This window comes from Vipera berus, assembly GCF_964194415.1.
Source record: "Vipera berus genome assembly, chromosome: 5".
Classification (NCBI taxonomy): domain Eukaryota; kingdom Metazoa; phylum Chordata; class Lepidosauria; order Squamata; family Viperidae; genus Vipera; species Vipera berus.
This window is the reverse complement of record NC_138207.1, coordinates 38805137-39082974: the sequence shown is the minus strand read 5'-3', so window position 1 is coordinate 39082974 and position 277838 is coordinate 38805137. Positions and strand designations below refer to the sequence as shown.

At 38.5% G+C, this 277838-nt stretch overlaps 13 protein-coding genes across 22 annotated transcripts; 6 read left to right on the top strand and 7 right to left on the bottom strand.

Annotated features, from left to right (window-relative positions):
• Positions 1 to 56761: 56761 nt before the first annotated feature.
• On the bottom strand, positions 56762 to 64437 carry LOC308668848 (aquaporin-12-like). Its single transcript, XM_081329089.1, has 3 exons — positions 63468 to 64437; positions 61294 to 61410; positions 56762 to 57745 (listed from the first exon to the last, which is right to left on the bottom strand). The coding sequence occupies exons 1-3, from the start codon at positions 64072 to 64074 to the stop codon at positions 57567 to 57569; spliced, it is 903 nt and encodes a 300-aa protein (XP_081185215.1). The 5' UTR covers positions 64075 to 64437; the 3' UTR covers positions 56762 to 57566.
• Positions 64438 to 67440: 3003 nt separating this feature from the next.
• Positions 67441 to 116212, bottom strand: PAK2 (p21 (RAC1) activated kinase 2). Of its 3 annotated transcripts, none has more exons than XM_081329081.1 (15): positions 116002 to 116212; positions 100540 to 100747; positions 94085 to 94185; positions 93543 to 93693; positions 92228 to 92259; positions 89380 to 89481; positions 87930 to 88056; positions 83659 to 83722; positions 83005 to 83053; positions 82189 to 82301; positions 79247 to 79364; positions 74814 to 74913; positions 72982 to 73178; positions 71872 to 72009; positions 67441 to 70725 (listed from the first exon to the last, which is right to left on the bottom strand). In XM_081329081.1, the coding sequence occupies exons 2-15, from the start codon at positions 100724 to 100726 to the stop codon at positions 70639 to 70641; spliced, it is 1566 nt and encodes a 521-aa protein (XP_081185207.1). In that variant the 5' UTR covers positions 100727 to 100747; positions 116002 to 116212; the 3' UTR covers positions 67441 to 70638. The 3 variants fall into 3 exon arrangements, with proteins under 3 accessions (XP_081185207.1, XP_081185208.1, XP_081185209.1); XM_081329082.1 differs by lacking the exon at positions 116002 to 116212 and adding an exon at positions 115480 to 115658; XM_081329083.1 differs by lacking the exon at positions 116002 to 116212 and adding an exon at positions 103690 to 103783.
• Positions 116213 to 118573: 2361 nt separating this feature from the next.
• On the bottom strand, positions 118574 to 126937 carry PIGX (phosphatidylinositol glycan anchor biosynthesis class X). 4 transcript variants are annotated; one of them, XM_081329085.1, is made up of 7 exons: positions 126762 to 126937; positions 124690 to 124793; positions 124179 to 124236; positions 123140 to 123281; positions 120842 to 121055; positions 120553 to 120653; positions 118574 to 119958 (listed from the first exon to the last, which is right to left on the bottom strand). In XM_081329085.1, exons 2-7 carry the CDS (start codon positions 124760 to 124762, stop codon positions 119809 to 119811), a joined length of 738 nt encoding a protein of 245 aa, XP_081185211.1. In that variant the 5' UTR covers positions 124763 to 124793; positions 126762 to 126937; the 3' UTR covers positions 118574 to 119808. The 4 variants fall into 4 exon arrangements, with proteins under 4 accessions (XP_081185211.1, XP_081185212.1, XP_081185210.1 ...); XM_081329086.1 differs by lacking the exon at positions 126762 to 126937 and adding an exon at positions 126012 to 126546; XM_081329084.1 differs by lacking the exon at positions 126762 to 126937 and adding an exon at positions 125883 to 125921.
• Positions 126938 to 127382: 445 nt separating this feature from the next.
• Positions 127383 to 131123, top strand: CEP19 (centrosomal protein 19). Its single transcript, XM_081329088.1, has 2 exons — positions 127383 to 127600; positions 129037 to 131123. The coding sequence occupies exons 1-2, from the start codon at positions 127471 to 127473 to the stop codon at positions 129396 to 129398; spliced, it is 492 nt and encodes a 163-aa protein (XP_081185214.1). The 5' UTR covers positions 127383 to 127470; the 3' UTR covers positions 129399 to 131123.
• Positions 131124 to 136342: 5219 nt separating this feature from the next.
• Positions 136343 to 144417, bottom strand: NRROS (negative regulator of reactive oxygen species). The gene is made up of 3 exons (XM_081330128.1): positions 144269 to 144417; positions 141766 to 141874; positions 136343 to 138693 (listed from the first exon to the last, which is right to left on the bottom strand). Exons 2-3 carry the CDS (start codon positions 141859 to 141861, stop codon positions 136738 to 136740), a joined length of 2052 nt encoding a protein of 683 aa, XP_081186254.1. The 5' UTR covers positions 141862 to 141874; positions 144269 to 144417; the 3' UTR covers positions 136343 to 136737.
• A 9584-nt stretch (positions 144418 to 154001) lies between these two features.
• FBXO45 (F-box protein 45) lies at positions 154002 to 161384 on the bottom strand. Of its 2 annotated transcripts, none has more exons than XM_081328645.1 (3): positions 161046 to 161384; positions 157337 to 157693; positions 154002 to 155386 (listed from the first exon to the last, which is right to left on the bottom strand). In XM_081328645.1, exons 1-3 carry the CDS (start codon positions 161313 to 161315, stop codon positions 155201 to 155203), a joined length of 813 nt encoding a protein of 270 aa, XP_081184771.1. In that variant the 5' UTR covers positions 161316 to 161384; the 3' UTR covers positions 154002 to 155200. The 2 variants fall into 2 exon arrangements, with proteins under 2 accessions (XP_081184771.1, XP_081184772.1); XM_081328646.1 differs by having other exon boundaries at positions 161181 to 161384.
• A 91-nt stretch (positions 161385 to 161475) lies between these two features.
• Positions 161476 to 165119, top strand: WDR53 (WD repeat domain 53). 2 transcript variants are annotated; one of them, XM_081329889.1, is made up of 3 exons: positions 161476 to 161877; positions 162257 to 162752; positions 164342 to 165119. In XM_081329889.1, the coding sequence occupies exons 2-3, from the start codon at positions 162270 to 162272 to the stop codon at positions 164900 to 164902; spliced, it is 1044 nt and encodes a 347-aa protein (XP_081186015.1). In that variant the 5' UTR covers positions 161476 to 161877; positions 162257 to 162269; the 3' UTR covers positions 164903 to 165119. The 2 variants fall into 2 exon arrangements, with proteins under 2 accessions (XP_081186015.1, XP_081186016.1); XM_081329890.1 differs by having other exon boundaries at positions 161476 to 161923.
• Positions 165120 to 167997: 2878 nt separating this feature from the next.
• Positions 167998 to 174266, top strand: SMCO1 (single-pass membrane protein with coiled-coil domains 1). The gene is made up of 3 exons (XM_081329602.1): positions 167998 to 168080; positions 172709 to 172846; positions 173523 to 174266. Exons 1-3 carry the CDS (start codon positions 168031 to 168033, stop codon positions 173917 to 173919), a joined length of 585 nt encoding a protein of 194 aa, XP_081185728.1. The 5' UTR covers positions 167998 to 168030; the 3' UTR covers positions 173920 to 174266.
• A 2312-nt stretch (positions 174267 to 176578) lies between these two features.
• On the top strand, positions 176579 to 189901 carry RNF168 (ring finger protein 168). The gene is made up of 7 exons (XM_081328753.1): positions 176579 to 176675; positions 182186 to 182533; positions 183357 to 183433; positions 183660 to 183836; positions 185155 to 185264; positions 187430 to 187517; positions 187801 to 189901. The coding sequence occupies exons 2-7, from the start codon at positions 182233 to 182235 to the stop codon at positions 188833 to 188835; spliced, it is 1788 nt and encodes a 595-aa protein (XP_081184879.1). The 5' UTR covers positions 176579 to 176675; positions 182186 to 182232; the 3' UTR covers positions 188836 to 189901.
• Positions 189902 to 191757: 1856 nt separating this feature from the next.
• On the top strand, positions 191758 to 226975 carry UBXN7 (UBX domain protein 7). Of its 3 annotated transcripts, none has more exons than XM_081329647.1 (12): positions 191758 to 191851; positions 196052 to 196199; positions 197652 to 197719; positions 205748 to 205813; positions 210383 to 210495; positions 217215 to 217361; positions 217541 to 217631; positions 218075 to 218202; positions 218350 to 218737; positions 221249 to 221328; positions 221650 to 221856; positions 222638 to 226975. In XM_081329647.1, the coding sequence occupies exons 1-12, from the start codon at positions 191779 to 191781 to the stop codon at positions 222797 to 222799; spliced, it is 1671 nt and encodes a 556-aa protein (XP_081185773.1). In that variant the 5' UTR covers positions 191758 to 191778; the 3' UTR covers positions 222800 to 226975. The 3 variants fall into 3 exon arrangements, with proteins under 3 accessions (XP_081185773.1, XP_081185775.1, XP_081185774.1); XM_081329648.1 differs by lacking the exon at positions 191758 to 191851 and adding an exon at positions 191948 to 192078; XM_081329649.1 differs by lacking the exon at positions 221650 to 221856.
• A 10558-nt stretch (positions 226976 to 237533) lies between these two features.
• TM4SF19 (transmembrane 4 L six family member 19) lies at positions 237534 to 243177 on the top strand (the record flags this gene model as incomplete). The annotated part of the gene is made up of 4 exons (XM_081328549.1): positions 237534 to 237710; positions 239927 to 240004; positions 242127 to 242308; positions 242985 to 243177. The coding sequence occupies 4 exons, from the start codon at positions 237534 to 237536 to the stop codon at positions 243175 to 243177; spliced, it is 630 nt and encodes a 209-aa protein (XP_081184675.1).
• A 5678-nt stretch (positions 243178 to 248855) lies between these two features.
• NEU4 (neuraminidase 4) lies at positions 248856 to 254269 on the bottom strand (the record flags this gene model as incomplete). Its single annotated transcript, XM_081328548.1, has 4 exons — positions 254227 to 254269; positions 253036 to 253241; positions 251113 to 251368; positions 248856 to 249922 (listed from the first exon to the last, which is right to left on the bottom strand). The coding sequence occupies exons 2-4, from the start codon at positions 253234 to 253236 to the stop codon at positions 248856 to 248858; spliced, it is 1524 nt and encodes a 507-aa protein (XP_081184674.1). The 5' UTR covers positions 253237 to 253241; positions 254227 to 254269.
• Positions 254270 to 259496: 5227 nt separating this feature from the next.
• GAL3ST2 (galactose-3-O-sulfotransferase 2) lies at positions 259497 to 273591 on the bottom strand (the record flags this gene model as incomplete). Its single annotated transcript, XM_081330012.1, has 4 exons — positions 259497 to 260300; positions 266561 to 266819; positions 269479 to 269568; positions 273575 to 273591. 4 exons carry the CDS (start codon positions 273589 to 273591, stop codon positions 259497 to 259499), a joined length of 1170 nt encoding a protein of 389 aa, XP_081186138.1.
• Positions 273592 to 277838: the final 4247 nt, after the last annotated feature.

Here is a 277838-nt window from a genome sequence, read left to right as displayed (position 1 = left end):
TTTTTGTTTTTCAATCTTCCAGTGAAAGGTAATACTTTATATCTGGCCACAATGATGCATTTTTGGGGTGACATCATATTGAGACTACTGCAGAACAGTATGTTCTGTGGAGATTTCACCTGCTTCATAATACTGTAATACAATTACTGACTAAACAAAGTATTAGACACCATTTCAAGATCCAATTCAAAAGAATGGTTTAAATCCACCTTGGTCTCCTTACTAGTTGAAGTAGAGTTACAGAGACATTACCAAACAATGCCCTAATTGAAGAACACAAAAAACCCACACTGTTCTGTATGCCATTGGAAACCTGGCAAAGCTTCAGAGGTGAAGCAAGAATTAACTATGTGCCCACATAGAAGGGTGAAAGAAAGAACAAATAAAGAAAAAGAAAGGACCAAATAGAAATAGGAATTACTATATTAGAAAAGATTGCATTTTTGTGAGAAATTTGAGAAAAAGGAATGTGACAAAGAGCAAGGCAACAAATACAGCTTGGAAGCCAGAGAGATAGACTATCTTGATGCTGCAGTAGAGATGGGAGTGCTGTTTGAGACAGACTCTTACCAAAAAAATGCTTCTGATCAAAGAGGAATTGTAGGAGGAATAGAGAGAACTTATCAAGAAGTATGAGAAAATATAGATTGGGCCTTGTGGTCACTCTCTTCAGAATCTACTTTGGAAACTAGTAATCCTTGTTGTGTTAGACAGGAGATAGATTTAAGGCGACATTACTGCAAGTCTGGCAGGACTTCTTCAACAATGACAGGCCACCCAAAGTAAATCAGATTTGCCCATCTTTTGTTCAACTACAGTAAAAAATGGTTAAGGTGGTAGAAGTGGAAACCAGTGACAGGAAGGAAAACATGTGGAGCAATATAATGCAATACTGTTTATTTGGTCAATGGCAATCAAAATTTTAAAAATACAACACAAAGGTAAAATCAAATTGTTGAGATAAAATACTAGCATAACAAAGATAAAGTAAGAAATAAAGTGTAACATAACCTGCTATAATCATGTGTTAATTACCCATGCCAGTTTAAATATAAAATATTACAATCTGTGAGAAAATATATAGAGCACCTGAAACAAGATAACATGTATGAAACCTGATGTAATGAATAAAACAGAAGTGGTTCTCTTTATAACTAGTTATGCCTTATTTTCATCTCAGAAACACAGAATTTGGTTACCACACAAGTGATAAAGGGTTTTGAATCTTCTGGAAGATGATTTGTATCTTTCAGTTGTCTGGTTTTCCTGAAAATTTATATAATGGGAGCAGAATATAAGCAGTCCTGATAGCCCTGTAGAATTTACAAATGTAATAATAGATGTGAAATACTTTCAATCTTCTTGGAGAAAACCAAATATGACAGTAACCACTTAAAAATTTGTTCCAGTAGAATCTGTATTTTTCTGTATGATCTTAGCTGTACATTAATTGTACACCAATAATCAAATCTTATAATGTATCTAATTGGGAAAACATAAAAAATGACGAAATATTTATCTGTCTCTGCCTGCTGGGTGAATCCAATGGCATTAATGGAGTAAAATGGCTGTGATTTGTCTCTTTCAGCTAATTATGACCTCCAAAAGCTACATGGCATGGGATTAGATTATCTGAAACTACTTTTCCATATATGATTTTCTTGATTTTAAAATCTTTGGCTGGTCCTTCTAATCTGACATCTACATTTCAGTCTAGATGTTTTGAGTTTTCATACTCATAATTCCCAGCCACACCTTTTCCAGTACTGTCTCTGGAACACTTTACAGAAGGAGATCTGTCTAATCTCATTTGCACTGACTTCACACCCTCAAGGCCTTTTCCTACAGATAGTTGTTTAGTGCCATAATGACCTGATCTGGTCATAAATGCAATGGATTTAAGTTGATGATAATTGTTTTGCTGATTGTTTGCATTGATTTTACTGATATGTTTCACGTCCCTTAGTTCTCTGTCAGTCTAACATAGTCTTCGTATTACATAATCTAGAGCAGACATGTCAAACACAAGGCCCGGGGGCCGGATCCGGCCCACAAAGTGGTTTCATGTGGCCCGTGAAGCCATCCTGGAAACAGTGAGGGAACGGCCCCCTCTGCCTTGGCCCTGGCCCAGAGACCCTTCTTCTGCCAGAGACCCTCAGATCTGTCCCACTCCTGCCCAGGCCCCCATAGGCACCCTTGATGCGAACGATGTAGAGCTGGCCATGCCCACCCAGTAGGCCATACCGCACTCTAGCCACGCCCACCCAGTAGGCCACGCCCACCCTGGCCATACCCACCCGGCCCCTTGAGGGCAACCGCAATGCTGATGCGGCCCTCAATGAAATTGAGTTTGACACCCCTGATCTAGAGAGTAGATCAGGGTAACTAAAAGGTAGACTCAGTTTTGCATCTACACTAGCCTTACCTAAAATGATATCCCCCAGAAACATTGAACTCCTATAGTTTTGGTCAATATATCCACAATGTTTAAGAATACTTAATTTTAATACATCATACACAATTGCAGTTAATTTCATATATAACTTGTTGTGTAGTGGGTTCTGGAGAGCAGGAAGGACCCGAGACAATGAGTACAGCATGACAGATCTTTATTCGGTGGAAGTGACTGTACTAGGGGAATAGGGGTTACCTGCCCTCCTTTTATACCTGGCCAGGTGAGCAGCCAGCCAATAGGTTTGAACCTCTATTTCCCGCCGAAACTGGGTTCCCGCCAAAACAGTTACAGTTCAACACCTCCTGGTGGTGACTGCTATGTAAGTGTGTATGTGTTCTCTTCACCTGGATACATAACACCCGTTCCGCCTTAAAAGACAAAACAATCCCCTCAAACAAACGGTCCCTATTGACGCACATAGTCCAACAGGTACGCAGGTGGCCGATGAACCCGGGATGAATGTCTTAGGGGAACTTCCCCCATGTCTTGGATGGCAGAATCAGTGTTTGAGTCCTGGTTGACCGTTTCCGGTTGACCCACCCCAGAGTCTGACCCTGTGGCAGGGTTGTCGCTGTGGTCCTGGTCATGTTGTTGTCCTGGTTGAACAGGGCTTACTGGCAATAGTACTGGGTCAGTGAGGTCCTCCTCGGGCTCAGGTTCCATTGTTTGTTAGTGGGGTTGGTAGTGATGATTTGAGCTTGATGATGGGTAGTGTTCTGGGTGGTCGCTCTGTGACCGTTGAGGAACCCATTTCCTGACCTGGTCTATGTGCCATCTCCCTGGTAACCGGCAGCTGCTGGTACGCCTGCGCGAGCAAAGATGGCGCCGCCTTGGAGGGAAGTGAGAACGTGGCTGACTGTTGGGACCGGGTAAGCGTGCTGGTTAAGGGCCCGATTTAACGTACATTAATAGTTGGCACAGATCCTGACCTCCCCGTTAGCTTTGAGAGGGGTGACTATGGGGGTCTCCCACTCTCCCCCTTCTACTGGCTGTAGAACTCCTTGTTCGACTAGTTTGTCTAACTCCCCTTCTATCTTGTGTTTAAGCACAAAGGGGACTCTCCGGGGTTTAATCCTAATGGGGAGAACGCTGGGGTTTAGTTTAAAAGAGATGGGGGGCCCGGTGTACCTGCCTAGCTTGTTATTGAATACGTCTGCAAATTCTTTGCAGACGGATTCGATGCTGCTTCCCTGGGTCCTATAGATGCCTGAGATCCCTATGTCTAGTGCCTCAAACCAGTCTAGGCCGACTAGACTTGTTCTCCGGCCCTCAACTATGATAATATCCAAGTGCCCTTGGAACTTCTTAAACCACACTGAAAGGGTGGCCTACCCCTTGATTTTTACTGGGGCGTTTTGGAAATCGGTGAGGATAATGTTTGAGGGCCTCAATTTGACCCACTGCTTGCTCTGGCCACAAATAAGTTTAAAAGTCTCATACGATATGACTGAGACTGCAGATCCGGAGTCAAGCTCCATTTTACAGGGAATGCCCTGTAAATGGACGTCCAATTTAATTTTGGGTTTAAGTGGCCGTCGGGCCTCAGTTTGGCAGATGGCCCTCCGGCTTTCAAAAAATCCTTTGCTGGTCAGTTTCTGGGCCCCAGTACCTTTCTGCGACGCCTCCTCCAGCTGTAGCTCGTGGAGGCCCTCTCGGAAACGGCTATGGCAGACCACTGCGATGTGGCCTGATTTTCTGCAGGCCTGACACGTGGCTGACCGGAACTTGCAGTTTGTCCGTGTGTGGTCTCCGCCGCAGCCTGCGCATTTCAGGAAGGGAATTGCCTTCCGCTGTTTCTCCAGGCTTCTTCATTGTCTGGCCTCCTCCAAACCTGGTCGATGCCAGTCTCCTCTGCTTCTCTGCTCCTGCCATACGCAGCGTCTTCGAGGTGGATGGATCCTCCTCGGCTGCTGGGTCGGGGGGGTCTGGACTGCTTGCCCCGCGCTTCCAGCTGCCTCGTTGGCCAAGATCTCGTCCTGAGCATCTTGGAGGGTTAAGTTGGGCCTTGCGAACAGCTTCTGTTGCAGGCACTTGTCGCGTAGGCCAAACACGAGCTGGTCGCACAGCCTCTCGTCCAGATTGGAGAACTTGCAGAGGTGGGCGGCCTGCCACAAGGCCGCAATGAACTCCGACACTGATTCACCTGGCATTTGGACCCTCTGGACGAACTGGAACCGCCAGGCCAGCTCGGACATTCGTGGCTTGAAATGCCCATTCAGCTTCTCGGTGAGGTCTCGGAATGAGACAGTCCCGATCAGCGTTGGTGAGCACAGGCTTACGGCCAAGTCATAAACGGTGGGCCGTTTATGCAAAGCAGGGTCGCCGCTTTCAGGCCATCTTCAGTGATCCGGTTTGCCCAGAGGAAATTTTCGACCTGTCCCAGGTGAGAGTCCCACCGTTCGGGGTGATGGATGTCGAATTCTCGAGGCTGTCCAATCTGTGCCATCTCTGCATCCGGCTTCCGTGAATCCTGCTCCACCGATGTGGCTGCCTCTTTCCCCCCCCCCAATGACCAACTAGCCTCTTTCCTCCAGCAAGCGATGCCATTCCCTAGTGACTTTCAGCTCTTATGGTGAAGCAGGATCCCATCCTCGTCGCCACTGTTGTGTAGTGGGTTCTGGAGAGCAGGAAGGATGCCAAGACGATGAGTACAGCATGGCAGATCTTTATTCTGTGGAAGTGACTATACTAGGGGAATAGGGGTTACCTGCCCTCCTTTTATACCTGGCCAGGTGAGAAGCCGGCCAAAAGGTTTGAACCTCTGTTTCCCGCCGAAACTGGGTTCCCGCCAAAACAGTTACAGTTCAACGCCCCCTGGTGGTGACTACTATGTAAGTGTGTATGTGTTCTCTTCACCTGGATACATAACATAACTAGTGGAAAAATACAGGAAAACAGGGTAGTTACCTATTTTTCCTTGAGACTTCCTTGAGACTTTATTGTGTAAATAATCAGCCAGAAACTTTTAATATGATCATTGTCATCTGATGCAAATGTAACCTGCATCATAACAATCCCTTTTTATTTTTTGCAAAGTAAATAATTCTCATAATAAATGGTTATTTTAAAAAATAGAAATTTGAATCAAATAAAAGGGAAAATATGTCAACTAGTTGCATTCCATTGTGTAAGCTTCAGTGACAAGATATTTATCTCACATTGTATGAATAAGACAGTTGGAAGACATTCCTTTTCAGAAGAAACAATGAAATGCTTGGTTTAGATCATAGGAGAAGGAGTGCCATTACTCACCATAAAGAGAACACAACATGTGATTATGAGAACTTAGTAATTCCTCGCTTCTAAATACATGCTTGTTTCTTTGCAAACACAGATGGCTCTCTATATCATATAATAATTCTAAGCAGATCACAACAGCCAACAAAAACAGATGGTCTGCAGTTGGATTCCTTTTCCTAACCATGCCAGCATGCTGCTACAGGCAAGGAGATCCCTGCCAATGAGAGCAGAGACATGGGTTCAGCCAATAGGTTGCCTTTTCTGAACTGACATAGGCTGCCTTGAGAACTTCCCATACATTGATACAGTGGTGTTGGCACACAGTATCCAGTTATATTGTCAATGGGTGGGGGTGGGGGGGTAGGTCATCTTTACTAAGACTGCATCTTCACTTGGAAGATTCTCCAGTGCACAGAACCTGGCAAAAATCCACCAATATTCTCCTGCGTTCCCTGAACCCTCTGTTTTCAGAACACAGTGATACTGCATTTCAATTCCAGTTTATTATTCATGAAAATATCTTCAGAGAGAACTCAGCAGTCTTTAAAGTACACTTTTAAAAGGAGGGGCCTACAAAACATTACAGGACAGGTTTTTCAAGAAACTTACCATTAAAATTTGATTGCCCATAACAGAAACATCTATTTAAAATGGGGGGGAGACCTAGGAATTCTGATTTAGAATGACTTCATCTAGGCTGAATAACTTTGTGATCTTCACTGTGATCTAAATAGTAAGATATTCTAATGCATATTATTGCCTGTTCTAAAACTGAATGTATATAATAAAATGTTCACACATATTCAGACTAAAATGAGGGTGTTAAAAAGAGGTGTATGAAAAAAGATTACTGAATAAGATTACTGAAACTATTACTGAATATCATGAGTTCATACTGTTACTGAAATTGTGAAAAACTGGGAAGTCATTCCTTTTTTGCCTTTTACCAACACCAGACTATTAGTAATCTAATAGGAAATAAATATATATATTCCTTATTTCAAAGAGGAACACTTCATGTCAAAATAAGTAGAGGTCAAAAACAAAACACGTCATATTTCTCCAATTCTAAGTGTAATAATAAAAAATACCACAGCTTTTCTACATGATCATTCAACCAAAAACAAAACAGAATTTGGGCCAGAAGTCCTGACCTGGCTGTGAAGGTTTATATGGGAGAGAACAGACTTAAATTGAACTCTAGAAAGACATAAATATTGTTTGTCTGCTCCAAGATAACATTATGTCTGAAGGAGCAAGGTTGCTTAGAGCAGGAGTCCCCAATCCCTGGCCCATAGCCCTCTACTGGACTGTAGCCTATTTGGAATTGGGCCACACAAGTGGCTGGTCAGAGCAATGGGAGTAATGGGATGGCGGGCATTCACGCCATGCACACCGGCCCACCACTTACACAAGTCAAGCTGCGTGCGTGCACATTGGCCTGCCATTCACATGGCCCAATTCCCTTCTACCACCACCACCAACCCCAACCAAGCCACCAAGCTGGAAAGGTGGGGGGCCGCTGGCTTAGAAATCTTGGTTTCTGCTAATACAAAAGGGGAAGACATGGGCAGGAAACCTTTTGGCCAGCTTTGGATGGTACCTGAAATGGGAGAATCTTGCTACAATGGCTTGCCACCCATTTAGACTATTGTAATAAACTTTGCATGAGATTGCCTTTGAAAACCACTCAAAGACTAGTTTGTTCTGAGGTTACCAGTAAGAGCAAATTATACTAATGCTGTGAATCCTATGTGGTAGTAAAAGGTATCCTGTGTGAGCTGCATTCACTATCAAACCTATGAAATGCCCTCCCTAATGCGAACTGCTTATAAAAAAAACTGCTTGTAAAAAAAAAACATTTGCAGAAAGCTCAATTGATCCCAAGTGGCAATAGGGGAAGGCATCAGGCAGAGATCAGTGGTCCAGTAAAACACATTATTTATATTCATTAACCATATCTCAAAGGTAGTATAACTAGTGTGCTGTCCTACGCATTTATCCCTAATTGGAAGGAATAATAATAATAAGAGGGGCATTCAGATGGTCTTACCAAAAACATTCCAGGCAATGCTGAAATTTACACTGGGTCTCCTTTTTCCTTTGTTCTGTCTTTGAAATATCCAAATATATATAAGCTGTGTTTCTGCTTTTGCTCAGAGCTGTTCAGCAAGTTACCAATGCTTTGCTAGGAGCCCAATGTACATTGTAACTGTATGCATGCTTAATAAATTTATGTTGCATCTTTAACATAACTTGGTTGTTTTAAGCCAGGTTTTAGCCGCAATACTTACATACCAATAGGCTTCAGAATGGAATCTAAACTGCTTCAGAATAACAGAACAGATAAAGAGTTGAAAGAGGCCTTAGAGGTCTTCTAATCCAACCCTCTGCTCAAGCAGAAGACCCTATACCCATAATGGCGAATCTATGGCACGCGTGCCACAGGTGGCATGCAGAGCCCTCTCTGTGGGCACACGTGCTGTCGCCCCAGTCCTAGGCCTTCAGCTGGGTTTTATAAAACCTTTTCACTTTAGGCCTCCGCCGCCGTGTGCAAAAAAAAAAGGTTCAATCAATCAATTTCAACTTCTCGCTGGAAAAAAAAAAGATCTTGCAAAGTTGGAATTGATTAAACTTTTTAGTACCACCGCAGCCACGCCCACCCAAAGGGCTACGCCCACCCAATTGGCCACACCTATGCAATGGGTCACACCCACCCAATGGGCCATGCCCACCCGGCACCCGACGATACATAAGTGGGTTTGGGATTGCAGTTTGGGCACTTGCTCTTTAAAAGGTTTGCCATCACTGCCCTATACCATTTCAGACAAATAGCTGTCCAGTCTCTTCTTTAAAATATCCAGTGATGAAGCACTCACAACTTCTGAAGACAAGCTGTTCCACTGCTTAATTGTTCTCATGGTTACAAAGTTTCTCCTTAATTCCAGGTTGCTTCTCTCCTTTATTAATTTTCATCCATTGCTTTTTGTCTTGCCTTCTGGTGCTTTGGAAAATAGGTTGACTCTTTCTTCTTTGTGGCAGCCCCTCAATTCAGTTCAGTTCAGGACCTGTGACTGATGCTAACCTATAAATCATTACATGACTTAGTGTCAAACTAACAGCAGGACCACTTTATCTCATTTGAATTGGTCCCACTGTCTCAATCTATCCAAGAGAAACTGCTAGTCACTCCCACTTTAGACAGCACTGCTCTTCAGGGGTAAAACCAGTCCTTTGCAAAGGCCTCTCCACGGACATATGCTTAGCGTCCTTCCAACTATATTTTGAAAACATGTTCCAGAAAATGTTTGGCATGTGATTCCATCTTGATTGGGTTATAATTTGGCTTTCTTATTTATTGTTATGTTATGTTTTAATTGCTTTGCATATTTTTTTTATTTGTAGATTTTACAGTATATTATGTATTGTGTACATAACATACAGCCTTGCAAACTGCCAAGAGTTTTTCAGGATTGAGAGATGCATATACACATATATTTGCAATAATAATAATAATAATAATAATAATAATAATAATAATAATAATAATAATAATGATGATGATGATGAAGAAGAAGAAGAAGAAGAAGAAGAAGAAGAAGAAGAAGAAGAAGAAGAAGAAGAAGAAGAAGAAGAAGAAGAAGAAGAAGAAGAAGAAGAAGAAGAAGAAGAAGAAGAAGAAGTTGGAAGGGACCTTGGAGGTCATCTAGTCCAACCCCCTGCTCAGGCAGGAAACCCTATACCATTTCGGACAAATGGCTGTCCAGTCTCTTCTTAAAAACTTCCATTGCTGGAACATCTGGCTGGGAAACAGATAGGGAAAGCTGATTTATGATTTTCAAAAGAATCTCTTCTATATGTTTAATCATATAATTTTCTTTACCCAATTTGCTTTATTTGTTTAACTGCTAGTTAAGAAGTAATGAACCTTAATATGATATGGCTTTATAGAAGCCAGTTCCTAGAGATGGTTTGTTTCTGAATATATAAGCACCTCTAGTGTTTTGAATGTATAAACATATGTTAAAGATTACAGTTAGAAAATAAAAATTAATATAAATTTCCAAAAGAATATAAAACAGAAATAGAAGGTGCAGAAAAAGGGAAAGAGAAAAAATATAAAAAATAACTTCCGCCTTCATCCTGAGAGCTACAGTTTTAGTAATTAATTATTATCTCTTAAGGCACTTTTTCCCCCATAACTCATCTCTTAATTATAAACAAAATCTAAAAGCCTTGTCATTCATTCTTACGCAGCACAAGTCCATTAAGGACTACCAGAAATAATTACATACCGGTATTTATTTTCACCTGTATCAAATAAGCCAACTCTAAACTTCCTGGTACTTTTAACTATCTTGGCTTTTAATCTCTTAAAGTAAAGTCCTTGCACTTGATTTCTTTTAATCTTCTCTTTGTCTCCTATCAACAGATCCTTCAAAACTTTAACAAATCTCTTTTTAAGTTCAATAAAAAATATTATCCAAGTCACTCTTCTGGTTTAGCATTTCTAGTTTTCAAGTGTCAAGACATCAATTGGTTTCATTTATATATCCAGTACATTATCTTTTTCCATCTCACTCTTGTCACTTGTCATATTTAAATCCAGATTTAAATCAATTTTGTTCTTTCTGGTACAATTTGTTCCTCTCCTATAACAATTTTTGCACAACATCCATCTATAATATTAAAGGGTAAAGAAGTCCCTACGGATTTTACTCCTCTAGCCCAGAGTTCCCCAACCTTTTCGGCTTGGTGGCCAGAAGAAAAGGGAGCAGCAGAGAAATGTGCACACGTGGCCCCGCACGCTCATGTGCAAATGGGCCACATGCACCCATGGCACATGTGCTGGCATGTGTACGCATGCACAAACAGGCCCCCAGCACCTGTGTGATGCTGGCGGTGGTGGTAGCAACCCCATACATATGCAAATGGTGCTGCTAGTGCCCACGCGGTGGTGTTACTGTGAGTGGGGCGGGGCTCACCAGCTATTCCTGGGGCCCAGTGGCCAACAGGCAGTGGTCCAGTACCAGGCTATGGACCATAGGTTGGGGACCCCTGCTCTAGTTGTTGCTGACTACAGGGGGTGGTGCTCATATCCATTTCAAGATCATTAAGTCAGCACTGTCCATTTCCATGGTAATGTGGCCAGCATGATGTCATGGAGCAAAGTTACTTCCCACTGAAATGGTACCTATTTATCTACTTGCATTTACATGCTTTTGAACTAGGTTGGTTTTGCACTTGGGTCTCGAACCTGGGCTGTCAGCTTTCCATCCAAGAAGCCCACTGTCGCTGAGCCACCATGCCCCCCCATCTATGATGTTGAATTCTCTTAAATTAATTTCTGAATCCATCATTCCCAATTCTTCATAAAAAGATTCACTGCTGTAGTGTTTTGCTCCATTTTATACTAGCATGTCAAATGTGCATGTCCTTCTCCTTTAATTATGATCTTTAGTTTCTTCTAGTACCTTCCAATGTCCAACATTCAAAATCCCATATTATCATGATACATTCCCAGAAAACCCAAACAACCAGTTTTCCATGGGAAGGAGTTCGTCAGGTTTGAATAATCAGGACCATACTTAAATTCCAGTTAAGATAATTTATTGCTTATGCCTCTACACAAGAACCTAGGCAACTAACACTCAGCCTTAAACTGGTGCTAGATAAGAGTTAATTGAATTCAAGAGAGGTTGGACTTAGACCACTTGTAGCATGGGTCTTCAAACTCGGCCCTTTTATGACTCATGGACTTCAACTCCCAGAATTCCTCAGCCAGGCACTCTGGCTGAGGAATTCTGGAAATTGAAGTCCATGAGTCATAAAAGAGCCGAGTTTGAAGACCCATGACTTGTAGGAATGCAATGATTTCAGGTTGATTCCTCTCTTGACTCTGACCCAAAGTTCTGCTTGTCCTTCTCCTCCAGATTCTTATACTTAATCCCAAATTCTGATTTCAAATCCATCTTGACCTTTTTTTAACATTTCAAAATCAGCACTCTAATGATCCTTTTTCTGGTTATTTAAAAAATGATATATTCTAAGTCTTTAAACTTGTACTTAAATTTTCTTTCACAAAGGAGAATAAAACTCATCCAGTGAATCTAATAAAAATGTGCTGTTCCAAAGGATCTTAATATTTAAAAATGAGTAAAAAGTCATTTCAAAATATAGTAATTCCAAAGCCTTAAGAAATTGGGCTCAGTAAAGCTTTTTGTCTGTAAAAAAGGCTGTGTTGTGTCTGTGAACTTAGATGGTATCTCTCAATTTCCAATCACTTGGTTCATAAGCTGATCACAATCAATTCCTGCAGTCTACTCATAAGAAGTGACTGTATGGAGTGCACCTGGGCAATTTCACAATGTCCCCTTTTTCTGGAAAGATTTCTGCAGCCAGGATCCTGCAACCAGCTGTTGATTTCCATAGCAAACCCTGTCCTGCTTCAGCAGGGATGTATAGTTTGGCAAGATTTTTAACAGAAATCAGAGAAGGTAATTTTTTAAGTATCTAGAGGAAAAGACTAATGTGTCCCACCAGTAGAAGTCAAGTTCTGCTGACAATAGTGGAGACTTGATTTGGTTTGCCTTCTTGCGGGGAGCAGGGGATTTGTCACCTATCCTATAGCTTTATCATTTCTGGCAGTTTCTCATTTATATCCTCATTATAGTAGACCTGGCTCAGCTAGGATGCATCAGGTGCTTTTTTGTTTTTGTTTTTTTGTCCCAAGGCTGCATGAGTTGTTGGGCTTGCAAATAGATCACAAATATATGTATACACATATTTACTAGCCTATACACCCATGCATCCTTTGCTCAAACATGCAATAACTTCCACCAATTCTCAGTTTGATCCTTTTCTTCCTACTAGCTGACTCCAAACAACTCATTGCAGTTGCTTGTGATGCTCCACTCTGCTCCCCAATTATTGGCAGTAAAAGTTGATGATTTTGATCTTCACTGATCATTTGATCATAAATAATTAACAAGTTGAAACAAGGCAGTGAAAGCAAATCAGCTATTCCTTGCCAATTAATTAGACAGCCAGCCAGTGAAAAGAACAGACAAGATTTCTCACGGTATCTATGTGGATATGGAGCCATGGGTAATTATATCTATATATATGCCTTTACATATTTACAGAAAAGCAGGAAGTTAGCAATTTGGAAGATAATTAATTGAAGGCATCTTTTAGTTCACAATAGATACCATTATGCCCTAAACATCTTTCTTGATATCATCAAGATTCCCTGTGCCAATCAACTTTCTTAAACATTGCTTAAAATCTATATAATATTAAAACTCTCATGTCTTTAACGTATAACTGGACAAAATGGAGAATCATAGGGCAAAACCTTTCCACCAAGATGTCTCAAATGGGCTAACTTATAGAATGCTTAGATCCATTACACTACTTCAGGAATCACTCTTTCTGGAAGTAGGAATATCCACAGAGAAGGGGTTAAAAAAGTCAAGATATTAGCCACAATTGGATTAAGACTTCTCCCTTTTTTATATTTATTTATTTTATTATTAAACTTATATATATGCCATTTTTACCTTTTTGACACCCCCCCCCCATGAACCCCCTGATTGGAAAAGAAGGGAATATAACTGAGCTGATGAATGACTACATGGTGTGCTGTTAACTAAATGTTAGTTAAATTTCGCAAGTTTCCCATATTCCCTACTTTTGACCATATCAGGATATGAGAACAATATAAAAAGATGCAATTTTTTGTACTGTGATGATAGCGCATTAATTCAAAGCCATGCAAAGGTTCTTTTGGTTAAAGGTGGCTAAAAAAAATTAATATGTGAAACATTATACCTTAAATAAAAGCGAGATTCCAAAGAATGATTGTCTACTTAAAAATATGTACTTTGTGTACCAAAATCTGTAATCTCAAGGACTGAGAGAGGCATAAGGAGCAATCTCAGTCCCTCTGCACTTCTACACTGTACCCCTTTCTAGGACACTTAGAACTTCAAAAACATAGATTTAGCACAAAAAGGACCAAGTCCAACCCTGCTCCCCATCTCTTAGCAAACACTGTTCACAGATAGCTAATAAAATTCAGCCTGGTATGTGTTCCCTGCGAAGAGAATGAGCTGAAGCAATAAGAGTGAGGAAGTGTTGGTGCCAGCTGAATAAATATTTGCATGTAAATATTGCCTAATTTTTACAAAACCCAAAGGCAAACAAAGAGGGCTTTGTCTGTGACATGCTGGTCTTGCTCTTCCCAGCATCTTTGACCACATACTGGGGCTTTTTGCCAGAAGTTGCTTAACTAACAGAGTTCTTCAAGTGGAAGAGGTTAACAGGTGATTTTTTTTTACTACTGTTACTTCACCATCTCAGAAAATGCTGATTTTGTCAATCCTTTTGTCCCCCACTACACCAGAGAAGAAAATCTGTACAATCCCAAAGTCTCAGGGTCCATAAAATAGAACTTCTAATGGATTTGTCTATTGTCAACCAAATATATTTATTTTTCTGTTACTCTTACACTATTCTAAAATTGTTTTAGGGAGCACTCCAACCAGTCAAATTTCTTCAACTTTGCTGCTGAGACTGAAAGAAATATATCCAAAAACATCACACAAAAAGTAGTTCTTCCTACCACCTCCAACAGAGAGGGGTGCTCTATTGGGATATAAGGATCACCTATCTCAGGTTTATGAGTTGGGCCATGGCCATACTGAGCAGGCTAATGAAACAAAGTGGGCAGGAACCTGGCACAGGCTTTTCTGCACTACAGCCTTCGGTCACTTGTCACCCATAGCTGAAAATAAAACCCTTCAGAAACTCTTTTCCAGATTTCATCCCCTTCCAACTCTCTGGGTAGGTGCTGTATCTCATTGATAGTTAACACAGCCTCAACTGATGGATACCATTGCTTTTTATCATCTCCATCCATGACAGAATGTGTGTGTCTTCTGAGCAACAGTGAAAGGGAGCATGGGGGTGAGGGGACAAAAGTTTTATACTTCTTCCTAGGGAAGTCCATAGTGATGATCACAGGCTTCCAAATGGCAAGAAAAGAAGGAAAGGGGAGAGGGAAGAGGGGAGGAAAGGAAAGGAAAGGAAAGGAAAGGAAAGGAAAGGAAAGGAAAGGAAAGGAAAGGAAAGGAAAGGAAAGGAAAGGAAAGGAAAGGAAAGGAAAGGGTTAGAAAGTTGCCTTCCAAGACAAGGCCAGTATTTTCTGCCCTCTTCCTGAATTTGCAAGGAGGAGCTCTTGTTTTTCAGCTTGCATTATTTTATGTGTTTTTTACTCTCACCTTGGAACATTAGGTTTCTTAACAATTGGGTTAGGTTAGGGCACAGGTCTGCAACCCTCGGCTCCGGAGCCACATGCGGCTCTTTCAGCCGTCTCCTGCGGCTCCCAGTCCTCTGCCATGTGCAGTTAAAAAAAAAATTGGGACTAAAAAAGTTCAGCCAATCAATTCAAATATGCAGGGTAAGTGCATATTTCGCCTTGGCTCCACTCTTCAGTCAAACCCTGTTCTGCGCATGCGCGCATGTACGCGCATGTGCACACATTTTTTGCGGCTCCCAGTTTTTCCTTTTGTGAGGGAACCGGTTCCGAGTGGCTCTTTCACTGTTTCAGGTTGCTGACCCCTGGGTTAGGGGAAACTCCAGAGGATGCAAAAACTGGGTTTGGGGGTTGTTATGGTGTGAAAGGTGACCCGCGTTCTGTTTGGATGTCTGAATTATTTGTATCCCCTAATCTCCTTAAAAGGCTATACACATTTACCCCTAGATTATGCTAAAAACATTAAATGGAGTCATTATAGGATTACATATAGTCCAGTCAGTGGATAAAACACTCATTTATATAATCCAAGAAAACATATTCTAATCACATATAATTAGTAGGTAGATAATATTTTAATAGAGTTGGCTAACATGTCTTTCCTACTCTTAATTTAGTTTGAAGACGATTTTGTTATTTAAAGTGGAATTTCCTCTTTTGAGCTGTTTAGAGTCTTTCAAACAGTAGAATGCTTCATCTCCACTTTTGCATTTCAAAATATATTTCTAAAGCTGTGATTTAGCCATTTGAGTTGGTATGTGTGACAATCATGTTGTGTAATTTGTAGAACAAGAGAGAAAAAGAGGGAAGGAGACCGGGAAAGTGATGTACTGCAATCAGTGTGTCAAGTATCCTGTCAAATCAAACCAACCAATTTGAGGCCCCAGTCTTTGTTCTTTGTTCTAAGGATACTGGTTTCCTTACTATAGTTCAGATTTTCTTGAAACGAAGCTATAATTTTACTGAATGGAAAGGAAACCAGTCACATATTTTTTTTGCCAAATGGTGGTACTATATCACTCAGCCTCCCCTCACCCCCTGATGATTTTCCTGATGAGAGTTGGAAGGGCTGCACATTGTTTTAGATTTAAAGGAAATGTGGGTGTGAGCTTAGTTTAAAAATGGTTCCTACCTGCTTGAACATAATGTTAATGAGGGATTGTCTCAGTTTTCAAGCCAGTGCCCAAGCACAAAACAATAATAAATCTAACTCTACTCTTCAGGAACAAAGTAATCTTGTTAATATAGCATGTTATGTTCCTGGATCTTTAGGACATCTGTGTAAAGTATTCGTTTTAGGTCTTTATAACACGATTGCTCTTTATCTTTTGGGCAAGAAAAGGTTCCCAAAGCAATTTGCAATGTTGACAATTTAAAACTTGAAAATAATGTCAAAGCTTTACAACAACAACTAACAAGAAAAAATTATGAGGACAAACCCAAACTTTTTAAAAGGGTGTAGGAAGAATCTAAAGAAAGAAAATTTGGGGGAAATATTAAAAAGGCAGAATATATTTCCCAAATTATTTTAAAGGCAGAAACCAACCCCCCCCCCGCCAAGTCTTTCTGTCCCAGGTCTGCAGAAATGCAGATGTGATAAACTTATCAGAAAGATTGGAGCCAGGAAGCTTGGATTAGAAAGAAAGATCTCTAGAATCAACAATCCCTCACACCAAAAATCCAACAGTCATCAGCCACAGCCCCAGGGAAGCAGGATTAACCCACCACTAGAATACCAGAAAGGCACATTCAGACTCAGGTCAAAGTTCATGTCACAGGAACAACTCCAAACAAAAGCTCAAGGAGGTATAAAAGCCCACCACTCCCTGCTATATGTGGTCAGTTTTTCCAGAGCCATTTTTCTGTCTGGCTCTCCTCTTCAATAAACTACAAGCTTCTTCCTAAAGCAGTGTCCATATTGTTTATTCCCAGCTTGGACTGGACCCTGATGAAGATTTTTCTTTCAACAAGGGCCAAACAAATAAGCCCTATCACTCATGAACTGTTAGATTTGCAAGGATGAGAAGCTTCTTAAAATGCAAGGAAAACTTTTTGCACATCAACTGCACCCAGTACATCTTCCTAGCATAAAAAATATAAAGACAACCCCCCACCCCACCCCTATGATTTTCTAGTAGATGCAGAGTAGTGCAGATTTTGTTTGGAGAAGATCCAGAACTGTCCTCAATTTCAGGGAACTCTGAAAATGGCTGGTTTTGTTTTTCTGCAATTATGAGCACTGCTGATTTCAGGGGTCTGTATCAGTCAAAATGGCAGGTAAGCATGAAGGGAAGGGACAACTGCTACTATTCCTCATGTCTGCTCAGATGCTTGGATGAAAATCACTTAGTAAAACAAAAGAACAGTGTTAAAGAAAAGAGAAGCTTCCATAAGTAGCAGGTAAGCTTATGTATGTGTGCATGGACAATGTCACAGTCAAAACTATTATTTAAGGCAATTCAGCATAATTGCACTGGAATGGAGGAATCTGACATGCTTTTTTCAAGGAACAGCATTCAATAGATTATTATGAGGTGTAGCATTCAATAGACTATGAAACATAATTTGACTAAAATGTTTGGTTGATTTAAAAGCAATTCTTCTTCCACCATACATCCTGTGAAGAAAAAAAAGTTAAGTTTCTTATAAAACATTGTAAGAAGAAAACCATATATAGCAATAGCTATAAGGTGCCCCATACAGTATTTGAATATGACCTATAGAATATTAACTGTAAAGAGTTTGCAGAAAAAGTTACAGGATTTCAAAATGAGCAATAAAACAGGAGATGCTTATGAGCAATAAAAACATAGGCCATAAATAGAACAGTTCGTGACCTACAAAAATATTTTTAAAAATATCTTTAGAAGAATAATTTGAGGGTGCTGCAATTTAACTGTACAACAAATGTCCATAGCCATCCCATCAGTAGACAAATATATGACAGGATGTCCCTGGAGAGAGATGGCTCTTAGGAGATGGTTCACACATTGTGCTAAGGTACAAAGCATGCAAATCAAAATTGTTCCCACAGCACACTAAGACACAAAGAAATCTCATTAAGGCTTAATATACAATGAGTAGTGTTATTGCCTGCAAGCCAACATTTTATTTTAGTTTGTCATTAAAGAAAAGTTGGCATCTAGAGTTTTCACGAGTGATCCCAGTAAAATGGGAGATATCATTTAAGGAGAATGGACTCCCTTTATAGGGAGTTCCTAATGGTGATTTTTTATTCAAAACAGATTTATTAAGTGTGCCAAAGGATTAACACACCAGGCGCACTGAGTGGTGGGAGTGTTCTTCATTTAAAAAAGCCCAGAAAAATGTGTTGCAGGTTTTCTGTGAGGTGTTGATGATGTTGATGCTTTAGAGGCTACACATAAATAGGAAATTCATCCAAAATATGATTTAGTATTTTTAATATTTAATTGAAGAAACATTTTTATTTGAGGACAGCAAAACTGATTAAATGTAATCTCAAGAATTAATAATAGAAATCCCCTCCTGGACAGTTTAAGGCTTCTTCTCAAATTCTGAAATCTGGCAATCCTTTGTGGGAAAAAGTAGCTGGAGGATAACAGAATGCAGTGATTTAGAGATGCAAGACCATCAGAGTCACCCATAGCTTATCCTGAGTCCTAGACATGACTTATTGGGGGGGGGCAGGCAAAGGAGGCAAAAATCAAAACATGCATTTTGACTTCATGAGTTATTCTGTAAATTAATCTAAGTCAGAACTGATGCCAATAGACACAGATTTGTTTACTAATAAACTCAGTAATTATTTTCATAAATGTACCAAATGTTTTAACTAATCTGACATTCTTATTGCATCTGATATTTCTCAAATAGTTACATTAAATTAAATGTGTTTTATGAAGAGACTTGTTTGGATATTGATAGATGGGAGTCTCTATGCCTTAGCTTTTGGGTAGGGTATATACTTGCAAAATGAAAGTAATTCCCACAATATAATATATCTTGCTAGAAAGCAAGTTCAAGTCCCGCTTTAGCCATAAAGGCCAGCTGGATGACTTTGGCCCACTCACTCTCTCAACCCAATCCACCTCACAGGGTTGTTGTGGGGGAAATAGGAGGCTTGTTGGATTTGTTTGCTACCTTGAGTTATTTGTAAAAATAATAAAGGTGAGATACAAATAAATAAACAAACATATATAGTTTTCTCTCTTTCTTTGTGTGTGTGTGTGTGTGTGTGTGTGTGTGTGTGTGTGGTTTTTCAGTTCTAAAGATATATTTTAAAAATATGCATTTGACAGTGAAGGGGAGAAGGATTTGGTTTTCAAAAAATCTTGAACAATACTATTAGGTGTATCTTTAGATTAGAACCACAGTTTCATATAGCATAATTTCTCCTGCCTGGGACCTTCTCCACCAACACTGTGACAGGGCAAATCACTTATATATAAACAGAGAGCAAACTCCAGTTTCTTCTAGCACTCATGATGTTACCTAGTTGAGTAATGAAGTGTCTGCAAGAAAACTGCCAAGCTCAGAGAGTACCCAGGACCTCATAATAACTATTGCTATGTAAAGCTGTTCTCTGTGCAAGACAGCAAGGAGAGAAAGAGATGTGATTTTAGCTTTTGAATGACTGATATACCAAGGAAAGAAAATGCAATGGAGGGCAGATATTTGCAGGGGCTAAAAAAGAGAGGCTTGTTAGCTCTGTTCCATATCATTCATGGCAATTTTCCTTGTAATGCTTGACTTCAAAGCCATCACTAAACCATCTGTTTTATCTCTAAAGCACCTGTCACATCTAGAAAAGTCTCTTTCATCATGAGGGCAGACTATTTAAAAGCTGCACTTGGGGAGATTTTGTAATGAGGAAGTCCAAGAGTTTATAGATGACTAGTAGAATCCCTGGGGGTGCCCATAGTGAGGAACAAGGAAAAAAGATAATTAAGTACAATACTGAGGGTAGCCCCTGTGCTTGGCAGCTTTCCTGCATTGATTCAAAAATTCTCTGTAGCTAAACACAATGCAATGCTTGCTGCCTTGGTTGCCAGCTTGATGCTAGGTGCAATTCAAGGGGCTGCTCTTATCTTCCAGATATTAAGGGTGAAATAAAGTCTTCCCACTCATGGATGGCAAAGCTCTCTTCAGTTGTCATACTCAGGTAGCTGAAAAAAAATCATACTACAAGACTTTTGTGTAACTTATCACAAAAGTTTTAACTGAAAAGTCATTGACTTTATCTTTGTTAAAGTGGATTTTAATGTTCTGACTTCAAGATTTTCTTTCTCCCTTCTGATAGTGATGAAATACACAAAATATGCAAAGTCATGCATCATGCTACAATTTGTAATTCATATGTTAAATGTAATGGAAAATAAGGAACATTATTAAACATTATTAAAACATGATTTATTTTATTTTTTCCTAATTTTTAAACAAACAATCCCACACATGTCTCATTGAAAAAAGTATTCGGCAGTGTTGGTGAAAAGTAGAAGAACCACTGTTCTGCAATAGCCCCTTGATGTATTGTATCTTGAATGTTACTCTAATCCCACAGTAGCATTTATAACTAAATGCAGGAAAATAAAAATGATGAAGCAAAGGTCTTTTGAATCGGCAAATAAATGTGGCAAGTTACTAGCTTGGCAGTTGAAAAAGAGACAGAAACAAAGTACAATAACTATGATAACGCAAGAGGAAAAGACTATTGAGAACTCTGCAGAAATTAGGAAATGTTTTCAGAAATATTATAAGCAGCTATATAAGAAAGAAAAAGAGGACTTAATTAAAACAGAGCAGTTATTAGACAAATATGGATGGCAGAAAATTCCTGAAGAGAAAAGGACCCTACTCAATTACTGGATTACAAGACAAGAATTGGAGGCAGCAATTAATCAAATGCAAATTGGCAAGGCACCAGGACCTGACAGATTGACAGCAAAATATTATAAGACATTGAAAGACTGGCTGATTCAGCCACTGATGGAAGTATGCAATGAATTACTAGGGGGGGCTAAGGCACCTGAGACCTGGAGAGAAGCATTTATTACGCTGATACCCAAACCAGATACAGACAGAGCTCAAGTAAAGAATTACCGCCCAATCTCCTTGTTAAATGTGGATTACAAAATTTTTCGCAAATATCTTGGCTACAAGATTGAAGAAGGTCCTTCAAGATCTTATTCATCATGATCAAGCAGGTTTTTTACCTGGTAGACATATGAAGGATAACATTAGGAATATAGTAGATATTTTGGAAAGGTTAGAGGCCAAAAAGAACTGTAAGGCTATATTAATGTTTATTGATGCGGAGAAGGCCTTTGACAACATTTCTTGGAGTTTTATGAAGAAGAATTTTGAAAATATGGAGGTTGGGCAGAGTTTTATGAATGGTTTAAACGCAATCTACTCTGAGCAAAAAGCAAAAATCATATATTCTTTTTCTAACATCTAGCTTTTTTCCATCACATGTATATTTATGAAGCATTTTATATAATCCGTAATATCTCCTTGCTAGTAACAGCAATCCTCTGTGCAAGTCCTTTGTCAAAGAAGGGAACTGCTTTCTCTCCAGAAGTTAAAATAATGAGTGCTTTGTTCCTTCTCCTCCTCATTGCAGTGATACCCACAATACGATCAATGAGAAAATGTGTGATTGAAAGGACAGAAATTTATGTACATTATGTTCCTGTCTTAAAGAGAATGTACATAAAACGATGAATCATTGATATGTTTCCCTAGAAAATTTTTCTAGAATGTATAAAGGTACTTAAAATCTTTGCTGGCAATGTAAACAACATGACATTTTATCACGTTTGGGCCACATATGAAAAAGCCAAAGCATTTCGGATACAAATACATGAATTAATTCATATTTCAAAGACTAAAGTACAATTGAATCCAGAGGTTTTTCTTTTGGACTAATGGATAAGCAACTAGAAAAAGTCACAGAACTGTGTTTTTATATCTGACAGATGCAGCAAGATTATTATATGCTCAAAAGTACAAAAGTTTGACGCTACCCACAATGGAGAAATGGTTGGTGAAGACTGTGCAGAAATGGCTAACTTAACTTCCTTGAAAAGGCAATATCTACATATATGGCTGACTGGAAACCCCTTTAGACATTTTGCATGAGAATGGACTTATAATTTGTGGTTTGGATGATTAAAAATGGATAATAGAAAAAAGTGAGCTTTTTTGTAATCATAGAGTAAGAGATAATTTTGTAATTATAGTTACATTTGCTGCTAAGGAAATTGAAAGCTTCCTTCTGTATCTTTTTATTCTTTCTGCTCTTTTGCTTTTCTTTCTTCTTTCTTTCTCTTTTGTTTTGTTTATTCTGTATTCATTTGTGTTAGTTTTTATGTTCTCTTTAAAATGTTTAATAAAAATTATATAAACAAAAAAAAGGAATTTAGGATTCAGATAAAGAATGCCTGTAGTTCATATGTCTGAAAATGCTTATTCACTCTTCATGCTAGGAACAATAAATTCTTTCTGAGCAGTTTCCTGGTTCTTGTCAGTAATTAGTGTTTTGCAGTGCTGGAAACAAATGCTTTTGATAGTTATATAACAATAATTATCTCAACATGAGATTAGTAAAAGGTCAGTAATTAAGTGTGAACTCCTGCAGGAAAGATTTTGCTATGTTTTACTTTGCTGATCTCTTTCCTGTTTCTAACCACAAAGTTGAACTAACAGAAACAACAAATCTTTGCAGAGCCAAATGCCAGAAGTAAACAATATGATAAAGGATCTTAAGTAACCAGAAAAAATTAAAAGGGGGAAGCTTATTTCCTTAAATACATATTGCACAAGTATATGAATACCTAAACTCACACTCAATAAAACCCAATCCTCCAGTGATATTTAAGGAAAAAGAGAATGCAGAAACAAGAATTATAGGTAGCTTATAATTATAATACTATTTTAAAATAATAATCAGCTGTCAAATTGACAATAGTGCTCCTAAAACATAAAGCAAAAAAGACTTAAAAAAAAGACTTTTAGAACAAACGACAATATATGTGGCATTATGAATACAAAACATTCTACAATTCTATGGAACCAGATTTTATGAGTATTTTCAGGGCACACTTATGAATAAACCATATTTAAGTGATTCAATGAGTCTCACCTGCATATAAAACATTTCTGCATGTATTTTGGAAGTTTTTCTGTGTTCCTTTGTGACTATATTTATTATGTTATCCCTTCTCTTTTAGAAACAGATTGTGGGTACAAAAACTACAATTGGAGGAGGACACAAAAACACCAAGGCTGTAGGATCTAGGCTAAAGAAAAGACCGTTTATTACTGTTCTGAAATATTTTCAGCAATACAATACGGCACTTCTTCCAGCGGTGCCATTCATATATTTGGGGATTTTGGGGGGGAATTGCAAAAGATTTTGTTGTTGTTGTTAGTTGCGAAGTCGTGTCCGACCCATCGCGACCCTATGGACAATGTTCCTCCAGGCCTTCCTGTCCTCTACCATCTTCTGGAGTCCATTTAAGCTCACGCCTACTGCTTCAGTGACTCCATCCAGCCACCTCATTCTCTGTCGTCCCCTTCTTCTATTGCCCTCAATCTTTCCCAGCATTAGGCTCTTCTCCAGTGAGTCCTTCCTTCTCATTAGGTGGCCAAAGTATTTGAGTTTTAGCTTCAGGATCTGGCCTTCTAAAGAGCAGTCAGGGTTGATCTCCTCTAGGACTGACCGGTTTGATCGCCTTGCAGTCCAAGGAACTCGCAGGAGTCTTCTCCAGCACCATAGTTCAAAGGCTTCAATTCTTCGGCGCTCAGCCTTTCTTATGGTCCAGCTTTCACTGCCATACATTGCAACTGGGAAGACCATAGCCTTGACTATACGCACTTTTGTTGACAGGGTGATGTCTCTGCTTTTTAGTGTGCTGTCTAGATTTGCCATGGCTTTCCTCCCAAGGAGCAAGCGTCTTTTAATTTCTTGGCTACAGTCCCCATCTGCAGTGATCTTGGAGCTCAGGAAAATAAAATCTGTCACCACCTCCATTTCTTCCCCATCTATTTGCCAGGAATTGACAGGGCCGGATGCCATGATCTTGGTTTTCTTAATGTTTAGTTTCAACCCAAGTTTTGCACTCTCCTTCTTCACTCGCAACAAGAGGCTCTTTAGTTCCTCTTCACTTTCTGCCATTAGAGTGGTATCATCTGCATATCTTAGGTTGTTGATGTTTCTTCCGGCAATCTTAATTCCAACTTTTGATTCATCTAGCCCTGCCTTTCTCATGATGTGCTCTGCATATAAGTTAAATAGGCAAGGCGACAGTATACAGCCTTGCCGGACTCCTTTCCCAATTTTGAACCATTCAGTGGTTCCATGTCCAGTTCTCACTGTTGCTTCTTGGCCCGCATATAGGTTTCTCAAACAAATAAGATGGTCTGGTATGCCCATCTCTTTAAGGACTTGCCACAGTTTGTTATGATCCACACAATCAAAGGCTTTAGCATAGTTAATGAAGCAGAAGTAGATGTTTTTCTGGAACTCTCTAGCTTTCTCCATGATCCAGCGTATGTTAGCAATTTGATCTCTAGTTCCTCTGCCTCTTTGAAATCCTGCCTGTACTTCTGGTAGTTCTCAATCCACATACTGCTGGAGTCTAGCTTGTAGAATTTTAAGCATAACTTTACTAGCATGAGAAATGAGTGCAATGGTGCGATAGTTTGAACATTCTTTGGCACTGCCTTTCTTTGGAATTGGAATGTAAACTGATCTTTTCCAATCCTGTGGCCACTGTTGAGTTTTCCAAATTTGCTGGCAAATTGAGTGTAGCACTTTTACTGCATCGTCTTTTAAGATTTTGAATAGCTCAGCTGGAATACTGTCACCTCCACTAGCTTTGTTGTTGCTCAGCTTTTCTAAGGCCCACTTCACTTCACATTCTAGGATGTCTGGCTCGAGGTCAGTGACCACCTCATTGTGATTATCAGGGACGTTAAGCTCATTCTTGTATAGTTCTTCTGTGTAATTTTGCCACCTCTTCTTAATCTCTTCTGCCTCTGTTAGGTCCCTGCCATTTTGGTCCTTTATCATGCCCATTTTTGCATGAAACGTTCCTTTCATCTCTCCAATTTTCTTGAACAGATCTCTGGTCCTCCCTATTCTATTGTTTTCTTCTATTTCTTTGCATTGTTCATTTAAGAAGGCATTCTTATCTCTTCTAGCTATTCTTTGGAATTCTGCATTTAATTGGGCATATCTTTCTTTTTCTCCCTTGCCTTTCGCTTCCCTCCTTTCCTCAGCTATTTGAAAAGCTTCCTCAGACAGCCATTTTGCTTTCTTGCATTTCTTTTTCTTTGGGATGGTTTTGGTTGCTACCTGTTCTACAATGTTGCGAACCTCTGTCCATAGTTCTTCAGGCACTCTGTCTATCAGATCTAATTCCTTAAATCTATTTGTCACCTCTACTGTATATTGAACAGGGATATGATTTAATTCATACCTGACTGGCCTAGCGATTTTCCCTACTTTCTTTAATTTAAGCCTAAACTTTGCAACAAGAAGCTCATGGTCTGAGCCACAGTCAGCTCCTGGTCTTGTTTTTACTGACTGTATAGAGCTTCTCCATCTTTGGCTGCAGAGCATATAGTCAATCTGATTTCTGTGTTGACCGTCTGGTGATGTCCATTTGTAAAGCCGTCTCTTGGGTTGTTGGAAAAGAGTGTTTGCTATGACCATCGTATTCTCTTGACAAAATTCTATCAGCCTGTGCCCTGCTTCATTTTGTACTCCAAGGCCAAACTTGCCTGTTATTCCAGTAATCTTTTGGCTTCCTACTTTAGCATTCCAATCCCCCATGATGATAAGGACATCATTTTTGGGTGTTAATTCTATAAGGTGCTGTAGAGTTTCATAGAACCGGTCAATTTCATCCTCTTCAGCACCGGTGGTTGGGGCATAGACTTGGACTACTGTGATATTGAATGGTTTGCCTTGGATTCGAACTGAGATCATTCTGTCATTTTGAGGATTGTATCCCAGTATTGCTTTTCCTACTCTTTTATTGACTATGAAGGCTACTCCATTTCTTCTGAGGGATTCTTGCCCGCAGTAGTATACCTGATGGTCATCTGAATTAAATTCACCCATTCCTGTCCATTTTAGTTCGCTGATACCTAAGATGTCGATGTTTAGTCTTGTCATCTCTTGTTTGACCACGTCCAGCTTTCCTTGATTCATGGCTCTTACATTCCAGGTTCCTATGGAGAAAAAATCTTTACAGCATCGGACTTTCCTTTCACCACCAGACATATCCACAGCTGAGCGTCCTTTCGGCTTTGGCCCAGTCGCTTCATTCTTTCTGGCGCTACTAGTACTAGCCCTCTGCTCTTCCCCAGTAGCATATTGGACGCCTTCCGACCTGAGGGGCTCATCTTCCAGCGTCATATCGTTTTGCCTTTTGGTACTGTCCATAGGGTTTTCATGGCAAAGATACTGGAGTGGGTTGCCATTTCCTTCTCCAGTGGATCATGTTTTGTCAGAACTCTCTGCTATGACCTTTCCGTCTTGGGTGGCCCTGCACGGCATAGCTCATAGCTTCATTGAATTACGCAAGCCCCTTCGCCACGACAAGGCAGTAATCCATGAAGGGGGCAAAAGATTTATGGTATTTCAAAACTATACCACAAATACATAACTTTTTGTTCCATGGGATCACAATTCCAAAAAAAGTGTGAACAATCACCAGAGTTTCAGTTCTGCCAATTTGGGGAAAGACAGAATGCTCAGGAGAAACACAATGTGCTGGAAATGAATGCAATCCATTTTGTACATTTCTAGTATTAATCCAACAAACTGCAGTTTGTAAATAATGGTTCGTGAACCCTGTCAAATTTGATTAAACATGACTTGTTACAAGGAATAATCATAACCTGTATGGCAGGCATGTCAAACTGCCAGCCCGCAGGCCAGATGCATCACGATGAAACTTCACCCTCCCCATTGCCGGCAATGGGGAAAAAGTCATGATATGTCGCATGATGTCACATGACATCATGAGTTTGACATGCCTGCTGTATGGGAATGAGTTGAAAATAAACATGTTTTGTTTGTGTTTTTTTTAATTGTGTGCTTTATTTAATAAAAAATAAACAGAAAAAATAAAATAATTAAAAAGGAAGTAAGGCACAAAAACAATAAATTTATAGATACAACACCCATAGTTTCTTAATGTCTCTTAAGATATATATATCTTAGATATATATATTTGAATAAAGCATGCCCATACTTAATTGTATATAAGCAACTCATGTTCAGGTCATAAGTACAACACCCATAGTTTCTTAATGTCTCTTAAGATATATATATCTTAGATATATATATTTGAATAAAGCATGCCCATACTTAATTGTATATAAGCAACTCATGTTCAGGTCATAAGTAACATCAGGCCTTCAGTTTATTAAGTAAAAAGGGTGATACATTTGGCCAGTGCTTTTTTTGAGAAAAAAAAAAGGTGCTAGAACTCACACATGTCACACATGCCTTGCCTACCCTACAAGGTTCCATCCAAAAAAGGTGCCGGAACTGCGTTCTGAGCGTTCTATGACAAAAAAGCCCTGCATTTGGCTTTCTAATGCTGAAGCAACATGAAAGTATTTTTAATAATTTTTTTTGGTTCTGGGTTGCTAAATAGAATCCTTGCAACTAGTTTGGAAATAGAAGTTCTCAATTTCTTCTTCCTGTGGAGAAATATGTTATGGAAAGTCATGCCAAGTGTCATCAACATCCTCACATCCAGCACCGGAAGAAGGGTCACAACATTGTTTAGACAATGTTCAGTATTCAGTTAGAAACAACATGGCACCCACAGCATTCATAGTTCTGACCACCTAATGTAGGATTTTACCAGATGCAAAGAATACCCTTCATTAGGAACTGGCCATTTCCTCAGCACATGCACACAGCATTTGTACACAGTCAATACTGCACTAGTAGTGCACTACAAATAACCAAAAACAGTTACTCTAAATTGCCAGAAACAAAATCCATTTCTTGTTATGCACCTCCTCTTCAGAATGAATGTGCATACAAGGCCTTTGCTCTGTAACCGAGGAAGCATCATCACATCTCTTGTCTCCTGTTTGCAATTAGTATGAAATGACAGGGTTCATAATTGCTATTATAAATTGTGTTTTGGTAGGATTTAACCAAGCAACCAAAAATTTGCACAAGTTCAGTGATTCAGGACACATCATATACATCTGACCAGATATTCTCTGGATATGTAACTCGCCATGCATCATTCTTAGTCAGCACAGTCATTGCCCATGTTAGTCAAGGCAATTGGAATTGTATTCTATTATATTTGGGTAATGGCAACCTGAGAAAGGGTAATACTTATAACTTTGGTAATATTTAACCTTTTTTAAAAAAATTGGGATATTAGTAGTGGACTACACATTGAAATGAAAGATTTTTTACTATGCTTGTCTTACATACAGAAACCACTGGAAATGAAGCTGTTTTAAAAAAATGATGGCAGAATTTCAATCTGGTTTTCAGCTTTGGCAAGAATATTGGCCCAGTGTTCTATCCAATGTTCTGGAATCCTTGCTTTTCTATTCTTCCCACCCAATGGTGGGATTCAAATATGTGAGCAACCAGTTCTCTTGTTGTGATTCAGGGTCAGCCTGTGGGTTCGGCAGTTGGGTCAGACGATTCAGAGGAGGAGGAGGGAGGTGTTGGAGAGCTTGCTGAGAATAGTATTGAGGCTCCACAGAGCCCACAGCCAGGCCCCTCCCATCTGGTCACGACGCAGACCCAGCTGTGTGAGCCTGACAGCGTGGATGAAGATGACCCACAGCTGGCCCTGTTCAAGGACGCCCGACGCAGGAGGCAGTCAATCAGGAGTAAACAGAGGAAGGCAATGGGGCACCTTGGAAGGAGGCAGAGAGAAGCCACGCCCTGAACTGTTTAAAAGGGGAATGTGTGGGAGGGCTGGTTTGCTGAAGGCAACCGTTTGAATAGCTCCTGTTTCATGGTTCGTGTCTTGTTTTGCTCTGTTTTACGTTAATAAATTTGGCAGGCTTAGTTCCAGCCTCTTGCCGTTTGTATAGGGGTTGTCCCTGCCTTTTCTGCAGGGCCGGTATTAGGCTGGTACAGAACATCTCTGTGTGGATGCCGCTTCTGGAAATCCATTCTGGGCCCGGGCAATAAAAAATTAGCTACCAGTTCTATCGAACTGGTGCGAACTGGCTGAATCCCACCATTGTTCCTACCCCTGCTAAGAAAGAAGCACCAATCACTTTCTTTTCCCTGGGAAGGTCTTTGAGGACAAATATAGGTGAAACTCTGAAGGGATGCGGTGGCTCAGTGGGTTAGGACGCTGAGCTTGTCGATCTGAAGGTCGGCAGTTTGGCGGGTCGAATCCCGAGTGTCGCGTGACAAAGTGAGCGCCTGTTACTCGTCCCAGCTTCTGCCAACCTAGCAGTTCGAAAGCACGTAAAAATGCAAGTAGAAAAATAGGGACCACTCCGGTGGGAAGGTAACAGCGTTCCGTGCGCCTTTGGCGTCTAGTCATGCCGGCCACATGACCACGGAGACGTCCTCGGACAAGCACTGGCTCTTCGGCTTTGAAACGGAGATGAGCACCGGCCCCTAGAGTCGGAAACAACTAGCACGCATGTGCGGGGGAACCTTTACCTTTACCTTTTTTATAGGTGAAACTCAAAAAATTAGAATATCGTGCAAAAGTTCATTTATTTCAGTAATGCAACTTAAAAGGGGAAACTAATATATGAGATAGACTCATTACATGCAAAGCAAGATAGTTCAAGCCGTGATTTGTCATAATTATGGCGTACAGCTCATGAAAACCCCAAATCCACAATCTCAGAAAATTAGAATATTACATGCAATCAATAAAACAAGGAGTGTTCATAGAACAATATCGGACCTCTGAAAAGTATAAGCATGCATATGTACTCAGTACTTGGTTTGGGCCCCTTTTGCAGCAATTACTGCCTCAATGCGGCGTGGCAAGGAAGCTATCAGCCTGTGGCACTGCTGAGGTGTTATGGAAGACCAGGATGCTTCAAAAGCAGCCTTCAGCTCTTCTGCATTGTTCGGTCTCATGTTTCTCATCTTTCTCTTGGCAATGCCCCATAGATTCTCTATGGGGTTCAGGTCAGGCCAGTTTGCTGGCCAATCAAGCACAGTAATCCCACGGTCATTGAACCAGGTTTTGGTACTTTTGGCAGTGTGGGCAGGTGCCAAGTCCTGCTGGAAAATGAAGTCAGCATCCCCATAAAGCTCATCTGCGGAAGGAAGTATGAAGTGCTCCAAAATCTCCTGGTAGACGGCTGCATTGACCCTGGACTTAATGAAGCACAGTGGACCAACACCAGCAGATGACATGGCTCCCCAAATCAACACAGACTGTGGAAACTTCACACTGGACTTCAAGCATCTTGCAGTGTGTACCTCTCCATTCTTCCTCCAGACTCTGGGTCCTTGGTTTCCAAATGAGATGAAAAAGTTGCTCTCATCAGAAAAGAGGACTTTGGACCACTAAGCAACAGACCAGGTCTGTTTTTCTTTAGCCCAGGTAAGATGCTTCTGACGTTGTTTGTTGTTCAGGAGCGGCTTGACAAGAGGAATACGACATTTGAAGCCCATGTCCAGGATCCGTCTGTGTGTGGTGGCTCTTGATGCACTGGCTCCAGCCTCAGTCCACTCCTTGTGAAAGTCCCCAACACTTTTGAATGGCCTTTTCCTGAAAATCCTCTCCAGGCTGCGGTCATCCCTGCTGCTTGTGCACCTTTTTCTTCCACACTTTTCCCTTCCACATAACTTTTTATTAATGTGCTTTGATACAGCACTTTGGGAACATCCAACTTCTTTTGCAATTACCTTTTGAGGCTTTCCCTCCTTATGGAGAGTGTCAATGATGGTTTTCTGCACAACTGTCAGGTCAGCAGTCTTCCCCATGATTGTGATTCTTACTGAACCAGACTGAGAGACCATTTAAAGGCTCAGGAACACTTTGCAGGTGTTATGGCTTAATTAGCTGATTAGAGTGGGACACTTTGAGCCTAGAATATTGCACCTTTTCACAATATTCTAATTTTCTGAGATTGTGGATTTGGGGTTTTCATGAGCTGTATGCCATAATCATCACAATTATGACAAATCACAGCTTGAACTATCTTGCTTTTCATGTATTAGTATCTCATATATTAGTTTCCCCTTTTAAGTTGCATTACTGAAATAAATGAACTTTTGCATGATATTCTAATTTTTTGAGTTTCACCTGTAGTTTCCATTGATAGACCTGTTGTATAAGCAATCTCCATTAACAGGAAGGAAGGAAGGGAGGGAGGGAGGGAGGGAGGGAGGGAGGGAGGAAGGAAGGAAGGAAGGAAGGAAGGAAGGAAGGAAGGAAGGAAGGAAGGAAGGACTACAATGTTACCAACATTTCTGTCACTTGAGCTAAAAGGGGAAACTGACAGGATTATAACCAATTTAACCCAGTTTAAAAAGAATGGTCCATCATTTCACCTTCTCTCTGGTAGACCAATGAATCAAAAGGAAAAAAAATCCAGAAATTCACTACATCACTGATCCAAAAGAAAACAAAAAGACAGAAGCCCACTGACACACCTGGGCATAGACCTTCAGAAGCAGGTGGGCAGCCTACCAGCCCAGACCAAAATGCTCATTGAGAGCAGCCACCAGTGACCAGAAGGAAAGGGGCATTCTCACTGCACCACACATTAGACAATTGGAGCAGGCGCATTTGCTTATAATGAAATGAAAAGCAATAGGTGAACTGTTCCACTCTGCTTGTGCCAGCAGAAATCGGGAAACATTACCTATGATGTAAGGTGGAAGATGCTCACCTTTGAGGTGAACTTGGGAGAAGGTTTTGGAGAAAACTGTGTATTCCTCACTTTGAATACTGTTGTGTTTTATTTTTGCTCTAGAACAAGCAAATTCTGCAGATGAGCTCTCAGGCATTGATTTCCCAGGTCTGAAGTGGGATTTGAAAAAGAAACAGAATACACTAGCCTAGCCTCCATTTCAGATTACTTCACAAAATGCCCAGATCATTCATGGCTGGTCAGATTTCTTGTTTAATTGGTTGCTTTCTATGACTGCCTACTGCATTGCATCAGTTGTTGAAGATGTCAAATTAGGCAACTCTTTATTTTATATATGCATGCATGCATTTTTGTGTGTGTATTTAAAAGAGTTATATAGCCACCCGTCGTAAGTAATTCTTGACAGCTCCTAACATATTTAAAAGATTATATGGCTGCCCAATATGGCTGCTTTGGGCTGCCACTTAACATGTGGTGAGATGAAAATCACAATGCTTGAAGCTACTTCTGGATGGGGCAGTTATTATTATTTTCTTCATGTTTTTTAAAATGTGTTAAATCTTTGTTGACTTACTTTACAGATTTTGGTGGAAACATACTGTTGATTTTCAATAATTCCACAACTGAAATTAAGAGTCATGGTCAGAAACCAGAAAAAAATGGGTTAAGAATCACATGAAATATTAAGGCTATAGTTTCTGTATAATACAGGTCGCCCTCGACTTGCAACAGTTCATTTAGTGACCATTCGAAGTTACAACAGCACCGAAAAAAGGGACTTATGACCATTTTTCACACATGACTATTGTAGCATCCCCTTGGTCACATGATTTACATTCAGATGCTTGGCAATTGACTCATATTTGTGACGGTTGCAGTATTCCAGAGTCATGTGATCTCCTTTTGTAAACTACTGACAAGCAAAGTCAATGGGGAAACCAGATTCACTTAACAACTGTGTTACTAATTTAACAACTGCAGTGATTCACTTAACAAACATGGCAAGAAAATTGTAAAACGGGGCAAAACTCACTTAACAAACGTTATGTATTGATGTAAATTACTTGGGAACCGTTATTAATAGATAACTGCTGTGCCTGTTTAAACTCCAGACTGCTTTCTGCACAATTGTTAACTTGTGTTTTGGGTGGGGAAAAACCACTTTAATTCCATTGGCTGCCACCTAGCAGTCGTCTGTATAAATAGAAGTTAAGCAGCAGTTAGTGCTGCTTCTGTGTTAACCTAATAAACGTGTTGCTGTTTTCACCAAACTCCTCGTCAATGCCTCACCATTCCCAATACTTAACAACAAATTTCTCACTTAACAACATAAATTTTGTGGTATTCTGGTATCTCAGAGAATGCTTTTCTCCTCATTTAACTCAGAGATAATAGATGAATGTTTGCTTGAACCTGTTGGTGTTTTCAAGCCAATGATAACAATATTTTGTTTTCCTTTACAGAAAGACTGTAATCCTTAAGATTCTCAGAAAGAATTGATGTGCAAGGCTGTTTTGTAAGAAAGAAACAAGAAAAGATTCTTGCCTCACACCTTACCACATATTATGTATTTTCGTATTCTATTTTGAAATTACTGTGATTGCTATGATTACACCATACAGTATTGAATAAACACCATTGCATGCTTGGCCAGGGGAAATTTTTCCATTCTGATGGTCTTTTAAAACCAGTTTGCTGGAAAATCTAATATACTTTTTTTCATTTCTACTGGTTTTGTAATTAAGAGTTTTTATTCTGCTATCTGCTTTGCAGGGATTTGCAATCTAGTCAAGACCCCCAGATACTAAAAAGATTCACATAAAAAAGCTATCACATTGCTGTAAACTCATTTTCTTCTCCTTCACCTCCCACGTGCAAGGATAATAATTGAGTTGGAATTCTCATGCTAAAGGGATTGTCCCTTTATTTGCCCCCTAACTTGTATAAATAAGTCTCAAGGTATTCCATAATGTAGAAATAAAGATATTTATAGACTGACTTCATATTTTGCAGTAAGACATGACTTGCTTATTCATGCTTAAATAAAACACAACAGCTGATTCACACAGCACTGCTAAACCAAATTAATCAGTCCATATTATAGTTAAAATCAGATCTACTTTGTCAGTAGACTTCAGCTCCCAAATTCTCAGCCGGAATATAAATCGATAAGTATTATTTCTTAAATAATGAAGAAATGCTAGAGCGATGTGATGACCTAGTGGTGTCACCACTTGGAAGGTTGAGAATTCAATCCTAGGTAGCAGCAGCTGTTTCTTTCCTATGGCACAAAGAAACAAATATCTGCTGTGAATTTCATGTAGGCATCTGGAAGGGCATCAGGACAGTAAATGCTCAGCTTCATCCAGTCACCCCAACACTAACTTGAACTTGATTACAGGGTTGTAAAAAGAAAAAAAAAATGAAGAGTTCTGGTGGCTTAACCTGGTGGTTAAGAATGCAGTATTGCAGACAACTCTGCCCACAATCTGAGTTCAATCCTGATGGGGCCTTGTGAAAGCCTCCCTTCTCCCCATTATTCAGGAGAGCAGAGAAGAACTGGGTTTTCACCTTTGGTGAGGAAAAGTGAGACCTCTCACTTTTTGATTCCATCAGGTTTGTTGCACTTATCATCTTTTATCTTCTGTGTTTTATTGATTTTGGTGTAATATATTTGTTTAATTGTTGTGAGCCTTCCAGAGTTGTGAAGTTTAATAAATTATTAGTATTATATTTGCAAACAAATAACAAGGAAACCTTATTACTCAGGCCTACCTTTTGATGATATGTGAAATGCCTCAGACCCATAAAAGGAATGCTCATGTAAGTATTTTGAGAACAGCAAACCCAACAGATCAGCTATGCTGAATATTTGCCAGCCAGCATGGCTGAAAGAATTTTGGGAATTCTGAACCAACACACTTGAACAATGCCATGTCAGGGAAGGATGCAGTCAAAACTTGCCAAATCTGTCAGCAAAATTTAATAAACCTCTGTTTTTTCTCAACTTCCAAAGAAACGATTCAACAAATCATGATTCTTTGTTTATTCTTTTTTATCTTCTCCTTTCTAGAGGTAGACATAAAAAATAAATATGTAAGTTTTGCAAAGCAACATTGACTGTTTATTATACAACCTTTGATAATTTGCCAGTATTCTCCAGCTTTGAAGTTTCTCCATGCCAGGGGATCTGAAGCTTTGTCTAACATTCCACTAAAAGAGAAAACAGAGATACAGTTGAGAGAGAAAAATTAAAATATTTACATAGTATTAAGAATAAAAGTCAGGGCAGAGTTAAAATTCTGCCTCCCAGAGAATTCTGCTTCCCAGAGACTAGAGTTGGTGATGTCCAGAGTGGATGAATCAAAATTTTCAGGCATTCTGGTGAGTTGGAAAATTTTAAGCTACAGTTTCACTTTTTTACAAATCTTTATGAGAAAACATCAGACTGTTTTTTTAAATAAAGAAAACTGTTTAGGAAAGGATGTTGACAGTGAAAATGAAATTCATGTTTTCATGCCTTCATATCAACCGCATGCCTGCACTGGCCACTCCTTACCGTTGTCTTATGTCTAACCTCATTTTAGGATTCCAAAGAATCCTAAAGGAAAATTTGGTATTGTGGAATTACAGAAGTTTTTTGCCTGGAAAGAGCCACTTTAGGGATACAATTTGGAAAAAAGACTGTTACAAGAAAATAAATAGTTAAGCAGCTTGTTCCCCTTCACATGTACAATTTCTTCATTTTAAAGCTCTTCTATAGGTTTAATTTTTTTAAGTTTTTTTATCCATTTTTATTATTTGTATAAATATCTCAAAGTGGCAAATATACCTAATATTCCTTCCTCCTATTTTTCCACAATCACCACCATTATGTATATGTACACGTATACATGTGTGTGTGTGTCTACACACACATATACACATATACATACACATTTACACATATACATACACATACTTCCTTCTTCACCAACCATTCCTTCATTGTGGATATTTGAATATTACCAGATCTTTTCATCTTTGTGCATACAATAATCTCACTGCAGTTATCATATACAAAAACAAAGTTCCATGACTTTATTCCAACTGTTTGTCCATCAATCCCAAAAGAAAGACTCTTGATCTCAAGTGTATATTTATATACTACCAAAACCCTTGTAACTAACCATTTGGTTGTTTGTAATCTTCAATTGGGATAAATGCATCACAAGGCAACAATTTTTGAAACAATGTATCTAAATGTAAATGGACTAAATCAAAGAATGCATGAAAAATCCAGGAACCATGGATTGGAACTTGACCATGTTGTTGCTGTTTCGGTGAATTCAAAACAAGAGATGAGGTCTGTACAAAAATACATTTTATTTAAATATATAATTAAATATAGTACAGGATCTTGTAAAATTATATTCAGGCCTCATTTTTTTCCTCATATTTTTTTTTTAATCCCATTTATATCCCGCCCTTCTCCTAAGACTCAGGGCGGCTTACAATCTAAGCACAAATGACTTACAAAGCCCTACATGGCATGGGTCCGGATTACCTACGGCAACACCTGCGGCCGGCGTCAACTTCCCTCCGTCCAGTGTGCTCCCACAGAGGAGGGCGTTCTCTGTGGGCACGCCAGACCTGTGGAACCGCTTGCCGGTTGAGCTCCAGATGGCCCCCAACCTTCGCTCCTTCCGGCGCGATCTAAAAACGTATTTATTTGAGCAATCTGACCTGGTTTGATGGGTTAGGGTTGGGGTTTTAATATGTTTTTAATTATTGTTTTAAATTGGGCGTTATATTTAATCGTTTTTTAACTTTTGTATTCTGTTTTTATATTTATTGCCCTGTACACCGCCCTGAGTCCTTCGGGAGAAGGGCGGTATAAAAATATAATAAAAATAAATAAATAAATCAATGTGCTTAGCAATAGCCTTCATTCTATGTATATGCCTGCTTATTAGGGCTTTCAGGGGGCCCCCAAGCGGCATTTAACACTTTTTTCCTTTTGTCGTAAGAAAAATTGTAGTTCAAAGCAAATTTTAGAAGGAAACAAAGCACTCTTTCAAGGCCTTTGATAATTCAGCAGAAATATTGTATATGAATTGTAGAATTCTGTTGTGTGTTGGCAGCTGTCACCAAACCTCATTTTATTTAGTAGCGGTGCAGACCAGGCCTTTACACCCTAGTGCTCTCAAAATATAAAAGTATATATAACAGGAACTGGAAATTAAACTCCTGGAATTTCAACCGAAAGTGAGGCTTGGGCATAATGGCTGAGAATTCTGGGAACTGCAATCCCAACAGATCTGTAGGGAGTAGAAAGGACAACCTTGATGGAGGAAGATAATCAGGACAACGAAGAGTTAAACATGGTTTAAGATCATGTAAAAAGAGAAAATTATGAAAATATCTAAGACAAGGACCCTTTCCTCACTCCAGTTCCCAAGAAGATTAAATAAAGAGGTAGAAAAGCACATTCAGTCTTGTAAGCTTTTGCTACCATAGCCATTCTAATAAAAGATGTTTTACATAGAACGTGATTCTGGGTCTGGTTTATTATCTAGGGCTGAAAACATCTGAAAATTATCTCATGAGAGAAAGCCATTTTGAAAATAGAACTTTCACCTAAATCAATGTTTCTCAACCTTGGCAACCTCAAGATGTATGGACTTCAACTCTTAGAATTCCATAGCCACAGATCTTAAAGTTGCTAAGTTTGAGAAACATTTACCTAGATAACTACATTCTTAGCACCAGGGCAGAAGCTATATTTGTATATAGTATTTATCTCTCTGGCAATTGATGATTACCTGTAGTCCACAAAATCATATTTTTAAGGTGACATAGTCAGTGCTTTTTTTGTAAAAAAAAAAAAAAAGGTGCCGGAACTCACACATGTCATACAACCCACCTTGCCTACTCTACAAGGTTTACCTTTGTAATTGGAAAAAAACCCTTCAATTTTTAGTGTATCTAAAAGACTAGGATTTTGTTCAAGGCAACCCTGGAAAATCGGTCAAAAAAGGTGTTGGAACTCTGTTCCGGTACGTTCTATGACAAAAAAAGCCCTGGACATAGGACTTTTAGTTATTTTTTCTTCAATATATTAACCTAAGTACCTCTCTATAAACCAGGAGTGTTTACTATCTAGCATAAACTATTAAGGACATTGTGTAGAAATGCAATTTTCATCATGCATCTGTTTTTTCCTATCAAGGCACAATGTCTATTTTTTCCGACTAGAAAGAGAAGAACAGTTGTATCATGCATGTCCGCAATTGTACAATAAAAAGCATAAGGCTGTAGATGGTGTTTTAATGATTCATATACTAAATTTCTGACAATAAATATATGTAGATAAAACTGTTATTCTCTATAAGAGGCCTGGATTTCAGGTATAAAACATTAAAAAATTTTTCCATGTTTATTATGCATAAACAAAGATTCCCCAGGATTAGCTGATTCAGCCTACAGACTGCTAACATATACAGAGCAAAGGTACAAAACTAATCTGTTACCCTACGTGCAAACAGAGGGCTTCTGGCTGAGCAAACATCTGATCTTCACACAACCTTGAACAGATTATTTAAGTAGGTTGTGCCAAAAGCTCCAACTTACAGGACATTCTTCAGCAAATCTACTCAAATGTAAGTCCCAGTGAATTCAATGGACTTCTCAGTAAGAATTGAACCTGATGATCTTTCTAAATAGTTGACTTACATGTATCCTAACTGCAGTTAAGCCTTTGTACGAATGTGACCTAATACTATTTAAGTCTCCTATGGAATATATTCTATTATAGCAGCATCATATCACATTCATACATTATCAACAATGGAAATAATGTTACTTTAAAAGGACATTTTTGTCTTCAGGCATTTTGCAACTACATATATTTAGGACAATTGCAACATCCTAGGGTCATGTGATCACCATTTGCCACCTTCCCAGCTGACGTCCAACAAGCAAAGTCAATGGGGCAAGCTGGATTCACATAACAACCATTATTCACTTAACAACCTCAACTCTATTACTGCCAAGAACAAGTAGCCTTGAATGTTGCCTAAACTCAGTCATGAACTGCATGGGGAAGAACAAGCTGAAATCAAATCCAGACAAGACAGAGGTATTATTGGTAAAAAGAAAGCTGGACTCTTAAGTGAGGTGAAGCCTGTTCTTGAGGCACAAGAGCCAATTTGCAAATGGGGAGTGCTCTTTCTGCTGCCATTGAATTTAAGAAGCTGGCTGCTATGTGGAGGATGTTTGCACAATTATAGCTAGTGTACCAACAGCAACTCTTCTGAAGAGGACATACTTAGTGACAGTTGTCTATGATTACAACCTGTCTTGACTTTTATTGCAGTGTATTTCATGTGGAGATTTTTTGAAATTTCAATTGATATAAAATGCTGCAGCCAGGCAGCTAATTAAAGCAAGGTGAATAGATTATATAATGTCAGAATTGAAAGGCTGACACTGACTACCAGTTGTCTGCAGGGCGCAATTTAAGATCCCAGCTTTAAACTTAAAACCTTCAGTAATTTAGGGCCTGACAGTTTGACTGCCTCACCTGCTGTGGAATAGGCAGGAAAAGGATCAAGCAGTCCTCTCCCCTCCTCCATCATGACTTTTCCACTCTTAACTGCAGCCTCACCCAGTTGTGTTTTGGGAAGGGGCATGGATATTGTTGTAATCATGTTATATCTTGTTTTGTCTTCAGTGAACTAACCCAGTGGATTATAGAATTGAGAATAGGAGAGGCCCATTGGTTCTGAGTTTATGCTCCTGGATGTCTGCAGAGGCAGTAGGGGAAGGTGATGGTTGTGGGGGTGGCAGTGGCAATGATGAAACCTGGGTGATATCATCATGCAAATGCCACCATGTATGTACACTAGCATTAATAGTGGCATTTCTCAAATGACAATACTCCACATGTATTGGTGTTTTGGCATCATTGTGGTTTGCTGTGAACACTGCTGATTGTAACTATCTCCCAAAGAGGCAGATCATTTTGTTGTTAGGGAGGTTCTCAACTATTTGGTTGGTTTCAGATTTAACTTAAGATTTCTTACTAGCAGGGCTTTTTTTCTCATAGAACGCTCAGAACGGAGTTCCGGCACCTTTTTTGGATAGAACCTTGTAGGAAAGGCAAGGCGGGTTGTATGACATGTGTGAGTTCCGGCACCTTTTTCTTTTACAAAAAAAGCACTGCTTACTAGGAACAGAACAGCAAGGGGAACGTAGACAATATCTTTGTCAAGATTGGCAGTTCTTCTCATTAATTAGATCAATTTAAATTCTAGCTCACCGACAGAAAGAGAATTTGACAAGCAGGCATTTTATGTGCTGGCTGCAAATTAATTTAACTTAATCTGGTGAAAAAGCAGGAATTAATCTTTATGTTAATTAGCAGAGACATTGCATAAGTATCTCTGTATTTTTCCAAAGTTTCTTCCTAATGGTCTCCTGAGCTTCTGTTTCTTGGATACATTTTATCAAACCTAAATAAAAATTTGAACCAAAGCGTCGTGCAGAAACATCTCTAAGCTCTTCTCTATCTTGTCCTTATTCCTTTCTATTGGTTCAAATCTCATCTTCACTACTTTTTCTGTGAATTATGACTCTTTCCACTGCATGAACTTTGAACTCTAGCATATTTGTTTCTGAAGGGCTGATTTATGAAAACTAAAGCTCTGACTTACTCAAGCTGTTTGTGGAGTCCATAATCAAACAGCAAAAGAACATCTTTTAAGAATATGCTATCATTTTTTAAAGATAGCTTACTACTTATTGCTTAGTTTTATTAAAAGTATTGAAGAGAACATAAAAACTAACACAAACTAATATAAAATGGAGAGAAGAAAGAAAGAGAGAATAAAAAAAGAAAAATGCAGTGAGAAAGAACACAAAAGAAACAGAAGCTTTTGGCTTCCTCTATAGAAAATATGATTGCAAACTTATCTATGGTTATAAGAAAAGTTTGCTTTTTCTTATTATCTATTTTTCTTGTTTATTACTTACAAATGACAATTGCCTTAATAGCTTTAAGATAATTCAGCATCACATGGATCTAAATCTTTCTGAGTTTTCAGAAGGAAAGCTATTTTTCATTGCCTCTTTATGTCTCACTTCCCACTTCAAATTTACAATCTGTTCTCTCTCTAGATTTGCTGTTCCTCACAAGTAAAGATCTACCAGAGATCTTTGTTGGATACTCTTCCTTAGTGAATCATCAACATGCAAAAGCTGTCACTAAAAGGTCACCATTAAAATCAAGCTGGTGACTGCAGTCAGACACAGGAGTGAAAACTGTATCCCTCAGGATTCTGATGACCTTAGAACTTTGGCATAACAAACAAGTTTGTGTTTGGATCAATAAGTGCTCACAAGCTGCCACAGGAAATTATTCCATCTTGTCTAGAGAGATTCAGACCCTTATTTCATCCCTTCAAAATTTATATTTAAAAAAAATCTACTGAAGGTAAGGAATTGAGAGACACAATATTTTAGCAACATAAGTAAAACACCACTCAGATTCAAGTAATAAGTGATCTTACTACTGTTTTTCTCAGTCTTCAAGGCCATGCACTAGAACTGGAAGCAGAAAGGAGAATGTTTTGCCATTTAATTGATCTATGGAATTTTCTTCAAGTCAGAGATATATCAGTTAGGTGATTGATTCTTGGTTCTGCATTCAAGATAGGGCACTTTATTGAATGTAACTTCTTGTTAATCACTTCAGGATTTTATATTTTGTCATATTTCTGAAGTAGAGGCATGTACTGACCACAAGATATGTTTTGAATCTTGAATCTTAAATAAAATATCATTTTATTTAACTTGGAGCCAGGTCCAAATAATGATAATCTGAAGCTTCAGTGTTTAGGTTGAAGTTTTTTGGAAAACAATTGCCTGTAACTTCTTGTTATAAATGGACAGCATTTATAACTGTAGACATTTCTCAGAAAATGATTACTACCAAATCTCAGACCACTGGAGGCATGGAAATTATTCTATTCTATTCTATTCTATTCTATTCTATTCTATTCTATTCTATTCTATTCTATTCTATTCTATTCTATTCTATTCTACTCTACTCTACTCTACTCTACTCTACTCTACTCTATTCTATTCTATTCTATTCTATTCCATTACATTCTTTTCATTATCTTACCCTGCCCTACTTTACCCTACCCTTCCATTCCATTCACAGTTAAATTATAACTCTTTAAAATTACAGAATTGCATTAATTTAGTTGACCTAAATAGATAGACAGGTTTAGATGACCTGTCTAAAATCTGCCAAATTTCATCAGAAGATATAACAGATATGTACCTAAAGCGGAATGCCAAAAGTGATTACAGTCAAAACCAAAAACTGGGTAAAAACCACAGTAAAAACTAAAAACTACACCACGACCTCCGAATAAACTCGATACTTTAAAAAAAATATTGCAAAATGATATTTTGTCACCACCTTTCAGTACCAACCTGAACTGCTGAATTTTGCTAGAAACAAAGGAAATTCATCCAGAGATTTACAGGGATTGTGGAAAGGCCACTTGCAAGCTCATCATAAAATGATCTGGCAGCCCTAATTTTACTTTGTGGTCCAATGACATTGGATATGTTGCAAACTCTACCCAATATTTATTTTCTCAGTCTTTGCCCCTTCTGTAGTGTACAGAGGAGCATGGACAGATATCACTGTGGCAACAACTCTCTATTACTACAAGAAGTGCCAGGTTCTAGTGTGAATTACCAATGAGGAAATGTGCTAAGTTTAATGTTAAATAGATTTTCCTGAATCTATCCAGAAAAAAACCCCAGCCATTCCTGATAGGGGGTTTCTAGCACAATCTTTTGGAATGTGGTGGTTTTGCAACAATTATTAGCTTTGCGACTGGCTGTCTACATCTTATTTATTTTCTAATGTGCTTTGTCCATGTCATTCCCTTCCATATGGCATGACTAGCAAATACCTTGTGTATACCCTAATCCTTGCAATCTCCCCCCCCCTTTTTTTAAATGCCATTCTTGCACATGGGTGTGGCCAAGTTTTTCCTTGTCTTTCCTTTTGTCTTCTGTTGTGTAAATATATAGAAGAGCACTGACAGAGTTTGAGAATCATCACTGTGACAGCAACTCATAACTCACATTGTTTATGAGCAATATCACCTACACATCATAGCAAGGTCATGTTTGGGCAAGTTCAGAGTGATGAATCATTGGACCAGATAGCCTTACTGAATAGTTATTTTAATCTCATGAAATCATCTTTAAATAATATGCAATTGAAGGAAAATCCAACTAATGGTGAGGATGCCACTGCACTGCCATTTGCACAAGGTGCAAATAACTCTCTGAGGTGATTTATTCACTACTGCCACCAAATCTGTGCAGAAACTTTTGTTTGTTTTGCTTTTTTTCACAAAAATTGGCCTTCTAACTTGGCACCCTAAGTGTCTTACTGGTTCGTTTGTTTGGATGGGCCATTTGCTAGAACTTTCCTTTGGAAAAACTAGTTTATTCTGTGACCTCTTGGCAAGGGATAGGCTGCACCTACTAAAACAGGAAAAAATGTACTCAGAAAAAGACTGGCCCAACTCATTAGAAGAGCTTGAAACTAAAATTGACCAATCTTTAGAATCTCTAGAACACAAAACCAATCACAAATCCCAAGAAAACAAATCAAACAAAGAGGTAGGGAGTGATGAGAAAAAAGAAAAAAATCAAATAACAATCAGGAGATCCAGGAAACACACCCATGAACAGGCATAAAAGTCTTAAATGTTTATATACTAATGCTCAAAGCTTGGGAACAAACAGGATGAACTAGTAGGAATAGTACACGAGGGTGGATATGACATAGTTGGCATTACAGAAACCTGGTGGGATGAAATCCATGACTGGAATGGACTGATGGATGGATACAAATTGTTCAGAAGAAAAAGAACTACAAAAAGAGAAGGGGGAGTGGTACTATATGTAAGAGAATACTGCATATCTACAGAAATGCACATGATCAAAGATAAAATCCCTCCAGAATGTATGTGCGTTAATATAAAAGGGAAAAAAGTGACATTGCCATGAGGTACGGGTCGGCAACCTGTGGCTCTGGAGCTGCATGCGACTCTTTCAGCCTTCTCCTGCGGCTCCCATTTGCAGAGAGAGACAGAGACAGAGAGAGGCACTTGTGCTTCCCTTCTCTCTCTCCTCTCTCTCTCTCTCTCTCTCTCTCTCTCTCTCTCTCTCTCTCTCTCTCTCTCTCTCTCTCTCTGTGTGTGTGTGTGTGTGTGTGTGTGTGTGTGTGTGTGTGTAAAAAAGAGAGTGGCCTCATGCTGATCTCTGAGAAGCTGACTGTCAGGACCCACCTCAACCCACATCTTAGGAAATAAGAACTCTTAGATGCAAGTTTGTCCAATTGGCTCTCCTTTCAGAAAAAAGATGGGTCCATCTGCGGGGAAAAGAAACATATAAATGTTAGCCTGGTTTGTTCGGATATTCTGTATAAAACCTCTTAAGCAACTTTAGTGCTTTAACATGGAGTTTGTTAACCCACTCATTTTCTGAGGAGGGGAGGTGTTTCCATGCCACTAAATATTGTATCGTTCCATGGTGTTTTCTGGAATCTAAGATTTCTTTCACTTCAAAATGTTGTTCTCCTTCTACCATGATGGGTGGTGGTGGTGGTGGGATTTTTTTTTGTAGTGGTGATTGTTGTTCTCTCTTTATTAGGCTGCAGTGAAAGGTTGGGTGTATTCGTCTAAGATTTTTGGGTAGTTCTAATTCAACTGTTACTGGGTTTATGATTCTTTTAATTGGAAAAGGTCCAATATACTTTGGTCCTAGTTTTTTACAGGGTTGGAGTGATTTCAGGTATTTTGTGGATAAATATACCATCTCTCCTACCCTGAATGGTGTGGGATCAGTTCTTTTTTTGTCTGCCTGTGTCTTGTATGCTTTTCTGGCATCTTCCAATGCTTTCCTAACGATTGGCCAAGTATTTTTTAGTTGAGCAATCCATTCCTTCAGTTCAGGAATGACCGGTTCTTTTGGGGTTAGTTCTGGTATTGGGTTGAAACTCTGGCCTGTAGCTACTTGAAAAGGGGTGTAACCTGTGCTTGAGTGGACTGCATTATTATATGCTACTTCTACGAAAGGCAGTAGGTCCGTCCAGTCAGTCTGCTGAAAATTAATAAAGCATCTTAGATATTGTTCAAGTACAGCGTTAAGTCGTTCAGAAGCCCCGTCCATCTGAGGGTGGTAACTAGATGACAGTCCTTGGGTGGTTCCTAAGAGGGATAAAAATTCTTTCCAAAATGCTGACGTAAATTGCATCCCTCTATCAGATATGATGCATTGTGGTACCCCATGCAATTTGTAAATATGCTGTACAAAAAGTTTTGCTAATGCTTTTGCAGTCGGGATTTTTTGGCAAGGTATGAAATATACTTGCTTAGAGAACAGATCTGTGACAGTCCAGACTATGGTGTTTCCATTACTTTCTGGCAGTTCTACGATAAAATCCATGGCTATTTCTTTCCATGGGGCTGAGGGGTTCGCCACCGGTTGTAACAGACCTGGCGGTTTCCCTTGCAGTCTTTTGGCCATGGTGCAAATTTGACAGCTACCCACATAGCTTTCTATGTCCTTTTTCATGGATGGCCACAATTGCCTTTTAGTTAAGTGTAAGGTTTTTACAAAACCAAAGTGTCCTGCTGATTTTGTATCATGGCACAGTTGCATGAAGTTGATTCTCTGTGTGGTAGGTAAATATAGCTTCTCCCCCACCCATGGCAGTCCATCTTTAATTGTGCACACATGTCTATTTTTCTGGAACCATTCATCACTTTCCAAAGACTTCCTGAATTCTATTCCAGTTTGGCTATCTGCCTTCGGCTTCATTTTTCCTTGTGCCCTGGTGGTGACTGGTGCTGCCAGTTGTTGTTCCAGCACAAGTGGTTTAAAGTCAGTAACTCTTGTGCTGTTATATTGGGGCATGCAGGATAATGCATCTGCCAGGAAGTTCTTTCCCCCCAGTAAGTGTTTGAGAGTGAAATTGAATCAGTGAAAATGTTGGGACCAGCAGTCTTGCTTAGGAGTGAGCTTCCTGGGTGTTTTTAGTGCTTCCAAATTCTTGTGGTCTGTCCAGACCTGGAAAGGTATTTTATTTCCTTCTAAAAATTGGCACCATGTTAGTAATGCCCACCTCAACGAGAATGCCTCTTTTTCCCATATTGGCCAACGTTGTTCTGTTTCTGTGAGTTTTCTGGATGTGTATGCGCATGGTTGCAATGTCCCCCCCATCATTTTCTTGTAATAGTACAGCTCCTACCACTACATCACTCACATCTGCCTGTATTATAGAAGGTTTGTCGGGATCTGGGTGTTTTAGGACAGGTTCAGCAGAAAAAAGTCTCTTTAGCCTCTCAAATGCTGCTTGACACTCCATTGTCCACTTTACAGGCTGGCTGGATTTCACAGGGGACCCCCCTTTCATTTTCAACAAGTTTGTCAGGGGCATGGCTATTTGGCCAAATGCAGGGATGAATTGGCGGTAGAAATTTGCAAACCTCCTCTTTCTACTGCAATCTGAGTAACCATCCTCTCCCCCCCCCTCGGAGAGATGGCAGAATCCCCAGAATAAACACAATATTCTACCCATACATTTATGAAATGTGATATAAATGGATTCTGACACTGACAAGCTTATTGGGCGGAGCTCCTGCCTTTGCTGTGTCCCCAGGAAGCAGGAAGCAGGAAGCAGCAAAAAGCAGGGCAGGAGAGCCCGCCCAATAAGAATGTGTGTCAGCTTGTCCAGAACAGCATGAAGCCAGCTTGCCAGGTGAGCAGAAGATCGGGGAGAGAGAGAGAGAGGGGGGGAGAGAGAGAGGGAGGGAGAGAAAGAGAGGGAGGGAGGGAGAGAGAAAACTCATGCACAGCAGCGTCTATTTCTTTTTAATTAAACTCATCAATCAAGTTCCCCCCCCTTTTGCAGCTCCCAGTGGTTTTTTTCCCTCTGGGAAACAGGTCCAAATGGTTCTTTGTGTGTTCAAGGTTGCTGACTCCTGCCATAGAGGTATACTGCAGGCCACCCAACCAATCAGAAGAAATAGATGGACTCTGCCAACCAGTTAACAAATGTATGTAGAAAGCATACCACAGTAGTAATGGGAGACTTCAACTACCCAGATATAAGCTGGGAGACAAACTCTACAGTAAGCAGGAGATCAAACAGATTCCTAACCAACCTAGCCGACAACTTTGTCATCCAAAAGATAGAGGAGGGAACTAGAAGTAAAGTTATACTGGACCTAATTCTTACTAACATAAGAAGTAATAGAGGGAGTTGAAGTTGCCGGAACCTTGGGGAAAAGTGACCACGTCATACTGGAATTCAATATAATGCAAAATCAAGCAATAGAAAATAATTCAACCAGTGTCTTAAACTTCAAAAATGCTGATTTTAAAAAAACTTAGAGAGAACCTAGGAAAGATCCCATAGATGAAAATCCTAAAGGGAAAAACAACCCAAGAAGCGTGGGAAACTCTGAAAAATGCTATCATAAAATCCCAGTCCAGCACAATACCACTGAAAAAGAAAAACAAGAACGTCAAGAAGAAGCCAGCATGGCTGCACAAAGATCTCTCAGACAAACTGAAAGACAAAAAGGACAAGTACAAAAAATGGAAAGAGGGACACATAACTAAGTCAAAGAAGAAGTTAGGAAAGCAAAGGCTCAGAATGAACAAAGACTTGCATCAGAAATCAAGGATAATAAAAAAAGTTTCTTTCAACATATTAATAACAAGAAAAAAGTCAAGGAAACTGTAAAGGTAAAGGTTCCCCCGCACATGCGTGCTAGTCATTTCCAACTCTAGGAGCCGGTGCTCATCTCCATTTCAAAGCCGAAGAGCCAGCGTTTGTCTGAGGACGTCTCCGTGGTCATGTGGCCAGCATGACTAGACGCCAAAGGCGCACGGAACACTGTCACCTTCCCACTGTAGTGGTCCCTATTTTTCTACTTGCATTTTTACGTGCTTTCGAACTGCTAGGTTGGCAGAAGCTGGGACGAGTAACAGGTGCTCACTCTGTTACGTGGCACTCGGTATTTGACCCACCAAACTGCCGACCTTCTGATTGACAAGCTCAGCGTCCTAACCCACTGAGCCACCACGTCCCTAAAGAAACTGTAGGTCCACTAAAAAGAGAAGATGGCAAGGAAGTAACAATTAATAGGGAGAAAGCAGAGTTGCTTAACTCATAACTCAGGACTAGATGACCTCTAAGGTCCCTCCCAACTTTATTATTATTATTATTATTATTATTATTATTATTATTATTATTGTTGTTGTTGTTGTTGTTGTTGTTGTTGTTGTTATTATTATTATTATTGTTAAGACATTATTTGCATCAGTCTTCACACAAAAAGAAATTATAAACCAACATACAAAAAATACCTACTGCAAAAAACAAACTAGAAACAAAAATCAAAATAAGCAAGAAAATGGTAAGAGAACACCTATCCGACCTTAATGAATATAAATCACCAGGACCCGACAGATTACATCCCAGAGTTCTGAAGGAGCTGGCATTTGTTATGTCAGAACCATTGCATGTTATTTCAGAACCATTGCACCATATCTTTCAAAAATCCTGGAGCACCAGGAAAATACCTCAGGATTGGAAAAAGGCTGATATGTTTCCCATCTCCAAGAAAGGGGGGGGGAAACAGACCCAGAAACTACAGACTAATCAATCTAACATCAATACCTGGGAAGATCCTGGAAAAGATAATCAAAAAGCAGATCTGCGAACAACTAGAAGCAAACGAAGTTATAACTGGTAGCCAACATGGGTTTATTAAAAACATATCATGCCAAACCAATCTTATTTCATTCTTTGATAAAATGACCAAATTAGTAGACCAGCAAAACGCTGTGGACATAGTATACTTAGATTTCAGTAAGGCATTTGACAAAGTAGACCAACAATCTACTGCTTGGTAAGCTAGAAAAAGGTGGAATAGACAATTTCACCACCAGATGGATTTGTAATTGGCTGACAAACCATACTCAATGAGTAGTCCTCAATGGTACTACATCCACATGGAGAGAAGTAAGCAGTGGGGTTCCACAAGGGTCTGTCTTAGGCCCAGTACTCTTCAATATCTTCATTAATGACTTAGATGAGTGAATAGAAGGGGAACATATCAAATTTGCAGATGACACTAAACTAGCAGGAATAACCAACATCCCAGAAAATAACCTCAGAATTTAAAAATATCTTGACAAACTTGAACAATGGGCCCTATCCAATAAAACGAGCTTTAATGTGAAGAAAAGCAAAGTTTTACATTTAGGCTGGGAAAATCAAAGATATAAGTACAGATTAGATGATACCTGGCTCAAAAACAGTAACTGTGAAAAGGACCTTGGAGTCCTAGTGGACAATCACTTTGACTAGGAGCCAGCAGTGTGCAGCAGCAGCCAAAAAAGCTAATACAAACCTGGTTTTATAAAAAGACGCATAGAATCAAGTTCACGTGAAGTATTAGTACCGCTTTATAAAACCCTAGTGAGACCACACCTGGAATACTGCAACCAATTTTGGTCACCATACTACAAAAAAGATCTTGAGACCTTGGAAAAAGTTCAGAGAAGAGCAACTAAGATGATCAAAGGCCTGGAGACTAAAACATATGAAGAACGGCTGCAAGCGTTGGGTTTGGCTAGTCTAAAGAAAAGAAGAAATAGGGGTGACAGTATTCCAGTATTTGAGGGGCTGCCACAAAGAAGAGGGTGTCAAACTATTCTCCAAAGCACCAGAGGGCAGAATAAGAAACAATGGTTGGAAACTGATCAAAGAGAGAAGCAACCTGGAATTAAGAAGAAACTTCCTAACAGTGAGGACAATTAACCAGTGGAACAGCTTGCCTTCAGAAATCATGGGTGCACCATCACTGGAGGTTTTTAAGAAGAGACTGGACAGTCCGAGATGGTATAGGTTCTTCTGCTTGAGCAGGGGGCTGGAGTAGAAGGCCTCCAAGGTCCCTTCCAATCCAATCCAATCCAATCCAATCCTATCCTATCCTATCCTATCCTATCCTATCCTATCCTATCCTATCCTATCCTATCCTATCCTATTTTGAACTTTGTGGATAAACCTGGTTCACATAGAATAAGATGTGTAACCACAAATTACCCCAACCATTTCAAACTAGAAAGGTATGGTGTGAACCGAAGTAATGTTTTTTTTTCCCTGAGTATTTTTGTCTCAGTCTCATTTTCTAAGAAAGAAGCCAAACAAAAAGGAAATTCAGTAGGGAAATACTGAAAATGTTTTGTTGTTGAGCCCAGTAGATGGCACTATGTAACAAATTCTTTTTTGAAATGTCTCTTATAGTTGGGAGATTTTCTAACTAGTCAAATTCTAAATGAATCATTAATAGACTCTGTATGGAGGAATTAAGAATGCTGCTGTTTGCCTCTTTTCTTAAAATGAGGCATTCAATCAGATATTAACTGAAGAGATAGAGAAGAGTTCACTGAATGAATCTCTCTCCCCCCCCCATCTATATTTATATTTGTAGGCACGTTATATATGGAGTGCAATCTATGCATCCTAGATTATTGTTTTTCAGCCTTGGGAACTTTAAAATATGTGGACTTCAACTCCCATAATTCCCCAATCAGCATGTTGGCTGGGAAGTCCAGAGATAAAATCCACATATCTTAAAGTTTCCAAGGTTTAAAAAAAACCCACTGGTTAGATGACCATTATATAACATCAGATAGATTTGTCTTTTTATCTTTGCTGTCATCTAGCAAGTTGCAGGGGGTGGATTTGTAATATTTGTTTTTATTACCAGAATAGCTCTTCAGTGGGATCGTACTATGAAACAATATACAAATAGTATAAAATCTATCTATAAACTTCTCTCATTGTCATCACCTTTAATGAATGAAACAGGAATGCAACAGATTTTGAACCAATGTACTCAAATGGGCTAATGTTCAGAATGGGTCCAAGACCCATGACTTCTGAGAGAATGAAATTTGGAAAGGTTGTGACTGCTTCAGTGCTATTGGTTACTGCTGTGGTCATGTGATTTTCATTTGCAGTCTTCATGACAATTTCCCAGCCAGTCTCACAATCCCTTAGTCCCTTCCCCATCCAGCAGCATTAGAGATGTGAAGAAAATAAATATTTCTTCATAGTTAAAGTCCTGGGGATTTTAAACTCCTTTTTAATTGCTGAGTGATGCACATAAAGCTAAACATTAACCCAACTGTACATATATACAAGCCTCATATAGAGAAGAGGAAAAAAGCAGAAAATAGGAAGAAATAGTGGTAACAAGGGTAATTTGTTGCTGGTGGTTATAGCAAGTTACATATCTATATCTAAGGCAGGGCTTCCCAAACTTGGTAACTTTAAGATGTGTGGACCTAAACTCCCAGTATGGCTGACTGGGGAATTCTAATCTAAGACAATCTATTGCCAATTTCAAAAGCAAGCATTGTGATTTATGTCCATAATAGTGATAAAAGTATGAAATTCGGTAGTCTGAATTTATTCTATATATTTTCCTAGAATTATTATTATTATTGATGTCATTATTAGATTTTTATCTCACCTTTTATATATATATTGGTCAACTCAAGGTGGCAAACATATCTAATACTTCCTATTCACATTCTGTTCCATCTATATATATATTCATTTGTAAATTTCATTTGCACAAATAAATACATCCAGGCACCCAATGATATGATACTTTAGTACAGTCCTGCATGTTTGACCTTATCTGCAGTTTCTATACTCTATGGGCCTCATGGTAGGCATTTACCAATGCAGAATTACTATTTAATTTATGATTTAGATCTATGACAGTGGGAGAAATTGGGCAAGACTGGCATGTGGAACAGGCAGAAAGGATTGTAATCACATTTCAGAACAGTCAGTTATAATTCTTCTTAATCAAATGGGTAATATAATACAAGTCCTTTGAGCATTCAAACTAGGTCATAATCTCTAACCTCCTCAGTATCAGAATCTCTGACGCCTTTCTCAACCATATCTCCTTAACCTGCAATAAACTTGTTTCCGTTGGCACCAAATACAATAATTAAGCATCAAGGGGGCTTTTGAGATAAACCTTCAAATCAACAGATTCTTCCTGGGACACAGGGAGAAATTAAAAAACTGCAGGCTGTCCCTTTTGTTCTTTTCTGCTTGGCACTATTTTATGTTTATGCTTTTTATCACTTCCCATTCAAAACATATACCAATTCAGCTGACACTAAACAATGAGCATTAGGAACGGCCGTATTTTAGCTCAGTTTTTATTTACTTACTTAAAACATTTTCAGGTAGTCCTTGACTTACAACAGTTCACAGTGAATGTTTGAAGTTACAACGGCACCGAAAAAGTTTAGTTTAGTTTAGTTTAGTTTATTAATATTTCTATACCGCCCTTCTCCTGAAGGACTCAGGGCGGTGAACAGGGCAAGAATAAAATGCAAAATTACAAATATTAAAAGTGACTTATGACACTTTTTCACACCTAGGACCATTGCAGCATCCCCATGGTCACGTGATCAAAATTAATATGCTTGGCAACTGACTCATATTTAGGATGATTGCAGTGTCCTGCAATCATGTGATCCACTTTTGTGGCCTTCTGACAAGCAAACTCAATGGGGAAGTCAGATTCACTTAACAGTCATGTTGTAACTTAATCACTGCTGTGATTCACTTAACAACTGTGGCAAGAAAGGTTGTAAAATGGGGCAAAATCCATTTAATAAATGTTTCACTTAGCAACAGAAATGTTGAGCTCAATTGTGGTCATAAGTCGAGGACTACCTGTACTGACATGAAAGTGCTCCTCATCCGAATTTAATTAGAATTAAATTAAATTATTGAATATAAAGCTATCAGTATGCATGGCACTGTATGAATGTTGAGAAAGTAAGTCCCTGCTCTGAGTTCAGAGTCAAGGAAGAAAAGGAAAAACAGAAAGAAAGCAAAAATATCTTAAAAACAGGAGAGCTTTAGGAAAAGAATGAAACTGGTGGACGTGGTGCTTTGGGGGGACGTAAGAGTGAATAGGGATGCGGTGGCTCAGTGGGTCAGGATGCTGAGCTTGTCGATCAGAAGGTCGGCAGTTTGACGGGTCGAATCCCGAGTGCCGCATAACAGAGTGAGCGCCTGTTACTCGTCCCAGCTTCTGCCAACCTAGCAGTTCGAAAGCACGTAAAAATGCAAGTAGAAAAATACGGACCACTACGGTGGGAAGGTAACAGCGTTCCGTGCGCCTTTGGCGTCTAGTCATGCTGGCCACATGACCACGGAGACGTCCTCGGACAAGCGCTGGCTCTTCGGCTTTGAAACGGAGATGAGCACCGGCCCCTAGAGTCGGAAACGACTAGCACGCATGTGCGGGGGAACCTTTACCTTTACCTTTAAGAGTGAATATGTTCTTTACTTCCAATCCCAGGTTGCCAAAGTCCTGTCAGATGGGACATTGTACTTTACCATCCTTCGGAATCCCTTTCACTTCATGGAACCTTCATTTACTTATTACAAAGGGATGTCCCCTTTCTCCAAAACCAGAAGAAATTAGAGAAATTTCTCAGCCAGACATCCCTGTTTTACAATGCCACAGTCAATGACAGCCATTATGCCAAGAATCTAATGGCATTTGATTTTGGTTACAGTCACAGTGGAAACTTTTCAATAGAGAATATTCAACTAATATTTAATGAGAACCATTGAAGCAGAATTTGATTTAGTTCTCATCTCAGAGTATTTTAATGAGTTCATGATGTTATTGAAAGAAATCTGGTGCTGGGACTTGGATGATGTCATCTCATTCCCTCTTAACAAAAGAGATATAACCATATCTCAGCTTTCAAAAGATTCTGTAGAGTAATTAAAGAGCTGGAATAAGCTCGACTGGGAACTTTATATGCATTTCAACAAGACTTTTTGGAAAAAAAATATATTTACATATTGGCAAGGAATGTATCAAGCAGGAAGTGAAGGTATTGCAAGAGAACCAGCTGGTGTCAACGCTGCTAACATCAGATGTTCTTGCTTTGACAACATATGGAATTGCAGCCTTTTCCTTTAAATTGCTTTACTCTTAGAATTAGATGATACTGGAGGGAGGAGGAATGTGATGGGAGTTAGTTAGACATACAAATATTATAATAGTGTGTGTATTCAGGGCTTTTGAAATAAGAGATGAAAAGAAATGGCGGGTTGGAGAACTGGAGGGAAAGCCTGCATTTCAAACTAATTGAGGAATGTGATTTATGACTGTTAATTAATTAATTTATTTGTTTGTTTGTTTTGATTTATATACCACCCTTTTCCCAAGGGACTCAGGGCGGTTTATAGGGCAAAATTAAAACAGTGCAATGTACAGATTAAAATAAAATAAAATTAATAGCCCCCAAAGAGTTTAAAATTTAAAACCTTAAAACCCCTCAGTCTAGGCCGGCTAACTCAAATAGCCAGGTTTTTAAGTCCCGGCGAAATGAGCGAAGGTAGGGGGCGATCCGGAGTTCCACAGGCAGTTGATTCCATAGGGCAGGCGCGCCCACCGAGAACGCTCCCCCTGAGGATCGCCCGCCGGCACTCCCTGACAGGCAGGACCCTGAGGTGGCCCTCCCTTTGGGAGTGCACAGGACAATGGGAAGTTGATGCTGGCAGCAGGTGCTCCCTAAGATAATCTGGACCCATGCCATTTAGGGCTTTATAGGTCATCACCAGCACCTTGAATCTCACCCGGAGGGCAACTGGAAGCCAATGCAGCTCGCGGAGAAGAGGTGTTACATGGGAGTATTGGGAGACCCCCATCACAACTCACGCGGCTGCATTCTGCACCAGCTGAAGCCTCCGAGTGGTCCTCAAGGGCAGCCCCATGTAGAGAGCATTGCAGTAGTCTATCCGGGAGGTCACAAGCACATGAGTGACTGTGCGTAGGGCATCTCGGTCCAGATAGGGCCGCAACTGGTGCACCAGGCGAACCTGGGCAAAAGCCCCCCTGGCCACGGCTCCTATATGATCTTCCAAACTGAGCTGTGACTCCAGGAGGACGCCCAAGTTGCGAGCCCTATCTACAGGGGGTAACACCTCACCCCCTATAGTTATCGATGGAATAGATTGGTTAATCTGAGATGCCGGTATGTACAGCCACTCAGTCTTGGCGGGATTGGGTCGAAGCCTGTTTCTCCCCATCCAAACCCAGACCGCCTCCAGGCAACAGGACATCACGTCGAGGGCATCACTGGGTTGGTTTGGGGTGGAAAGAAAAAGCTGGGTATCATCAGCATACTGATGATACCCCACCCCAAAACCACGAATGAGCTCACCGAGCGGCTTCATATAGATGTTGAACAAGAGGGCAGAGAGGACCGACCCCTGAGGGACTCCACAAACAAGAGGCCTCGGGGTGGACCTCTGCCCTCCCATCAACACCGATTGCAAGCGGCCCAGGAGGTAGGAGGAGAACCACTGTAGAACAGTGCCACCCACTCCCAACCCCCTGAGACGCTGCAGTAGGATACCATGGTCGATGGTATCGAAAGCCGCTGAGAGATCTAATAGGACTAGGACAGAGGAGCAACCCCTGTCCCGAGCCCACCAGAGATCATTTACCAGCGCGACCAATGCCGTCTCCGTGCTGTACCTGGGCCTAAAGCCCGATTGATACGGGTCCAGATAATCAGCTTCCTCCAGGAACAGAGGGAGCTGATGTGCCACCACGCTTTCAACAACCTTCGCAAGAAAGCGAAGGTTGGAGACCGGACGATAGTTGTTCAAAATAGCCGGGTCCAGAGGAGGGAATTGTGTTTGATACTATGTGCAAAGGGGAGGGGAATTCAGATTTTGACTTCAACTATGTACATGCCGATGCTATGCAGTTCAAATAAAGATACTTTAAGGTAAACAATGCCTCGTAGTTCTTTGAAGAGTTTCATCTGTCAGAACCATGACAGCTGGCAAAGATCTAGCTTCAAGAAGGTGATAGTGTATCTCCAAAGAAGATTAGAGACCAGGCATTAGTCCCACTGCAGTATGGCAATCTGGCAGTGCAAAAATATTTGGCTACAACTTGAACTGAATAAGGCAACAAGAAGATGTGCTGGCAGATGGTGACTCCTGAACTTCAGTATAGTCATTTCCTGTACAGGAAGCAGTTCGTCAAGAAAGCTTTGAAGTTCAGCAAGCCTGCTTACTCATTCAGACCATAGAAATATAGGACAGATCGAACCAGTTAGGACTGATTTCTGATTCATGATACCATCGAGACTATAGACCTGATCTGATCCAGGATAAATGACCAGGTAGAAAACATACCCAGGCCTAACATTAATTTCCTTTTCTTTTTTTTTCTATTATCATGAAACCTTAGATGTGTTGTTCCAGATGAGAAACAAGGTCTCTCCAACCTGTTTCTCTAAGCTGCCAGCACAATTCCTGGATCCCTATGGAATCCCTTCTTCATTATAATTACACATTATTTGCTTTAAGTATTGATACGAAAGAAAAATACACGAGCAAAGTTTGGATTGTCACACCAATCAACAACTGAGTTCCCCACATATAACCTACAAATTTAGGAGAGAAAAATAGATATTTCTCCACGCACATAAAAGTCTGGTGCAATATTCTGGGCATTGTCACCCAATTTTCTGTGGCTCAGCACTTTACATAATTTCTCATTATTTATAGTTGATAATGTCAATATATATTGATCCCTTTGTAATCAACAAGAATCCTATAGTTAGATTAATGAGATTGCAGAAATCAACAGATCTATTTTAAAAGAAACGGTGCTTTGAAGGAAATACAAGTTGAGGCCTATTACACAGCAGTAGGTATCTTTTATCACTGTATTGTTTGCAACCAATATTAACATTTGACCAAGGATGTTTCATACATCACCAAAAGGGGACCTTGGAAAATATAGCACAATTGCATTCTGTATGCTTATTATAAACGTATCAGAAATGCGCATAATAAGAAATCAGAAATGATAACCACATTATTGTGAGCACCAGATAGGGATAACTGCATTAAAGAAACCCAGATTGCTGCTTGTATTAACTAAATTTCAGGAAGAGCCCAAAAAGAAGGATCATATAACATTTTATCTCATGTAACATTTTACTTTTTCATAGGCAATCGAAAGTGCAATTCCACATCAAACATTTAACATTTGTTCTAATTTCACTATTTATTTCAAGCCATATCCTATGCCATACCATAAAGATATTTATCTGTTCAAAAGCCATGCCATAGTTTGAAGAACATTCCTGCTACCTAGGAATAGCCACTTTCCTCAAAAGATGGCCTGAACATATAGATTTAAAATCCGATTAGCATAATGAATGCACGCCTTTTTAACAATTGATAAAAGGTTGCTATTTTGTGCATCTAATAATACACTCTTTATCAACATTCTGCTGGTTAACATGTTGGACTAGAATTCCCACAATTTAAAGTCATAGTACATATTTCATGCTGGCTAGAAATTATGGGAGTTGAAATTTGACACATCTAGAAGGTCCCAGTTTGAGGAACATCATAATATCATGTGACCTGCCCTTTCCAATCCTCGTTTGCCATTTACCCAGAAAAGTAGTTTTTTGCCTCCCATCCAGCAGTGTTAATCCTTTTTGCTCTGTTCAGTTATTCAGTCCAGAACTGCTGTTCTTCTCTGTTTTTGTCTGCTTCTCTTCAACAGCAAAGTTCGATGTTACTTTCCCTTTAAATATTCTGTATTTTTTCTTTTGACTATAAAGCAGGTTTGTCTGGAAGAAGCGTGGAATATTTCCTCGATATACAAAGAGGGCTAACAGCATTCCTGCAGGGGGAAAACAGTAACAGGAAATTTTTATCAATTTGATTTATGTCCCAAAAGTATTTATGTCCCAAAAGTATTTATGTCTTTTTCTCTTTTGAGGCAAGAGTGAGTAGGAATCAAGACCAGTAGATGGCACAAGTTACAGAATAGTGACATGCTGAATGGTGAACTGGAAGACGACCTAACCTAGTCTGCTGCTCAGACAATGGAAGATGCTATCCTAGCATCATTGTTGAAATATGATTCAGGTGCCAGCTGTTTGTTTCTGCACATGGAGTGAGAAGGAGAGCATTTTTTTCATAGACAGTAATGTGTTTTAAGCCAGTCTTGGGAAAAATATAAAACTATTCAGCAGGTTCTAACCAGGGAACGCATCTTTTTTCTTTATGCAAACATACAGTCACAATACAGATTCTGCTTAAAAAAAAAGCTGCACGGTTGACAAAGCTTCAAGTATTTTTCTCACACTGGAAAAAAAAGAAGAAAAATGGATTTTTGTTCTGCCATTTCCACTTTAAAAAAATGCTGTATGTGTTGCTTCAGTTGTATTTTTGAAAGTCTTCCTTTAACAGCATTTTAGCAATTAAGATAAGCAACAGTATTCAAAATGATTATGTAAACAGAATAAGAATACTAATATTTGATTAGCATGTTTCTGCATATCATTGGAAAAAAATGTGATGGTGACCAGGAAATGGAGAAATGAAATGATGGGGAGAATAGATCAATCTGTGAGTGAATGTGTGTGTCCATGATTCTGGCAAGGATCCTTGCAATACGTTTTCTTTTAAATGTTGATAGTTGAGGCTGCCCCATGCATTTCTACTGGAGGCTTAAGTTTCACTTTTCACAAAATATACTGCTACTGAATGTCAGAATTAAAATTCTGGATGGTTACAGTTTAATTTAAAGGCATATCTTTAACTTGTTTAATGCAGTACTTTCCATCAATTCAAGACTGGATTCCAACTATTACCAGTACCATTTTTTAATTTGTCTTAATGATATCTTAAGCCTTTGATTGTGTGGATCATAACAAACTGTGGCAAGTTCTTAAAGAGATGGGAGTACCAGACCATCTTATTTGTCTCTTGAGAAACCTATATGTGGGCCAAGAAGCAACAGTGAGAACGGGACACGGAACCACTAATTGGTTCAAAATTGGGAAAGGAGTCCGACAAGGCTGTATACTGTCGCCCTGCCTATTTAACTTATATGCAGAGCACATCATGAGAAAGGCAGGGTTAGAGGAATCAAAAGTTGGAATTAAGATTGCCGGAAGAAATATCAACAACCTAAGATATGCAGATGATACCACTCTAATGGCAGAAAGTGAAGAAGAACTAAAGAGCCTCTTGTTGCGGGTGAAGGAGAGTGCAAAACTTGGGTTGAAACTAAAGATTAAGAAAACCAAGATCATGGCATCTGGCCCTCTCAATTCCTGGCAAATAGATGGGGAAGAAATGGAGGTAGTGACAGATTTTATTTTCCTGGGCTCCAAGATCACTGCAGATGGGGACTGTAGCCAAGAAATTAAAAGACGCTTGCTCCTTGGGAGGAAAGCCATGGCAAATCTAGACAGCACACTAAAAAGCAGAGATATCACCCTGTCAGCAAACGTGCGTATAGTCAAGGCTATGGTCTTCCCAGTTGCAATGTATGGCAGTGAAAGCTGGACCATAAAAAAGGCTGAGCGCCAAAGAATTGAGGCCTTTGAACTATGATGCTGGAGAAGACTCCTGCGAGTCCCTTGGACTGCAAGGCGATCAAACTGGTCAGTCCAGAGGAGATCAACCCTGACTGCTTTTTAGAAGGCCAGATCCTGAAGCTAAAACTCAAATACTTTGGCCATCTAATGAGAAGGAAGGACTCACTGGAGAAGAGCCTAATGCTGGGAAAGATTGAGGGCAATAGAAGAAGGGGACGACAGAGAATGAGGTGGCTGGATGGAGTCACTGAAGCAGTAGGCGTGAGCTTAAATGGACTCCAGAAGATGGTAGAGGACAGGAAGGCCTGGAGGAACATTGTCCATAGGGTTGCGATGAGTCAGACACGACTTCGCAGCTAACAACAACAAAAATGATATCTTATTCCAGAATTTTCTTCTGAACTAGTTTTCCCTAGTTAATTAAAAGTTTTCCCTTCTTATTTCCTAGTTAATTAAAATTATTCTTTTCTTTGTTAACCTATGTAAACTTTCCTAGGTTGGTGACTAATTTGTTTTCATGAACTAACATGGACTTGGTCATTAAGCAAATCCCAGACAGTTGCTAAGCATACTTATTTATTTATTTTATTTTAATCCCATTTATATCCCGCCCTTCTCCGAAGACTCAGGGCGGCTTACAATCTAAGCACAAATTAATGTGCTTATGTATATGCCTGCTTATTAGGGCTTTCAGCCCCCCCCAAGCGGCATTATTACAAAGTCAGCTTATTGCCCCCAACAATCTGGGTCCTCATTTTACCTACCTCGGAAGGATGGAAGGCTGAGTCAACCTTGAGCCTGGTGGGATGCGAACCTGCACTAATTGCAGGCAGCTGGTATTACTTAAGGAGGCATTAGCCCACTGCTCCACCAAGGCTCTTGTACCACTCATCACTCACCTTGCCGGCCGGGCCCTCCCTGAAACACAATGTATTTAGGAAATCATCCACCTATCACTGCAACCCTCTCTGCCACCAACCCTGCCATTCTATTGTGATGGTGTAGCAAGTTAGCCTTGATTCTGCCAATCAAGAGGAAGAGGGGGAACTGCAGAAGGGCAAAAACCAATTTAGACATGCTGCGGAGTACTGGCCAAGGCATATCTGGAGCTGAACTGGTAGCCAACTGAAAAGACAGAGGGAGCCAGAGGAGAAGGAGTAGGATTGGGAGCTTATCTTGGCTGTGTAGAACCCAGGAACTAAGAGTATTCTCTGCAAATCCACCTAGCCAGTAACACTGTGTGGGGTTGAGGATTTAGCCCCCAAACAGCAGAAGAAGTAGCCCAATTGCAGATACAGAATGAGACACCCTGGCATTCTGGAAAGCCTGTCTAGCCTTTCAGGAAGCCCAGTGCAGAGCATAAGGCTGGAAGGAGCAGGGCAAGGTCAAGGCTGTTGCAGCTTGTTCTGTTCTACTTTGACTTCAAGCTGCTTTGATGTAGGGAAGCAAGAATACAGAGGAAAGGTGCAGCTCTATCACGGTGAGGAAGGGATAAAATGCAGCATGGCCCCAGGTAGTCATGGGGTTGGAAGGAAGGCTACTTGGTCGGGCAGTGTAGCTGGCAGGGCGCAATTTCACTGACTTCTCCATTAACTTTGCTTGTTGGAAGCTGGCAATGAAGTGACAGCAAATAGTGATCACATGAGTGTAGGGTGCTGGAAAGGCCAGAACTGTGAGGACTCATCGTAAGTACCACTCATTCAGAGCCATTGTAAGTTTGAATATTCATGGAACAAGTGTCATTAAGTGAAGATTACCTGTATTTGGCTTGAATGTTACAGTTCCTTCAATGAACCTTAATATTCAGTTACAAGAACTGTCGCAACTTCTAGAACCTCACCTGAGATGGGTGCCAGCCAATAAACTTGCATATACTCCAGTAAACTGTTTCCTGAGCAGGAAAAGGTCATAGCGGAGGCCAAGGCAGGGTTAAAAAAGGCACCTGTGACAGGTGCAGCTGTAGCAGAGGAAAAGCAAACAGTTTAATCCATCTGTTCTTCTGTCTGGCGTATGCAGGAACATGTGCCCCACTTAATCAGATTCAATATGTTCAAATTGGAACAAAAGTTAAAAATAGGAGGAATGCACCCAAACTACTGAATCTTTCCTTCTTTTGGGTATTTTTTGGAAAGGAACAGCATCTGAGAGTAGTGTGTCAATCTAGAGCATTGTTTCTCAATCTCAACAACATTAAAATGTATGGACTCAGCTTTCAGAATTCCCCAGTAAACATTCCAGCAGTTGCAATCCACACATCTTAAAATTGCTGAGGTTGAGAAGCACTGATCTAGAGGTGAGAGAATTTAACACCTCTGCTCTTATTTGGGATTCCCATTTTATTTCAGAGTCTGAACCACTACCTGGCAAGACATCAACAATACAATGGATACTCACAAACAGAGTAGCATCCCAATACTCAGTTCATTAGTACAAATGCAATCTTATTTCACATATCTACCAGGAAGGTGATTAGAAGCAAATACTTCTGATTTCATACATTCAAATTGAAATAAAAGTTTAATAAAATATTTTCAGATAGCTGGAAAGCAACTCTTTAATCTATATTTAGAAAAGCAGCCAATCTTGAAAATAAATATCATTTAAATTTATGTGAAATAAAATATTCATCTAAGAAATATCTCGCCTGTCTTGTTTTCTTAATTCAGTGATATCCTATATGTTAAAGAATTAAGACTCATTTCCACCTTGCTCAGAGTCACATAAATATCATACTGCACATCATGCAAAAATTTACAGCAACAATTATTTTCCAGATACAATACAAAAATTATAATATTGGAGTCATGAGCCACTTGGTGTCAGGTACAAGTATCCAGGAACAGGAGTTGAGTTCAAAGCACTACATGTTTATTACATGCTACCTATACACAAGAATCTGATCTACTAAAGATAGATAAGGGTCAACAAAATTCACTCTGTGTGTGTGTGTGTGTGTGTGTGTGTGTGTGTGTGTGTGTGTGTGTGTAGTAATAGTAGTAGTAGTAGTAGTAGTAGAAGACTTCAGTATCTGGTGGGAGTGCAGCAGCTCCATACTGATGATGTGTTTGACCCCACCTTCAGGCTCAACCTGCTCATCTCTTACACTTGGCTTAAGACACAGGTTTAAGAGCCTTGCTGCAGGTACTCCTGTTACCAACATTTAATTTATGCTGGAATTTGGCTTAATTTCTATAGACATTTGCATGCAGCTCTACCACATTGGCTTCTTAGTCATCTTTGAGAAGTCCCTGACCAACTTCATTTGCAATACAATTTTCCAACTTCATAATTATCAGGCAGGGGACATAAATTTTTGCAACGCATTTGCTCATATTAGACTTTGACTTCAAGGCACCTGTGACAAGGGAGGTTTGAAATGAAACAGGAGGCATTTCATAAAAATATAAGTCTATATCTGCGCTATATAAAAATATAAGTCTATATCTGCGCTTACTCTGTATAGGCGGACCATTTTCAGATGCTGATTACTGTACTAATATTTTATACCTGATTCCTAGAACTGTTGCTCGATTCAAGGGTTTGCCATCTTAGCCACTGCAAGAAGGATTCAACAATACTCTTCATCTGTTTTGCCACACTAAACTGTGGGCAGATTAGTAAATTAGAAAGCAATCAGCACACTAGTGAGGTAAAAGCTTAAAGAATTTATTAAGCAAAGAATATCAAAATAAATAACTTTAACTGCAAAGTAGAATATTAATAAAAATAGCCATACACAAGGAAATAAAGCACAACACAGTAACAGTCAAGAGGATTGCAAATACAAACAAAATCTCACAACCTTCATTTAAGACAGTTACAGATATTTTGATCACTCTGAAGCAGGAAAGACAAGTTATAATAATCAGGTTGCTGTAAATAAAATGTAAGCAGTGAAACATATTTAATTGCATGCCATAGGTATGTAAAACCATTGCCTATATAAAACAGTATTTTTAGTTTCTCACTCTACATGAAGGAAAAAATCTCAGGAGATTGGATAGCAATCCTTACCTGTGTAGGTCAACACAGTGATACTGAGCGCCACAATAGGAACTCTGTACATGAGAGGGCAGGTGTGAAGCTTGAGAATAATTAACTGGAAAAGAAAGGAACCCATGGCTTCTACAAAAATGCCCTGGGAGATAGAGGTATTGAGAGATGAGCTGCAATCCTGGGCCATTAAGTTCTGGATTATGTGGAAGTCTGTAAATTCCTTGGACCAATATTTCTTGGTAAAAGCACAAGCTGCTTCCATCCCTAGAAACTGGGCCAAAATTTTAACAATACTGCCTACAAAAGAACAATCCAAAGCTAGAAATTCCTGAAGTGAGGCTACAGGGTTGGCAGGAGTTCCATCAAAAGAGGCACCATGAGCTAAGAAGACTACAAACAAGAGAGTCAGGCTTACATCTGGGCCAAAGCCACCAGCCCATGGGCCAATCTCCCTTAGCATCTTCAATTCAAGGTAGCAAGCACATATCTGGAAGGAACTGGCTAATTCACCAGCAAGACAAAAATATACCTTAGACGGAAAAATTCTCTTGAAGAATCGCCTAGCAAATTCACAAAGAATTACAACTGAGACCAAAAAAATGATTGAGACATTCAGTCCAGACATTCTGAGAAATACACTGGTGAGGTAGTACGTTCTAACTCAAAAAAATCTTCCCTGCATGAAAGAGAGGGGAGGACAAACTATTAATTAGTCTTCCCTTAAAAGCATATTTAAGCAAACGTGGCATAGTTTGATAGGTATCAGGTTAATAGGATCACAGAAATGTCTGGGGAACTGAACATATTTAACACCATGAAAAAACTGGCTCAGATAGAATGTTGCTCCCTTATCACTTTGCAACTGCTCCAACCAGAATTTCACCTTTGGTCTTTTCTTTTCCAGTAAACCCCACTTAAGCCTTTTTCCATCTCCAGAAACCCCACCTAAGCCTTTTTCCCCTAAGAAAAAACACTAATAAATCACACCTTGGAATTGGTTCAGAATCCAGTGAAACCAGGTGACCCCAAGGGCAAAGCAGTTGAGATTCTTGAATTCAAATGCTTACTCTCTCTCAACTGTTTAGAGATCAAGGTTTTTCCTACTGTTGTTGTCAATTGCCTTCAAGTCAATGGTGCTTCATGGCAGCCCTCTAGACCAGAGGTCCCCAACCTTTTGGGCACCAGGGACTGGTTCCTTGGAGGTTTTTCCGTGGAACGGAAGGGGCATGGTTTCCTGTAATGTCTGCATCCCACAGATGGGGCTTTGCTTGTTTGCGCCCACCAGTTTCTGGCATGCTGTTCAGTCTTTAGTCAGTGACTAATCATTATCAGAATGGTAAGCATGGTTGTTTTTAATGTTCCAATCATGCAAGTTTTTCCTTCTGCATTTTCCTTCAATTTTATCAAGCACGTTTTTCCTTGAATGATCTTTATCTTTCCATATATCCAAAATATGAAACTTATAATCTTGTTATTTGAACACTTTAAGTCTAAAAACACACTATGCTTCACCAGTTTTTCAAAATCAGCTTTTTTCTTCAATTTTCCTATAAGGCTTTAAAATATTCATTGCTATGGAGGGGAATTCTCAGATTGATTTTATTTATTGTTAAGAGTTCCATGCTACCCATCTTGCCAAGGTGACTTTAGGCAGTGTACAGATCCTTTCCTAGACACCGCTTTGACTTCTCTACTACAATATTCCTTCAGCTTGCTTCAGAACTTAAAATATCCTTAACATTATTGAAGATTGTCATCTTTCTTCATATAAATTAAATATTATGGGTTATAGGGATGGCCACATTCACTTTAAATCTCACTTGAAAAGTGAGATTATAAAAGCCCAGTCTAGCAAATACCAATGAAGAAGAAAAATAACAGCTCTCAAAAGAAACCAGCATAGCTGTATAAAGAACTCTCTGATAAATCTAAAAACAAAAAGACAAGTATAAAAAGTGAAAGAGGTGCACATAACTAAGGCAGAATATCAGCAAATAACCCGAGCCTGCAAAGTGAGGAAAGCTAAGGCTCAAAATGAACTAGGGCTTGCGACAAGTCAAAAATAACAAAAAAAGCTTCTTTCAACATGTAAAAAACAAGAAAAAAGTTAAGGAAACGATTGGTCCATTAGTGGGAGAAAGTGGCAAGAAGGTGACAAGCAAAAGGGAGAAAGCACAACTATTTAATTCATTTTTTGCATCTGTCTTTACAAAAAGGGTAAAAACAGTCCAACTTATCACAAACAGTATCGTAAAAATCAGATTAGAAACACAAGTTAAGATAGGTTCTGAAGGAACTGGCAAATGTGATCTCAGAACCACTGAACTATATCTTTCAAAGATCCTGGAGCACTGGGGAACTACCAGAGGACTGGAAGAGAGCTGATGTAGTTCCCATCTTCAAAAAAGAGAAAAAATAGATCCAGGAAACTACAGACCTATCAGCCTGACCTTAATATCTGGGAAGATTCTGGAAAGGATAATCAAACAACGAATCAGTGAACACCTAGAGGCAAACAAAGTCATTACCAAAAGCCAACACGGGTTTGTAAAAAACAGATGCCAGAAAATCTTATTGCATTCTTTGACCAAGTGACAAAATTAGTGGACCAGAGGAATACTGTGGATATAATTTACTTGGACTTCAGTAAGGCATTTGATAAAGTAGATCACAACCTACTACTTGATAAGATAGAAAAATGTGAGTTAGATAGCATCACCACCAAATGGATTCATAACTGGCTGACCGGCTGTACTCAGCGTGTGGTCCTCAATGAAACTGCATCTACATGGAAGGAAGTGTGTAGTGGGGTGCCCCAGGGCTCTGTTCTGGGCCCAGTGCTCTTCAACATCTAAGTGAGAAATTTGTTGAGTTTTGCCGCATTTTATGAATCTTGCGTGTTAAGTGAATCTGATTTCCCTATTGGCTTTGCTTGTCAGGTTGCAAAAGGTGATCACATCACACCAAGACATTGCAACCATCATGAATCAGTTGCCAAGCGTCTGAATTTTGATCATGTGACCATGGAGATGCTGCAGCAAATGTGTAATATATGGTCATAAGTCATTTTTTTCAGTACCATTATAACTTTAAACAATCACTAAAGGAACAGTTGCAAGATGAGGACTACCTGTAATTCTACAACCTTGAAGTCAACCTTCAGTTTGACAAATAATGTCAATTTCACATAATATAGATGAAAAATTTGGTTTGGCACTGGTAACGGTAGCCAATCAGGATCCCTATAGAGTGTCATTTTGTTTTGTGTCATCTAACATTGTTTTAAATGCCTCCCAGTCTAAATGAGTTATGGAGCCTCATTAGCATAAAATTAATATTAATACTGGCCTTGACCAGATTTTTAACACAATGTAACCTGTGACATATAGTTGCATTACAAAAAAAACTAAGTGTAATAAATCTGAGGTGTTCCATGGGCACCTCTTTCAAAGGCAATGCATAATCAGTTCCAGAATCATGTAAAAAATTAAAATTAATAGGCAGTGATAGTTCACTGGTATATGAAAATACTGACTTAACTTTCAGTTATTTTTGTCAGTTATTAATTGAAATTTATGATCAAATTCAGTCATATTTTTAACTCTTCTAGCATGTTCATAGCTGTGTTTCTAGAGTAGACATGTCAAACTCGCCACATCACGTGATGTCGTGCAACATATCGGAACTTTTCCCCCGTTGCCGGCAATGGGTGGAGGCGGTTTCCTCTTGACGCGTCTGGCCCCCAGGCCGGCAGTTTGACACCCCTGTTCTAGAGGAATTAAGCAAACAACTGCTCAGAAAAAAAGCCCTAATCTTAAGCACCACAATGTCTCAGCTAGTTTGCTGTCATGGAAGTTTTGAAGACAAATGATAATTACACTGTAAATCTGCTCCAATGAATCAGGAAAGCCATACACAAGTAAACACAAATGTTCTCTGACTGATCTATTATTTAATCAAGGTGCTGGGTGAGAAGAAAGAGATCTGTCAATCATTTTAAAAATGTTTATTTCTAGCCCTGAAAGAATCATTAAACATAGACAATACAGTAGTTAATATTGTGGTAAAATTAAATAACAGAATGGGATTAAATTATACAAAATTTGAGGACAATTAAAAAAAATCAAAAGCTTGCATTATTTCCATCTCCATCTGACAATGGAACAAAGAAAGAAATCATTAATTCCAGCTACAAAAACAAATTCTTCAACACTTAACAGAAGTTAATTGACTCCAGATTGCTCCAGAGTATGCATATAATGACCTCTTAAGTTAACTGAATGTAAGATCAAATGATGAATGACTCCAACCCAAACCAAACATGCTTCACTTTATAGTACGTGGGAGGGATTCCAGATAAGCTTGCTTTAATGAAATACGTTCCTTCTCATTATAGTATCACACCATCAAACATACCTGGAAATCTCGCCTAAGATCCAAAAGCTGACTGAATTATTTGATGGAAGTGATGAATTTTGTTTATGAACTCATATACTCATGAACTTTTGTCGTCCCACTTTTAATGATACATAAATTTATTCAATTTAAACCTCCTCTCTCTACAGCAATCTTCACAAAACAGTATTTTGATTTAGGAAATTGCAGGTATCACGTATGCTTTAAGATGGACAGTTTTAAATTTTAATCTGGCTCAGTGTTTTAAATTGACCAAAACTAATTATGTTTCAGAAATACGTACTTCATGACTGAATGAAGCAACCAATATTGATTCACTTTATTTCTGAAAATCTGGTTAATGTAGATTTGCTACTTCTGTGTCTAAATCAAGTAACATATGTTCAATCCAAAGTATACAAATTACAAACAAAACATGTTGTTTTATCTAATGGAACGTTCCTCTCAATTCATTTCTATCCTTTTTAATGAGCAATGGGCACAAAATTAGATGATTATATAAGCTGTATATCACAGTTTAAGAATATCAAATAGACACAATTTGGAGTACTTGGATACATTGAGACAAAGTAATAAGTGTACAACTTATTTCAATTCCTGTGTTAATTCAATTGTAAGAAACTTTGATTTGAAAAACATCGTTAAGGTGACAATAAATGTTAAGAATTTTAAGTTTTCAAAACTACCTTTTCATACTATTATAAAAAACACTAAAACATACATATCCATAGAAGCCTTCATTTCTACATATTCCATTGCCAGCAACAGACAAAGACCCAATAAAAGATTAAATTAACTTGAATTTTTAATGTTTTAAAAAATTATCAATATAAGATCAAACTTATTTTAACTTCTGTATTAACATTGAAAGCAATTTTTAAAAGAAGGAACTGGACTTAAAATACAACTCAGATTAGGACATCACACCTTCTTGGACCAAACCAAAGCACGTTCAAAATAATCTGAAAATAAATAAGACTGGTTTGTTACACAATTTTCAGAGTAATACTTCTGACAAGATATGGATGTACAAAAGTGGCATTGTTTTAGTTGCATTAATAAGGCATTGCTGGTATCAATCAGAAAGCAAAAAAGTTCCAAGGTGTAAAGGAATTAGAGCCCTTTGTAGTACTGTGGATCAAAACCTGGAGTATAGCTAGCACCCAATTTACAATACCTTCATTGTGATCTTCTTATATGAATATTGTTCACAAAGAGACAAAGGGCTCATCACTGACCATGAGAAAGGCTACAAGAGCCTCTTAATTAGGACTTTAAGAAGCTCTCCCCAAAATACCATCTAGGAATGCAAGAAAACTAGAGCACCAAATTAAATAATGCCTTAAATTATTATTTGGCACATTATCATTCAGAAATTTTCTATCAAGGTCACAAAAATACAGTGATTTTAAATTTGAGCAATGTGAGAGACTCCAAATCTTGCCCATTTAATCAGATGTTGGCTTACTTTATTAATCTAATTGGTTTATTTTATCGTAAGAGGCACTATCTTGTTTTTCTCCTTAATTATAATAGTAAAGTTTTGCTATTTACTCTCACCAAGAGAAAGTTTCTTAGTCACTCACAATGCAATTCCAATAATTTTGAATCTTAATTATTCCCTCTCCCACTTTTATCTGTATAAAATAGCACTTCCGGTGTTCTGAGGCTTTAGTCAACAGAATCATATAAAAGTCTTGGATTTTTTTGCAATCTTCTGGGTCTTTTATTAGTAGAAATAGTATGAATATATTTATATTTATATTTATATATATATATATATGTATATATATAAAGAAAGAAACCTCTCATACTTAGTCCTGACAATTTCAAATTTGCATTGGAGAGAAAATGTACAACATATACAAAATGTATTTAATACAAAGAAGGATAATTTTAAAAATCAGAAGGCACCAGCATGTAGCCCACAGCCCAAGTCAGAACATGGATAAAGCACTTTGCTATAAAACAACACATTTTCCAAGACATCCTTTTAAAAGGTAACCAATCAGCTATACAAGCAAGGAACAAATGGAAGACAATTCACAGGAGTGGGGGTTTCTCCCCAAGCTCAAAGGATGGTTTCGTTACTGAAAAAAAAATACTTTTCCCTTTACCCAACAGATATTCAGTCTCCAACATTCAGAAGCATCTTTTCCTTATTTTACAAAGTCCATGCACAAATTTCTACATCAGGTTATGTTGAACTGCTTTCTTTCTACTGTCTTCTTTTCTTTGTTTCAGAACTGTTACTGAATAATTACAGTCCCCAGGTATCTGGATGGTTAACATAAAAAGGGTTATACCTAACTCATATTAAAAGGAGAAAGAGGAACTTTCACATTTCTAATTACTGCCTAGCAAAGGAAACCTAAAGTGAAAAAAAGGCCAGCAGATTACAGTAATACCTCTCTCTAAAAGCTTGAATCAATTGTTCAAGTATTGGAAACGTTCAAATCAGAGCACAGATGGGAACTGGTACAACAAAGTCACTGAAAAACAACTCATTGGCATAGAAAAATTTTGAGTCGTTTGTAGAGGTGGTAAAAAGGCCAGTGATTCAGTTTACAACTTCAAGATTTGCAGAAAAGTTCACTATTACCACGAATTTTCTTCTCTTGTATCTTAGAGCTGAAGTGAGTTTTTTTCCCTTCTGCAAATTTTCAACATCTCTAAACAAGAGCAACAACTTGTATATTATAGGAAGAGTTAAACAAAAATCAAAGCAGACAAACAAACAAAACCAGGAACGATGAAAACCACAACAGCAATGCTAGCGATTACTCTTCATGGCTTCTTTGGCAGCTAGAATCAATGGTGTCAAACTTGACAAAGGTTTTGCCAGTTTCAAGAAAGGATGCTAATGGAAAGAGAAACAGGACGTTTTAATGGATAGGTATTTCAAAACATCATTTCAAAACAAACACTTTGAAAACAATCCTAAAATGAAATTATACACAAAAATATTTTTCATATAGGTGCCCAAGAAAATTGGTAATGATAAGAGTACATTAAAAGAAAGAAGAAGCATGCAACCTTGGGGAAGTTTCACTACTTAAAAAGTCGCAGAAGTAACTCCACAGATGGATTTTACAATGAAGGAAGAACATTCTTCCACCATTTCTTTACCAGAATATTTAAATAATTATGATTCTAACTACCTTATACATTATCTCTATGCTAGAGATAAGGTGAAAGTAAGTTCAGTAAATTGTGGCTCTTAATTTTCAAACTTTGTTAAATGGCACTAACAATATCTTTCTTGAACTGAACAAAACCAAGACCTCTGCAAATTCTTCCTATCCTAAGGAATTCTACTGAAGTAACTCCAGATATCATCCTTCTATATCAGGGGTGTCAAACTCACCATGTCACGTGATGTGCCGCGATATATTGTGACTTTTCCCCCCATTGCCGGAGCTGGGGTGGGTGGGGTTTCGGCATAACGCATCCAGCTCATGGGCCGGCAGTTTGACACCCCTGTTCTATATACAATAGTGACTAATCTTAACTGTATTTTTACAAGCATCTAGGAAGGCCATGTAGCTGTCTTCCTTTCTCTCCTTCACGACAATTTTCCTGTATTAGCAAAGTGAACCCTGCATCTATATGTTAAAGACAGACTTTTAATTTCAGTTTAAGCTGAAGTGGAAAAGAAACAAGTGTTAAGTACAGAGCATCCTGACACACTGACAAAAACCTATTAAGCCAGAATGGTGAGGATTCTGCAGTATGCCAAGAGTAGAGTAAGGATAATCGTGTGTTTTCCACTGGTTTACCACCTGGCTTGTGGAAGAACGTATAGCTCCTCTCTTTCCAAAAGAGTACATATTGATGAATATGAGAGGAACAGAAGGATTCTATCTAGATATCCAAGAATTTTTTTTTTCAAAGGCAGCAATTGCTCCCAAGAAATCAGAGTGGGAAACTTCTCAGATCTTCCCCTTATTGAAATGTATTTTATTTATATTTAACATTCTTAATTTACAAACGTTAGTTCCTTTACCTGTAGTAGTTCTTTGGCCGACCCTCTTTTCTCTACATCCATTTCCAAACAACTATTTAAAAAGTCACGGAATATTGGAGTCAGTTTCTCTGGGCTCTGCAGCTCTGGGGTGCCATTGGTTGCTATTAAATATAATGCCTACAAAGAAAAAAAAACTTGAGGATTAATAAATCAAAAGCTGAGATAGCAAAAAAAGAAAAATCAAAAAAATGGCTAACAGATGCCCATCCCGCTGCTTATCATTATTTCACCGAAAAGCTTTTTACTTTTTATTTTGATCACAATGTGTCTCACACTGTATGCATACTACAGTAATAAATGTCACTCTGTTATGTACAACTGAGGCTTGGGATGAATTCAACTGCTTCCTTTTCTCACCACTATTGGTTTCTTAATGGGCCTATTTTGGATTTTGGAGGTTACCCAGTACCCTGGAATACCACAACTCTTTCATTCACCCATTACATTCTTTTACAGATCCAGAATACACTCCTCTTGGCTATTTTAAACAGATTAGTCTGAGCCTATGATATGTTGTGATATGTATTTTTATTTGGGAGTTACCTGCGGCAACCACTTTGTGTGTAATGGGGGGCAGGGTTGTAAGGTAATAGCTCTGTCTTTTTCACTAATCTATGACAGCATGACACAATAACAAGCAAACTCTATGCCTCAGCCTAACTCAACTTTCTCTAAAAATTGTCAACCCATTTCCACAACCAACTTAATCTGGAAAAGGAAAACAATTAAGAAAATGGGTGATCTCACTTAATTTTCTGCCTTTTTTCCAACCCACTCCTTTCATGCAAGAAAACACTCTTAAAGGATAGTGAGCCTCATCAGAACAAAACAGTTCTACACCTCTATTCTGCACCTTTTTCAGTTTTTGAAAAAAATTATTTTAGCAAACTTCATGTAATCGACTGGGATGTACTATAAATTAGAACTCACTTTCAGAGAATGGCTGAAATTTATTTAATTTGTGACTATAATACTAAATATCCCTAAGCTTTACTACTAGCAACTGTTTTAAGATGCAAACTTTCCACTAGCAAAAGATCATAGAGCTTTTTTTTTTTGCTTTTTGCTGCATTGTGGGGTAGTACTTACCCTTAAAGGGTTTTCATTGAGATAGGGAGGTTCACCTTCAACCATTTCAATAGCCATAATACCTAGAGACCAGATATCGACTTTAGGGCCGTAAGCCTTCCGTGTGACCACTTCAGGAGCCATCCAATATGGTGTTCCAACCATTGTACTACGTTTGCTTTGCTCTGGAGTTATCTGAGCACAAAACCCAAAGTCAGCTGCAGAGGGGGGAAAAACATGACTTAAATATATCACTGAGGTCATATTTGACATCTTTAGCACCCCAATTATCCTGAACAAAAAGCTATTTTATGCTCATTCAGATAGTCCTTGACTTATGACCACAATTGGAATCAGAATTCCTACTGCTAAGCAAAGTGGTTGTTAAGTGAATCACACCCAATTTTACAATTTTGGCACGGTTGTTAAGCAAATCATTACAGTTGTTAAATGAATCACATGGTCAAATGAATCCAGCGTCCCTATTGACTTTGCTTGTTGGAAGCCAGCTGGGAATGTCACAAATGGTGATCACATAATCCTGAGATGCTGCAACCACCATAAATACAGGCTGACTGTCAAGCCCCCAGATTTTGATTATGTGACTATGGGGATGCTGCAATGATAAGTTACTTTTTTCAATGGCATTGTAACTTTGAATGGTTGCTAAATGAATGGTTGTAAACAGAGGACTACCTGTATTGCTTTTTTGGATACTGAGTTTTGAGAAGACCCCTGAAAACTCTAGGATGGAACAACAGACTTACTATAATATTATGTTTGACCCATTACAAGCAACCACTATTAATTTAAATTTAAAAATGTTCTTAATGTTTTGCACATCATGTTTAAGCGCCCAAATTTAAAAAATATACATCAATATTAAAACTGTTTGGTGACTTCATGTAGACAGGAAATAGGCAAATTTTGAAAGAATTTTAAAAAAAAAAGTACATTATTTTTCCCAAGCAGATTTGATCAAGCTATTCATTTAGCCATAAGAAATTTGATCAAGCTATTCATTTAGCCATTATAACATTATGTTTCAGGTGCAAACTGACAAGGAACATCACAAAAGTGTCAGAAAGTATAAAAGTGGTGATGTTAATAAGCAACACAATATTCCAACAGTATTCTAACACAATATATTACTATTTTTTGTTCACTTGTGTTTGGGAAACATCTGTTTTAATCATGACTTAATCTATACATCAGCTGTAGAATACAATGAAAAACAAATTTTGATTAACCCAATTAAATGGAATGGTACAGTCTCTGAAGAACCCCTTTAAAAAAGCCAGCATAAAAAGCATAGAAAAACTCTGCATGCTTCAATCATCTTTAAAATGCATGCAAACAGAAGGTATAATACAAATTGCAAGTTTTATAACTGCAATATGTACTGCACTTTATCTTTCACACAGCACTACCAATATAAAATACTAAAAATTTTCAGAATTATTATAATTGAAAACACAACACCCATAATCATGATAACAGATATAGTCTAAACTTCTCTCTTCAATTTAAATTTGTTTCAAAATTATATATTTTATTCTTATTTTTATAAAAATAAGACTGATAGGTCTTAAATACTTTTGCTTATTGATATTGTATTTGATAAAATGATCGTGCTGAACACAAAACTTGACCAGCTTTGTATTGCCTTGTTTTTGAAGCATTGGGTGACATTTTAAAATAGTGAGGGAGGGAAATATCCACAGAGACATTGGCTGGCTGAATAATGTCATTGTTAGTCTAATCAAGGTTGCCACCTACTGGCTTAAAAATGAAAACTTAATGGTGATACGAAGTTTAATATTATGTGAATGCTGGAGCTATCATGTACTTACTCAGCTTAACTGAACCATCCATTCCCAAAAGCACATTGTCACTTTTTATATCTCTGTGAATCACCTGGTTGGCATGTAGGAATTCCAGTGCCTGCAAACACTGCATGAAGATAATTGAAAGGTTTATTGTCTAAACAAATTCAAAATTTATATTTGGCTAATTGAGTTAGACCCCTGATATACAGTCAAGTCCAGAAATATTGGGACATCGACACAATTCTAACATCTTTGGCTCTATACACCACCACAATGGATTTGGAATGAAACAAACACAATGTGCTTTAACTGCAGACTGTCACCTTTAACTTGAGGGTATTTACATCCAACTCAGGTGAACGGCGTAGGAATTACAACAGTTGGCATATGTGCCTCCCACTTGGTAAGGGACCAATAGTAATGGGACAGAATAATAATCATAAATCAAACTTTCCCTTTTTAATACTTGGTTGCAAATCCTTTGCAGACAATCACAACCTGAAGTCTGGAACGCATAGACATCACCAGACGCTGGGTTTCATCCCTGGTGATGCTCTGCCAGGCCTCTACTGCAACTATCTTCAGTTCCTGCTTGTTCTTGGGGCATTTTCCCTTCAGTTTTGTCTTCAGCAAGTGAAATGCATGCTCAATGGGATTCAGGTCAGATGATTGACTTGGCCATTGCATAACATTCCACTTCTGTCCCTTCATAAACTCTTTGGTTGCTTTTGTAGTATGCTTTGGGTCATTGTCCATCTGAACTGTGAAGCGCCGTCCAATGAGTTCTGTAGCATTTGGCTGAATGTGAGCAGATAATATTGCCCGAAACACGTCAGACTTCATCCTGCTGCTTTTGTCAGCAGTCACATCATCAATAAATACAAGAGAACCAGTTCCATTGGCAGCCATACATGCCCACGCCATGACACTACCACCACCATGCTTCACTGATGAGGTGGTATGCTTAGGATCATGAGCAGTTCCTTTCCTTCTCCATACTCTTCTCTTCCCATCACTCTGGTACAAGTTGATCTTGGTCTCATCTGTCCATAGCATGTTGTTCCAGAACTGTGAAGGCTTTTTTAGATGTCATTTGGCAAACTCTAATCTGGCCTTCCTGTTTTTGAGGCTCACCAATGGTTTACATCTTGTGGTGAACCCTCTGTATTCACTCTGGTGAAGTCTTCTCTTGATTGTTGACTTTGACACACATACGCCTACCTCCTGGAGAGTGTTCTTGATCTGGCCAACTGTTGTGAAGGGTGTTTTCTTCACCAGGGAAAGAATTCTTCGGTCATCCACCACAGTTGTTTTCCGTGGTCTCCCGGGTCTTTTGGTGTTGCTGAGCTCACTGGTGCGTTCCTTCTTTTTGAAAATGTTCTAAACAGTTGTTTTGGCCACGCCTAATGTTCTTGCTATCTCTCTGATGGGTTTGTTTTGTTTCTTCAGCCTAATGATGGCTTGCTTCACTGATAGTGACAGCTCTTTGGATCTCATCTTGAGAGTTGACAGCAACAGATTTCAAATGCAAATAGCACACTTGAAATGAACTCTGGGCCTTTTATCTGCACATTGTAATTGGGGTATCACACACCTGGCCATGGAACAGCTGAGAAGCCAATTGTCCCATTACTATTGGTCCCTTACCAAGTGGGAGGCACATATGCCAACTGTTGTAATTCCTACACCGTTCACCTGAGTTGGATGTAAATACCCTCAAGTTAAAGCTGACAGTCTGCAGTTAAAGCACATTGTGTTTGTTTCATTCCAAATTCATTGTGGTGGTGTATAGAGCCAAAGATGTTAGAATTGTGTCGATGTCCCAATATTTCTGGACCTGACTGTATATCACGCAACAAGAGAAATACAAACATTTAGAATACTGTATAAATATATAATAACGTATACATTTTAGAAACCATAAATACTATAAATTAGTTGGAGTATAAAAGGGGGTCAGAAACCAAATACTTGTCTGTACTATTTTTTCCTATTTTTTTCTTTTTTTTAGCAATTGCTAATAGCAATAAAAGTGAAATTTTGGCACTAAGCTCAAAGATTTATTCTTTTCCATACCATAAAAATCTCGGTGTACTTTGTCTGATATGATCAATCTTTTATTAATGTTATACATAAATTGCATAACTTTAATAATTTCTTTGTCCATTAATTGATATATCTTTTAAAATTGTATCCGTTTTAAATAAATAAATCTTAGTGAACCACAGAAGTACTTTCTGTTTTTGTCTAGGAATTTTTCTACATATTGCATTTATATCAACCATAAACATTTCTTCATCTAAAATTACTGTTTATGTATATACTGAGATCAGTTATGCCATTCTTCATGCACAGTATTAATTTAAATGCTCTGATTCATCTCAATTAATTTTGCAAAAAGACCAAGCCATTAATCTAACACACTATCATTTTCATTAAAAAGGCTTCCAAACCCAGAGATATTAGTATTTCAGAAGAATTTTGTACTGCACTCAGTGTATACATGTGCATCTCTTTCAGCACATGGAATCTATTACATGAATTGCAAAATTGTGAAAGCTGATAAGCAGAATATTGCCATCCAGTTTGCTTCTTTGCTGTAGTGAAATACTTTCCTCCCGTTTCAAGATTTATATTATCCATATTTTTTTTAATTCCATTTATATCCCGCCCTTCTCCGAAGACTCAGGGTGGCTTACAAGCTTAGCAGTAGCCTTCATTCTATGTATATGCCTGCTTATTAGGGCTTTCACACACACACACCCCAAGCGGCATTATTACAAAGTCAGCTTAATTGCCCCCAACAATCTGGGTCCTCATTTTACCTACCTCGGAAGGATGGAAGGCTGAGTCAACCTTGAGCCTGGTGGGATGCGAACCTGCACTAATTGCAGGCAGCTGGTGTTACTTAAGGAGGCATTAGCCCACTGCTCCACCAAGGGTCTTATGAAAATGCAACTATAAAATTATTAAATGGTTGAATGGGATTAGTACAGACTTAGTGGAATAATTTATAACTAGACTATACCAACTGAGAGACACAATTTGTTCTAAAGGAGAAATTACACATCTTAAAAGCATCCACACTTACTAAAAAGTTGGAATGACTGAATTTGGCTATGCTATACAATGCATAGCACTGAACAAGTGATACTTACAAATGGTCCTTGCATTTATGACAATTGCAGCATCAGTGCAATCGTGCAATCAGAATCCAGACACTCACTAACTGATTCACGTCCATGTTGCAGTGTCCCAAAATCATGTGATCAATATTTGCAACCTTCACTGCCAGCTTCTAACAGGTCAACGGAATATCTGGCAGGAGGTTGCAAATGGGAACCAGATGACATTGTGTTTAATGACAGACAGCATGGGATTCACTGAACAATAGCAGCTAGAACTACTAGAACTGCCACGTCGCTAAGCAATGTGGTCACGTGATATTACCCTTTATGACCACATTGTTTAGCAACCAAAATTCTGGTTCCAATTACTGTTGTTAAGTGAGAACTACAGAAAAGATGTGACGACTACTTGCTCAATAAAGATGGTAAAATGTTAACAGGTGAAAAAAAGAGCAATTCAATTCTTGATTTGACCCTATCTTCTCCAACAAAACAGTATATTTCATTAGGCAACGGTCCAGCAGAATGAAGAAGCAAGAATGAAGTTTGAGAAACACAGTCATGGAGTATGTATTTTCTGTAAATAGTTTAATACTCCAAGGGCAAATGAATTGTATACTACTAAAACCATAGGATTCCCAAGAAGTTCATAAAAAGAGTAAACTGTAAGCACCTTGGAAGCAATGCAATAATTACCAGTAGTATGAATCTATCCTCAATAATCTTGCCAGATTAACCTTCCCCCATTTTTTAAAGGAGGTAACTTTCTAACTAAATTTTGGGAGAGCTCTAGAGATAATACAACTTCCTTTCAGCAAACCATTTGACAACGTACCCTATGACATTCTGGTTAATGTGTGCTAGTTACATATGGACTAGATGATAAGATAATTAAATAGATACATAGCTAGTTAAAAATCTTGTTGTTGAGCTACTACAGTGTACCAAATGGTTCAGTTCCTGGCTTTCTAATCATCAACATGTTTATTAATAAATTAGATGAAAATATGGAAAGAATGTTTATTAAGTCTTTCTTTCTTACTTATATTTTTAGTCAAATATTTCCTATATATTCAACCAGTATCACAGGCAAAGGCAGTTCAGAACTCTCTGCAGCATGGATAAACAATTTCAGTGCAAATTTGTGTCCAAGAGACTAATCCACACTATTTCTCCCATTGACATAGCTAGAGTTTCTAGATTCAGAAGTTATTTTTTTATCCAGGATATGTTTTCTCAGTATTTACATTCAGAAAATCAATCAATATCTATAATAATTGATATTTCCCAAAGTGGTAATTAAATCTATCTCTTCCCTTAATCACTCACCTCTCTGCAGACAGCAGCAATCTGAGCCTCGTCCATACAAGTCTCTGTAACTACATCTGTAAGGGATCCGCCAGCCAGATACTCCATTACAACAAAAAGTTCGTCTCCAACCAGGTAGCTGAAGACAGAAAATCAACATGTTTGAAGTTAGATTGAGAAAAGGAGCTTAGGTAAATATACAATAAAAATTCATTAGCATTGGAGTTATATATTACGCAAGCCCTGCATTAGCTACCAATTGGCTTCTGAATACAGTTAAAAATGCTAGTTTTAACCTATAATGACCCTGTCCTGTTTAACCACAATGATCCTGTCCAACATAAGCAACTGGGAAAAGACTGCTGATGGTCCCCCCCACTACTGGGAAATTAAGGGGCAAGGCTAGGAGCAACACATACTAGAGATTAGGTATTGGGATGCTTTTTTTGTAACTAGGTAGCAGTCTCTTCTTCCTTTGCCCATCTCTTCCCATGCCTATCAGGGCTGAATCTGCACTAGACCAGACAGGTCATTTATCTATTCTGGGCTGGGAAACAAGCAACCAAAAAACCATTATCACAAAAGATGGAGAAAAAGATGCAAGATATAAACCCTGGGTCTGATACACAGAGTGGACAGGATTACTGGAATCAACTGCATCCTTGAGAATGGGGAGGTGGTAAAGAGAATGACAAAAGCATGATTACACCCTCAAAATACAAGTGCATCATGACAACATATCCATGTATGTAAAGGATAGATCTTGCAGTGCAACACTGACAAAAGGAGCAAGATTCTGAAAATGTCTACAGCTAGAATCTACCTATCATATTCCAAGTAGCTTATTTTATTATTAAGGCTTCTTGTGTCTACAATAAAAGCAAGTTATCTATCAAGGTCTTGGCCTTGACTGTTCTACTGTACAGTTCTAAGTTCATTTTGAGACACCCAGTTTGGTCTAATGGGTAAGGACTAGAAAAACAGAAGACTCTGAATTCAAGTCCTGCCTTAGCCATGAAAGCCCGATGGGTGACCTTCAGCCAGTCACTCTCTCTCTCAGCCCAACTCATCTCACCGGGTTGTTTTTCTGGGGAAAATAGGAGGAGGAAGGTTTGTTGGGTACATTTGCTGCCTTGAGTTATTGTAAAAATAATAAAGGCGGGATACAAATTACACAAATTAAGTAAATAAATGAATTTCAGTCAAAGACCAGTATAGAAGAAAACAATCAATGAGCTGGTTCAAAACAAAAGGGGAAAGTTAGATACAAAATATAAGCTAAAAGGATAGAACAGAATATTATTACCACTATTACCAGTATAAATTGTATCTCTAGAATTAAGAGTGTTATTTGTTTAAAACTAAAACATAGAACTAAAATTCTAAGACAGAAGCGTCCGTGTGTTATTCAAAGATTAGCCAAGTTGCACTATTTTAAAGAATATGGCAGTTGGTCATCTTGGCTCTTATCATGTTGACATCATAACAGAATTTGGCAATGTCTAGGGAGCTAGAAGTCCCTTTAATCTCTAAGGAAGAGTTTTTATATACAGATGGTTTCAGATAAGGAAGAATTTTAATATTTGTATAAAAGCCTTAGTATAATAAAATATGGAGACAGTCTAGCAGCATATGGATATTTTTGTATCTGCTTTCCAAAATGACTCTTCTACTGTTAGCTTCTGACATTCAGTGTGAGATAAAGAAGCACACATATAACTCTATTATCTATTTGTCAGATAATTTATCAGTCAGTCAGTCACAAAGTGAGTATCTTGGGTCTTTCTCTCACATTTATTTTATTTATTTATTATTTTATTACATTTATATACCGCCCTTTCCCTGAGGACTCAGGGCGGTTTACAGGAAATTAAAAACCAACAATACAAAAGTTAAAACCAATTTAAAAAAGATTAAACTTAACCCTGTGCAATTAAAACCCCGATTAAAATAAATTACTCCTCAGCCTGAGCCCGAGAGCTCGAAGAGCCAGGTCTTCAGGCCCCAGCGGAATGAACGGAGGTCGGGGGCAGTCCTCAGCTCCACTGGCAGCTGGTTCCAAAGGGCAGGCGCCCCCACTGAGAAGGCCCTATCCCTGGGTGTCACCCGCCGGCAATCTCTTACCGGTGGGACCCTGAGCAGACCCTCCCTGTGGGAGCGCACTGGACGAAGGGCATTTGATGCCGGCAGCAGGTGTTCCCTCAAACATTCTTAAATGTTTGTTTTCTAGCCATGAACATAGAAGGCACTACATCACCTTTTGAAGATGATCTTGTCTGGTCTCAGATATTTTAACTTCGTCTTGGAAATTTCAACCCTCACAGTACCTTTTGTCATTCAGCGGTTGCCTGATTATCAGTCACATATCTACTGTTAATCCTCTTGCATATATACCCACAATTTTATTATTCTTAGGTTATTCTTACACCCAAAAGTTATCACAGAAAAAAGATAGAAATGAAGACAAGTAAGAATCACCCCCAAAAATCTGCCTAGTTGAATTTTTCCCTGTCCACTAATCATTACCACCAACAGCCCAGGAAAATTTTATATTGTTTATTGCAATGAGTTACATTCTTTGTAACCAAGTTTAGAAGAACTATGATCCTAAAGGTAGGACACTAATAATTATACTGTATTAATAGTAGCAATAATAGCCTTTTCTAGAAAGTAATGGAAATTTTTGATGGTATTATCAAAAATTGTTGTCTTTTACTAGAGTGACTTGTTTTAAAGCTTAAGTATAATAATTGCAAAATAGTACTAACTACCCAAGTAATATGTTTCTTATTTGGAATTACAAAGTTATGTACTATTTTTATGTATGCTTGTAATTTCTTTAAGAAACATATCATATTGATCTTACAAGAATGCAAGAACAGACAAAATCTGGCCAAATCTTTGAGTTTTGATACTGACTTAAACTTAACTTTCCACCAGCTACATATTGTACTACATATTACCTGTCTAGAAAATTGACTATGTTTGGGTTCTTCAGCTCTTTCATTACCAAAATTTCATTGATAATCAACTCCTTTTTGGGTTGTTTCTGTAGGTTTATTTGTTTTATAGCAACCTGAAAAGTAAAGAAAGAAATCAGAAGCTGATATTCAAACAGAGGCAATTTGTATACAATCTGTGGTTTCTACAAGTTTAAGTTAAATTAATGGGGAAAATCTAGACCAAGTTAAATACAATAACCATTTGGTTCCATCGTGAGGATAGACCAAACTGAAAGTTACATCCCTTATAGGCATATACAACTAAAATAAATAATTAGTAACAGAAAAAGGTATGTCCTTGTTCTCGATAGATACATCAACTTCTCATCTTCAAGTCAACAACTGTGACCTGGATTCTAGATAAGCAAATCAAATTACAATGAGATTATAATAATGATAACTTTATTTATTGTCACTTTGAATGTACACCAATTGGCATACATCAAAATGAATGTCAGAACAGAAAATAATTTTAATAGAACCCTGAGATCCACCAGCTGGAGCTAGAGCTAGATACCAAATTTTTCTCATGAGCTATGAACTGTGATGACTTAAATCCATCTCATAATTATTAAGAATTAATAATTTTATGCAATATAACTCAGTTCTAAATACTGTTACTGCAACAAAACCAGAGATCTCCTTTATCTATTCTAAATAAGCCAGAAACTTAGTAGTATATTTAGTATCTTCTTAAATTTCATTGTATTTTATAAAGTTTCACCAATGAGTTCCACGGCATATCCAAATGAATATCAGCTTTGAATCTGTTCTTACCTCCTGTCCTGTCGCAACATCTATTGCAATGAAAACGGTACCAGAAGCCCTAAGAAAGCCAAATATGCAATTAGTTGTAACATTTCAGGTATTTAACATGCAGGTGCATGAGCAGGAAAACCTTTGTATTTCCTGGAGGATATCATTGTAATTTAAACACAAGTGGGGTGAGATTATATCATAAACTAACCTACAGTAAGTTCAATGGTTACATGAAATAACATAGAAAAACCTAAATCTTTCATTTTACAAAAGAAAGAAATAATGAAATCACATGGACAAAATTTATAGTCTGCATATTTGGGCTTATAATAACCTCACGCTATTCTCTTCCACAGGAGAGAGAAAAAGCTCATTCTGAAGTTAAGCAGCAAAAAAATGGTAAGTTGCTTGGAATTCTTGTTCACAATTTCCAGATATCCAACAAAATATAAGCCATAAAACAATTATTAATGTGCTGTACTATTTACAATTTATATAATGGGAAACATTACATAAATTGTAAATAGTACACATTAATAATTGTATTATGGCTTATATTTTGTTGGATATCTGATTTGATTCATATGCTGACATACACTCAAACCAACACGTATGTATGCTAAGATAACAAAAATTAATTTAATTATGCACAGCATATTAATGAATACTTACCCCTGTCCTATTTTTTCATATCTAGTATATTTTTTCTTGGGATCTCCTATACTTACAATGGTTCCTAAAAAGAAATTGTAACAGTATAAGTAAACTAAAAAACAGTATCAGATCCAAAGCAGTAACACAAACAATACTGACTTGTGATTAGATTAGAAGTCATTATTTTCCTCTCGTATTGGTTTGGATTCAACATTTCTATGTTTAATGAAAAGAGGAAGGAGATATTTCTATCAACATTCCTGTTTCATATAAAGCACTATTTCTAAATTGTACCAATTCAGCTCTTTATCTCCAGAACACAAAGGTAGTTCAAAGGCAGGACAATCTCCTTTATTAGCACTAACTCTGCTCTCTTCAATCCAGTGGTTATTATGTTATTATGTTATTATTATAATGTATGCAGACAACCTACAGGTCATCTGTAGTCTCACATATTTTTCTGTAAAGCATTAGAAAACCAAGCCTTATCTCATTTACTGAACAACTGAACCCCAGGAAACAGATCATTTTTTCCCCAAACTTAATTTCACTGAATAAAATTATCTTGGGAGGAGAGGGAGTCACTGGGAAATGAAGGGAAATAAAATTCCCCAGTACCAAGAAACTCTAATTAAGATTATCAATTGCCATTTCTAACAATGAACTTCTGAAAACAGATTGTCAAAGATGGATTAAGGATAAAAGCTCTTTCTTCTCTATTATTTCAATATGCAAAAGCAAAGACATGTTGTTTTACAAAACTATAGATATTTTTATGAGGATATTCAACATTCAGGAAACAGGTTTTGTCTACAATACAATTGACAATGAAGCTAACAGAGAAACGTACATGCTAAGGAAATAACTATTCTCTCAAATGAAGTTTATTGTTGTCACTGTTTGATTTTTCAACAGGGGAGGATCACTTTCTTCAGGGCCTTTCAGTAGTCATCAGACACAACATAATATATTTAATACTATTTGCTAAAGCAACTAGTCATAAAGGACTCAAATGTCTATACACCAATGCACAGAGTATGAACAGTAAACAGGGTGAACTAGAAATTCAGGTAAATGAGGGCAGATATGATATTGTTGCCATTATGGAAACAGGGTGGGATGAAACCCACAAATGGAACACACAGCTAGAGGGATTTAAATTATTTAAAAGAAACAGACCAAACAAAAGAGGAGGTGGAGTTGCTCTCTATATAAGAAATAACTACATCTCTACAGAAATAGAGCACAACAATGATGAAAACTGTCTTGAATGCATTTGAGTCAATATAAAAGGGGGGCAAATGACATTTCCATAGGTGTATAGGCTACCCAACCAAACAGAGGAAATAGATGAACTTTTTGTCAGTCAGCTAACTAAGGTATGTAAGAGCACATCACAATAGTAATGGGGGACTTTAATTACCCTGACATCAACTGGGAGACAAACTCTGCAACAAGTGGAAGATCAAACAGATTCCTGAAAAACCTAGCAGACAACTTTGTCTCCCAAAAAGTAGAGAAGGGAACTAGGGGATTAGCCATATTGGATCTAATCCTCACTAACAAAGATGAAATGATAGGTGTTGAAGTCACAGGAACCTTGATCATGCAATATTGGAATTCAACATTAGGGAAGCAGAAGCAATAGAACACAGTCAAACTATAGCTTTGGACTTTAAGAGAACTAATTTCAAAAAACTTAGAGAGAGCTTGGGAAGGATTCCATGGATGAGAATCCTCAAGGGGAAAACAACTCAAGAAGCTTGGGAAATTTTGAAAAGTGAGATAATAAAAGCCCAGTCTAACACAATACCAGCAAAGAAGAAAAATAACAGCTCTCAAAAGAAACCAGCATGGCTGCATAAAGTCTCTGATGAAAGATAAAAAGGACAAGTATAAAAAGTGGAAAGAGGGGCAGATAACTAAGGCAGAATATAAGCAAATAGCCCGAGCCTGAAAAGATGAAGTGAGGAAAGCTAAGGCTCAAAATGAACTAAGGCTTGCGACCAGTCAAAAATGACAAAAAAAGCTTCTTTCAACATGTAAAAAACAAGAAAAAAAGTTAAGGAAATGATTGGTCCATTAGTGGGAGAAAGAAGGTGAAAAGCAACAGGGAGGAAGCAGAACTATTTAACTCATTTTTTGCATCAGTCTTTACACAAAGGGGGAAAAAAGGTCCAACCTATCAAAAACAGTACCATAAAAAACAGATTAGAAACACAACTTAAGATAGGGAAGAAAATGCTAAGTGAGCACCTGTCCAGCCTAGACGAGTTCAAATCACCAGGACCAGATGGATTACACCCAAGGTTCTCAAGGAACTGGCATATGTGATCTCAGAACCACTGAACTACATTTTTCAAAGATCCTGGAGCACTGGGGAACTACCAGAGGACTGGAAGAGAGCTGATGTAGTTCCCATCTTCAAAAAAGAGAAATAAATAGATCCAGGAAACTACAGACCTATCAGCCTGACCTTAATATCTGGGAAGATTCTAGAAAGGATAATCAAACAACGAATCAGCGAACACCTAGAGGCAAACAAAGTCATTACTAAAAGCCAACATGGGCTTGTCAAAAACAGATTATGCCAGAGAAATCCTATTGTATTCTTTGACCAAGTGACAAAATTGGTGGACCAGAGGAATGCTGTGGATATAATTTATTTGGATTTAGTAAGGCATTTGATAAAGCAGACCACAACCTACTACTTGATAAGATAGAAAAATGTGGGTTAAACAGCATCACCACCAGATAAATTGGTAGCTAGCTGTACTCAGCGTGTGGTCCTCAATGGAACTGCATCTACATAGAGGAAAAGTGTGTAGTGGGGTGCCCCAGGGCTCTGCTCTAGGCCCAGTGCTCTTTAACATCTTCATCAATGATTTGGACGAGGGGATAGATGGGTAACTCATCAAATTTGCAGATGATACCAAGCTAGCAGAAATAGCCAACCCTCCAGAAGATAGGCTTAAGACACAGGAGGATCTGGACAGACTTGAACACTGGGTGCTATCTAACAAAATGAAATTCAATGATGAAAAAAGTAAGGTTCTACATTTAGGCAAGAAAAACCAAAAGTACAGCTATAGTATAGGTGGTACCTTCCTCAATAGTAGTAACTGTGAGAGGAGTCTTGGAGTCCTAGTGGAGAATCACTTAAATATGAACCAGCAGTGTGCTGCAGCTGCCAAAAAAGCCAACACAGTGCTAGGCTGCATTAACAGAGGGATAGAATCAAGATCATGTGAAGTATTAATACCACTTTACAATGCCTTGGTATGGCCACACTTGGAATACTGCATCCAGTTTTGGTCACCACAATGTAAAAAGATGTTGAGACTCTAGAACAGACATGTCAAACTTGCGATGTCACGTGACGTCGCACAACATATCGGAGCTTTTTTGCCATTCCCAGCAATGGGGTGGGAGTGGCTTCCCAATGATGCATCTGCCCCACAGGCCGGCAGTTTGACACCCCTGCTCTAGAAAGAGTACAGAGAAGAGCAACAAAGATGATTAGGGGACTGGAGGCTAAAACATATAAGGAATGGTTGCTGGAATTGGGTATGTCTAGTTTAATGAAAAGAAGGAGTACCGGTGACATGATAGCAGTATTCCAATATCTCAGGGGCTGCCACAAAGAAGAGGGAGTCAAGCTATTCTCCAAAGCACCTGAGGGTAGGACAAGAAGCAACGGATAGAAACTAATCAAGGAGAGAAGCAACCTAGAACTAAGGAGAAACTTCCTGACAGAACAATTAACCAGTGGAACCACCTGCCTCCAGAAGCGGTGAATGCTCAAATACCATTTGTCTGAAATGGTACAGGGTTTCCTGCCTGAGCAGGGGGTTGGACTAGATGACCCCCAAGGTCCCTTCCAATGATCTGCAAATGAGGCCTTGTTAGGACTTCAGATACTGAAATTTAAAGCTGTCCTTCAGTTCAATATTCTAACACCAATTCTCACAACATTCCTGCTGTGTCTGCACAAGAAAATCCACTCTGTACTTCTACAAAAAGTCAAATCCAAACATATACGAAAGATTAACTTAATAGCTGGCAGCACCTAAATTCTCGTTTGATCTAAAAAAAAAAAAACTAAGTACCATCTGGGTATCTAAAATAATATACCAGAAGAAGGCAGTGCTAAAAACAATACCCAGAAAATTACATGGATATATTCATGTAGTTAGTAGGAATCAATCAAGACTCATACAGACTATACAGCATATATGGTTTTGAGATAATCAATATCTTATTTTTATGACTATCATATTCCTACTTACGTAATCTTTCTGTGATTTCTTCATCTGACATCTTGTTTTTCTTTTTCTGTTTATCAGCTAATTTAGAACTGTCACTTGAATCGCCAGATGGTGTTGGGATGGGATCTATTACTGATCGTGTATAAACCTTAACAAACAAGATCATGGTTGTAATCTCATAGTATTTTAACATCTAATTTCTTTTCAAGTATCATATATATTAATAGCCACCACTGTATGTAACTATGTAACTACTTGAGTTTGACGATTAATACTAAAGTTTGATGTGTAATGGTTATAAAAATGGAAACTTCACTTTTTCCCAATAACGTATCATGTAATTAATCCAAATAGATTTTAGTCTCATAATGTGCTCCATAATTCTATATGAAAGATAAAACTAGGGCAACCGCTAAACTACAAAGTTGACAACCACCGCAGACGTCAGCAAGACCAAATCACTTCTATACTGTTGGCAAGAAAGCTGCATGGATTTCTCCACAGTGACCCTGAGTTCAGCTTGATTCTAATATGTCTTTACCTTTACAGAATAAAGAAGGATTGGTCTGCATTATCTGGTGAACTGTAACACTACTACAGGTAGTCCTCGACTTACAATCACAAATGGGACTGAAATTGTGATCACTCAGCAATGAGGTCATTAAATGAGTCATCACATGACTGAACCTGATGTTGCAATCATTTTTACAGCTATCATTAAGTGAATCTCATGGTTGTTATACAAATTCAGCTTCCCTAATTGACTTTGCTTGTTGGGAACTGACTGGGAAGGCCACAAATCACAATCACTTGACTACAAGACACTGCAACCATTGTAAATGTGAGCCAATTGTCAAATGCCTGAATTACAATCCTGTTACCACAAGGGTGATATGATGATCATAACTTCAAGGACAGATCAGCAATAACTTTTTCCAAGGCTGCTGTAACTTTGGACCATCATTAAAGAAAAGGCTGTACGTCGAGGACTCCCTTTTGCATATTTTGATCTACAAACGATCATCCTCTGTAAATATGGAGGGAACTATTCAAGTAATGCTTCGCCCTTAGCAGCCATATATACTATCAAAGTAAAACCAAATCACTTTTCTACCTAATTCAGATGGGGAGTGCTGACCAAACCAGAAGAAAATTAAGCTGCTAAGAGATAGGAACTTTTCAGAAGTATAAAATACTGGTTTTAAAACAGAAACAGATGGCAACTGCATGCAAGAAGTAGGCCTCATTAATCAATGCTAATTATGGATCTTTCTCTGAAGAGTTTTATCTACTGTATATCACAGTGAACAATAACATTACCAAAGGATTGTGGCTAAAAGCAACAGATTGGTCTAAGTCACCAAGTCCATTTGGTTTAAGAGAGATTTGAACTATACTTCCTCAGATTGTAGAAAAACTGCAAAAAGCTCTCCTATGCATTAAGTAGTGAAAATGAAATAAAACTTCTCACCGATTTTGTATGATCTGGTCTTGGAGCAATAACTGGAGGAGCCACTTCATCTTCCTCGTCCTCTTCAGTTGCTATTGAAGGCTCTGACCTTTTTGCATTGGGCTATAGAGATTTTAAAAAATGGGGAAAATAAATGAACTCAGCTATAGATGATTTATTTATGAGGCCTAATTAAATATTGGTTCATTATAAAAAGTGTATGTAGTTGAAAACACTGCACATAGTCTTCAACTTATGACCACAATTTCAGTTGCTAAGCAATGGGATTCCGTCGAAACGTTGCTCCTACACCTTCAATTCTACGCGGGGAAAAACCCGAATGACCAAAGATCCATATATATATATATATATGTATATGTATATATATATATATATATATATATATATATATATATATATATATATATATATATATATATATATATATATATATATATATATATATATATATATATGTTTTCGTAGATTCTCGCGGGTGTCTGTATGTGTAGATCTAGAGTCTCGGGTTTCTTCCCGCGTTCCTTTCATCTTCAGAAAGTTGTGGCGACGTTTCGACGAAATCCCATCCGTCATCATCAGGCCGGAGTGTTCCTCCTGCTGCTTCCAGGAGCAATGCGTGGTCTGGCTGTTCCTTTCCTTCCAACTGCCGGTGGGGCTGTGTTCTGACTGGGTGGAGGCGTGGCTGCTTTCTGATTGGGTGGGGGTGTCCTCCGATTGGGTGGAGGCGTGGTTGTCTTCTGATTGAGTGGAGGCGTGGCTGTCTTCTGATTGGGTGGATGCGTGGTTGTCTTCTGATTGGTTGGAGGCGTGGCTGTCTTCTGATTGGGTGGGGTATGTTCTGAATGGGTGGGGTTTTTTGTTGTGTTGTAATATCCTGAGTGTTGTGATTTGGTATCCTGAGGAGTGGGCTGTGTAGTGGCCTCCAGAGCTTTGGTTTGGCTCCGAGTTCGAGGACCTGCTATGTATCTCTGGTATGGGTCAGTCAGGTTCGTGTGTGCGTTCTTCTGCTTGGGTGATGGCACTTTTGCTTGACTTGTTCTGTCTTCTGTGTGGGAGAGTTTTTGTTCTGGGTGTGGATGAGTCTTGCTGGGGCTGGTGGCATTTGGGGTTGTTTGTTGGTTTTTTAAATCCTTGTTTGCTGAAATTCGTTTCTCTATCAATGCTGGTTTCCAAATGGCATGTAGGCGGGAGGTGTCGTCTCGCTTGTTCATACTGTCTGGGTGTTTTTCTATTTCAATGGCTTCTCTGATTATTCTGCTATTGAGATGTTCTATTTTGGCGATTGTTTTTGTACCTTCAAAATTGATGTTGTGTCCCGTAGTGTTTATGTGTTGTACTAGTGAAGATGTGTGATCTTTCTTCTGTACTGAGTTCTTATGTTCTTCTACACGTACCTCTATTCTTCTGTTAGTCTGTCCGATGTATGTTGCTGGACAGGAGGCGCATGGGATTTGGTATATGCCCTGGTTTTCCAGTTCTATTTTGTCTTTGGGATTTCTCAGGATGGTTGATATCTTTCTGTCAGTATTAAAAGCGGTTTTGATGTTATGTTTGCGTAGTACTTTACTGATTTTGTCGGTTGTTCCTTTTATGTAGGGCAAGATGGCTCGTCCGTTGTTCTGTTCTTCTTCTTGGATGTTTTTCTGTTTTGGAGTCCCCTGCTGAATCATATTGGTGATTTTGTTTTTTTGGAACTTGTTTGCTGTCAATATGTCTGTCAGGGTGTGTAGTTCTGTTTGTATATGTGTTTCATCTGCAAGGCGTCTGGTTCTTGTTATTAGTGTTTTGGCTACTGAATTTATTTGTGCTGGGTGATGATGTGATTGCGCATTGAGGTAACGGTTGGTGTGTGTTTTCTTTCGGTAGACTGTGTGTCCTAGGGTGCCGTTTTGTTTTTTGTATATAAGTACATCCAGGAAAGGTAACTGGTTGTTTGTTTCAATCTCCATGGTGAATTTTATTTTGGGATGTAGGCTGTTCAGGTGTGTTAGGAAGTTTTCTAGCTCCTTTCTTCCACCCAATCAGAAAGCAGCCACGCCTCCACCCAGTCAGAACACAGCCCCACCGGCAGTTGGAAGGAAAGGAACAGCCAGACCACGCATTGCTCCTGGAAGCAGCAGGAGGAACACTCCGGCCTGATGATGACGGATGGGATTTCGTCGAAACGTCGCCACAACTTTCTGAAGATGAAAGGAACGCGGGAAGAAACCCGAGACTCTAGATCTACATATATATATATATATACACACACACACACACACACATATATACACACATATACACACACATATACATATACACACACACAAACTATGCAATCTATATATCAAAAATCAATGTGCATAATTTATCCAGTAAGGACTTGTGAAAAAAGGGGTATTACATATATTAGCTGTCACAGAAACCGAACTCCAAAACATGAGTGACATATGGATTTAAGTCATAATGGTGGGCTTTTGGCTTTGCAAAGGTAAAAGCACCCCCTAACTGATATTGCACCTATCAAAAAAACATCTAACCTTTCCTTTTCCCAGGTTTTCTCTCTCCCTTTTCCACTGAACCTTTGCATGAGACAACAGGTAAATTACTGTTCATACTTACTACAAAAAAATTAGCTTATAGAAGAGATCCCACTTTTCTTTTGCCTTAGCTGAATTAATCTGTGAAACTTTAAAACAAGTTTCTCATCACATGATCCTGAAAGCACTACTGACGAACTGAACTAGAATGAATGAAATTCTCTCCCTGATAACTAAATACATGGGAAAACAAAATATCCGAAGCCTATTAAAATTGGTGTACAACAGGATTTCAATCATGAAAGGAAACGTAACGTAAATGTACTTACTGCTAATGCTCCTGAAAGAAATCCATCCTTATCTAGAAAAAAAAAATTATTTAATGTGAACAAAAAAATTAAAGTATTAACGCAATAATAACACTCGTAACATGTAATGAGATGATACACACCTTGTTCCAAAGAGAGCTCTGAACTAATTGAAGTAATAAGACAAGTCCTAGCCTTTAGTTATATTCCAGCATAAGGTGCTTGCAGTAAAACAAAAAAGCCCTACTTGGTCCAACTATTTTCTAAAGAAGCAAAACATCTGAAAGATGAAGAATGAAACTCATATTCTCTCTCCTGCACTATTAGAATAAAGTATCCAGCAAACTGTTGTCTGAAGAAATCGAACACTGAATTCATACTATCTCCATTTCATGATACTATTGCCTTTACTTTCCAAGGGAATTAAAAGTATTTCGTATTTTATGCACAATTAAAAAATAAGTCTTAGTTATACTTCAAATTCCAAGGGAATTAAAAGTATTTCGTATTTTATGCACAATTAAAAAATAAGTCTTAGTTATACTTCAAATCAAGTTTATATTTAATGAAGTGCATTTTGGGCTGCCCTGCCTTCCTTAATTGAAAGGAGAAAGTTGATGTGCAAACTTGAGTATATTTAGCCTAGAGAATAAAGGGCTGAATAGAGATATGATAGCAGTCTTCAAATAACTGAGGAACTATTACACAAAAAAGGAAGTAAATTATTCTCCATTGCCCTAGAATCAGAATCAGACCGGAACTAATCAATTAAAACTCCAAGAAAGAAGGTTCAGACATTTCCTGACCATCTAAGTTGCAGGATGAAGTAATGAGTTCTCTTTTGCTAGAGATATTCAGTGGACCAGCTAGTGGAATGTACACTGAGGAGGAAACTGGTCATGATGATGTGTAAGGTCCACTACAATTCTAAGATTCTATGACAAATCTAATCATAGAGTTAAATCATCCTTAAATCATGCACGGAACTAGTAACTTTAGTCTTTAGATGGGCAGAGATCCCTACTTTAAATAAAAACAAACTCACATCAGCAATTGGTCTCTTCTTTCTCAAATGCCCTTCCAATTCTTTAAATGGGTAATAATTCATATGCCAATTACTAAAATCATCTCTCCAAAACAGCTGCACAGTTCTGGCAAAAGATACAGCTAAATTAAAAAAATTGCAGACATATGCCATGTTCATTTTCTGAAACACTCACTTCCTAATTATTGCCAAAATGCTAGTAAGTTCTATTACACATAGATTTGCCCATTTATACCTCAGTTCTTTTAACAATGAGTTTAAGGTGCCCCATGAGTTTGGCCAAAGACATACCTGTAGCAGAAAAACTCAAGTATTTCTGCTTTGCTGTGTCTTTAGAATCATAGAATTTCAAAACATCTAATACAGCCTGGGGATTTTTTTTCTGTTCTAATTTGGTGATGTTTGACGTCTGTAGCAGCCTAGCCCACTGCTCTGGCATTCCCTGGTAAGAAAAAGTACAAATTTATGTATTTTAAAATGTATTATATCATATCCTCTAAATCAGGGGTAGGCAACCTTGGCTCTTTTATGACTCCTGGACTTCAACTCCCAGAATTCCTGAGCCAGCCATACTGGCTTAGGAATTCTGGCAGTTGAAGTCCACAAGTCATAAAAGAACCAAGGTTGCCTACCCCTGCTCTAAATGATAAATCTCCTTGGAATATTCTACTTGCATAAAGGTACCAAGTACATGGCTAATCTTTGGGGAAGGGGAAAATATTTACTGAAATATTTTAGTTCTGAAATATATGAAAAAGTAAGAAATTTTAAGCATTAATTTCACACTGGCAATATCGCAGTGCACACTGCATAGACAAGTTTAATATACTTACAGTGAATTCCCCAGTAACTGCATCAAAGCCAACATGAATAGTATGTTCAAAATCTGATGGAGGAGAGATTTCAGGTCTCTCTTTTTCCTTTTTCCTACTCCCTATAAGGAAAAGAAAGCATATTTAGTTTCAGAATGGAGTCATCCTTTCTGAAGTTCAACTATTTTGAAGTTTTAATAAACCTGCCTGTAACATTATATATAGAAATTGCTAAATCTAGAACTGCTCCTCTGTCCTAATAGTCAGGAAGTTTTGAACCAGTCATCAAATCAAATTTCAGCTCAGTCATAAACGAACACATATATACAAATATAAATGAATTGTGCTTGTAGTACCTTGTTTTTGTCTATTTTTTATTAGAAAGAAATGCAAAAAACAAAGCTAGCATAAAAAAATCAACCAATGTCACCTGAAATTCTGATGGGAGGGAGGAAGAGAGAGAGAGGGAGAGAGATGGCAATAGAGAGATTTGGTCATGTAAGGACCTAGATAGGTAGCTCCAGATTTAGCAAACCTGGAAAGTAACAGCTCTGTCTTTGTAGAACTTCTGCAAGCACTTACTGAAAGCTGTTTATGAACTGAGTGATGAAAGAAAGCCTCAGGTATTAAAAACAATGATGCTCACTGGCTACAAACAGAAGTGGTTATGCCCAATAATTAAAGATGTTGAAGTGTCTGTTAAATCTCAAAAATGCTCAAGAATTACTGGCTTTTTTTTCCAGGGGTGTAACGCCATAAACTCTTGATGACCAGGGTAGTGACATGGAAGAAAACAGAACGGAAAACAATACACCATGTGAATAGTCTTCTGGCCTTTATTGTTTTTGGACAGATATTATCAATAACATACATAAGAAGACCTCCAATACATTAAGAACTCAATCTGTATCAACAAAGCGCCTTACCAAGGCAACTTCAACCCTTCCAGCCACATGACTTGGGAATCCTTATTGGCAAATGAAGTAAATTATATGAGAGCTTCAAGGATTCCTGTTTGCAAAAGATTATATAACCGTCGGAGAACAACATGAGGCTTTTTACAAATTTGCCATGAAGTTTGAAGAATTTCTATTTCAAATGATCTACTGATGACTCTTATCAAATTAGCCAGGTTATCGTCATTCTCTACACACTTCTGTTGCTCTGTTGACAAAGATTTTATTATATTTATATTTTGTGGACTGTTATCAGCATCTAGACTTTCTATATGAAATCAGCAGTCATATACATTTCCTGCATGAATACATAAAACATTTTAGGCTCCACCAACAGAAAGTGTTTCCAAATCATGGAATTATAGTTCCACTTTATTTTGCATTGATCATATTCTATAAGTATTGAGTCTAGTTAGGCTTAACCCTTAAGAAGGATTAAGAGGTAGGCAAGAACAATGATAGGGGACTAGAAACTAGGCTGTAAAGAACAACTGGAGAAGCTGAGCTGTTCCACAGGCTGGGGACAGTGACAAAAAAGGAGTGATTTCACAGTCCTGCAATATGATGTTTAATAAAAGGGATCTCAAATGCAGTCACTCTACCAGAATGTACCAGGAAACAATTGGGGACAATTTGTGTACTTTTAAACTACAAATTCCTTGTTCATTATCACTCTAAGAAAACCTAAAAAGCAGAAACAGGACCTATGTAGTCATTAATATTGTTAAGCTGCTACAAACAGATACACAGAATTGCTCACTTCCGTATAGCAGAAATACCGTATATACTTGAGTATAAGCCGAATTTTTCAGCCCACTTTTTGGGCTGAAAAATTCCACTTCGGCTTATACTCCAGTCAACAAAAAAACTTACCGAGGACTTGTGCGCGGCCGAGGCTTTGGTGCTTCCGGGATCGCGCGCACCTCTCCCAAGCCACCGCCGTCCGAGACCTGCCGAAGTTTGGGGAGGTTTGGGGAGGTGCGCGCGCACCTCCCCAAACCTCCCCAAACGTCGGCAGGTCTCCGTTCCTCCGCGCCCTGCCTGCCTGCTTCTTTCCGCAGCGGAAAGAAGCAGGCAGGCAGGGCGCGGAGGAACGGAGACCTGCCGACGTTTGGGGAGGTTTGGGCGCCTCCCCAAACCTCCCCAGGTCTCCGTTCCTCCGCGCAGACCTGCCGACGTTTGGGGAGGTTTGGGTGCCTCCCCAAACCTCCCCAGGTCTCCGTTCCTCCGCGCAGACCTGCCGACGTTTGGGGAGGTTTGGGCGCCTCCCCAAACCTCCCCAAACGTCGGCAGGTCTCCGTTCCTCCTGCCGACGTTTGGGGAGGTTTGGGCGCCTCCCCAAACCTCCCCAGGTCTCCGTTCCTCCGCGCAGACCTGCCGACGTTTGGGGAGGTTTGGGCGCCTCCCCAAACCTCCCCAAACGTCGCGCAGACCTGCCGACGTTTGGGGAGGCGCCCAAACCTCCCCAAACGTCGGCAGGTCTGCGCGGAGGAACGGAGACCTGGGGAGGTTTGGGGAGGCGCCCAAACCTCCCCAAACGTCGGCAGGAGGAACGGAGACCTGCCGACGTTTGGGGAGGTTTGGGGAGGCGCCCAAACCTCCCCAAATGTCGGCAGGTCTGCGCGGAGGAACGGAGACCTGGGGAGGTTTGGGGAGGCGCCCAAACCTCCCCAAATGTCGGCAGGTCTGCGCGGAGGAACGGAGACCTGGGGAGGTTTGGGGAAGTGCCCAAACCTCCCCAAACGTCGGCAGGAGGAACGGAGACCTGCCGACGTTTGGGGAGGTTTGGGGAGGCGCCCAAACCTCCCCAAACGTCGGCAGGTCTGCGCGGAGGAACGGAGACCTGGGGAGGTTTGGGGAGGCGCCCAAACCTCCCCAAACGTCGGCAGGAGGAACGGAGACCTGGGGAGGTTTGGGGAGGCGCCCAAACCTCCCCAAACGTCGGCAGGTCTGCGCGGAGGAACGGAGACCTGGGGAGGTTTGGGGAGGCGCCCAAACCTCCCCAAACGTCAGCAGGAGGAACAGAGACCTGGGGAGGTTTGGGGAGGCGCCCAAACGTCGGCAGGTCTGCGCGGAGGAACGGAAACCTGCCGACGTTTGGGGAGGTTTGGGGAGGCGCCCAAACCTCCCCAAATGTCGGCAGGTCTGCGCGGAGGAACGGAGACCTGGGGAGGTTTGGGGAGGCGCCCAAACCTCCCCAAACGTCGGCAGGTCTGCGCGGAGGAACGGAGACCTGGGGAGGTTTGGGGAGGTGCCCAAACCTCCCCAAACGTCGGCAGGAGGAACGGAGACCTGCCGACGTTTGGGGAGGTTTGGGGAGGCGCCCAAACCTCCCCAAACGTCGGCAGGTCTGCGCGGAGGAACGGAGACCTGGGGAGGTTTGGGGAGGCGCCCAAACCTCCCCAAACGTCGGCAGGAGGAACGGAGACCTGGGGAGGTTTGGGGAGGCGCCCAAACCTCCCCAAACGTCGGCAGGTCTGCGCGGAGGAACGGAGACCTGGGGAGGTTTGGGGAGGTGCCCAAACCTCCCCAAACGTCGGCAGGAGGAACGGAGACCTGCCGACGTTTGGGGAGGTTTGGGGAGGCGCCCAAACCTCCCCAAACGTCGGCAGGTCTGCGCGGAGGAACGGAGACCTGGGGAGGTTTGGGGAGGTGCCCAAAGCTCCCCAAACGTCGGCAGGAGGAACGGAGACCTGCCGACGTTTGGGGAGGTTTGGGGAGGCGCCCAAACCTCCCCAAACGTCGGCAGGTCTGCGCGGAGGAACGGAGACCTGCAGACGTTTGGGGAGGTTTGGGGAGGCGCCCAAACCTCCCCAAACGTCGGCAGGTCTGCGCGGAGGAACGGAGACCTGCAGACGTTTGGGGAGGTTTGGGGAGGTGCGCGCGCACCTCCCCAAACCTCCCCAAACTTCGGCAGGTCTCCGGACGGCGGCGGCTTGGGAGAGGTGCGCGCGATCCTGGAAGCACCGAAGCCTCGGCCGCGCGCAAGTCCTCGGTAAGCTCCGGGCGGCCACTTGCTTCGCGTCTCCTGAGGGAAGGGGGGGCGACTGGAGCGGGCGTGTTTCCTCGCCTTCTGGGCGCCGCGATTTGCCCGGGGAACCCGCGGGCCCCGAATGGCAGCGTGGAGCGAGGAAGCGGACAGCCAGGGCTTCCCCGAGAGCCGCGGCCACACAGGGTATTCCTGTGTATTCAGGCTTGCAAAATGGCGGATCGAGCCTCTGCTGGCGGCAGAGGCTTGCAGAGCGCGGATCCAGCCTCCGCCGGTGGCGGAGGCTTGCAGAACGGCGGATCGGCTTATACTCGAGTCAACAACTTTTCCCAGTTTTTGGGGGTGAAATTGGGGGTCTCGGCTTATACTCGAGTCGGCTTATACTCAAGTATATACGGTAAGTTTTATTTTTGGAGTATAGCCAATTTTCCTATTAGACATCAACCATTTCATTAATACAATATTACAGGTAGTCTTCAACTTAGTTACTTAGTGGCGATTCAAAGTTATGACAGACCTCCTCCCCAAAGCTACTTTTGACCTGGTTTCAGAGTTGTGGCTGCTGCAGTGCTCCTACAGTCATCACCCTGATAAGAGTTCACAGGGAGACTGCAGCAGCCCCCAAACCTATTTCCCCCACCAATCCTGCCCTGCATAGACCTTGGGCCTGCTTCCCACTTTGCTACTCAGAGGAGCCTCAGGTCAGCTTCAGTGCACCCAAATCTACTGCAGCTTGCAGGATTGGACTTGCTTCCCACCCAGACATTCACAGGAGGCTCAGGCCTGTACTAGGTGTCCAGGACCTCCCCTACACAAGGCATTGGGGAAAGCAGAGGTTAAGGTCATTAAGCAAGGTGATCATTTGGGTACCTCGCTTAATGACTATCACAACTTGCTACTGTGATGGCCAGGTGTCACTACAATCATAACTCAAGGACTACCGGCAATGGCAACTTCTCCTTATTTACTTTATAATATTCGGAAAGGGAATTCTTCTCTTCATTTTGAGGAGGCATTAGTTAGCATTATTTATTTAGCTGCTGCCGGTGTCTACTTCCCATCGCCCCGTGCGCCCCCACAGAGAGGGTCTCCTCAGGGTGCCGTCAGTCAGGGAGTGCCGGCTGGCAGCCCCCAGGGGGACAGCATTCTCTGTGGGTGCGCCTGCCCTCTGGAATCAGCTGCCTGTGGAGCTCCAGATGGCTCCCGACCTTCGCTCTTTTCACCGTGACCTGAAAACCTGGTTATTTGAGCTTGCCGGCCTGGACTGAGGGATTGGGGTCTTAAATTTTTATAATTTAATTTATTTGTTTGGGGCTAAATTTAATTTAATCTATTTTAACTTTTGTATGCTGTATTTTAATTGCCCTGTACACCACCCTGAGTCCTTCGGGAGAAGGGCGGTATATAAATCAGATAGATAGATAGATAGATAGATAGATAGATAGATAGATAGATAGATAGATAGATAGATAGACAGACAGACAGACAGACAGACAGACAGACAGACAGACAGACAGACAGACAGACAGAATGAATATGGGATTGTTACATTAGCCAGGAAACTACAGCACTATTACAAAGTAGCTGTTTGGTTGCTGCTGATTGCTAGTCCCTTTAGTTCACACTCGCATGCTATCCAGACTGCAGCACAGGAGGCTCCACACTCATAAGACTTGACAACATTCTGCAGCAGCATCCAGGGCTCTTCCCACCACCAGTATCATTTCCCATTTGGGCAGGTCCAGCATCAGTTTTATCGTACTGCCACTCAAAGCACTGTTTTTTTTCCTACTGAAGTGGTACCTATTTATTTACTTGCATGTAACATGTTTTTGAACTGACAGGTTGGCAGAAGCTGAGACAAGTAATGGAAGTTCACTCTGTCACATAGTGCTAGGACTCAAACTGCTGCAGTACAGACTATTTCCATCGTCATTAAGCCACTGAGCCAATGCACCTCATATTAGCTAGCAAAGCAAAGGTAAATGAACTTACTATGCTGATACAAATCTGTTTTAAACTTCATAAAATGACTGTTTTCCCGTTAAAAACTTAAATGATGTATTATGAACGCCTACATTAATCTCCATGAATGTATTTTTTATTTTTTATTTTTTTATTTTTAATTCCATTTATATCCCGCCCTTCTCCGAAGACTCAGGGCGGCTTACAAGCTTAGCAGTAGCCTTCATTCTATGTATATGCCTGCTTATTAGGGCTTTCACACACCCCCTCAAGCGGCATTATTACAAAGTCAGCTTATTGCCCCCAACAATCTGGGTCCTCATTTTACCTACCTGGGAAGGATGGAAGGCTGAGTCAACCTTGAGCCTGGTGGGATGCGAACCTGCACTAATTGCAGGCAGCTGGTGTTACTTAAGGAGGCATTAGCCCACTGCTCCACCAAGGCTCGTAGATCCAGAATGCACTACAATAGTTAATTTGTTGTATTTATACCTCCCAGAAGCACAATGATGTAATGAAACTCCAATGGAATAATATTATACAATCAAACAATTGCAACATTATACCTTTTTCAGTGCTAGAGAAAATGGAGATGATTTTGTTTCTAGGCTTTCTCTCTTCTGGTACTGAAGGCAGAGGTTTCAAACTATGATTAGCAGATAAAGGATCTTTTCCTCCTGAACTGAAGATAGTACTGCTCATCCGAACAGGTGGAGCTGGTGGCTTGTCTTCGAGCTCTCCGTTGTCAGACATAATTAATGGCTAGACAATACTCTGAAATTAAATAGCAAAAACTTTGTCAGCAGATTCCTCAGTGCATTAGAATGTTTATTCTTATCCCTTATTATTTTTTTTACTGAACAGACTTTATATTTATTACTATTGAATTACATATCCCAACAACATGATAGATAATTCAGCTTGGCAATATAAATTTTTACTGGCCAATAGAAAATGGATAATTCCACAACACAGCAATTAACGGAAATATTCCAAAGAGACAGCTAGATGTTTTCAAAATCAGAAATACAATGACTAATGACTGAAGTATCACAAAAGTTCTCCAAATAAATAAACAAATACTACAGAATATTTACATCAGGAGCAAGAGCTCAATTCCAGGAAAGTCCTACATATATCAACTGAAAAGCCCACCTTGCTGAAAAGTAATCAAGTTCTTGCCTCCCCTATACCCTTGCTTTTAACATATCTGAAAAGGAAGCCTTTCAATTTAAAAAAAACAATTTGCCACTTTAGGCTAAGTCCATTTAGCAACCCCATCCCTCATCAACCTGCAAATGGACAAGATCAAAGTCAGTTAATACAGAGTCTGAAGTACGTACAGTAAAAGGCATTTAGGTTTCAATCTGAAAAGATGTTCCTTTGTTACTAATTTAATTTTAATTTAATTTAATAATATTTCTATACCGCCCTTCTCCCTGAGGACTCAGGGCGGTGTACAGGGCAAGAATAAAACACAGAAATTTACAAAAACTAAAAAATAATTAAATGCATGCCCAATTAAAATACAATTGATACATAGTAAAAAGCCCCAATAAAAATAATAAAAAAACCCCACCAATCCCCCCTCAGGCCAGGCCGGCTTGCTCGAACAAGTATGTTTTCAGATCGCGGCGAAAGGAGCGCAGATCGGGCGCCGTCCGGAGCTCAACCAGTAACTGGTTCCATAGCTCCGGGGCGCCCACAGAGAAGGATCTCCCCCTGGGGGCCACCAGTCGGCATTCTCTGACCGGTGGCACCCTTAGGAGGCCCTCTCTGTGGGAACGCACAGGGCGCAGGGAGCTTGATGCCGGCAGCAGATGTTCCCTGAGGTACTCCGGCCCCATGCCATGGAGGGCTTTAAACACCATTACTAGCACCTTGAATCTCACCCAGAAGACAACTGGTAACCAATGCAGCTCACGGAGCAGAGGTGTGACATGGGAGTATCGGGAGACTCCCAACACAACTCTCGCGGCTGCATTCTGTACCAGCTGGAGCCTCCGGGTGGTCCTCAAGGGAAGCCCCATGTAGAGAGCGTTGCAGTAGTCTAGACGAGAGGTCACGAGCGCGTGAGTGACCGTGCATAAATCATCCCGGCTTAGATAGGGCCGCAACTGGCGCACCAGGCGAACCTGGGCGAAAGCCCCCCTAGTCACAGCCACCATGTGATCTTCCAAGGTGAGCCGCGAATCTAGGACTCCCAAGTTGCGAGCCCTATCTACGGGGGGTAATAATTCACCCCCCATAGAGAGAGATGGAATATCCGAATAGACCCGGGATGAAGGTATGCAAAGCCACTCGGTCTTGTCGGGGTTGAGTTGAAGTCTGTTCCTCCCCATCCAGACCCGAACCGCCTCAAGGCAACGGGACATCACGTTGAGGGCATCACTGGGGTGGTTTGGGGTAGAAAGAAAAAGCTGGGTATCATCAGCGTACTGATGATACCCAACTCCAAAGCCACGAATGATCTCACCCAGCGGTTTCATATAGATGTTGAACAGGAGAGGCGAGAGGACCGACCCCTGAGGAACTCCACAAACGAGAGACCTCGCGGTCGACCTCTGCCCTCCTGTCAACACCGACTGCGAGCGTCCCTGGAGATAGGAGGAGAACCACTGTAAAACCGTGCCTCCCACTCCCAATCCCGAGACGCCGCAGCAGGATACCATGGTCGATGGTATCGAAAGCCGCTGAGAGGTCTAACAGGACTAGAACAGAGGAACGACCCCTGTCCCGAGCCCTCCAGAGATCATTCACCAGCGCGACCAATGCCGTCTCCGTGCTGTGCCCGGGCCTGAAACCCGATTGGTACGGGTCTAGATAATCCGCTTCATCCAGGACCAAAGGGAGCTGATGCGCCACCACACTCTCAACAACCTTCGCAAGAAAGCGAAGGTTGGAGACCGGACGAAAGTTGTTCAATACAGCTGGGTCCAAGGCAGGCTTCTTGAGGAGGGGCCTCACCACCGCCTCTAAGGCTGGCGAGACTTTTTAAAAAAATACAAAGTGGTAACAATTCTTTAAGAAGAAAAGCACAAAATTAAGAAGTTTTTACAATTCAAGTGATTGTTCAGCAATTTCAACTTGATACAACTTTCACTTTGCATGGAGTGGCCTGGAGAAGCACACTCTGAAATGAAGAGAGTAAAGGTGGAATCAGATAAATTTATGAGATCAGATCTAATATAGGTATATTCAAAAAACTTAATGGTTGAGGCACTCTTCAGATAATTGAACAGGCCAAAATTAATACGTACAGATATTAAATCATTCATATTGCAATAACTAATTACTATCATGATTCAGACAAGAAACAACTAATTATATTCGGTAATACTATTGCACTTTAATTTCTTTAATCTTTTAGCCAGTGCGGCTAGAGGACATGAGATGATGACATCTAATATACAGAACAAGGCAGAGTTTGTAATGATATATTATCTGCCCCACTCACTAGCTTGCAGTCTCCCTAAAGCAGGCATGTTAAACTGCCGGCCCATGGGCCAGATGCATCATGCTGAAACTGTGCCCACCCCATTGCCAGCAATGGGGGAAAAGTCATGTGACGTCACGAGTTTGACATGCCTGCCCTAATGAAACGATTTAAAAATGATTCAAATGATGTTTGCAGCTTCCAGGTCACTTGTTCATTGACAGCATGGGCATTGACAGGAGCAATTTAGAAGTTTATGATTGTCAAGACAAGCACTGACCTGTCTTAAAGTTATTTCTGGCCCCACACAATCAACTGGAGATATGTCAACCTTTTTCTTCCTGCCCCTCTTACTGAACATGATGATACCAATCTGAAAGTGGAGATACTAAATTTTTATGAAGTTAAATTTTGTTATTTGGTTAGTATTATAGGCAAATCAATATCTGAAATCAACATGCAGTAAAACCTCCGTGTTTTTCAGGGGATGGCAGCCCTTTTCAGATTAAGACTAGATTCAGCCTTGTAAATTATGCCAAGGATACATAATTACATATTTCCCCTCTATTATTAAATTATGCCATTATCAATAGTCATTAACATTATGAAAATCTTAAAATAAGCACAGTGATTCTCTGAGTCAGCTGTAACTGTGTCTCCTTGTACCAGTTACAATTCTGTTGTAAGGACAACAAAGCTTTCAACCTCCAGTGCATTTCCATCAGGGAAATTCGAACTAAAATTACCATTCCAGAGGAGAATCCAGGTAAACTTTTTGTTTCCAGACTCCAGTAGAAATTTTAAATTTCACAGAAAGAATAATAACTATTTATTGCTTCAAATTTGCATATAGTAAACAGAGTAAGGGAAGAAGTACACAAATCAATTTGGGTCACAGGGAGCTTGCTTGCTTTGAGGAGAATAATTCAAGATGAGAATGCTCCCCCACCCTGCTTGTTCTGCCCCATTTTGTTTGAACCCTGACTTGTAGAAATTCTCTTGCTGCCCACAGCTGTTTTCCTTCTTTTGGTTTCTTTGGCCAACTCTGCCCACATACTAACACAAACTTAGAATACTAGTGGTATTTATCTGTAGTGGGATTTTTATAAGGTATATTTTACAGATTAAAAAAAATAAAATCAAACAAAACAAAAAATCAACATATGACAAAATGAAATCATTTCTATTCCTCATAAAGAAAAGCTGAACCATTTGAATTGGTCCTTTCAAAGCCAAGTAAGCAATATCGTTTCAGATTATAAATACATTCAGCTAACATTGGTGTTAGGCATATGGTGTTAGCCTACAATGTTGGGTTGAAAATATATTAACCATAATGCTATGTCTTTAAGTTGTTAATTGACCAATGGGTGTGTAAGTGTTCTCATGGCCATAAGAGGAAGCTAGGAACGTAGCTTCTCTCTCTCTCTGAATTCACTGATCTCTACTATTACTGTTTTTGCTCTGCTGTTGGTTTACTACTGTTGTAAGCCTGAACTGTGTATTGACCTCTGGACTGGTAAGAAGACTTTGTATTGTGTATGACCTGGACTGTTTATTTTTGACTGTGCATTTTTGTTTTTACACCACCTTAAAGTAAAATACTTTTTGCTTTTACAACTCAGTGTACTCTTGTGGTTTCTGTGTGACTCTTGCTGCTCTCAGTACCCTTCCTTGTCTGTGCAACTCTTTGGTAGCACAAGGAGACCTCTGCACAACAAAATTCCTTAACAATTGGGCTTATCAGTTTTAGTGTAAAAAATAGTTTATCTTCAAGGATATAAGCAGCCCAACAAAAACATATGCAATTTATATTAATTTATGAAAATATTAAAGGCGAAGTGGTTCTAATCAAATCTAGCTTGAAGTAAGGAAACATGTTGTATATTGAATGTGAACCAAATATGGTGACATACAATATGGTAACTGTAATCCAATCTAAATATGATCAAGTTTATATAAAACAAATCTAAAATGAAATTTACTATATTTTCTATTACCATATATGTTCACCTTCAGGAAAGCCATAGCTCTTCCTCCAAACTTTAGGGCTAGCATAACAATGCAGCCTGATATACAGTCATGGCCGAAATTGTTGGCACCCCAGAAATTTTTCCAGAAAATCAAGTATTTCTCACAGAAAAGTATTGCAGCAACACATGTTTTGCTATACACAGGTTTATTCCCTTTGTGTGTATTGGAACACAACAAAAAAGGGAGGAAAAAAGCAAATTGGACATAATGTCAAACAAAACTCCAAAAATGGGCTGGACAAAATTATTGGCACCCTTAACTTAATATTTGGTTGCACACTCTTTGGAAAAAATAACTGAAATCAGTCGCTTCCTATAACCACCAATAAGCTTCTTACACCTCTCACCCAGAATTTTGGACCACTCTTCCTTTGCAAACTGCTCCAGGTCTCTCTTATTGGAAGGGCACCTTTTCCCAACAGCAATTTTAAGATCTCTCCACAGGTGTTCAGTGGGATTCAGATCTGGACTCATTGCTGGCCACTTCAGAACTCTCTAGCGCTTTCTTGCCATCCATTTCTGGGTGCTTTTTGACGTATGTTTGGGGTCATTGTCCTGCTGGAAGACCCAAGATCTCGGACGCAAACCCAGCTTTCTGACACTGGGCTCTACAGTGCGACCCAAAATCCTTTGGTAATCCTCAGATTTCATGATGCCTTGCACACATTCAAGGCACCCAGTGCCAGAGGCAGCAAAACAACCCCAAAACATCATTGAACCTCCACCATATTTCACTGTAGGTACTGTGTTCTTTTCTTTGTAGGCCTCATGTCGTTTTCGGTAAACAGTAGAATGATGTGCTTTACCAAAAAGCTCTATCTTGGTCTCATCTGTCCACAAGACGTTTTCCCAGAAAGATTTTGGCTTACTCAAGTACATTTTGGCAAAATGTAATCTTGCTTTTTTATGTCTCTGTGTCAGCAGTGGGGTCCTCCTGGGTCTCCTGCCATAGCGTTTCATTTAAATGTCGACGGATAGTTCGCGCTGACACTGATGCTCCCTGAGCCTGCAGGACAGCTTGCATTCCTTTGGAACTTGTTTGGGGCTGCTTATCCACCATCCGGACTATCCTGCGTTGCAACCTTTCATCAATTTTTCTCTTCCGTCCACGACCAGGGAGATTAGCTACAGTGCCATGGGTTGCAAACTTCTTGATAATGTTGCGCGCTGTGGACAAAGGCAAATCTAGATCTCTGGAGATGGACTTGTAAACTTGAGATTGTTGATATTTGTCCACAATTTTAGTTCTCAAGTCCTCAGACAGTTCTCTTCTCCTCTTTCTGTTGTCCATGCTTAGTGTGGCACAAACAGACACACAATGCAAAGACTAAGTGAACGTCTCTCCTTTTTATCTGCTTTCAGGTGTGATTTTTATATTGCCCACACCTGTTACTTGCCCCAGGTGAGTTTAAAGGAGCATCACATGTTTGAACCAATCTTGTTTATCCACAATTTTGAAAGGGTGCCAATAATTTTGTCCAGCCCATTTTTAGAGTTTTGTTTGACATTATGTCCAATTTGCTTTTTTTCCTCCCCTTTTTGTTGTGTTGCAATACACACAAAGGGAATAAACCTGTGTATAGCAAAACATGTGTTCCTGCAATACTTTTCTGTGAGAAACACTTGATTTTCTGGAAAGGTTTCTGGGGTGCCAACAATTTTGGCCATGACTGTATGTGTTTGGTATTGTGAGTTCTTTATGGGCATCTTAGTGGTAGCATTTTGTTATTTTTAACAGTATTCTTTATTTTCTTATATTGGTTTTTATTAAAGTACATTTTAAAATGTACTATGTGATAGATATCCAGAGTTACTTAAGATAAACAACCAAATTAATTTTCTAAATAAATGAACATCTTGGAGGAGATTAGACATGAATAAACTTAATTAGCCTATATACTATACAGTAGTCCTCAACTTACAACGGTTCATTTAGTGACTGTTCAAAGTTACAACAGCACTAAAAAAGTGATATATGACTGTTTTTCAGTTATGACCTTTACAGCATCTCCATGATCATGTGATCAAAATTCAGATGCTTGGCAACTGGTTCATATTTATGACCATTGCTGTATCCCAATGTCATGTGATCACCCTTTTTCTACTTTCCGACAAAGTCAATGGGGAAGCCAGATTCACTTTAACAACTGGGTTGCTAACTTATCAACTGCAGTAATTCACATAACAGCTGAGGCAAGAAAGGTTGTAAAATGGGGCAAAACTCATTTAACAACAGAAATTTTGGGCTCAATTATGGTCATAAGTCAAGGACTACCTGTAATGGCTTTTCTTCTCCTGATTTAGCAGAGGAAACTGTAAAGTTGCACAATCTAACTTGTCCAATCCTGATACCAGACAGTAATGAAAAGAACAATATAAATCGTTTCTTTACCAAAGCTACGGTAACACAAGGATAACCATGCTTAATTGTTACTGGAATTACTTCATACACGTACTGTTTGTATGTCGCCCAAAATTGCCTTATTGGCAAGATGGGTGGCATATAGATTAAACAAATATACAAGCTCTTCAGACTTCTGTATTTCAAAATATTCCTGACCCAGAAAATTGGTGAAGGGAATGCTATCTACACAGCCTTCAGCTACTGGTGAAAAAGCAGGGCAGAAATGTAAGGAGTAAATACTTTTAAAACATTGTAAGATATGTTCTTACATCTTACTTACATCTCTGTACTTTAGAGCCAAAGTGCATCAGGGGTGTGTGGGCACATATAACAGTCCTGTGATTAACTCCTTAAAGAAAATGCATTTTTCTGGTTAAAGAAAATGCATTTTTTTCTGGTTTCTCATGGAAGGCTAGAGTCCCTAGGAAAAGGAGTAGCAGACTGGATCAGACAAGGTACTTTAGAATTAGTCTCTCTTGGTATTGCCTTAATTCAAGAGAGTATTTCCTAGGACCGTACAGCTACCATGCAATCTAGGAAAAGGCAGTTTACTAATGGAGGCACTAAATGATATGGCCTGTGTACCCACTCTCCTATCAAGAAAGTTGGAGACCATGAGTTCTACAATAATTCTACCTTAGGCATGAAAGCCAGCTGGGTGAGCATGGGCCAGTCACACTCTGTCAGCCCAACCACCTCAGGGGGGGGGTTGTCATGGGGACAATAGGAAGAGCAAGGTGTGTTGGATATATTTACCACCTCGAATTATTTGCAAAAATAATAAAAGAGGGATACAAATAAATAAAGCCCCTTCTTTAGTTTTGAAACCAATGCACTGGACATCTCTACTCCACTACCACTCATTTTAAGCAAAGTTTAAAATAAGTTCAACATTTAATGTAGTAAACAGGGGAAAAATGTTTCAGGGCCTTTCTACAATACCGTAAATTCTTTACTAATATTCACAAGTAGGAAATGAATGATCTGATGATTTATTAACTTAGTTTTCCTACTGAATATTGTTCTTATTGTGTGCCTTGCGACTGGGTCTTTTATTTTGTTAAAATTACAGCTAAATCTAAAACCAAGGATTTTCTTGCTCATGTTTGAAAAGACAATATTTTTAGAAGACCAAAGATAAATATGAGCTAGTTATAATGGCTCCAGACAGTAGATAATTAGTACTTAACCTAGGTACACTATCATAAAGCTGATGGCTTGTTATACAAGTGTTTCAAACAAAAGGAAACATTGCCTCCACATAACCAAAAAACAACCTAGCAGAGCAATGGAAAAGGATAGTAATTCCACACTCTCACACATACATTGTTACTGCCAAAAAATCAAGAACATTCTCCAGGAAGAGTGCCAAGGTAAAGCTCTCAAACATGAGTGAGGCAAGGAACTACTTATACTATAAAACATCAGATATATAAAGCAAACTGTTTTTTTTTCTCAGTTGCTCGAAAAAACCCCAGCTGTTCACTTAGCAAGGTAATACCACCACACGAGAGTTCCACTTTACAAATGTTTCTAATATTACTCATAAAATCTACATTATCTTAACTATTTGGATCAAAGACAATGATGTAAATAATCCAGCTGAAATTAAAACCTAATGGTTTTTTCCATTGATCAAACTTTGCTCATTATGTTCCATGTGTAATTAAAGGTTACAGACCTATGCCAAGTTCTAATGGGTGAAGCAGTATATCAAACTTTTCTTCCTGGCATTTGGCACTCCAATAAATGTTCCTCTGCTGACTCAGAGCCAACAAAGGGTATTGTAAGCAAATCGCCAAATCTGCTCTGGGTCTTTCCCCTCTAGGTACAAGTCAGAAATGAGAAGCAAAAATTTATTTTAGATGAAGCAATTACCTCCAACACCTTTATTTAGAGTTCTGAGGCTAGCTATTTGGAAAATCTAAATACTGCAAAAAATTATGGCTTGGCTTCTACCAGAACTGGTTGTTTGTTAGTAATTACACCTTGGACTTTCTATCCAGGTGCAATTTTGGACTTAAAAAGTGACCTACTGCAGGGATGATAACTCATGGCTCTCCACACATTGCTGAACTACAAATCACTGATGGAGACTTCTGGGGTATAGTTTAGCTACATCTGAAAGACTGTTTTGTCTTCTGTTCCAAAGAGATTCATCAATTCCCCACAATTCCTAACATTCATGGTAGTTATGTACTATAAAAATGCTTCAAGCACTAAATAAGCAAATACTGAACCATGGGAAATATACTGTTAGGTTCCCAGAAGGCTCTGGATTAATTTTGATCAGCTAATCAATATAAAGAAGAATATTTGTAGCTCAGGGTTGACACGGGGATCCTTGGTGCTCTCTTGAGCTTGCTTGTTTTCTTACAGACATTTCATTACCCAAACTAGGTAACATCATCAGTTTGCAAGAAAACAAGCAAGTTCAGAGAGCACCAACAATCCCTCAACTAATCAATATATAACTTTGTTTTGTGTTTCTGAAACAAAAAGAAAGGAGGAAACAAGAAGGCATCTTGTTCAACTAAAGCTGGGAAATACGCATGTTGGGTTACTCAATTTTTTCCCCACTCTCCACAAGTCCAAAAATTTGAGGGTTACAAATAAATTTTAGCAAAAGGGCAAATTTGCAAACATGGAATCCATCATTAATTAGTTAATAATCAGCATTAAGTATCTTACATTTTAATCAGTTCAACATTATTGTATAGTGTGCTAGTAGTTGAAAGCAAATAAATTATCCAGACGGGCTTAATATTATTAGCTATTCTTTGGAAGAATTATAGCTGTGAAGTAATTTTGTTGGGGTTTTTTCCCACTGCTCTGGTTTCCTTTACTTTTAAATACTTATGACAATTGATTAAAACAATTTGAATTATGTTATACACCAACGCACAGAGTATGAAGAATAAACAGAGTGAACTAAAAATTCAAGTAAATAATATATTGTTGCCATTATGGAAACTTGGTGGGATGAAACCCACAAGTGGAATATACAGCTAGAGAGATTTAAATTATTTAAAAGAAGCAGACCAAATAAAAGAGGAAGTAGAGTTGCAGTATATATAAGAAATAACTACACCTCTACAGAAATAGAGCACAATGATGAAAATGGTCTTGAATGCATTTGGGTCAATATAAAAGGGGGGGGAAAGAGAGAATGACATTGCCATAGGCGTATAATATAGGTCAACCAACCAGAGGAAATAGATGAATTTTTTGCTACTCAGTTAACTAAGGTATGTAGGAAGCACATCACAATAGTAATAGGCGACTTTTAACTACCCTGACATCAACTGGAAGACAAACTCTGCATGGAGTAGAAGATCAAACAGGTTCCTGACAAACTTAGCAGACAACTTTGTCTTCCAAAAAGTAGAGAAGTGAACTAGGGGATCAGCCATATTGGACTTAATTCTCACTAACAGAGATGAAATGATAGAAGGTGTTGAAGCTACAGGAACCTTGAGGGAGAGTGATTGTGCAATATTGGAATTAAACATTATGCAAGCACAAGTAATAGAACAAAGAAAACTAGTGTCTTGGACATTAAGAGAGCTAATTTCAATAAACTTAGAGCTTGGGAAAGATTCTAGGGATGAGAATCCTCAAGAGGAAAAAAACCAAGAAGGTTGGAAAACTTTGAAAAGTGAGATTATGAAAAGCCCAGTCTAGAACAATACCAATGAAGAAGAAAAATAACAGCTCTCAAAAGAAATCAGCATGACTGCATAAAGAACTCCCTGATAAATTGAAAGATAAAAAGGACAAGTATAAAAAGTGGAAAGAGGGGCACATAACTAAGGCAGAATATCAGCAAATAGCCCGAGCCTGCAAAGATGAAGTGAGGAAAGCTAAGGCTCAAAGGGAACTAAGACTTATGATAAAAGTCAAAAATAACAAAAAAGCTTCTTTCAACATGTAAAAAAACAAGAAAAGCATCAAGGAAACAACTGGTCCATTAATGGGAGAAAGTGGCAAGAAGGTGATAAGCAACAGGGAGAAAGCAGAACTGCTTAACTCATTTTTTTGCATCCGTCTTTACACAAAAGGAAAAAACAGTCCAAGCTATCAAAAACAGTACTGCAAAAAAAAAGATTAGGAATACAAGTCAAAACAGACAAGAAAATGGTAAGTGAGCACCTGTCCACCCTAGATGAGTTCAAATCACTAGGACCAGATGGATTACATCCCAGAGTTCTGAAGGAGCTGGCAGACAAACTATATATATTTCAAAGATACTGGGGCACTACCAGAGAACTGGAAAAGAGCTGATGTAGTTCCCATCTTCCAAAAAGGGGGAAAAATAGATCCAGGAAGCTACAGACCCATCAGCTTGACCTCAATACCTGGGAAGATTCTGGAAAAGATAATCAAGCAACGAATCGGTGAACACTTGGAAACAAACCAAGTCATAACCAAAAGCCAACATAGGTTTGTCAAAAACAGATCACGCCAGGCAAATCTTATTGCATTCTTTGACAAAGTGACAAAATTACTGGGCCAGAGGAATGCTGTGGATTTAATTTACTTGGACTTTAGTAAGGCATTTGATAAAGCAGACCACAACCTACTACTTGATAAAATAGAAAAATGTGGGTTAGACAGATCATCACCAGATGGATTCATAACTGACTGACCAACTGCACTCAACTTGTAGTCCTCAATGGAACTGCATCTACATGGGGAGAAATATGCAGCAGGGTACCTCAAGGCTCTGTTTTAGGCCCAGGACTCTTCAACATCTTCATCAATGATTTGGATGAGGGATAGATGGGGAACTCATCAAATTTGCAGATGACACCAAGCTGGCAGGAATAGCCAACACTCCAAAAGATACAGAAGGATCTTGACATACTTGAACGCTGGGTGCTATCTAACAAAATGAAATTCAATGGTGAAAAAAGTAAGGTTCTACATTTAGGTAAGAAAAATTAAATGGACAGGTATAGTATAGGTGGTATCTGGCTCAATAGTAGTAACTGTGAAAAGGATCTTGGAGTCCTAGTGGACAATCACTTAAATATGAGCCAGCAGTGTGCGGCAGCTGCCAAAAAAGCCAACACAGTTCCAAGGCTGCATTAACAGAGGGACAGAATCAAGATCACATGAAGTGTTAATACCATTTTAATAATACCACAGCCTTGGTAAGACCACACTTGGAATACTGCATCCAGTTTTGGTTGCCACAATGTAAAAAAGATATTGAGACTCTAGAAAGAGTGCAGAAAAGAGCAACAAAGATGATTAGGGAACTGGAAGCTAAAATATATAAGAAATGGTTGCTGGGATTGGTTATGTCTAGTTTAATGAAAAGAAGGAGTAGGGGTGACATGATAGTAATGTTCCAATATCTCAAGGGTTGCTATAAAGAAGAGGGAGTCAAGCTATTCTCCAAAGTACCTGAAGTCAGGACAAAAACAATGGATGGAAACGAATCAAGGAGAGAAGCAACCTAGAACTAAGGAGAAATTTCCTGATAGTTAGAACAATTAATCAGTGGGACAACTTGCCTGCAGAAGTTGTGAATGCTCCAACACTGGAAGTTTTTAAGAAGAGACTGGGCAGTCATTTGTCTGAAATGGTATAGAGATGAGCAGGGGGATGGACTACAAGACCTCCAATGTCTCTTCCAACTGTGTTATTCTGTTATTATTTCTGTTCCATATAATGCATTAAGGCCCACTAGGCCATCCTGTCCTCCTGTCTCACGGAGTCTGCTCACTGCATCAGTGACACTATCTAACCATCTCATTCTCAATAACATGCTTAGTCAAAACCAAATAAACCACATTATGGTTTAATATACTGCATAAATCCAATGAATACAAGGCATTAAAAGTGCAATTATTTAATTATTACACCACTCATCATTCATTCATGCAGTAAAATGCATATTATATGACCCTAGCCAATTATGATTTAAACATACACACACACACACACACACACACATATATATATTTGTGTAAATTGCTAACAAAGAATTAAGGGAGACTGATATGCATTTCAATCTTATTAGTTTTCATCAGTCAGCCATACCCTTCTGAGATTCAAACCTGGGCTGATTGCACATTAGGCAGTTATTTTCACCTCTAAGCCACAAGGATCTCTCTCGCTTTGTTAGCTTGAGAAGCAAGGGGAGATATGTGTCAAATGCTTGTTAACTATTTAGATTACCTTGCTAGGCCCCAAACATGAGACAAATCTTTATTTCCTGTTTCAGCCTATCTTGAAGGCCATCGAACAGGCAGTAGTCACACCGGTGACACACACACACACACACACACACACACACACACACACACACACATATATATATATATATATATATATATATATATATATATATATATATATATATATATATATATATATATATATATATATATATATATATATATATATATATATATATATATATATATATATATATATAATGTATAAGCAATCATTTGGACAAAACACCTCTGTACAAGATCAAATCATTGCATTCTGGAATCAGAATGGAACAACTAGAGGATACATAGGATACCATATATCCAGCCCAATATAGGAATCCATTTCTAGACATTTGCTGCGGGAACTTTCCAGGTCAGAAAGCTGCAGTAGTAGAAGAGGTTATTGCTGTAATGCAGGGGTAGGAAAGATTGAGTTCTGGCCTATCATCTGTCAATCAAAATGTTCTACTTATATGCAAAAAAATTTCTACCTTAGTAAGCTAGCTTACAAAAGACAGAGAACTTCTATCATATATTGTATTTTTAAATTTAGGTAAAATTGTATGCAATTAAAAACAATTTTTTGGTAAACTATTCATTCTTTAATTTTAACCGTAAAAAAATAAAATAGCTAAATTAAAATATTATCAACTAAGCTTGAAATAAATATTTTAAGAGGTCAGGATGGAATTGTACATGCAAATATTTGCTCCTCTCTTTGAACAAATGATGACATATCATCCTTAAATTTATTTCAACATCTTGATCTCCTGTCAGCTAACCAAAGAAAGAGGAAGATGGTAGATGAAGCCTTTTCTCATTCCAACACACCCTAAGTGATCAGGATCTAAAAACACCATACCCAATGTAATCAACTGAAAGAAAAGAGTACAACTGTGACACTCCCATTTTAAGTATGTTCAGAAACATTCTAAGATCAGGCGTGGAAACAAAAAGACCGAGTGAGGGTCGCTGCCTTCCAATTCTTAAAAACTCAGAACTACTCTACTGAATCAAACAAAAGGTCTGCTTAATTCTATATTTTGTTTCAAAGATCATCTATGAGAAAATCAAGAAAAGGACAAGAATGTAAAATCCCTTTCTTGCAATTGTTCCACAGGAAAGGAATGTTCTTCCTGGTACCTCCAACTACCAAGGTTTCTCAGAAATCTGACAACAAAGAGCAGAGCAGGAAAACACCAGAAACGCTTACCTGCTGCAATCGCCCCCCCCCCCCGAAGATAACGAGGCAGGCCTATTTATTCCCCAAATCGAAAAAGGGCAGGTAAGCGACACAAAGCGGCGCTAGGTGTTCCTGACGATTACAATAGCGCTCATTTGCCCGCGAGCTACAACTACTCTGCGCCACCTGCTTCCGGGGGACAAGGGAAGAAAGAACCTACCCGCCCAACCGGCCTCTTTCGGGACCATTTTTGCCCCAAGCCCTTATCAAGAGGAGTAGCCTCCGAAGATTTTCTGCTTGCTTCCCGCGATTGAAGGATGAGAAAAGAGACACGCAAGTTGATCAACAACTCCTTATAAGCAGGAACCATTCGCCTACCTACACGGTCTGCGGTAAAATGCGCAAGAAGTAGGGGAAACTACACCAGCCTGCGCCTTTCAGTTCTGCGAGGAGGGAGCAGTCGCAAGGCGGGCGAGCTGCGGACCTCCTTGCAGAGACAGACAGACAGACAGACAGACAGACACACACACACACACACACACACACACCCGCTTTCTCACCCACCTGCCCGCGCTCCAGGGAAAAGTAGCGGCAGCCCCCCTCCCCCTTCAGCGGGCCCACAACCCCACTTCCTCCCGGGCAACCGTAGGGAGAGACTCCGCGAATGCCCAGCCTCCGGGCCAGACTATTGCATAGGGGTGGGGTTTTTTTGTGCGGGGGTGGGTGGGTGGATTCCACCTACCCGAAGAGGAAGCTGCGATCCCCCTGCCCTTCCTACGCGCCAGCCAGGTCTCCGCTCCTCTAGGAAGAACCCGCAGCCACCCCGGAGAGCAGCCCAGCTTCTCGCTACCGGCCTGACCGCTTGGGGCAGGGCGCGGCCTCCTATAATGGCGGGGAGGGCCCACCGGGCGGCCAAGGGAGGAAGCGGAATCGCTGCGCGTGGTCACAGCCCGGGAAAGGAAGAGGCGGAGCCGGGCAGGCGGCTTCAGGCTCTGAGCGCGAGGCGACGGATAGAAAGAAGCAAGGCGAGGTGGGGGGGGGGGGAGAGAAGGGGTGGGGGGAGGCGCGATGCAGCCCAGAGCTGAGACTTAGCAGTGCTATTGTGCATTGATGGACTGCGGTGTACTGCAATTCCCCCACAAGGTAATTGTAAAAGCTGTACTGGCGTGAAGGCAAAAATATTGGGTAAATTGCACGAATATACTGGGGACGTCGAGGAGATCCTGAGATGATGTGATCAAGAATGCAAAGATTCTTCTGTTCGGTGTGTGAAATCTATTGTATGTAGCAGTTTTCATTTCTAAGTTGTTTTATTTCCTGTCGTTTTGAATTTCCTTTTATTATGAATTATAAAAAATATTTCATTGTTTAATTACTGCTCCAAGTAGAACAAGTGATTTGTGTGTGTTGTTCGTGTGGGCTTTTTATTGGTGTGTATTTTCTATTTCTATAATGCTTATACTTCCAGAACAAGCCAAGTTGTAAGAAATGTAAAAAAATACAGAAATTTAAAAATATCAATTCAAAAAGTAAAAACAAAAAGCATTTTACAAAATAGAACGTTAAGTAATCTAAAAGGCATTGCTGTATTATCCAATTATTTTCCAAAATATATTATTTTAAAAAACTATTTGGAAATGGCTATTTTTAAAAAAATGTAGTAGTATTGCCATTGAAATGTAGCATCTCAAACGGAAATGGTTAAAAGCCCAGTTAGCTAGCTAAATAATGACTTTTTTCCTCTTGTTCTTTGTCCTTTTGCTAGAATTATTCTGGGAAGGTTTCTGACTGAATCACCCAATTCGTAAATTTCGTTTTGTTCTATATAGTTGGCTATATGCTGATTTAACCCAAACATATGATTAGAATGCTAAGCATTAAGTTTAGCCTTGTGGTTGTCACTGACGATAAATAATCACAGGTTTTCTGTATAAGAAAATATTGCTTCAAAATGAATACAGGTAGTCCACAACTTATGACCGCAATTGAGCCCAAAATATATGCTGCTAAGCAAGCCAGTTGAGTTTTATCCCATTTTATGATCTTTTTTGCCATGGTTGTTAAGCGGATCACTGCAGTTAAGTGAATCATATGGTCATTAAGTGAATCAGGCTCCCCCCCATTGACTTTGCTTCTGGAAAGCCGCTGGGAAGGTTACAAATGGTGATCACATGGATTCCCCCCCTGACAGTGCAGCTATTATAAATACATGGCAGTTGCCAAGCCCCCAAATTCTGATTATGTGACCATGTAAATGCTGCAATGGTTGTAAGTGCAAAAACTAGTCATAAGTCACTTTTCACTACTGTAGTAACTTTGAACAATCACTAAACAAATGGTAGTAAGGACTACCTGTATAAATATTAGTGTATTAATTTCTAAATATATACTAACTTATCACCATTAGTATGTAAACTGAAATGAATAAAGCACAGATAAAACCCCAAAAATGAATCATTAAATGAAAAGAGAAATAACCAGCAGACCTGTGGCTCTGAGTACAACCACTATCTTTGTTATTCCCCCATGCCTCTGAGTGGAAGCATATTATGGGGTAAAGAAATGTGCGTGGTCATTTACCAAAGTAACATGGTAAGTTGTGGGGAGATAGTTTGCCTAATGCTAAGTTAGTCATTCTTAATCACATCACCACAAGCAAAACTTTTCTTTTGAGTCAAATGGGTTTAGCCAATTCCTTTAAAACTATGTGGTTTTATTAGAAATACATCTGCAGTGATTAATAATAAACAGTTCTTGTGTCAGTATAAAACAAATATAAGAAAAAATGGCCTTAAAATGTTTTCTTTTTTAAGAATGGTTCCTTAGACTTTATCACCAAACCTGCTGATTTACGAGGACATAAAAAACTGAAAATGAATTGTCTTATGAAACTGAGGTTGTACATATGCCTTTCTCTAATTATTGTGCGTGCCAATTCTAAAGAAGCACAAGAACGTATAATATTGATATAATAGCAGAGTGCCTATGAACGCAACCTAAATGTTGTACAGAAGAATTATTTGTATATTTACAATTGGAGGAAGATTCATTTTCCAGTAAGTGCAGGTTGTTATATTCATTTCCAGTAAATTTCAGCCAATAAAATCCTAAAAGATTTTGGATCCATGGATAATATAAACAGATTTACAGCTGATGTTTCATTAAATGCCTCAACATTTTATAAGTAGTTAATTCAGTGACAAAAAACGCTCCAAGCAAATACAAAACATTGTTCACATGGAACTTGAAGTAGTGCGGTAGTTGTAGCTCTGTCTCAGTTATCACATAGCATGTTGTAGAGAAAACAAAAGATCCAATCTTAAAGCAATTTATTATCCGGTGATGAAAAATACCACATGACAAGGTTTTCTAAAAATGTTTTAGAAGGGACTCATTTTAGACAGATCTAATACATATGAAAAGCAATTAAATTACATGAATTTGCATTGAAAACTGAAGTAGTATTTGCAAGAACATTTGAAGACATGCACTCTTCTGCATAAAAATTTATAAATATTCAATATTTTCTATAATTCTGACAAATGGCACACGCTAGCAATATCTCTAGTGATATGGGCAGAAAAATTAAGAACCTCTGAAACTGCTCAATATTTCCAGCATTACAGCAATTTTCTATTTCATTGCAGTTTCAGAGCTAATGGTTTATATCTAGCATTTTTTTCCAATTCTTGAAAAAGATATTCCTGTCTATATTCACAGACATTGGAACTATGAAAGTATTTTCTATGACACTCTATAGAAGCAAAAGCTGGACTTTTGAAGAAGCAGGATAAAAAGACTTTGAATATGATGTAGGAGAAAAATCTTTAAAAATCAAGTAGTGCTTGAATTACAACCACAATTGAGCCCAAAATTTCTGATGCTGAGACATTTGTTAAGTGAGTTTTACCCCATTTTACAACCTTTCTTGCCACAGTTGTTAAGTGAATCACTGCAGTTACTAAGTTAGTAACACTATTGTTAAGTAAATCTGGTTTCCCCACTGACTTTGCTTGTCAGAAGGTCAGAAAAGGTGATCACATGGAACACTGCAACCTTCACAAATATGAGTCAGTTGTGAAGCATCTGAGTTTTGATCACAAAACCATGGGGATGCTGCAATGGTTGCAAGTGTGAAAAATGATCAGTCAGTTTTTTCAGTGCCACTGTAAGTTTGAATGGTCACTAAACGAACTGTTGTAAGAAGGGGAGTATCTGTACAGCCAATGAAACGAATAGAACAAAAGAGCCAAACTCAAATGACCAAGCTCAAATTATAATTTGGTCATATTAACTGAAGCCAAACTTTCTCCATAAAGTTGGGAAAGGTGGAGGAGAGGAGAACCTCAGGAGAACTTGATTACAATAGTGATGAATGAGCTGTTTAGAGACCCAAAAGGTCAGGTTGCATCCTGAAAAAGGCCAAGTTATTTATCACCAAGCATCAATCCCAGCTTTTGGGATATGATCAAGCTTGCTCTTTTCTTATCTCTAGTTTGGATAGTTTGACAGCCTTTCCATGATTTCAATAATAAAAGCTTGCTTAATATCACATTGAGCAATGTATGGACCTGTATCTGCATAAAGCTGAAAGGATAAAACTGGAACATAGTCCTGTGGTAATAAGTGTTATTGCACAAACCAAGGCAAAGTGATGTTTGAGTGCAACTGGTACCTGCAGTTCCAATTCTTTACTTAGCTACCGTATAAAAAAAAAGAATTGCAAATTAGGAGATCAGTAAGATACTTTTTGTTCAAAACAGATAACATAACTTATCATATTTATTGTGAACTGTACCTGAACACCCACATGTTTAAATTAAATATTTTAATCTAACAATCCTTTCATACTTTCCATTTTCAAGTTCTTTGCAACAATCTCTTTTATGGCATAAATTTGTATAAAACTATTCAGTACAGTTGCCACTGAGCTTTATTCCTAAATATGAATTGCTGCAGCATTAATTCTGCTCCACAGCAATAGAATAATTTATAAATGTAATTGGATGGAAATATTTATCTTTTTATTTTGAACTCAAAATTACATTTAATACTTTAAACAATACATTTCATATTTAAGACTGTGTTTACTAGTACTGATGTTATCTAGTCAATTAGTGAAACACCTACTGGGTGAATAAAATTTAATTTTTTAAGCAAAATTTAGATTGATAAGCAACTTTTTTTAATCGGCTAGAACTATGTGTGGACTAGAATAAAATAAACATTTCAAAATAGTTATAGAAGTATATATTTGAAGAAAAACCAAAGCATAGAAGAAATATGAATGTACCATTTTATATTTCATGCTCTTCCAATAGCATACATCTAGATTATTCTGGGAACATGGAGCTTCTATTTCAGCTTCTTTCAGACAGTTCACTGGAAAAAAAGCTAAGAGAAGCAAAAAGAAAGACATTTTAAATGCAGCACTCAGAGAACAGGTTATTCTTAGACTGTAAGCATTACTTTACTTTATGAAAGTATCTCCCTAATGCTTCCTATAGTATGTAACATTTCCTCTCCAAGTTTTTATGAATCAACAGTCGCTTTTTAATTCTTTTTCAATAATAATCACGTACATTTTTGGCAATAGATCATTATTTCTGGACTCTGCAAGACAACAAGAATTTTTCCATCACTTTCTGAGGGACGGTAATACCGGCAGTGCAGTGGTAATAATGCTTTAAAACAGGTAATGCACTTAGGATCAGGTCTCATGTAAATGAGGACAGAAGAATCAGTTGCTAAATACTCAGGAACTTCCAAATCTACTTCATCTGTAATCACCAGTGCCTATGGGAAAAGAAATGTATAATGAAAATGACGTAATTTATACTAATATCTAATTTATATTATCATCCTATTTAGGGAATGCTACTATTTCACTGAAGAGTCTCAAAGTTAACCCTATTATTCCTATACGGGTAGTCTTCAAATTATGATCCACTATTGAGCCCAAAATTTCCATTGCTAAGCAAGGCAGTTGAATTTTGCCTCATTTTAGGACCCTTTTTGCCATAATGGTTAAGTAAATCACATAGTCATTAAGCAAGTCTGGCTTCATCCATTGACTTTGCTTGTTGGAAGGCAGCTGAAGAGATTAAGAATGATGATCACATGACCCCAGGATAGTCATAAATATTTATTTATTTATTTATTTGTTTTTATAAACCGCCCTTCTCCCGAGGGACTCGGGGCGGTGTACAGAGTAAGGTAGGTATACAGATTGAACAATAGTGAAAAACAATAGTAAAAACAAACTGGGACCCCAATTAGAGCAATATGTCAATTGCCAGGTGCCCAAATTCTGATCAAGTGAGTATAGGGATGCTGCTATGAACCTAAATGTGAAAAATGGTCATAAATTACTTTCTACAGTGCCTTTGAAACTTTGTACAAATCGTAAGCTGAGAATTACCTATATAACTATCAGTGTTTTTCTTTCACCTTCTCCTTAATACAAGTAGTCCTCAACTTACAACCACAATCGAACCCAAAATTTCTGTTTCTAAGTTGAGTGAGTTTTGCCCCATTTTACCTTTCTTAACCAGAGTACCTTTCTTAACCAGAGTTAAATGAATCACTGCAGTTGTTAGTAACGTACGTTAAGTGAATCTAGCTTTCCCATTGACTTTGCTTGTCAGAAGGTTGCAAAACATAATCACATGACCCCAGGACACTGCACAGTCATAAATATGAGTCAGTTGCCAAGTGTCTGAATTTTGATCATGTGATCATGGGAGATTCTGCTACAAGAGTGTGCCGGCATCAAGCTCCCTGCGCCCTGTGCGTTCCCACAGAGAGGGCCTCCTCAGGGTGCCACCGATCAGAGAATGTCGATTGGTGGCGCCCAGGGGGAGATCCTTCTCTGTGGGCGCTCCGGAGCTGTGGAATCAGTTGCCGGTAGAGCTCCGGATGGCGCCCGATCTTTGCTCCTTTCGTCGCGATCTCAAGACGTTTTTGTTTGTACAAGCCGGCCTAGCCTGATGGGGATTGGTGGGGTTTTTATTTTTTGTATTTTTAATTTTATTTTTGGGGTTTTATTATTGTATTAATTGTTTTAACTTGGGCAATTATTTAATCTTTTTTTAATGTTTGTACTTTGTATTTGACTTTTGCCCTGTGAACCGCCCTGAGTCCTCAGGGAGAAGGGCGGTATATAAATATTATTAAATTAAATTAAATTATTAAATTAAAATTAAAAGCAGTCATAAGTCACTTTTTCAGTGCCACTGTAATTTCGAACAGTCACTAAACAAACTGTTGTAAGTCAAGGACTATTTGTACTAAATATTTGTTATAACCAATAACATCAGTAAAATTGATACAGATTGTAGCCAATTGTTGAATTACTGCAAATCCTTATAGTAGCTGGCATGGACTTTGATTTTAAATTCCAAATCCTCATCATTATCAAAATGACAAAGTATTACTTTGAAAGTAGTTTCACTTCCAGAAGCCTTTAGGTATGCAGATACTTTAATCCCAGTTTCAATAATATCAGACAGGAATTAATACTATTAGGATATGGGTACTGTACCACGTTTTAATTTCTTTTTCTCTAAAGTGTCAGGATATAGTTATTTCAGATATTAATCGTATGCATTTCTGATTTCAGTTCTTTGGTCAACTCTGTTTCTCCTTAAGTACTTATTAAATACTTAATGATTGTAAAATTAGAAAATTGATAAAATATTTATAATAAAAAAGAATGTATTTTGAGTGCTGAAAATGTATTTAATTTTTTCCCAAAACTTCATAAAAAATAGCATTTTGTTCTACCTTTAAACACTTCCAGAAATGTTACATACTTATTGCTAATTGTTTTGTGCTGTATCCAATGCAAAATTAATCTTGATACCATCCAAAAATCATACCTTAGTGAGATTATGCTGCTGTAAAGATTTCAATTCATAGGGATCCACATATAATCCTCTTGGGAGATGTATTTTAATTGCAAGCTTGCAACTTTCAAGGCCTTCATCAGCTATACCAAAATCTACCCTAATCAAGAGATCTCTAACACAAAGAAGAAAACAAAGAAAAAGGATTTTAATAGACATGTAGAGAATACAAACAATTTCCAAACATACCAGTTATATATCTCTGTGTAAAGAACTTTTAAATATTATGAATCTGCAATTGTAAATTTAATCAGCAGGTTTTTTTCTAAAGAATCTGTATATATAGTTTTAATGTTTTTAATGTAAATCGCTTCAAGTCACCTTTGGCTAGATGGGTTCCATATATTTAATAACTTTAACAATTAGAAGATTACACTAAGTCTCACTGAAATTTAATGAATTCACTTCTTCATAATAATGCTTAAGCAAAGCTTTCATTTATTATCATCTAAACTCACATCACAGAAATTAATGTAAATGCCTGGACCTAAAGCTGAGATTAAGTTGCAGCCCAATTAATTTTGCATTACTTGAATGTAACTACTACATAACTAGCTGTATGTAGACTGAGCTCCATACATATCTATTGGACGAAGGCTAAGCAAACTGAATATACATTGATAAAGATTAATATTACCAATAATCTCGCCTCATGTCCGTATATACCAGAAAAGTATTTCAACATCATTCAGTTGCTCAGTTAACTGTTTATTCAAAGTACACATGCTTTTTGACCCAAAATCATGCTTTCATAACAAAAGAAAGATCTCAGAATTTAAAGTGTACAGGTTTAAAATGTAATTGAATTCATAGAATTAAAATATTAATTAAAAGAAACTGTTCCTAGTCATGTTAAAGCTGCTTCAGTAGCCAAGTAAGTTGTGTGGCCCATCTAAAAATGAATAAAAGTGTATATGCCTATCAGATATAATTAGAAAAATGCAAAAGTGATGGATTTAGGCCTTACTGAAACACTGTTAAAATACACCGATCAAAATTTGTGATAACTGACCTATGAAAGCCATCTTTCAAAAGCTGTTGCGAGATTTCAGGACATGTGTTCTGTGCATCTATTAAAACCAAAAAAGTCTTTACTGTTTTCAACAATAGGTGATCATTTGTAAACAGCGTAATACAGAATTCTAACACTTTCAAAATTTCAATATTCTTATGTCCTTAATCCAGAACAGAAATGAAATTATTGATATTGTAATAAATATAAAAAGACTTCTTTCTTGAAGTCAGACAGCAGTCCTTTTATTTAATGGTTGCAAACTGTTTTAATCCAGCCTATTGTAGAATGCAAAAATACCTTGTCCCCAAATTTCTAGCAGCAAATTTCCAATATAAATTAGAAGTTTTCTGGCTGCACTGCCACATACCTCCCATAACAAGATAAGCCTGGCTCCATTCCTTTCAATATTCTAAAAGACTTGGTTTGTTAACAGACTGCCAGAAAACTGGAGATGTACTTAGAGGGTTCCATTGTTGAGGTAGCTATTCTTATTCAGATTGTAACTTACATAAAAATTCAGGCATTATACATAGACTAAAAAATTTCAGAAAGGAGAGAATATCCCAGTTGAAGGAACACATTTTTCTTCTACTGGTACATTTCAAAATAAACCTGCAAGACCAAAAAAAAATCACATTATAACAAATGTACAGAATATTTTGCATAGTGCAGATTATTATTTTTTAATCCCATTTATATCCCGCCCTTCTCCAAAGACTCAGGGCGGCTTACAATTTTAAGCACAAACCAATGTGCTTAGCAATAGCCTTCATTCTATGTATATGCCTGCTTATTAGGACTTTTGCCCTCCCCCCAAGCGGCATTATTACAAAGTCAGCTTATTGCCCCCAACAATCTGGGTCCTCATTTTACCTACCTCGGAAGGATGGAAGACTGAGCCTGGTGGGACTCGAAGCTGCACTAATTGCAGGCAGCTGGTGTTACTTAAGGAGGCATTAGCCTACTGCTCCACCAAGGCTCTTTTTTATTTTGTTACATAACTATGCAAATGACAATAAGAATTAATTCCATGTAAGATAAGTTCTTAAGTTCTGTAGCTCTTCCTGTCTACTGGCCTTATAAAGTTTCAAAAATGTCTACCACAGCATTTTAAACTTATAAACTGCCTGTGTACATCTCAGCATACATATATTTATGACATCTCACACTGTATATATAATATCATTTCTTATGTTATATACACATCACAATTCAATCATGTACTCTTCATTTGTATAAATGCAATAAAAAGTGCTTTTGAATTTGGAAACTGACTCATATCTTAAGAATGCTGATACAAATAATCAAACGTTTCTTTGTAGAAAATAAGCCTATTTTGCTAAGGACATTTTTAATCAATAAAATGGATTTGTCATAAAAGATATTGTGCCTAATCAACATTGGCTGTATTTGAAAATCTAAAATGTGGGTAATACTGGGAAAAGGCTTAGATTGGGGGGGGGGTGTCTTCAAACACTGGCTGAGGAATTCTGGGAGTTGAAGTCCATGAGTCATAAAAGAGCCGAGGTTGCCTACCCCTGGGCTAGACAGACACTTGTCTGACGTGGTATAATTCTGCTTGAGCAGGAGGCTGGACTAGAAGGCCTCCAAGGTCCCTTCCAGCTCTATTCTATGTTAAGAGGCAACAGAGGGAAAGCACTTTTATCTACTCTTTCCTTTTCAACAGAAGAATAACGCAACCTCAACATTACCGTACAACCCTGCGTACTTCTTACAGGACTTCTCCCTTCCGTTTATAACTAAGACCCCTCCTTAGGTCTGTCCCAGTTCCGCCAGACTGAAAAAACATACAACAGATAAGTTACGTACGTTTGTCTCCCGCTACCCTAATAACCTACGGAGAATCGAAAAAGGCAAAAGCGGCTTGTAGAGACTAATCCAGATGCCGCCACAAATCTGTGCGAGTTTTCTTTCATCACAGGCCAATTCTCCGACACCAATGCCGAGGACCAGATGCAGTAGCTACGCCCTTCTGCATTTAAAGTGATGAGGGGAGAAAATTGGTCTAAGCGACGGAAGAGAAAAGGAAGAGCGATGTCCATGGGGCGATAACTGCTGCACCTTTCAAGGGCTAGCAGATTCTGCTTTCGAGTTAACCCAGCTGTTGAAATAAAAATTACAGTAATATCAATCTTATTTTTTAAAAAAAATTTACAGCTGGGAAAGGCTATTAGGACCAACCCAAAGGGCACAAACTGCTAATGCTACACAAGCTTTTGAACATTACAGAATCTCTTCTGGGTCTGAAGAGTTCTGGAGCTTAAAAACCTGCGCCTTCTTTCACACCATCTAGGACGGCGATCCGCGTTCAAGTACCCGGAAGCGACTTCGTTTAAGCAGGGGTCTTCAAACTCGGCCCTTTTATGACTTGTGGACTTCAACTCCCAGAATTCCTCAGCCAGGCATGCTGGCTGAGGAATTCTGGGAGTTGAAGTCCACAAGTCATAAAAGGGCCGAGTTTGAACACCCCTGTCCTAAAGGTTCGCGTCTCCAACAACAGCTGAACGCGGAACTGGCCTACGCAAGAAAAGAAAAAGAACGCTGCGTGTCTTCAAGCACCTGCAAACGAATTCCTGCCGCGATCAAATGGTCATTTGCTCCTCCCAGCGGCGATTCTCGGCGCGGGGAGGCGGCGGGGGGGCCGCTCCAGGCTCGGCGTATCTTCACAGGGAGCCCCGTATCCCGAAAACGATTTCAAAAAGCAGAGCGAAAGATTTCAATCCACGGGGGCGGCCGTAGCGGAAGCGGGGCTGAGCTACGGCCGGATCGGCGAGTCAACCAAGTCAAAGAGTGGAATGCGCTGCTTCCATCCGCCTTGAAGAGCGCCTTCTTTCGAGCAGGCAACCACCCTGTGCCCACCGCGGAGCTGGCTGGCTTGACAGCGCCCTCTCCTCCTCCTCCTCCTCCTCCTCTTGGCTACGAGGCATCCTATCCTACTCTCTCTTGCGCCCCTGGGCCGCGCGCTTGCCCTTCCTCGTCTTTACGGAAGAAGAGCAGGCCGGAGTTTTGATTAATAGCCCGACAATAGGACGGAAAATTGCCACTTCGAGCAGTGCTCCACGAGACCCCTGTGGGAAGCCTTCAGCTTGCGGGCCTGGCCTCTTTAACTTCCCGACGGATGACGCCACGCGGAACGCTCCAGTAAACCGCCGAAACTCGCGCGGTGCTCCTTTTAAGTGCGGCGCTGCTTCATCTCGAGAATAGCTCTCCCAGAAGAAAACGAAATGGCTGGGCTCTCTCCTCGCTGAGCATTACAACAGAAGTTGGGATGTCTTATGTTGCCAAAAAGTGTGGCATCCAGTTACAGCCCCCATCTATCGTTTTGATCTATGAAGACCCGTTTAAGAAGAATCTGCGCAAGCGCATCATGCCTATCCGGAATTTTACCAAATTCTCAGGTACAATGTAATAATAATAATAATAATAATAATAATAATAATAATAATAATAATAATAATAATAATAATAATAATAATAATAATAATAATAATAATGTTGGAAGGGACCTTGGAGGTCATCTAGTCCAACCCCCTGCTCAGGCAGGAAACCTTATACCATTTCAGGCAAATGGCTGTCCAGTCTCTTCTTAAAAACCTCCAGTGTTGGAGCATTCACCACCTCTGGAGGCAGGTTGTTCCACTGGTTAATTGTTCTAACTGTCAGGAAGTTTCTCCTTAGTTCTAGGTTGCCTCTCTCCTTGACTAGTTTCCATCCGTTGCTTCTTGTTCTGCTTTCAGGTGCTTTGGAGAATAGCTTGACTCCCTCTTCTTTGTGGCAGCCCCTTAGATATTGGAACACTGCTATCATGTCACCCCTCACTCTTCTCTTCGTTAAACTACACATACCCAATTCCAGCAACCGTTCCCTATATGTTTTGGCCTCCAGCCCCCTAATCATCTTTGTTGCTCTTCTCTGTACCCTTTCTAGAGTCTCGACATCTTTTTTACATCGTGGTGACCAAAACTGGATGCAGTATTCCAAGTGTGGCCTTACCAAGGCATTGTAGAGTGGTATTAGTACTTCACTTGATCTTGATTCTGTCCCTCTGTTAATGCAGCCTAGCACTGTGTTGGCTTTTTTGGCAGCTACAGCACACTGCTGGCTCATATTGAAGTGATTGTCTACTAGGACTCCGAGATCCCTTTCACAGTTACTACTATTTCAATAAATTTCAAACTTTATCGCTGGTATTTTCTCATACATATATCGTGTTCAGTGCCCGTTTTTCTGCATTTATTTGGGAATGGAATTTGTTTCATTGAGTTCCCATACTTTGCTCACTTCATTTTATAAATTTGATTGTATTATCTATATTTATAAGAGACAGATATATTAAGACACTGTGAATGTACATAGCACGATCCTATTTCTAAAAAAAAATAGTTTTTTAAATTTGTAGAGCTTTGGGATTGACCTAACTTGTTCTCAATACATCCAGGCCATTAATTCTAAAAGTTTGGGAACCACTTGGAACAACTGTCTGAAATTGTTGTTAAAGATTTTGCCATGTCATATCTTTTCAAAGCCACAGGTCTGTTGCTGTAAGGACTTCCCATAGGCATGTTCACTTTATCAGTAATACTAATTTTGACATCTTTGCTTTACAAAACATTGAATATTTACAAAACATTGAAATAATTCAAGAATTCTGCCAAATTTATGTTGTATCAATGTAGATCTTAAAGTATGCTGCTATGGCCATGTGTTATAAACACAAATGGTTAAAAGAAAATATGTTTTAAGTTTGTTTTCTTTAAAGCCTTTCTAATACACATTTCCAAAATTACTTTAGAGATTTTTAAAAGTATAATCATTATTTTGACCTTTCATACAGACTGCAGCAGAGCGGCAGAGCAGCTGAAGAATAATCCTCGGCACAAGACATATTTAGAAGGGGTATCATTGGAGCAGCTAAAAAAGTTACACAATTTGTTGAGATGCCACCTTCAAGGACAAACTTTGAGTCAGAGTTTGAAAAAAGTTGAGCAGAATGAAACCATTGATCCAGAAGAGGATCTAAATAAACTGAATGATGAAGAGCTAGCCCAAAGGAAAAGAACCATGGATGAATTGTTTGAAAAGAACAGAAAAAGAAAAGAGGACCCAGATTTTATTTACAATGTAGAGGTGGAATTTCCACAAGATAAGGAGCTTGAAGCTTGTGAGTGGGATACAGAAACAGAGGATGAATTTTAATGCAAAACTAAGCTTAGGGACTTCTAGGGACTGTTTATAAATTACATATACTTTGTTTTAGTAACAATATTTGACTAAAGTATCAATGAAAAGTAGCATTGTGTCCTGTCAAAATAATTGACATGTTTTCTTTGCTTATCATTTAAAAATATTCTGAAATATTCATATTAAAATAATATGCAAAAATGTGTGTACAGAGCATGAATGTCTTGAGTAGAAAATCTGTACTGGTTTTTGTATTGGTATGGGAAATATCCATTAAGTAAACGTTGACTTAAATAAACTTTATGCAGACAGGCACTGGAATAGCAGCTACCATTATGTCTATTTCTCGAGCACAAAATGGCACCTATTATGTTTGTGAACAGGCAAAGTGCATGATCCAACACAATATTCCTGAAATGCAACCTTGCTTAATCCAGAAACTAAGCAAAACTGCTGAAAACAAAAGGAGATGTGTCACTAGAGAACCAACTGTATATGAAAGCACATCTCCTGCAAACATTCATATTCATAGACATGTTTGCAGAAGCCGTTGAAGTGTATCAATGGGGTAGAACTTATTTGGCAAGATCTATTGTGAGAACTGCAGATTTAAAAAGGCTTCCTCATCCAGGAATTTTCTAAATAAAGGAAGAACTAAAACCAATTTTAAAAAATAGTTCATTCTTAAACGCAATTCTTCCACCTTTGCCATAAACGTTTGCTTCAGGGATTAAGTCTTTCAGGAGTTGAACTTCCATTTCTGACATCGATATTGAATAAGTTTTGGGCAGATTCAAATCCCTCATCCACACCTTAAGTGAAGAAGGAGCAACCCATTTCAGGACATAATATGATTTTTGAGTTAGAATTTTCACTTATAGGAAGGAGACCCCATTAAACATCATTGGACCTCAATAGCAACTTTTGGTATTTTAGAAGTGATTTCCATTCTAACATTATACTCATGTCAGCTGGAAGGAAAGAACATTCTTAATTGTTTGACCTAGCAGTTCTCTATGTTGGCAGAAACGAAGTGAGCACATCCACCAACTTCCTTCTGTCATGTGAATACCTTGAGGCTAGCTGGTCAGAGATACTCATAATGACACAAGGAAACTACAGTATACATGCACAATTTTGTGGTGGCTTTTTGTCCACAAATAATTTATATTGGAATTAAAAATACTGTACTTATATGGGAGAAACTAATTTTAAGTACCAAAAATTTGACCCATAAAATTCTCAGCCATCTTACATGTTAACTTTTTTAAAAAATGGCTTATAATAACTGAATGGATCCTTTTTAAGAGAAGAATTGGGGCTTAAGTATTTTGGCCATATGTATATAAATATATCTTTGTAGGTTATTAATGTAGGTATTTAGCAAATGTCCTGTCTGTAACAATATGTATTCAAGATACATTTTTTAAAAAATATTCCAGCATTTGTTCTCCAGAGGGCAGTATTTTCTCATTTAAAAATCTGGGGCAAATTTTTGCATTTAAAAAGAATTTCTATGTTATTAATCAAAACATAGTTTGGGATATTCTCTTTTAATTCTCTTTTAACTTTGTATTTTATATTGATGTGATTTTAAAATGCCCTGTAAACCGCCCTGAGTCCTTCGGGAAAGGGCGGTATATAAATCTAATAAAATCTAAAATCTAAATCTAAATATAAAGTAACTTGGGAATAGGTTGTATTATTGTATTTAAGAATTGTATATTCTGATGTCTAACAAATAGCAATAAATACATTTTAGTGACATTGGGTATGTGTAGTTTAATGAAGAGAAGGGTGAGGGGTGACATGATAGCAGTGTTCCAATATCTAAGGGGCTGCCACAAAGAAGAGGGAGTCAAGCTATTCTCCAAAGCACCTGAAAGCAGAACAAGAAGCAACGGATGGAAACTAGTCAAGGAGAGAGGCAACCTAGAACTGAGAAACTTCCTGACAGTTAGAACAATTAACCAGTGGAACAACCTGCCTCCAGAGGTGGTGAATGCTCCAACACTGGAGGTTTTTAAGAAGAGACTGGACAGCCATTTGCCTGAAATGGTATAAGGTTTCCTGCCTGAGCAGGGGGTTGGACTAGATGACCTCCAAGGTCCCTTCCAACTTATTATTATTATTATTATTATTATTATTATTATTATTATTATTATTGTTATTGTTATTGTTATTTTCTTGGTCTGACAAAAGATTTTTTCTAAGGAATATCAGCAATTCCTGATATTACAAAATATAATTTAGGTGATCAGCCCCTGTTTAATGCAAGAAACTGAATAATCAAGCATCTTTTACAAAATGGATCACCTGTAAAGCATAGCTTTAACCTTCAACTTAAATTTAACTTAAATTTATTTTTCTGCAGATTTGACTGAATTTTCTCCATTTGGAATAAAGCAAGGTTTAACTCTATCCTTTTTTATTATTATTATCAAAACACTGGGATAGATTATACGTACATTGGTTCCAAGTAAGTTACTAGATAATATGGTGATGATAGGAATATATAACTCCATACAGTACCCTCTCTGGATGGTGCCCTCTGACAGTGTTCATTAAAGTAGTTAAGAGCACTTTTTTGCAGAGCTTTTAATTCATTGTAAAGGCTGTTGCTGGACCATGGGTATTTCAATTTATGATTTAATCAATCATATTTGTGCTAGGTACATGTATCATTGATTCTGATGGTTTATTGTAAACAGTCTTGGAATACAGCAGTAATTAAAAGACATAAATTACTGGAAATATTTGTTTAAGTTGTTTGAAGAAAACTACAACTTTATTCAGGCTAAACCTAATGGGAATTATGCCAATTTGGTTGTGTTTTTAAGTGTTTAAAAGTTTAATGTTATAACACGACCATCTCTGAAACATTCAAAATGTCTATATGTAATCATGTAAAGTTATACTTTGTTTAATTATGTTTGATTGAATAAGCCACAAATGAATGCTCTGCACATGATTTGCAAACTACAGTGATTGGGTAAAATAAGCCAGCATCCAAACAAATCAATTTATGATGTAATGCAGAGTGTAAGCCCAGCCACAATATTTATTATTTGTTTCTCTTCTTTACTACTGGATTCTCAGATATTCTAGAAATGCAGTACATGAAACATAAGTAACAGTGTGGTAAAAAGCAGCTACAGCATTAAATAGTGAAGACAAAAGCCACTGAAGACAAAAAACTGTTGAGGTCTGGAAACTGGAAGCAGCCCTTTGAGGTTAGCCAAATGCAAAAAGGAAAAGTTTAATTTTGTGAATGTTATCACACTTGAACAGTTGTGTAGCAGTACAGTCTGTTCCTGAAACTAAAGATCTGTGTCAAAAGGTAAGGGACATAAAGTGTTAATAGTGTTAGGCATTAATGCACAAGACTCATTTGAATGCGATAATGCAAATTAACCCATCCCATTTGTACAATAAGAAGCCTTCATTCTCATTTTCACCACAAATGGTCTGGGTACGAAATATGTGAATGTGCACAAAGTCATTATGATTGTGGTGAACGTTATGTTTTTTGTACAGCATTATGAAGAATTTGAAATCTAAGTTGTGTTCTCTTCCATTAAATACAGCTATTGTTTCTTGTAAAATATCCTCTGCTCACTGCTGAAAATAGGCTATACAGATTTCATGGAATATATTTAATTGAATTAATTGTACCATAGCATGCTTCTATAAGTAATTTCCATTAATAGTAATCTAAGACTTTAAAAGCTAACTGGGTTAGCAAAAGTATAATACTAATTATAATAGTAATACTACTTGTCCTTCTTTGCACACCACTCTTGATTTTATGATATTCTCATTAGGTAAATGTCTTTATAATTTCTGTAATATCCCACTCCTCAATTGCCATATCACACCATTAGCTATGTAATAATCTTCTCCATAGTGCTGGCTTTTGACATTCATTCATTTATTATATCTGAACACCACCCATCTCCCAGCTATTCTGGGCAATTCACACAGGAATTAAAAATACAGGTGAAAAAATATAACAATAAGGACAAAGGTGCACAAGATGGTACAAAAAGCATAACACATACTCAGAGGCTGCAGTCACTCTAGTCAAAAGAAGAACCAGGACTTGAAGGCCTTCCAAAGTGCCTGTAGGTGTGAATCTTCCAGTGCATTCCTCTCAGTTAAAGCTCATTCCAGTGGACAAGCATAAAGAACTATAACTTGTTTCCAAAATTTTACCCCTCTTACAAACATACATGCATAATGTACAGCAAAAGGAAGCAAAAAATGAGAAATTCAGATGAGGAATTAAATGCAAGGCTAATTCTAAGCAGAACCGTACCACTAATACCAGCAAATGCACAATTTCATTTCTCTACAATGAATCTTGTTGAAGGGACCAAAAGTGTTTTTAACCATTTAGATAATCTCCAAGCCAAATCCCAAGAAGCTGCAACCATTAGATCTCAGGCGGAGATTAGTCTTGATAACTAAGAGCACAATAAGCTATAAAGTTAGAGCAAGGGGCAAGCAAAGAATTATCTGCAGTGGTTCCATCTAAATGATTCAGCAGCTTCCTTCACAAATCATTTCTTATCACTTGCCTTATAGATTATATGGTTTTCAGTGGTATATTTGATTAGATAAAAGATAAAGTTTATTCCCTTTTTTCCCCTGACATCCTTCTGATTTTTGTTAGGCAATGCCAGATTCAATACTCAGAACTGAAGTTTACTCAAACCAAAGACAGCCAGTTAATCTTTCTAGATCTTGTATGTGGTAAAAAAAAATTTGCACATCTGTTTTACAAGAAAAAAAAGTAGTTCAAAGTATGGTTATTCTTCTGAAGAAAAATCATTACTTTTCAGTTGCATTATTTCACAGTTACTAAGAAATGGGTAAAGTCAAGAAAAAAACGTCATAAATTTTTCTCTTTTCCTTGTACTAGGACTTATATCTTAGTAATGGGAAGCATGATTCTCTATTTCAGAAATAAAAGATAAACTAAGATGCATCTACGCATCTTCAGGATGTGTATTCATCAGAATAAGAGTTGAGGTTTACTCAGCATGTGGTTTTCCGGCAAACAACCCTCTACCACAGGAAGGCCTCAAAAAGGAAACATAGATCCATATTTACTGAATAACTGCTTATTTGCTTTCCTCAAACAATGGCAGTTTAATTCTTTGCCACAATACCAACTCTGCCATTATGGCACAATAGGAAAAGTCTCACGGAAAACATGTATGTATACTGTAAACCTATCTGTTCTTAATTTGATAATCTTCTTAAGGCAGGCTTTACACTTCTTTGAAAATTGCTATTTTGTCAGTCAGAATTCAAGTTCTGAATTCTGAATCCATTTGGCTAAATAGATTATTGTATTTTTCAGCTGGAACAAACCTTATTAAATAAGCAGTTCTGTTATATTTTTCTTGTCTACTTTACAGTTCAGTTGCTGCAGTCATATTTATTTGATTTATATAGCCCTCTAAATCACGTACATGAATCTAGGCAGCTGACAATAAAACAGATAAAATGCATAACACATAGCAGCCAAGCATCACAAAATGATGATCAACAAAGTCAAGAGACAGCCTCTGTTGTAAACCCAGGGTCCTAGATCAAGGCCCAAAACCAAGGTTTCAGAGCTTCGTAAAAGTCAGGGTTGGGGCTAACCTAATCTCAAAGGGAATTACAGTATTTTCCAAAACATGTTTGCCAGGATAGAAAATGTTCTCTTTCTGAACACTCCCAGCTGACACTCCTTAGCTGAGGCACCCAAAGCATGCTCCTTGTGCCATACCAGGTGGAATGGGTAGAAGCAATTGGGATGGGACAGTCCCACAAGTTGCCTGGTACTAAATCGTGAAAGGATGTAAAGAAGATTAATAGTATCTTGAAATGCACCTGGGATCACACTTAGGAGCCAATGGATCTCACTGAGTAGTGATGTCACACACTGAATAAATGACATCATTAACTATCTACACTGCCACTTTTTGCATCAGCTGAAGCTTCCTAATGATCTTCAAGGGCAACTCCAGCTAGAGCACATTGCCATATAGATAGTCATTCACTTACAACCATTCGCTTAGTGATTGTTTGAAGTTACAATGGCACTGAAATAAGTGACTTGTGACTGTTTTTCACTCTTATGACCATTGTAGCATTCCCACGGTTACATAATTAAAATTTGGACACTTGGCCTTTGGCATGTATTTATGACAGTTGCAGTGTCCTGAGGTCACATGAACATCTTTTGCGACCTTCTAACAAGCAAATTCAGTCTGGATTCAATTAACAACCGTGATACTAACTTAACAATTGCAGTGATTCACTTAATAACTGTGGTGGGAAAGATCATAAAAGAGGGCAGAACTCACTTAACAACTGTTTAGCTTAGCAACAGAAATTTTGGGCTCAGTTATGGTTATAGGTTGAGGGCATGAGGGCATGAATGACCATGAGCAGGGCTCTCCAATCCAAAAATAGGCACATCTGACTCACACCCTGAAGGCAAAGGCCCTGCTATCCACAGCTGCCACCTGTTCTTCAATAAAGAGCTGTGAATTCAGGATTCACAGATTGTGCACTGGGTCTGTCTGGAGCAACACAGAACCACAAATGGAAGGTCCCTGTAATCAGGAGATGCAAAACCCCTGAGCCACACAGTCTTGCTTGGGTATAACAGAAGTCTATGGCACCCCACATCCACCTTGCACTGAGACAGAACCTCCATGCATCATTCAGACAATCTAGGATGGAGATAGAAAACTGAGTATCATCAACATGTCTTCAGGAGCTATGCTATCAGATACATCTTCTTAATATATCATTCAACAATAGGATTGTACACTTATTTCTTGAATTGGGATTAAATTTGAGATGGAAAATCATTTAACTACAGTATCTTCTCGTTCTCAGGAAAAAAAATATTGTCTAATCAAAACACTGAAGATAGCGATAATTTTTCAAAAATTTATTTATAAATTTATAAACAACCAAAGAATAAAACTTGACCACAACATCTGAAGAAGATTAGAGTATTTTATAGACAAAGTTCCAAATTTGCCCAAGAAGCTGTAGAGTTGGATTTATTCAAATGTCATGGCTTATTCGCAATATGAATCTCTTATAAACATTTCTTTTAACCATAAAGACTTTTCTTCCTATTATTAATTTAACCCATACTACAAGTATAGTTTTTGCTGTCTGCCACTTACGTGTTTGGATATAAAATTTGGTCATATTTAGACATGCAAATCATTACTATAAGTTATGGCTTGTTAGAATTAAATCTGTGACTGCAAATGTAACCTTCTAAACCCATTATTGGGTGCTCTCAGATTAGATTGCTTCTTTCTGCCACCAAATTTCAGTATGGGCTGGGTTTCTCATGCCTCCTCTTTAGTAACTGAAGAATTTTTTCCCTGAAAATTAAGAAGATGATGATAAAAGTAAACAGCAGGGTCAAACAGGTAGGAAGAATAAGCACCAAATACAACAAAGCCATGTTAGCTGTTATCCACCTACAATCATGATGAATTGATTCAGGTATATCTGTTGCACTGATGAACCTGGATGAGTAATTACAAGTGACATCAGTAATGTCTCCAATACGTATGGTTTCATGGCTTTGCAGAGTATCCCACCAACCCATTTTGCAGCAATCATAAGGATTCTCACTGAGGTAGATCACACGCAAACTCTTTCCAAGTTGCTTTTCCATGAAGTATTGAGGTAGGGTATGGAAGAAATTCATCCTGAGATCTAGAGTATAAAGTTTAAGGTTTATTAAGGATTCTGGAAAATATGCCAAACTGTTTCCAGACAGATCCAAATTTATCAGTTTCTGAAATGCAGAAAAGTCCATCTTTGTGCCTGCAGCAGAGAGGCCAGTATTCCTAAGACAGAGTATCTGAATGGATGGAGTGATATCTTTCAGAGTTCCCAAGCCACTAATAAGCAACCTAGGATTATTAGAAAGATCTAAAGATGTGAGGGAAGTCCCCTTAAAGAAATGGCAGGGCAACATGCTTAGGTTACAGCTAGACAATACAAGGTTCCTTAAGGAATTAGCATAAGTAAAAGCTACACAATCAGGGCTCGTAGCACTATATGGATAACACATTTGGATTGGGTTTTTACTGATGTCAATTGTAGTGATTTTTGTTACATAGATAAAGAATTGATGTGGCAAGCCATGTAAATTGTTGGTGCTAAGATTAAACTCTCTGAGGTTGGTTAAGCTGCCTTCAGAATCCAAATTCATCTGTAGCTTTGAAAGCAGGTTGTGGCTGAGATCCAAGTCAATGAGAGTATTTAGCATTTTTCTGTCCTCTATGTTCAGCGTCTTTAAGCAGTTGTGACTGAGGTTCAGATAAAGAAGAGAAATTAACCCCTCAAAAAAGTGGTCTGGAAAATAAGAGAACTCATTCCAGCTCATATCCAGAAATGTTAAGGAAGAGAGATTGCCATGATTGTTTTCTTTCCAAAGTTCTTGGTTGGTGATGTTAATGATATTGCCATCTAGGAATAGTAACTGAACTGAGCTGTTTGAATTATTGAAAAAATTGTCATAGAAATTCATTTGGTTGTGTGTCAGCAGCAAAGTTTGCAATTTATTTAACTTGGGCAGCAGTGGGAAGAACAGAAGCTGGTTGTAGGAAAGATCTAGTGTTTCCAGTTCAAAAGAAGCATTATTCTCTGCAGACAAGAACCATTCAATGTGATTGTTGCTAACATTTAACACCCGAAGTTGGACCAGATCGAACTGCACAATGCAAGGTATGTTGTTGTAGGCCAGGTTAAGCTGTTGCAGAGCTGGCATGTTTTCAAATGCCTCCGTCTCAATTTCAAAGATATAGTTCTGCTGTACATCCAGATATTGCAGATTGGGCAAATTTCTGAAGTGAGAATCATCTAACCTCATGATGGCATTCCTTGCTAAAGACAAGAATTCTAGAGAAGACAAATGCTGGATCAGTCTACCCATCATAAGCTCAGTAAGCTGGTTTCCAGAGAGGTCCAGTTTCTTCAAATAAGTCAAAGTCCATAAAGCAGATGCTGTTACAGAATAACTGAGAGAGAGAAAATTGTTTGACACAGTTAGCAGACTAAGATTCCTAATGCCAAGAAATGCCCCTGGTTCAATGAGTTCCAACCCATTTGCACGCAGACTGAGGTTCTGTAGGACATGATACTGTGTGAAAGATCCATTTGAAAGAGTTTGTATAACATTGGCATCCAGGAAGAGTTCCTCTATCCCAGCAGGCAAGTCTTCTAGGACAGAACTCAGCCTCCTCCCATTGCAATCTGCACTTCTCTTTTTCTGTAGCAAGAAACATATAGGAAATGTTGAGGTCAGATACTAAAGATATGTTATATTATATCATACTACAATGCCATAAACATATTTAAGTAGAATTAAATTTAGAGGAAAATATATTTAATTTGATTTCATCTGTTGAGTCCCTACATAGAGCAAATAATCCTTAATTATTTATTAGATTTTTATCCTGCCTTTATTACTATTTATAAGTAACTTAATGTAATGAACCTATGTAATGTGACTTATGATTCTTATAGTAATAGTTAGACTTATTCAATTAATTAAATATAATACTAATAATGCAACCTCACTATAATTATCATGTATGTCAAACATAACTAAGCATAAATTGAGCTTAAGATTCTAAAAAAATAAAGCATTTTTATATCTATGATAAAGTACCATGGAAAAATCTTATTGAACATGGTATCATCTACATATGTTGAGAACACAACTTTCAGAATTTTGAAGGTAAAGGCTGGGAAATCTGGCAGTTGCAGGGTATCTGGGTATCATGCTGAAAAAAGCCTGCCATATTATAACTTATTGTAAACTGTAAACTATATTTTAAAAGCCAAGCAACCTTGAACAATGTGGAGACATTACTTTATTATTATTATTGATATTATTATTATTATTATATTAGAGAGCCAGTTTGGTCTAGGGTTAAGGCACTCAAATGGAAACCAGGAGACTGAGTTCTAGTACAGCCTTAAATATGAAAACCAAATGGGTGACTTAGCCATGGGTCTTAGCCCAACCTATCTCACAAGTTACTTATTGTTGGGAAAAGAAAAGGGTGTATTAACTATGTTTGCCCATCTTGAGTTACTTTCATAAAATATTATATATATTTGCCTTCCTGGCCTTTTGCTACTATAGTCAGTCTGCCTTCTACAATGATCATTCTTGGTTACAGTGGTGATGAAAAAATCACTTTGAAACCAGTCCTCTCATTTACAATCTTTACAAGTCTGAAAAGTAAAGGAAAGCTGAAATAAAATTATAAGCACAGTCAGTTTCACTTAGAGACTGCTTCACCTAACAATTGAGTTGTTGGTCCCAGTTATGATTGCTAAACAAGAACTATCTGAATAACCTTATTTTTATTAGTATTATGTTCCATGTGACATTTTTGTACTGATTCCACTATAGAAAAGTGTGTCCACATGCACCTTCAAGGCATGGTTTGATTGATTTTCCAGAACATTGCCTATTGTTGGACTAGATAAATTTTGTGATCTTTTCCAGTTCCATAATTCTATGATTCTTTCAGGACAAATATAGTTTATATATGAGCTGGATGAGGTGATAGTGGTCAAGAGGAAAAGTAACAGGAAGTATAAGAAAAGTACTAAGATGGAACAAATTTTGCTGCATGGCAACACTGTAACTTCAAATAATTGTATATAATGAGGTGCTACACATTTTGTGTTTTCTGCCTGGATTCATCTGGAACTGAATCCTTGTATATATGAGCTTTCAGTTGTGCCTCTGTATATGTGTGCATGTCCAAGAGGAACTGTGGTGGTTTTATTTAGAGGATAAATATAATAGTTGTAAATATGCATTTGTTATTACATATCATAAGTAGCCCCAGGAATCATCAAATAACCATATGAAAATGCTCTGTGTGATACTACTATAGCAAATGAAATCAAATGTTGATTTGGGGAGATAATGTTCAATATAGAGCATGGCTGATTTGATAAGAATGATAGTGTGCGTGTGTTTGTGTGTTTGTATGTATGCATGTGTTGTGCATGTATCTTCTATGCCTTAACTATAAAATCTTGACACTGCATGCTTATGCAAGTAATCATGATTTGTGATTTTTTTCACATATCAACGTCTATAGCACAGTAACTCAAGGAAAACTGCTAATAAATGTGACCAGAATTCATTTTACTTTGGTGTTTTTCAAACTTTTCCCACCTGGGACTCTTCTACGATAGAAATCAATGACTTTGCAGACATTGTTTAATTCCATTTTCCAGTAGCATAATTATCATGGGAAAGTGACTGGAAACTATTCAGTCGTAGATTCTCCTTTTGTGCATACAGTGGTATTATATTTTCATCCTTTGCCATCCAAACCTTAGTTGAGCATATTGGGACTCTTTATAGTACATGTAACCATCCCACCAGTAATAGGTAAGTTATAGGAACAGGAAAAAGAATGTGGGCATTGACTGATTGGCCCCATCCACATTAACTGATGAGTCTCTACTTATGAGAGTTGGCTAAACTGGGGTGGATCAGGGACCCAAGTAGTACGTTATATTAACCTACCCCTGCATTATAATATGAACACATACATTACATTTTTTAAAGAAATGTCAGATTAAAATATAGTTTTGGAAACACATTCCATTATAAGAAAGCAGGAGGAGCAGCTGCTTCTATATTGGACTAGGATGTGGAGGAAAATACAATACTTTCCCAAAGGTGTTTTTTCAAAAGGCAACTGGACTTCGTTTTTCCTCAAAGACATTTCGCCTCTCATCCAAGAAGCCTCTTAAGTTGTATAAATCAGTTACAAAAATCCTTCCATTCTCTACCATTCAGTCAGAACTGGAGAAGCTTCTTGGATGAGAAGTGAAATGTCTTCAAGAAAAAACAAACAAAGTCCAGTTGTCTTTTGAAAAACCACCTTTGGGACAAGCATGACGGGGATGACTGAGAATCTCCATAGATAATGATGGATCTATGTATCTAAAAGAAATAGGGAATCAGATGCCTTTCAGATTTTGTTGAAATAAACAACAGCCAGAGCGTGACAGACTCTCTATCCCTACCTTAAATCATCTTTCCCCTTTCTGTGCCCTACCCTAAAATATAAAATTCAAATTCATAAAGAAACTAATTGTACTTTTAAAGAACATCTACAAAATGAAAAGATAAATAAAACAGTTGATGTTAGGGTAATTTTTGGATTCTTGTTGGCATTTAAATCAAACTCTTGGAACTAATATGCTGCTGCAGCCACTACCATTTAAATAAATGATTTCTCCTCTTCCCATTTTTTTTTCAAGAAATCCCAAAGTTATTTCACGTTTTCAGAAGACTCACCAGTTTGCAAATACTATGATAGCTTGTGGGTTTTGTTGCCCATCCTGTATCCAGAAAAGCTATGCATATGGAGATAATCACAGCAATTAATGCCATTTCAACAGGACTCCTGCAAAGAGAGAAAAATTAAAATAATAAAATAAAATTAGGAGATTTGGATTGTCTTTTCTTATTTATAGAATTAGGTTGCCCACTAGAAAGCATCATTTCCAAATTTTGTTATTCAAGCAAAAGGAGTATTCATGTTCATACCTGTTTCCTTACAAATATTTCCTAGGTTTTCATTGTGAATATTTTTTTCTTTGCAAAATACATGCCAGCTCCCATAGACACCCCTAAAATTCTGCTTTGGATTGAATTCACATTTGGGGTACACATGTAAGATATTTAATATAAAATGTGAGGACCTATTCATTTATTTGATTTATAACCCATCTTTTTTGTAGAACTGAAGGTGGCATACATGATGCTCCCTCCTCCTATTTTCCCCACAAAAGCAACCCAGTGAGGTAGTCTGGACTAAGACACAGTGGCTGCCCCAAATCACTCAACCACAGTAATTTCTGTGCCTTAGAATTTGCAGTCTCCTGGTTTCTAATCCAGCACCTTAACCACTACATCAGACTAGCTCTCTTATGGGTTTTAAGAATTAAGGGAGGTTTGAAAAAGACTCTCCTTTTCAGTATTGATCTACATAAGCCTCCCCTAATATAGGCAATGTCCTTATGGGTGTACTTTAACATCCACAACTCTGTAGCCACTGTCACCATTGCTCATGTTCCTGGGTGTTGAAGTTTATATATATTTGGATGGCTGGTCTACATACAGGCAGTTCTCAACTTACAACCATTCATTCAGTGGCTGTTAGAAGTTACAATGGCACTGAAAAAAGTGGCTTATGACCATTTTTCACACTTACAACCATTGTAGCATCCCCATGGTCACGTGATTAAAATTCAGACGCTTGGCAGTTGGCATGTATTTATGATGGCTGCAGTGTCCCAGGATCATGTGATCACCTTTTGATATCTTCTGACAAGAGATGTCAATGGGGAAGCCAGATTCACTTAACAGCTGCGTTACTAACTTAACAACTGCAGTGATTCACTTAACAATTGTGGCAAAAAAGGTTGTAAAATGGGGCAAAACTCACTTAACAACTGCGAAATTTTGGGCTCAATTGCTGTTGTAAGATGAGGACTATCTGGACTTGCTTATTTTATGTTATTGTCACTTCTGATGAAACAGATTTGTAAAATCTTTTTGCTGACAGTAAATGTGGGGAATACACTTAGAGTAATAACTGAAAAAATCTACCTCTGCATGACATTTTTAGCCAAAATATCGGTGAGATTTATAATAAGATTAAATTTGTTCCTTTCACTGAAATATGTCTGTAGAGACAGAGCTTTGTTTCCTGGAGGAGGCCCGGGGGGAAATTAACAATTTTTCCTCTGTCATTTCTTAAAAGTCCCCTATTTCTTTTTTTAGTCATAAAGAGGGAAAATGATAAGAGAACAATCAGGTCACATTGAACATTTGAATCAAGTTATTTATGGGACTATTCAAATGGGGTGAAGGAACTCACTGCAATCATACTTGATATTAAATTAAGGTTTTCACAACCACGATTTGTTGGACGTGACATGATGGCCTGGTTTGCAATAAGCTGAGGATCTCCTATCTTTTTCAGCTACAGAACACTGAAATGTTGAGAACATGTGGTGGTTCTTTCATAAAAAGACTCCTTAAAAGCCCTTTCCATTCACAAAATAACTTCTGCAAAGTGCATGATCAATTATAGATCATCAATTTATTAGCATGACACCTGCCTCTTCACAAGATGCTACCAACTGAACCAGCCTCCATATGTGGTTTTTCTAGGCTGGTGGGTTTTTCCTTTCTGTTAATGGCCAGCTAAGTAAACTCCCATCCTGACTGTTTGATGCTTTTATTCTTGGCCATTGTATTTGTTTGTTTGAATTATATATATTCTCATCCTTCATTTAGGGGTTCAATGTAATGTCGTTGTGCTTCCTCTTTCTGTTTTTCCACCCAATGACATCATGAGATAGGTTGGGCTGAAAGTAAGTGACTGGCCCAAGGTTTTTACTTTAGACTTTAACTGCCATGTGTCTTGTCTTCCTCAATTAATTCTTCTACATTTGATTCTTGTAAATTACTCAGTGAAGATCCCACTTTAGAATAAATCTGACTTTCTCAATTCTCAAGAACAATTCAGGGATCCATATATTATTCTTAGTAAATGCAAACTTATCATGAAATAGAATACACAATTTGTAGGGTAGATATTAGGAATGAATTAGGGAACTCTAGGGAAATGTGTTAAATTATCACAATCATGGAATTTTTTTCTGACTGCAAATGATAGTATAGATCAATACTTTAGAATGTATCATAATGTAGCACATTGTTTTTAGTTGTTATTGGAAAGCCCTGTGTAAAGTGAAAAGTTAAGATAAATTATGCAGGATTAACTCACCGTTTGGAGCAACGTATTCAACTCTGGGAGGTTCATTCTGTACCAACACTTGTCTTGTTACCTCACAGTATTTCTGAAAAAGATAATGATAATACAATTAGCTGTTTGCAGTCACTTAAGATCAGATTAATATAGATTTTGCGGAAGGAACTAACGGAAACTACAGTCACATGGATCCCAAAGCAAGTTGCAATTTGCTTCACTCAACCTCCCCCACCCAAGCTCAGCAGTTGCACATGAAAAGTTTGTGCGTATGCAAGTCACTTGAAAATGAGAAGGAACTAAGAAGAAGGGAAATGAAAGGAAGGAAATTGTAAGGGGTAACTTTAAAGCTATTACTTGAATTTTCACTGATTCTAGTCACATCAGAGCTCAGGGTTTTTCAAATCTCAACAGCAATGAAGATTCCTGGTACGACCTAAAGATTAATAAATTAATATTAAGAAGTAATGTTATTGACTATTTCTAGTTTCGCACTATAGGATTGCTATCACTTTCTGCAAACTAAAGCTATGTTAGATTACAAATATGTACTTCAAGTATGTCAACTACAATTCCCATTAGATATATCAGCCTACAGATGCATCAATTACTTGTCAGATAAATTGGATTAAGGTACTTGTCATCTTCCAGCTGAGATAACTATGCTGGCTGGGAATGATTAGCACAAAATTCTGGAGAACGCAAAAAAGGCAGTCAAGTTCAAGAAGGCCAGAATACTCTAGTCTTAGTAGAAGGCTCATATGAATAATACATCTGTGATAATTAACTGATGGGAAATAACATCTAGTACATTTTATAATTGACCGTAAGGCACTGCTATTTCTATTTGGTTCGGAATCAATTTCTGGAAAATATGAGGGCAAAATTTTGCTACAGTTCCAAGAAACCTATTAGATGATATTTTCTGGAGATTGTGATACTTTAGCACAAAATGAACTACTTATAATTATAATGCCATCCAGCAATGTAATAGCTATATGTATCTGTTTGTCTCTTTCTCTAAGCCAGCCCATAAATCATTCCTTATTTTTCAATGGCTACATTTGCATGCTGAATTAAGCTACAATTTGCTCAATTAGCTACACAATCATATTAAACCATAAATTGTGATTTAGACACCAAAATAACTGGATAGCATAATATAGTAATTAAAACCAAATAAAATGAATTAAGATATTGATTTTTTTTATAATGCCAGAACTATAAAAATTATTGTTTTTATGAAAACTAATTTTATCAAAATATTATTTCCTGAGTCACACTGATTTTATTGATTTTATTTTATTTAAAAAATTAATATGCTTCCCCACACAGCTCTCTTGCATACAAACTCTGGACAGCTGACAATGATCCAATATAATAAAACCTCTATAAACCAAACAGACAGCCAAAATTTTAAAAATACATTAACCAAGGCACCATATAACAAACCACATCAATATTAAGCTCAACTACCATCCTGGGCCCACCCTCGGAAAGTGGGGGAGACAAACCAGGTCTTCACAGCTTTGCAGAAGATCAGGAGGCTTCAGAATTTTGCAGAGGTGTGTGTGTATGTTTATGTTGTTCCATAGAACAAGCATTGTGATTCTTCAGTCCCACAAGATTACATAGTTATCAAACAAATTTGCTCTGTCAGATTGGGTGAGATTGGCAGAGAACCTTGGAGATAGTGGTCCAACAAGTAAGCTGGCCCTATGGCATGCAAGGCTTCAGAAGTTATAACAGCACCTTGATTGCACTCATAAGCATATTGGAAACCAGTGCAACTCATGCAAAAGTGGTGTAACCTGGGCAAGCCTCAGTGTGTGCAAAACTGAGTGTGCCACTATCGTACATTTTGGACCAAGTGAAGTTTAGAATTTCTGTTGAGAATCATACAAACAGATTTTTAAATATTTTCCCACCAAAAATATATTTTAAAGTGCTGCATCTGCTGGTTTTTCCAATTACAACAGTTTTTAATTGTTAACCACTGGGTGAACCCTAATACTTCTCAGTCAACATCAGCCAGATATTACCTTTCAAAAGTGTTTGACTACCAACTTCATTAAACTCCTACCAGTTCATGCTATTGGAAATTTGGCAATTAGAAGCCCAAGATTATTATGCAACATAATTTCCTGAATATCACTCACCTAAGCACTGCAAGTCTTGAAATTCATGTGGTACGTTTAAAGAGAACTAGTATGTCTATGGAGATTCTCAATCATCCAGATCAAAGTTATCCCAAAGATGCTTTTTCACGAAGCAACTGGATTTTATTTTTTTTAAGATGTTTTGCTTCTCATTCAAAAAGCTTCCTCAGTTCTGGCTGGATGGTGGGAAACGGAAAGCTTTATATGCCTGCAGACAACTATTCATTTGCATTCTTTTAGCAAGTCATTAAAGCTACCTGGAGGCTTATCTTTGTCTTAAGGGTCACCTGAGTAGTGCAAATGGGTGTGGAGCCTTCCTGGAACTGTTGAACTGACTGTGTTGCAAACTGGAGCTAGAGAATAGATGATGATAGATGATGTCGGATCCCTCCCCCTCTGTTGACAGGGGGCTGTTCAATTTTGACATAGATGGCCTCTTTGAAAGAGGGGTCAAAGAATACTGTTCTTCAGATTCCAGCCAGCCACATTCTCCTTAACACATTCGCCTAATTACCACAAATTTTGGTTTAATTTCCATCAATTACCTAACTTTTTATTGTTAATGAGATTTCTAATCAAATAAGTATATCCTGGAGAAAACACTGATCTGAGATAACAATTTTAAATTAACCTTAATGTAAAGACGATTACTGACATTTGCTGCAACAGTTTTGTTCCTCTTAAATTTTCTAGTGAAAAGAGCAGTTGAAAATTGTTTCAAAAACAATTAAAACAGGAAGTTTAAAACAAAAATAGAGAAACTTGAGGAAATATGGAGTTTTCCATTATATGTATTACATTAATCATAAAAAGGTCCAGAACTGCTTATTTAGGGCTGTTTAAATTTAAATTCTGATCACAATATTAAATTACAGTTCAGGAAAACGCGAAAGGGCAGCCCATGGATTACATTCATCCCATTTGCACCCTATTAAATTTTGCAGTATGATTTCCCTCCTTTTCTCCCTTCAGAAAAAGGGGAAAGATAAAAGATTTCCTCTCTTAAAATCCTTCTGTCAAGGGCAGGAAATCAGGAAGTCCAAGCAGTTCAAATGAATACAGGTAGTCGTCAAGTTACAGCTACAATTGAGCCCCAAATTTATGTTGCTAAGTGAAACATTTGTTAAGTGAGTTTTGCCCTGTTTTACAACTTTTCTTGCCACGGTTGTTAAGTGAATCATTGCATTTGCTAAATTAGTAACACGGTTGTTAAGTGAATCTAAATTCCCCATTGACTTAGTTTGTCAGAAGGTCACAAAACCTGATCACATGACCCCAGGACAAACCATCATAAATATAAACCGTTTGTCAAGCATCTGAATTTTGATCATGTGACCATGGGGATGCTGCAATGGTCGTAAATGTGAAAAACAGTCATAGGTCACTTTTTCAGTGCCATTGTAATTTTGAACGTTCACTAAATGAACGGTTGTAAGTCGAACACTACCTGTATGAAGGTTTATTGCAGGCTTAAGCTCTTTACAAGAATCTGAATTACTAATGGTCAAAGCAAATTGACTGTGATAAAAATCAATGGAATTTAAGGCGGGCTGAACTTAAATCTCTTGTGGGTGCAAAGGGCCTCAAAACTGATAATATGTTTGACCCTTCCCTCGGGCTCAGCCTGGTAATCTCTTACACCATCAGAACCCCAATATTTGTAACTGTCATTCTCTGGTTTTCAAAATGTAGGCAGTAGTCAGAGCATATAAATTTCTAGATATGTATCTAAGTATTAATGAATTACTCTGAGAACTGATAACTATCTTTCCCAAATGTTACAATAGTGAAGTTTCAGTGGCCTCCACATTTACATACTAATATTTTCATATTACTGTATTTTCTAAATACCGTCAAAGCAAATTTAAAAAATGAAATTGGGCAGATGTGGGCATAGATTAATCAGAAATTTGAAAGAATACTTAAATATACCTACTGAAATATATAATCCCTAACATACATTTTACCTTTCAATCTTCTACAATCCTTTCTCAGTGTGGTATTTCTAGGAAGGAGGCATGCAATTTGTTGATATGATACACAACAAATTTGATTTTTATTTGGTAGTGATGCTCAGTACAAACAGCACTGAAAAAACAGTTATACTGTAGGTAGGAATCTTCTGTTTCTTCTAAATGGTGAAGGATCCAACACTGATCTTCGAGGACAAGAACTCTATGCATAAGCTGCAGAGAGTAGCTGATTCCCTCCCAGCACCCTTCTCTCTTCAGTTCAGAATGGTTATCCTTCATTCCCAAATAAGGTGGAAATTGTGCAATGCTCCTTAGTGTAAATGTGTTTGAATGGCGTGTATGATATAGATTCTCCACCTAGTATATTTTCCCTCTTTCCTGTGGCAGTAAGTCCCCAAGTTTTTCTTTGTGGGGCAAGAGTCTTTAAGTTTCTGCCTACTTCTATAGCTGAACACTGGATCACTTATTAAAAAGTTCCCCCATTTTCCCTTCACTTTCTCTTCCCTTTGCCTTTCTCACTGAAACATTAAATAATGTGCTACATTCTTTTGGGAGAAGCTGTTTGTTATTCATCCTCCCCCCAAAAACCAAGTTATTTCCCATGATGGGAGATGGGAGCCAGAAAAGGCTTATTTTTCAATCATGGCTACTTTACTTAGGAACACTCTCCCTTTAGAAGCTAGGGTGGCTCCGGTGGTGATTGCCTTCTGGAGGATTGTGAAGACTGTATTTTTCCAGAGGACCTTTAGGTACTGGTTAAGTCCTTCTGGAAGCAGATTATATTTGTTAATTAAAGTATTAATGGAATATTTTATTTAATGACATTTATTTTGGTCTGATATTGTATTTTTTTTTAAAAAAAGTAAAAAAACTTATGACATTCTCGTACTTAGAACTCTTGTAGCATCCCTAGAGTGACATATTCAAAATATGAGTGCTTGGCAACCAGCATATATTTTTGATGGTTGCAATCTCCCGGGGTCACATTATCACCTTCTGCTACCTTCCCAACTGGCCTCCAATTGCTGGCTGCTGGAGAGAATTTTTTGTGGTCTTTTTGTTTTGTTCTTAGCTTTTTTATTGTCTGTTTTGAATGGTGTATAAGCATGGTTTAATCTCTGCATATTGATAGGTTATTTATCTGAATGCCAAGTTTCCAAGAATTCCATAGCTTTGGGGGATTGAGTTTGGTCTACGGTTGAGTCTGTCCATGAGTTGTAAGATTAAGTTTTCATTGTGACTTGACTGCTATTGTAAGCTATGTATATACTGTATACTATATGAGACTATATATACTGCATACAGTAAGCTCCTGCATGTATACAGAGAGCAAATCCCACCTTTCTAGCACTGATATTATCTAGTTGGATAATGAAATGTCTGAAAGCAAGCAACCAAGTTCAGAGAGCATCAAGGATTCCATAGTTTAATCCTAAACTACATATATACTACTGAAAAGGTGCCATGCTTTTTTTTCTGTAAAGTCTGAAGCACTTCTGAATCATTTTGGAAGAGTGCAGAACCTTAGCCATTATATTTCAAAATTGATAATAATCAAGTACATTTGGCATAAGCTTAGTTTTAACTATTTCTCCATTAAAAATTGCTAAAAGATGCCACTTCCCACATATCTGAAAGCGTTTGCTTACTGTACTTACAATATATTGTTCTATATTTGTGACTTATGCTGGCTTTAGTGTGATATACTGCTGTCCCCTGCTGTTAGAAATTTAAGAGGACTTCTTCACAGAATTCAGAACAGAAAAAAAGCAATTTGAGTGTAAAGAGATGTTAAAAACAATTATTCTCCTAGCAACATACAAACGATCACAATTTTATTTATTTATTTATTTAATTAAATTTTTATACCGCCCTATTCTCGAAGGACTCAGGGCGGTTTACAGGGCAGCATAAAATACAATATAAAAATAGTATAAATTAAAATAGATTAAATTACTTAAGCCCAACAATTAAAACAATATTAAAAGCTAAAACCCCTTCAGTCCAGGCCTGATAGATAAAAAAACCAGGTTTTCAGGTCCCGGCGAAATGAACGCAGATCGGGGGCGGTCCGAAGTTCCACCGGTAAATCATTCCAAAGGGCAGGCGCGCCCACAGAGAATGCCCTCCCCCTGGGGATCACCCGCCGGCACTCCTTAACCGCCGGCACCCTGAGAAGGCCCTCCCTGTGGGAGCGCACAGGACGATGGGAAGTTGATGCCGGCAGCAGGTGTTCCCTTAGATAATCCGGACCCAAGCCATTTAGAGCTTTATAGGTCATTACCAGCACCTTGAATCTCACCCGGAGGGCAACTGGAAGCCAATGCAGCTCACGAAGAGGTGTTACACGGGAGTATCGGGAAACTCCCATAACAACTCGCGCGGCTGCATTCTGCACCAGTTGAAGCCTCCGCGTGGTCCTCAAGGGCAGCCCCATGTAGAGAGCGTTGCAGTAGTAGACTACTAGCCGGGAGGTCACGAGCGCATGAGTGACTGTGCGTAGGGCATCTCGGTCCAGATAGGGCCGCAACTGGCGCACCAGACAAAGCTGGGCAAAAGCCCCCCTGGTCACGGCTCCTATATGGTCTTCGAAATTGAGCTGTGAATCCAAGAGGATGCCCAAGTTGCGAGCCCTATCGACGGGGGGGGGTAACACCTCACCCCCCATCATTAGTGATGGAACAACCTGGTTAACCCGAGATGCCGGTATGCACAGCCACTCAGTTTTGGCAGGATTGAGACGAAGCCTGTTTCTCCCCATCCAAAATCTTGTTCAATTGCTAGTTTTTATCTTTTTATTGCTACTTTCTCTGATTCAAAAGCTTCAGAAATAGCCTATTCAGTTTTCTTTGAAAGATCATTGCTAAATTTATTTTCCAACAAGCTTAGCATAGAGTAAGCAGGCATTCCAGTAAGCTGATATGTCCACCACTAACTCTGCCAACTAGAATTCTGCGCTTACTTTTTAAAGTATTTTTCTAACTTGTACCATCAACAGAAGAATGTTACTTTTGTAACATTAAATATGTTTTATTATATTTGGAATATTTGCAGGTATTCTGAAAACAGAACAGTTCCCAAGTGAATTACATTTACTGTCATTTATTTTCACTAATGAAACAATATTATTTGATATCAGATTGGGCAATCCATGCCTCCCAGCACAGGCTGTATCTCCAGAAAATGGCCATGAGTTTCAGACAAAATAAGTGCCTTAAGCAATGCAGACTTAAAGCTATCATAAAATTCTTTAAAATACCCTTCCCCCCAAAAAACAAACCCAACCTCATCATAAAAAAAAGTCTGAAATTTTCAATACCACCTATTTCATTGATAGCAGTGTCAACTCCCATTCCTCTAAGGGTTGGCACAAAGGAGGATGTTGTAGTTTCCAGACTGAAAAGATTAACTATACCTTTATCAAATCATGCATGAACAATTTTTAGGGTAGCCAGTTTTGTGGGTCTTATGAAACAGATCAAAAGCATAAGTGGGCAGGACAACCTATGAAATCAGTGTCAGTAATAACTAAGAATTCATGAATGCATCTGCTTATACAACTTTAGCAAGCGTCTCGGGGGTGTCAAACTCACTGCGTCACATGACATTTTGTGACTTTTTTCCCCTTGCCAGAGCTGGGGTGGGCGCAGCTTCTGCGTGACACATCCGGCCCATGGGCCGGCAGTTTGACACCCCTGGTCTAGCTAATCTCTGAAGCAAAACAGATGCAGATAGTCCATAACTTACAACCATTTGCTTAGTGACCATTCAGTTAAGTGGCAATCCACCATTCCTCATATTTACAACTGTCAGGGAGCAAGGGGGGGGGACACAGCACTAGAATAATTATGGTTTTGAATTTAATCCTAAGCTTTGCTTTGATTGGTCAATATTAAGCTAAATTTTGCAAGACAGTGATGAACTTAACTAATGTAAACTCAGCCTTCCATCCTTCAGAAATCGGTAAAATGAGGATCCAGATTGTTGGGGGTAATATGCTGACTCTATAAACCGCTTAAAGAGGGCTGTAAAGCACTGTGAAGCGGTACATAAGTCTAACAGCTATTGCTGTTAGGTACGCACTGCCTTGAGTTACTTTTAAAGTAAAAATGGCAGGATAAAAATTGGATAAATACATAATATACCAAACATCATGGACTTGCTCTATTCATGTACTCAGCTAAAAAACACAATACACAAAACTAATATTTTCATATTTTAACAATTTATTTCAATATTTTGTACAGCTTGAAATTGGTCTTCAGGTAATAAGTTATAAGAATTCTATATACATAGGTTAATAATTCCTTGAGACAGATGGGAACAATTTGCAAAAGTATTATGCAACATGTATCAGAAAGTAGGAAAGACCTATATTAATAGGGAAGAGGTTTCTTCTAAGAATGTGCAAAACTCAGATTTGGAATAGAGTTTCGGAGAACTTTACCACGTCCATTTTTGCACATCCCTGAAACCTTAGAAAATCCCTTACTACTGTTCTTAGGACCAGTTTTTTTATACAGGATAGATTATTCTTTGTACATAAGAACAGAGAAAAATCTATCCAAGACTGCACTGAGACTGTTAACTTAATGGAAGTTTTATTTTTATGCCAGCCCATGCCAGAGTTTTACTTACCGTAGTGATGCATTTTACAGCACTGTATAAATAAACTGTTTCTGGAAATCTCATATTATTCCCACTTTATTCATGATGTCTTAGTACCAAATGTTAAAAGGCATTTCATAGCCTTGTTCTGACTTTGCTGTAGAAACATGCCAGGAATGAACTTGTTCTATTCAGTGACATACTACATATATAGAACAAACATTTTAAGAACATTAATCCACGCGTGCTGCTTTCAAAAACAGCTTAGTGGTATCTAAGCATGAATGGATAAATCCAGAAGGGAGCCAAACTCAAATAGTTCAGAACATGCAAACACTGAATTCTCTTAATAAAGTCTTTCTCCTTTTAAAATTTCCTTTTCTGGTTTTTCCTAAATTGTCAGTAGCTTATGAGGATGGGGAGTCTCTTCTTAATTAGCCTAATACTATCACCATAGCTGTCTTGTGCCTTTACTAAAAAAAAAGGGGCTGATAAAATGAGACATATTCCAACAATTAACGAAGTATTACTTCCTTTTGTCACAGAGCTTTATTTGCCAAGGTGAAGGACAGATAGCAAATAGTAACCTAGCCAAGAAAAACAACAGAACTGAAAAAGACAAACACGTCTATAGCTACTGCCAAGTATTGGGGATCAGATGCTGACTTAAATGCTACCATTCCGAACTTTTTGTGGAGTAAGTATACTTTCCAGCCGTAGGTTAGAAGCCTTTTAAAAATATATATAAAACTTGTATTTAGCAGCACTCATAGAACTCGATCAGCTTTTCCCGGCTTGAACAAAAATAAAAAAATATCTTTAATGTTTTTCTTTTACATATTTAAGGAATTATCTGATGTCTGCAAGACCACATATTTCAGATTATGTAGAAAATAATGTAAACAATATTTATTTCCTCCCAAATGATGCAATTCTATGCATATGTGGAAAAAACTCTTGAATATCATGTGATATGCTTTTGAAAGAAATATGCACAGGATTGCAACGAAAGTGTTTTATCAATACCTTTAAATAAATAGATTTATAAACAAAATAACATTTAGTACCAACAGCTGGCCTGTGGAATTACAAAGTTAAAAGATAAATTGTGCAGGCAATGAATACCAGGGAATGGCAAAGATCTAGGAAAATCTGGGAAAATCTATTGTGAGAAAGGACAATCATTATATCATCCAGAAGTACTTCCACCACATAAAATTCATTAACTTTTTACAAATTCTTTTCAGCCTCTATAATAAATTTTAACAAAATTAAACCCACCCATACTGAAATTTGTGTATCAGGGATGGAATTCCTGCTTAAATTTCAGTTGATTTAATTTAAGGAGTTGAGTATATTGAAATGACCGCTATTTGGAAATACTTTGGAAACCTAATTTTTCAAAATACATTAGAAATAAATTTTACCCTTCCACATATATACTATTCTATTTATCAATCTCAACCATTATTTAATAAGCATACATTGCTCCTTTTGCCAAAAGAGATGTGGCACAACAAAACAGAAATACACTTGTATATATTTTGTCCAATTCCTAAACAAAGATTGACATTTGACATGTAGTGGTTTTTCCATTTAAGAAATTACATACTGGTTAGCAAACCTGTCTTTCATTCAATTTTTAGTTTCTATACAAACAATTTTTAAAATACACTCCAGTATAGCTGCACAATATAGCTCTGGAAAACTGATCTCCAGAATCAGTGCTTCCCAGCACAACCAAAATATATTAAATAAAATCCAATAAGTTTATTACCTTTGGTAAAACACACTGGATTAAAGGTTGGAAAAAAATCACTTTCAAAATGGAAACCTTTTCCACAGAACATGTTACTCTCACATATTAGATAACTTCCTCAATCACTTCTATTAAACAATTCCTCATGTATATACAGGATTCCATATTGCCACTCTTAGTAGAAAATCCGATGCAACATGCTTGTGGTTAACTGCCTGTTTAACTGTCACCCCCGAGGAATTTTTCTGGTCCGGCAGAAAAAGGAAATGTCAGTGTACTCTGTAAAAAACATTTGGTCTTTTTAATCACAAGTTTTGGTTTCTTGAGCACACATTCATGTATTTTCCTCATGCTGTTCTGTTAACCAATATGCAGGTTTCTCCACATTGTCAACTTGATTTTCATGTTCTTGCTAAAAAAACAAAAACAAAGTAAAACCAACACAAAACTATCATCCATCTAAAGGTTTTCCTAGATAAACTAACGTCACCTCAGTGTTGCCATATACAGCAGACACTGCTGGATACAGACATGTCTTTGGCAGTCCTCGAAATGCAACTCCTAAGAACTCATAGCCTCTCTCAAAAGCCAAGGTTTTGTCTTCCATATCCAGGATAACACGAATTCTCTCACCTATCTGTAAATAAAAAGAGGAAAGATTGAAAGAGATGGCAAATATCTAGAGAAAAAAACAACATAAATAAATACAAGTAGGTACTTTGAAAATACATTTTAAACGTTAATAGTAAACTAAGATACAGCCATTTTTATGTAGTAGATGGTGCTCCAAATGATTACACTGGCTTATCTACAGATAAATTTTGGGAATAAATTTCACTGAACAAGTGGGATTGAAATATATATATACACATACATACATACATGAGGGCAATTCAGAAATAAACTTCGGTTTGGTTATCAACACTCGCAGATACAGAACTTTTATTATACACATTAGAAAACTACATCTTTACTTTTCAAAATAATTGCCATTCATTGTCATAATGTCTTGCAAGGTTTGAAATTCCTTCTGCAAAACAATCTCCTGCCTGGGAATGAAATGAAGCCACCCTGAACACCATCGTGAAGCGCATTGTGATCGTCGAAGTGGTGCGACGCAAGCCACTGTTTCATGTGCCTGAAGAGGTGGTAGTTGCTCGGTGCCAAATCTAGGCTAGGGGGTGGGGAGCGGGGTGATCAAAAACATCCCAACGGAACTGCTTCAAAAGTTCTTGGGTGCGTCTAGTGGTGTGTGGGCAAGCATTATCGTGAACCAACACATCGGAAATCAGCATGCCCTGATGCTTGTTATGGATGGCTCGTCTGAGTTTTTGTAACCTTTCACAGTAGACTTCTGAACTGATGGTCAATCCATGCTCCATGAACTTCACCAGCAGTACTCCTTTGGCATCCCACGATACTGTTGCCATAACCTTTCTAGCAGACAATATTTGCTGACCTTTTGGGGGTCTTTGGTATGACACCACACTATTGATTGCCGTTTGCTTTTGGGGTTCACGTATGACAACCAGGTCTCATCAGCAGTCACAATTTTGTTAAGACATTATTCTCCTTCTTTGTCATAATGTGTGAAAAAGTCCAAAGCAGAACCCATCCAGTGTGTTTTATGCTCCTCAGAAAGGAGTTTCGGTACCCAACGAGCACAGAAATTGTCGTATTTTCTGTCACTACCTCGTACAAAACAGTCCGAGAAATTTGGGGAAAATCTAAAAAGATATTGTGAACCGACGAACTTCATGGACCTTTTTGTCAATTTCCTGCATGAGTTCATTGCTGATTACAGATGGGCGGCCACTTGTTGCCTCATCGTGCACTTCAGTTTGTCCATCTTTAAATCATTGATGTCCACCTTCACTCATCACATTTGGTCCGTAAACATTACATAGTTTGCGATGAATCACAGCTGCCAACAATTTTTTTGCACACAGGAATCATATTACTGCACAGACTTCACATTTGGCGGGATTTTCTATGGCAGGGTTCATTTTCAATTGACCTAGCGGACAAGTCAACTGCAACACAAACTTCTCCTTTCACTCTTCACTGGCTACTGAACTACTGAATATGACGCCATAAGATAGGCATCGCTATCCCCCGCATATTTCTCACACATGCTCAAATGGAGGCTTATTTCCGAACTGCCCACACACACACACACACACACAGAAGTTTACTTAAAATTTATTCAAAACATTGCCTAAGAATTCCCAAAGGCTTCACTCATCAAAATTTTAACAAAGCTTTTGGTTTATTATGATTTATTTTTATTTTTATCTACTAACCAACTCTGGGTGGCTTCTAATTTGCATCCCACATTGTATTTCAGTTGGGCAAACAAAGCTTATCAGGATTCTTTTTTGCCCCTTTCCATGTCTACATAGACCCTCTGAAGATTTTCCAAAGTTAAGGTATACCCTAAAGCAGATCTTCAGCATGGAAGGGAATGAAGCATGAGAAAATAAGGAATTAAGCATGACAGAATAGGAAACATTAAGTTAACTGCGGAAGAAGTAATCTGTCATAACACTGATGTAGCCCTTTCAAAAAAACATCGGATTTCACTTACTTGATATTTTGGGGCATTGTTGCACTGTGGAAAACTGCCATTGACTTCTCCATTATGTAATAAATTATTGTCCACTAAATTCCAGCCCCAGCTCTGGTCATCACTGCCTAGGAGGGCTACATAACCTTGACACTGCATGGGAGCTCTTTTTGTAGCAATTCCAATTACTGCCACTGTACCAAGAGGACCTTCCCACCAGACTTCCCAAGCATGACGGCCTTCACTAAAGCCAATCTTGGTCCTTGCTCCATCAGTACTCTGAGCAATGGGATTCCGGTGCAAAGTAAATCCATTCTTCTTAATATAGACATTTCTGGAACAATCATTAGTGCTGAAAGCATGCTGAAAGGCACGTACCTAAAAAAAAAGTTTTACAAAATAAAGGGAAGTTGAGAAGGTCTTTCAAACTAAATAAGACTGTTTCGTTATGTAGCATGAGGCTGTATATTCTGCAATATTTACATTTTTAGTAAACTCATTCAATGAATCCAAACTTTGCAAGCTGAGATAACATGCATTGCATCGATGCATTCACACAATTTCACAGTAACCATGAGATAAATCGTAAAAACAAAATTCAGGAATATTCTTTTACCCCATTGTTTTGCAAATCTATGTACATTACAAACTGTATGATTGTTTGAAGAAAAATGCATCTGTACCAGGCTCTGTTTTAATTAAATAAAAGAATTTGAGTAGTTTTCCAACTATCATCTTTCCCCAAAAGTAAAAAAAAATCAGTCAGACCTTCCAACTTCTTGCGTGATCTTTGTGTGTGTATGTGTGTGAGAAGTTGGAAGGTCTGACTGAAGTTTTTTTAGTTCCACAAACTCTGTTTCCCTGCAGCAGGAAAGAAACGGGCCAGAGCTGGAAAGCAAGTTAGTGAAGAAATGCTATTGGGAACAGAGGAGCTGGGTGGTGGTGCACCAAACTCTACAGCAGTGCCAGGAGGAAAAGCGGCAGGAAACGGGGCTGCCATTTCCAGAACAGAGAAGGGAGACAGAGGGTGATGCAGGGCGGCAAGCAAATGCTCTTCTCTGCTTTGCATCGCTGCGCAGAGCTGCTCCCCTCCTCGTTCTCCATTCTCTCCAGTAGCAGCGACGGAGGGCTGGCAGAGGGAGGCGGCAGGGGAGGCTTGCGCTGCCTGCTCACAGCACAAACCACAGGAGAGTTGGTGGAATAGGAGGTGACAACTACTGCCAGGCAGTTGATCTGAAGGGCGAAGCGCGAAGAAAGCCCCTCCAGCAACAAACAGCAGCAGTGGAGCCTTTCGCCATCACTCCCCTTTGGCTCTAAAACGGCGAAGGGGGACCGGGCCTATCCCACCCATCCTCTGTAGCATGGTAGTCTGGCTCAGGAGGGGAGTGAAAGGGAAGGTAGCCGAGCAAGGAATGGCCTGGCTGGGGGGCACCTGAAATAAACGGGTGGTTGGTATGTGGGACAGCTCCATCCCTTCCCCCACCAGCCTTGCCTTGTTGTGGCGGCAATGGCGCGACAGTCATTCTCCTGCCCCATTGCAGCAGCGAGGTGAAACGGAGTGGGCAGGGTCCTAACTAGGGCTTATTTTGGGGATAGGGCTTATATTAGGCCAACCCCCCAAAATCAGGGTAGGTCTTATTTTCAGGGTAGGTCTAATTTTGGGGGGAAACACAGTATGTGTAATTAACCTATTAACCTAAAATCGGTTCTGATATCGCTGTTTTACTAACCTGACAGCTTATTATTCTAAATAGGAAACTTTCATTTTGTTTGCAAATAATATTAAAGATTCTAACTACCAGAAAGAATGAGTCCTTACATTTAAAGAGCACCTGTCATTTCAGATCCATCATGGCAGCGCCTGTTAGTGGGCATCCACTCACCTGCTGCCTGCCACGTCCCTCACCTTGTTGTGTCGCTGCCACATCACCAGCTGTCCCATTAAAGTGAATGGGACTGTCGGTGAGCCAACAGCGGGTCAGAGGAGCCGCTGGGGGACAGAGATGCCAGTTGCTCTTTAAAAATTATGATTTAAATCGAGTTGATTTAAATCAAGCCTTTTTACTTGATTTAAATCAAATCCACCCTGGCAGCATTGGCACAAATAGTCTAATCAATGCAGACTGAATTAGAAATAAAATGTAAATATCACATTGTAATGAGCCACTTGTAAGTTTGCAGTGTCACTCTGAGAGGAGAGTAGCTGAAAATTCATCAGCACCAGAAAACTTGCTCATCCACTATTTCTCAGTGAGGTATGGAAAACTTAAAATGTGTTTTACTCTACAACTACTCTGTAAAAAATAATAAAGTAAATTCAGTACATGTCACAGTTCCACATCCTCAGTCTAATTGGATGAAGAGGAGCAGGAGCCTGACTCAGCCTTTCAGAAACAGTAAGCAGAGAAAGGAGAGAATAGGAATCATTTTACAGTGCCTCTCCTTTCCAGTTCTGCTAGTGGAGGACTTTTCCATATGAGGCAGTATCTGGCTCATTTTCCTTAATTCTTTACTACAGTACATTCATTTGAATAATTTGCAACATTCTTACTTGGTTCTTTAGGAAGAGATTGCCAGAGTGTTTTATATAATATCATTAAAATGAGGCAGTATCTTTTTTGCAGGTATATGACCTACAAAAATATTTATTTATTTATTTATTTATTTTATTTATTTGTTTTTATAAACCGCCCTTCTCCCGAGGGACTCGGGGCGGTGTACAGAATAAGGTAGGCATACAGAATGAACAATAGTGAAAACAAACAATAGTAAAATACAAACTGGGACCCCAGATTAGAGCTATAAATATCTATTCAGGCCAGGCCGGACTGCTGGAACAGATAAGTTTTTAATTCGCGCCGGAAGGTGCGGAGGTCGGGGGCCATCCGGATTTCGGTTGGTAAGCTGTTCCAGAGGGCTGGCGCACCCACAGAGAAGGCCCTCCCCCTGGGGGCCACCAGCCGACATTCCTTGAGCGGTGGCACCCGGAGGAGGCCCTCTCTGTGGGAGCGCACAGGACGGTGGGGTGCTGACATTGGCAGAAGGTGCTCCCGTAGGTAGTCCGGACCCATGCCATGTCTTAAGGCATACGTAAAGTTATAAATGTATAGATGACTTATGAAAGAAAATAAGATGCAAACCTACAACGGGTTTAAAATGACAAATTCTTACAAAGCTGGGGGAGCACAGAGGGGAAAGGGCTCAAAGTTCCAGTTCTTCCACAAACTCCTTCTGCTTCGGCATGATGGAATTCGCTGCCTAAGCTTAAGGCAGCGCCACAATGTCTAATATAAAAGATATCTAGGCCACATCTGCATAACATGTGGGCAAGGAATATTACCCCACCACTGCGACGCAATTGCCCAGCAAGAGATGAAAGCGGGTGAAAGTATGACACCTCTAGAATCCTCGACCACTATCAGGGTTGAAGACAGCTACCCATCGGAGGATCTCTGAGCAAGTGTGGGAATCTCCTCTCCTTGCCTTCCCAATAGTCCCATGAGCTTAGCTCGCCCATAAACAACTGAGGCAACTGCGAGGCGTGTCTCCGAGGCTGACCCCACGCTCGGCATCTGAAAGGCTAGAAATGGAGCCGGGAAGCTGCACCGGACTCGACAGAGAGCGGATCGGTAAGCCGCCTCTTCGTCGTCACCCCTCCCCTTTTCCCCACCTTCAGTGTGCCTGCGCATGAACACAAGAGCTGAAGCGTCGCCCTACAGGCTCGCCTGACCTTGCCCTTGTAGGTGGGCACGTTGCAGAGGATATCGGTGCGTAGCGCTTCCTCGACGAGGTTGCGAGCCGCCAGGCTGCGCCACACCTCGCTGTTCTCGTCGCCGTGCAAAACGCGGTACCACAGCTTACACACCAACGCGCAGCTCCGTAGTTCCCGGAGGTCCAAGTAGGAGAAGACGAACTCGAGTACCCTACCGGGGAGCCGCCAACCGCCCGCAGCAGCGGCTGAGTTCGGCGCTCCGCCGCTGCCGGCAGCCGCTGCCGCCATAGCCTCAGGCGATTGACCACCGGCCTTCGCGTTCTGCGCGCGCACGCCTTCCAAACCGACCGGCCCGGCCCAGGCGAAGGCGGCGAGAAACCGCGAGCCTACCCGCTAACCAGAGAGCCAATCAGGCGCGCGCCGTCGGCTGCAAAAGGAGGAGGTGCTACCTTGCCAACGAACTCCTCGCCTGTTGCCGGCAAGGAGAGGCGGAAATGAACGCGTTTGTTTGAGAGGTCTTGTTATATGGAGGCGTCGGGAAGTGCCGCTCCTGATCTTACATTTTCGAGTACCGCAGAGGCAAGAACAATCTAGGACCTGTGTTGAAGCTGGTTTCTTGGACAACACATCTTTTATTTATTCTATTTTAATGTCATGCGGTATGGAGCAGGGCCTTGAACGTGAGCCGGCCATTTTGGTTGAGGGCATTGCTGAGCATGAGAAAAAGGATGCCGTCCTAAACGCATGCGCAAAAACTTCACCTGTCAAGGGGGAATACTAAACAGACCCAGCAGATTTTCTTTGCCGGAAGAGAGTTTGGTATCGGGAGAAATTGATTCTTTCCTTTGAGGTAATGCAAGAATCGAGTGAAGTAGGAAAGTGGCGGCTGGGTTAAGGTGCCTGATTTGTTATACATTTATTTGAACCTTATACCGCATGTATTTATTCAACGGCCTATCTTAAACGCATTGTGTTTATACACACTACTGTATTCATTGTGCCTAAGGATTAAGTTTACATTGGAAAATATTAGTGTCCCAAATCGATTGATTGCGATTGTAAGGTCATTATATTTGAGAGTCAGTATACTGGAATTTAGATGTGTAAGTTTTTAAATAAGTAGGTGCTTTATTTGAATAAGTTAATCTAAAAATAACACAATACAATCACTTTTTGATTCTTCAATATATATCAAAACAAAATATCACTCTGATCAATTTTTTTTCCAGTCTGCCTTGAGATATGATGGCAAAGAAGTGGACCAATGGACATTCTTCTTCAATACTAAGCTTAAATGTGAGCAAAGACGGTCTATTGGCTTCAGGAGCAGAAGGAGGGGAGCTCACAATTTGGAATGCTGAAGGAAATCCATTGGAATGTGTACAGCTTCAAAAAGCAGATGATGTCACTAGCGTTATATTTTCTCCCACTTGTTCTAGAAGACTCTATGCTTCTCATGGGGAAATTATTAGCATGCTGGATACCAGGTGTCTCAAGGAGCCAGTTGAATGTTTCCATGTAAATGAGGAAGAGATCAATTGTCTTTCAGTAAATGAAGCAGACAGTTTCTTAGCTGCTGCAGATGATTCTGGAGCCATAAAGATAATTGACTTACAAAGCAAGAAGTTGACTCGCTGCCTGCAACGACATTCAAATATTTGTGCATCTACTGCATTTCGACCCCAGAGGCCACAAAGCCTTCTTTCATGTGGCCTGGATATGAAGGTGATCAGCAGTAGATGAAAGCTTACTAAATATCACTTGTTTGATAGGTGTAACTGTAAACAATCACAGTAGAGTTTTATGTTATGCCAATTAATGCTGTTTCTTTAGTTGTTTTGATAATGGTGACTAGATATGTGGAATTTTTGTTATTATATTCCATCAGGGGAAGTATTTTATGCACTATAAAGCAAATGGGGAAGGGTCACAACAGAAGTTGATTACTATTATTCTTCCTACCATTGTAATTTTTATATCAAAACATCTGTTCCCTTGGTTCTAGAAATACTTTTGCCATCTTGTCAATTGCTATAATTGTTCAAAAACGGATTGTTTTTCTATAGAAGTATAGAATAGGTCAGCTGAACCAGATTTAAAAAATGCTTTCTGAAAGTTAACTTGCTCAGAATCTCAACATCAGCTGCAAAATTAAAGCTAAGGCTGAAGTAGTAAGTGAGATATCAGCATTGTTTCCCAACTGAAACATTACTTTGATTGATGCAGAAGATAGAAAATTGATTAAGGATAGGAGATAAGGAAAGAAAAGGATTTATACACAATGATACTTTACTGCCAACAAAACACACATTGTTGCCAGATGAGATTACTTTTTGCTTTATCCTTTGGAACAGATACAGGTTTCTGCAGAATGCAGAGAATGAAAAACTCCAAAAGAATGAATAAAAATCAACTCAGTATTTGGCTTTCTAAATAATATACTATACAGGACTGAGTTCTACAGAATAGCAGTTTAATCTTTATTTATCATAATTGCACACTTCTCAATTGAAGAGGCTTTAAAAATCAACTCAGTATTTGGCTTTCTAAATAATATACTATACAGGACTGTGTTCTACAGAATAACAGTTTAATCTATCATAATTGCACACTTCTCAATTGAAGAGGCTTTTGGTGATTACAATTAAGAGCAGACTATACAACAGGGGTCTTCAAACCTGGCCCTTTTATGACTTGTGGACTTCAACTCCCAGAATTCCTCAGCCAGACATGCTGGCTGAGGAAGTCTGGGAGTTGAAGTCCAGAAGTCATAAAAGGGTCAAGTTTGAAGACCCCTGCTATACAACCATACAACCGAAAATAATGCTACCAAGAAATCATCCAATTACTCTTAAGGCCTCTAAAATAAATTAGGCCAACCTAATTTCTGGTAGGGTCTATTCTATAACATATATGGTGTCACTGAAAAGCAGCACGTATCTACAAGTCTCTGTCCCATGGGCTTTAAACATTTTCTTGTTTAACCACTGTGCTGGAAATCTATAATTTCCGCATAATATAGCTTGACCAATTTGGTAGATAGATATAATACGTGTAGTAAATAAAAGTAAAAAGATATTTTTTTTAAATTTAAGAGTCCCTGAAATTGAAGCAGTTTATAAATTTCAAAAATAATGAAATAAGAGTAATTCTATATTAGATATAATTTAAGTCAACAGATGCTTTTTATCTGTAAACTAAAGCATAATTTATGTGAGTTGTATCACTGTGTCATTCTGGGGAACGTGACAATGAAAGTTTACATTTACATGACTTCTAAATTAAGAAATCTTTTTGTTTTGCTTTGTTTACAGATTATAATGTGGAACTTGCAAAAAACTCGTCCACAGTGGATTATGAACTTGCAAGAAGAAGAAGCAGCAGCTGAGCAAGGGATTGGCCAACTCTTTAACCCACCATTGATTCATTCACTGTCTGTTTCTACTTGTGGCAATGTCTTTGGCTGTGGAGCTGAAGATGGTAAAATCAGAATCTTTCGAGTAACAGGTGCCAAGTTTGAACAGGAAGTAGCGTTTAAAGGTCACTCATTAGGAGTGTCACAGATTTTCTTTCTGCCGGAAATGTATTGCTTTATTACAGGGGGAAATGATGGTAGAATATTGTTGTGGGATGTTAGCAATGAAATTGGAAAATTGAAAAGTCCAAACAAGGCAATTCACAAAAAGAAAAATGCCACCAAGAAAGTCGACAAAATGAACCCAGAGCACACAAATGAATGCCTATCCATTTCGCCCAAATTGACCATTGAACATGGAGAAAAAGTGAACTGGATTTCATATGTGTCAATTAACGGTTCTAAGAAAATATTGGTTGCTGACCAAAGTAGTGATATATCCATGTATCCTATTTCTTGAACTCTTCATATCTTTAGGTAGGCAATCAATGTCTGGTACAGTATTTTGGATCTACTAATTTTCTGGTGCATTATTCCTACTACCTCCCATAAATAAGCCAATTCTGTGTACTACTAAAAGTTATTTTGCTAGTTCATATATAGTACTACTTTTGGAATAACTAATTGGTGTGATCTTACTGGTAAGCTTGCAATAAAAATGTATATGTGAATAAAGAACTGGGTTTTAAAACAAAAGAAAAATAGAGACTTGTCTTTTTTAATATATGTTCTTATAAATTCTACTGACAGAAATAGATTTTTAAAATAACAGAATAACAGACTTGGAAGGGACCTTGGAGCAGTGGTGGGATTCAAATATGTGAACAACCGGTTCTCTGTGTGGATGCCACTTCCGGAAGTCCATTCTGGGCCTGGGCAACAAAAATGTAGTTACCGGTTCTGCCGAAATGGTGCGAACTGGCTGGATCCCACCACTGCCCTGGAGGTCTTGTAGTCCAATCCCTGCTCAAGCAGAAAACCCTATACCATTTCAAACAAGTGGCTATCCAGTCTCTTCTTAAAAGCCTCCTGTGATGAAACACCCACAACTTCTGAAGGAAAACCATCTCACTGATTAATTGTTCTTACTTTTAGGAAATTTCTCCTTATGCTTCTCTCCTTGATTAGTTTCCATCCATTGTTCCTTGTTTTGCCTTCTGGTGCTTTGGAAAATAGGTTTTACTCCCTCTTCTTTGTGGTAGCCTCTCAAATATTAGAACACTGCTATCATGTCATCCCTAGTCCTTTTCACTAGACGAGCTATAACCAATACCTGCAACCTTTTTCATATGTTTTACCCTCCAGGTTCCTAATAATCTTTTTGCTCTTCTCTGCTCTTCTTATGGTTAAGAAGTAAAACTGAGTTGATAAATGGCTTGAAGAACCTGAACAAGTTCTGCAAATATCTCCTATTAGTGTCTTGGAGGATCAGCAGCAAATTCAGACAATCATGGATTGTTCAGTTCAGAATAAAGCTTCTAATAAAGCTCTTTTAAATGTTGACAAGTTGTTTTATCAAAAAGCCCAGCATATGGGATCTGACATTTGCTTTGCTTTACTAATGGCTGACATCAGGTCTATTCAAGATAATTAATGCTCAACTTTATATATCTGGTATATATGGGAAATTGTTATTGTTTGAAGAAAAACAATGCAAATGAAGTGTTTTTTCTTAAACAATTTATAAAATAGAAAACTATATTTCAGTTAAAAGAATTCAATTACACAAATAGTAATAGATGCCTTTAGTGCAATCCCAAAACAACTAGAGCACCACTTGAACACCATTGGTATTGACAAGTTCACCACCAGTCAATTGCAAAAAGCAGCTTTACTTTGAACAGCTTACATTCTGTGACGATACCTCTAACAGCATAAAACATCCACATTTGCCTATCCCAGGTCCTTGGGAAGGACTCAATAGGTGGAATAAAATGGTAAATCCAGTCTGAATATCTTGCTGAGTGTGGGATGAATGGATAAAAATGCCAAATCCAGCCTGAATATCTTGCTGAGTGTATACACACATGCATACATGTGAAATTAACCTTTTGTAAATTATTTTGGAAGGACATGGCCCTGAAAACTAGCATGTCCTTTAAATAGTTATATGAAAATAAATATTAACCTTCACATAATAATTATGAGAAAGACTTTAGTTGTTTTATTTTAGACATTTCCAACCTCTAAGGAATGGATGTTTCCCCTGCCCATAAATGCTTAGAACATATACAATGCTGAGAATTAAAGTCATCTATGCAAACTGAAAATAAGTGAACAAATAATAAAAAAAGGAAAAATACATAATGAAAATAACTTTTGAAAATCTATTATAATGGAAACCTTAGCAAGTTGTAATGCAATGTAGGGATAGGATTCTGTTGTGGGAACCTAGTTTGGTTTCTGATTCCTCTATCAACAAGAAAAACATTTGTATTATTTGAAGTAGGCAACTGATGAAATCAGTCAATACAAGATTAGAAATAAAATGTAGAATACCAAATATCAAAGATGCCTCCATTTATAATTATTATTTTTGTAGTGTGCTGTTTTTCCACCTCCTACTAAAACATGTTTTGCATGGATATAGAGCAGCAGCGTGCCTGGCTGAGGAATTCTGGGAGTTGAAGTCCACAAGTCATAAAAGGGCCAAGTTTGAAGACCGCTGATATAGAGTGACCTTTAAGTGTTGCTGAGCTACATCTTTCAGCATCCCTTACTATTAGCTTATGTTGGAAATTGAGTGCAGCAATGTTTGAAGTGCTGGATTTTGTGCAGGCACGTTGGAATGTGGAAGTGGGCATTTATTGACTTACACTATATATATTGGATGAGACAAATGACTTATTTGTTTAACTGGATTCTCACACAAGTTTTAGCGCTTGTGTGGAAAACAGATCATTTTTATGTGATATTTATTGAGAAATATTGAAAAATTTAAAGGGTACAAAAACTTTTAAGCACCACTGTAAACATTAGATCTGAATACAATATCACAAAATAGCCTAATGAGAAGAGCTTATATTTAGCACCACTGAGAACATCTTAATACAAAAAGACAAAAGATTTTGGTTAGAATAAGAACCCTGGACTCCAATTATTGCTGAACTATTCCCCAGAGATCCCAGCCAGCATGACACTAAGTGAATATTGCTGGGGTTTGGAATTCAGTAACTTCTGCACTGCCAAAAGTTTCAAAGAAATTTAACACATAAAGTTACTATATTATAGATTCATATGAGTCTAAAATTAATGGTTAATTACAACAATCCTGCGTGTGACCTGTACAGTTCATAGTATTAAATTATGATTTCCTTTTATGGATCCATATGATGTTTGTAGACTTAATGTATGTTTGCATGAAACTAAGAAGAGAAACTATACTGTGATTACCATGCTGTAGTTTAATAAACAATGTGCTTGCGAGTACAGTATGTGTTAATATTCTATATTTGGATTTCCTAGCTATAAAAAGCTTTAAGAGAAAACTGACCTTCAGCACCAGTTGGATTACTAGGTATATCTCTGCTGTCTGTTATGGAACAGAAGTCAAGAGACATTTGAAACATACATCTCTTATTCCTGAAGATGGCCAAAGAGCATTTATCTCTGTGTGTCCTGAACAAGACATTAAACAGGTCACAAGTTGACTTTTGCTGGGAAGGTTTGTTTTGGGAAGGGTCTTGGAATGGCATATTTCATATGTTAAATGTTTCTTTTGAATATTTTTTCCTGACCTGTTTTGCTTTGTAAATCTACATAATATCTCAGATAAAAGAAATGTAATAATGCTGTACTTGAAATCATTCTTATTAAAGAAGTGGTGACTTAGAAAGCATCAAAGACCAGGATGGATAATGGAAAATGCCTACTTTAAAATAGAAATTTAATCTTTCTATAATTATGCATTGTTTTATTTTTTCAGAAATACCAAAATAATTAAAAATATAAACTAGTTAGCTACAGAATTGGCAGCATTTCACTTGTTTCATCTTAACTCTGGAGGAGGATTTTTAAAAATAGCCAGCTGCTCAGTAATTTAGCATTTTGGAACTGCAATGTTAAACATGGAACATTATAAATAACTGAAATGATTATGCATTTGTGATTGTGTAATCTGTTGGTACATTGTGACAATTCCATTTGTTGTTAGTTGCGAAGTTGTGTCCGACCCATCGCGACCCCATGGACAACATTCTTCCAGGCCTTCCTGTCCTCTAACATCTTCTGGAGTCCATTTAAGCTCACTCCTTCTGCTTCAGTGACTCCATCCAGCCACCTCATTCTCTGTCATCCCCTTCTTCTCTTGCCCTCAATCTTGCCACAGTTTATGATCCGCACAATCAAAGGCTTTAGCATAGTCAATGAAGCAGAAGTAGATGTTTTTCTGGAACTCCCTAGCTTTCTCCATGATCCAGCATATGTTGGCAATTTGATCTCTAGTTCCCCTGCCCCTTCGAAATCTTGCCTGCACTTCTGGTACTTCTCGATCCACATACTGCTGGAGTCTAGCTTGTAGAATTTTAAGCATAACTTTACTAGCATGTGAAATGAGTGCAATGGTGCGATAGTTTGAACATTCTTTGGCACTGTCTTTCTTTGGAATTGGAATGTAAACTGATCTTTTTCCAATCCTGTGGCCACTGTTGAGTTTTCCAAATTTGCCGGCAAATTTAGTGTAGCAGTTTTACTGCATCATCTTTTAAGATTTTGAATAGCTCAGCTGGAATACTGTCACCTGCACTAGCTTTGTTGTTGCTTAGGTTTCCTAAGACCCACTTCACTTCACATTCTAAGATGTCTGGCTCGAGATCAGTGACCACCTCATCAAGGTTATCAGGGATGTTAAGCTCGTTCTTGTATAGTTGTTCTGTGTAATTTTGCCACCTCTTCTTAATCTCTTCTGCCTCTGTTAGGTCCCTGCCATTGGTCTTTTATCATGCCCATTTTTGCATGAAGCATTCCCTTCATCTCTCCAATTTTCTTGAAGAGATCTCTGGTCCTTCCTATTCTATTGTTTTCTTCTATTTCTTTGCACTGTTCATTTAAGAAGACATTCTTATCTCTTCTAGCTATTCTCTGGAATAATGGACTCCCTCAGGGCTCTGTATTGGCCCCATCCTTATTCAATTTATATATTTCCGATATACCACCCACGCTATCAACAAAGTTCTCTTACGTTGATGACTTGGCATTAGCATATAGCCACAAGGACATCGAAGTTACAGATGGTGTACTTACAGCCAACCTTACAACTCTGAGCACATACTTCCACCAATGGAGGTTAATCCCAAGCGTAAGTAAGACAGTCACATCATGTTTCCACCTTAATAATAAACTGGCAAAAAGAGAACTCAATGTATACCTAAATAACAAATTGCTCCCATATGAGGCAACTCCAAAATATCTGGGGGTCACCTTAGATAGGACCCTGTCTTTTAAAAAACATATTCAGAATATGGCTGCCAAGGTTAACAGCAGAAACAACATTCTGCAAAAACTATGTGGAACAACTTGGGGAGCTTCAGCTCCAAGTCTTCGATGCGCAGCCCTTGGGCTTTGCTACTCTGTAGCAGAATACTTCGCACCTGTATGGATAAACAGCTCACATACAAGACTTGTTGATGTTCAACTCAGCCATATGATGAGATTAATTACTGGGTGCATAAAATCTACACCTATTCACTGGCTACCAGTTCTTAGCCACATACTTCCCCCACACTTACGATGACAAGAAGCTCTCATTCGGGAGTATAGTAAGATCCTGCTAAACCCCTCTCTACCCATTCATGCCTATACCTCTGATCTCTTAAGATGTCGATTAAAGTCAAGAAGTCCACCACTCCTCACAGCGCTTAAGCTGCTGGGCGAACATCAGAGCACTATACAAAAGTGGATGGAAGCATGGAGTAGCTATACCTCCCAAGATATTTCTGAGCATATTTATCCTAATAGTATACCTCCAGGATTTAATCTACCCTGACACATATGGGTGACATACAATAGAATTAGAATGACTCATGGGGTGTGTGCCGATTCTCTGTATAAATGGGGAAAGACACCTTCAGCACAATGTGATTGCGGGGCTCCCTGACAGACTATCCAACATATAGTGAGGGAATGCACTAATAGAAGATACCCAGGAGATTTTAAGGACTTCCTCTGCATAACAACGGCAGCTACTGACTGGATCTCCAAACTCGACATTAAACTCTGAAATGTTATTTCTGTTTTCCTCTTAGGTTTTACAATTGCTTCTTTTTAAAAAAAATTGTTTTAACTGTTCTAACTTGTAAATATGAAGTGCTTTTAATTCTGTGTGTGACCAGCCATACACTAAATAAATAAATCTGGAATTCTGCATTCAATTGGGCGTATCTATCTTTTTCTCCCTTGCCTTTTGCTTCCCTCCTTTCCTCAGCTATTTGCAAAGCTTCCTCAGACAGCCATTTTGCTTTCTTGCATTTCTTTTTCTTTGGGATAGTTTTAGTTGTTACCTTTTGTACAATGTTGCGAACCTCCGACCATAGTTCTTCAGGCACTCTGTCTATCAGATCTAATTCCTTAAATCTATTTATCACCTCTAATGTATATTCATCAGGGATATGATTTAGTTCATACCTGAGTGGCCTAGTGCTTTTCCCTACTTTCTTTAGTTTAAGCCTAAATTTTGCAATAAGAAGCTGATGGTCTGAGCCACAGTCAGCTCCTGGTCTTGTTTTTATTGACTGTATAGAGTTTCTCCATCTTTGGCTGCAGAGCACATAGTCCATCTGATTTTTGTGTTGACCATCTGGTGATGTCCATGTGTATAGCCGTCTCTTGGGTTGTTGAAAAAGAGTGTTTGCTATGACTATCGTATTCTCTTGACAAAATTCTGTCAGCCTGTGCCCTGCTTCATTTTGTACTCCAAGGACAAACTTGCCTGTTATTCTGGTTATCTTTTGGCTTCCTACTTGAGCATTCCAATCCCCCATGATGATAAGGACATCATTTTTTGGTGTTAGTTCTATAAGGTGCTTCATAGAACCAGTCAATTTCATCCTCTTCAGCACCGGTGGTTGGGGCGTAGACTACTGTGATATTGAATGGTTTGCCTTGGATTTGAATTGAGATCATTCTGTTATTTTGGGGATTGTATCCCAGTATTGCTTTTCCTACTCTTTTATTGACTATGAAGGCTACTCCATTTCGTCTGAGGGATTCTTGCCCGCAGTAATATACCTGATGGTCATCTGAATTAAATTCACCCATTCCTGTCCATTTTAGTTCACTGATTCCTAAGATGTCGATGTTCAGTCTTGTCATCTCTTGTTTGACCATGTCCAGCTTTCCTTGATTCATGGCTCTTACATTCCAGGTTCCTATGGAGAAAAAATCTTTACAGCATGGGACTTTCCTTTCACCACCAGATACATCCACAGCTGAGTATCCTTTCGGCTTTGGCCCAGTCGCTTCATTCTTTCTGGCACTACTAGTACTAGCCCTCTGCTCTTCCCCAGTAGCAGATTGGACGCCTTCCGACCTGAGGGGCTCATCTTCCAGCGTCATATCTTTTTTCCTTTTGGTACTGTCTATGGGGTTTTCATGGCAAAGATACTGGAGTGGGTTGCCATTTCCTTCTCCAATGGATCACATTTTGTCAGAACTCTCTGCTATTACCTGTCTGTCTTGGGTGGCCCTGCACAGCATAGCTCATAGCTTCATTGAATTACGCAAGCCCCTTCGCCACAACAAGGCAGTAATCCATGAAGAAGGGCAATTCCATAAAGATAAGTATTTCTATAATGAACACTGGAGAAAAAGAATTGACTTACTTATGATTTAGTTATAAACTATGTTTATACAGCTGGTCAATCAATATAGATTAAATTTTATTTACTAAATTTGAGAAAAATAAATGTACCAAGAGATCATTTTACTACACAAAGCTGAAAAGAAATTGACCTTGCCAAAGCATTGCTGCAATTTTCAAAAAATTCTCTTCATTATTTGTATATTTTTTAAAAATAACATTTTCAAAATATACAGTGAAGTAGAATAAACTGTTCTACATGGGGAAAAGATTGCAAGTAAACTACAGCATTATGACAATATCATGTAGACTATATGGATAGAAGCTAAAGAATCCAAGTTCCAAACTGATATACCAGTCTTTCAAGTATACATCATCTATTATATAAGAGCTCTTTAGTCAAACTGGAAAACATTCTTTAGAATGGGTGGGTCTTGATTCTAATTTCCTTTGGCTTTTTAATCTTACTAGAATTGAGAACAAGCTGCAAACTATGAAGTCACAATATATTGTATTAGATTCTGGCATTCAGAAATTATCAGAGAAGTTTGACTTTTGGAATACGGTTCTAGACCAAGATGTGATGTGGACATCACTGCTAGAAGACAGGTAAGAAAAATAAAAATATAGGTTATAAAAATTTTGGGAGTAATATAATGGCTGTCTGGCAATGGGATCACAAATGTTCTTTTGGGTTAATAAAATTTTAATAGCTTTTCCCAACTTTGTTCCCTTTCAGTATGCTGGACTATAACTTCAAAGTCTCTTGGAAGCATAGTCAGCATCTGGGACTTCAGAGTTGTAATGTAAAACATCTAGAATACATAAGGGTGCGAGTAATACTAGCTTTAACAGAATGGCTTAAAAACATCAGACTTTGTTTCCATTATGAAATGTTTATTCCAAACAGTTCAGTTATGGAGCATTACCCAAATCTTGAAAAGAAAATTTAATTTTACATGCATTTCTAAATAAACATTGCTTTAAATTTTATTTGGACATTGAAATAAAATGTTGCAAATTGTATTGAATTAATAGAACTGTAGATGTGTGGTTGAATTCCACTTTGATGGACCATGCAGTTAATAAATATAAATATTACAGCTTTAGCCTGCAAACCTAAGGATACACCTGGAAATAATTTTCATCTAAACTAATGGTATTTACTTTAAAATGGAGACAAATAGAATTTTGCAACATGGCTACTTCTCAAATGGAAATAATTTGTGGGCCTGTTGATATAAACCGCAAAGGTAAATTGTTTTTCTTAAACATCTTTTTGCAGGTTTAATTCTGTGGAGATAAATCTCTTCTATAGCTATATCTGTGAAACTATTCAGTGTCTACATTCTCATGTGGTAGAAAGCATACCTGATCTTGCCAGAGTATTGCCTACATTATCATCTGTTCTGAGGAGGAAAGATAAAAACAAAAGAATTAAATCAGCATGGGAATCGGCACTGGAGATATTGGGACTCCAGGAAGAAGATGTTAAAGCTTTCTGTACATTTTTCATTACCTATAGCCAGGATGCAAACTATTTCCCTGATAAACTAAGGCAACATTATACCCAAGACATCCAATCTATTGTAAACAAAGTGGTGAATAATCAAGTCCTTCACCATAGCCTATTATGTGCTATTAATATAGTGGAAAACAAGAAAGTTTCAAGATATATGTAAACCACAAATATATTCTGAAACAATACTTTTCCTCCAGAAATATATGACACGTTCTCCAATAAAGGAAAATATTTAATTCAAATTGATTGAAAGATGCAAGACTTCTCAGTTTATGTATAATTGGGGGAAGCAATATTGGCCTGCTTTACAAAGCTGTGGAACAGATTACATAGATAATGTTTGTAAAGTGAACACTAGAAAGCATAATGTAAGTGCTAGAACATTTCCATTTTGTGTGTAACATCTTTTAAAATCCTTCCATTAGTTATTTCAGCAGAGGAGGTGGGCTGCAGTTATCAGGTATTTCATTTTGTTGTTTCCAATGTGAAATATGTCTAATCCTTGAATAGCAGATGGAATTTATTTATTTAGTCATTGATACCAAAGACCTAGTTGTGTGGATCTAGGATATTACATATGTGACATATAATATTTTGTGGTGCAAATCTATTTGGCATGCTGCCAAATATTCACCTTTATTGTATATATATTATTGTAAAGTCCCTGGCCCTTAACTTAAATTTGAGATACCATTAGATACCTAATCAGGCAACTCAAATGGAGGCTTCTTGAGGAAACAGTGCTTTAATTGATCAAATAAAACAGCTGGGTGGCAAACAATCTGGAACGCTGGCAGAGTTACATCCAGAAGTGCCACATCTTAGAAAGTTAGTAGCATTGCTTTATAAACTTTGTTAGCCAATGAAAATCAGACAACAGGGCCATTACATCATAAGGAAGACATCAATCATTCCTGTATACTCTATTATTCTCTTCTTCAGTACATCCCATCCATATGCATGTTTCCCAAACTTGCATGAAATTTGTCCCTGACGCAAATGCTGATTACAGAAGCGAGATAGCAATAGTCAGGCTAAATAATTTCTTTTTGTTGCAGTTACAGAACCCTTCAATATAACATTTTCTGTCACAAATCTATGACTTTGATGTAGTGTGCTGCCAAATATTCACCTTCATTGTACATACAACAGCAATATCACTTGCAAATGTCCACACATGGTAGGCAGATGACTGAGAAAATAGGAGTGTGTCCCAAAGGTGATAGGAAACTATCCAATTGGAAATAACAAAATATAATTGCTCTCTGATTACTAAAGAGATTCCAAAGAGAAAATCTCAAGAATCTCTCACTGCATTGACAGTAGATTCATATTGAAATGACAAAAAAGAATTTTTGTATAAACAGAAGAGGAAGAGATGAATGATATACAAAAGCAAATATATTTGGAGGAGCAGCTTTATGAAGGATATAAACAGGAAGAAGATAGGCTTTGTACTTTCAGAAGGCACTGGACAGAGAACAGAAAAGACTAAATCGCAAAAGTGTCTCCTCTGATGAGTATCATTTGTGCCCTACCTACAACATCTAAGGCAGTAGGAAAATCCCCAGCTGCAAACTTTTAAAGGCTTCCAAGAGCCAGAAAGAAGTCAACCCATAGGCATTCCCAGTGAGAATGAGAGACCCTCTAGCAAACACCAGACAAAACCATTTGTAAAAGATGGGAATGTTCTGAACTGTATGAACTCTAATTTAAACAATGTAGAATTGCTGACAAACAAAGGAGGAGTATCCAGATGGTTAGAAAAATGGATTGTCATTAGGTGCTTGGGTTGATTTTCAAGCTAATATTTGGGTATAGTTCTGGGTTTTGGTCAATTTGTCTGAAATTTCTGGGTCATCATTTTAAAACTAAAATCATTATTTGAAACACTTGCATACATCATGGCTTGTGCCTGTGTATTTTTAATTCTTAGAATGAATATAGTTATGGATAAAAGCCAGACTCTTGAGTTTATCTGTAATGCTTTCAGCATGAAATCACATTTTTACACAGAAGGAAGTGATATTTTTGGAAAACCTGAAGTCACAATTGTTATCAAAAAGTACTACCAATGATAATTTCAGGATGTGGAGATGATCATTTTACAAGGCAAAAGATGCTTCCAGAGATTCTTACAGTATGGAAATTCATAAATCAAAATACACGAATCTTAAACAGTCTAGAAGATGTAATCGATGAAGTATATATCAAGTATTTAATCTGAAGTGGTTAAGTGCTTTGGTTTTCTCCCATAGATTGGAGGAGTTAAATGCTCTCTGGCCATTCATTGGCCAGAAACTTTTACGCTAATAGTAGAAGTTCTTATTTCCTCCTGCTTTTGTAGCAGTTCTTGGTCCAGTTATTCGTTTCCTGTGTGGCTCAGGATAGGCAGCCCATTTTAAAGTTCTGTTTTCACAGTAGAATTCCCTGCAGCTTCTCGTATGAGTTTTTTGAGTTCTTCACGTCTTGCCGTCAAAAGGAATGACGCAATTGGAAGGACCCAGACACCACCCTAGGTTTCTTCTGTTTAGAGTTATTACATTTGTAGCGACTGCCCCATAATATAAGGCGGAATTCCCTTTGGGACAAAGGGAAGAACTTTGCAAAATTTTTGAGAGCTATCTTGAGAGAAGTCAAGCACTAGAAAAGAAATCCTCCGGCCACTAGAGGACAGCAATTGAGGTCTCCGATACCATTTCGAGAAGGACGACACTCCTTTTTCTTCTTTACGTCATGCTCTTCATTACGCTAGATATTGAAATTGAAAGCGCGCAAGAGAATTGGGGCGTGGTAAATCTGCGCTTGCGCAGTGGGATCAGCAGGTGGTGAATGTTGTTCGGTGCTATGATAGAAGCGGCAAGATGGCGGCGCCCGGGGACTCTGCTGCCGCCTCAGTATTGAAATATTGAACTGGTGAGGCGCGCGAAAATACAGAATAGGTTTTAAATGGCTTCAGTCCGGTGCAGCTAAAATGGGGGAATGGGCAGGTGGCGCGAGCTCCGAAATAGTGCCTTGGCGGGAAATATAGGTGAAGGGGCTCCGGTAAGGTTGGCGCGGATGTGGGAGAACAAGCCAAGGTGGCACCGAAAAAGAAATACAACGGAGCGAACCAAAAAAAAATAAATTCGAGGAGGTAATGCTTAGAAGGAATTATACGGAAAGTGGCTTCCAATAAGCAAAGTGAATGGGGAAAATCGCTAACAGTTTGAATTGCACAGAAGTGGTTGGGTAGTTTCTCACTATCCTCAAATAAGGGGATGGTATATTTTGCTTCAGTTTCACAGAGTCTTACAGGAAACAAATTGTATTGAGGCTTTTTTGAGTGGAAGGCTTCAAATCAAGGCATATAATATTAAATAAATTATTAAAACAAGACTATTTTTATGGAATTGCTTTGTTGTTAGCTGTGACCCCATGGACAACGTTCCTCCAGGCCTTCCTGTCTGTCCTCTACCATGGAATTGCTAGTGGAGTACAAATCAAAAACTTAATGATATGGAATTGTATTCTGTATAAATTTCCTTTTTTCCTGCTAATTTGTGTTTGACATAATTTTATGTACTCTTCCCCTTTCACAAATGCCAGTGTTGAAAGACCTTCAATCTCATTGCAGTTGATTGTTCATCTGTAGTTTTGTTGAAGGAAAAGTCTTTATCATGGTTCAGTCCAAGCAAGGAATAAACAACATGGCGACTGCTTTAGGAAGAAGGTTACAGTTTATTGCATAGGAGAGCCGGACAGAAAGATGGTTCTAGCAGAAAAAAAGGACTGAGCACATGTAGGGAGTGGGATTTTATACCCTCTGGGGCCTTTTTGTTTGGAGTTATTTCCTGTTTCAGGCTTTGTATTTCCTGAGTCTGAGTGTGTATTTCTGGTATTCTTGGTGGTGGTGGGTTAATCCTATTATGTCCTAAGATCATATCCTGCTTTCCTGGGGCTGGGGTATGTAGATTTTAGGTGTCTTTTTCTTCCTAAGCTTCTAGCTCCAACCTTCCTGATGGTTTACATCTGCATTTCTACAGAACTGGTTTCTGCTTGGAGGAAGGAGACCTGGGTCTGTTAAGAAAACTGGGCATGCTTTTCTGGTTCTTCAATATCTTTTTAGGAAATATATTTTTCGCCCTTTTAATATTTCCTTCTCTGGGGCGCTGACTTCCCACAGTTTGTATAGTAACATTCCAATATTCCATTTGCCCAGTATTTGCACTTCTATCTGGAATTTGTATCTTAACTAATTTTTTTGCATTATTTGATTTCTATAGAAGTTTTCCTCATTTACGCTATTAAACAATATGCAACTGCATAGTACCTGCATATACTGTTATAAACAAATGGCTCTCACATCCAGTCTAAAGATAAAGGAAAAAGTTTCTCCTTTCCAGTCATGTCCAACTCTAGAGGCCAGCGCTCATCTCTGTTTCATAGCTAAGGGAGCCAGTGTTTTCCGAATAACAACAGCACTTAGACTGATATACCACCCATAGAGCTTTACAGCACTCTGAGCAGTTTACAGTATCAGCATTCTGGCTCTTCATTTTACCAACCTTGGAAAGATGGAAAGCTAAGTCAACCTTGAGCCAGTCAGGATCAAACTCCAGGCTGTGGGCAGAGTTAGCCTGCAATACAGCCTGTTATCTTCCCACTGAAGTGGTACCTTTCCTTGCATGCTTTCAAACTGCTAGGTTGGCAGGAGTTGGGCCAAATAACAGCAGCTTCTCCTGTTTCTTGGTTCTTAAACCTGGACTTTCAGCTTTCCAGCTGACAAGTTTAGTGTCTTTAACCGCTGAGCTATCGCACCCATAGAAGCATTGAAAAATTATTTTACTTGAGAACTGCAGAAATGAGGCTGATGCCACTGGAATTCCTAACAATTGCTTACTGCTCCTTGAGAAACAGGCATTTGGAATTACTGCTAGTTTATGTATATATTCAAGTGAATATAGACTGGTTGAATTTAAGAACTAATTTTAACATTTTACAAGTATTGTCTCAAGAATCTTTCTGAGATTATGTTGTTAGAAGACGTTGATTTTAGGAATAATTTTAGATTTCCAGGACTCACTGGCAAACATGGCAGTCAGTATGACAAAACTTCTCAGTTTATTTATAATTGGGGGAAGCAATATTGGCCTGTTTTACAAAGCTGTGCAACAGATTATGTAGATAATGTTTGTGAAGTGAACACTAGAAAGCACAATGTAAGTGCTAGAACATTTTCATTTTGTGTACAACATCTTTTAAAATCCTTCCATTAGTTATTTCAGCAGAGGGGGTGGGCTGCAGTAGCAGATACTTCATTTGTTGTTTCCCGTGTGAAATATGTCTAATCCTTGAATAGCAGATGAATTTTATTTATTTAGTCATTGATACCAAAGACCTAGTTGTGTGAATCTAAGATATTACATATATGACATATAATATTTTGTGGCGCAAATCTAGTGAGTTTCTATCTGATGTAGCATGCTGCCAAATATTCACCTTTATTGTACGTGGAACAGCAATATTACTTTCAAGTGTGCATACTTGGTAGGTAGATGACTGAGAAATTAGGAATGTGTCTACAAAGGGCCAATCTTGCAGCCCTATTTGTCTGAAATTATTGAAATGGCTTTGGGCTATGCTTAGATTCTCAGAGATTGATTGTAATGAGGTTATATTACATCTGAAGGAACAGTTTAGATGTCTTCCTGGAAGTAAAAGATACATGCTGTAACTAGTAATATCTCTGACAAATTTTGAATGATGTCACATACCTTTGCTAGAAAGTTGTAAGTTGTAAGAATTGACATTAGATGTCATTGTCCAAAATATAACAGGGCTGTTTTTGAATGGTATTTGGTAACTGCCTTTTTTATATACAAGTAATCCTTGACTTATGAGCAGATTCCGTTACACTACCCTAACTCTAATCCTTGGACCTTTTTCCCATGCCACTAGGTCGTACATCCTCCCCACCCATCACCGATCACACTTTATATTTAGAAGATCTCCAGAGCACGTATGAAGGAAGGAGGATATGGTACTAGGCCCATGGATGTCTTGGCCACATGGCTCCATCCCGGAAGTGGGTGCATTTTCAAAATGGCACAATGAATAATGGCCACTCTGCAAATGGCACCCACTTCCAGGACAGAGCATGTAGTTCAGAGATGGAGCTGTGTGCTTTGCATCCCTAGCACGACCTCCATAGCTCTCGAGGTAATGGAAGCGGCAGGAGGATATTTTATTGAATTTCTTTTTTAAAAAAGGAATTTTATTGGATTTATAGGGTTAGGAATAAGATAGGGTTGGGGTTTAGGCAGGGTTGGGATCGGGGTTGGGATTAGGACAGGGTTGGGGTCAACATTGGGGTTATCCCCCAGTAACATTTTCACTATTTAAAAAAAGTATATTGTATCTTCCAACTTTCACTACAGCTACAATGTTGCTTTTTTAAAAATAGCTATTGCTCTAAAATTCAATGGTACATAGTATTTCTATAATTATAAACAATTCCGATCAAAAATCCCAAAAATAAATGTCAGGTCTTTCAGTTTCAAGCAAAAAGTCTATGTAGAAAGAAAACTAGTTAAAGTCTCTGATCAAAGTAGTTATTTTTGCCATCTCAACCAAGTCCATTAACTTTGCCATCCATTCATCCATTGTGGGAATCTATAGAGCTTTCCATCTGTGCTTACAAAACTCTTGCTAGTATGTGGAAATAGTTGTTGATGCATTTGAAATTGAGATCAACTTAGGCCGATCTTTCCACCTGATCTGGCTTCTTAATTTGAAGCTCAGTTCAAAACTATGCAATAAATATTTTTCAATAATCCTCTCATATTGACCTTGTCAGTAGTGGTGGTTGCAATCCATGCTTAATGTTCCAGTAACAAGATAGGCACAAGTAACAGTGGTGCACAACATGGTGCCTCTGAAGTGAGTCTTCAGTTGGGGATGGGCCAGCTAGAGAGCTTTCCCAGTTTTTTGCTCTGAGAAGAAAGAAGGAAACAGGATACGAAGCACTAAGTCTACTCTTGTTTCTGCCATTCCACAATGAGGCTTTTAGTCTAAATGTGTTCTTCTGCATGCCACCATGTTTATCTGCCCTTGTACCTCTTAAGGAAGTGCCAAACTGGGAAATCAGCTGTCAGCCTACAACATGAGCTTCAAGTTAGAGGCAAACAGAATGTATGAGAATTATTTTTATTTTTATTTTTTATTTTATTTTAATCCCATTTATATCCCGCCCTTCTCCGAAGACTCAGGGCGGCTTACAATATAAGCACAAATCAAATGTGCTTAGCAAAAGCCTTCATTCTATGTATATGCCTGCTTATTAGGGCTTTCGCCCCCCCCAAGCGGCATTATACCTTAGGGAACACCTGCTGCCGGCATCGACTTCCCTCCGCCCTGTGCGTTCCCACAGAGAGGGCCTCCTCAGGGTGCCACCGGTCAGAGAATGTCGACTGGTGGCCCCCAGGGGGAGATCCTTCTCTGTGGGCGCCCCGGAGCTATGGAATCAGCTACCGGTTGAGCTCCGGACGGCGCCCGATCTTCGCTCCTTTCGCCGCGAGCTAAAAACATATTTTTTTGAACAAGCTGGCCTGGCCTGATGAGGGGATTGGGGGGGGTGGTTATTGTTATTTTATTGGGTTTTTAAGATGTATTTTAGTATATGGGCATTTATTTAATCTTGTTTTAACTTTTCTAATCTTGTATTTTTATTCTTGCCCTGTTCACCGCCCTGAGTCCCTCGGGAGAAGGGCGGTATAGAAATATTATTAAATTATTACATTATTACAAAGTCAGCTTATTGCCCCCAATAATCTGGGTCGTCATTTTACCTACCTCGGAAGGATGGAAGGCTGAGTCAACCTTGAGCCTGGTGGGATGGTCATGAATCACAATTTCTGTCTAGAAATTTAGCTCCACCCAAATAACAGTTCCTATTCTGAAAACAATATTTTCAGTTAGCATCACATGACTTTAGTTCAGTTTAGGATACGGTATTCTCTGCAATGGAAAACTGCTTTTAAATAAGCTATATGAAAATAATTGGGTAACACTTTTTCTAAAAAGTAGTTGATGCAATTGAATTTCTATATTACATAATTGTGAAGCAATATCTTATATCTGTAATTTTAAGTATCTCCAGAAATATCTCAGGAGAATAAAAAGTATATTTGCATTGGGAAACAATGTATTGGCCTACTTTAGGACTGCCAAATATTAATGTAATCTGTGAGGACATTCCTTACTCATAATTCATACATTTGTTTTTATGTTTTTACTGTAGAACAGTATTGTACTATACTCTTAGTGATAAAGCTTACATAGCAGGTAACATTCATACATCGTGTCAAAAATGATCTAACAAACACAGTTTTAATGTTGTCTTTTTATTGATCTGAAACAGATAATGTGCTACTGTATTTTTGTAGATGCTGATGATGTATTAAGAAAATCGTTTTCCCTTCCTGGACTGAACATGCCAAAAGAATCAGAGCCCCCACTCTCCTTGTCTGACTGTCATTGTAACATATGCATGGATATTTTTGTGGAACCAGTCACACTACCATGCCACCATACTCTTTGTAATGCTTGTTTCCAACTTACTGTGGAAAAAGCAAGTTTGTGTTGCCCTTTTTGTCGCCGGCGTGTCTCATCTTGGGCACGATATAACTCTCGCAAGAACACTCTTATTAACTTGGAGTTATGGGAAAAAATTAAGAAACATTTTCCAGAAGAGTGCCAACGCAAAATTAATGGACAGGACCTAGAAAATTATTGTAAGTAAAGCATTGCACTAGCTTGGTTTACATATACATCTGCCTTTGGTGTTCAGAAGTTTAATATAAAATTTTGAAAGAAAAAAAGCAAGGAAAAATTGACATTTAGCAATTCACTTAGTAGTAATAATAATAAACCTTTATTGTCAAAGTACAACATGTGTACATTGAGATTAGCTGAGCCTCCTCCCCGTGCTCTCTCCCCCCAACACACAGTGATAACAAACCCTCCATCCTACCACACCATGTGAACCAACTACACCACACACCGGCCTCCCAAGTCAATTCTGCATAAGATTATGTCCCATTTAAAAGCCTAACAGCCCACGGATAAAAGCTATTTTTCAGCCTGTTGGTACGGCTGGCTATATTCCTATATCTCCTACCGGAGATATAGTCTCTTAACTAAAAATATATTTAACTGATAAGAGAGTGACACATTTCTAAGGTCAGAAATTACTCTTCTTTATGGAGTACGGGAAATAGACAAGTGCAATATAGGTTGTTAGATTTGTTGAATTATTTGTTAAACTGTAATAATTCAGTTAAAATTATTAAACTGTAATAATAGAAATAAAAATCACCATTGTTAAAGGTCAAATCTTGTTTTTCCTGGATAAATATCCAGTGAGGCCTTATTTTTTATTTTTACTTTTTGATATATTAGGTGTACTAAATTGCAAAGAACCCATGTTGATAGAAAAGATTGTATTTAAGTGCATGGTTTCATATATATTCATATTAAATTGCAATTTGCATCCTTAAAATAATTAGATCATAATAATCATATTTTGTTTCATCTCTGCTTTGTTTTCTGGACTAGTGTATATCCCTCAACCAATACATTGCTTAAGTAAGCCTGGAGAATTAAGGAAAGAATATGAAGCTGAGATCACTAAGGTAAAGTAGAAAGTTGAATGATACTCACTAATAGGCAGTTTTGCTAAGCATCATAAAATCCTGAGTAAGACCTGGATTGAGATTGTTTGTAGGTACTAAATGCCTATGCATTAAGCCAAGCCAAATTATAAAGGCTCTTTATTAAGAAGTATTGAAATAAAAAATGAAAATTCTAAATCTATAAAATAAAGAACTTGTTAAAAATAATGATACATTTTGCGGTTAGGTGGAAGCAGAACGCCGTGCTCTTGAGCAAGAAGAGAGCAAAGCAAGTGAAGAGTATATTCAAAGACTACTAGCAGAAGAGGAAGAAGAGCAAAGGTTAACAGAAGAAAGGGAAAAAAAGATAGCAGTCCAGTTACTATCAGATGAAGTGCTGGCACGAGAACTGAGTTTCAATTTGGTAAGTTTGACCAAAATGACAGCTAAATAGGCTTAGTTAAATCTTCATAGTTTCTTAAATGGCATTTTGATGTAAGCATTGGAAGAGTACTTAATATACTTAATCAGAGGCTTTCTCACTTTTCTTCTGTAATCAAGATAAATGTAAAAAATGCTACCAGATTGTTAAATGATATACTTTGTTACTATCAGTAGCAGATTTATTGATTGATTAGATTTCTATCCTGCCTTTCATGTAGGAGTGTACATTGAGCTGTAAAGTGTTCCCACCTATTTTTTCCCACACCAGCAATTTTGGGAGCTTAGAGTGAGTGGTCCAGATTTATCCACTGAGGATCTATACCAAAGTGGATTAGAACCTGAGTCTCCCTGGTGCCAATCCAATACCTGAGAAGAGGCTGTATCAAAAATCAGGCCCCTTAGACAATTTATTATATAAAATTACACTGAATGTTTGAATTGCTTGCAATTTTCTTCTAAACATTTCCTTACTCATTTGACACATGACTATTTTCTCTGATATTTGCAAATTCTAACAGGAAGATTCATTCAGTGTAATTTCATGTCTTGACCTATGGAGTCTGACTTTTGGTACACTGTGTGTGTGTGGGGGGGTGTACCTTAAATATTTAACTACTTAACTAACATGTAACCCTAGTTGATCTAGTCTGGATATATTAAATTAATATATGTCTATTTGAGGTATAAATGATTATGCTTATTTGTCATTATGCTTGCTGTTTCCAACTAAGAAATTATTTATTTATTAGAAGTTGAGAACACCCCATCCAAAAGTAATATATAATATAAAAGAGAAATGTGAATACTCAGACAAAAGCACATAAATAGTTTTCTGTACAACAAATATCCTCCTCCTTTAAACCTAGATTAGATAAAACAATATAATTTCCAATTGACAATCTATCACATAAATTGGTGGTGATGCCACTATGATAGTATTCTGGTACAGTAGACATGAAAGCAGTGTTGATACGAACAAGAAACTTTTTGTGTTGAGCATTATTAATGCATCAATCTCTAAAAATGTAGGATGAATTGTGCACATCAGCACTGCAACAATTTTTTTGTGATAAATCAGCGTAATTTTTGTGTGATAAATCAGCATAATAATTAAAATCAGCTGCTGACTTTGGGCCAGTGCTATTCTCAGCCCACCCAACTTCATAGGCTTGTGGTGAAAATTGATAGGAGTATCAGGTATGTTTACTGCCTTGAATTAAATATTAAAAGGGCAGGAAAATAATAATAAATAGCAGTAGGCATGCTTTTTATCTGTTGTTGTTTTTTTTGCACTAAAGAACAGATCTGCTGAAGAGTCTGTTAAAAACAGTCCGCTACCTGGCCCATCCCCTTCTGATTACTGCAAAACATCAAAAAACAAATCAAGCAATTCTGGAGACATTAAGAAGTAAGTAAAATCTGGTTACATAGTCAAAGATAGATTAGTACAATACATGCAGATTTGTATAGTATAAATAGGAGAGAAAATTGTCATAACTGAAACGGAACTTTGTTTGCCTTTTGAAAAAGCATCTTTGGGACACCCATGACTTGGATGACTGAGAATTTCTATAGGCATTTTGGATATCTGTATAATTAAGTTCAAATAAAACTTCATTTGGGATGTAGAACCTAATTTACTAGGCTAATCGTGTTCATAAAGTAAAGGACTATTCAATTATCATAGTTTACGTTATTACAGTTCAGGTTTAGTTATAACATTACACTGTGATTACAAAAACCAGAAGTGTTGGTTTTATTGCAGTTTTTCTGGAAGAGAATGGGAAAGAATTGCTGACAAGCTTGTTTGCATAATATTAAATCATAGTTTAGGACTGCAGTCATTGATACCTGTTATATACTTCTCAAAAAAATAAAGGGAACACTTAAACAACACAATGTACTGTATTTAATAGTAGGATGTCTTATCTTGTGTTTCCTTTATTTTTTTGAGCAGTATATTTCATCATTTTTACAATACTTATGATAATGATATTTGAAGGCAACTCAGGAATTGAGCTAAAGGTATTTATACCATACATCTACCCACTATTAAAATCAAATCCATGCAATTTTCTTGGCAACATTTCTCGAGGTTTGCCATTGCAATCTTTCTAGACCTGATAGAGAGTGACTGGCCCAAAGTTACTCACCTAGGTTCTGAGCCTAAGACAGAATTAATAGGCCTCCCCATTTCCACTAGATCAAATGTGTGTTTCACTATTAAATTAGCCATTTTATTGATATTAGTTGTTAGCTACCCAGAGATGCTAACTTTTTGAGATGGGCAGCCATATATATCTCTAGAAATAAATGCCATAACATCTAAAACAGAGGTCTCCAACCTTTCCGGCCTTGCGGCCCGGAGGGAAGAAGAGCAGCTTCCAAATTTGCATGCGCAAATAGGCTGCACACATCAGCCTGGGGCTAGCGGCCTGTTTGCGCCCATGCACAAATGGAGCCGCGGGCACTAGCGTGAGGGGGAGGACTGTGCACGCATGCGTGTGTGCACTGGCCAGCCATTTCTGTTGCCTGCTAGCCAAGAGCCATGGCCCGGTAGTGAGCCACAGCCCATAGGTTGGGGGCCCCTGATCTAAAACACTTAGAAGTGTATCATTGTTCACATGGTAGTGAAATGTACTTCTTAGCAACTTGCACTAAGCCATCACTATCTGCTAATAAGAAAGGGGTCAAGCATTTCCTCTTTGGCAGCTCTATCTGAATTAGATAATTAATTTCAGATGTTTTTATCAGAGTTTGTTCCTTTTTTTTCTTAGCTGCCATAGGAGCAAAACAAGATATAAATTAAATGAATAATAATTAAAGTTGAGCTTTTATGCCCTGTGAAACAGTATTGTGCTAGAATCTGTTTATAAACATTGCAACTATATGCTTTGCTTGATAAGGTCTGAATTAGGGCGACTGAAGGATGAGAAGCAGAATGTTTAGAACAGACATGTCAAACTCGCGACGTCATGTGACGTCGTGCGACGTATCGGAACTTTTTCCCTTTGCCGGCAATGGGATGGGCGCGGTTTCTCCGTGACGCTCCGGCCTGCGGGCCGGCAGTTTGACACCCCTGGTTTAGAATAACCTTAGGACAACAAGGTCTTATTTACTTAAGAGATGTAGCCCTGCTCCAATCCATAATATGCTCTCTAGGGCTTTAGATATCAGCAACTTACTTTGGAAACATTTTTATTCCTTTTGTCATATTTATTCAATTTCTATTCTATCCTTCCATTCAAGAATGATCCTTAGCTAACAATAAAAAAAATAAAAATCATGTTTGAACAATAATAGAAATAAAATAATATAAATAAGTCTAAATTGTATCTGAATAATGTTTTTGGGAGCAGAGTAGGAACAAGTCACAGTTCCAAAATGTATGTACAGAAATTCAGCACTAATCCAATGAAAAGTAGAGTCTTAGGGTTACATTTTATTATATCCACTCTTCTGAGAAATTAAGCAAGTAAGTTACAGTATATTTAAAGATAAATATAATATATAACATGTTCTTTACAAGCTGTAAAAGCTTGCATTATCTTTTTCTTTTGTGCTGTTTTTAAGGTATTTATCTCCAAAGTCTTGTGGTTTCTTTTCTCCAAAGTTGCTATTTGGAAAATTAAAAGAAGAAAAAATTGACTCTCTTTCTGAGGTAGGTATACGTATTAACATTTCTATACTATACTATACTATACTATGCTATGCTATGCTATACTATACTATACTATACTATACTATACTATACTATACTATACTATACTATACTATACTATACTATACTACACTATACTACACTATACTATACTATACTATACTATACTATACTACACCACTACACTGCACTGCACTACACTACACTACACTACACTACACTACACACACACACACACACACACACACAAAATACGGATATTCTGACCTTTGTTTTTTTCCAGGAAAGCATTAAAGCTAAAACTCGCTTTATGTTGGAAAATGAAGAAATAAGAAAAGATATAACCATACTATCTTCAGAGACAACTGGAGAAGGAATGATGATTAAAGATTCCCCTTTAGAATCAACGGGTTCTCATTTAAATATATGTACTACATCTGAGTTTAACAGTCATGGCCCTGAATTGTCATCTTTTTCTAGGAGTCACTTAAATGAATCAATAGAGGAACATGTTACCAATAGAGAAGACCATGAAACTGATTTTTTCTCAATGAGTAGTGGTTCCAATAACAATGACTTTGGAAATAAATTTTTTACAGAAAGTACATGTTTGCTGAAACATCAGAAAAATGACAGCACTGAAGAAATCCTTATTTCTTTGACATCTAGCAACCAACAGGACAGCAAAGATATAACCTGTGAGGAAACGAAGATGATGGGAAACTATTCAATTGAAAATAAAAATCAGAGTTGCTCATTGATCACTAAAGAGATTCCAAAGAGAAAATCTCAATCTCCCACTGAATGGACAGTGGATTCATCTTTGAATGACAAAAGAAGAAGAACTTCTGTACAAACTGAAGAGAAAGAGATGAATGATATGCAAAAGCAAATATATCTGGAGCAGCAGCAGCTTTATGAACGATATAAACAGGAAGAAGAAGATAGGTGTCTGGCTTTGAAAATTCAGAAGGAAATGGACAGAGAACAGAAAACACCAAATCGCAAAAAAGGCTCTGCTGATGAGTATCATTTGCGCCCTACAACATCTAAGACAGTTGGAAAATCCCCAGCTGTTAGGAAACACTGCAAAATCTTAAAGGCTTCAAACAGCCAGCCAGAAATAAATCAACCCAAATTACACAGACATTTCCACAGTGAGAATGAGAGGCCCTCTATCAAACACCAGACAAAAACATCTGTAAAAAATGGGAATGTTCTGAATTGTGTCCTCAACTCTGATTTAAAGGATGTAGAATTGCTGCCAATCAAGCAAAGGACAATTATCCAGATGTTCAAGAAATCTGCAACAAATTGAAATATTCACCCAAACCATTATAGATTAATAGAAATTTTTGAAAAACCTGCAAATGTTTATCTCTTCTGGTATTGGCTGTTCCCAGAATTAATGTGTTACTTGTTTCAGAAACAGTAACACCCGTTCTGTACCTTTTCCTTTGAATTCTTGTATCCTTTAATACATAGATGGTATCAATTAACTTCAATGTTAAGAGAGAAGTTTTAAAACTATCAGATAATATTGTTTCTCACTATTAACAGTATGTCATCAGAACAGCCACCATTTTCCTCCTGATTGCCTCTCCCTGAAATAAGTAAATTAAAAATAAAAACTATTTCAAGTTGAACTGAATGATAATGCTTGCTGAATTGTCATAACCATGCCACTTGTTGTCTGTGAACTTACAAGGCAGTGGTAAATGCCATCTTTAAGACAGGCATAGCCTAAGATACACTCTCATTTTTCTGTTTGCTGCAATTGTATTTTTGCTTTGCTAGTGATGTGGCTTACAGATTTCACCAGAAAACCAAATTAATTTTCAGTGGATTCATTTTGGAATTTTAAATTTGATAATTGTAAAAGTATCTTATAAGAGGCACCAAAGACAGTCAATAGGTAAATCACACTTTTCATTTGTAAGTAATTTCTAACACATAGTTTATATATGTCATTAAAATTACACAATTACTATTTCATTACAATTATTTAAGATGTTGTAACTCATAATTATCTCCTAAACATAGTTCTACAATAGTTCTACAATATACAACAGAGGTTCCTTTCTGATAAGGCAGGAATTGCTTTCCACGTTCTTGAAAACTTTGATATCTCAACATTTAGAACATTTAGAAAGGGTAATAGCAAAAAAAGATGCAGGCTGAAGTACTGATGTTTACTGTTACAATCAACTGTGCCTTCCTTTAGAAATCTGCATCCCATTTGTTTTTTGTTCAGCTTTATAAAAATGGTAATTTTAGTTGTAGCTGGGTTCAACAACTCATTCAGACAATGATATATAATCTGAAGGATTTACGTAAAAGTGACAGTACAATAAGTAAATAAAGTAATTATTTTTCAAATACTACATTTAGTGTTCTTACCTATCCTTTTGGGTTTTCATTTTTTCAATTTTTCTCTATTGCCATTATTGCATTCTGAAGAAAAAATGGATTGTCATTAGGTGCTTGGGTTGATTTTCAAGCAAATGATCAATTTGTCTGAAATTTCTGGGTTATCATTTTAAAACTAAAATCATATTTGAAACACTTGCATCATGGCTTGTGCCTGTGTATTTTTAATTCTTAGAATGAATATAGTTATGGATAAAAGCCAGACACTGAGTTTATCTGTAATGCTTTCAGCATGAAATGACATTTTTACTCGGAAGGAACTGATATTTTTGAAAAGTCACAATTGTTATCAAATGATAATTTCAGGATGTGGAGACAATCATTTTACAAGGCAAAAGGAGCTTCTAGAGATTCTTACAGTATGGAAATTCATAAGTCAAAATTCATAAGTCGTGTCTGACCCATCGCGACCCTATGGACAACGTTCCTCCAGGCCTTCCTGTCCTCTATCATCTTCTGGAATCCATTTAAGCTCACGCCTACTGCTTCAGTGACTCCATCCAGCCACCTCATTCTCTGTCGTCCCCTTCTTCTCTTGCCCCTCAATCTTTCCCAGCATTAGGCTCTTCTCCAGTGATTCCTTCCTTCTCATTAGGTGGCCAAAGTATTTGAATTTTACCTTCAGGATCTGGCCTTCTAAAGAGCAGTCAGGGTTGATCTGTAGGACTGACTGGTTTGATCGCCTTGCAGTCCAAGGGACTCGCAGGAGTCTTCTCCAGCACCAGAGTTCAAAGGCCACAATTTTTGGCGCTCAGCCTTTCTTATGGTCCAACTTTCACTGCCATACATTGCAACTGGGAAGACCATAGCCTTGACTATATGCACTTTTGTTGACAGGGTGATGTCTCTGCTTTTTAGTGTGCTGTCTAGATTTGTCATGTCTTTCCTCCCGAGGAGCAAGCGTCTTTTAATTTCTTGGCTACATGAATCTTAATCTACAACGGGTTCCCAACCCCCGGTCTATGGACCAGTACTGAGCCATAGCATGCCAACAACCAGTCTGCACAAACAAGCAAAGCCCCATTGTGGAATGTAGGCAGCACACAAAACCATGCACACTCCAGTCCATGGAAAAACCTTTCTCCACAGAATGGGTCCCTGGTGCCAAAAAGGTTGGGTATCTCTGGTCTAGAAGATGTAATCAATGGAGTATAGGTCAACTACTTAATGTGAAGTGGTTGAGTGTTTTGGTTCTCTCCCATAAATAGGAGGAGTTAAATGCTCTCAGGCAGCTCATTCACTGGCCAGAAACTTACACTAATAGTAGAAGTTCTTATTTCCTCCTGCTTTTGTAGCAGTTCTTGGTCCAGTTGTTTCAAATACAGTTATCATTTTCCTGTGTTGCTCAGGACAGACAGCCCTGATGGTATTCTCCCCTTTGAAAGTTCTGTTTTCCACATTAGTAGAATTCCATGTAGCTTCGCTTGAGTAAGTTCTCGTATTTGCGCTCAGAGTTCTTCACTTCTCGCCATCAAATTCATGTAGTTGGGAGAATCCAGACGCCTACTTAGGCTTAGGGTTATTACATTTGTAGCGACTGCCCCGTAATATAGGGCGGAATTCCCTTTGGGACAAAGGGAAGAAGTTCGCAAAATTTTTGAGAGCTGCCTTGAAAGAAGTCAAGCGCTAGAAAAATCCTCCGACCACTAGAGGACAGCAATTGAGGTCTCCGATACCATTTCGAGAAGGGCTTTTCCTTCTTTACGTCATGCTCTTCATTACGCTAGATATTAAAATTGAAAGCGCGCAAGAGAATTGGGGCGCGGTAAAGCCGCGCCTGCGCAGTAGGACGAGCAGGTGGTGAGTGTTGTTCGGTGATCGAGGCGGCAAGATGGCGGCGCCCGGGGGCTCTGCTGCCGCCTCAGCGTTGAAAGGGTTAATTCAGCAATTTACCGCCATCACGGGTGAGGCGCGCGAAAACACGGAATAGATTTAAGTGGCTTCAGTCCGGTGCAGCAAAATGGGGGAAGGGGTAGGTGGCGCGGGCTCGGAAACAGTCTCTTAAAGGGAGTTTGGCGGGAGATAAAGGGGAAGGGGCCCCGGTAGGCCGACGCAGGGATAGGGGAGAAGAAGGTAAGGTGGCACCGATAAAGAAATATAACGGAGCGAACCGAAAAAGAAGTTTGAGGAGGTAATGCTTAGGGGGAATTACAGGGAAATTCTTTTGTGGTGGTGAGAGAGAAATAAGATGTGCTCTCATTCGTTTCAGGGACCGCAGTGTGACATTTTCCAGGAAGAACTAGATTTGTGGTTTGGTTACTGTATTTATAAGAGACGAGTAAATAAGGTTGTAGTTCCGTCCCTCGAAATCCCAACCTATTTCAGTCCCAAACTGCGTGAGACAAAAAAGGATCGTCATCCGCCTTATCTGTAATATAAATTTGAAGTCGGAAAAAATAGTTATCAGCAGTCGAGCTAAATTCCATTTTAAAGGGCTGGTGTGAACGTTCTAACCGTGGGCGTTAGTATTGTAAAAATAAAATATTCCCGAGGTATTTTTGCGTTTATATTAAAGGTCCGTTCTGACTATATGAAGGTCCCAAAGCATGAGTATACTTAAAAGACAGAGGTTGGAGTAGGGAGAAACAGTTGTCTTGAGGGATGAAGGAGGATCCATAATACCTAGTATTTTGTTTGGAACAGTAACCAATCCATGCCAAATGTCTACTCTAATCCATTCTAGAATTAAAAGCAGAATATGATCTGAAAACCTGGTTTTTTGATCTATCAGGCCTGGACTGAAGGGGTTTTAGCTTTTAATATTGTTTTAATTGTTGGGCTTATGTAATTTAATCTATTTTAATTTATACTATTTTTATATTATATTTTATGCTGCCCTGTAAACCGCCCTGAGTCCTTCGGGAATAGGGCGGTATAAAAATTTAATTAAATAAAATAAATAAATAAACAGATTATCCTTTTTTGTTTGCTTTTTAATCAAAAGGTGGTGCCTCTGAAAAAAGGCTTCATCCAGTAAGGATTACAAGCCCTCCATGGGCAAATGCCTAAGATACCTAATATTTTTTAAAGCCTATTCGGTTCATTAAAAATGCAGCATGACACATGCCAGAAACATATTTTCTTGACTGAATTCTTGATTGTAAGTAATGTTTAAATGCTTCAGTCAGGAGTTTTCAGAAAGGAGCTTGGTTTAGGATTGGAGAGCATTCAGAATTTCTAGATACAGTCCCATAATAGAAAATATTATTTGGCGAAATGCTGGTGAACTAGTAGTCGGTGTTGACCTGGGAAAATAGGAGGAAGAAGGGAGTATTTTGGGTGTCTGCTGCCTTTAGTTATTTGTAAAATGAATTTTGCCCCTATCTTGCCACAGTTGGTAAGTGAGTGACTGCAGTTAAGCTAGTAACACAGTTAAGTGAATCTGGATTCTCCATTAAGTTTATTTATTGGAAGGTTGTAAAAGTTGATCATATTACCTCAGGACACTGTAACTGTCATAAATATTAGTTGCCAAGCCTATAACTTTTGATCACATGACATGCAATGGTTGTAAGTGTGAAAAACTGTCATAACTCACTTTTTTCAGTGCTGTGTAACATAACAGTCACTAAATGAACTGTTGTAAGTTGACTACCTGAATATAGACAGTTTTATTAGTACTGTAAAATATATTACCAGAAAAAATGTTTTGATTTCAAAGCTTTTATTTATTTTACTTCTGTTGCATTCAACTCAGTTCTGTCTCATATCTTATTTCCTTTCATATAAAAGGCAGAAGCTAAATGTAGAGCAACTGAGAGATGACATTGTTTTGTTTTACAGTCTATTGCACAATATTAAACATACAAATCTTTTTAATTGAACTGTGCTCTTGAATCCTTAAAATGAAGCAGGTATACCTCAGACAACTTATATTGCCTTGAAAGGGGATATGAAACCTTTTAGACAGCCATGGTAATATTAAACAATCCATTCAAAAATGTATTATCTTAATTTCTTTCACTAGCTGAATTTATCCTTTTGAAAGTTTTTGATATAGCAACTTGAACTTCAGCTCCCAACCTTTTATGGATTTCATTATTACCAAGATTTTTAAAAAGTTCTTACTGTATTCTGCCAAATCATTTCAAATATCTTGTAAATGCATACATCTTCGTAACACTGTAGGTAGACCTTGACTTTAGAACCATTCGTTTAGAGACCATTTGAAATTCAGGGTACTGAAAAAAGTGATTTATGACCAGTTTTCAAACTTAAGACTGTTGCAGTAGCTTCATAGTCATGTGATCAAAATTTGAGCCCTTGGCAACTGTATGACAGTTGCACTGTCTAGGGGTCATGTGATCACAATTTTTAAACTTCCCATTTGGCTTCCAACAAGTGGGGAAAGCCAGATTCAATTAGAAGTAGCAAGTGATTGGGTAGTTCTCATTTGCTAAAAAATAAAGGAATAGTATATCTTGTAGTATATACTTAGTCCAGAAATTCAATTCAATTACTTGGTTAATTACTGTTTACCTGTTGCCTCTGTTTGAAGCCCTCTGGGAAAGAAGAGTTCAACACTTCATTATGCAGTCTAATCTTAGATTAATGTAGTTAAATGTAATAGAAGTTTTAACATCCACAAATTTTCAAAATCAACACGAAAGACACTGTTACATCTATTTCAGGTGGTGTCTGTAATCCCAAGGACTATAGTTAAGTTTGAGGTAGTCTGTTTCTATGTATCACTATTATCCTGTTATTTCTGAAAAAAATGTACTGCATTAAGTTTAACTGCAGTAGTTTGTGGGAAAGGAAATATTAAGTTAAATAATATCTCAGATATAATTTAATATAGATGTAGAGGTTCTTCTCTTCTAGAAATATAAATAAATTTTTATTGTAGATACGAATTTGTTCAGGCTACTATTTGACTATTTATAGGTAGTCCTTGACATGACCACAATTGAGCCCAAGTTTCTATTGTTAAGTGAGATATTTAAGTGAGTTTGTCCTATTTCAGTGCCATTGTAACTTTGAATGGTCACTAAATGAACTATTGTAAGTCGAGGACTACTTGTACAAAATTTTCTCTTCCAATAATTTCTAATTGTTCTGTTGATATTTTGTTGAGAAAGAAAGAAAACCAAATGTTTGTCCATTCCATGTTACTGACTGACAGAAAGAACAACATGAAGTTTTCCCAATGTTTTAGACTACAGTTCCCATCAATCAAAGTCAGCACGGTTCATGGCAAGTGATTATGAGAGGTGTAGCTCACCAACTGAAGAGTACCATATAATTTAGCCTTCTTTTTGGTAAATGCTTTTAATACTTTTTTCTCCAAACTATTGCCTATAGTTATTACTGAGATTAATTATACTCCTCTTTTTTCATTCTTTAAGAATATGGCATGGCGCTTCAAAGCTGTCAAACTTTGAAGCAGATGTAAACTCCTCAAACTTCTTGTGTGTTTCTCGTTGCTTCAGAGTTCAAATAATATGACACATGCATATACTCCATAGTCCTCCATGCGTGCTACAGATTTCAGTAAAAGGTCTGTAAGTAGTCCTGCAGTCATGTTGGGAGTGCGGAAGTGCTTCCGGGATGAAAGGATTAGATTGTTCTCCTTGCATTAAATTTCATAGGAATACTCCATTGAGTTGTCTGTAATTAACAAAGGATGTGTGAGTGGAGATAGTAACAGAGAATACTAGAATCTGACAAAGGAAATTATATTGAAATGGTTTATATTATTGGTAAAATTTATACACACAGAGACACTTCTTCATGCAGAAAAGGAAAGGTAATATGATTGAGGAGGCCCATGTTCTAGAGTGGCTAGAAACTAATAAGGCATCTTAGGTGAGTCACTGTCTCAGCCCTAGTTGAAAAACTTCCCAGAAAAAGATAGGCAAACCACCTCAGTATTATTGCCAAGAAAATTGTACGACCTCTCTATAAATCATTAGGAATCATGATTGATACAAAGACAACAAAACATAATAAAGTACTTACATGATTGGATTGTGTTGATTTTTTTTAAATATAAAAGATAGTTATTGTAAAAATACATTATATTCACTTTATTGAATTAATACATTTTTCTCTTTATTTTAAAGCATTTGTTGAAACTTAATATGGTTTTCATTATGCCATAGGTGCCAGTGAAAGTGTAGGCAAACATATGCTTGAAGCATGCAACAATAATCTGGAAATGGCTGTCACTATGTTCCTTGATGGTGGAGGAATTGCTGAAGAACCCAGCACTAGTTCTGCAAGTGTATCAAACCTGCGACCACATACAGAGTACGTAGTGTTGTAAAGAGGATAATTAAATTATCTTGGAAATTTGTACGTATATTTCAGATATTTTTACTTTTAAGTTCTTAGTTTTTCTTATGCAGCTGTTTCTATTCTATTGTTGCTCTGGGTATCTATTTAATCATCAAAACATTTAAAGCACAGCTCCTTTGTGAGACTACCAATTATCACTACCAATTATCAAAATTAACAGAGAACAATATAATTATCCTAGCATAATGATTCAGGCAACACCTTTCTAATTTATCTGGATTCTTTTGAATTTCCAGAAACTAAGGAAGAAAATAAATCTGCAGCATAAATTCTGCCATTCTCCACCTGACTGATTTATATGGCTGGATGGGATATGTGTGAATGAATCTGAGGTAGATGATACTTTACTGCAGACAGGAGTGATGCCTTGAAAGAAGCAGTAATATGTCCCCCTCTAAAATGACCATTTCTTAATCCAGTCATGTAATTTAAGGTGCTGGTACTTACCTTTAAAGCCCTACATGGCTTAGGCCCGGGATATTTGCAGGACCGTCTGCTACCGGGGACGACTTCCCATCGCCCAGTGCGCTCACACAGAGAGGGCCTCCTCAGGGTGCTGTCGGCCAGACAATGTCGGCTGGCGACCCCCAGGGGGAGGGCCTTCTCTGTGGGAGCACCAGCCCTTTGGAACCAACTCCCCCTTGAGCTTCGGATGGCCCCGGGCCTCCGGTCCTTTCGCCGCGACCTCAAAACTTTTCTCTTCCATCAGGCTGACCTGGATTGATGATGGGTTTTTAAATATGTTTTAATTTTTAACTGTAGTTAATTTATTTTGGGGCTGTTATTTAATTCTTTTTTAATTTTTGTATTGTTTTTTATTGTTGTTAGCCGCCCTGAGTCCTTCGGGAGATAGGGCGGCATATAAGTCCCAAAAATAAATAAATAAATAGAGCAGGCATGTCAAACTGCCGGCCTACGGGCTGGATGCGTCACGACGAAACTGCGCCCACCTCATTGCCAGCAATGGGGGAAAAGACACAATACGTCGTGCGACGTCATGTGATGTTGCGAGTTTGACATGCCTTTGATAGAGTTACTGGTTGAATTCCAGTGTTTCCCTCTCTTGAGAAAGTTTTGGAGAAAGTGCTAAAGCTTCAGTTTTACAGAGTCTTATAAGGAAAGGTTGATTCTTCCTTAGGGATTTTTCAGATTTATTAAAAAGTGTGTAAATGTGTCAGGAATTTTGATTTGTTCCTGACATAAAAGGTAAAGACTAGGTCCAGACATTTGAGCACTTTTTCCTTTTGTGTAATCACAAGGGCAATTTCCATGCATTGTTTTTTTGTTCCTCGTAATAGTTTGAACACCATTGCATAGTTTCAGTATAGGTATGAAGAACAGATTTTCCTCTTGCCCAAGTAATACTGACATTTTCAAGCTATTATGTGCTTTTTGTTTTCATAGAGATGAAGTGAGGGCACCTATTCCTCAAAAACAAGAAATTCTGGTAGAACCCGAACCCTTATTTGGTGGTAAGTTTCTGTTTGATCTTCAAAGAGTGAACAAAAATTCTTCTTTTTCCTTACAGTGGAGATGAGATCTTATAGTACTAAAAAATATGCATAACAGGCAACTTTCTTTAATACTTACTAAAATAGTTTGACTTTTTTTTATTAGTTCATTACTGTTACTAGTTTTGTTTTGTAAATACGAAACTGAAGTAGAGGAGTATTAATATCACTACAGTAGTAATTCCGAATAACATCCTGTTTAAGAAGATATATTTTTCTGTTTAGTTATATATAGTAGATTTTTCTTGGATTTGTAAATGATAATATATACTTCCTCAAAATATGGTAACTCGGCCTGGAAAACTTGGGAGTCTTCATGTTTATCATCATAAGTGAGTCTTGGACTTATTTTTTAAAATTATTTCTGATCATGCTACAGGATTCAATTCATAAGGGGAGATTATGACCTGACAAAGCTGTAAGTTATACGTTCATGCAGTCAGGCACAAAACTGCATGTTATAATAGAATGGATTTAATAATTATATCTGTTTTAAACATGTATTTCCTGATATGCATAATCTATGACATGCTGTACTCAGTACAGAAAACATGGGGATAAAAAGTTTTTTCTGTGCTAGCATGTTTCCATCAGAGTGAATAAGAAAGAGCTACATACCTTTGGGTTCTTCTTTTCAGGAGTGGATGGTAATAGCAAGTTGGATAGAATGATTATACATTCTTTTTCAAAAGTATCACAAATACATTATGCCTCATTCACTCATGCTCACCATTGTTTATCACTTATACAATAATAATAATAATAATAATAATAATATAACGTTGGAAGGGACCGTGGAGGTCATCTAGTCCAACCCCCTGCTCAGGCAAGAAACCCTATACCATTTCGGACAAATGGCTGTCCAGTCTCTTCTTAAAAACTTCCAGTATTGGAGCATTCACAGCTTCTGGAGGCAGGTTGTTCCATTGGTTAGTTGTTCTAACTGTCAGGAAGTTTCTCCTTAGTTCTAGGTTGCTTCTCTCCTTGATTAGTTTCCATCCATTGCTTCTTGTCCTGCCTTTGGGCGCTTTGGAGAATAGCTTGACTCCCTCTTCTTTGTGGCAGCCCCTGAGATACTGGAACACTGCTATCATGTCCCCCCTCGTCCTTCTCTTCATTAAACTAGACATACCCAATTCCAGCAGCCATTCCTTATGTTTTAGTGTCCAGTCCCCTAATCATCTTTGTTGCTCTTCTCTGTACTCTTTCTAGATTTCCTCCATCATCACCTCTGTTAATTACATACCGTATATACTTGAGTATAAGCCGAATTTTTCAGCCCACTTTTCGGGCTGAAAAAATCCACTTCGGCTTATACTCCAGTGAACAAAAAAAAAGAACTGTCCCTTCGTTCGGAACAGGCTGCTGAGAGAAGGGAGCGGCAGAGCCTTGCAGAGCTGGCGGCAGTCCAGCGTTGTTTCTCCCCCTCGTGTGTGTGTGTGTGTGTCAGACCCACGGGAATGGCTGGTAGGGAAGCGGCATTCCGGCATTCCCCCCCTTCCTGTGTGTCGAGCCCACGGGGCTTGACACACAGAGAAACGCAAATGCCGGACTGCCGCCACCTTTACTAGCCATTCCTGCGGGTCTGACACACACACACACACACACGCACGAGGGGGAGAAACAACGCTGGACTGCCGCCACCTCTGCAAGCCTCTGCCGCCCCGGCGTTGGTGGTCGAGCTCTTCGGAGCCGGCAGAGAATCTCCCGCAGGAGGAGGTCGCGGCTTTCTCTCTTGCTTCGGACTGCAAGGATTTAAACTCCAGGAACAAATCCCGATGGAAGTTTTTTTTAAAAAAATATTCCTCCGGGTCAGACAGGGGACCGAGGCTGAGGTCTAGGGGTAGTGGGGGGGGGGCTCGCGGACATAGATGGGCTCAAGTGGAAGCCAAGCAGCCCTCCCGAATCTGGGCTTCTGGACGGAGCAGCCGGTGGTGCGTTTCAAAAAGCAGAAAAGTTGGATTTTGAACATTTCAGCAGCGCATCTGCACCCGCTGCTTTTAGAAAGTACGAGGACTGGCAACTCCACTTCTTGGCTGATGCAGCGGGAGGCCCAGCCTCTCTTCAAACTCAGCGCCCGTGGCGGGGCTGGATCCGCCACCCGAAAGACTCTCGGGTGGCGCTTCCACAACGCAGTCGAAGCGCTTCGCTCCGCACACGGAAGGAAAAAGGTCGGCCCTCCAGCCGCGACCCGTCCGGCGGGCGCTCCTGCTTTGCTGCTCTCGACGTCGCTGCCGGGAAGCCTCCGCAGTCGTGGAGGAGCGAAAGGCAGTGGCGGCACCTCCCCACGGCGGAGGCTCCCCGGCGTGTCCCTGCACCGGTCTCCCCCGCCGGCCGTGGGTCAAGCAGGCTACGCTTCCCCGGCGAGTTTTCCCTACCTGGCCCCTGCAGAATCGCGGCGGCGGCCCTGGAGAAGCCTACCCCAAGGCTGCGGCCGATTTTTCCTTCTCCAGGCCTCTGCCGCCCAGAGCGTTGTTTCTCCCCCTCGTGCGTGCGTGTGTGTGTGTGTGTCAGACAGAAACGGGCGGCAGAGGCTCGGAGAGGAGTTAGGGTACACCGGGACTCCCAGGCGCGGACCCGGGTGTCCTTTTTCGCAGCTTGCCAAGCGGTCGGGAGCCGCGACTTGTTGCTTCTGCGCGACTCTTGGGAAGACGCAGAGGGTCCTCTGGCAAAAGCAGATGCGCCCTGGCCGGCCGGGCGCTTCTTTGCTTTCTTTTCCAATCCCCTCCCCCAAAATGTATTGTGGTCGATATTTGGCGACCGAGTCCAGTGGCTTTTGCTGCTCCTGAGGAGGAGGAGGAGGAGGAGGAGGAAGAGGAGGAGGACAGGTGAAAAGGCCGAGGCTTTGTTATGCGCTGGATGCTCTGGCTTCCCCCCCTCCCTGCCTGTACAACAGGTAGCGATGTCAGAAGCCGGGAAAAGCAGCGCGCTGAGTCCCGGCCGAGGCGACACTTTTGTTCTCCTCGCCTGGATGCGCTTCCAAAAGTGAAAGGAAAGTGGCTTCACCCAAAACTTGCTTCCCGTTTTCCTCCCCCTCCCCCCTTTTCCCTTTCTCCCTCCTCCCAGCGCGGCGCTTTGAGTAGTAGCCCTTCCACTCCCCGGCTCCCATCCCGGGTTCTTGAAAGCCCCGGTTTTCGTCCTTGGGTACGGGAAGAGGACTCCCGGCGCCCACCCGGCCGAATTGCGAGGGGAGATCGTTCTCCGCGCCTGTCAAAGGGGACCCAAACAAAGAGGTGCATTTGCCGGAAACAACAATCGGAGGGATTCTCCTTGCCTCCTCCGCCTCCATGAAGATTTGTTTTTCTGGGAGGCTCACTTAGAGGGAAGTTTTGAACTGGAAGCCAGGGATGAGGCGAGAAACCAACAGCCTGCGTCCGTCTCTCTATGTATATTTCTGTATATATCTTATCTCGGGATCTAGACCTTTCGAAGGAGAAGGGGCGGCTGGAGTTCGTGAGTTGCTGTGGGACCCAAGGGTTGGGGGAAGAGAGATGGGAGGGAAAAGGGGAGAAACCTGCCGCTGGCTAGTTCTTTGTCTGATCGGGGAGCCTGAACAAAAGAGGAAACTCGGTTGAACTCTTCATCTCCCTGTCTGCCTTATCTGGTCTTTCAAGAGGAGGGTATTCCTTTCACTTCTTGAACTTTCCCAAAGACTTGCAAACTTTTCCAACCATTACTTCCAAGGATCTTTGATTTTTATTTTTCCCCTTGCAACCTAGAGGAAAAGGAAGGTGAGCTGTTGATCTAAGTTTCTCTCTTCTTCCTTTGTAATTAAACTGGAAGTTTTACGTGTGGAAGGGGTAATCTGATTTTTCCTTCTCCAGGCCTCTGCTGCCCAGAGCGTTGTTTCTCCCCCTCGTGCGTGCGTGCGTGTGTGTGTGTGTGTGTGTGTCAGACAGAAACGGGCGGCAGAGGCCTGGAGAAGGAAAAATCGGCCGCAGCCTCGGGGTAGGCTTCTCCAGGGGCGCCGCCGCGATTCTGCAGGGGCCAGGTAGGGAAAACTCGCCGGGGAAAACGGGTGCCGTTACAGCGCCTGGGGAAGCGTAGCCTGCTTGACCCACGGCCTCCCGCTGCATCAGCCGAGAAGTGGAGTTGCCAGTCCTCGTACTTTCTAAAAGCAGCGGGTGCAGATGCGCTGCTGAAATGTTCAAAATCCAACTTTTCTGCTTTTTGAAACGCACCACCGGCTGCTCCGTCCAGAAGCCCAGATTCGGGAGGGCTGCTTGGCTTCCACTTGAGCCCATCTATGTCCGCGAGCCCCCCCCCACTACCCCTAGACCTCAGCCTCGGTCCCCTGTCCGACCCGGAGGAGTATTTTTTTAAAAAAAACTTCCATCGGGATTTGTTCCTGGAGTTTAAATCCTTGCAGTCCGAAGCAAGAGAGAAAGCCGCGACCTCCTCCTGCGGGAGATTCTCTGCCGGCTCCGAAGAGCTTGACCACCAACGCCGGGGCGGCAGAGGCTTGCAGGGCTGGCAGAGGTGGCGGCAGTCCAGCGTTGTTTCTCCCCCTCGTGCGTGTGTGTGTGTGTGTGTGTCAGACCCGCAGGAATGGCTAGTAAAGGTGGCGGCAGTCCGGCATTTGTGTTTCTCTGTGTGTCAAGCCCCGTGGGCCCGACACACAGGAGGGGGGGGGAACGCCGCTTCCTTACCAGCCATTCCCGCGGGTCTGACACACGCACGCATGCATGAGGGGGGGAAACGCCGGACTGCCGCCACCTCTACCAGCCGTTCCCGCAGGTCACACACACACACACACACACACACACACACACACACACACACGAGGAGGGAAACAACGCTTGACTGCCGCCTCCCTAGCAGACCTTCCCTGCGGGATGTGCTGCCAGGAAGCCTGGCAGCCTGATGAGCGGGCCCTGCGAACCGCGGCCGAGCCAGCTCCGGGATGCTGCCAGAGTCAATGAGCGGCTCGTCGTGGCACAGAATATAGATATGTTGCTAAGAAGGGGCCAAGCTTATACTTATACTCGGCTTATACTCGAGTCAATAACTTTTTCCAGTTTGGGGGGGTAAAATTAGGGGGTCTCGGCTTATACTCGAGTCGGCTTATACTCAAGTATATATGGTATGCAGATTTTGTTCATTTGTTTTAGGAGCCCTGTCTTCTGTAGCAAACAATTAGGCCATAACAGAATTTTCATGCAGTCACTTAATTGCCACATGATAAGCCTCATGCCTGTTTGTTAGTTGGCCATAGAAACAAAATAGGGATTTTGCCAATGTACAGTCTCCATGGTGCCTGGATTCACAATTACTCTATCAGAAGAAATGGTTGCTAATGATAACTTCCTATGTCCTATAACAGCCCAACTGATTTCTCCCTCTTTGAAGCCATTAAGTTGAGCTACAAATAAAGTCATCCAGTGTCTAAGCATTAACTTTTAGTAACATCTGCAACAACCAACATACTAACCAAGCCCACAGGTCAGCAGGATAGTGTTGCTGTTACAAGCAATCTTCCTTCATGTCAGGGAGTGTAAATTAAAAACTCCGTATCTTTGTTTATCAGAGGTTGATGAACCGTGGTTCATCCAAAACATGGTACAAAACAAATAAGATAAAGAAAACCCGAAACATATTTACTATAACAACACTTTAATAAAAAAAAACTTAACTGACTACATGTTCTGGCTTACCGAACAGCACAAAGAGAAGGAAGGGAAAAAAACAAACAATTGTTTTTTCTTTTATGCGCACACAGTAGTAGAGACAGAGATTAAACCAAAGACATGCGCACGCAATAGTAGAAACAGAGATTAAACCAAAGACATGCACACGCAATAGTAGAAACAGAGATTAAACCAGAGACATGCGCACGCAATAGTAGAGACAGAGATTAAACTAAAAAACATAGTTGGATATGTGACAAACACCATAGTTACAATGATAAGATAACAACATAGCTGGCAAAGAGCAAACTGCAACGTGCTTAGCTGACAAACACAAAAATGCAGTGACACTTCAGTCCCCAGTTACAACTACCTCTCATCTTTCCAACATTGATTCCAGCCCATAGGGCTTCCCACAATGAGCACATTCTCACAGCAGCAGAGCTGTCCTAGATCTGTTCTTGCATAACAGCTGGGAGCCTTTCTACTGCCAATCTTGTCTCTCAGCTATAGATAGCTTTGTTTAGAATCCATAGCTCACTCCATAGGAGCTATTTGTGTTTTAGTTGACACAGTGATAATTGTAACAGCCTCTATATTACCAGGCCCCACAGTACTCCAGGCTGGTCAGCAATGAACCCAAGGCCTTTTATAAAGCCTCTCTAGCCTCCTCCAGTTCTGGAATTCTTGATATGGCATAATGTTTTTTCTTTGTCACAATCCATGTGCAGCCATACAGCAGTCCATATTTCATCTTCTGGGCCCGCAAGGTTGAAGAATTGGCAAAATTTCCACCTCTGGCTCCCCAGTCATATTTTATAAGCTATAAGAACATCATTGTGGCTGCTGTTCTATCCTTAATAATAATAATAAGTTGGAAGGGACCTTGGAGGTCATCTAGCCCAACCCCCTGCTCAGGCAGGAAACTCTATACCATTTCAGACAAGTGGCTGGCCAGTCTCTTCTTAAAAACTTCCAGTGTTGGAGCATTCACCACTTCTGGAGGCAGGTTGTTCCACTGGTTAATTGTTCTAACTGGGGATGATTTTGAAATTCCAAGCATAGCCACAACTTTTATTTTCTCTAGGAACAGTAATTTCACAACAAAATGCATAGTGCTTCACTGTGCAGGACAGACTTAACTTTTGGATGCAGTCATCCATGCATCGTGCTTGCTTCAAATCCAGAAGATCTGTGAAATGGTTATGGGAATGACAAAACACTGAACATACAGCTTAGTGCAGCAGCTCCAGTGTGAAATCAGTTTCAGGCATTCTTTTGGCTGAATTCAGAAGCCAACTCCAGCTAACCAAATCTTCTATTCAAACATCAGGCCATCAGCATCTAAATGGATCATTCTCCATTATGACTTCTTTCTCCATACTGTTGTTTTCCTCCATATACTGTGCCTATCCCAAGGGGGACTGAATACTTTCTGAACACACTGTTCCTATCTATTCTAATCGTCTTCACAAGTTGCCTTTTTGCAACTTACATTAATACTGGTCATAATGATGGGAATCATATTGCTACACATATTGTTTATCCATCAGACTTGAATCTAAAAAATGACTGCAAAAACGAGTCTGTAAGAGACTAGTTAAGAACACAGTTCATTTGTCTTACCGATTGGCCAAAATGTTTTGTATCCACTTTTATCTGTGAAGTGTGATATGGTCTCACCATGGATGTCTATAAAAGCAGTAGTATATTAATTGATTATTTTCTTTCGTATCATTCCAGGGCTTGCCATTTTTATAGTAGCTACTATTTAGATATTTCCTTTGTGCTATCCTTTTCTAATCAGTGACTGCCCTAGGTGATTCCATAAGTGAAGTTTTTGTTTTTTTGTGCTAGAATACATCTTTTGCATTTTCTCATTTTGAACCACATTAAACATAAATATTAAACAAGTGTAAAGATTCACTTGAAGCTCTTCATTAACCCATTGTTTTCACCAGTCTGATTAGTTGGTATTATAAAGAAACTTGGCTACCTTCCTGTTCATTGCTAACTCCTGATTGCCCACAAATAAATGGCTCACCATTTTATTGTATTATGCTGATGGGTATTGCTGCTCCAGCCTTTCTGATTTTAAACTTGGGGAGAGCACATTTAATTTATTTTGTGTACATAAAGTGCTGTAAATATTTTATGTTCAAATATACATCAAGATAGGCATACAGGCACTGAAAACATAAGAACTAATGAATTCATATATGAAACTAATTAGTGTGATGCATTATTGCTGTCCTGGAATTTGTATACATCCTTCACTATAGGCATGTACCACAAATCCACAATGTGGTTGTATAATAAGATTTTATTATTAATCTGTTTATTAAATTCTGTTCCTATTAAGCACCAAAAAGACGCAGACCAGCTCGTTCAATATTTGATGGCTTTCGGGATTTCCAGACAGAAACTAGTAGGTATCTGTGGATAATTATATTCATATAATGTTTTGTTTCTTTTATGGTTTATGTCCAAGGCAGGGTAACAGTATAGGCCCCTTGGAACTTCAAACAATTTTAGTAAGGAAAATAAAATTTTAAAAAGCCATTGCTATATTCACACAGTAAATGCTTTATATTTCCATATGTGCAAGACATTGTTTTCCAAGGAAGTTATAATTTTTGAAGTAACAACAATCTCTTTGTCAGTATAAGAAAATGTAGGTGCAGTTAGAAAAATCCCAGTTATGTACCGTTTGATTTCAGGAATTAAAAGCTAGACAGGCAAGTAAAAACGGCAGCAGTGGCAAGTTAATTTGATATTACAGTCAGAAAACTGGATGAAATTACCAGATATTGAGCCCTTTCTAATTATCTTAGTTTTTATTATAACTAGCATTTGAGAACCAGTTTAATCGCAGTAACTAACTTTTTGTGGGGTTCCACATTGAGAGAATCATTTCTCAAATTGATAAAAGGGCTGGAGTTATTGATGCATACCACCATCATTACATAATGCTTCCAGCAACCCTTCAATCCACTTTCATTGCAACAGCACAAATATATCAGCATTGGGTTTGCTGCTGTATATGTTTGAAAATCAACCACTCACCTACATTCCAATAAATATTGCTAACCAGAACTTGAAAGACTAATTACCTGATTTTGTTATTACCAGAAAGAAATCTGACACACATCTCTTGCCAGTAATAATCCTGACCAGTTGCTGAGTATCCCACATGAATCCAAGAAGAATATGAATGCCTTTTGCATTTTTCATCTGAAGCAATTTCACGAACTAATAAGCCAAACTACAATTTGACTTTTATATTAGTTTGTCAGTTGGGGCCTTGTATTAAATATTAACAAGAAAGAATAAGCTGAAAATTTAATTCCGTAATGACCAGAATCTTTAATCCAGTTATTTCAAAGGTTTCATTACATTGATATGAGCTCAAAAGAATCATTACATTGATCTGAGCAGGTTTATATATAATTATGAATAATTTTGGAATCAACCTGGTTAATTGTACGTAAATTAAGAGATAATTTTACAATCAATTTCTGTTATAGTACAAAAATATATTAATTTTCTAATAATGTTGAGTGGCACATTTACCCCACTTTTCATTAATGCAAAAAAAAGTGTCTCTTGTATTCAATCAAGGAAGAATCAGTCATCAATTATTCCATGCATATGCCTGAAAAATGGTTTTGTTCACTTAATGCCAAATTTTTTTACATTCAACCATATGTATAGAAACTTCACTTTAGCCTTATATTTGTAAACTGATTTTTCTGGTTTGTCTCCATATATAATGTTTAGTATTACCAGCAATCAACATCTGTAATAGTATATTTGTTTTGCTATTACTATTAAACAATTGAGTATTTAATTAAGTGATGGAAGAAATAGTAACAATACATATTGGATAATAATAGCAAGTTCACAAATAATGATGAATCATTATAGTAGGAAACATAATGTGCTCTCATTGTTATGGTATGGTATTATATAACCTGGAATTGATTGAATGCTAGTGCAACAGTAAACCTAATGGAAGAGAATATATGAAATACAAGGAAACTATGGATGTACAGAACATCCATCCATCCACACTAATTGAGAAATGGCTAGTTTATTTATTTATTAGATTTATATACCGCCCTTCTCCCGAGGGACTCAGGGCGGTGTACAGGGCAATTAAAATATAACATACAAAAGTTAAAAATAGATTAAATTAAATTTATCCCCAAACAAAATAAATTAAATTATGAAATTTAAAACCCCAGTCCCTCAGTCCAGGCCGGCAAGCTCGAATAACTAGAGTTATTCTAGAGTTTCAACATAGCAACGAGGTAGCGGCTCTCATAACTTGAGGTAGATCAAGTACATGTTACAACCCAGACTTAAGGAGAACTGGAAGAACAAATGGATGCATAGCCAAACCTGCAATTGGACCATCACTACCATTCCCTCCATTATTTTATTTATTTTAATTCCATTTATATCCCGCCCTTCTCCGAAGACTCAGGGCAGCTTACAAGCTTAGCAGTAGCCTTCATTCTATGTATATGCCTGCTTATTAGGGCTTTCACACACACCCCCAAGCGGCATTATTACAAAGTCAGCTTAATTGCCCCCAACAATCTGGGTCCTCATTTACCTACCTCGGAAGGATGGAAGGCTGAGTCAACCTTGAGCCTGGTGGGATGCGAACCTGCACTAATTGCAGGCAGCTGGTGTTACTTAAGGAGGCATTAGCCCACAGCTCCACCAAGAGCACAACAGCTAATATGAGCCATAAGATCACGGATAAAGTAGCTATAGTCAACCTTTAAGACTAGTTAGCAAGGCTCAGTGGAGTACCATTTGGTAGTTTGCTGGAAGATGCCCTGACGACAGTCTCTGCTATCACCATAACTCAAACCAATAAACTAGTATACACTTTGGTACTGTAATCCTTGAGATACTTAGCTACATGATTAAGAAGAACAATAGTGCCTGAATCCCTGAAAATGATATTGGAGGTTGTATTCAAGGCAATTTGGTGAGAGATTAGTCAGCTGGTAGAAATACAAAAAGGTGTGAATATTAAGGATAAGACTCAGCCCTTAAAGTACTCCCAGCCGTCAAATGATTGCCCCCCGCCATCATGTGACTGCATCTCGAGTGCAGCCAGTCACCTTTAGGACCTGTCACAACATTCCACATAACTGAGATTCACGATGGGTTTTGCTGCCTTTCTGGAATCTTTTTTGCCAATTTCATGCTAATGACCACTGCAAAAAAGATGACAACTTATGATCAGATTTCCAGTTCCAATTGCAGTCATATAGGACTGATGAAGTGGAACTATCAGTGAGTCACATAGCAGACATAGAGACTAGCTACAAGTATTTCAGTATCCTACAGTCACTTGGGAACCAAAGTGAAGAGGCAAGGAAGATAGCATCCAAATACCACTAAAGTATTAGATGGGTCTTAAAGAGCCAGCTTAATGGAAAGAATAAGATCCGTGTCATCAACATGTATGTCCTGTCAGCATAGTAAGTTGGCCAAAGGAGGACATGGAGACTGCTGATGTAAATACCCAGAGGTTCTTCACAATGTATGGAGGTTTCCACTCCAAGTCCAATACCCAGAGAGTACACCAGCTGGAAAGGAGGCTGGCGGAGTCGGGTGAATGTCAGAACCATTGTCCTATATGAAATATAGCATCCAGGGTTGGGTCTATGACAATTTGCCACAGCCAACTCACTGTGGCCAACTCATCATGGCCAACTCGCTGCTGGACAATTTGTCACAGGACAACTCGTTGCGAGACAAAAGTTACACTAATATGAAAGAGATGATGAAAACAAATCAAAGAAAGGATGCAAAAGGAAGAACAGAATGAAATGTGAATTGTAAAAAATAAAATTATTTTAAATTTATTTTAAATAATTAAATAGAATTGTTAAATCGTCCTTCAGTGAATTGTCCTGCGGAGAGTTGGCCACAGTAAGTTGGCTGTGGAAAGTTGCCCCATTCCCAAAATGAGCTGCTGAGAAAATGAGGCAGGAGCAAAGATGGGAGGAAGATCATGGAAAGGAAGTGCCATAGCAAGAAGACCCTGCATGGGATATGCTATAGAGAAATAGTTAAGGTGACAGACATTGGGTAATCCTACGAGTGGCTGGAAAGGGCTGTATTAAAGACAACAGTGAGGCACTGATCATAGCAGCATAAGAACATGCACTAAGTACCCAGATCCATAGAATCAGTAATATACCAAACCAGACAGGACCCAAGGTGCAGATTATGGAGAAAGCTATACAGGAGCATCTGCACAGTGAATGGACAACTGTCCCAAGTGCATTCCGGATCTTATATATAGGTAAAGGAGCATGTAAAGAAGGGCAAGAATTAGATGAAAGGGGTTCACACCTCACTTTTTAGAAACTAAGATTTTAATTACTGTATAACTATTTTAAAAAAGAGCTGGTTGATTATTAACCCATTGCTTTGTTATTAAAGGAAGGGAACAAAAAAAATCTGCCAGGAGGCCAAAAACAATAATTCTGTAATATTTAAATATTTGGTGAATATTTAAATTACAAATTTAGGAATGGAATATCTATTACTGAACAGGATGGTGGTGATGATGATGATGATGATTTTTTCCAGATAGTGTGTGTGTGTGCTTGTGTGTGTGTGTGTGTGTGTGGAGAGGGAGAGAGAGAGAGAGAGAGAGAGAGAGAGAGAGAGAAAGAGAGAGAGGCCAAACTAGTGAACATACCTAATATTCCTATTTTCCCTACAACAATTCTGTGAGGTAGGTTGGGCCGAGCAAGAGTGACTGGCCTAGAGCCAGATTGTCGCCCAGTCAGCTTTCATGCCAAAAATGTATAAACATGTAATGGCTATTACTAAAACATATTTAGTAGAAAGCTGATTTAGGCTAATCACAATAGTACAGTCACATTGCACTTGATGAAAGTAACTGAATCTGCTCTTGTGAATATTTTGTTTTCTTTGTTTTTGTTTTGGGGCTCTACAGTTCGGCAGGAGCAAGAATTGAGAAATGGAGGAGCCATAGATAAGAAGCTCACTACCCTTGCAGATCTCTTCAGGCCGCCAATTGATTTGATGCATAAAGGAAGCTTTGAAACAGTAGGTCATTTTGATGCATTGAATATTGGATTGGCTTTGTTATAGCTGTGCATGTGCATGTGTAAATTATGTCATGATAATGTGTATAAACAATTCCAGCAATCTGTATTTTTATTATTGCAGTAGAGGAAGTTGCTTCTAATTAATAACTTCATTTGAGGAAGTAGCTTTTGACTATATCCATTAGTCCCATACTGTGTTCTCTCATACAGAAGTATTCAAGTAGAAGTTAGTAATTAAGAAATAGATTTGAATAATATGACTTAAATTATCATTTTCTAATGACAACCTATATACATAAAATAAGGGTCTTTTTCTATCTTTAGGTTTAGAAATCTGTCGTCAATCATTTCCTTTAATACATTTGTAGGAAGAATTATAATTCAATACTATATTATTGTATTCTATATTATTATATATTATACTAATATAATTTGAATTATAATTATAATTTAAAAAGATACCACATTGTGTTCTTTACATTGCAAATTAAGCTCTATGGTATGACATGTTTGAGAAAGATTTTTATTGGAGAAAAATATGACCAAACTAAACAGTACTGGATTAGAATAGCCATTGATCTGTATAATAGTCAGTATAAAACAGAATCTTGAATTTTTGATTGTTCATTATTTACTATTTGATTAATAAACTTGGAACTGTAGGTTTGGACTTTGTAAATGGAAGAAAATCAATAGTTTGATGAATTACTAATCTTTAAACCATTCCTTACGCTTCCTGGTGTTAATATATACTAAATGAACCCATTGAAAAAATTTAAAACTCTTGGAATTGAATTTACCAAAAAGGTCAGGAGAGAAATAACTGATTTCCTACTGTAACAGTTTTCTTGTTTCTTTAAGGGGGGAATAAAAATAAGTTTATTCAAAAGTAATACATTTTGTGCAGCATTTATATGTGAAAATAATGTCAAGCTTTTTATATCTTTTATTTGCATTTGAAGTCACTTTCAGAGTTATTTTTCCTATCAAGATTTGACTGATTGCCCTACACGCAGTGTACTATTTGCCTGCAAGCATACAATGAGGGGAAAAATTATTTGTGCATTTGCCCACTGACAAAGAAATGATCAGTCTATAATTGTAATGGTAGGTTTATTTTAACAGTGAGAGATAGAATAACAACAACAACAAATCCAGAAAAATGCATTTCAAAAAAGTGATAAATTGATTTGCATTTTAATAAGTATTTGATCCCCTATCAATCAGCAAGATTTCTGGCTTCCAGGTGTCTTTTATACAGGTAACGAGCTGAGATTAGGAGCACTCTCTTAAAGGGATGGTCCTAATCTCAGCTTGTTACCTGTATAAAAGACACCTGTCCATAGAAGCAATCAATCAATCAATTAGGTTCCAAACTCTCCACCATGGCCAAGACCAAAGAGCTGTCCAAGGATGTCAGGGACAAGATTGTAGACCTACACAAGGCTGGAATGGGCTACAAGACCATCACCAAGCAGCTTTGTGTGATGGTGACAACGGTGAGATTATTCGCAAATGGGTGAAACACAAAATAACTTGTCAATCTCCCTCAGTCTGGGGCTCCATGAAAGATCTCACCTCGTGGAGTTGCAATGATCATGAGAACAGTGAGGAATCAGCCCAGAACTACACGGGAGGATCTTGTCAATGATCTCAAGGCAGCTGGGACCATAGTCACCAAGAAAACAATTGGTAGCAGACTACACCATGGAGGACTGAAATCCTGCGGTGCCTGCAAGGTTGCCAATTAACATCTAAATGATTCAGATGAAAGTGTTGTGGTCAGCTGAGACCAAAATCGAGCTCTTTGGCATGAACTCAACTCACCGTGTTTGGAGGAGGAGGAGGAATGCTGCTTATGATCCCAAGAACACCATCCCCACCATCAAACATGGAGGTGGAAACATTATGCTTTGGAGATGTTTTTCTACTAAGGGGACAGGATAACTTTACCGCATCAAAGGGACGATGGACGGGGCCATGTACTGTCAAATCTTGGATGAGAACCTCCTTCCCTCAGCCAGGACGTTGAAAATGGGTCATGGATGGGTATTCGAGCATGACAATGACCCAAAACACATGGCCAAGTTAACAAAAGAGTGGCTTAAGAAGAAACGCATTAAGATCCTGGAGTGGTCTAGCCAGTCTCCAGACCTTAATCCTATAGAAAATCTGTGGAGAGAGCTGAAGGTTTGAGTTGCCAAACATCAGCCTTGAAACCTTAATGACTTGGAGAGGATCTGCAAAGAGGAGTGGGACAAAATCCCTCCTGAGATGTGTGCAAATATGGTGGCCAACTACAAGAAACGTCTGGCCTCTGTGATTGCCAACAAGGGTTTTGCCACCAAGTACTAAGTCATATTTTGCAAAGGGGTCAAATACTTATTTCACTCATTAAAATGCAAATCAGTTTATAACTTTTTTGAAATGCGTTTTTTTGTTGTTGTTATTCTGTCTTTCACTGTTAAAATAAACCTACCATTAAAATTATAGACGGATCATTTCTTTGTCAGTGGGCAAATGGACAAAATGAGCAGGGGATCAAATAATTTTTCCCCTCACTGTATCCTAAATCCGGAGTAGAATTGTTTTTTATTTAATAATATGCGGTCTTTTAACAATTTTGTACAGGAAGTCCTTGACTTACAGCAGTTCATTTAGTGACCGTTCAAAGTTAAAGTGGCATTGAAAAAAGTGGCTTATTTATTTATTTTATTTTTTTTTAATTTTAATTCCATTTATATCCCGCCCTTCTCCGAAGACTCAGGGCGGCTTACAAGCTTACCAGTAGCCTTCATTCTATGTATATGCCTACTTATTAGGGCTTTCGGGGGGGCCCCAAGTGGCATTATTACAAAGTCAGCTTATTGCCCCCAACAATCTGGGGACCAATTGTTCACAATCTTATGACCATTGTTCACACTTACAACCTTTGCAGCATCCCCATGATCATGTAATCAAAATTCAGATGCTTGGCAACTGATGCATATTTATGATTGTTGATGTGTCCGAAAGTCATGTGATCACCTTTTGCGACCTGACAAGCAAAGTCAATGGGGAAGACAGATTCATTTAACAACCATGTTAGTAATTTAAGAACTGCCGTGATTCACTTAACAAATGTCTCACTTAACAACATAAATTTTGGGCTCAGTTGTGATCATAAATCAATGACTACCTGTAGTTTACCATTAACCAAGTTAGATATAGGAACTTTACTTATCATAATAGACCTTTTTCTCCCCATACAAACATACATGCATACTCATCGCTCTGTTCCCTTCTGTATTAAGGTACATTGTGGAAAGTGCAGAAAAAAAGTAGAATGTAGTAAACAAAATAGCAGGAGTTAAGTGAAAAGGGAAGGAATCACTCTATCTCCTCCTAATATTTATTCTTGCCAGCTGTCCTAGCTTCCACATCTGTACATGCATTCCTTTTTCAGTCTTTCCTTTCAAATCATTTGCTCTTCCTTCATTATTGAAAAATAACGTTACTGCATACAAGAAGTTGTATTTTTACAGACATTCACTTCTGTAACAAAGCTTCTCACAAAGGTAAACCATTATGATGGGTGTTTTATATGTTAGAGTGCTTGAACAGTTTTGAGAAGCCATAAATTGTGGCTTAAGACTAAAGGTTTTATACTTTATAGTCTGGTTTAAATATATATCAGCAGTCACTACACTAGTGTTCAACTTACAGTATTAAGCTTTCAATAATTTTTTTCTAGGGCAGGGGGTCAGATTTTAAGCTTGGTCAATGTATATCTGTTCATTATTGTTATCCTATACGCAATTAAAAGTTTAACTCATAGGGAAATGAAACTGTTTAAGTGTTTCATTAAAAATACATTCATGGCACATAATTTAGCTTCTTTTAACCAGTGTGAAAAAGTAGAATCCTCATTTACCTTCTGAGTTAAACTAAAATATTTTAATTAAACTATAAACACCAGGTTGTAGATTTAACACAACTATCAGGTTTGTGTTAAATTCTGCAATTGCTTTATTATATTGATATTTGTTTATTATTGCTACTTGTTTATTAAGCCTTCTGTTTCTTCTAAAAATAGTTAACTTACTTGACAGATTTATATATAGTTTTATGAGTGTAATAAAGCCAGATAAATGAAACTATATAAAAAATATTGCAGTGTAGAAAAAAGCTAGATATAAAAGGCATTTGCCTTATTTCGTTTCCTTTTCTAGAGCAGTAAATAGAACTATGTAGCTGTTGTGCAATCCCACTAAAAGGTGTGGTTGCTTTAAGAGTTGGAGACAGTACTATGTGTATTCCACTGAACATACTGAAGCATCTTTGAATTAGCATCTTTGAATTATTTCCATAGTATGGGAGAACCCAATAAAATGTATATTGAATTCTTTGAATGCTACAGCTATTTTGGATAAACATAAAACATATTTTAGTTCCATTTTTATGTCATGCTGCATAACTTAGCCCACTATAAGTTTTATAAGCAAGTCCCAAAGGTGTTTTTCCTTGAAAACATTTCGCTTCTTATCCAAGAAGCTTCTTCAGTTTATAAGCAAGATTTGTTATCTTGAATTCATATGTCAAATTCAAATACATTAAAAAAAAAAGAATCAGCCATATTAAGCATGTTGAGAAAATGTCAGTATCAATAGGGAGGCAATGTATTTACTAAATCAACTGTTTTATAATTTTAAGACAAATCATAAAAATACTGATACTTTTAGTTGATAATGTGCATTTTTGAGATTTTCTAAATATGGTTATATTATAATGCATTTATCATACATTTCATTGATTTAACTAATGAAGAAGATCAGACCTTTTACTATTATGGTGCTGATTTACTCCAATACCTGGTCAGTTGATTAACATCCTGGATCAATATGTTATATTGTAATCCTAATGCGAGTATCTATTCTGAGGCAATTCTCTTAAAATATTTCTTCAGATGTTCAAGTAGTTTCCGGCATGTTGGCATTTTAATTGTCATAGCAGGTATTAGTGAAAAATATACATCTCTTAATCTCCAATACAGAATAAAATTACTGAGAAGAAATATTTCCTTTTTAATTCAAGAAAAGAGTTTATTCACATAACTTTAACTGTAGAATGGTTATTTTTCCATCACCAAAAAATTAGAAAAATTAGAATACCAATTTACATATTAACAGCAATTTAAATATTACTAAAACTATAATAAAAACAGAGTAACTTTAATGCTGGTTTTTATTTAACTTATAGTATGTCTCGCCATTTATAAATTCTATTTAAATAATTAGTTGTCAAAATAAAACAAATCTATATCACTGATCCATTAATTAATTAAAATACTATAAACAAAAAATTGTTAAACTAATAAATACTTGGTTTTTAACATTTTAACCTAAACAATCAAGTATAAAACTGAAAACCCTGAAAACTTTCACGCTTATTTTTATGCACATTTTTCCATGAGTGAAAGAAAGGATCTCATTGGTGCTTGGGTCTTGCAAAGATATTACGGAATATAATTATAAAATGAAGTTTGAACTGGAAGTGTACACACAATTTATACATATTTACTTGTAAATTTTTCAAAAGCAATATATAAGATTATTATAAGATTATATAAATTTTGTCTTTCAATCAAAGTGGCTGTTCAAATTATCTTCCTCCAATAATAAATCAACCTATTTATATTTATTTGGCACTGAAATGTCTCCACTACAATATTGTTTTAGTGGTTGACCTGAGAAAGTTGTTTTGTTGTAAAATCCTAGTGAAAACTGTGTTCTATATTGCTTTATTTCAATATAGGTGAGTGCTTCTGTGTCCATTGTGGTGCTTATTCGGTGGCCAATGGATCAGATATTTCACTTTTTAAAAGTGAAATCTTATTTTCCAATATGCATAGTCAAAAAGGGGTACTCATGAATCTATGTTTCTTTTCGTAACTAATTAAACTCATGAGTAAATTTCCTTTAAGGAAATCCCAATTGTCCTAGTTATTTAGGAAATATGACCATTCCAATTTTTGATATAGCACTCTTTTTTTCAACAGGTATGACAATTCAGCGATCAGAATTACATTCTTGATCAAACTCCTACATTAACTTGCAACCAACCAATCAGACAATGCCAGCTTTGAGACTCAAACCAGTAAGATCTCTTCCTGCAACTTCAAACCCTGCCACCTCCCCCACTTGCAATCTGGTCAACAAAAAGTTCACCAATAATACTACAATATAACATATATGAATGAATGGTAAATTAGAGGAAATGAATAGTTGAACAACAATCTATCAAGAATCTTAATCCTAATCTGCCAAATTTATTTTGTCTGTTGAATCAGATAATCTGCTTTGTAATCAGATCAATGCAACTCATTCCATATTTTCTTCTAAATGTTTTATTCATTTATTTCCCTTTTTTCCAATCAGTTTTGGAATTAAAGAAAGTTTATTTTCCTAACTCTCTCTCTTTGGCATGTTAACACTCATCGGTCTGAGATTACCAATGTGTAATCTTGATATGACAAGTTAACCTGCAGAGAGTTCTAACACTGCACGCTGCTTGTCATGCTTGTTCGTGTATTACACTGTTGAGTCCTGGTAGAACTTAACAAATAAAAAAGGGTTTTATAAAAGCCTAGAACAATAAATAGAAGCCATCATTGCTGGCATTGTTTCTTAAAAAAAATTCTTTTTTGGCTAATGTTCTTAATGTTTTGTTTGTCTTCAGGCCAAGGAGTGTGGTCAAATGCAGAACAAGTGGCTCATGATTAATATACAGAATGTGCAAGATTTTGCCTGTCAGTGTCTCAATCGTGATGTTTGGAGCAATGATGCTGTAAAAAATATTATCCGAGAACACTTCATTTTTTGGCAGGTATAAAGGCATTGTTTTCAGTTTAACTAAAAAATTAGAAACAGCCAGTATTTATTTGATATTTACTCTGGCCTTATCCGTATCATATTTTGTATCAGATTTTATTAACAAATGCTAAATTGCTTTAATATTCAAATGTTTTCAAGAATTTTAAATGAACCTTCTTGACTCTTGTACAGGTATACCATGACAGTGAGGAAGGACAAAGATATATACAATTCTATAAATTGGGAGATTTCCCTTATGTGTCTATCCTGGACCCCAGGACAGGTAAGAAGAGGGGAAAAAAGGCTGAAAGCATATTAACTCTGAATTGTGTTCTTACATAATACAATAAACAATGTCATTGGTTTAACAAGGGAAGGAGTATAGTTTCCATGTTTGCCGGCAAGATTTCCAGAACTGAGTAATTAGTTATATTTCCAGTCTATATCAGATGAACATGATCAGGTATAATAGGTTTAATGTTTACATTTAATGTTAAATTTAATATTCTTGTTTGCTTTGCCTATGATATTTTAAATCCATTTTAATATAGTTGGCCATTGTGATACTTAGGATTAAGAGCTTCTAATTAGCCATTGGTATTTTTTTTTACTTATTCACAATGTTTCTTGCCTCTACAGAATCAATAAAAAATTAAAACAACATCTGTGATGATTTTGGTCTAAGATTTCAGTTATTGAAGTACAATTTATTGTTATTTTTAACAGGGCAGAAACTAGTGGAATGGCATCAATTAGATGTAACTTCTTTTTTGGACCAAGTGACTGGGTTCCTAGGTGAACATGGACAACTGGACGGACATTCCACCAGCCCTCCCCAGAAACGTACTCGCTCAGTAAGCATAATGACAAAAACAGTATATTTTTCATTCTTAATAAGAAATAAAAGTATATGGCGCCTTTCTCTTCCCCTCTCACTGTCTCAAAATAATGTGTTTTAAAGTAACTCATCTTTTTGTTTTGTGTTATGATTGATTGATTAGGAGAGCTTAATTGATGCGAGTGAAGATAGCCAGTTGGAAGCTGCAATCAGGGCATCATTACAGGAAACGCATTTTGACTCTGAACAAATCAAGCAGGAAAGCAGATCAGATGAAGAGTCCGAATCAGAGCTTTTCTCTGGAAGTGAGGAGTTTATTTCTGTTTGTGGTTCTGATGATGATGAGCCAGAAAGTTCTGCCAAATCTAGAAAATCTCCACACAAGGATTTGGGATGTAGAAAAGAGGAAGGCAGAAAGCCTCAGCCTGAACCAAGAACTGAACCCGAGATGATCATAAACCACAGGGGACTGTCATCTTCTGTAGATTCGGGAGTGCTAGAAGAAACTGGAACTAAGCCAGAAGATTTACAGAAGGAACCAAGCCTGAATGGTAAGTATGGTTCCTGTCACTGAGTCAATTTCAGAACTTTACAAAAGTCTCATCAAGAAATCTTTACCAAAGAGTATTTCTTTCTTTCTGCTGCACTTAATAAACTGAATGAACCTAAGTAGTAAACAAGTATAAACCTGGCTAAACAGTTCATAATCTACATGAGGGATTAAAAATTTGTTCTTTTGTGGAAGTTGGTAAAAAATAACCTCCAGCATCTTCTCCATTGGCAACTAGCTGGATCTGCTGGGAATTATACTTTCAATGATGAAAAGTAATATGTATTGTTCAATCAAAACATGTATAACTTGATTGGTGTAACAAATTGATAAAAGTGTTGTGCATGCTAAGATGTATAATTTTATGTGACTCTACGACACTGCCATGAATCATTATTCAGCTGAAGGTTTTCTTTATAGGGGATAGTATTTGTTTTAATTTCAGTAACTTCGCATAATTGTTTCTTTGTCAGGACAGTATTATAATCCAAACTAGGCTTTCAACCTTAATACATTTATCAACCATAGTATATTGTTAAGTTATTGGAAGGTTAGATTACGAAGCTAATGGAGAAGGCTTTGGAAAAAGTGATAGTTGAGTCCCTCTTAAATGGCATATTTGTTTATGTATTACTTTGGACAGTTCATGAATTCTTTTCTGATATTTTTTCAGTTTCTAAATTGTAACCTCCCTTCCTCCCTGGTTGTTAGGAGTCAGGTGGCCTCTAAATTTGACTAAATAAATAAAAGGTTTTCAATTGGTAGTAACCTAGGGGATACAGAGAGAAGTTGGGAATTTGATGTTTGTGCCATATTTGACTTTCTACCTAAAAATAATGTGATATATGTTAACAGCAAATGCAAGCTTATAGCAATCCTTGAAGAAAAAAATACATTATTAGCATATTTGCACAACTGTTGTGAAAGAACCACATTTCATCTAATGAGAAAGAGTTTAGGTTTCCTTTTTAAAAATGGAGGTGGTATCACTTAAACTAACACTGGAAACAACTCTAAGAAAGACAGTCAGATGGAGAAAGAAGCCCAGTGTGTGATAACTATCAGAACTGAGTGATATAGCAGGTGCTAAAACTCACTTTTCACATTTTAGAAGATAAAACAAACTCTGAACATTGAGGGGAAGAATAAGAGGCACTTCATATTGGGAGGTAGGGTGGTAGTTCCTTAAATACCAGAAAGAATGTGGTTTTGTCCCATTAGAAAACAAAAAGAAGAATCAGAATAATTGAGGATCAAAACAAATATATGCTGGTTGTAGCCATTAACTTGTCAAGTGTGAATAAATATAAAGGATATGACAGCAAATCCCAAGCATTATCAAATCCACCGACAGTAATCTCTTCCTGCTAATATATGTGATATAAATCATATAATAATAGTAATCTTTATTGATTAGCCTGTGGGCCATATCAAGGTGCAGAGTTCCAAACACGTTATACTAAAAATGCAGTTTTTAAAAACAATTTAGAATGGAATTAGTATATAATTTAGGATAAAATAGAAATAAAATACTATTTTAAATCAAAATGGGATAAAATACATTTTTAAAATAAATTAGAATCAAATACGACAATTTAAGATGTAGATAAATAAAATATGATAAAATTATATTTCACTGTCACTCCTACAATCTACCCCAATCAGTCTCACATATGCCGATCTCAGCCAAACCATTTTGCTCAGGTATTGTGCTGTGCTAAATGTAATTTTCAAATTCTGGCCGCACATAATGTAAGCTATTTTGATATGGAGGTCCCAATGGGTTATTTGTTTAGTGTATAGGCCAAGGTACCTGTCTCTCACCCTCTTATACAGGGAGCAGTGAAATAGGATGTGAGCCAGGTCCTCAACCTCTGCTGCTCCGCAGATGCAGAGATGTTCATTATAGGGTATAGAGTGTGTACAATAATTGAAGGGTAAAAAAAATCCATTCCCACTTAAAATAAGCAGAAAAAGGAATAAAAATGATAAATACTCTTCTTGGTCTTTGCTACTGCCTGTGCAACCTAGGGGAAAACATGCATGACACCTTTCAAAAGCAAAACAGGCATGAATCTGTAGTGATGGGAGAGTTTAATTGTATCAACATCTGTTGAGAGACATTGTTTTAGTGACAAATGGAGCTTCGCTCATGCGTGCGAGTGTCCGCTGTTCATGCAAATGGAGCTGTGTGCCCAAATGCATGTGCCTGCCGCTTGCACAGCCTAGTTCCAAATGGGCCGCAGCCCAGGGGTTGGGTACCCCTGTTTTAATGAGCCAAAAAGTATTTTTCCAGTTGATTATTTAGGATTTTTTTTCATTATACAATAATCTTTCTAGGTTTGAGGAGTGATCACTAATCAGCCCCGTAAATCTGACATTTTCAAAAGATTTTTTTTAATTCATTTGTTGTTTTCTACTAAACCTTATTATGTGGTGGTTATTTCATTATCAAAGTAATAAAGGCAAAAACTAAATGCAGTTGTACTTAGCATTTAACTTTTTTTATCAGGACCAAAAGCACAACTAATGTTAAGATATCCAGATGGGAAAAGGGAACAGATTTCCTTGCCTGAACAAGCTAAGCTTCTGGTATGTAGAAATAATTAAAACTTCAAGATAGATACAGTTCTTGTTTTAGTATTTACCCATTTCTCACCTATGTATATATGTATTAAATATGTATGCTTCAGTTTGTTAAGCTCTAATTTTGATGAATCTAACAATATATAGGAACTATGATTGTATTTCAAGATTTGCTGTTTGGAAGTTAGTTTGTATTCTTGTTTATCTTATAGAATATTAAAAGTGAAAATAAAATTCAGATTTTAAAAAATGCAAAAAATAAGACCATAAACAGTGTCCTACTATATCAGATCCTGGCCCATCTAATGTAGCAGTCTGTTCTCACAGTGGACCACCAACTTGCACAATGAAGCGCAGCAATTGGAGGCAGTTACACTGTCATTAAGGCTAGTAGCCATTGATCCTCAAGACTTCCATGAATTGATCCAACCCTTTATGAAGTCAACCAAGCTGATAGCCAGTACCACATCTTGCAAAAATATAATAACCTTCATTCATGGACTATTTTGCATTTCTATTCAGCGAAATACCAAGGTGATTTTTACTTTTTTAAAACAACAATAAAAACAGGTGTACAAAGCTTCCCATTTTGGGTTGTAAATGTCCCACAGAATCCCTATGTTAACACAAAATTTGAACCATGTCCTTCCACTTCTGCCACCTGTCCCCACCACTACCCCACTTTAAAAATCGAAAGTAAAACAGCAGACTTGCTGCAGAAAGATTGCTCAACCCCATTCCTGGATAGGAAATATTATAGGAATCTATGAGGGAAAGATGAGGAATATACATGTATGTGAAAACATGCTCGTCTTGTATGAATCTCTATGGGCAGTTGATGAAACTTCTTTATATTTTTAATCAGCCAAAGGACAGAAAGTATTAAAAAAGTGTGTAATTTATTTTGTATCTCTCAAACTGTGCTTTCCCCAGTGCCCTTCACATGGTGTACATAGATCCCAAACTATTGCCTATCTATAGTGGTCATAAAGGGGAAGAATAAATTCTGTCAATTTACTAAAATTATTTACAGAGTAGAACTGCAGAGATTCATTTACTGATGTGCTGATTCACTAAAGTCTTTTGAAAATTATCCCAAATATATCATTTCATATTTCAAACAGAATCAACAAACAATTGTATACAAACAATATTATAAACAATACTTTTTCTATTGCTTAACTGAACACCCTTCAGGTCTTTCCCAATTTCTTTAACTTCATACAACTGTATGTATACAAATAGTTTGTGCTGATATATCCTCCACTAACAAATGCTACATTGTTTTAATACCACGTGTTGTGTATCTCTGCAGGCTCTCATCCGACATGTACAGTCCAAAGGATACCCCAATGAACGTTTTGAACTCCTCACCAACTTTCCCCGGAGGAAACTCTCCCATCTGGACTATAACATCACATTGCAGGAAGCTGGTCTTTGTCCACAAGAAACTGTATTTGTTCAGGAAAGGAATTAATTTTCTCCCTTGTCATCTTCACCTACAGTACTAAGTAGTACATACGCAGAATTGAAAACAGGCAGCCATTTGCTGATTTCTCTTTCTTCCCATTCTGTATGATATTCTCAGTAAGTGAACAAAATGCAATTGGCAGAAAGGGGTCATTCTTATTGATGCTGGAAGAAAGCTTATGTGTTCAGTAGTTTGTTGCTGTTTCAAAATAAAGTTGCCTATACATCCAGCATGCTGCAGAAGAGAACACCAAGAGCAAGTATAATTTTCTTCCCCTGAGAAAAAGAAATCTTTTTCATTTTTCAAAGATCACATAACCAGGCATTAAGGAATTCTTCAGACAGCCATGTCAATATATGCAATCTACCTATATGGAAGAGATTTTGTGTTTCCAATTGACATGTGCATTGTTTGGTTTTCAGCATGTGTTCTTTTTCCTTGGGTTCCACATGTTCTGAAATCAGAATGCTTCCTCTACTGCTGCTGGTTGCATGTAATAAAATGTCACACATTTATTGTGCACAGGCTTTTTAGGAAAGAAGCATAGGTTTTAATGACTATGTGAAGAGATTTTGTGTTTTGGCTACAAGTCAAGGAAAAAACAAATGATGTGCTAGATTCATTGCCCAAGTAACCTTTCATAAATCATTTACTTTGCAAAAGGGACTGTAGAATGTGGAACATGAAAGTGTCTATTTTAAATTGATTTGTATGTACTGCTTTTGTTAGAGAGAAATGTCGTAATAAAAATAATAGATGTACTTAGTGGTATAAAGTTGCCTCGTGTAACCCAGAACTGCAGGCTTCCTCCTTTTCACAGTTAAAATTGTAGAAAGGGAATTGATTTCTCTTCTTTTTTTTTCCAAAATGTTACCAGCAGTGAAACATTCATAGAGGTTAAATATAAAACGTATAAAACCTCTTCTTAAGGTTTTCGTTCACTATTCTGCCATTTGGATGTTTTTCCTACTGACATTTAGTGAATGTGCACAGATTCTGGGCTCCAAGCAAGCATTTTTTTTTCAGTAATTTTAAAATATTTCTGATGAATAATTGAATTTAATTAAGTTAATAAAATTTAAAGTACAAAGCAGTAAACATGGTTTCCCAACAATAAATAACGGTTTGAAACAAATAAATAGCTGCTTGCCATCATTTGTTCTAAATGGCCAAAAAATTATAGATGTGCTCCAAATTTTATACAATGGCAGTTGAGTGTTGGATCATTTTGGATCTGGTAATATTTGGTGTTAAACTAGTAGGATGGGTTGTATTGCCATTACATTTAATTGATCCAAGTATGTGAATTTAAGGATTAAAGATACTTATACTGCATTGTAGAATGAAAACATTTCCCTGCTTAGTTTTTCCCCCTGTACAGATACTAGTAACAGATGTAAGACAAATGTAGCATCGATTAATAAGTGTTTTATACATAGGCCATAATTGCTTTTATGTTCGAAACCATGCAGCTATTGTGTTCCTAAATTAATGGAGACCCAGCAATATACTCAGTAACAAATCTAGCTTTAAATATAAAATGTTTTTGAAAATTGATGCCTACAAACATTTGAGACATAGGTAAAAAGAACAGTGAAGGTTGATGCTGTAGTTAGTATTATCTGTTAAAATTTATCTAGACATTTGTATCAAATATTGTCTACTGTTGCTCTTTTTTTTACCATCTTTCATCCTTTATTTTTCCTTCAATTTTCTTGTGACCTTTCCTTCTGCCTTACCTTTCAGAAATCTTTTAAAGTTCTTGATCTGCTCTAAAAAGCTGTTCCTATCTGTATATGAGCTGTGTGATGTTTCATCCAAACTAATAACTTGTTTACTCATACATTTATCCTATACAGAACTCTGGAAATGTTTGTAAAAGTTCCATATGCTTGGATAGGCTCAGGTGTCAGTAGCTATCCTGCAAAAGTTCAGAACAAGATCTGCATTTTCTGCCATATTTAAAGAAAATCTTTAAAAGCCTGCAGTATGATCCTTATTTTAATCAGTTTGCTAAACTCATTAGCAGTTTATAAACTACTGGAAAAACGGCAGTGGCAATAGCCATAAGCCATTAAACTGTATTTTTTAAATCTTTCAACACAAATATAATTTTTTCCTTGTTCAGTAGTTTATACCAATTTAACTCAGCTCCCATCCCACCCCAAATCCATGTAGGTATCAATTAGTAAATTATATCAGGGCCTCGTATACAAACTTTTATTCCCCACTGCTGAGCATAAGGATGTAACAATATTTATGCCAGATGAGCTTTTCTGGAGAAAGATTTCTACAGTTACCATAAAAAGAGACACCTTTGGATTTGCCTTGTCCTGCACCTAATCATAAACCTATGAATCACTTTGTTTTACTCTTGTTTTATTACAGCAGCAAAAGTAGATCGGATCTTTTCTCAGAATTCTTGCACTTAATGTTGGCATTGCCTTTAATGGAAAGTGCTTTCATTTATATTTGGAGCAGTTCTCAAAATTCCCTGAAATTGTACCCGTTATTTTGGTAGAACATTATTTCATCATTAGAGGTCAGATTTCATACCCACTGTTATCCATGAGGCAAACAGAATGTTGCATAACCTTAGTATCAGGGGAAAATGTACCCTAGAAATTGCAGCCTGCCCTCTTGTGTGATTTGCTGTTTTTGCCTTGCCTTGCCAATTGCTTTAGCCAGCCTCCACTTCCCCTGAGGAAGGCTGCCCAATGCAGATAATAAAGACCCTCCTATAATACAACCCAAAAGATTTCTGGCCTAGTACTGCTGAGTATGCTAGAGATTAGGTAAGCAGCAAGCTTGTTTGTACATGTCTGCTGCTTCCCTTATCAAAATCTATAAAAAGTGTGAATGGCATGTTCGGAGTGGAGCTGATTCAAGCACAGAAACCAGGATAACTGCAAAAAATTTCATTTAATCAACATTTAGTTAATTTTTCATATCTTTATCTTACATATCTTCGCATTTATTGATTTTTATTCCTATCCTTAAAATAGTCTGGAAGTTGAATCATGGCAACTGGATTTCTTTTTGGTTTGAAACCTTTCGCTGCTCGTCCAAGTAGATTCTTCAGTCTGAAGAAAAGTAATTTAGCAAATTATCCTTAAAATATTTAGCAGAGTAGCTGAAGGCCTTATGTATGGTGGTTCTAAGATATTTTGAGAAGGGGAGAACTGTAGAAAGTGTCTTCCAAGCGGAAAAGCAGCACATAAATCTTAAATTAGGAACAAAATTATTATAATTGGATAATTTAAAAGTTATTGTTACTATCATTTTTACAGGTTTTTGTTTTAAAGCTTACTGTTCAAGGAATATGGATATGAATTATGTAAAAGATGTGAATCCATGCCTGATTCTAGATTGTCCTCTGTTGTCTCTAGACCTAAACATCATTCTATCTTATGTAAAAAAAAATTATACTGTTATTTCTAGAGACAATTTTTAGCAAAAAACGAATAGAACCTATTGGCTCTAGTATTTCAGTCCGATTTTAGTTTGCTATTGAAGCAGATTAGTGGTCACAGAGAACTTTGAAAGGATCTTTGGAGGACTAGCACTCCCCCACACACACAACACACACACAAAACTAAACAACAAAGCATTGCTGGTAGTTGGAGTTTAGGGAGTGTCTAATGCAATCAATTGATAAACAACAATAATGTTTGATATTGACAAGCCTACCATTTGCAAAATTATTTGAGATTACCTCTTCATTGTCTTTTTTTCACTTTTAAATGTGTGGTATTGCTGCTGGTGTAATATTAGAAGGTGAATTCAAAAGGCATTCCAAAATCTTAAAACGAAAGTTTTATCTGTTTGGAGAAATTGAGATATTAATATTATCAACATTTAAGTTTGGAGGATGTGATTTGGATTCTGATAAAATTATGGTTCCTTCAAAACATTAACTTTTTAAAGTTGGATTGCTAGCTTTATATTGTCATAACTTGAGCTATGTAAAACTGTTGTCTACACTGTTAATAGCCATTTCTTTTAATTATGACATAATTTTAAAATGAGCAGGGGAAGAGATTTCACTTGCTGTGATGAGAACGATCAAACTCAAGGCAACCTCTGATCTATATGTACAACTGCTGCATTTTTATAAATATGTGTAAATGTCCTTCCTAATGTAATATTTTGATCCTGAAAATAAATCAGACATTTTCACTATTTAGTCTGTTTGGTGTGTGTGTGGAATGGGGGATAGAGAAGGGAGGGAGGAAGGAAGGAAGACTTTCTGCAGTGGAGGGGGAGGTTTGTTGAAAATAAAATCAGGATATTACACCAAATCAAATCTCTTCTACACCTACAACTAAGAAATAGTTGTGATTTCAGCACAGTGTCTTAAGGTGTTTTTTTTAACCAGATGCTAATAAGTATATAATTAGTAAATGCATATGCCGAATAAATGTTCTATGATTCAATTCACTTGGTTACTTTTAGATATCAAAACTTAAAATCTATGTAGCATAAGCATTTCACCTATGCTAATCCATAATTGTCCCAGAACTGGAAAAAAGCTATTCTGAGAGCAGATAGTTCACCATCTGTAATTCTTCATAGGATTATTTTTACAATAGCATTTGCCCTATTAACAAAATTTAGCAAAATCTTTTTTAAGAGATGTAGGGCAAAGGAGCACTAAAATTCAAACCAACATGAAACACACAATGTATCTTAGACTTCTCTCTTAATCCTCTGGTGCAGGTATGTTACTACAAAAATAAAAATCGGGCTCAGATTAAAGGGTAATTTCATTGTGCCATACTTGTATGTGAGAATGGTATATAACAAATAAGCCAATCCAAATTGAATCTTATGTATCACTCAATCATTTTGGTTTGAAAGTAAAAGTTTTCAGATTTTCCTATCATACAAGCTTCAAATTTGCAAATGAGATTTGAAGAGTCATGATGAATACTAAAACTGTAACAAAGCACTGATTCAAAGACTAATTATAATTTTAATTCTTATGCAATATTTACAAGATTTATTATGTCAGCAGACTCGGAAGAAGAACTAGTTACCACCCACTACTTTTCCAGAAACAACTCATTTATATAATTTTCTGGTCATATAAAATCTGTTCATACTTTATAGAGCCTCTAAATTCCCAGCCGCTGGGAATTATTGTCGCTCAAGTCCAACACATTGAGAATTGCATTGTGGAAGGCTGCATTAATTATCCACAATAGCTCAGATGAAAGAATTTTCAAGCTCTGAATCAAAAGAATTATAGATTCTGAAAAAATATAATACTATACAAGAAATTTTTACAAAGTGGATTTCTTTTACTTCTAGTGAAGCAGGAAGGAATAGTTTTGTGAACTCTTTGTTGAATATTAGTGGTTAGATTAGGAAAAATATAGTGGTTTGGAAGGCAGTTATGGCCTATTAGCGGCTAAGAGACCAAAAGCCAACTTCCCTGAGTTGGATAGGTTCCAGGTGTGTAGGTTTCTAAAACTTTAACCAATAGATAAACTGGCTCAGAATTTTGAGGACTAAAGTATGCCCACCTGAAGAGTTCCCTGGTTACAGAATTACAACTTATAATGTATGGAAATGTGAGCCACCATGGCAGAACTAGCCAAGTTCTGGGCATTAAACCCATTGTCACTAATATCCACTAATGTCTGTTGAAATGCTTAACATTTTATTAACCCCTTTGTGTTTTGGAGACAGCAATAATTCTTCTGCACTTAAAATAGAGCCAAAAACTCTATAGTAGGATACATTTCATCTATAAAACATTAGAAAAACAAATATAGATTAATCAAATTACATTTGATCCACAAAATGCCAAAAAAGTGACTTTAGAAAGTACTTTGGGCTATGATTGAAGTCATACAATGTTTAGTTCATTTACTTCCAGGTTAAGATATAGAAAAATTCATCCTTTGGTCTTTGCTCAAAATAAATTTGGGGTTTCCCTGCTTGATACACTTTATATCTACAGTACTTCTGTGTGGAACCCAAAGCTAATCTGAATATTTCAAACTTCACCGGTGCCAAGTCCCAGGTAGCTGGCAAAATCAAGATAGCAGGAATTACACAGATTTCCGGAAGCTACGATGGTCCTGGGTAACAATAGAATCTTGAAAACCTTTAATAAAATCTGTCTTGGTTATAGTGTATTGATTAAGACAGTCTCTTTGAAACACTTTCTTCCCATATTTCTCACATGGAGACTACTTTGCCTCTTCTCAGAAAAAAATGTTTCATCTACCACGCTCCTACCATCTCTTGCACTGGTTGATTGACCAAGGACTCAGCTGGGAAGATAGCTAAAAGGGACAAATTGTTCTAAATCAGAGGTCTTCAAACTTGGCCCTTTTATGACTTGTGCACTTCGACTCCCAGAATTCCAGCCCCTAACTCTGAGATTCTAAGCTCTGAACCCAGCATGCTTTGCATTGGAAGCCCTCAACACTCCATATGGGTGAACTGGGAAAAACCTGTGCAGCAAAAGTTTGAATGAATGGTTGTTCCTGATTAGGGCACATGGACCTAGATGGAACTAATGATACTTGTGAATTAAGCTACACTTATGCTTTTTGTTCAGCTCCATTTTTTTCTCCAGATTTCCCACTAAATTGCAATGAGGAATGGTTAATTTTTTCATGTTTATAATGGCAGCTGTCTAATTTTATTCTCTAGAAAATGAGTTAGAGATCTTTAATGAATCTTTGACGGAGGACCTTTAAGTTGCAAGAACAATGGCATTGGATGGGGCAGAGTGGACTAAAGATTTTTTAGTATTTGTATACAAAAATGGAAGCTATAAATTTATTAAACAAAAACTTATGGGTTATATTAGATGAGTATATCATTAATAAGAAATATGTAATTGATTTTACTACATGTAAGAAAATCCTTAAACATGTTCTTAGTACAATTCTTGCTTGTGAAGTCTATTTTAATAAAAGATTTCATAAGTCTTTAACAATGTTATTAACCAAGATGAATGGCAGGGTATAAATTGAAACAATAAATGTACACATACTGTATATATTTCAAATGAATATACAAATATAAATATATAAGTATATATTTATAATGTATATAACAGATAAATTTTAGCCCATACTAAAACAAATATGAAGACTTCAGTTGTGTTTTAATTATACAAGACTTTGAATAATTTTTGCTCTCAATTTAAATTGGAAATAACTTAAATCTATTATCACAACCTGTAAACTTGTGACTATAATTAGGTCTGCCGTATATGAGTGGCAAAAATCTAGATGGCCACTAAATGGAAATAAAGAAAAGACTTTTCTATTTATTTTTACTACCAGTTTGGTGCAGTGGTCAAGGAATCAAGCTGGAAAAGTTGGAGTTCTACATCCAGCTTGGGCACAAAGTCAGCTGGGTGACCTTGGGCCAGTCATTCAGTCTTAAGAGGCAGGGAATGGCAAATCACTTTTAGAAAATCCTTGCCAAGCAAACTTCATGGACTAGTGTGAGTAGTTGCCAGAAGTCAAAAATTGACTAAAAAGAAAAGATGGTTATAGTAGTATAGTAGACTAAATATAAAATGTCCTTTTCACTCAGTTGAAGTTGTTTTGCCTAAGTCAGTGGCTCTTAAACTGTTGGACTCAATTTCACCTTTCTCCAGTCTTAAATAATGTCATTACTCCCACAAACAAAACAGACTCTTTTGCACGAGGCTCTTGGCAGCAGTAGTCTGAAACAGAACTCATAGCCAAGCAATTCCAAATTTCTCCATAATCCCCAGGAGATACCCAATTACCTCCTTGGGAGAATTACCCCCAGTTTAAGAAGCGCTGCTGCAATTGTCCTTTGTGGCCACCATTAAATAGCACATACTGTTCAGTATATAAAAAGCATCCCCACAACTGAAACAAAGGATACCTTCATAAGAAAGGACTTTCCTCTGTAGGGGGAAAAACAATTATCTTTCATTAGCTACAACTTTATTTTTCAAATTCTTACTGGGAGGTAGCTTATAATTACTATTATATACACCCAGAAAATTGCATAAAATAAACCTTGATTCAGTTATCCTTGGTTAAGTTTATTGTACAAGGACAATTTCTGAATCAGACTATTCATTGGTCTGGATAGTGGAGTCAAGTGTAGGAGAGATTCCAAGTCTTTCTAGTATTTCTCATGATACATTATTAACAAAAATAAAGAAATCACAGGGTACATTTTATACCTTTTAGTCCAGGAGTAATCCCTAATTAGTTTATATAACCTTACTCCCAGGTGACTACACAAAATTGTAACCTGTTTTCATGAAAGAGCCACTGTCATGATCAGTCAGGCCTCAATAAAAGCTGATAGTCTTAAGTACTATCAGATAGTACCAGATTCTTTATAACAGAACAATATAGCTACTCTCCTAGAACCAGCAATTATATTTTTAAGTATATGATGTGTTGCAAGAATGTTGCATGTGAGTTCGTATGCATATGCCAGTTCCCCACAGAAGCTTTCAAAATTTATTACTCATTTCCGTCCAAGGATTTTTTTCTCAGAAAATTACATTAAGTTTCCATAATGGGGAGATACAGCATGTGATTGTTGTGTAAAAATTGGGAAGTACAAACCTAACCATCTAGGGATAAAGAAAAGCAGGGGTACCGATGTTTTCCTATACTCCAAAGGCTATAAATATCATCAACTTTTGCTACCTTATCTAGAAAACTCTCTATCATCTCTAGCAATACTGGCAACAACCATTTGTGGGAAGAAGCTCTAAGTGCCCTACAATTCCTTTCATCTGCATTCAGTTCATCAAAGGTAAGTAGAAAACTTCTGAAGAATGAATTCTCAAAGTTCTGATTAATTCCTTTGGGGGCAAAGGAAATAGAAAAACTTCTACATAGAAAACCTAAACTGCATTTTAGCAGTGGTTTGCTTTGTCACTTCCCTCCCTAACGAGGTTCAAGACTTTTATAGGCAATTCAAAATAGTGCAATTTTGAAGTGCTGCATTGCTATGCAGGATCCAGACTTTATTCCCAAGCACTGCACTTTGATAGGGGAATACTTTGCTATTGGGAGTATTGGAATATTGTTTTAGCCCTTTAAATAATATTTAACGTAGCATAGGAGTTATGGTAAGCAATAGCATTCTATAAAGGAAGAACTTGCTTGTCCATTTCAAGGTAAGTGAGCAAAATCAAAGAAGTTGTTTACTACCACCTATCTCAAAACACCTTTGGGACAACAATTACCTGGATGACTAAGAATCTCCACAGACAATATGATTAGTTGATTCACTGTGTCCATATTGTTAATGATTGGGTCAAACTATGGAAAAGAAATTTGTAAGAAGGATGATTGGAAATGTTTGGGACACCGTCTGTCCAATATTGTTTGTTGATGTTGGGCAAAATAAAGTGCTTCTTCGTTAACTTTTTACCAATTGTTCGATATCTTGTATTTCTTCCTGGCTTGCAAACAAACCATCTGAGGAGGACAAGTGTTTTTCTCTTAATAAGGCATACAAGTACCTATATTGCTGGCTGCAGAGATTAGTATTATGTTGAATGTTTGTTGCATGAGTGGCTGAGGAATATCCTTATCAATTGTCTTTTCTAATGTAGATTACTCTAACTTGTCAACTCCAGATGTATTGGGACAATGACTGTTGTTTTGTGGTTACCCTGAGATGTAGTTTTGTTGTCAATACTTGTGTTCTATTTTATTGTTATGCTATGAGCCAACTGAGGTTATTGCATATACAGTAAGCCTCATAAATGAATAAATACTGTAAGGCCATCCTGCTGCAATTCTGGTAGAACTTCTAATCATTTCGAATACAGCTGAAAGGCAGAAAATAGGGACACCAACGTAACTCCCAGTTGGACGTCCAGTGTATCGCACCACTAGTAAAAACCTGATAGATTCTGCTATATATCCATACAATTTTAGATTAAAATTCAGGAAAAAATGTTGTAGTTCATCTGGTTTATGAACAGCCTCCAGAAAGGGATTCAAATTTTAGACAGGGAGTGTATATTTTCCTATTTCATGAAGTTCTTTGTGTAGATTAAAAGTCCTACATGTTTCTTTCTTTTTTAGATATTTTAGTCCATCCTTAACTTTAATGTATGAACTTGACTTTAGCCAGGGCTTTTTTTCTCATAGAATGCTCAGAACAGCGTTCCAGCTTCCTCTGAAAGCCTATTGCAGGGCTAGGCAATCTTGACCCTTTTTTATGACTCATGGACTTCAACTCCCAGAAATCCTGAGCCAGCCATGCAGAGGGGAAAGGGAGAAGTTTCCAAGCTGAGCCATGCTGGCTCAGGAATTCTGGGAGTTGAAGTCCTTGAGTCATAAAAGAGCCTGCACTAGAGGAGGACATTAAAATTATTTACAGGGTTACTTCTTTAGGAACTAAACTTTTAGAATCTAAAACAGCTAATTCAAAAAAGTCAACAGGAAAGAACCTCACATTTTTCATCTGCTTCTGTCTTTTGGAAGGTAAAATTAGATAACAAAATAACCTATTTCCTATGTTAACATCTCTGCAATGAAATCAATAAAGGTAACAGGAAAGAAATGAGAAACATTTTTCTCAATGTAGTATGTCTAATTTAGCTGATGCTAGAAAAAAATCTTTTGTACACACTTTTGAAAACTATTTTGAATCTAACCATCTATTACAACTAAACCACTTTAAATTAAACAATTCTTAAGAATGAAATATTCTTAATTTGGACTTTACTTTTACTGTTTGGACTGTTGTGTATTTTGAAAAATAGATTATTTAGAATCTAGTTATGTTGCACTTCAGTCTTTAAATAATTAACCTAGTATATACATAACAATATATGATGTTTTCCCTGGTGAGCTTAACATCAATAACAATATTTATTAAAAAGGCTAAAATAATTTCTGGTGGTATTATCTGTACTTAAAATTTTGTTTAGTCACAATCTTTCACTTTTCACATTCTGAAAAAGCAATGGTCATGTATCCTAGCAAAAGATGTTACGTATGTGCATAAGCGTAGTGAGTAGCATATGCCTTTTTAAAAATATCAAACATGCAAAGAAACAAAAATAAGTCCAAAATATCTGTATTACATCCAGAAATGCCAACTTTGCAACCTATATTTCTCATCCATAACTATGGCACCCTAAGGATACCTGCATGCATACAAATGCTTCTCTGGGATCAGTAACGCAGCAGGGATTGCTTTTTCCTTCCAGTAACAGACTGCTGGGAAATACCAAACATGGCCTTAAGAATTCCAATGTTTGTTACAAATTTTTCTGGATGTGGTTTGAAAGAGGCCTAGAAATGCCAGCACAAATACATCAAACTTGCTGAACGTGCACACGTAACTAATTACAATCTTCAATTATATGTGATATATCCAGGGCTTTTTTCCCCATAGAACGCTCAGAATGGCGTTCTGGCACCTTTTTTGCTAAAAAAAAAAAAAAAAAGCTGAAGGAAACTGTTCTAGAGAGCCAAATTCTCCTCAGGCAGCCAGGTTGCAGAGCAGCAGAATGCATCGCAGCGACAGGCCTTCAGATGGCTCAAATCAAAGGAAATGTGAACTGCACAGGCTAATTTAAAAGTGGGAGGGTAAGAAGGGCTGAGTGTGAACAGGTTGCTTAGCAACCTGCTTAAACAGTCTCTGTAACTTTCAGCTCCCGGTGCCTTGCCTTTTTTAAGCTGGGAAGTTGAAACAAAGGCTAAAAAGAAGGCAATAGAGTGCTATCAAGGAAAATGTATAGATATAGCCAACATACATTTAGGGAACCTTTATTTTTCATGTTCGAATTTTGTTTTAATGCCATGGTGATACACAATCAAATGTAGTCAGTCTTTTTTTTTAAATCCCAAAGCATCTGTTCGTTAAATACAGTATAACAAAGTTTTGGATGATGGAATTATTTTTTATCTAAGGATAACTAATGATAACAGCTCTTAAATCTGTTATTTTGTTTTATTTTTGCACAAAAATTGTATAATTTGCATTTGCATTCATTTACAAATAGAATATGTTGTTAAAATGTATTGGTGTTGAAATAATTAGTGCACACATATACCTAAAACCAGTTTATTGCATCTGGCAATTGTACTAAAAAAAATCTCATTCTCAACCAATATAATTCATTTAATTTGAAATCAAGTGAAAAATTATTTAAATTATTTTATTAAAACAAATTAATGGCAATTCTTTTATAAGAAGTTGCCCCAAACAAAATGAGTTTGACATGCCTGCTCTAGATAGTTGAATGCTCCAATTACCAGGCCTGTACATGCAGCCTATCAAGCACCCTTGGACACCCTTTTTTAAAAAGTAATAAAATCACCACCACTGCCCTGAAAGTCATGTTGCCTAGTGCCTCCATGGCTTACCATGACCATGAACTCCAACACTGTAGATGCTCCTCTAGTCACCAAATCATTGATTAGCCCACCAGCATTCCTTTGCAGACCACAAAGATTTTGAATTTATCAGTGTGGGCCTTTACCTTCTACAAGTTGCACAGACCTCTTCTAGATTTTCCTTTTGCCTTTCCGAGTTAACTCCTTGGTCTGTCATTGAGCAAGAATTGACTTTGTAGGGAAGCATATTATCATTTGATGTATATTTAACATATGTTCTACCTTTATTTACCGATTATATAATATTTGTATGCAATCCACATGGCGAAGTTTGGGGCAACTTACAATATTTTCAAAATCATAAGATTAAAACATAAAAGCAGGGCTTTTTTTCTCATAGAACGCTCAGAATGGCGTTCCGGCACCCTTTTTTGCACACACAAAAAAAGCTTTTGCACAAGCTATGCTACTCCCTCTATTGGCTTTCAAAAGCCTATTGGCTTTTAAAAGTTTTAGGTTTTATTTAATTTGTATACCGCCCTTCTCCCTAGGGACTCAGGGCGGTTCACAGGGCATATATAAATAACAATACAAAAGTTAAAAAAGATTAAACCAATGCCCAGTTAAAAACAATAATACAATTCTAAAACAACAATTTAAAAACCCATAATCCCCCATCAGGCCAGACCAGCTAATTCAAATAAGTGGGTCTTCAGACCGCGACGGAAGGTTCGGAGGTCTGATGCCATCCGGAGCTCCACCGGCAGTTGGTTCCATAATGCCGGAGCGCCCACAGAGAAGGCTCTCCCCCTGGGGGCCACCAGTCGGCATTCCCTGACTGGAGGCACCCTGAGGAGGCCCTCTCTGTGGGAACGCACAGGGCGGAGGGGAGTTGACGCCGGCAGCAGGTGGTCCCTGAGGTTACCCGGACCCATGCCATGTAAGGACTTAAAGATCATAACCAAGACCTTGAACCTCACCCGGAAGACAACTGGTAACCAATGCAGCTCGCGGAGCAAAGGTGTAACATGGGAGTACCGGGAAACTCCCAAGACAACTCTCGCGGCCGCATTCTGTACCAGTTGGAGCCTCCGAGTGGTCTTCAAGGGAAGCCCCATGTAGAGAGCATTACAGTAGGAATTGCTGCTGAGCGTGCCAAAAGACCTGGCCGGCAAACATTGCACCGGCAAGTTGTCTGCAGTGAAGGCAAGTTGGCAGGAACTTTGCATCCCTCCCTGCTGCCCAACTACACCATCTCAAATAGGTAAGTAAGAGAGGACAAGGAGTGGGAGGTGGGTTCTGCGGAGTCCATTTGCACTCCTTCCTTGTGCTCACCTGTGTCAGCCAGGCTGGTGGCCTGCTTGGTGCTGGACCTGTGCCACCGTCGCCTCGCCCTGCGTGCCTAAGTGGCTGCCCTGCATCGCCTGGCTCGCACCGCCTTCGCCGCCTACCTCACACAGCCCCACCATATAGATTGGTCCCCGCTGCTCTCACAGCATCAGCCGTGTCAGCTCTGGCCCCAGGGCGCAGCCCGCCAACACCCCTCGCACCTGTGACCGTAGCAGTGCTGTCCCCCCACCTCCTGCACCCGCCAAGATGAGAGTTCTGGCACCTTTTCTTTTAGAAAAAAAGCACTGACTTTAGCAATATGGATCTAATTTAATGTAATGTGAACTGGCTTTACCGATTTGAATTGTGTGATGGGGGAAGGGAGTGAAAATGTAACCTGCTATGACTTTATCTTAGAAATAATACATAAGTGCTTCTTGCTGCAGTTTTGTGAGTTATGGAAATTAAATCAAGTCAAAAGAAAATATTTAGAGCAGCTTTTCCAGCTGGGAGCCCTTCAGACATCTTTAAATTTAAGGCTTTGATAATTGGCCTGCAGAATTCTGAACAAAAGCTAGATTGCAGCAAAGAGAAACAGAAAGTAATTCTGGTGCTATTCAGCTGACTGGATTTTTGCAGCCTAGTTCTGAAAGCAATTAACAAAGATGTATCCATGTATCCAAAGCTATGCAGATAATGGAAGCCTATGAAAACCTTCATCTTATTTCAGTTGATATTTTCAACGTACAATTGATCTTCTCTGACAGTACTAAGCAAGCTTCAAAGGAATTTAGAGAAGGTGCTCTGTATGGAGGCAAAAAGTTGCTACAGTCTGGTATAAATTAGTGTAAGCAGAATAGGTTAGGAAGCTTGAGTACTGCCAGTAAGCAGTCGTGTAACAGTTTGGGAGGTGCAGTTTAGATCAGAAACATAGCATAGGCAGGCAGGATCTTGAATTATCACTGTCCTCACCCTCAGTCAGCATGCTTACTACTCTAGAATTTAAGCTGTTGAAGACAAGGAGGGGATGTTATCATTTTATTTGCTGTTTCATTTTTCCCCCAGGACTCTTTTCTGCAATGTGTGTGGGGACTTGTACTCGGATCCTGGGCCCATGCCTCCTTATCTTTGGCTTTCTTTCCATTACTGCTAATATTCTCCTACTCTTTCCCAATTGGGAATGGTGTTACTTAAGCCTGGGTCAAATATCCAACAGGGCAATGCTAATGCCAGGAGTATGGGGAGGAGGCCTGCTGGTAAGTAGACTATTTTTTAATATATTCTGGCCAAGAATCTGTGGGAAATAATGAATGCATATGATATTATTGTGTATATATATGCATATATATACTTTATTTTTTTTCTTAATAACCTATTTGTTGGATGGTATATTTGGATAGAACAACAAGCCAGGGTTTATACATTTGCTGATATAATCTGAATTCACACTTTATGTTAAGACTTAGTATGTTTCTATGTTTGTCTTTTGGTACCTTTGAATCAGTATTGGTTCTGGTGACTGCCTGGATAGGTCCCTGCAGTTTTCTTGGTAATATTTCAAAAATGGTTTGCCCTTGACTTCTTCCTAGAGCTGTGTCAACCTCCCAACACAACAAGATTGTTGGGGGCAATTAAGCTGACTTTGTAATAATGCCGCTTGGGGGGGTGTGTGAAAGCCCTAATAAGCAGGCATATACATAGAATGAAGGCTACTGCTAAGCTTGTAAGCCACCCTGAGTCTTCGGAGAAGGGCGGGATATAAATGGAATTAAAAAAAAAGATGAGCTAACAAAACCTTGCAAGTCTGAAAGTATAAATCTCCACTGTCCCTTTTTACTGCCTGTTTAGTTAGAGCATACCCTTTCTAAATTTCCTTCTCTGCCTGTTGTTCAGTTGAGGGTTCCTCCCCCTTTTCTCTGATCATTTCCTAGGCAGCATCTCTTCCCCTTTCCATTTTCCAAGGCTTCACATTCCATTACAAAGAGAGAGGGGGTGGGGGGACTGGCCCAAGGTCACCCAATTCTCTTTGTGCCTAAAGTAGGCCTATAGTTCATAGTCTCCCAATTTTTAAGCTGGTACCTTAATCACTACACCAAATTAGCTCTCATAGTTTGTTCAAATATGATTTAAACATGTTTAACCATGATTTTATCAACCAAACCATAATTGCCTGAGCTCAAAATGGTAAGAAACTACAGTTTACAATGACATAACACACTAAATCCAAACCATATTAAACTATAGTTTAGTGCAATGTGTAAACTCATTAAATAGGAGTCATTAATTGCTGTGATATCTTTGATAACCATCTATGCAACAATTGCTTCCCATAATCAGGAAATTTTTGTGTGTATTTAGTTGAAATGTTGCCTTTTCAAACTGTCAGTTAACTTTCTACTCTTTGAGCCATAGCAAAAAAAGGGTATATTAGTTCAGTTTATTATATTGACTCACACCCAGCCCTTCACTCCACAAATCTTGGGAATAGCTCATCTTTATTCACACATTTTGAGTAATACCATATCAGGGACCCATAATTCCCTATCAGGGCTTGATTGTCAATCCCTCCCATAAAGCTTTTAAGCTTCCCTTACTTCCACAAAAAGTGTACCAACAGCTTAGTGAAGTGAAACAATTTTAGTATATAAAAGTTAGTTCTGCTCACTGTAACTCCAAGAATTCTCCAGGCTTTGGACAACACACCATTTTATAAATTCTATATCAGAAATATTTTGCACTGGATTAAGCCAGCCTTATCTGAGCTGCAAAAATCTGGGCAATAGCCATCTGGATTTTTGCAGCTCAAAATTGAGAAGGTATACATTAGATACTGGTGACTTATAATTGTGAATCCTCTTGTAGCCATCTTCTCTTCCTTTTTGTTTTATTTTACAAAATATTGTAAAGTTTCTTCAATTTCTGTGTAAAACGTAAACATTTGTATCATAGCCTAGAAATGGACACGGGTTTAGATTATTCTTAAAATGCTTGTTCTAACCAAGCATATTAAGTATGGTCACCCTATCATCATAGGACTATGCACCTCTGTCTTAAGGAAAGATATGAAGATCTAAGAGGTGGTGAAGCTGTTGGATTTAGACTGGGGAGACCCATGTAGGACTATATTCAGTCCTGGATGCTCATGCACTAATTTTGAGCTAGTCACAAACCTTTAGCTCAGAGGTCTTCAAACTCGGCCCTTTTATGACTCATGGACTTCAACTCCCAGAATTTCTCAGCCAGGCATGCTGGCTCAGGAATTCTGGGAGTTGAAGTCCATGAGTCATAAAGGGGCCGGGTTTGAAGACCCCTGCTTTAGCTTATCCCATTCACAGGGTTCTTTCTACTGAAATTAAAATGGAAGCGGGTCTACTATGTTTGACTCTAGGAAAATGAAAATGAACAAGTGAGTAATTAATATAAGAGCAATAATAAGGGAGAATACTGCTCATTTCCAACTATTTCCTTGCAGATTTTTCCTGCTGCAATTCAGATCACAGGTATTGGATGGAGGTGGAAGTACTTCAGCAGCTCAGGAACTTGCTGTAAGGTAAGAGAGATGTAGTTGATAACTCTGTGGATGAAAACTTTCCAGTTTTAATGAGTAGATCTTTGGACAATTTCTCATTCTATGTCAGGGATAATTCAAGATTTCCATAGTTGAAAAAAGCAACAGAGTGAACATAAATGGTTATACCCTCAGAGAAAAGAAGCATCCTAAGAATAATATTGTCTGTTTTGTTTTCATTAGCTTTGTTCTAGATTCATGGATGTGATAGTAATGTAAAATATAGCACATCTATTTCATTTCATGATACTGTGAAGCTATATCCTGCAGCAACTATATAAGTCAGAGTTTATGCATTTGTATTTTGCATGTCCCACAAGGCATCATGGATGGTAAATATAGAAGGAGGTTGCCTGATTTTAGCTTCATAATGTATCTATGAGAGTGATTAAGCTGAGAGAACAATTGCCTGAACTTCATGGATTATCCATTACACCTGAGTGACTCTGTTTTTTCTGGGCCAACTTTTCCTTTCCTACTGCTCTACATAAAGTCCTTACATTTTCAATTGGAAGTTGTTCACAAAGTTTTGTTCCTTTTTAGTTTCTTAAAAATCAAGAGGTTAGATGGGAGAGTGTAACTTCTAGAAAATAAAAAGAATCCTGAACAAAACTCCACAAGGACACATCCTCTAATGTTGGGTTGTTTGTTCCAATTATCTGCAATTGCTCTGGTTGTATCACTAGTGAAGGAATAATGATGATGATGATGATGATGATGATATCTGTTCAGTTGACTCTGACTCTTGGCAATTCTATGGGCCAGGACTCTCCCATATCTTCTGACCCTGCACTATTTCTTTGAGTTTTTCTGTCTTTGGCTGGTGTCGGCTTTGATAGTGTCCGGCCACTGTGTTCTTTGACAGCCTGTTTTCCTTTTACCGCTAACTCTTCCAAACATAACTGCTTTCTCCAGTGAATTCCCCAACATAACATGGCCAAAGTAAGTGAGAGGCAGTAGTAAAGGAAGGCAGAATCCCAATATTTATTAGTGCCCTCTTTTTTCAGCCTGGGAGAAGACATGACCTAGGTGCCTTTACTTAAATCCTAAATTAGGAGTGAACATTCCCATTATGACAAAGCTGTGAGAGCACGCCTATAACCCACATACATTCATCCCCTTTCCATCCCATCATTTTCCATAAAAATCTGTTTCTGGTTACTGTTCTTTTCAAACTGTCTTAATTTTGGCAGTATAAATAAAGGGAGAATATCATTTTTATGTGCTCTTGTTAAAGAACTGAAGGCTGAAATCCATAATACTGTAAAATCATAGAGCTGAAAGGGACCATCTTTGTGATCAAATCCAGTCTGCAATTCAGCAGAAGAATTGAAAGTTGAGCATCCCCACAAGTGGTTGTCCACCCTCTACTTCAGACATGTCAAACACAAGGCCCAGGGGCCAGATCCGGCCCGCGAAGTGGTTTCATGTGGCCTGCAAAGCCATCCTGGAAACAGTGAGGGAACGGCCCCCTCTGCCTTGGCCCTGGCCCAGAGACCCTCCTTCTGCCAGAGACTTTCAGATCTGTCCCACTCCTGCCCAGGCCCCCATAGGCACCCTTGATACGAACGATGTAGAGCTGGCCATGCCCACCCAGTAGGCCATACGCACTCTAGCCACGCCCACCCAGTAGGCCACGCCCACCCAGGCCATACCCACCCAGCCCCCTGAGGGCAACCGCAATGCTGATGTGGCCCTCAATGAAATTGAGTTTGACACCCCTGCTCTACTTGAATATATCCAAGGAAAAGAGCCTGATGCTATCCTCAGTAATTGGTTCCTTTGCTAACAGTCTCTTGCTGTTAGGGGAGGTTCTTGTTTTTTTACTTTCAATAGGAATCTACAACATTCTGTAACTGTTTGCTATATTCCTACACTAATTCATATATAAATCTGTACAATACAGTACATTCTCCATTCTGCTCCACTGTCAGGATGAGTTGAAGCTGGGGGAAAATGGCACTTGAAATGTAACAGATGTCATATTTGTTTTTTTCTTGAAATGTTTCAGAGCCAGTTTCCATTTTATTGCTTCACAGTTATGAGGAGAATAGATATTGTGTTGTATATTTGAAGTTAATTGCTGTGCCTCTTTTGCCTACAGATGTTCCTTTCCATTCTGTTATCAGGATTAGCCCTCCTGGGATCAGCAGCTTGTTTTATTCTGTCTGGTTCGGGCCTGACGGAGGGCCCGCTATGTCTCTATAATTCCACCCACAATGATAACAAGATGCAACAATGGGGCTATCCGTTTCTTGAAATGGACTACCATGTCTTCAACAATGGGTAAGACGACTGAGGTTTATGGGCCAGCTTATAATATTGCTTAGCACATATTTTTGATATATAATTTTGCTTAAATAATTCAAACTTGCAGATAACTTTCAGATAGGTTCAGAAAACCATTCCTTTAAAAAAATGTGATTCGTGTGGTGACATTTCGGCATGTAGTTGCCTGAAGAGACAGAATAATTATATATGAACTCAAGTTTTTAGATAAAACTCTCTGTATATAAAGTTTGGCATTCAGCATACTAGTGGTATTCTTGAAGTGGTAGTCATGATACAGCTGCAGGATACAAGTGGGGAAAAGGCCAAGGTGGAGGGTCAGTTGAACTGGAATATGGAAAAAGGAAAAAGGTTTTAAGAGCAATTAAAAGTACCTTCAGTAAAGACAGTGAATCAGTGCTACCATTGTTATTATATTTGGTTAAAATTTATTGTCCAAAGCCTACTAAGTCAATGCAGAGATATCTATGAGGCAATGCAATTAGGAAGGAACAGATTAGATGGCAATAGAAGTAGTCAAAGTGCTGGACATTTAGTAGGCTAGTGAAGTTTTGGTTATTTTAGAACTGTATCCAGAAAAAAATACTCTTAATTGAGGACTCCCCACACCACCCCGTAACTCTGCTTTAGAAAAAAAAATTCTACAACTTACTGAAAATCTGCTTCTTTTAAGGGCTCAGAATTACCTGTATGATCCTTCCCTTTGGAATTCAGTTTGCATCAAGCCACAGAATATTGTTGGCTGGAATGTGTATTTCTTCTCTTCCCTCCTAGTCATCAGCACGGTTGAAATGATCCTGGCTGCTCTCCAAATTATCAATGGCTGTTTTGGATGTGTCTGTGGCTTATGTGAACAGAAGAAATAGGCAACATGGTTTCTGAAGTCTTTTTAACCCTCAGTTCATTTGTACAGATCTGGTTACAAAGATACATGCTAACTTGATTTACAATTATATCTTATGTCACTGCAGCCTGCTTAGCTGGTTCTTGCACTATCATGTAAAAACAGAGATGAAATTGGCCCAACAGTGACTCCTGGCCCCATCACCAACCCAACGGTGTATCTTTGTCTCCCACAGAACTAATCTGTAGCAGTCACTTTCAGGACATACGCACTGAAACAGCTGTCATTATAGACATTCTCACAGAGTTAGAGAACTAAGAAGTTGATATTGATATATTGATCATAATGATTTTATAATAAGTATAATAAGTAATATTATACTGTGGTGCATGTTTGTACACATATTTATTGTGTTTCTGTTTACAAGAAACCCTTAACTGTTATACAACTGTAATCCTCTTGTTTATGTGGCATAAGCCAGAAAGTACTGTAATTTTTCTGAGATAGAGGTACAGTATAAACAGGCCTGAATGGAAAATGCTTGCTCCAAATTAAAGTTAAGGCAAATCCCCTGACTTTAGGGGGTCTACTTCACAGGTTGTCCCCAATTTTAGAAGACCAAAACCTGGGAAACAACTTTGGCCTGAATTCTTGTCATTTTGACCCAAACTAGATCACGGCTGGGCAAATGAAATGAAGTGGTGACCAAGATCAAAACCATTAATCTGAGAAAGGATAGAAGTTTCACTTTTTAAAACAGGAATGGGCAACACAGACTCCTCTAGCTATATTAAAACCCAAGCTGGAATAGCCAATGTCAGACATTGTGAGGGACATAGTTCAGAATATCTGTGATTACCAAACATAGCAAAAAATTAAACGTCAGTAAGGTACAGACATGCTAAACTTTCATATCTGATATCTGAATAGTACCTTCATGTATATGTATCGGCATGCTTGGGATATGGGAAGCTAAGCACTACATCTGTCAATACTCTGATAAAGCAGAGGGCTAAACAATCCTAGTTGCCATTTCCCTTCTAATCCTTTATCTCTCTTCACCCCATCTACCCCATAGCAAACTTAGAAACCACTGGGAAGCAGAAAGAGTGAAAACTGGCAGAGGAGGCTACCATGTTTTTCCTTCATTTGAATGTTTAGAAACACAGTTGAAAGGGAACTTCAGATGGTTCCTTGGCAATACATATTCCCTAATCCTTCAGTATTTTATGTATTGTAAATGCTACCCTTCAGAATATTTGCAGGAGCATGTTTTTTCTGTCAGAATGAGAAAAGCAGTATCAGGGTATGACACTGCAAACTTCACCCTTTTGTACCTATATATGTGTAACTATATTCATAGCTGTTTTCCAATCTTCTAAAAAAACAGGGGTCCCCAGCCCCTGGGCCACGGCGTGCTGGGCACTGGGCCACGCAAGCAGCAAGCTAGTATGCAAATGTGTAAAGCTGAATTTGTGCAAGTGGAGTGCATATACATGAAGCCCCTTCTCCCCACCACCACTGCCGCACTGCAATCACAAGAGCTGGAGAGGTTGGGGACCACTGCTCTAAAATATTTACAGTCAATGCAATAGCCAAAAGGAAATGCTGCTAAGGTGCAAGGATGGCCTACACCAGTGTTTCTGAACCTTGGCAGCTTTAGATATATATAGACAACTCCCAGAATTCCCTAGCCAGCACTGTTGGCTGGGGAATTCTGGAAGTTGAGGTTGAAATATCTGAAAGCTGCCAAGGATGAAAAATACTGGCCTACATTATGTGGTCTTGGATTTCAGCCATTCAGAGTCATGTATATGAGATGGATGGCTGCATAAATCTAACAAATCTTTCCCCAGAGTAAATTGAGAAGAATGTTATTATTTGCAAGAGAGAACACTACTTTGAGCTGCACAACCTATTTCTCTTCCTCCATGTTTTTCAAACTGCACCAAAAGGCAACTGTTCGCATTATGATCAAACTTTGTTTTTATTGATTGTCTCCATAATAGCTGGTCTTATTAATGGAAACTACTGCAACCTATGTGCTTAAATATCAAATAAAGATATTTATTTTTCTAATATCTCCTCAAAAATAATTTCCCCCATAAGCAATTGTGTGATTCAAACTTCTCCAGGTGCATCTGCATTATTCAGTATCAAAGTTGCTCACTCATTATTTATATTTAAGAATCCAGGAACCATTACTTATCTTGAGTAGATTATTGATAAATGTTTCTTTTCTTTTTAAAATATCTTTGTTAATTGTGCCAAAATCCTTTCAAGGAAGAACTTTATTTCAGGCAGAGAAATATGTAGAGGGAACAATTAGCAAGACCAATAGCAAATGATTTCTATTTTGAAGAAATAACTATACTCAGACCCTAAAGACAAGCAGGAAATACGCATCTACATATTGCTTGTACAGATAAATAAAGAAGGAAAGCACATAGAGGTGGGGAGATGGTAGAGTTTAACCAGGTTTGGGCAGCACACCATCCTGTTGCAGTCACTCTAGGACAGGGGTGTCAAACTGTCGGGTCGCGGGCTGGATGCATTACCAGGAAACCGCGCCCACCCCATTGCCGGCAATGGGGGAAAAGCTCTGATACGTCGTGACATGTGACATCGCAAGTTTGACATGTCTGCTCTAGGAGAACTCTACATCAGCTGTTGTCATTCCTAAGGGGCATTTACTCTATTCCCCTCCCTGGAATAGTCATACAGCAGAAGGTGTAGCCCTAAAGTTCTTGCTTGCCTTCCATTCTGGAAGTGGGAGAGTATGACGTGGTAATGGATGGGATTGCACCTCTTTCTTTGGCTCCAAACAACTTGGAAGGAAATGATGAGAAAGGGAGCATCAGTCCTCTTCCTTTCCCCAAGTCACATAATCTCAGAGAGTCCTGCTTCCCCCCAGTTCTGGTCACCCAAATAGCAACCCTGCTTCTATTCTGCAGAAATAACTCAGATTTCGGATTTCATGAGCTGGATCTATAGCAACCACCACCTCAAAATGGCACACAGGGGTGAAATGGAAAGCCAAAGTTACACTACATTGCTGTAAGTTTCCCACTTAGCACTAGAGATACCAACCTTATGGCCTTTCATGAGGTCAGTGTTTTCTAACCTAAACAACATACACCCAAAGAAAAGACCAGCTGTGCCAGAGTGGAACTTCATCTCTCTGGCCATGATGGTCCAGAGTCCTCCGGTCAGAGGGAAGGGGTAGCACTGTAGTCAGAGGGGCAAGTGGAACCTGGTAGATCAGCCACCTCCGGAGGTTCTTCGGTGCCTGCTTAGAAAGTTCAGATGGGAGGTGTCCTGTACTCCAGAAGGGGGGGAAAAAGCAGCTTTCCAAATTGCACATCTTGACTAGGTTCAGCTGCCCGAGAAGACTGTAAATGAGGTGAGAGCTCTGTTGTAAAGATATGTGCCTACCGTAACATTAATGAGTATCTGTGAGCTGGACAAGGAGCCCACAAATATTGACCTTCAAGGGACGTGACTGCTATAGAATAGAATGGGCAAGGCAAAAAAATTGGGAGGAGGTTTGCACAAAATAAATGCATTTAAACATTTTATCATCATACTACCCCATTATTTGCTTAATCATCATTAATTTAACAGAGATAATTAGACTCTCACAAACAAATTACCCACTAATGGTAAATCTTAAAGTAATGCATGAACCTAATCACACACCGCAGCAACATACCCCACCCCACCCAGCCATCAATAATTCTGGAGAAATCTTGGTGAAACTGACTAGGTGTTTTTCGTCACTAGTTAATGTAGACTAGCAGAGGTCTCCAACTTTTGGGGCATCAGGGACCGGTTCCATGGAGAAAGGTTTTTCCACAGACCAGAAAGTGTGTGGTTTTTGTGTGCTGCCTGCATCCCACAGATGGAGCTTTGCTTGTTTGTGCAGACCGGTTGCTGGCATGCCATGGACCGGTACTGGTCCACAGACCAGAGGTTGGGGACCCCTGCTGTAGAGCACAGTCAATTCTGCCTCCAATAATCATGTACATAGACAAAAATGTTCATGCAAGGAAATGTCAAACAGCTCAATTTTGCTTGACTTGGCCCTTCAGAAGATTAAGTTTATTCAGGGTTGTCCACAGTATGTCGTCAAAAATATCAGGATGGTGGCTGTAGCAGTACAATCAAAACTACACTTATGTTTTATGTGTGTCATGACATTTCCCAACATATTTCATGGCAGGCAATGTTGTTACAATATTACCTCAATCTGTATTATTATAATGTGGTCACAAACCCCTTCATACCCTTTACATCAGGCATGTCCAACCCATGGACTGCATGCGGCTCTGGACATCTAGTCATATAGCCCTTCAAGTTCGTAAACTTTTAATATTATAATGTGATTTATATACATTGTATTTTATATGTGGCCTAAGATAGTTCGTCCTCATGCAGTGGCAGCCCTGGAAAGCCAAAAGTTTGGACACCCATGTTTTACATGCTCCATTGAAGTGAATGCACCCTAACATTGATAGGTAAAATACAAAGGAGGTGCTGGACTTAAGTATGCATGGTGTCTGCTGTCTTAAGACCCAACCTGTTAAGCGCAGGGGAAATCAGGAGATTCAGGCTGTTCAAATGAGTATAAAGATTTATTGCAAGCTTAAGCTCTCTGCAAAAATCTAAGCTACTAGTGGTCAAAGGAAATGAGCGGGAATTAAGAAGGCTGGACTTGGATCTCTTGTGGGTGCAAAGGGACGCCTCACTGGTGACGCGTTTGACCCTTCAATCCTGCTCAGTCCTGGACAGCATAGCAGATGCCTTTAACAGATTACCTTGGAAGATTCTATGGGGGTGGATGGGTATGATTCTCCTTAATAACAGAATAACAGAGTTGGAAGGAAGGACTTCTACTCTAACCCACTGGTCGAGCAAGAAACCTTGTATCATTCTGGACAAATAGTTGTCTAATCTCTTCTTAAAAACCTCCAGTGATGGAGCACCCACAATTTCTGGAAATAAGCTGTTCCACTAATTGTTCTCTAACCCTTCTCTAACTCAAAGCCACAGAAAAGTAGTGGGATGCATTTCTTTGTATATGGAAAGAAAACATAACTCTTTGTTTTGGTTTCAAGAAAATAATAATTAAAAAAATAATCCACAACTTTAGAGAGGAAAGGAAATGAAACCAGAATCTGCACTGTAAATTTATTTATTTATTTATTTTATTGGATTTATATACCGCCCCTCTCCCAAAGGACTCGGGGTGGGGTACAGGGCAGTTAAAACATGGTATACAAAGTTAAAAAATAAATTAAGTTAAGTTAAGTTAGCCCCAACAAGACAAATTCTAAAGTTTAAAATCCCAATCCCTCAGTCCAGGCCGGCAAGCTCAAATAACCAGGTTTTCAGGTTATGAAAATGATCTTATCCCTTCTTCCATTTAGCAGTGTGTTTTAGCCAGCAGATGGCAGAACCAAGCTAGCATCCTTAAACATATTTTGGAATATTTCTATAAATGAAGGAAGCTCTCAATCTCCTAGCAAGGCCAAAGCTGATGTGACTTTGTAGCTACATGCATCTTGCATTAATTTATCTGAATTTTGAAACCCAACTCTACTCTGAACATAATGTGCACACAATTGTATATCAAAATACATTTCCCAATGTTTATGATAGGATGAATGAGATTTAAAAGTATCTAGGTTATCCCTCTATTTAAAAGATGGCACATTTTTCCCCCTTTCTCTTTGTAACCTTTGAGGATCGTTTCTGACTTAGGGAAGATGTTGTTGGAGGAATGTTCTGAAGAATTTCATGAAATGTAAACAGGCTAAAGGATATTTGCTCATATGGGGATTGCATCCCGTTCTCATACAGACAGGCAAATGCTGCGATCCCAGTTGCTGAGAACTCTGAGTAAGGCAACTCAATGTAGGCCAAGTCTGAGTAAGCACTGGGCCCTTCATAAATAATCCAGGGTTTAGACCAGCTGTCAACATCTCTAGGAAATGTGCTGAGGTATATTCCCAAATTCTCTCGGGATCTGGAGCTTGTTGGGTGGGAATGCAGAACCCATGTTGGGATTTCAAAATACGTATCTGATTTGGAAACCATTTCAGCATTGTTGTGATCTGGATTAGTACATGTCATATTCCAAGACATGGGACTAAGAGCACTATTGAGATGGCCACTAGAAGTTTCAATTGATATAAACCTTTCCAGCTGCTGCTGGCATAAATAGTGATTGCAGAGAGAACTAGTAAGCTGTGCTGGACAAAAATGGAACCTCTCACACATTCTAGGCTGCAATGAGAGGCCTGGCCCTTTAACAGGACATGCTTTTCTGTGGGACACTTGGATGTCATGATGCATGCAGTAAAGTGGAGCTGGGAATCCAATGATACTTCCGTGGCAACCGTGAGGAGGCTCTACAAGTCGTGGTACCAGCTGCCCTGAATGGAATATTGCCCCGTCATCTGTGCTGAGTGCCTGAACCCGGAAGCCCAGAGGACTCCTAGCATTGCAGAAGAGCACATGGCTTCCATCCTCCTCATCCACTGACACCATCTGGCACTCAACAGTCTTCAGATTGGGGACAAACTCACCAAAGGACCAGCTCTGCCCATGATCATCACTGTAGAAGGCAAATGCATGTGGGGTTGTTTTGCAGAGTTTCCCAAAGCATGTTTTGCAGTCAATATAATAAGTATAAGCAGGCAAGAGCAGACGGCCTGACTTGAGCTGAATGCCATGACCAGGACCAAGGGCAAAAGTAGCCCAATCTGGAAGGAACAAGGAAGTAAGGAAGAACATAAAATCAAGACACTTGTGACATTTTAATGATAGATAGACAATGGCAAAGAATTCATGAGCAGAATTGAACAGTCATCTTTTATCTGATAGATCATGCCTTTCAGAGACTAAGAACTACGTACATTTAAGGTTTTTTTTTCTTTTGCAGAGTGGGGATCTGAAGGTTATAATGTCAAACTGCATGGGCAATTGTACAAAATGCCTTGTGCATACAGATAAAAGTTAAGGTTTAAACATATTAACTTGTGTAAAGTAAATGTTTTACTTGTCAAATTTGCTAAAACTATTTCAGCACTCACAAGATAATTTATATTCATGCGCTGTTGCTTCCTGCTTCAAATTGGCAAATTCAGTATCACTGAATTTGTAGTATAGTGAGAAAGGGTTCTAGTGACTTGCAGAAAAGCTGTTTAGGGGCACTATGTGGCCCTGAAACTAAAGGTTGCACACTTCAGATATGCATTCCATGATAATTTTAACTAGCAGATGTGTCATTTATAAAGAAACAAAAAGGAAGAGTTGTGAACACAAAATTCAAGCAGCAGTTGATATACAATAAGATGAAGAAAACCTCCAGAGATCTGCTTTGAAATTCTTTCTGGCTCCTTAATAACAATCCACTCTGAGTCATGTTCTTCAGAGTAAGGGGTGGGGATAATAATAGAGAAGATGGAACACAACTGCCTGTCCCATATGGGTTTATTGGGATCATTCTTTCTGGAATTTTTATCTTTGTGGACCCTGGCCTTTCTTTTAATGACTTCCATATCACCAAATATGGTCCTACTCTGTTCTGTTTTCAGAGAATTACCGTAACTTACTATTTGACAGAGATGAACAGACTCCCAATTTCCCAATTTCTTCCCAACATTCTTTTGGCTTTGAAAGAATAAAAAGGACAGTTTGTGACAATTATCCAGTATGTAAAATGAGCAGAACAATGATGACCTTATCCTAACTGTGACCTGGTTAATCCATTCTGTCCAATGAGACAGAAACTCTTTTCTTGATGCAAGCCTAAAGGAAGGTAACTAAAATCTTGATAAAGTCTAAGAATAAATATATGAATGAAACAAGATTCTTTGATGTTTTTGTTCTTTGATAGCATACCCGTATCTCATCGTTGGTCTCTTTTTTAGGTACTATTAAATATCTGTACCTTGGATAGACATGCCAATTACTTCCTCCGTGAGATCAGTCACATGACTCCAGCTGATGCCCTGGTCGGAACTAGACACATAGCAGAGGTGAGCAGCATTTTGACCTGTGACAATTTGAAAGACTTCAGAAGTTCTGCCCAACACAGCAATGAAAAATAGGAAAACCATGCCAGTGACTTCATCATAGATGGGACAAGGATTCATAGATCGATGGTGCATAAGTTTTGCTGTTTCAATGGTTTGCATATCTTCCCACTGGCAAAAAAAAGACATCCAAAGAACTTAAGAACCCCAGATTTATCTTTCTTATTTAACTAGAACTTTTATGTTGCTTATTTTGAGATGGGACCCATTAACCTGTAATTTTGCTATCTTCTATTTAACATTCACAGTTGGTGAGTTAAAGTAAGGTAAAGAGCCTCAAGATAACCTAAATGAAATTTATTTTAGGTAAGATTTCAAAATGTATATTAAAACATATCCTATAAATGTCTTTTTCTCATCCAAGAATAACTATGAATATTAATAAATGGGTTATTAGCTATTATTTGCAGAATTATTTGCAATAAACAGTAATATTGCTGTCATAAATATCATGTAATTGGTTATGACCAGGAAAATACGTTTATCCTTCTGGATCTAGGGTTTTTTGTCTCCTCTGAGTCTTTTCAGGAGAACATATTCTGCACATGCTTTTTACTAATTTATTAGACAGAAATATGATCCTTGAAGAACAGCAGTTCTATTCCCCTTTGCTTATAAGCCTAAAAGCGCCATCTTCCAAATAGCTGAAGGATCAAGCATCAGTGAATAATGGCTCAAAAGTTGGTGGGATACACTGGAACAGTCTTCTTCATCATCTTGACATCAATGAAAAAAAGTGGCTGACAGGGTGTTTAAGTTGACACACGTAGAGGAGAATGAGGTAATAAACTCTTTTAAGAATGAACAAAACAAAACATTCATTCAGTAACTCTGACAACAAGTAAGGGCTGTAGATCATTTACCAATGGGGAGAAGGAGCCTGACATAATAATAGTTTTAAATGCATGATTTTATCAATAGGGTGGTCCTCGACTTACAACAGTTCACTTAGTGACTGTTCAAAGTTACAACAGCACTGAAAAAAATGACTTATGACTGTTTTTCACATGACCATTGCAGTATCCCCATGGTTACATGATCAAAATTCACACGCTTAGCAACTGACTCATATTTATGATGGTTGCAGTATCTTGGGGTCCTATGATCCTCTTTTGCTACTTTCTCACAAGCAAAGTCAATAGGGAAACCAGATACAGAGACAACTGCATTATTAACAACTGCAGTGATTCACTTAACAACCATGGCAAGAAAGGTAAAAAAATGGGGCAAATTCACTTAACAAATATTTCACTTAGCAACAGAAATTTTGGGCTCAATTATGGTCATAAGTAGATGACTACGTGGACAGTTTTTGCCTAAATGCATGTTTTTCTCAATACAATTTTGCAGCAGTTCAATCTTTTGGGAAGGGTGAGATTTTGCTATTCTTTTGATTATTTTTTGAGGAGCCACCCATTGTGCATGGCACAAGGTTGTTGCAGTGGTACTTGGAGCCTAAAAAGATTACCAAGTGCAGGATGTGAAAGCAGGTAATAGCTAGCAATTTCATATGTGGACTGGCTCTATTATCAAGCAATGAAGACTAAATTAAAACAAATGCTGACTATTTTAGTCTTTCCCAGCTGGTATTCCCCAAAAGGATTGGACCATGTCCTAGATTCCCCCCTTGTCATCCCAACACAGCAACAGATTAGTGAAGTGCTAGGAAGAAGTAGCGTTACTGAGAGATATATTCATAGAGACACCCTCCTGCTTTTGTCCCTAATATCTAGCCCTGCTATCCAAGTTTGGGGAAAGCTGTTTTTGCTTTGTCTTACCTGCACAGAGTTCATGTAGAAATCACCCCTTCTTAGCACCAGTAAATTGGCATCAGCATCATCCACACTAAGCCGCTGCTCTGCAAAAGCCAAGAGCTTGGCTACAGATGGGATATAGAGTAACGCTGGCACTCGGTACGTCATTCCACTTGTTTCCTTTTCAAATAAGACTGTTCGGCCAGGAAAATGGCGAGTGCCCATTGCAGCTACAATTCAAAAAGAATATCCAAAGCACTGAGCAGAAAAAATGGATGCCGGGTGTATCTATATTGCAGACTTCAACTACCTTAATAATCATCCTATCTGTGCATTCATTTTGACTGTAACTAGAGAGACTCTGATCAAACATGCAGGAGGAAAAACATCCTTTCATTCACACGTACATCAGTGACATGATCAATGAGTGCTGCTGGAGGATTGAACAGGATGGATTAATTAATTTAGGGGATTTCTGAAATTTTCTTAATAATAGCCATTGGCAAAGCATGCCCTGCTCATATTTTATTTAAGCAAATATCTGGAGATATTTCTGAAAAGGAAATGAGCTGTTTAAGGAAGAAATATTAATGTATGTCTCTCCACTTGTAAATTAAGAATAGTATGATTACTACAGTACTAGACTTGGGAGAGGGAGAAAGAAAAGGAGGCAGAAACATTAGATTGGAAGCTCTGGAAAATCCCTCTGGTAGAAATGCTTCTGCAAATCTGCATGGATCATGAAGGTTGATCTTAAAGTATTTAAATTCTCTGTTCACCTCATTCAATCTATATTTTGGTAAATAAATTCCAGGATTACAATAATTCATGCATCTTCCATGACCTTCCCAAAGAAATGAAATTTGGAGGGGTTTTAGATTGTGCACTGTTTTATGGGTTCTTGAAGGAAACAGAATATGAGCCCCAGATGGAGGCAATCTGAACCCCTTCAGATGCTTTGGACCAGAGCTTCCATAATCTGTTGATATGGGCCAGGTTAGCCAGAAGCGATGAGAAATTAATTCCAGAATACCTGAGGGCACCAGATGCGCTGCGACTCCGTGCAGCATTCTCTCCCCATCCCACCCCCCAAAGGAAAGGAATACTGTATAGGAAAATGAAACAAAGGAAGCAAATTATAATTACAAAGTACAAAGTAAAAAGGGAAGACACATAGGGAAACTGACAGATCAAAGAGAGTATAAGACTACAAACCTTGTTCTTTTTCTGGCTGTTACCACTAAATCCACTAGTTCTTTAGATGGATCGGTAGTCATTTGAATTACATGTGTGCTCATGTACAGATGCTGCCTTCTAACCAATATAGTCTCAGCAGTTTCCTCTCTTTAGTGGCACCTTGTTTGTTGTGTTTTAACTTTCAACACACACACCCGCCCCTCCTTTTCCTCTCCCTTTGATTCAATGACCTTACTAGATGTTACAGAGAAAGCACCGAGGCAGTATTTAGTAGCTTGATCAGCAATGGCAGACAAAGACTTCATTGTCAAGAGTTCAGTGAGGACAGAACCAGCATTTTCCATGGGCAGGTATTAATGGCTATAATTTCCCTATTTATTTACTTATTTACTAATTGAGACACTGGCTTCCAGACCATATTTACATAATTAAAACATAATTTGGTAGAAAGCACCATAATTGGAAGTGAATTTTGGGTGACCCGGTCATGAACAAAGATTTTCCTCTCTAATTTTCAAATTACAAGAGATTGTGACACTCCCAGTATCTGTATGTTTGATCTGTGATCTAACTCTGTTTTTTCATTTTTACCTAATTATAATACAAATATACCTGTCATCAACTTTTTTCTGCAAGGTCTCTAGCATATTGTCCTACTCACATAACCCAACCCATGTGTGAGACAGGCTGATGATGCCCTTAACTATACTACTATGAAGCTAGAATAATCCAAAGTAAGCTATATGGATTTTGATGCCTTTCCATCAGCAGCAAATTCAGGTGACCCATAGCAAATAGAGTCAGCTTGGCATCTATTAACCATTGGGCTAATGTAATCATGATTCTTTTCCTATGGTTTCTAGGCAGTCTCCTATACTACACTTCTGTTTTTTCAACAAAAATACTCGGCATATCATTGTTGATCCAACAATACTTTGTCATGTTAACTCTTCAAAATGAGAAATATCAAAATAGCTAATAAACAGGATGTGCTAATGGAAGGGTATTCTCCTACTTCTCTTGCATTTTAGTGTTAGTTTGAGACATGTATATAAACATAAATGATAAAACATACATGTGCGCTTTCAAACATCATTGACCTTTCCTATAATTTACACTATCTTGCCTTATAGTATATAGTATATTTTACATAGTATATGGTAAGTGCTATATGCTATGATCTATGACCTATAACTTTGTTGTTTGTATGTACACTGAGAGCTTATGCACCAGAGAAAAATTCCTTGTGTGTCCAATCACACTTGGCCAATAAAGAATTCTATGCTATGCTATCCTACGTTATGCTATGCTATACGCTATCTATACTGTACGCTATACACTATAGTAATTGGCAGAATTATGCACACAATGAATACTATACTGTGGTAATTAATGTGTGTCACTAAGCATTATATACATTTAATACATATATCAATATGTATTAAACATCCAGAATTATCTCTGAGATAAAAGAGATTCCATTGTAGTTCATACTAAAATTATCTTAAGCTATATCGTCCTCATTAACAACAGCAGGAAAATTAAGTCAGACTATACCAACAAAAATAATTTGCCCTGAATTGTGTAAAGATTTTTGCCAAACCTGTGATTATATATTGTGTTTCCTGGCCAGAAATTAAACATGGATCTAGTAATCTAACCTGAGATACCCAACACCATTGCTGCTTCACAATTAGAAATGATTCAACGTGCTTGCCTAAAGTCACCCTTCCTTGTGTATATTAAATCCAGTACTGTAGTACTTGTACCACTGCCAACATAGTATAACATAGATGATTTTTACCCCCAATGCAGCTTTTGCTAAATGAATCTTCTTCTGTGGCCTGAAATTCTGAGCTTTGGGGGTTTTTTGTCTGATTCATTAACCAGCAAAACAGAACATTTGCCCCACACTCCATCTTTCTGATCATCTACCATATTCATCCCAATCTCCATGCAAGTCAAAGTATAGCCAGATTGCACAGTGAGAGACTGTTATTTTCACCAAATGTGGCAGGAAAAAAAACATTTTGCTAAACTGTGCCTATTGCTTTCTGAAGGACAAATGCTCAACTCATAGAAATGTAATTTTGATCTGTAAATATCACCAGTGGTTGTATTTTTGTGCTCCAAACTGCATGTCTTCTATTCTGGATCCTGTTTTCAGAGTTTTAATACACATGTTATAATCTAGTAGTAAGTAGGGATTAAATTACAGATAGTCCTCGATTTACAGCAGTTCATTTAGTCACTGTTCTAAGTTACAACAAGATACTTATGAACATTTTTGACTCTTATGACTGTTGCAGATCCTCATGGTCATGTGATCAAAATTCAGATGCTTGGAAACTGACTCATATTTATGAAGGTTGCAGTGTTCTGGGTCACATGATCACCTTTTGTGACTTTTTGATGAGCAAAGTCAATGGGGAAGCCAGATTCACTTAATAACCATATTATTATTATTATTATTATTATTATTATTATTATTATTATTATTATTATTATTATTAATTAAATTTTTATACCGCCCTTCTCCCGAAGGACTCAGGGCGGTGTACAGGGCAATAAATATCAAAATGTAAATACAAAAGTTAAAAAAGAGATTAAAAAGAATTAAATAATTATGCCCAATAATACAATACTAAAAATGTGTTTAAAACTAAATCCAACCCCAAACCCATCAGACCAGGCCAGATTGTTCAAATAAATAAGTTTTTAAATCACGCCGGAAGGAGCGCAGGTCGGGAGCCATCCGGAGCTCAACCGGCAAGCGGTTCCACAGGTCTGGCGCGCCCATAGAGAACGCCCTCCCCCTGGGGGCCACCAATCGACATTCTTTGATCGGAGGCACCCTGAGGAGGCCCTCTCTGTGGGAGCTCACTGGACGGAGGGAAGTTGATGCCGGCAGCAGGTGCTGCCATAGGTAATCCGGACCCATGCTATGTAGGGCTTTGTAGGTCATAACCAGCACCTTGAATCTCACTTAACAACTGCAGTGATTCACTTAACAATTGTGGCAGGAAAATAAGTAAAGTAAAATGGAGCAAAATTCACTTATCTATTTTGCTTAGCAGCAGAAATTTGGGGCTCATTTGTGATTGTAAGTCAAAGACTACCTGTATTGTTATTGTCCAAGAACCTGTCAGCCCTGTAGTATCAAGAAACAGATGCTACAGGGATTCCAGAGTGCTATTTATATTGTTAGATATTGTAACAAAATTTTGAGAGTCTATCTGAGTTTCTTTCTGTGACATCTTATATGGAAGGAAATCAAGGCAAGGTTATTTTGAATTTCTTTCTCATTTTTCTTTCTATCTTTGCGTTGAGTAATCTTTTCTGCAAGTTACCCCTTAATGGTGCTTTTGTATCTTCTCTCTCTAAATTCCTTTACAATACTCCACAGTTAATTTTATTTGAACAGGGGCTAGGAGTTGAAGTCCACTCATCAAAGTTGCTGAGGTTGAGAAACATTGATCTATGTAGACAGATCTGCACTCCTGGTTTTGAAGCAAATGGTTCCACTGGTAATTCCATGACTTTGTGGTGGGGCTGGGTTCCTTATGTTTACATGAGGAAAAAAGGTCAGGGGCACAGTAATAGGTTTAACTGCTTGTTAAGTTGCCCTACAACTAAAAAAAGCAAAAAATACAAACCATAGGACATTTAAAACTTGTTTGGCAAGGATTTTAGCTTCCAGCTGACCTATTGGTAATACTTTTATTCAACTTCCATGGAAGTCATGGTGAACTGAAGACACCTTCATGAAAGTGCAGTTGGCCACAGCAGTGTCTACTCATTTTTCCGGTTAAGGAGAATACGGGAAATAACCCACATGTACTCCAGATGTACTCCTCACAAGGAGACCACAGGAGACACAATTTTTTTCCATGGGTTTGAACACCAGGAGGTGAAGGGATTAGCCATTTTGGTCTTAATTGAAGCAGAGACTTTTAAAGGACAGTAGTTTTGCAAGCCTCACCTTCAGAAATTGCCTATTAACCATCTTAAAGTCCTTCAGAACAACAAGCTTAAAAAGTCACAGGGTGACTCTGAACAAAAGAAAAATTAATTACAAATTTAAGAACTTAAATATTTTGAAATAAACAGCAAAAAGCTAAGTAAGATTTTGATCTAAAAAGTTGATCTAATTGACTATAAAAACAGTTTCTCATGGGAAGTTATTTCGGCTATGTTGATTCATCACAAAGATAAAGAACTTTGTGGTATTAGAAACTGAACTTTAGAGGGGACTAAACATTCATAGTTGAAAGGACAAAAATTACAAGCGAACTTTTGGAGTCAATTAACCAGGACTTACAAAATGACAAAAAAGTCATAACATTGGAAATATTAAAGAAGATCTTTGAAGAATGGAGCCAGAAACTAATATTTACAATAACAATAGTGTCAGTAAAGATGTCTGATTCTATGGATTGACAATGTCCAAATATGTCAATAAGGGAATGACAGATGTGGAGTAAATTTTGTCTGACAAGAAAAAGTACCCAAAAAGGAACTACAAGCGACAGGCCAAAAGAATGATTTGGAAAAAGGTGCTTTACTAATATTTAAAGAAAACTGACTGAAAATGATAAAAATTAAAGGGGAAATGCAAATGAGAAACCCAAAGAATGACCTGGAAAAAGTTTTCTTATTGAATCTACAAAAGAAACCTGTTAAACCTTTGAGCAACTTGGAGGCAGAATCTTTCATCAGGTTTTCAGCTGTAAGGCAACCTAAACTGAATCTAAGCACTGTACTATCAAGTATCAGGGGAGGAGGGAACCTTTTTCAACAGATGTGCAAAAGCAAAAATTAAACAATAATTTATCAAAAATGTTCTAATATACACTGAGTAAGGGCTTGGACAGAATTGCTAAAATGTTATGTTGCTCCTCTGTAATTCAATGAGATGCAGCTTTTAATTCTGATACTATGGCAATTTGAGAACTGTGGATATGATCCAGTCCACTGTTTGTTTGGAAAAGGTTGTGTCCATGTGTGGTCAGATATCTGTCTTTATACCTTCACCACACTGAAATGGTGAATGGATTTAGACCTTGATCAGAATAATTCTATATTTTTTCTAACTTTATAATTGTTGTCCCTTAAGACTTTTATAAGATTAGAGCTTCAGGATGGGGGTCCACAAACAGTGACTCTTGTTTCCATCTCATTTTTTACTCCGAAAAGGCATCTGGAGTATTTTGGATGAAGAAAAACCGAAGTCTAGAATGTCATAGAGATTGGTCCACAGTACAGAAAGATGGTATTGTTAAAGGAGCTCATCTAACAAATGTTTTCTTCTTAAATGGGAACTGTGAATTGTATAGATGGGCTGTATATTGGAGCTCTGGTATGATCATCTTTTTACAGATGTTCAGGGTCTTATTGTCTAAATCTTGTTTGAGATTGTAACCCATGATCGCAGCATTTCCTGATTGAAAAGGCTTCATTTTCTTATCTTTAACCTGATAGTGCTCAATTGCAGTTTCTTCCAAGAGGCATGTCTCCATCAGTTCGTTTTGTCTCTTCTGCAGAAGATCAACTTCCTTGTACAGTGTTTTGAGGTCCATTCTTTCCTGAATCTTCATCCAAAATGATTTATTGAAATGTTTATAAAGTTCCCAATCTAAAGCACACCACTCCTTCACTTTCTCTTTATTCTCTGGATTCAGAGTCTGAACGCTATGTTGGCTCCTGGCATTCAACTTGAAATAAATCACATCATCCAGATCCCAACACAAAAAATCCTTCAGAAGGATCATTGACTCATCAAAAAAATCAGCAATCAGTATCAAATGAAAAATCTCTTCTATTTCCTTCAGGACAAACTGGATGTAATGCTCATCGTATTCTGCATTGTTGTTATACCCAAAATCAAACCACATGTTGTTCTTAGCATACATATTATTTTGTTCTGCCATATTGTAGTATGACCAAGGAGATGATAGAAATTCATTAACATTCTTGGACTTTCTAAATGCTGGTGCATAGGTTTTGTAGTAGACATAAGATGATTCAAGCAATAATGCTGGGTGCCTCAGGATAGAAAAATAAAAGGTATTATTTGGCATTATTCTTCTGACCTTTTAAATGAAAGAGGGAGAGAGAGATTAAAATAAGTATTAATATTTTTGAATGATCAGTAAAAATTTTGTATTCTGAAATAAATACAATTGACCATCATTTGCAAATCTTCGCAAGATTTCAGGAAAGTTGGTGCAATATGAAATGGTACTTGCTTTTGCATGTCTGTAGAGAAATATTATACATTAATTTAGCCATATTTACTGAGACATTACAAGAAACCATAAGGAAACAAAGACTCTAATGGCATAAATAAGTTTTAACCCCCTTTGGGCTTCCATGCTTCTCTTTAAGTAATTATAGCAGGTTATATTGTCCCAATCGGACTATCTATCCTTTATTTAACTAATTTAATATAAATTAGATTAACCATACCTTAAGGTTTGAATGCTACTTTAAACAATAGGTAATTGGGGAGAAAATCAAAGTTTCCAATATCTTTTTTTATAGTTCGGGTGAAGAAAGATTCAATCTATCACATTTGCATTCAGTAAATATGAGGAACCAGCAAAATGCTCACTTATATTCATCATTAAGGGCAGATAATTAAAATACTGATGATGTTACCTAATTTGAGTAATGAAACATCTGCAAGAAAACAACCAAGCTCAGAGAGCATCAAGGACCTGTTGGAAATTAAATACAGTCCAGTTCTTATTCCAAGCCAGGAGAAAGATGCAGGAGAAATAAATTGGAGGCAGGTTGCAGTTTTGGAAAGAAGGTCTCGGTTTATTTGGTAGTCAGAAACAACAGTGACAGCAGCATGTTTCTGGGTGGCTGACAAATTGGGGTTGAGAGTAGATGGGCATCTGTACAATTTGGGGGGGGGGTTGTGATTGCCCCAGTTCCTGTGCCAGAATGTTTCCTTTAATATTTTAATGGATGTTGCCAGGTTCCTATGGGGTCATTTAAGGGTCATGATTGGCTCCACAGGCAAAGAATACAAATCCTAGCTAATTTGTTTGCCTAAACTAATTTTATCAGTTTCAGCTCCTTGCCTATTGTGCTGCATCCACACAGAGAACCGGCTGTTCACTTATTTGAATCCCACCACTCCTTCCTTCCTTCCTTCCTTCCTTCCTTCCTTCCTTCCTTCCTTCCTTCCTTCCTTCCTTCCTTCCTTCCTTCCTTCCTTCCTTCCTTCCTTCCTTCTTTTCCCCTGTTTATGAATAAAGTGGCCTGGCTTTATGAATGGATACCAAAATATCCATTTCTAGCCTCTTCAGGCTTCTGCTTCTGGCTGTTTTCTGTATAGCAGAAAGTCTTGGAGCCCTTTCTGTTTTCGTTAAGGATATTTTTCCCCTCTTCTCCTTTAGGGCAAATATTCCATTCTGCCTGTTTTAATATTCTGTAGAATATTTTATTCTGGGAAGGGAGTCCTTTCCACAGACCCCTCATTAAAATATCACACCAACCACACAACTGGAAACAAATTAAGAAGAAAGTAAGTTTCACTCTTAGCGGACCTGAACCAAGCAGGGAAGAGGGGAATGTAAAGAGGGGTCTCTCTTATTAGAACCATAGGTGTTGGCTATTGCATATTGCAGAATCATGTGATGTATCTGATCTATTTGCAGAACAATATGTGTAGAAACAAATAGTGCTTAACAATAAACACAGTGTAGTTTGTGTGCAATTACACATGCTGAATGAGCTTGTTTTATTCCCCTTTTATGTAGAAAAGTACTTGAAATGGCACTACATACTGCTCAACGAGAGGATGAGACAGGTGGACAAAGCTGATATTTTAAAATGAAAAGTGAGTCAATTTTTCCAAATTGCACTCCTTCAGATATATAAGGAGAAATAGCAGTTCTTTGGATTTTTTTAAACTTACTTCTTCTTTTTCTTTTTCTTTTTTTTTTGGCTTTGGAGGATATGGAGTTTGCGGAGAAGAGGATATCATCAGTCCATGGAGCTCAATTTTTGTGGATGAATTTGCATTTTTTAGAAGTTTATTCAGAGAATAACAGGGAATAGGATTATTCATCATCTCAGAGACTTAATGCATCTAATTTTATATCTTAAATTGTTTTTTTAAATACTTATGTCACTGAAAACTAACATTTTGCTCGTGAAATGTGGTTGTGCAAATTGGGGGTTACAAAAATGGGCTGGGCTTCATATCTGTCCTGTGTCTGTCCTATTTTTCTTCCCCCTTCATAGCATGGAGAGATTGCTTAAATAATCCTCATTAGCGCATTCTTTTCAATGTGCCAATATGTGCCTACTTACACTCATATAACAAACTTTCTCTCCAATGAATGTAAATACAAACATTAATTCTCTTCTTGCTAATTATCCCAGTGCCAGGTGAGCATTCCAAAGGAGGGAGTAAGCAGGGGAAAAGAATTATAAGGTTTGCCCTTTTATTAGCTTCCTCATGAGTAAAGTTCCAGAAACTTTTGCTGATTAGGCTCACCCAGTTCTTTGGGGTTATATTCTTTTGATGCTGCAAGCATATTCAAAGTCAATTACTTAATAAACCTTTTTCAGGACTTCTGGATGGCAAGGCGTCGCCAGAGGCAGCCATTCTTAGGCTGTCAGCCCCGCAGCTCCGTAGAGCTGCCGAAAACAGCGCCGATCAGCTGTTTTGGCGGCTTGGAAGCCCCCTCCTCGGGAGAATTTATTTATTTATTTAGTTATATTTATATACCGCCCTTTCCCTGAGGACTCAGGGCGGTTTACAGGGAATTAAAAAATCCAACATACAAAAGTTAAAAACGAATTAAAAAATATTAAATTGACCCTGTACACAATTAAAACCCCCATTAAAAATTTCTCCTCAGCCTGGGCCCGAGAGCTCAAAGAGCCAGGTCTTCAGGCCCCGGCGGAATGATCGGAGGTCGGGGGCAGTTCTCAGCTCCACCGGCAGCTGGTTCCAGAGGGCAGGCGCTCCCACTGAGAAGGCCCTATCCCTGGGTGTCACCCGCCGGCAATCTCTCACCGGCGGAACCCTGAGCAGACCCTCCCTGTGGGAGCGCACTGGGCGAAGGGCATTTGATGCCGGCAGCAGGTGTTCCCTCAAATAACCCGGACCCAGGCCATGTAGGGCTTTATAGGTAATAACCAGCACCTTGAATTTCACCCGGAGGGCAACCGGAAGCCAATGCAGCTCGCGGAGTAGAGGTGTTACATGGGAGTATCGGGAGACCCCCATTACAACTCGCGCGGCCGCATTCTGCACCAGTTGAAGCCTCCGTGTGGTCTTCAAGGGCAGCCCCATGTAGAGAGCGTTACAGTAGTCCAAGCGGGAGGTCACAAGCGCATGAGTAACTGTGCGTAGGGCATCTCGGTCCAGATAGGGACACAACTGGCGCACCAGGTGAACCTGTGCAAAAGCCCCGCTGGTCACGGCTCCTATATGGTCTTCAAAATTGAGCCGTGAATCCAGGAGGACGCCCAGATTGCGAGCCCTATCAACGGGGGGTAACACCTCACCCCCCATCATTAAGGAAGAGGATGGGGTGAGCGCCCAGGTAGGGGTAGAGCTCTCCGGGGCCGCCAGAACTTAAAGTTTTGGCGGCTGAAGGATTGAGCCCCCCCGAAGCCTGGGTATGCTCCAGACTGCGAGGCGCTTCTGCTCCGGGCTTTTTGGAGCAGAACAGGGCGTCTGCAACCATCCCTGCCAGCAAGAAAGAACTTTGGAGAACTAGGATGCAGGCAGAGCGATACAGGAGATTCAGGTGAAAGTGGAATTTTGATCTTTAACTCAATGGATTTTGCCGAGTTTGAAAGTGAAAGTGCGTAGCAGACAATAGTGGGTGAAAATGGCGGCTACATCTTTTAAAGTTCTTAGAAGTGCGGGGGCTTTTCCGGTGCAGCAGTCTTTGTTGCAAGCTTTATTGCCCCCTGCACCCGCACCTGCACCAGCCCTTACAGTTAAAGATTTGCAGAATGTGATGCAAGAGGTTATGGAAAAGCAATTGCAACAATTAGCTGAGATAATGGATGAAAAGCTGGATGAGAAGTTAACAGAAAAACTAGCTGAGGTTATGGATGAAAAGATCACAGAGAAACTAACAGAAATAAGGGCAGACATCTTATCTGCATTTCAAGGCATGGCTATATGTATTGAGCATTTGGACGAAAGAGTGGAAGATCTCAGCCAAAATAATACTAGACTAGAAGTAAAAATGACAGAAACTGAAAATGTGGTGGAGAAAATTGATTGTGATTTGACCTTGGTACAGTATCATCAGATGGAGTTTGCCGTGAGAATCAAAGGCTTAAAAGAGGATCCTAAAGAAAATTTGAAGAAAATAGTTTCTGAGGCTCTGGAAGGGGTGCTGGGGCGATCAGCAGATGAAATAATGGAAGATATAGATAAAATTTTCCGTGTTAATTCGTGGATTGCAAGACAAAGGAAATTACCCAGAGATGTGGTGGTTTATTTTACAAAGAGAGCGATTAGAAATGAGGTTATTCAAGTGTCCTACAATACTGAATTTGCAATTGCTGAGCAAGAAGTCTTGATTTTAAAAGAGATCCCTCCAAGAATTTTAAGTAGAAGGAAGGAATTTGCTTTTTTGGCACAAGAATTAAGACGACGTGATATCAAGTTCAGATGGGAGATACCAGTGGGTATGGTGGTGACCTATGAAGGTATGAGGCATCATCTTACTACGGTGATTCAGGCACGTGATTTTTATAGTAATGTTTTAAAAGCAGCCCCCATACCACTTTTGGAATCTACAAAGAAGAAAGGTGAGGGAGAGTCTCAACGACACAGAGAGAATCTACAAGGTGCTGAAGGAACAATGCAGACAGATGAGAAAGTTACAGGAGTGGATCAAATTTCAGTTTCACTGGAGGAGGCCAGAAATTGGAGGAGGCGTGCTGCTTCTAGATGAATGAGACGAGCCTGAAGATTTAGTTGTAGAACTGAAGGAGATAATAATGCAATAAGGGAAAGTTTTTGGATTTAAGCTTAACATACAAAAATTAAAATGTTGTTTAAGAATATGATAGTATCATAAAAGGTGGTTTTAGAAGAGTAAACGGGAATTGAAATTGTTAAAAGGGTTAAATATTTGGGGATATATTTTTCACCCTCAAATGTAGAGTTATATAAAATAATTATGTTTTGTAATATTTTATGTTGTTTTAATTTTAAAATAATTATGAAAACTTAATTGGGAAGAATTGTAGTAGTGCTTACTGAAATTTTGAAGGTCATGATTTGTTATTTGGTTGGTATGTATATTTATTGTGTGATAAGAAGGTGGATAATGTGTTTAAGGTATATATTTTAAGACATGCTCTGTTGCGAGTTTGGGAAAAAGTATAGATGCAAGTTAACTTGTAAGCTACTTATATGGGCAATAATCAAACACGTAATAGAAAATATAAAAATGATGTGACTACATATAAGGAAATTTTAAGTTTGGAAAGGAATGTATGGTACTTGAAGCTGTATAATATCTTAAGAGAAGGAAAGATTGCATAAATTTGGTTTTAGTATGGAAAATTACAGGCCAGGTGGAAAGAAGATTAGAAAATTGGTTTTTTAATGATTGATGTAAATTTGTTTTGTCTGTAATTGTTCTTATTGGGTATTTTTATTGACACTACTGTTATGGATATCAAGCGGATGCTGAATTTAATTACGGCAGCAAGACTTTTAGTAGGGCAATATTGGAAGAAGGAAGAACTGCCGATTATAGAAGAATGGACTATAAAAGTTCCCAACTTGGAGGATATGGCAAAGATTTTAGTGTACTTGAAAGACTATTTGCAACAGAGAAATACTGTGGAGTAAATATGGGACTAAAAAGTATTATCCAGCATTTGAATAATTATTGATGTGATATTTATACTGCTTGGAGTTAATTCATAAGAGTTAAAGTGCAATAGTTTTAATAGTTCATGATTGTTTGCATAAGGTAGATTATGATTGTTCGTATTCTTATACCCTGTACTTAGCTCTGGGAAGTCGGGGAGGGGGGAGGGGGAAGGGAGGGAGGGGTTGGGGAGGGTTGGGGAGTGGGAAGGGGGTGGGGAGGGGTTGTGTTTTGTTTGTTAAAAATAAAATGTATTGTAAAACTTTTTAATAAAAAAAATAAAAATAAATAAACCTTTTTCAAGATTTGTTATTGTTCTGGAATCTCCTCAATCTTTGGTATCTATTCTGCAAATTCCAAATTAAGCATCAACACAGATTAACAGCCACAATGACTCCTGCAGAATGCATTAATTCCAACAGACAAAGGCTGGAATAAAAATGGGAAACTTTACAAAATAACTTCTATAGTCTTACCTGTTGCCAATTAAACCTTAGATGGTTGCCCATGATGTTGAATTTATTTCCCAGTGTTTTGAATTCCTCAACATATAATGCGTTGAAGGGACTAGGATAGCCAAGATGGGGCTCATCCCCACTGGGTAAGGCCACGGTCAGGTTATGTTTCTCTGAGAAGCGGTAGAGGATGTTGAGGATTGTACTACTGGCTGTTTTGTGGGTCTTGAGAAACATGACATTTGTGATGGGTTGACAGATTTTGGAAGGATGCTTCTGCCTATAAATACAGATAAATAAATATAATGAAGGAAAGATATTTTGAAGCTACTCTTCTTACTTGGTAATTCATTCCTTATGACTGCTGTGGTCCTCCCTGCTTTCCTTTGGCTTCTATGTTTCGTTCTGATCTGTTTTTATTTTTCTGACACATTTCAATATGTAATGTGTCTACATATGTTTGAAAGTTGTGTTGGAAGTCAGCCCCACCCCCACCCCCAAGAATGAAATATTTTGGGGAATATTAAAAAGGCAGAATATATTTCAGGAATAATGAGAGGAAAAAATCTAAGACAAAACCAGACCCCAGAAACCATCACCCCCTCTCTCTGCCCCAAGCAGAAACCAGGCCTGTAGAAATGCAGATGTGATAATGCTTTCAGAAAGGATGGAGCCAGGAAGCTACAAGCTGATGAGATTAGGAAGACAAAGACCCCTAAAGTCTACATACCCCACCCAAACTCTAAAAGACATGACCTTTAGGACATAATAGGATTAATCCACCAATACCAAAAAGGACATACTGAAAAGCTCAGGTCAAAGTACATGACACAGGAAATACAAAGCCTCAAATAGGAAGAACTCCAAACGCCAAAGCCCAAGAAGGTATAAAAACCCACCACTTGCAGCTACATGTGGTCAGCTGCTCCAGAGCCTCGTGTCTTGTGGTTCTGCTCTTCAATAAACTACAACTTTCTTTCTAAAGCAGTCTCCATTTTGTTTATTCCTGGCTTGGACTCGATCCTGATAAAGACTGTCAACAGCTGGAATGTCTAGTTTGTGAATTGTCTATGGCATTTATAGGCCATAAATTATATAATCAAGATAGAGTGCCTTTTTCGTACTTTAACAATAAAAAGCTAAGTGTGGTTTTAGTACCAAGCATGAACAGATTGTTCAGAGGTGTAATGAAAGTGAGAAACATCCATTTTAAGATGTTCATGTATTGAAAGAATTAAATAAAGTAGCTGTTCTGTCAGTCCAGATAATGGGTGGATAAAATTAAAGAAAGGGAAACTAAAACACCAAGGAGCTAATAAAGAGATTAGATTTCCTTCCTCGTGAGGGTTTTTACAAGCAGGGAGGGACAGCCTCCATTTTGCCTCTGTGTTTCATTTCTCCCTTCTTGAAGTTTGGCTGAAAGCCTGTTAACAGCAAAGCTGCACTGAGCAGCAACAGAGATGCAGCTAATAATTTAGATAGAACATTGGGTCAGTTAAACTATTTGCAATATTATGTTTTTTGCAGACTAAGATGTATAAAAACTGACTAGTGCTCGTCTAAGATCCTAGGCTAGAGAGATCAGCTGATTGAGACTCACCTTTTCAAGAAACAATGATTCATTCTTTCTCCTTTTATTTTTTTCTGTTCAACTTTCTTCTACATCTCTGACTTTGCTGTATATAATAAGATTTTCCATTTCTTAGTGAACTTGCAATATTTATTTTTGGAAAGGGAACTAGCTTTTAATATATGCTTCCCCACAAAATCAGGCTATTGAATGGAGAGAGGGAGAATTCCCCTTACATTTTTGATGGTATCTTTAAAGCATGAAAGTCAGCTGGGTGACTTTGAGCCAGTCATTCTCTCACACCCTAAGTCACCTCATTGGATTGTTGTGGAAACAATAGGAGAAGGAAAGTATGTTGGATATGTTCGCTGCCTTAAGCTATTTGTAAAAATAACAAAGGCAGTATAAAAATAAATAAGTAATAAATACATAAACATGCATTGGCTCTTCCCAGGAATTGTGGACAAGGTGCAGCAGGATTGTGGGAAGAAAGTTGGGAACCATCAGGGGCCCAATCTCTGCATTCTAGGCATGCCTGAATATGTCCCTCCTTTACAATATAAATTTTTAATAATCCCTGCTAACAAGGGTAGAATAATAAAACCTATGCATATTGGGCCTCTGCAGTTATCATGGCTTTAATTAATCAAGACTTTCCCGTTATGCCTTCATTAAGTTAGACAAGGTATTGTTCTGAGGCAGATTAATACCCTTAGTTACACTTAATGCCTTATGCAAATTTCCATGCTAACAGTTTGGGCACATTTTGGCCTGTATGCTGCAAGCACAGTATAGGAAATGACCAGGCTGAGCCTAAGGGAGGGGTCAAATGTATCATAAGTCGTAAGTCATGAGTCCCTGCATGCCTGCAAGAGATCTACCGGTAAGTCCAGCCCTCCTTGAATGACTTCTTAACTCCTGCACATTTCCCTTGACCGTTAATATTGTAGAGAGCTTAAGCTTGCAATAAATCTTTATACTCATTTAAACTTCCTGAATCTCCTGATTTCTCTGGTGCTTGGCACACAGCACAGTTATCCAAATACACTCACAATTTCTATGCAAATTACTCTTGCAAGTATCATATTGTTACCCACATCTCACCCCTAGAGGGTATATGTAGCGTACCAATATAACCAAGATATGGTTGTTTTTAATTATCAATAATTGTAATACTAGGGGTTTTTTTAATCACACACACACACACATATACTATACCTGCAATCTAGTGTGAAAAGAGAGAGAGGAACACTTGGTGGATCAATTCAACCTAAAACTTTCTTATAATTGCAATTCAGTAGCTCAGTATCAGTATTCTTTAAAGGGGATGTCATTTCTAGTGTATTTGTTTTTTAAAAAATGCACTTACTTGATATCCTTTCTGGTATTGTATTGAAAGAATCCTATCAGGGTAAGACCTGCCAGCCAAAGAATGAGATGCAAAAAACGCTGAAAATTCCTAGAAGAGAACCCGATACAATCTTCTAATTATCTGCCATAGCTCTTAGGATATTTATACACTACAAACTGTTTTTGCCAACTCCTGAATTTAACGTATTCACCTCCTAACCCAATATAAACCAAAAAAGCCATTTGGTGAAAAAATATAGATGAAATCCAAGCTTCCCAAGAAGTGTAGCACCAAAACCTGGTCGTAAACTATAGAGTTATGCTGGTGTGGTTTCCTGCAAATTTTAGGGGGAAAATAAATGGGAATGCATTGGAAATAATCCTATAACTACCAGAACAAAAAAGTTCAGAGAGTTGAATCACATTCCACACCAGTACAATACAGACAATCTACTGTATTGTCTACTGTAGCCCTTGACTGTCTAAAATAGAGGTCCCCAACCCCCCGGTCCATGGACCAGTACCGGGCCACAGCATGCCAGCTAGATATAGATTATGAATCAAAAGAGACAGTAACATTAAAAATATGATTTAAAACCAACGTAGGCATTCTGGGGCTGAGTGGAAAGTTGTAGTTATTCAGTTATAAAGCTTAAAATTAAGGCTTTGGAAAACACTGCTAGACTTTGTTACTAAACATTGTGCTGCTTACAAATACAACTCTAGATAGCCTTCAATATACATATATTATAACTTAATAAAAATTAGTTCAACAGTAAAAGTATATCTGTTATTGTCTACAGTCAGATAACTTTAGTCTTCATTAAAACAACTGCTGTTTATTTTAAAAAATGGTGGGCCTTCAATTCACACAGGAAAAGGAAGAAATATTGTTATCTATTATCGCCAGGGAAGAAAATCTTCTGTAAAGTTAAACTTCATTTAAAAGAATTCAAACACTCAGTACACACACACACACACACACACATGCACACACACACACAGTTCTTTACCATTGCCTTTTTTTTCACCCACCAAGTAGGCTTTCTGTTTGGAACCTTTTTTTTGTGTATTTTGTGGTTATTCTCATTTTATTATATTCCAGCTATTAACTAAAGAGAACTCCAAAAGAAAATCTCAAGCCTTCCTTGACCTAGGTATCCTTAAGAAGGCTTTAACCAGAAGTAAGAAGTTATCTGTGAATGTACAGAGAACTAGGATATAACTGCAGTCAGTATTCTAAAATCCTATTTACTCAAATAATAAAGGTGTCAACTCTGCAACGAACCCGGCTGCAGCCATCTTCCTCATTCTAGGTTGCCACATGAATGGGAGGGGGTATGAAGGATTTTTGCTAGTCTAAACCATTCTGTGTCCTATGGCAACCAAGGTCATTCTGTCGGTTATGCTAGGGGGTTGGGAAACGTAGTTGATTGCATAGCACTGGGGTGGGAAGTTTGACTTTGTAATAGTGTAACTCTTTGGAGGGAATTTTAGACTTGGTTTCACATTTGACTGTGCCAATACTTTGTATCTAATAAACATGTTCTTTGAAGAAGTTTCTAGCCTCGGAGTTCTGATTTATTTAGCTCTATTAGAACCTTGACATTAGGATAAAGGGGATATATAGTGTAATAATCTTTTTAGAGGTACTTTTCTCTCTCTCGATGTACAATAGCTTAATGGTAGCATGAATCTACTAAAGCTATTGCTAGAAATAACTGTTCCTTTTATTTTTACAAAAAATGGGGTTGTGATAGGCACTACATGCCTGAATTATTTGACAATTGTAGAATTCAAATTTACCTGTTAAAATAGGCTAAACATGACTGCTTCCAGCCAGGAATACTCTTGCTGCTGTATTCAGAAATGTGGTCTTTAATTTAATATTATTGACTTAGAAATTTATTAGACCCACAGTAGGGTAAAAATTCCAAAATGTCAAAAAGAACAGCCTAGAGTTACTTGATTTCTGTTTTCTTTCATCTACCTTAGAACCTAAAAGTATCAGTCATCTAGAACAGATTCATAGATCAATGTGTTTAAGATCATTCTTCAGTGATGTTAGAGATTTTACGGATAGTCATGTGGGTATTGCTAATTAGTCCTGCAAATTGTACAATATATTTTAAGAAAATGTTTTATAAAAGTTTCAGAATTAAGTTGCTTCTCAACACCTGCTGCTACCAATCAACAAGCATTGAAATCTTCACCTTCATAAGAAGGATTTTTAGATTAGAAAAAAATATTAAATGGAAATCACAAAAAGATTATAATGGAATCATTCTATCTTCTTCTGAAACCTATTTTTGAGTGAGAACAATAAAAGTTTTGTATAGAGTTAGACATTTTCTCAAAATGATATTTGTTATTCATTCATAAGGCTGACTTCTAATACCAATCCTGTAATCCATGATGATTTTATCACTTTAAAAATACATTTGTATTGACTACAAGAAAGACTACAAGTGAATACATTTGCATTGACTACAAGAAAGAAAGTAGCATATTACTAATGTAGAATAAAACCAAAGTACCTGTGTGATTTTTAAAAAAGGTTTTGCTTAGTAAAAACAAAAACTCTTTGGAAAAGAAACAGGCTTAAGAAAGCCTTTTGGCCATTTTCCCATGGTGATGACCTCTCTTGCTTCTTTAGTCCTCTCACCCATTCCTGCATTTTGTTTTCCATCATTATTTGAAGACATATACTTTGACCTTTTGTGTAATTTCCCCTCTATAACCCTCCCTCATACATGATGCCTTCCTGACTGATACATCCACCAGTAAACCAAGAAAAAAAGAACTTATTCCTTATTCCATTTATTAACAGAATAACAGAGGGATGGGACCTTGAACATCTTCTAGTCCAGCCTGCTGCTCAAACAGGAGACCCTATACCATTTCAGAAAAATGTCTGTGTAATCTTTTTTTTAAGAACCTCCAATGAAGCTCAGCTCTTCTACATTCCACTGGCTCAACAGCTCAGAATAAAATGACCATGGAGGGCAGCGACATTGACTTCAGGGAGGGAGTATTCCTATCATATGTATGGTAGCCAACTGGACCAGTCTTGGACCACAGGCACTTTTATGCTTTGAGACTTTTTTTAAAAAAAGATTTCTTCCTATATGCTTTCTTCTGTCTTTGAAAGTATCCAAAAGTTTTTCCAAGTTCCCCTTCTGGGCACAATTATGGCTAGGTAGTCATATATCAAACAGCCCTTTCACAATGCTTCCACCCCACCCAATTGTTTGGATATGAGTCTCTTCTCGGAAAGGTCTACCATCTGGCCTCCCCCATGTCTCTCCCTCCCAACACTCAGCAAAGACTTAAAAAAAATCTCTTGGCTTTTTAATCTATATAGAATTGGAATACTACTTCAGCTTTATAAATTTTTATTCCTTTCAAAAACATTGTGAGCTTTATATTGTGTTTTTACCTGCAGCATTTAATTGATTTTCTTATTGTAATTTAGTACTTAAACATTGTCTTTGTTTCTGTCTTATGAACTACACAGAGTATCTGTTATAAGTTAATTGGTAAACAGTGGGTGTGCATACATATTAATCAATCAGCAATGCTTTAAATGCTTTAAATGCTTTAGATCATTTCTTTTGCACTTGAGCAAGTAATTCTACAAGAGAAAGCTAGGTTAGAAGACCAAAACTACAAGGAAAAACAAAGGAAACAGAAATCATTAATGAAAGAATTGAGAAGTCCAAGAGACAATGCTCTGAAACACAGCTCAAATTACAGGCAAGAAAACGTTCCCCCTTTCCTTAAGACCCTAATGGATTATCCCCATCAGCCTTGCATAGAAATTATTGTGGAAGAGGGGATGTCAGGTCCCTTCCAAGTCTCTGTTATTCTGTTAATTCTCTGGAGAAAGTTATAACACTAAGTGATAGGCAAACAGGAATGAAGACCATGCTATCCACCTTCATCTGCTAAGCACACAATTCATCTTCTCAAAATCTTCTTTTCAACCTAAAGACCCACAGTCTGAAATTCGGCCAAAGGTCACCTTGAATTTTATGTACGGTTACAAAACAGCTTTATCCTTCATCAAAAGTTTTGGTAAAGGAAATTATACTCCCCCTCATGTTTCTCCTTACCAGCAAATGCCTTTCATTCTGCCTTTGGTCTGTCACACTGATAGGTGGATTTCTTGCTGGCCAGCTGGACAGAGTGCAGTTCCTGTGTAGAGCTGCTCAGCAGTCTGGGCAGGGACAAAGTGGGTGGAATAATGCCAATGCATAATAAGATACATAGATCTGAATGGCACGTGTAGATTATTGCAACTCATATAAAGATGAATGAAACGCAATGAAGTAACTAGAAATAGTTGAGGAAGATGGGCGGTCTAGAAACGTGAAATGCAAAAAAAATAAAAGATGTATACAAGATCATGGAAGGCTCAAAAACCTTTCTTTAGTTTTGAGAATAGGAAAAGTTGTTTATTGAGAATTCATTTTTGTAAGTAATACCTGGATACTTTGAAAATCAATATTCTATCTTTTTCAGATCATATAAATCTTTGCCTTTTACACTACTAAAGATTTCCATGATGTGGAATGTTTATATGTTTGTAACTAGTTTTGGTCTCTGCCCTGTGGAATACTTTTCCCCTTGTGATCCAGTAGGCCTCCATCCTCTTAATCTTCCAAAAAGCAGGTAAGAGATGACTTTTCCCTTGGTTGGGTGATAACTCTGTTGAACTCACAGTTTCATGGTTTCTAGCCCTTAAGAACTACATCTAATTGGTTCGTATTTGAAATATAATTATACATTCAAATCAGTAAATCAGTAAATCTACATCACAATTGTACACACATATTCCAAAAGCAAAAGCTAAGACAATTGACTTTTAGACTTTTAGATTTTATAAATGGTTGAATTTATTGTTTTATGATTTTTAAACAATAAACAGCTGTTTTACAATTATCCCAGAGTTCAAGGATTGTATACTATTGCACATATTCCAAAGTGTATGAAGTTTTGCTGCATAAATAATACTTTAGCAATAAAAAGCATTTATTTAGTTATATCCTTAATTATTAATTTCTCCAATTCTTCAGCAAGCAAAGGCTTGCTTAATCCACTTCCCCTACTTGCTGATGTTTTCTTGCAAGTTCTCTGACCTATTTCATATTAATTCAAAAACAAATAGCTTGAGATCTGCCAAAATGATATGTAGTTAGTTTACTTCTATCACATTATTTGCAGATATACATCATCTTGAATCTTAAGATCAGGTTCTACTACACTAAACCATAGCATGTTAATTTTTGTATGAGCCATGAATTCTGGTTTAGCTGCAATAAGTCTATTTGTGCTTTAGTCAACAAATCATGATTAAGCCAACCATTACTTATGCAAAAGTGTGTGCCTGCACTTTTGAGCTACTCTTGGTTCTGTGTGAGATGCTGAGATGTATACTACTAAAGTAATGGGTTAAAAAAAGAAACTTGGGGTTTTTTAAAGAGCAAAATAAGCTTCTACAATGCTTGTTTTTGCCCCTTACCTGCCACTGCCAATGTCAAGCCTCTGTGGGCTTGACACTAATGGGAGGGGGGAGGGGGACAAGACCAGCAGCGAAGCCAGTCCATGGCTGAATAGGTATGGCAGTTCCAGCATGTAGCCAGTAGGTTGCGGTCCTGGCCGGAAAGTCTACTGGTTCACTAGTTCCGGGCAGGTTTGGACCGTGACCTGCGCCAAGCATATGTTTACTGTGGCATCCCAAGCAGGTTATAGGACTGGTTTCGTGTGGTGGTGGACCTGGATGCAGGGCTGCAGGACTTCCAGTGTGAGAGGGATGGGCCATCAGGACCGCGCAGGCCCATGGAGAAACTGAGGGGTGATGGCCAGGTAGCCCCAGCCTGGGCCTGGGTACCTCTAAGGGCATTCCTCACCCATTGTTTAGATGCTTCTGCTACAACCAGCCAGGACATCAAGTTGCAGAGTGTTCAGTTCTTGTTCCACAGGGGATTAATGTGGTCCTGGGGGAGCTAGAGCCACACCCAAGAAGACCCCAGAGAAGTCAAGAGCTGTGCACCAGGCACAGCCCCCTACCCCTCAAGGGGGGTCCAAAGGAGGAGGAGGAGGCGGCGATGGCAGCAACGAGATATCAGCTGGTCGCCTACAACAGCAAGGAAGATGCAGCGGAGGACCCAATGGTGAGTGAACCCATACGGCCATTTGTCATCCCTATCACCTTGATGGTTCCACAGACAGGCCACCATGGGGAGTATAGGGCCCTAATCGATCCCGGCTGGACCATTGCCTGCTCAGTAGGGCTGTAGTTGCTGAGTTGGGGATCGGAGTGAGGCAGCTGGCCAGTCCCGTGAGGTTCAAGCAGGTGGATGGCTCCCTATTGGGAGGGCCTCCTGCCACCCTCGTAACAGAACTGGTACGGCTGGAGATGTGGGTGCATTGGGGTTGGCGTGGTTGGACAAATGGGGTCCTACGATATGGTAGGAGGTGGGCTAACAGAAGGTAAAAATAGGTATTGGTTCTCAGCTACCCCCTCACATGAGCGCAGAAGAGCATAGAGAGCAAGGGAGAGGGAGTAACGTGGGAGGGGAGAACAGTGGGGAAAAACCCCTTCCCATCGGTGTATGCCGATCTCGCTGAGGTGTTCAGTGAGCGGGAGTGTGATGTGTTACCTCCTCATCAACCAACCGACTGTGCAATCAATATCCTACTGGATGCTAAACTCCCAAAGCCCAGGATGTATGCAATGACGCCTAAGGAAATGGAAGAGCTGTATCAGTACATCAATAACAACCTAGTGCAAGGGTTCATTCAACCTGCACGGTCATGGGTTGTGGCCCCTACCACTGATGAAGGACCTTTTGGCTCATTTGGCAAATGGTATGGTGTTCACTAAACTCAATCTATGTGAGGCGTATTACAGGGTCCAGGCGAAATGAGGAGACAAGTGGAAGACAGCATTTAATTGCCTGCTAGGGGGTTACCAGTTCTGTGTGATGCCATTTGGATTGCAGGGAGCCCCTGCAGTGTTCATGCAGCTAATTAAGAGGTGTTGCATTAGCATTTATACTATGGGGTTCTCATGTATTTGGATGACATCCTGATCTACACCACCAACATGACAGAACACGTCCACTTAGTATGGCAGGTGCTGGAGAAACTACTGAGGGCGCACCTGTATGTAAATGTGAGTTCCACCAAACCCAGTTAGACTATCTAGGGTACCGGATATCAGGTGAAGGTGTGGAGATGGACCCTGCCAAAGTCAGAGTCATGATAGAATGGCAGGCACCATGGACCCGTCGTCAGCTGCAGACCTTCCTAGGGTTCGCAATCTTCTATCGGCAGTTCATCCCCTCGTTCGCTAAGGTAGACCTACCTTTAACAGATCTGCTCCACATGAGACATACAGTGGGTAAACCACACCCCAGTCAACCACTGATGTGGACATTGGCTTTCCAGAGTGCCTTTGAGGACCTGAAGGCCCTCTTTGCAAGAGAGCCCATCTTACAACATCCCAATCCTGACCTGCCATTCGTCGTCCAGGCTGATGCCAGTGACATCACGGTTGGGGTGGTTTTGCTATAGAAGAACGGGCAAGGAACACTATAGCCCTGTGCATACACCTCCCATAAACTGACATTCACCATACGGTGGACACTGTTTTTTTATTTAAAAAGTTTTACAATACATTTTATTTTTAACAAACAAAACACAACCCCACCCCATATTTAGTCCCATATTTACTCCACAGTATCTCTCTGTTGCAAATAGTCTTTCAAGTACACTAAAATCTTTGCCATATCCTCCAAGTTGGGAACTTTTACAGTCCATTCTTCTATAATCAGCAGTTCTTCCTTCTTCCAATATTGCCCTACTAAAAGTCTTACTGCCGTAGTTAAATTCAACGTCCGCTTGATATCCACAACAGTAGTGTCAATAAAAATACCCAATAAAAACAATTACAGACAAAACAAATTTACATTAATCATTAAAAAACCAATTTTCTATTCTTCTTTCCACCTGGTCTTTAATTTTCCATACCAAAACCAAGTTTATACAATCTTTCCTTCTCTTAATATATTATACAGCTTCAAGTACCATACATTACTTTCCAAACTTAATTTTTTTTTATATGTAATCACATCATTTTTATATTTTCTATTACGTGTTTCTTTATTGCCCATAAAAGTAGCTTACAAGTTAACTTTCATCTATACTTTTTCCCAAACTCGCAACAGAGCATGTCATAAAATATATACCTTAAACACATTATCCACCTTCTTATCACACAATAGATATACATACCAACCAAATAGCAAATCATAACCTTCAAAATTTCATTAAGCACTACTACAATTCTTCCCAATTAAGTTTTCATAATTA

Bases quoted from the DNA above. Each gene is read 5' to 3' on its own strand.
- FBXO45 (XM_081328645.1), bottom strand. From the start codon at position 161,315: ATGGCGGCAGCGGCTGCCGGCAGCGGCGGAGCGCCGAACTCAGCCGCT. The intron at 157,694-161,045 runs GTCAGGCGAGCC...CTTTTTTTTTAG, and splicing joins TGCCCACCTACAAGGGCAAG to GTACGTGCCTTTCAGCATGC. The intron at 155,387-157,336 runs GTAAGTGAAATC...TTTTATTTACAG, and splicing joins ACAATGCCCCAAAATATCAA to ATAGGTGAGAGAATTCGTGT.
- SMCO1 (XM_081329602.1), top strand. From the start codon at position 168,031: ATGGCCAAAGAGCATTTATCTCTGTGTGTCCTGAACAAGACATTAAAC. The intron at 168,081-172,708 runs GTCACAAGTTGA...TAATCTTACTAG, and splicing joins CTGAACAAGACATTAAACAG to AATTGAGAACAAGCTGCAAA. The intron at 172,847-173,522 runs GTAAGAAAAATA...ATCTTTTTGCAG, and splicing joins ACATCACTGCTAGAAGACAG to GTTTAATTCTGTGGAGATAA.
- NRROS (XM_081330128.1), bottom strand. From the start codon at position 141,861: ATGGCATTAATTGCTGTGATTATCTCCATATGCATAGCTTTTCTGGAT. The intron at 138,694-141,765 runs GTGAGTCTTCTG...TTCTTGCTACAG, and splicing joins ATCATAGTATTTGCAAACTG to AAAAAGAGAAGTGCAGATTG.
- PIGX (XM_081329084.1), bottom strand. The intron at 121,056-123,139 runs GTATGATTTTTG...CTTTTCCCATAG, and splicing joins AGCAGCATAATCTCACTAAG to GCACTGGTGATTACAGATGA. The intron at 119,959-120,552 runs GTACATTCATAT...TTTATACGGTAG, and splicing joins AGAGCATGAAATATAAAATG to CTAAGTAAAGAATTGGAACT.
- WDR53 (XM_081329889.1), top strand. From the start codon at position 162,270: ATGATGGCAAAGAAGTGGACCAATGGACATTCTTCTTCAATACTAAGC. The intron at 162,753-164,341 runs GTGATCAGCAGT...CTTTGTTTACAG, and splicing joins CATGTGGCCTGGATATGAAG to ATTATAATGTGGAACTTGCA.
- RNF168 (XM_081328753.1), top strand. From the start codon at position 182,233: ATGCCAAAAGAATCAGAGCCCCCACTCTCCTTGTCTGACTGTCATTGT. The intron at 182,534-183,356 runs GTAAGTAAAGCA...TTTCTGGACTAG, and splicing joins ACAGGACCTAGAAAATTATT to TGTATATCCCTCAACCAATA. The intron at 183,837-185,154 runs GTAAGTTTGACC...TTTGCACTAAAG, and splicing joins GAGAACTGAGTTTCAATTTG to AACAGATCTGCTGAAGAGTC.
- PAK2 (XM_081329081.1), bottom strand. From the start codon at position 100,726: ATGTCTGACAACGGAGAGCTCGAAGACAAGCCACCAGCTCCACCTGTT. The intron at 94,186-100,539 runs GTATAATGTTGC...TTTTCCTTATAG, and splicing joins TTTCTCTAGCACTGAAAAAG to GGAGTAGGAAAAAGGAAAAA. The intron at 82,302-83,004 runs GTAAGAACAGAT...TTTACTTTTCAG, and splicing joins ATGTTGCGACAGGACAGGAG to GTTGCTATAAAACAAATAAA.
- LOC308668848 (XM_081329089.1), bottom strand. From the start codon at position 64,074: ATGTCTGGACTGAATGTCTCAATCATTTTTTTGGTCTCAGTTGTAATT. The intron at 61,411-63,467 runs GTAAGGATTGCT...CCTCTGCTACAG, and splicing joins CACTGTGTTGACCTACACAG to CTGCACCTGTCACAGGTGCC. The intron at 57,746-61,293 runs GTGAGGTTCTAG...TTCCCCCTGCAG, and splicing joins TTGGCTGGCACCCATCTCAG to GAATGCTGTTAGCCCTCTTT.
- UBXN7 (XM_081329647.1), top strand. From the start codon at position 191,779: ATGGCGGCGCCCGGGGGCTCTGCTGCCGCCTCAGCGTTGAAAGGGTTA. The intron at 218,203-218,349 runs GTAAGCATAATG...TTGATTGATTAG, and splicing joins CCCAGAAACGTACTCGCTCA to GAGAGCTTAATTGATGCGAG. The intron at 218,738-221,248 runs GTAAGTATGGTT...TTTTTTTATCAG, and splicing joins GAAGGAACCAAGCCTGAATG to GACCAAAAGCACAACTAATG.
- CEP19 (XM_081329088.1), top strand. From the start codon at position 127,471: ATGTCTTATGTTGCCAAAAAGTGTGGCATCCAGTTACAGCCCCCATCT. The intron at 127,601-129,036 runs GTACAATGTAAT...CCTTTCATACAG, and splicing joins GAATTTTACCAAATTCTCAG to ACTGCAGCAGAGCGGCAGAG.